Source organism: Peromyscus maniculatus, chromosome 16 (assembly GCF_049852395.1).
Source record: "Peromyscus maniculatus bairdii isolate BWxNUB_F1_BW_parent chromosome 16, HU_Pman_BW_mat_3.1, whole genome shotgun sequence".
NCBI lineage: Eukaryota > Metazoa > Chordata > Mammalia > Rodentia > Cricetidae > Peromyscus > Peromyscus maniculatus.
Window position 1 is genome coordinate 39,566,095 of NC_134867.1, and position 248,314 is coordinate 39,814,408.

General features: G+C 43.8%; 1 protein-coding gene and 1 pseudogene across 1 annotated transcript; both read right to left on the reverse strand.

The window, feature by feature from the left end:
• Window positions 1-2,445: 2,445 nt before the first annotated feature.
• On the reverse strand, window positions 2,446-223,642 carry Map3k5 (mitogen-activated protein kinase kinase kinase 5). Its single transcript, XM_042262234.2, has 30 exons — window positions 222,943-223,642; window positions 149,537-149,676; window positions 134,504-134,527; window positions 130,268-130,461; window positions 128,946-129,114; window positions 127,660-127,766; window positions 124,761-124,931; window positions 101,819-101,931; window positions 91,076-91,235; window positions 88,693-88,846; window positions 80,693-80,800; window positions 70,055-70,104; window positions 67,051-67,146; window positions 63,629-63,710; window positions 51,776-51,909; window positions 44,980-45,107; window positions 44,435-44,571; window positions 40,228-40,333; window positions 35,015-35,172; window positions 32,154-32,331; window positions 31,341-31,361; window positions 24,004-24,184; window positions 23,743-23,911; window positions 18,893-19,078; window positions 15,135-15,240; window positions 11,853-12,096; window positions 7,273-7,385; window positions 6,337-6,449; window positions 4,501-4,577; window positions 2,446-3,816 (listed from the first exon to the last, which is right to left on the reverse strand). Exons 1-30 carry the CDS (start codon window positions 223,400-223,402, stop codon window positions 3,756-3,758), a joined length of 4,140 nt encoding a protein of 1,379 aa, XP_042118168.1. The 5' UTR covers window positions 223,403-223,642; the 3' UTR covers window positions 2,446-3,755.
• An 8,503-nt stretch (window positions 223,643-232,145) lies between these two features.
• On the reverse strand, window positions 232,146-232,238 carry LOC121823312 (U6 spliceosomal RNA; annotated as a pseudogene).
• Between the last annotated feature and the right edge of the window lie 16,076 nt (window positions 232,239-248,314).

Below are 248,314 nucleotides of genomic sequence, written 5' to 3' on the forward strand. Positions count from 1 at the left end.
TCCACAGGCCGAAATGTCCTTGCTGACATCATACACACTATCTACACTTTATTTCTCTTCTACGGCGCTACAGTGTCTCAAACGTCACAGCCATTCAAGTGGGTGACGTTCAACTTTGTCAGACACCTCCTCAATCAGTGGCCTAGCAATGAAGGGAACAAGGTATGCCACGGCAGAATTCAGAGACAAGGATGTTGTTAAAAACAAAAACAAACCACTGGATCCATTTCTGCAAAGTCAGTTTCTCTCTCTTACAGTACCGGCACCACCGTCCCCGAGTAACTCCTCTGCCCTAAACTGTATCCCCAGGCTCAGCTCTCAGCCTTCCGTGTCTTGAAAAGCTTCTTGATTCTCTCTGGCGGATGCAGCCACAGCCCTCCCTACACTTTTGAGTCCTCTTCTGACAGCGGGCTTGAGGGGCAAGACCACGTCTTCACTCACACACCACAACACGCACCGCCCGGCATTTATTATCTATTTCTCGTGCTGGGTGTACGATGTGTGCGGACTCAGCTTGCACACACGTGTGCGGCGCGTGGGGAACAACTGTGGCGTCACTTCCCTCCCTCCACCTTTACTTGAGTGCTGTGGGATTGGTAGATCATGGGCTACCAGGCGTACACGGCAAAGCACCTTCACTCTCTGAGAAGAGCAATAAGCAATCGTAAGCACCGAGCTTGGCCCACAGGCAGTATTTACTGATGCTTCTGAGTGAGAGACTATCCCAAGAGAGGCAGCACCTGAGCTCTTACTATACGCTAAGCACTAAGTACCTGACCTGTGTTGGCCTCATTGGAATCTTAGAACAACCCTTTGAGGAAGGCACACGATTTCCCCGTGTCACGGAGGCGGCAACTGAGACACAGAGATGATGTGTGATGTTTTGTTTGTGTTTCCGACAAATAAAGCTTGCCTGGAGATCAGAGGGCGGAGCTAGCCACTAGTTAACCATAGAGGCCAGGCAGTGGTGGTGCACACCTTTAATCCCAGCACTTGGGAGGCTCACCCCTTTCATCCCAGCACATGGGAGCTGGAGACAGGAATATAAGGCGGGTGGAGACAGGATCTCGGGCCCCCCCATTCGGTCTGAGGATTCGCAGAGGTAAGAAGTCACTGGTGGCTGTTCCTCTGCTTCTCTGATCTTTCAGGTTATTACCCGGATATTTGACTCCTGGTTTTTATTGATAAGACCAATTAGGATCACATTACACAGAGAGGCTAATTTGCCAAAGGTCACAAGTTAGGAGAGAGCTTTCCTCTGGGCTAGGGGATGGTTACGGTCTCTACACTTAACTGAAGCCACCATCTCACTACCACCCCTATGAGAGGGGCTGTACCCCTCATTGCTTTCTCAGAAATGAGGTGTGATCTGATCATGTTAATTCACCAATGGGGAATTTAAAAAGATGTGCCCGGTCCTTTTTTTTTTTTTTTTTAAAGATTTATTTTAAATTATGTGTATGTATACATGTCTCTGTGTGCATATGAGTTTGGGTACTCGTGGAGGCTAGAGGCAGATCCCCCTGCAGCTGGAGTTACAGGTAGCTACAGGCTGCCCGATGTGGGAGCTGGGAACCAGACTTGGATCCTCTGGAAGAGCAGTAAGTAATCTTAACCACCAAGCTCTTTCTCCGGTCCCAAGGTACCTGCCGGGTCCTTCAGGTGGCAGATCACTATCTTTTTGTTGTTGCTAGACTTGAACTTAAAGTCTCACCCAGAGCTAAGCGAGTACTCTGTGATATGACCTAATAAGTATCTAGGTCAATTGAACAGGAATCTAGGTTGAGAAGCCCTGGCACAATGATGTTAAAGGCCTTCCCAGTACAAACCTCTCATGGCCCTTAATCCACAACGGAATAACCTCCGTGTGTGTATGATACAAAATGCTGACAAATGCCTAATGATGGTGACTTGGGAACATATTGTGAATTATGAAGGCTCAAAGCCGGGGGTCAGGGGTGGAGGATGGGGAGGCAGGGGTGGGAGCAGAGACAGACATTAGGGGTGGGAGAAGACCTAAGGAAAAAGGATATGATTGAAGAGTTGGTTGAAAATGGGTAGCTTGCTGGGCGGTGGTGGTGCACACCTTTAATCCCAGCACTCCGGAGGCAGAGGCAGGCGGATCTCTGTGAGTTCGAGGCCAGCCTGGTCTACAGAGTGAGTTCCTTCTACACAGAGAAATCCTGTCTTGAACCCCACCCCCCCCCCAAAAAAAAAAGAAAAAAGAAAATGGGTAGCTTGATCCTATGTACATATAGTAAATAAGAAGCATTTAAAACATTGGAATTAATGAGACAAACTGTGTCTGAACCTATTTTCTTCAAAATCTCCACTAAGGCGTCAAGAGACTAGTGACCTGTCCAAAGTTAGAGTGTTTTAAAGAAGACCAGCCCTGTCGCTGTCCAATAAGAAAATATTCAGGAGAATATTTCATATATTCAGATGCACTATGATGCATTATACTTTTATTTTCACATAGAAATAAAGACCATTTCTATTATTGAAAACTTTTGTATGGGTTAAGCCGTGGTACTCGAACACCTCTTTATTGTTTCCATCCTGTGTCGTAAGCACATTCTTGTGTATGTCAGAAATGTCTTTATCCATCCATGAGCTTCAGATCTCATCCTGTTAAAGTGGGAAAGGCTCATAAAAATATAAGATTTGGCTCCAAACCTCCCCAAACATGGGACCCACATTAAGGAGACAGAAAAGAAAGTGCTGTCTATTAGGATCCTTCTTGCAAACCTCTCGGATATGGAGTGGTGTCTACTTTTTCACGGTAACGTGGGGTCTTGGGAAAAATACACCGTGTTTTTACAAATTTTCACTTCCACCACTTTCTTGCGTCCCTGTTGTCCCCAAGGAACAATCCAGATCCCAACTGTCTTTGCCTTGTTTGAATAGAGACAGATTCTACTTAATATCATAACTGAACAACAACAGCAACAACAACAACAACAACAAATACAACCCAACTAAATTTTAACCCAGTCATTTAGTTCATCAGCACAAAATAAGAATGTTCTGGACTTTTATCAAAGTAGCATGTTGGCAATCTTTTTACTTCCCGAGTAAACATGTCATAATCGGTAGCTTTAGAACAAGCTAACATCACCATGATCCAGGCATGTGCAACCGGTGTAGTTCAGTAGTACAGAAATACCTCCAACAAACACACTCCGGGCCAGAAACTTCAGTTACAAAATGCAGTCAATATGACAATCAGTACACAGAGTAGAGAACGTTACTCTTAGATTCTGCACACTTAAAAAAAAAAAAAAGAACTTTATACAACAATCCAAATTATGCATTTCTGCTCAGGTTCTCAGGGCACATCACACACACACACAGAGAACCCTTAAAAAGCTGTGGTCACATTTTGGTTTTGATCCAGTGGTACACTGTCACCCGAAATGTCCTGCCTGTTCACGATAAACATTGGGGCTGAAACGCAATAGCTGCTGATTTAAAAATATCTCCATCAAAATGTGCAGACTAAAACAACCCTCGGCATTAGGATTCTCATTTTAAGCCTTTACAAAGAGTCCTCAGAAATCTTGTAGAAACAGAAGTCAGGAAATTTCAGTGTGTTTTGTCTATCTTTTTTTTTTTTTTCTTTTGACATGAGTAAACAAATACTGGATTTAAAGTGCAGCTCCTTTCTCTTCCCTTCGACTCGCCCTCCCCTAAGGAGAGCAGTTCTGAGTTGATGTTCAGAGTCTCCGCTGAAGGTTAAACCAGTGGCCGGCCCGTCAGGCGCGTTTGTCCCGAAAGTCAACGATGGCCTTCCACAGCGTGCACAGCATCCCTCCCCTGTGGAGAGACAGAAGAACAAGCTGACGGGCACTGTCCCCTGGAACCGCCCCTGAGGCAGAAAAGGGACTTCTGAGCTTCCAGCTCCCTTAGTGGGAGCATGAAGATCTCAGGCATATCAGGCCTTATGTATCCTGTGTGCACGGTATGGTCTCACCATACCCTTCACACCTTTCCTTTCCATTTCTGAAAATACCAAGGTGCAAAACATGGCCTGACATTTTCAGCATTCTTGAAAATGTGTCTTTACAGAAAGGGCTGTCAGTTACGGATCTACTTGGGTTGGGAGAGAAAACTGTCGCGAGGAATTGTACCAGACAATACAAAGTGCTCCAGCTGGTAAATCAGCAGTACATCTACGGCTCACCATGGATCATGAGCTAAATCAGAGCATTTCTTCACGGCCGCCTTAGAGTATTTGCATGATTTGGTCTGCAATATTATTTAAGAAATCTCTTCCAGATGATTGCCATACACTTAAACAGAAATACTAGTTATGAGAGTTTCCCCCCAAAGAGCCTGGCCCAACTAATTCAGCTTACTCAGAGGGTTGAAAAGCAGACACAGCCCTTCCTGAGCCTGCCAGGCTGGTTGGAGACCCTGCAGAGCAGGAACCCAGACTTCCTGTTCTCAACCCAGGGTTCTTTTCCTTCATGACAAGCATGGAAGGGGGGGAAATGGTACCTTAGTCTGAGGCACTTCAGATCGTCACGTGTAACATAGTAGAGAACATCCACCAGTGTGTAATCCTCAGCCAGAAACTGCAGAGAGAGAAAAGCACACGTAGGATAAGATGCTTCACGTACCTTTAACGAACGAAGGCTGTCCACAAGACAAATACTGCTAATAACTAAGCATGAATCTAACAGGAAAGCCACAAAAAACAACCTTCTGGAAGTATGAGAGAAAAAGCCTTCTGATGGCCAACTTAGAAAGAAACACATCCGTATGATTCCCATGCTTACAGATTAGAGAGACCCGGGTCTAATCTCACGCGTCATTACGAAGGCTGCTCGCAGCCAGTGTTTGCATTGAACAAGTCTAGTGTTCCATAGCTCTGACTGTTCCCCAGCAGATCAACAATATTCTTGGGCCACTGTTGCCTACGCTCAAGTCTTCCAGCTTGCTTTTTCATAGCCAGTAACAGGGGCTTTCCTGCAATTCACTGCACAGTCAGTCCTGGAGGTGAGCGGAGCTTTTCATTGTAAAGCCGCTAAAAGGGACGAGGAGTTGTGGTTCATCACTTACTCCCCTCCTTGATTGTGATTTGAGTCCAAGAGGACAAGTGTTTGGGAGAACTTGGTTGGGTGTACTGTTTTCTCTTAGCGAGAGAGCTATTTTAATTTAGTTAGCAGTAAGTTGTTAAGTGGAGGTTTCTAAGGAGACTCTAAATTTTACGTAGTCCAATATATTGTGAAAAGAAAATTTTATTTTAGTCCTTTTAAATTGTAGGTATAAAGCTGAAGACAGTATAGAATTATCAAGAGGTCATTTATAGCACATGGGAAATATTACATCTTTTAAAAAGAGAGTTTATTTGTACATTTGTATGTGGGTATGCGCACAGAGTGCAGGTGTGGCTGAACTGCAGAAGAGGGCACTGGATCCCCGGGAGCTAGAGTTATAGGTGGTGAGCTGCCAGGCGTGGGTGCTGGGAACCAAGCCCAGGTGCTTCATAGGAGCAGTACACACTCTTAACTGCCGCAACGTCTCTCCAACTCTCAAATAGTAAGTACGTCTTAATGTGTATATATGTTATACATGCAATCTCAAGTCCAGTGCTCTCCACGCCAACTATAAGTCTATGATGGTGAGAGAGGAGTTAGGTTGTAATAGATATAAAGTGAGTTGCATAGAAAGTATTTCTGACATAAATTCACCAGCTACATCTACCTTTTTCAAGCAGCAATTAATAGCCACTGTGCAGAAGAGACTAATAATGTTGCAGAAGAATTAGAAATTTAACAGAAGTAGCAGCAACAGAAGGCGATTTTTCTCAAGTTCTAGCTCCATTTGTTCCTTACTCTTCCTATTTCCAGTCCACAAACAATAGCATCCTTAGGGGTTACGGACAAAGGTGCATGTGTCTACCTTACCTCTTGGCTTTATACATCTCGTACCTCACACTGGCATGTACTGCCTTTCCTTCTCTGTCCTGTCCCCGTATACACAGTTGGCCTAGTTTATAGTTACACGCTCCTTTAGACTCATTCATTGTCCTCTGGGAGAAACACACACACACACACACACACACACACACACACACACACACACACACACACACACACCTGAAAACTTTGTGTCAGAATTTGCTGGTGTAAGAAGTTTTTTTTTTTTTTTACAGCAGTGGAATTCATCTATCTCTGCTAACGTATGAATCTCAGGAAGGCAGGAAGGACTATGTGTGACTTGCTTATTAGCAAGTGTGTCCCTGGGCCTCGGGTACATGGCACACAGCAAACACTCGTCACTGTGTAGAGAAGTGGGATACCCTGGGTCCCACAGACAGTTCCTCTTTACCCGACTTATAGTGTCCTCATCAGCTCCGTTTTCCCTCAGCCAGCCGGTAAGTTCCGAATCTTCAGTGGTTGGACCAGGACAGTGCAGGCGGCACATGGGGAACCCAGGGATATCTAGAACCAAAATTGGGAGACATCTTGAGCTTCCCGTGGAAATTTCTGGCTAATTTGCAGACTTTCAGAGAAGAACTAATAAAAGCAGTGAAGATGGGCTGTATAATGACAAGTTACTCCACTTGTAAAGGAAAGTCAGGAGTAACATTATATATACCTTTATATGAAATTTGTCATTTCTTAGAATTAACTTGGCATACCCAAATTATACCTTGTATTTTTCATGCAGCTAAGATGAGCAGTTAGCAGAATACTATACAATTATAATCTTTTCCCCCCCACTATTTGTAATAATACAAAAGAGCCAGATACCTGAACAAAAAACTAGAGATACAACTCCCTAACAATTAGCAAACAAGATTCACCTATAAGTTCTCATAAAACAGATTCCTTTATTGTTTCAACCTATGGCATTTTTCTTACTGACAGCTTATCCCATTTAAGTCTCTCCAAATCAGAAGGGAGAAAAGCCGGGATATGCTGAATACAAATGCTAAATAAAAACAGTAGCATTGTTTTATTCGGGCAGTCTGTGAAGTCATTAAAAAGAAAGACTGAAGCGGCCGAGATCCTTCAATAATACACCATCGATAATCATCATCCCGAGGGAGTGACTGTGAGCATGCAGTTTTGCTGTGCTCACAGAAGATGAGCAGTTACCACAGTTAAGAAGGGATCCTCACAGAGACATTCCGTCCGCTGGTCGAGGGAGAGACTGCTGCTCTCGGAACTATAAACCGCCTGCCGGCTCCCGGCCTTCTGTGGCGGCCTGGGTGAACAGGCGTGCCTAGCTGGGACTACTTTGAAATTCTCTGCTGCTCACCTATCGGTTGGGACTTGAGCTTCAGGTGTTTGATTTCTTGGTCTTTTTCCTCAATAGCTTGATGAAGGAGTGCTTGTAATTCTTTCTCTTTCCGAACTAGCTCTTCAAGTAATCTGCAGGAGAGAATCAGATCGGTTGATGGGATGATAAAACAGGAGGGAACAGAGATGTGGTCAGCCCGGGCTTCTTTCTCAGGCTACAGTGAGCACAGAGATCTGACAGAAACCAAAGACTCGGGGCCAGTGGCTCTGGGCTGGGTCAGAGAGCATGTTTATGAGCTCTCAGTTGATGGTCATGGAGCAGATCTGTGGAGACTTGTGATCACCCTTCTCTTTTTTATTTATTTATTTATTTATTTATTTATTTATTTATTTATTTTTATTTATTTATTTATTTATTTATTTATTTATTTATTTATTTATTTATCGAGGTAGGACTTCTCTGTGTCGCCCTGGTTATCCTGGAACTCACTCTGCAGACAAGGCTGGCCTTGAACTCAGAGATCCACCTGCTTCTGCCTCGGCTGGGATTAAAGGCGTGCGCCACCACTGCCCTAGCTGCCATGTCCCTTCTTAAACTATAAAAATCTGAGGACTTAGGTGAGGCTGCCTCTTATGATATCTGGCACCAGACGAGGGCTCAATAAACGTCAGTGGTTATTGTTGCAATTGCAGTCAGTGCTGCTATTTTCTATCTCACTTCTGGGGGTGGGCGAGGCTAGTCAAGCATTTAAAAAGATAGCCGTGTTCTTTTTGGTACATTCAGTTCCTGCGGCGGATCTGGAGTACTCCCGAGATGCAAAAATACATTCTGATACCCCAACATCATTTTTGGCCACGGAAAGCTCCCTCAGCAACAGAGACCCAACCTGTGCCCTGCGCACGGTGTCCAGCGTGTTTCTGGGAGGAAACACTCCGGATTACAGAAACTGATACTCTGGTTCTCTAGAAAACTATTTCTGAGTCATTTTGGTTGACAATTCTACAGGTTTAAAATATGTCATTATTGGGGCCAGAGAGATGGTGGAGCAGCCAATAGCACTTGTTCTTGCAGGTTCGATTCCCAACACCTACCTACACAGCAGCTCACAACTATCGGTAACTCCAGTTCCAGGGAACCTAATGCCCTTGTCTGAGCTCGGGGCACTAGGCACACATGTGGTGCAAAGACATACATGTGAGCAAAAACACACATACACATTAAATAAATCTAAAAAATAAAATACAAAATTATTAGCAAGACCTTTAAGACAAATTACTGCGTGGCCTGTTAGCTCTCAGCAAGCCATCTCTGTTCCATTTTCTGACCATTGATAGATTTACTTCAGGACCAAGTATGGCCAAACATCTGTGTGTTTCCGTTGACACGCTGTGTAGGCAGCAGGCTGTAACTGAGAGATAAGCCTGGGTCTGTGGACTGGCTCAGCCACACACTTCCTGTGTTCACCTTAGACACGTTTCCCAACGCTTCTGGTTTCCAGTTTTCTCGTTTGTTAAAAGGAAGCGGAAAGCTTCTAGGAAGAACTGCAGTGAGAATTCCATGAGACAACACCGGTAAAATACTAAGCCCGGGAAGGGGGTTCCTATTTTGAGCCCCAAGACCTGCTCCATGCGGGACCTAAAGACGGAGCCCTTGTGAAGGAGAGGTCATTGTAGACTCGGTGGCAGAGGTGGGGGCCAAAGTGAGGGACAGTCCGAGAGAGAGGTGGGTTGGAAAAGATATGTAAGCGAAGACATCTGCGGAGAGAATACTGCGAACACTGGATGAGCTTAACAGCATGGACTGAAAGCGAAGGACTCATCGGAGAGTTTCTATCAACTCCAGGACCTGTGACCAATGTCACAGAACGGGAAGCAAGCTCTGGGTAAACTTTGAAATGGGCGATTTTCAGTCTGGAATGTATCTTTGCCTACCCTGCTGATTTATAGACCCATAGAAAAGTGACAGCGTACTGCTATTGTCTTCTCAAAGGACATGGGCATTCCCCCCGGAGCTTATTTAGGCTGCGCAGTTCCCTTTCATCTTTAAAAGCCAGAGCTTGATGTCGTAAGCACACCTGGCTAGGCCACCTCGACCGTTCCCAGTCCAGCTTTAAGACCATTCACCCGAACTGTGTGTATGTAGCCCATGCGTTTAGTATCACCACATGCTGGTTAGTAGGGAAATAATGTGTAAGGCTGACAATTGTCTCCCTTACTGTTTCAGAAAGGCATGGCAAGAAACTACCATGAGGGCCGTTTCCCAGCTCAGGGGTGCACAACCGTCAGGCAGGCTGGTGGGCAGGGAAATTAGGTAACCAGCCAGTGACGTCTGAGTTCATTTTAAGAGTCCTTGCAAGAACTGTGTTTTCGGAACATTTTATTAAGGGTTTACTTAAATATAAGTGACATGTATATTCTAAAGCCATCTGCTTTCTTTCTGTCATTTAGAATTACTAACGAACTAAAATCAGGAGCTAGGTATAGCTGATTTAGCTAATAATTATAAGCTTACAGTTTTGTGTGTCGGGGCTGGAGAGATGGCTCAGCAGTTAAGAGCACTGGCTGCTCTTCCAGAGGACCTGGGTTCAATTTCCAGCACCCACATGGCAGCTCACAACTCCAGTTCCAGAGGATCCACACCCTCTCACAGACATACATGCAGGCAAAACACCAATGTATACACAATAAATAAATAATAAAAAAAGATTTTGTGTATGTATTTGTATGTGTCCACAAGTACTGTGGGGGGGGCGCTGAATTCAATGTCATGTGTCTTTCTCAATTGCTCTCCATGTTATTTCCCTGTGTCATGAAAGTTCAGGGTGTCTCACTGAACTTTGAGCTCACGGATTCAATTAGACTGGCTGGGCACCACACCCCAAGGATCATCCAGGCTGCGACTCCCCAGTGCTAGAATTATAGACAGGTGCTGCTGCATCCAGCTTTCATGTGGGTGCTGGGACTGAACTCAGGTCTTATGCTTACATGGTAGACCATCTACCTCTTCAGCTCCTAAGCATAAGATTTTTAACACTAGAGCAACAACTTTTCCTAAATAAAAATATACCCACATTTCCTCTATACACACACACACATACACACACACACACACACACACACACACACACACACACACACACACACACACTTCTGGGGTGTGTCTAGAGAGGCAGGTCCTACCAACATAGCCAGCGTGGGCAGACAGAGGTCTGGGGGGCAGACAAGCCGACAGACCGGCTCTTTGGTAAACAGAACAGCTTTCCTGCGGAATCACTCTGACCAGAAATCGTGGGTGGGTGGGGCTGGAGCAGGACAGTAGCTGGGAAAACCTCCTCCTCCGGAGAAGAGAACAGGGGTTCCCAAGTCAGCTCCCGTGAGGACTGAGTGGCAGGGCAAAGTGAAGAGACTAAGTATGTAGGCACTATAACAGACAGGTTGTTAAAACCCGGCTACGGCTACCGCTGGAGAAGAGGCGGAACGAGGCGGACCTGGGCATCGGAGGACAAGGCTGGGAAACGGACGTCAGGGCCAATGTCACCAAATTCTAAAATGCCTCCCCGAGAAAACCACCAAAGATAAGTAGGTGTGCACAATACTAGGTTTCACATCGAAGCTTACCTTTTAAAAACTGAAAACTTAGAATACGAAAGGCGTTACCTTCTGTTACATCGATGACCAACTAGGTCTCCAACTAAGGTTTCTAAATATTTGAACATCTTTTATTGATGCACTAAAAAGTTTTCATTATGGACCCAGAGCCATAAAGCCGGTTTCCCACATGTCAACAGAGGCCGGCACAGGAAGCTGTAAATCATAAGGGCTCGGACTTTGAACCGCGCCAACATCTGCAGAGAACGGGCCGTACCTACTGTGCATTCGACAAATGGATTGAGTGGGTTCTATGGCACCAAATTCTCAGCGGCAGACCCCAGACAGACCTTGGCATCCTGTGTACAGGACGGTCACAGAGGTGGCCGGTTACCTTCAAGCTTATGAATGCAAAGTTTCGTTTCTGTCCTTTGAGCACGAGATCTTTCCCTGAAAGAACTAGATATCCCAAATCATGGGCGCTCTCTCTTCTCTCTCCTCTGTCTACTGGCAGGAACTGGCTGCCCCGAGCCTGTGTCCAAAAGGTTCATGAGATTACAACTCAGTTCTTCTGTCAGTTCCAGGGCACTTGGGGCAAAGCAGCAAGCAGATGAGTGCTTGACCTGCTAGAGGTAGAAAGTGCCATTTCATGAGAGCTAAAATCAGCCTCTCTTGTTTTTATAAAAGAAAAGCAGCTAACTTTCTATGCTGGGGTGACAGAACATCCATGTGTGTTCTATGGGCCAGACTTTTAAAGTAGACTCACTTTTATAGAAATAAGAAAAAAAGAGCCGGGCGGTGGTGGCGCACACCTTTAATCCCAGCACTCGGGAGGCAGAGCCAGGCGGATCTCTGTGAGTTCGAGGCCAGCCTGGGCTACCAAGTGAGTTCCAGGAAAAGGCGCAAAGCTACACAGAGAAACCCTGTCTCGAAAAACCAAAAAAAAAAAAAAAAAAAAAAAAGAAAAAAGAAAAAAAGAAACCAAGAAACCAACCCACACCCTCACATTACCTATTAGTTTCTATTTTCATCCTTCCAAGCTGCACATTCAGAGACCGGTGAGCACTCTGGGAGTCATGGGACACAGTGGAGCTGAGCGTGCTCACTCCCGAGGTAGCCACTGCATCCTCGATGACCGCCTGAGGTCTTCGGACCGTTGGATTGGAAGGGGATTCCTCGTGTTCTTCTTCGACATCCAAGTCTTCCGGATCGGCAGTGTCACTCTCGGATGCAAGGCTAAAATGTGGCCTCAACTCTACACGGCAAAATAGAGTATTAACCAGTAAGACTGACTCAGTCATTGCCTTCGTGTATTAAGATGCATCAGCTCCCAATGCAGTCCACCCAAACTGCTCTGTCAAGTGACGGTGAACTTCAGGGCATTTGTCCAGAGTTCTTCCAGGGGGATCTTAAGCAGCTCTAAAGATCATTCTTAAGGCAAGAAATAGGCCTGTGTTATCAGCTGTCTTTAACTTCCCAAGGCCAGCCTGGTTTCTATGCTCAGCGGTTCTCTGTCTGGTCACCACTACACTTGAGAAGTAACAAGAAATACTTAATGTTCCCAGCGGTCAGCCAGAGCAAAGAACTCCCACTGTATTCTGTTCTGTGCGATCATTTTGGAACAGGAAGACTGCACACTTTTGGAACTTTCATTTTGAAACAACTTTACAGTAACAGAGAAACTACATAATACACAGAGTGTTCCTTTGTAGCTATGGGAAGCTCGCCCCAACCTTAACATCTCCTGGGACTTCAGAACTGCTGTCCCAACCAGGACATTAACACAGACACTATGAAGTCTCGCATTCTCTCTCTTTCTCCTGCTCTCCATCCCCCCCACTTTCATTTTTTAAAAATATTTTATGAATATGAGTGCTCTGTCTTCATGTACACCAAAAGAAGGAATCTGATCTCATTACAGATAGTTGTGAGCTACCATGTGGTTGCTGGGAATTGAACTCAGGACCTCTGGAAGAACAGTCAAGTGCTCTTAACCGCTGAGCAATCTCTTCAGCTCCCCCCACCCCACTTTCATTTTTTTAAAAACAGGATCTCATTATGTAGCCCAGGCTATCTTTATAGACTCCACCCTCCTGCCTCGGCCTCCCACGTGCTGGGATGACGGGCTTGTACACACCATACCCCAAAACTGTCAGCAGTTTTCCTGGTGAATCTGTCCTGTTTTGATGGATGTTCTCTTATGGCAGCTCCCCTGGCCTCCTCCAAGCCGTGACTGGTACTCCTGTGCTAACTCTCATGCCTTTCACTTTTTTGTTTTATCCTGTTTGTCTTAGTTTTGTTCAGGCCGGGTCTCTGTAGCCCAGGTCGGCCTTGAACTCATGATCCTCCTGCCTTAGCCTCCCAAGAACTTCCCACTTTTGAGGACAGCAGTTCAGATACTTTATAGAACGTCCTTTATTTTAGGTACACTTGATAAACTGTCATGATCAAGTGGAGACTGCATCTTTGAGAGAAAAAAAAAATCACAGACATGATGCTGTACCCTTCTTGTGCCCATCATATCAAGAGGTGCGTGATGTGTGGGTCTTGTTACTACTAGTGATGTTTTCATGGGTGGAGGAAGTCTCCAGGACCCTCCACTACAGTTGCTGGTTTCCCTTTGTGGTTAGTAAACACCTTGCAATGAAGTCACCGCACAGGAGAACTCTACTAAAGGGTTGCAGCAATCGGAAGATTGAGAACCACTGTGATAGAGGATGGTGTTTAGAAACTACAACTTAGGTCCTCTCAGCAGACACATACTAGGAAACATAGGTAGTAAAGATGCTTTATGCACACTTGCAAGCCAAGCAAGGTATCCTTAGAACAGAGAAGGAGTTCCACAACTTTGAAGGATTCACATGACTTAAAATTGGTGACATTCTAAAATATTTCATATTGATCCTTTGAAGTTTCTCTTTCCTACTTTTAGAATGCAAGTATAAAATATTCTTCCTAAAAGTTTTTATTACTGAGTAAACTGTCCAGTTACTGCAGAGGTTTGTCTTAGAGAAGGAAGACATTCCTCACTCACTTTACAAACCTTGGTTCATCAATATTAGGCCTTTTGGGTTTCATTGCCAATATAGCTAGGGTGTGTTTAGGTCAATGATTTCCAAACCCAGCCATGCATCAAAATGGTCTGAGAGCTTCAGTCAAATTGGATTACTATAGCTAGAGTATAGAGGATCTTTGCAGAGCCATACAAATATTCTCTATGATAATCTAATGGTGGGTAGACATCATGTATCCGTACAAACCCATAGATCACACAGCTCTATGTAAATGGTGACTATGACAGGCTAGTACAAACTCATCCATTGTAACAAATGTGCCTCTCAGGTAGAGAATGCTAATGCTGGGAGAGGCGAGGTGTGTGTCGGAGCAGAGAGCACACAGAAACTGCACCTTTCCTCCCAAGTTTTGTAATTGCTCTAAAACTTTATATTTATTTATTTATTTAAAAAAAATCCAATTCCTAGTCCTCAATTCCAGTTTGGTCTGAGATGGACTTCAGAGCTGTGTTTTTTTCTTTCAACACATTGGAAGACTGAGAATCACTGCTTTAAGAGGTGACGAGCATGTTTGCGGGCACAGGAATCTACCCACTGAAATTCATAACTACTTGGGGCATCTTAGAATTTCTAGTTGTTCTTCATGGCCAAGAATGCTGCTCAAAACGAATCTTCCGCACCTACAGTGAATGCTTTGCTTGGTGTATCATTGTGTATGCGGGATGTACTAGAGACATGTTATCTGGCGACTGTGGAGGTTTAAATGAGAACAACGCCCCTCCACCCCATAAGCTCATGTATTTGAATACCTAGTCTCTGACTGGTGACACTATTTGGGAAGGCTTAAGAGGTGCGGTGGCCTTGCTGGAGGAAGTGTGCCCCTGGGAGCAGGCTTTGGGAGGGCAAAGCCTCAGGCGACTCCTAGTTTGTTGCCTCAGCTTTTTGCCGTGCTTCAAGACGTGAGCTCTCGGCTCACTGTTTCAGCTACCACGCCTGCCTCCCTGGCACGCCTCCTCACCAGGATGTGATGGGCTCCTACCGCTCTGGAGCTGAAAGCCCAGATAAACCCTTCCTTCTGCAAGTCGCCTTGGTCATGGCGTTTGACCACAGCAAAAGAAAAGTAAGACACAGTGGCTTTGAAATGATTTTTTTTTTTAAAAAAAAAGGCAACCAGTGTTCTTAAAAACACTAAAGAAGCAACAGAAATGAAATGGCAGGAGAAGAGCCACCTAAAATAAGCAGGTGCTAATTATTTGCATAGTCATTAACCATTTCTGACCTGGGACCAGGATGGTAATAGCTGTCTGCACAGCCTTTCGGATGATACTGTCCAAGGCGAACATCCAGTGCGGCTTGATGTTATGATTCCGGAGAACTTTATTGACCTGAAAAAACAAACAAACAAAAAAACAGTGACCTTTAGTCTCATTTCTTTTTACATTATTTATTATTATTATTATTATTATTATTGTTATTGTTATTCTCCCCCTCCAACTGTTCATGTGTGTGAGTGCGTGCATGCATATGTGTGTGTGTGCGTGCATGCATATGTGTGTGTGTGTGTGTGTGTGTGTGAAAGCACGCACACATGGGTATAGGCATGCTGTGGCATGCATATGAAATCAGAGGACCGCTTGTGGAAGTCAGTTCGCTCCTTCTACCATGTAGGTTCCCAGTATTGAATCCAGGTCATCAGGCTCGGGAAAGCACCTTGACCCATCTCACCAGGCCTCGTCTACATTAAGTTTTAATCGTCCAGCTGATCTAAGCATGTGGGTGAACTATCTACACAAGCAACTAAAAGCCTTCATCACCTTGAACTATAAATAACATCTTCATGTCACTAGGACACAAACATTGCCACTTCAAATTCAAATGGAAAGCTAGGTGTGCTGGCACACACACCTGCAACCCCAGTGCTTAGGAGGCTGAGGCGGGAGGACCTGAGTTTGAGGCCAGCTTGGGCCATAAGATCTTGACTCAAAGAAAACAAAAAAGAAATAAAATAACCAACAAAAAGAAAATCTCTCTAATTCAAACTGAGCACATTTCATTTAGGCCAGTAAGTTGTTTGAGTGGGAAGGCCTCTGGTGAAATGGACATGCCACGTCTTCGGTACCCAGGATGGTTGGCGGAAGGCATAAAAGCAGGGGTTTTCAATAAAGATAAACCCTACGCTGCAATGTTCTGACTGGCATCTGACACAGTCAAATGCTGAAGCACATTTATAGTGTGGAAAAAAATCAAGGGAAGAGAAGTAGAAATTAGCATGTGTGTACTGCCTACACCTTGCCACAATCGGGGTCTTCCCTCGCCGCCCGATTGTTGCTGATGCCTCTCTATTCAGGGGAATAATCTGCTAGCATATTCCAGAAAGCCAAGTCACACAATGCGTCTTTGTTGTAAGGATAACCTTTTACAATGACTGGTAACGCTCTACCCATTGAAATAGACACACGCCTGACCTTTCTGTCCTTTTCAAAACTATTGTGAAATACACATAAATTTCCAATATTAATCATTTTTATTTGATCACATATGTTTTAGAGATATAAAATTTATATTTTTTACCACCTGAGGCAATATGTACTCCCACGTTGTTGTGCTGATGACCTCGCCGTCCATCTTTAGCGCTCTCCATGTTACACAACTGGAACTCGGTACTCATTCAATGTAAGTTCTCACTCTTACCCAGCAGTCCCTGCATGCCTGTCCTATTTCTGTCTCTGTGGTCTAACTGCTTTAGGTACCTCACTGAAATCAAAGCATTCAGCTTTTCGTGACTAGCTTGTTTGGCTTAGCATGACTTTTTTTTTTTTTTTTTTTTTTTGAGACAGGGTTCCTCTGTCTGCAGACCTGGCTGTCCTGAAACTCTCTCTGTAGACCAGGCTAGCCTAGAACTCACAGAGCTCCACCTGCCTTTGCCTCCCAAGGGCTTCAATTAAAGGCATGCATCACCACCACCTGGCAGCATGATATTCTTTAAGATTCATCCATGTTATAATCTGTGTCAGAATTTCTTTTATTTTCCCTTTCCCTGAGCTGAGGACCGAACCCAGGGCCTTACCACTGAGCTAAATCCCCAACCCCAGGATTTCTTTTTTGTTTTACAGACCGAACAATGGTCGAGTGGTGGTGGTGCACACCTTTAATCCCAGCACTCAGGAGGCAGAGCCAGGTGGATCTCTGTGAGTTCGAGGCCAGCCTGGTCTACAGAGCGAGATCCAGGACAGGCACCAAAACTACATACAGAAACCCTGTCTCAAAAAAAAACAAAACCAAAACCCAAACCAACCAACCAACCAACCAACCAACCAACCAACCAAAGACCAAACAATCCCTTGTATATCTTGTGTGCATTAGCTTTTTAAAGACAAGCTTTTGTCATAACACATCAATGGACTCTACTATGTCCTGGTTGACAACGGCATCTGTGGAAACAGGGCTAAGGTTAGAGACTCTGGTGGAAGCTGGGAAATGGTGACTGAGCTGCAAACTCATGCCAAGAGCTATAACAACAGCCGCTCAGCCTTTCCCTTGGTCCAGTGTCATCAAAATCACCTCATTTAGCAGAGAGTCAGTTTGGGGACTTCCTCATAGTAGTTGCTCCCAAGGAAATGAACTATTTCTTGGACCTCGCTTGTTCCAGGAAATTCTTTCAGCCTGACTTTGAAACGCTTCCATGTCTTAAGTGGATTGACCTGCTTATGTGACTAACTGGTATATCCTTTAGGAAACTGGAGTATTTCTCTCAAGAGGGGATCCTTTATAACCATGCCCTGCCCCTACACAGCTCCCCATTACACAGTATATTACCCTCATTACCCAATGAGAACACTGGACAGCCAGTGAGGACAGCAGGAGCGAGGGAGTCACATGTCTGTATCTGACCCGGGCCCAAGGCCCAGGATTACAGCTAAACAGCTCCCACTCTGAATTCCACAGCCAATTTGCTTTCCAGCCTCTCGCCCGGAAGCCGACATGTGGGCAAACACAGCTCAGCTAAACCGTTCACTCTCCTGCACATGGCTGGGTTTCCACAGTTGCGGTGTACGCATGCCTGAGCATCTGATATCAGTGATAGGATCTCAGTCCAGGGAGGGCTCTTGTTCCTGCCCATCCTACAGCAGGGAGACCCTGTCGTTTCCACTCAGAGCACCAGTGGCTGCTGAAGGGCGAACATTTAGTTTCGAATGGAGGAGCACGTGTTCCTTCAAACAGAAACATATTGGATCGATAATACATTAAGAGCTAATCAATTTTTAAAATTTAAATAAAGCCATACAGTGTGATTCCATAGTCACATCCCAGACACCATCAAGATACCTTTTATTTTTGATCTCCGAAACCGTGTAAGGGTGTCTGAGGGCGGCTTAAGGAACCTGGGGCACACAGGTCTACAGAGAAGCCTTCCTTACTCAAGAATAGATAACGGGAAGAATTCTGAATCAGGCTTACACAACGGCTTCTAGTTTGTGTTGCGTAGCATCGGCAGCGGTCTCTCCTTAGACCGCGGATTGATTTCCACTCGTCAATTGCCTGTACTCTGAATTAGATTCCTGGCTAGAACACAGTGAATACTTATGAAACAAACCTCTTAAGCGTGTTCTATACGGAAACCAGAGAAAAATCGTGGCGGGGGTGGGGTGGGGTGGGCAGAGGGGAGGAGTCACCTATTCAGCAGAGAGCATTCCCAGGCATATCAGTGCATTTCCCTCCACGGCCACTAGATGGAGCTTCTTGTACGGCCTTGCCAAAAAACACAAGCCTAAAGTGCACCGTGCTTCTGAGACCTCGCAAATAAATAGTAATCCGCCACATGATCCTTAGGAGAAACCCAGCCATGGGAATGTTTGTAAGTCCTGCTGTTTTCCGTGGTGGTTAAGCTGTAGGGGTCTCTTATCTCACATCTGTCATCCAAAGAGAATGGAGTTTACTGAATAAATGAGAGGGCGCAGAGTTTCAATTGTATCCTGTTTTTATAACGAACACTTAGCAGGGCCTATGGAATTAACAACGGCACAGTGCTGCACTCACCGCATCCTGGAAGCCAAAGAGGACCACCTGCACCTGGTTGATGCCGTGGCTGTCGAAGTCCAGCTCCAGCTTCAGCTTTGACAGGGTGGTGGCTATGATTTTTCGGTCAGTGGACCTCACAAACTCTCTGAGGCTCGCGATGAGGGTTGTGATGTGTTCCCATTTCAGCTTAGGCTCTTCAGCACCCTGAAAGTAGAGCCCACGAGGCCTCGGTTACTCAGGACTGGACACGCCAGCCATGAGCTTCCCATTCCCATCGTCTTCTCTCAGAAGCACTGAGCTCCGAAAAGACCTCCTGCTAATGGAAAAGAGCGCGTTTTGAACTCTGTGGCTCCTCTCAGTAGCCGTCGCCACTGAAAGCACTAACCAGCCTTTGGAGAAGCAGCACTTAGCCCTCACACTGGTCAGTAGCCAGGACACAGATAGGCAAAGCTTTGCCCCAACGGAGATACGTTGAAGTAGCAAGACTCCTGTTCTCAGAAACTTTAACTGGACACTAGAGTGAGATAGAGACGCCGAGCCATAGAATCATAACCTCAAAGTCTGCCCTCAGAAAGGTCATACAATAGGGTTCAGGAGTGCGTCCGATGCACCCCAGGGAGTAGATGCAGGGGAGCTGAGACGGACAACAGGTAGGGGAAAGAGAATGCACACCACAAAGCCAGCGACAGGCAAGCAAGAGGAAACATGGAGCCCTGGAGCTGTAATGGTCAAGGTTCCTCTCTGCCAGGCTCCGCCGGGTACCAAGGGGCCACTTCTCTCACGGCTGTGTCTATCACAACACGTCCCTGGTCCTTCCGTCGCCTTTAAAGTCAATTCCTTGTCATAAAAGGGGCCCCGTCTCAGATACCACCATTGGAGCCATTCCTTAACAACAACTGAGTAATTGGTTATAAAAATGGACCAGAATAACGTTACATATTTAGATAGATCTCTTTTTCAAAGTGAATTTTATTTTATTTTTTTTTTATTTTGAGCAAGGACTGAGTCTTTTGTGAAGAAAGCCTAATTTGTGGTTGGAGAGATGGCTCAGGGGTTAAGAGCACTGGCTGCTCTTCCAGAGTCCTGAGTTCAATTCCCAGCAACCACATGTTGGCTCACAACCATCTGTAATGAGATCTGGTGCCCTCTTCTGGTTCTGCAAGGAGAACACTGTATCTGTAATGAATAAATAAATCTTTTTTTTTAAAAGCCTAATTTAAAGATGCCATTGATCCTCATTTAACTTCAAGAACAACAGAATTTTTATTGAACACCTTTCTATTTCATATTGTATTTTCTTACTATATTATTAAAATTAAGTGTCTCCACTGGGCCCATTAAATTCCAATTATTAGAATACCATCAAAAAAATCTTCAAAAGCACTATTGACTGACGTCTTTGTCTCCATGCACTCTTGGTTTGAGAACCTGGTTCCATGGTTCAGTTCTCATGAGAAAAGTCTAAATCGAAAGCCTAAAGGCCATCATTAAAGGAACATTTTAAAATTACACGGAGAACAATTATACGCTTTGTTTTTTTTTTCTCACCACAAACTAAACGACAGCCAGAGGGGAGCTTGACAGGCAACCTCTAACACCAGGAAAATATCAGGAAGGAAAGCCGAGTTCTTCAGACACAGGAAGCTTGGCTGAGGGAAGAGTCACCTGCAGCTCTGCCCATGGCGTGGACAACAAGCATTTATTTTCGACATCAGGTTTTTTTTTTTAAAACTATGAAACAAAACAAAAACATGTTGCTTCTGGCTTTTGGATGTGTGTGTGTCCTATGAAAGAATGTTCTCTGCTCTGGGAAATGCTTCCTGTCCGGGCTACTTCATCCACTTTCTCGATCATTCTCTCCGCCCTAACGCCAGCCCCTCTGTGTTAACTCTCGGGGGCCTTCCTTTATGAGCACGTTCTGCAGGGTAAATGTGGCTCAGAACAATGGAAGCAATTGGCAAGGAGCCTTCCCCAAGCATTCATAGGCTTTCTGCCAAAGTCCTCTCTCTGGTCTTGTGTGTGTGTGTGTGTGTGTGTGTGTGTGTGTGTGAGAGAGAGAGAGAGAGAGAGAGAGAGAGAGAGATGCAGATATGCACACATGTCAAGGCCACACATAGATATTGGGTATTTCCCTCTATCCCTCTCTGCCTTATATTACCTCAAGGCAAGGTGTCTCACTGAACTTAAAGCTCGCTCTTTCTGCTAGGCTAGCTAACCCCAAACTCCCAGGATGCTCCACCTCTGCTGGAATTATAGGCACGTCTGGAAAAGGTGGCTGTTAACAGGACAACCCTTTAGTGCTGGCATCCTGAGGATTGAATGCACGCACACATGAATAATGGCCAGAGGAACTGTTTGTTATGATTACAGTACATCTAATAAACAGCTACCAGCTTTTTTTCCTTCTTTTTCTATTAGAACCTCAACTTCAGTGACTTACTGGATTATAGTTTGTTCTCCATTGTATCCCCTGCACTTGGAACAGAGCTGGCATTTAGTAGATGTGCAGTGTTTGCTGAATGACTGAATGAACACCAATCATACACCTACTCCCTCCATCTAATTTGGCTTTCCCTATCTGTTCTACTCTCAGAATGACCCCAGTGGGCACATCCAGCATCCTTCCTTGACAACACCCCTATCCCCCTACCTAGAGGCCTGGCTGCCTCTCACACTGGAACACCTGTGGCCTGGGCCTTAGGGTCACTGCTTGAGACAACTTTCCACTAGGACCACATGAGGTGTCCCTCAGAAAGTACCGGAGGCATCACTTAAGCTCTCCCGGTAGCCAGAGTCTTTATCGGCACACACATCGCTCTTGGTATGGGACCCAGAAGGTGGATATTAGAGGATTCCTAAGGTGACAGAATGCTCAGGCTCAGGGGACAGCACAGAAGTCCAGTGGGGCTGAACCGTAAGAGCCAAGAAAGAAGAAAGAGAGCCTGGCTCCACGTCTCTCCTGATGAGAGAGAGACAAGAACAGGCCAACTGTTGGACTGAGACACGTTAACAGTCTGCTCCACCCCTCTGCCATCTTTGCAGCCATTTCCCCAGGGACCTACGGAGGAAAGAAGCTGTGTGTAGTCCACGGGAACCACAGCCATGAGCAGTTCACACAGATAAGGGAGGGCAGGGGGTCGGGTCTCTGATGGTCACAGGAGTAATAGAGGATGACATGTGTCATGTTGAGGATTCACTATCTATGGGAGGAAAGCTTGTGTTCATATGAGGGCTGAGCTGTGGTCTACGGTGCTGGAACTCCTATTCTCTCTAGTGTATATACGGAGAGGAAAGGTTTCCTCGTGTCTGTAGACAGAATCCCAGAAAGTATCTCCCCAGGAGCGGAACTGTGGCCCCTGCCGCTAACATATATGGAAGGCTGAACTCCTTAGGGAGATGTTTGGGAGAGACCTCTAAAGGTTTAAGCTAGGTCATAAGGATGGAGCTTTAATCCACCTTGACTGGGGTCTTCATGACATACGGGAGAGACACTGGGGTGCTCATTCAGAGAGAAGGGCATATCGGGGTACATGGAGAAGATGGCCATCAGCGACCTAGGGGACAGTCCTCAGAAGACAGTAAATGTGCCCACATCCTGACGTTGGACTGCAAACCTCCAGAACTGTGAGCAAACAAATTTCTGCTGAGTAAGACACCTAGATTGTAGCATTTTGTTATGGTGGTCCTAGCAAGCCAACGTAACAGGGAAAGAAGTTTCTTTTCTTTTTTCTTTCCTTCCCTTTTTTTTAATTTTAATTTTAATTTTTAAATTTTTTTTTTACACATAGGCATTGTAACATACCACACAGTTGCTCATTGCTGCCAACCCCACCCCCACCCTGGGTGGTGAATATAGTGACCCCAATAAGCCAGGGTTCTGTGATACCCACGGATGCTCCCAGTGACCAGAGAAGCAGCTGACAGACAGCCTCGAGCTAACATCAAAATCAGCAATTCACGTGGATTAATCCTTGTTTGTTGACTGTGTGCATGAACAAATGAACCAAGAGCAAAAGACTCTTTGCGTGTCGGGCCTGGGTGGAAGTTCATGAATGTGAGAACCCGCTTGTGCCATCCAAGTGGTGTAGACACGCATGGCCACGGAGTTACGCACACTAACTTGTTAATAAAACAGTACACACACGGTTGCTGTGGGTCTATTAGTCTCAACATTTCACTGTTTCAATCAGGGCTGTAAAGACCTTAATGCCACCAGTTCCTCCCTCAAAAAAATACAAGAACAGGAAGCAAGAGAGGAAGGGGGGAGGGGGGGAGGGAGGGGGAGAGGGTGGGGAGGAAGGAAGGAGGGAGGGGGAGAGGAAGGACGGGGGGAAGGAGGGAAGGATAGACTGGGAATGGAGAGCAACAAGCAAGAAAAAGAGTAAATAACAATAACATTGCTTTCAACATACAATAATTAATATTCACAAATATAGTTTCTACATTTAAGGTTTTTTTGTTTGTTTACCCTAGAGGAGTTTTTTTTTAATTGTTATTTTTTTTTTTTTAAACAAGGTCACCCTGTGCAGCCCAGGGTGGCCTAGAATGCACCCTTCTCCGGCCTCAGCCTCTCAGGTGCGAGGACACCCAGCACGCAGGTGTGTCTTATCGGCCAAAGTCCTACAGGCTCCTCACACTTCAGAGCATCGGCTACAACCCATGTCATGAGGACACAGGCAAACATCTGTAGAGCCTAGCCAGGGTACAGTGGCATGTACTTGTATCCCACCTAATCAGGAGATAGAGTAGGATAGCCTGAGCCCAGCCTGGGCAACACAGTGCAAGTCTATCTTCGCAAAAAAAAAAAAAATTATATTTACAAAAAACGGTGTCAATCTCCAGGAAGGGAAGTGCCCGCCATGCTTTACCTGGGCCAGAGACTCCATCAGGTTCCGCACCACCTTGTCCTGGTCTTCTGTCAGGATCCTGTGGAGGGTCGCCCGTCGTTCGCTGTCCTTTCTCAGCATAAAGAAGCCGGAGTCTTTCTCCTCGGGGGAAGGCGGCGCGCTGTGATCTTCGAAGTTTTCGTCTGGAATGCTGTAATAACAGGTGCAGCGTAAGCCAGGGCCGCCTTCCTGAAGCCACCTGTTCACAGGGTACCCCCACACACAAAGAAGTCAGCTCTTTACCCCAAGAAGAGGGTCCGTATCCCTTTCCCATCCTTCTCTCCGCAGGACTTGGCTCTGGTTTTGAAGGAGAAGGGGTCCACCTTCAGCTCCGTGTCAGGAGAGACAGAGCCATATTCGCTGCTGCTGCTGGTGGTGTCTTCCACCAGGACAGGGACCGGCAGGGAGATACTTCTAAGATATTCTGTGACAGGAGAGAGAGAGAGAAGGTAGCAAATGCTTTAGAAACTTCTCACATACTGGCGGATCTGTGAAAGAGACCAGTTATCCTTCATCATGGCAGTGAGTGGATGATGAATCGTGCTCTGTAAGAAGCTGGTCGTGTGATCACGATCCCTGCCTTACTCAGTACCACATAGGTAAGTGGGTAAGGGTTCAGTCAGAAAAGGGCCTCTTGAACTCTGCAAGGAATGTCTCTCGGGGTGGAAACACCAGGCTGCAGGCTCAGCGGGTCCTGGGTTCTAATCCTATTTTAATGGATGACTTCCATTGACATTTACAGGTCTCGGTTCCCACACCTGGAAACAGAGATGAGATGTACAACTTGAAGCTGTATCCTCACGGGTGTGCAGGTTTACCTTAGCATCTGCGTCTTCCTTTGAAGTGGGAAGGAATGGGATGTTATGGGTCTAAGCAACAGATGCCAAGCCTGATTTACCTAAGACAAGTATGCTGACTGCCACACGCCATAGCAGCTTGAGGATGCACAAGAAAAAGCATTCTTTGCCAACAAAATTTTGGAAACCAAGGGACCAAGTGACCTCTTAGGCCATTTATAGTTGCCAGACCCCAATTCCATGGCAAACAGGGGGCAGTTTCTGCTTTATTTTGGTAAAATATCACTAAGCATGATAGGATCTCCCTGCATTTCATTCCGCACTGGTTTTAAAGACAGTAATTTTTGCCAGAAACATCTTTCATGTCTCAACACTACAAACATCTCTTACTAAAAAAGGCAAGTGTAAAGTTATAAAAAAAGAATCTGCGGTTGCTTGGAAACCTCTTTTCACTTAATTTCTCTTAAGCTGGTTTGAGCTGATATCACCCGAGTCTCAAAGGCAGTATTTGATCAGTCAGTGGTGGCCCTCTCCCACGGTTCATCGCTATGCAAATCAGCAGTCATCACCAGGGGTGTTGGCCATGGACCACTGCACAAACACACACATCTGTGATCCCTCACTCTTCTCTGTGGTTCACAAGCATCTGGAAGCCAGAAAGATGTCCAGAAAGCTGTTGTTATGGGGAGAAAAAAAAATCCTGGCAAAACGAGCCTAGGTGAGAAAGGGTTCATCTTAATTTAGAATTCAAGGTTAAAATCCATCACTTCTGGGAGGCCATGGCTGTCCATGACCCAGGGAATGATGCTCACAATGGGTGGGTCTTCACACCTTAATCATCCCAATCAAGACAGTCTCCTGCAGATGTGCCCAATGGCCAAAGTGTTCCAGGAAATCCCTCACTAAGACTCTCTTCCCAGGAGGTTCTGGATCATGTCAAGTTGACAATTAACCAACAATGGATCTTTATTCTGCCTTCAGTCCAGCTACTTTTAGATTCTGGACTTGAATGCATGCGTGTGTGTGTGTGTGTGTGTGTGTGTGTATGTGTGTGTGTGTGTGTGTGTGTGTGTGTGTGTCTGTGTGTGTGTGTCTGTGTCTGTGTGAGTAAATATTGCATGTTACACATAAAACAAAAAAGAAAATATATGAAACTATGCCATAATATTAATGGTAGTTCCTTCTAGAAGATACGATTTAGGGTGATATACTTTCCAGATTTTCTACAATAAACAAGCATTTTGTATGTTCATGCAGGTGTATGTGTATTTGCAGATGTATATACATGTGTTTGTGCATATGTATAGGGTCCAAAGGACAAACTCCAGTATTGTTTCTCAGGCAATGTTTATGACTTATTTTATTTTTAAACACAGGGTCTCTTGTTGGCCTGGAACTCGCCTGGTAGACCATCGAACCCCATGGGATCCCCCTGTCCCTGCCTCTCTGGTGTTGGGATCATAGATGTGCACTGCTATGCCTGCCTGACATTTTTTTTTTTTAAAATGTGTGTTTTGCCAAGCACTATACTGACTGAGCTGACTCCGCAGCCCATGTCATGGTTGGCGTCCGCTGTCCACTTGACACAAACCTGGCCTGGCAAGAGGGAACCTCAGCTGAAAAATGACCTAAGTCAGATCGACCAAGGACCATGTCTGTGAGGCATATTCTTCATTGCTAATTGAGGGAGGAGGACCCAGCCCACTGTAGAGGGTACCATCCCTGGGCAGATGTGCCTGCCTGTAAGAAAGGGAACTGAGCAAGTCAGTAAGCATCAGTCCTCCACGGCCTCTGCTTCAGCTCCTGCCTTCAGCTCCTGCCTTGGCTTCCTTCCATCTGTGATGGACCGTCACTAGTAAGCCAAGTAAACTCTTGCCCAGTTGCCGTTGGTGTTCACCACAGCAACAGAAAGCAGACAAAAGAGCCCCTGGATATTTTTATGGTTGGCAAAACATTACCAAAACGGTTTCCACAAGCAGATATTCATTAGGTGGCAAAAGAGCTTTGGTGAGAACGTCACTCAGCTGGGTACTGTTGGCACATACGGCAATCTCAGCACTTGGGATACCGAGGCAGGAGGATGCCAAGGTCTGGCCAGCCCAGGCAGGTGTAAATGTACCAGTTAGTAAGACTCTATTCTTCCCCAATAAAGAAGGAGCCAGCACTGTGGTGACTTGTACTTCCAAACAGAACTGATGTCTTGGGAAAGAACAGATCAGTACCGTTTGCACTACCAGGTAAGGCCTTCCTATCCTGTGTTTCTGTACATGTATTTGTGGGATGCGTGTGTATGTGTATCTACAGAGAGAGAGAGCAAGGCCTTAAGTTATCCAGCTTTTTACCTCACTGGTCTCATCATGTGGCTCGGGTAGCCAGCAATGGGAAAGCTTGTGTCCTGTGAATTTTAAGGTTGCTATGGATACTGGTTGCCTAAAAGGAGGCCTAAATCTAAAAGGACTGTCTACATGGGGTAAAAGTGTACATGTTTAAGGGCGGGACCCAGGGCTTGACATTCATCTTAGGGTGAAAAGGACTTCTGTGGAGCCCACCTGCAGTCCTGGCTCATCCTCAGGCTGATGGGCAATCAATCCGTGAACCTGGTCCTACATTGCTTCTCTCATTAAGGCCAGCCTCATCCTAGACTATTTGCTGGCTAGCCAACAGCCCTTAGTGCCAGACTGAAGAAGGGCTTAAGATGAGAAATCTGAATGCCCCCCGAAAGTTTCTATCCTCCAAAACCGAATGGAGGGATATGCTGTTTACACATCGGTGAGAAAGGATGCAAGCTGGCGGGGAAATTCTCGTTAGCAGACAAAACGTATTATTTGATTACCCAGTTTGCAAAATGAACAGGGCAATTGGCTATGAGTCTGGAGTTCAGAAGATGTCCGGGCCAGAGGTGTGACCTCAGTCACCCACGGTTTAGATGGAATTTAAAGCATAATTTAGGGAAAGTCAGGAAAAGAACACAAAGCACAGTTTCACAATACTAATATTTTACAGAAAGGGTTGGGGGGGGCAGCAATGGAGAATGATGAGGAGCAGCCATAAGACGAGGGAATGGATGAGGCGCCAGAGAGGCCCGCACAGGGCATTCCTGAAACAAGAAAGAACAGCCTTTGGGTAAGGGAGCTCTGAGACATGGAGAGAACAGAGAAAGTTCTTGTTGGATTTGTCTCCGGGTCTCACTGGCAACTTGAGTCAAAGCAGGTCCAGAGGTCAAGCGGAAGGGCAAAGGCCAGACTCCCAGGAAGAGAAAGCGGAGATCTGGACGTACTACCTGATCATGACATAAATCTGTGGTGGTAGAGGGGAGGAGAAAAATCAAAGAGCTAGGCAAGGGGATGTCAGAGGGAGATCAGTTCATGATAGAAGCCACCGGAGGTGAGCAGATGGGACTTAGACCAGCTGGGGAGGCTGAGGGTAAAGGACCAACCTGAGCACCCACCCGGCCTTTGACGGATGCTTCCTGTCCTCAGGGCTGGGCAGCGGAATGAAAAGGGTACGTGGGGGCATGTTTACATGCTTGTGGGGAAATCTATGCTAGATGGTTCGGCTTTCTTTTTCACGTTCTGGAGCTCTGCAGGCCTGAGAGGAAGAACTGTGCTTCCTCAGGAACAAGCCGACAGGCCTTGAACAGCATGGAGGCCTGGATCCCAACTCAGATGTGGACAGACTGGGTTCTCAGACTGTGGAACAGAACAGGGAACTGGGGAGGGTTTCCGGTCACTAGAGGCCTTACTGCCCATGCTCTGCCAAGTCCCACGCGGCCTGTGGCTATGGGGAGCTGGCTGTGGAAATCTGAAGAGGCTGCGTGAACCTCACCATAGACTGCTCTCCTCGGAGGTGTGTCTCTAGAGAATGATCTGCATCACTACATTTTGGGAGTTGATGTGGGAAGGAGTGTGAGTCCAAAATCCCCGAAAAGACAGTTTTACCAGAAGGCCAGGGACAGGTTAAGGGAAGGGGCAGGTGGCCCTTCTGGGGATGGGACCCAGATTGCTGAGAATTCCCATCTCGGGGAGTAAGGGGCTCTAACGCAGGGAAACAAGGCATGTTCCTATTTGGGGAAAGCAGGAATTTGCTGAATACAATTTCTATGAGGAAATCTCAGATTAGAACAGCTTTCCAAGAGCCACAGGGTCCTTCTGGGTTCTTCTCCTCTACGACAATCCAGGGACAAGCTCCCTCCTACCCAGTCAGTCTGGCTGCCTCCAGTTGCCCAAACACTTCAGCTTCTTCAAGAGAACCAGAGTCCGGGCTATGCTTCCAGACCGTGGGAAAGGCCAGGCATCTTAAGGATTAGCAAGCGCCCAGTTAATCCCAGCAGAAGGATCTCAGTCTGAGTCACTTTTCCGGACAGGCATCCACCTCTAACTCTCCTTGTGCTAAACATTATTGAACCCATGCTATTGAGTCAACCATCCTCCACTCAGCTGTGAGAATGATGAACGGTTTCACCATCCAACATGGCAGCTAGATGCCCCGGATGATTATTAACATTCATATTAAAATAAAATAAAGACCAGTGCCTCAGCCACAGGCACCGTGTGTGAATGTGGGGCAGACTTTTGGTCTGGTGGCTGATGTGCTGGACAGTGAGGACACAGGACCCCTCTGGTGTTACAGAATTATGGACCTGCTGCTGGTGGGTGACACCATCCCCGATCAAGCTCTCTTCCTGGTTCCCTGCCGCCTTTGTTAATTCCTTAGTATTTTGTGAAGAGCCCTTTGGGGTCTGAGCCCGACCACCATGTCCCACTTTGTCTCTTCTGCGTGCATGCTAACCCCCAACAGCGCCGAGCCTCCACGGTTCTGAGGGTAGAGGTTTCCTGGAAGGGGAGTGTCCGTGCTCTGGACAGAAACAGGTCTATGGTCTATAAAATACCCTTGAGGAAGGAGGCGTCTGGCTGTCTATCATCTAGAAACCCGGGTCATGGTCACAGGTTTATTGGCAGGAGGCACACAGGTCACACAAACTCCAGAGAACAGTGAGACGGCTCTTCCACTCCTGGTTTAGGTTAGCACACGTTATCTTGCTTACTAAGGAGGAGAGGTAAGCGTTGGTGGGTCTAGACATCTGTGCAGCTGACAGCCTCGACAGTCTCCTTGGGGGTTTACGCGAGGCCCCCTTCCTTTGAGGTCCACAACTTGATCAAGTAGAAAGGGTAGATAATCTCCAGGAGGGAGAACTCAGAGAATTCAGGAGGTCTGAGGAGGTGCTAACTGGAGAATCAGGAGGGTCCTGAGGTAAAGAACAGGGGGCCTGCAGGCTGGGGGCTACCACTCTCAACAAGACCGGGGGGGGGGGGGTTGAGCAGAGGAGGCCTGGGCAAGCAAAGGAGAGCAGCAGGTAAGAGCAGCCACAACTGCCTTGAAAGAACTTGCATTCGTCACACGTGGTCTCATTTCATTCTCACAACCACACGGGAAACGTTCGAGGCCACTCCGTCAACAAGGGAACCCAGACCTCGGCCCAACACTCATCCACGGACTCTCCAAACATCTTAAGAGTTTATAATGCCTTAACTAGAATTAGACTAGAAAGCTAAGGCAGAGTCTAGATTCCTGCAGAATTATGATGAAACGCAGAAGGAGAGGACGAGGGAGCCACAGCTGAGCCGCAGAGGTGACCTTCCATCTCCACGCCCAGTCTGAGGCGCATGCTCACGGAGAAGGCTGTGGGTAGTACAGCTCCTTAAGCGAGCCCAGTTGAATTCACAGAAGTTTACCTACGTGCGACGGGCATGGTTCCCGTGAATGAAAACCATGGCACGTGGAAGCCACCAAACAATGCCAGACTGAGCGGCTGGGCACAGCTCCAAGGCTCTTCCGGGACATTATTTTAGTCTCAGAATCAAATCTGGGAAGTAGGCATCATTACCAGCACAGAGTGACAAGCTGAAACAAGTGAGCTTTTTTTTTTTTTTTGCTTGTCACATACGAAAACAAAAACAAAAACCTGACTTCTGTGCAAAGCAGGCTGCTCAGAAAGCCAAGCAGCGTTTGCAGGGTCTATCTGGTGAAAATGCAGGGGCTGCTTCCTACATCCCAGGACGCCTGTGGAGAAAGGAGGTATCACCGTAAGCCGGTCTCTAGGCATCTGAGAGCCCAGGCCCAACTCAGAACCACAGAAGAGAAGCTGGAGTGACTGAACCAGGGACAGCCTAATGAACGGGCCTCCGCTCTAGGCTTTGAGGCACCGAACAAGCTGCAAAGACCCACCCGTGCTGACCTCCTGACCCAAGGGACACTGAAGCCACGTGTACTTCCATCGACCACTCATCCACAGCCACGTTCCTTTCTTTATTCTTCTTTGAGATGCTCTCTTTGACTTGAGAGCCAACGCCACTTCTTGGTTATGATTTGCAAAAGCTGACCCAAGGGAACAGAACCACGGCTCTCGGCCCACTTAGAGCACATGTACTGTCCTAAGATGCCAGAAGAAGGTAGACGATATGGACCTTTCCCAAGAAGCCATAAGTAGCCAACTGGTTCCTAGGAAAGAAGACACAGACTTCACCCCGACCCATGACGTCAAGCACAGTTACCACCCTGCCCTCAGGGCAATAATCCAGGACTCCTTCATGGAGGAGGGGGTGTTTCTGCAGCAAGGAGCCGAGCCAGGCTCACAGCTGCATGAATCCTTCATGCTCAGAAGCCTCCCAAGTAAGCGAAGGGCGAGGGGGAGGCTGCCATGGGAAGTATGGAGAGTATCGCAGTTTGTCAGTTCTCAGCCCAGTGGGAATGGTAAACAAACAAACAAACAAACACCCAACTCACCATTAGATCCGGTCGAGAGAGCTGCAGAGAAAAAGAAAAAAGTGAACAGCATAAGCACTCATGGTTTTATTGTTAAACTAGGAAATCAACAAGAAGTGAATGTTTGAAATGGGATCAATGTCATTTTCAAATATTCATCTGTCTGTCCTTATCCAGTATAAATATCCAAATGCCAAGGACAAATGGTTTCTTTACCTGGTTTTTCTCCTTTAAATAAATGATGAAATTACTGACAAAAATTCACTTATAATTTATACTTAAGGTTTATACTTTAATTTATACTTAAGTTTTATACTTATAATTTATACTTTAAGTTTTAATTAACCAGTCCACCTATCTCCCTTACTTCATCCTTTCTTTCCTCCTGTTTTTGGTATTTATTTAGAAATATATTCTCCAAGAGGTGGCAGGTATTTTCTACTGCCTACAATTAAAAGGTCATGTTACCCAGATGTTTGAAAATGTAACAGTCTGGTGACAACCTGTAGCCCGTTAGTGGCAACCTGGAGTTTCAACTCTGAAGGACTCAGTTTACCTCTTCCACATTGTGAAATTCCCAATGCTAGAATGTACCAGAGCCTGGTACAGTAACTATAATCTATGTGATGGAAGACCATCATGCACCAAGTCCTAGCATTTTTGAAACTATTAGTACCATGACTTCCGGATACAGAGCCCAGTGCCAAGAACCATATGCTGTTTATACCAATTTCCAGGGATACTGCAAACAGGTGTTTACTTAAGGAGACATTTTTCCTTTTAAAAACTTAAGATTTAGGGTCGGTCCCACACCCTCTTCTCATAACAACGTACCTGAAAGCTTGGGCTGTGTCTTTTTCTTTTTGCTGGAAACTTTTAAGAACTCGTCAATAAGCAAGTCATTAGCACAGGCCCTCTTGTCGGGGTCCGGTTCAAAACATTTCAGTATGAATGCCTTGGCCTCAGCAGACATGGACTCTGGGATCTCTGGGTGGACCTTGAACATCCCCACCTGAAGCATATTCAAGAGCAGACGGAGTCTCCTGAGTATTCTCATTTCTCCTCTCTCTCTCTCTCTCTCTCTCTCTCTCTCTCTCTCTCTCTCTCTCTCTCTCTCTCTCCTCTCTCTCTCCCCCCTCCCTTCCTCCTTCCCTCCCTCATACCCCTCCTCTCCCTTTTTCTTCTCTCTGTTGAAGGGTGCCAGGGATGAAACCCAAGGCTTCATGCATCAAGTGTCCTGACACTGAGCTGGATCCCCAACTTGCCTGCGCCTTTTCTCCAGGTAACTTGGCATGCCCTTTTTGTAGATTACAGAAACTTACTGAGTGCTTTTGTAATGTTTCTGAAGGATGTAGGAAGAGTAACTAGCTGACGACTTTGGCATTACAAAGTAGTAAGACAGCCCTTCAAAGCCTGAGAACTCATTAGCGTACCCTATACTCAAAAGAAGATACTTTGTTGCAATCACTGAGTTGCTCTGAATAGTTAGTTATATCGCAGATACTGCATTGGAGTTTTTCCATTTACAAATCTCACTGAATCCTCTCAACAACTCCATGAATTAAAGACTGTCCCTCTCACACCAAGGAGGGAAATACGGCTTCTGAGAGGCTGCGTCTTGATGTGTTTTGCTTAAAGCCCACGTTCTTTCCCCTATTACATAACTTGTATTTCCCCATCGCAAATCACCAGCATTAAGAAATATTTAAAAGCACTTTGAAATTAAAACATGTTTCATATCACAGTTAGGATCTACTTCTTACTATTAGTATGCAAAAAAAAAAAAAAAAAAAAGTAAAGGAGCAAGTGAGATGGCTCATTTAAAAGTGCCTGCCCTGCAAGCCCGGGACCCCAGTTTTGATTCCTGGAACTCAAGGTAGAAGGAGAGGAGTTGTCCTCTGGCTTTGACATGCATGGGTCAGTGAGTGTACACACACACACACACACACGCACGCACGCACGCACGCACGCACGCACGCACAAAAAATAGCACGCACAAAAAATAAATGTAGTGATGTTTTCATGTAGTTTTGATATAACAAATGTATAAATAATAATATATTTGTAATAGCCATATAGCCTTTACTCTGTGTTAAAAATAATTCTAGCTGGGTGTTGGTGGTTGCACGCTTTTAATCCCAGCTCTCGGGAGGCAGAGCCAGGCAGATCTCTGTGAGTTTGAGGCCAGCCTGGTCTACAGAGCGAGATCCAGGACAGGCACCAAAACTACACAGAGAAACCCTGTCTTGAAAAAACAAAAACAAAAACAAAACAAACAAAATAATAATTCTAGGTGCTTTGTATAGATTAGCTCTCATATTCCTCCAGAAATTCCGGTGACAGATAGTCTTTTTCTCCCCATTCTGTACTTACTGAGGATAAGTAAGTTAAATAACCTTCTTAAGGAGGTCAGGGCAAATGATCCGAATACCCTGACCATCTTGAAGTCTGTATCAGAAAATGGCCAATTAGTGTCAGAGACTATACCATCTAGCCTAAGACAGTATCGCTTCCCATGAACGTGCAAGGCTGTCTTTCAATGATGGAAGTGTGCTACATTGTTAAATAATAACCATTGCACTATGGATAATGAAGTAGCATTTCTTCCTAACACTCTAGGGACGTCCCAGAGAATGGCCGGAGACCAGCCAAGAGAAGAGAAAGACACTCTTGCCTCTCACTGTTCTTGCAGGTTGGGATGGCATCCTGGGGTTTTGCTTTTTGTTTGTTTTGTTTTTCCTTCAGTGCTGGGGGTGGAGCTCAGAGGGAGGGGTAGAACTCTGAGCCTCCTACATACATTCTTCATGTTCCTCTCAATGGCGGTCTGTCAGCTTTTCAACACACTTCAAGTAGACCACACTTTGTACAAACGTGGAAGGTATGTAAGAAACACAGGGCCCTTGCTAGAAGCCACATGCGGATGGAGTGAGGGCTGAGCTGTGGCAGGCGACAGGCTGAGGATAACGGAGGCTCAGAAGTCTCTGCTACAGGGCAGGCACAGAGCTTCGCTTCCTGGGAAACAGGTAGTCTGGCTGGGGCAAGGCTGAACAGACTCAGGCACGACATTGCCTTATCCAGACCTCAGACTTCCAAATCTCAGATCCATTTCTATATCACTGCCCTCTACACTGGGGTGCGGTGTGTTCTCACTTCCTAGAATTACTCATTGATAAACACACCAAAAGAACAGACATATGAAAATAAGGTTGATTTACTTAAGACGGATTCTTTAAACACTTGCGGTAGAGAAATAAGGAAAATAATTCGATTTAACTTCTAAATAGATTTAAATGTTGTTTTGTTTAAATTCTTGTGTGTGTGCATGTGTATATGTGTTTTGAGGTGCTATGGATTGAACCCAGGGATGCTAGGAAAGTGTTTTACCACTGTGACAGATCCCAAGCCCCCCAAAATGTTCTTGTATTTTTCCTACATGGAAAATATTCACACTATTTCCCAAAGAGTTTAGAGTCCTGTGTCATTTATACTGTGCTGTAAAAGGGTACATTGAGTCTCAGTTTAGAACCGAGAAAACCAAGGCTGAGGCACAGATGTGGAGTGCAGGGTGGGGAGAGCGGGTCTCCCTGAACTTGACTGTATCTCACCATGTGTTTCCTTAGGCTTCCTTCCTAACAATCTCTGACATTCATACATGCACAAAACATCTGTACAAATCTTTATCTATGATATCTGACCTTGAACATGGCTGCCTGTGGCTCTCCTAGCTCATAAAATGGTGGTTTTCCTGTGGCCATTTCGATGATGGTGCAGCCCAAAGACCAAATGTCTGCAGCTTTTCCATAGCCTCGTGGTCCTTTATCGATGATTTCTGGTGCCATGTACTGCAGGGTTCCTGGAAATAATGCAAACATATTTGTACTTTAAAGGGGAAAGAATGATACCTAATGTCCATTTCAATTTTTCTACATAAATATGACAGCTAAAAAAAAAAAAGTATGATCCAGGTCTTGATGTCTCATCTTTCTTTGGGATCCAGTCTTCTCTGCAGTTAAGGAAAGTAGAAATGGAAGTGTTTATAACGCATCTTATTAATGAAACAAACGGCTCACCAATAGCATCTGGCTGGGAGTGGGGCATTCTCACTCTTAAAGTGGTATACGGCTGACATACCCCTCTAAGGGATGCCGTAGAGGCTTCTGACCATAGTTGTTTGTCCAGAACAACAGGGAATACAACACTATATATATATATATATATAATATATAAATATTATATATATAATATATTTATATAAATATTATAATATATAATATATAAATATTATAAATATATAAATATATAAATATATATATATTTCCGCATGCAGTTCCGCAGCAATATATGAAGGCTCCCATTATATGAACTTTCCCAGAGAAAATCTAGTTGATTCACTGATCTCTTTCAAGCTATAGTTCCCAATTCTCGAACCCAGTATTTGACTCACACTTCCATTTTGGAGATCACTATGGTAGGGGAAATAAAGCCAGGACTATGACATATCCCGGTCTCGTCAAAGCTGAGGGCAGAGGAGTGGTTGTCAGAGGCTGGGGAAAGGAAGGGGGTGAGAGGGAGAGGTGCTGGTAGCTCAGTCAGCACTAAGTCACAATCCAGAGGGGAAAAGAGCTGGGTTCTGCTCCGGAGCTAAGGGACAGGATGTAGCAATGATGTGTTCCGTGTTAAAAAAAACAAAACAAAGCAAAAAAACAAACAAACAAACAAACAAAAAAAAACAAAAAAACCAAACTAGAAAGGGGTTGGGTGGCGGCGGCGGCGGCGGCGGCGGCGGCGGCAGCAGCAGCAGCAGCAGCAGCAGCAGCAGCAGCAGCAGCAGCAGCAGCAGCAGCAGCAGCGGCGCACACCTTTAATCCCAGCACTCGGGAGGCAGAGCCAGGTGGATCTCTGTGAGTTCGAGGCCAGCCTGGGCTACAGAGTGAGTTCCAGGAAAGGTGCAAAGCTACCCAGAGAAACCCTGTCTCAAAAAACAAAAAATAAAAAACAAACAAACAAAAAACTAGAAAGGGGACTCTCATGCTGTCACACAAAGAAACACTTAGATGTTTGAGGAGACAGGTGTGCCATATTAAGCAATATATGCATATATTCAAACATCACATGGCACCCATTAATTGCACAATTCTTCATGTTTCAGGGGGGAAAAGCCCATAAAGACAGGGATACGGCTCAGTGGCATATTGTTAACTTAGAAGATGTGTGAGTCCTGACACAGAGAAAATTAAATAGAAAAAAAAAAAAAGAGATCATTCTTATTTCTTAAATCATGCCAGCACCAAGATTCTGAGAGCTATGATGAAAAATAATCTATAAGCTTCTGGAGTATGCGATTCTGCATATCAATGTATACACTTCTTGCTGTGGATTTTAGTTGACAGATTTTAACACAGTGTTTCTCAACCTGTGGGTTGTGACCCCTTTGAGGGTTGAATGACCTTTTCAGAGGGGTCGCATTATTAGCTATCCCACATATCAGACATTTACAATTCATAACAGTAGCAAAATTCATTACAGTTATGAAGTAGCATTGAAAATAATTTTATGATTGGGGGAGGGTCACCACAATGTGGAACTGTATTAAAGAGTCACAGCATAAGGAAGGTTGAGAACTGTTGTGTTTCAAACTCAGGACAAATGGCGGAGGTACCTATTTCACATATCGAAGTAGACCTGGTCCCCGGGTTCTCCCAGCATCCCTCAGTCTACCTGTTACGGGGTATGGCTGGCATACGCAGCCCTCGATGCTGAACTCTCCAGCCCCGGGGCTGGGCTGCCCTTCCCCCAGAGGCTCTTCCCTACGTAATGCAGACTTTTTGGTCACCCGCCCCTTTTGGACCTTTGCCCTCCTGGCTGCTGCACCTGGTTCCCCTCTCTTTCCTCTCCCCTCCCCCTCTTCCCATGTGGCCCAGTTCAGGGTCACGCCAGACTCTCCCAGACGTCTCTCCCTTTTAGGTACAGTAAACTTTCTCCTCCACCGTCCCTAGGAGCAGCCATGTGTACTAGTGCAGGTCCGTAGGGTTGAGGAAATTGGCTCAGACCAGTAGCCAAGGTGAGCACATAACGCACTCCTTAGGAGCCAACCTGGAGTCTGCCTGAGGACCTAGGGACACTCGATGTGACGTCAGAGTTCCTGATTGTGCCCAGCCAATGAGGGATGACCACACAGACTGGGCGCTGGGAGGAGGGTATAGAAGGCCTTCCCTGTTATTGAATAATGGAGTTTGGTATTTGCCTTCCACAGACTCCTGGTGTCTGTGCCATTGACACCGCACCTTCGCACCCCCTCTCCTAAGGGAGCCGTTAGAATCCAAGCAACAGCCATGCCCTTCCCTTTTTATTTTATTTTTTTTTCCATCTAAGAACCATTTTTAATAGATCAAAGACAGGTCATGAGTCATTATCAAAGACCAGCCATACGAGTGGATATGAATAAGCTGAAAGGGGGAGATGAGGGGCTGTGCAAAGCCAGGCAGCTGAAAGGCTGTGGTACGGCAGGAACGGGGGAGTGGTCCTCGTTCCCGCCTTGGGTAGCCCAGGGAAGTACTCGATGCCATAAGGAAATGCAGGGAAGTCTGCGCTTCCAATGCTGAGTGAGCAAGACATGGGGTCTCAAAGTCACTGGGCTCCAACACAAATGACGCCTTATCCAAGGTAAGGGCTGAGGCTTTGTTTACTCCCAATCGCAGCCACTGAGGGCTCTGGTTGATGTTTTTAAAGCATCCCTTTGGCTGCAGGGCTGAGGCCCAACAGGAGGGGGCAGGAGTGGAAGCAGAGAGCAGGAGGCTGTGCAAGGCAGGTGTGCCAGGAGAGCCCTGGACCGGTGGCTGCCCGGCCATCCCCTTCTGGACATATTTAGATGATTGGACCGCAGCGTGAGAAAAGGAGCCAGGGACAGCCCACAGTCTAGAGTGGCCCTCAATGGAGACGGGGCAGAGTGTGGGTGGGAAAGGATTGAGGAGCAGGTCATTAATTCCACTTAGCATGTTAAGTCTTGTTCAAACCTCAGATCTCTTACTAACCAGTTCTGTGACCTTGGGCAAGTTATTTAAACTCTTTGAACCTTAATGTTCTCACCATAAACCAGGATAATGATACCTCATGATTAGGTTTATACAAAAATTTCAGTGTGTATAATGCACTGTGCACCCAAGCAAAGTATACAGTCAGTGCTCTATAAATAACGACCACCACTGCCTTTCCCCTCAACCAAATCACCAAGAGGTGAAACAGAGCCAGCTCTACATTCGCTAGAGGTGATGAGATACCTTGACCCCTAGTGTTGAGAGGACCAAGGTCTGCATAGCGCGGCTCTCAGATCAGCACTAGAGAGAGATCTGAGATCCTTAGTCCCACACTGGACATGTCACCTTCATGTGTGGCCAGGGGAGAGTTACGGGCCCTCACCAGGGCCCCTTCCCTACAAGGCCTTGGGGATTACAGACAAGTTTTTAAGATGAGCAGAAGTTATGAAATCAACATCCTGTCCAAAACCAACATGGAAGTCGGGATTATCCTCTCCCGAGTTACCGGGTCTGGGCAGCATCTAAACCTCCTCTTGCCAAGCTGAGGGAGGATGAGGTAAGAAATGCAAACATTCACGGGAGCTGCTGGCAGGTTTGAATCCATCTTAAAAACACATTGTAAATACGGGCAATCCTGGGTCTGAGACACCCTGCGTGGCGCGTAGGTGGGGCTGCTGCCTGGGGATCCGAGCGAGGGACACACTGACAGAATGCTTCCCTCCTCCTTCCTGCCTCTCCGGGGTACCAGCACAGGTGGAAGGCTAGGTGGACAGGGAGACGGGCCGAGGGCTGAAGGCCGACGACATGCACAAAGGGCAGGCTGGAACCCTGTGCCCCATCATATACAAACTACCACGACCACCAGAGTCCTCCCTTTTCTCCCCACCAATGTCCCTATGTGCAAAATGGAGCCCTTTCTACCTACCATAGTGGGTTCAGAAATGGGGACAGCTGGCCATTTTGCTTTACATTAAATCAAAGATTATTCATTGTCTATTTATTTTTTTTTTTCCTTTTTGGAATCTCCCCCAACATAAGATTGTCATTATTTGGGAATTTCATACAATGCACCTCGATATGGGTAACATAAACATTTTCGGTTTTGCCATAGCAACCTCTCCATCTCTGGCCCCGGGCCATCTCCCTTCTCTAATAATAACAGAACGGAACACTTGTGGAGAGTCAGCACCTGAACATGGAGCAGAGATGCGTTTGCAGGCCCAGTATCTAATGAGTAGCCATCCCTCTGTGGCCGTTCCTCTTGGCCACCTTCACCTCTTTGGAAACTGTCCCCGCCCCCACCCACCCCCCGGACTTTTCACTAGAGGCAGCTCCGTTTCTCTGTGTTGCCTCATTTTCTCATCCCCACCTCTTCTGAGCGGATGAGTCACTTCCTCCTTCTGAATTGAAATCCTAAGGTTATTTTTAATGTGGAGTAGGGGAATTGATTCCTGGGAGAAAATAGACTAAGGAAGAGGGAAATGGGAGCCCAGATAGGAAGTGATTTGGGGATGAGTAAGACTCCGAGAGGCTGGGCGAGGGAATATTTGTAAAGAAAACAGCATGGGAGGCTCAGAGCGGCTGTAAACCAGGAGAAAAATGGACAGGAAACAACACAAATAACAGGCTGGGAGTGGAAAGTTTTCTTCAGGGGCATAAAGCAGCAGACCGAGCCACTCACAGAAACCCCAGATGGCAGCAAGGGCAAGGCAGAGCCCTTAGCAACATTTCCCGGTGAGCGTCGGGCAACCCCGGCGACGACGTTAGTGTTCGTGGGAATACTGACTGAGTTCATCTCTCACCTCACTACGCTCGGGCTCAGCAACTGCGTCTTTAATTGTTCAAGATCTGTATCATTATTGTTAAAAACTTGCCTGTGAAGGTCTCAGTGCAAGGGTTTATGCCAGCCAGCCTCTTGGATGTCCCGAAGTCAGAGATCTTGAGAACACCGCTGTAGGTATTAATCAATACATTGTCACCCTAGGGAAAGAACACTCCAATCAAAATGTCATCTTTCGCAGATGCTGTTTGTGGTTGACTTAAGCCTAATTAAAAAAAAAAAAATGCCCTCAGAACAAACAACGACATCCATCCCGTGTTCTCCGTTAATAGTTTGTCTCAATAGAGAATTCTTTTCAATACAGGATTCTCGGTATAATTTTTTATTTATGTGTTATCAATTGTCTATAGTCATCTGTTCAGGTCACAAGGTCAAATATGGCCTTGAGGGGAAGCTCACTACAGTTTACACTTAGCCTGGGTTACCTGTGTGCAGCATCTATATAATTTTCTTAATAATAATAATAACTAATAACTTTCTTCAAGTCCCAGTCACTTCCTTTTCTTTCCTGTGTTGTTTTTACATTCCTTAGGATGTCTGAGTTGGCTTTAGGGTTGTAAGCCACTAAGCAAGCAGGTACACTAGGAACAAACATAGTATTGGGAGAATGCTGTTGTCCATTTAAGAGACCACCAAAGTGGTTCTTTTAGTTTTGGCTAATACTCTTGAAGACATTTAGAAGAAGAACTCCTCCTCCTCCTCCTCCTCCTCCTCTTCTTCTTCTTCTTTCTTCTTTTTTAAGACTCTGTGTAGCCCTGGCTGTCCTGGAACTCGCTCTGTAGATCACGCTGGTCTCGAACACAGAGATCCACCTGCCTCTGCTTGTGGGAGCTGGGATTAAAGGGGTGTGTCACCACAGCTGGCACCACTCCCATTTTTTTGGGTAGCCCATAGTAATCTCCGCTGCCCATTACCATTCTAAATTCTCAGTCCTGAAGTATCATGTTTGCTGTTTTCCCCCTTTTGAACATGTGGTCTCTGCCTTTAAACTGAACACAGTTAGGATGGACACCTTAAATCACGCATGCTCAGACATGTGCTGGCGCCTTCCAATATGAGTACGTATGGACAGGCTCCCTAAGAAAGTCCTCTCTTTGTTCAGGAGGCACTCCCCTTTACTCAGAGTGAAGCAAACAAACAAACAAAACCTCTCCTTGGTTGCTCTAAGCAATGAAGTGTCCTTCATTTTTTATCTCCTGGTTGCATTATCTGGCTTTGTGGTCACCAAGAAGTGGACTCATTTTTTTGTTTACAAAAGGAACACACTTTAAATAAGCCAGGCTCGGTCAAAAATTTATTCCTTTTTGCTAATAAAGAACATAGGCAGAAGTACCCTACAACATACAGGGGCAAGAATGGATTTTTCTGAACAGGACTTCAGGTGCCCAGGAATTTAAGCCCAACAAGTGACAAGTGGGACCTCACGAACTAAAAAGCATCCACACAGCTAGAGAAACAATCAGTGAAGAGGAAGTCCACATAATAGGAGAAAGTCTTTGCCAGATACATAGCTGATGGAGGACTAATATCCAGAATATCTAAAGAACTCAAAAATCCAAGTTAAAAAACAAACAAACAAAACAAAACCAAAAAATGTAAACAAATGACTCACTCAAAAAAATCGGCTTGGGATCTGAACAGAGGTCTCCAAAGAGGAAATGAAAATGACTAAGAAATATCTCAAAAAATGATCCTTGTCCCTAGTGATCAGGGAAAAACCAATGGCAATAACCTTGGTATTTCATCTTTACTCATCACAACAGCGAAATAACCAACAACAAACACTGGAGGGTGTAGGGAACTCTCATTCATGGTTGGTGGGAGTGCAAACCGGTGCCGCTACCATACAAATCAGGATGGAGAATTCTCCAAAAGGTAAACATCTACCCTGTGACCCAGCGATGTCACTCCTTGGCATATGCCCAAAGGTCTTGACCTCTTCCTCCACATATACCTGCTCAGTCATGACCGCTGCTGCTCTAGTCGCAATAACTAGGACATGAAACTACTTAGATGTCCTTCAAATGAGAAGTGGATAAAGGGAAATGGGGCACATCTACACTGTGGAATACTATTCAGCTGTAAAGAAAAAAGAAATCATGAACTCATGCAGGTAAGTGGGTGGAATTAGAAAAGATCACATCGAGGAGGCAACCCAGACCCAGAAAGAGAAAAGTCCTATCTGTGTTCTTTCTCATCTGTGATCCCCAGCTCCAAGTCTTCAGATAGAAATACATAACCAAGAAAAACCACAGAAACCAGGAGAGTAAAAAGGAGCCGTGGCGGGGTAGCCAGGAACAACAGGAATGTCTGGACACATGTGATTTGAAGGGGGAAATGGAAAAAACGGGGGGGGGGGGGGCTTTAATTGGGGAGGTGGAGGGAGATGAATATAGGAGAGAGGAGGGTTAAATAACAGTAGGGATGTGTGAAGAAGTCATAAGGAATCATATAATCTAGCTACCAAAATTACATATAAGATAAGCATATATATACATATATGCATATATACATATATATGTATACACACACATACACACATATGGATACACACACATTTAAATGACATTTTCCCATCTGGGCTGACAATGCTCTCCCCCAAAGCCATACGCTATCTAACGAAAACCCAGCCATCAGGCATGAGAAACACCCTTCTGAGTTGTGGAACAGGGTTATTCAAGAGACTCCCAATACATAGCTATTGCCATTGCCCTTGGTTGCCCCCCAGAGGTTGAAGGTAAGTCTCTACGGCTGATCATACCATATCCTTAGGACACAAGACCTAGAGGATCCAAGCTAGTTCTGACTTTAGAGCCCCCTCCATGAGGACTAGCTTTCATTGTACCAGAAGATGCCATGCGGGCTTCCAAGGCAGGGAAGTAACCAATAGTTCTCCTACCTAGATATGATCCCTCTGAACCAAAACAATGACCAGCATGGCCCAATATCCTTAAGGATGCACAGTGACATGCGTATTTATTGGTAACTAGCAGCTCTCTGATTAGACTTAAGGCCAACTCAACAAGAGGGAAATCACGCTTGGCACTGGAAAGCTAGCCAAGTGCAAAGGGCTAGTGAAGTCATGGATCTTGGAGAAGAACCTGTAACTACTACTATACTAAACCATCCTAACTCATAGCCATTCTAAAGATTTATCCTTATGCCCCCAGAAAGGTGTAGTTCTCACTTCTCATCAAAGAAATGTCTCATCGCAACAGACAGAGACCATTCTAGAAAACTTCCACTGATCAAAATGCTGAGAACAATGACCCAATGATACAGCTAGAACACAACTCCTTCGCCAGAAGCTCAAGGGTCGCAGCAGAAGCGGGGTGGTGGGGGGTGGTGGTGGTGGTGGTGGTGGTGGTGGTGTCGGGAAGATTGTCAAATCCAAAGAACAGGAAGTTCGCCGTGAGATTCCCTCTCTTAAAAATGTCCGAGAAGCTACACCTAGGAAGTCTCATTAACATGGCTCTTTAAACAAGACCTGTACAAGCAGGACACCAAAAGACACGCTAATACGGAAGGGGGAATCTCATGGGGCATCAGCTCTAGACAAAGCACTACAGGCAACTAGCAAATGCTCAGAGCAGGAGAAATTGTCCTCCCCAGGGAAGTGTCCCCAAATCGGTTATCCAATGCCCGTGGTCAACCCTGAAATCAAGTAACATTATATATGCTGAGCAAATTATATATTTAGGAAGATATATATCTCAACAACTAAAGAAATGGAAGCCATGAACTTGAGAGAGCCAGGGAGGGCACATGAGAAGGGTTGGAAAAAGAAAGGGAAGGGGGAAATGATGTAATTATATTTAATTAATTTCAAAAACAAAAACCCAAGCTTATTAGTTTTAAATTTTCTTTTTCAAGAGAAACTAAAGTTTTGTTTTGTTTTGTTTTGTTTTTTTTTTTAGAAATTTGTATAAGGATTAATAGGCCTGGCAGCTCCTCAGGAAGAGGCCAGGTCCTGCTTGGCTTGGGAGCCCAGCCCTCCACCCCACAGTGCTCTTAGGAAACACCATCGAGTGGCAGCAACGTCTACTGGCTTCACTAGGTAAGAAGGCTGCTCCTCGTGGAAGACAACGACATGAATATAACTGCAGTGTGGGCGGGAACAGACAGTTCCGCCAAGTCTCCCTTATTCCCCATTCACAATTAATAGTCAGAACACAACCTGGTACTTTCACATAAAAGGACCACCCAGCGACCCCAGCAGGACACATCATGGTGCACCCTACCTTTATATCCCGGTGAACGATCTGATTGTCATGAAGGTATTTTAATCCTTCCAATATTTGCTTTGTATAGAAGCCAATCGTTTGCTCGTTGTCTTTTAACGGGCCCCATTTGGAACGAAGGAGAGCAGAAAGACTTCCTGTAAGAGAAGAGAAAACTGTGGGCAAAACTCATCTGAGCGGGCTCTTGACAGCATATTAATAATGTGACACGAAGTTAATCCAGACTGCATTGGCTCTTCACACACAGTAGGTGAGAAACCACTCTAGTTACCTGGGCTCAGACATGAATATGAAAATATCTCTATTCTGAAGGCAGTCATTATCAACTCAGTCTAAGTGAAAGGATGCTCAATTGATATCTTTAATCCAAGTCATGATGACAGAAACTAACACGGTTTCAGAATTTCTTCACTATCTGCTGATCAGCATAAAGGTAATATCACCGATGTAACCTTTATTTTAACATGAATAATTCCATTCAGTTTAGCTCTTCTTCCAGGCCTTGGAAATTTGCATTTCTGAAAAGAAGAAAAGCATTATCTTACCTCCTGGGACTTGCTCCATGAAGATTTTAATGAAGCCATTCTCACTGAAGGAGCCCAGATACTGGACAATGTTTTTGTGCTTCAGATGCTTGTGCAAGGCAATTTCTTCATGCAGGGGCTGAGAGTATCTGGAAGATGTGCAAATGTCAATATGTTGAGCATTCAGCCAGACTTCAGAGTATTCATTTAAGCAGTGCACACTGAAAATGCCAGCTAAATGGTGCCCATAAATAAAACCAAATGGCCATCTAAGCCTTCGACCACCTAAAGCCTTTATTTCTCAAAAATTCTGTGACAATGTAGCTGTGGCTTGACCAGGAGAGAAGTGTTCGAAACTGTTCAAAGCTCCTTGCGTATATTAACTCATTTCTTTTAACTAAATGTACTGTTAGGGATGTCCATTTTATGACGACCCAAGATCATAAAGCTAGTGACAGACTTAAGCCATGAGTCCAGGGGATTAGATACATCTACAGAGACCACTGCCCATATTAGCAATGGCATCCTCTTCTATTGGCTTCATCAACATAACTACAATTCCAGGAGGTTCCTGTCCAGGAAGGCAAAAATTTAGTGTTCATCCACAACTTCCCCAAGGCCAATAAACTCCTTAGTAGGAACCACAAAACCATTTATAGTCTAATTTCTTTCAGCCCACTGATTCAAAACCTTTACCTTCTGAACTCACAAAGTCTAGCGTATCATGATTTTTGCCTGACCAGCTGTATAACCGAGTTCAAAATCATGTGCTTATTCTATATGACTATCAAATTCTGAAAGTGTTCATATGTCTTAAATAGCACAGCACTTCTGATAATTATGAAATACTGTAAATCTTATAGACTCTGAGGAATTCTATGATCAATGACTATTTATGTAGTTATTACATAGCTTATCAAATAATAAAATTTCAATCAATTAACTTGTAACGATTTAATTGGCTTTCATTGGTAATTTGTGATAGCATCTGGTCCAGAGAGATGGAGCTTTGCTAGATATGGCAGAGCAGCCCAGGTTTAACGTAGTGTAAGCAGGAATGAGAAAACGGCATGGTGTAAAAACCAACTGGCTGACTTCAGGTCATTGTCCTTGCATGTGTCAAAGTGGAGGGAGGAATGTCCTTATTCTGGCGACTTAGACTGGCTGGGCTCCTTTGACCGGATGTTGTAAATCTGCTTTTCTTCTAGAAAAACCGGCCCATTTGGGAATTTGACTATCATCCCTCTCTTGATTTAGGGAAAGGTCAGATCTTACAAATAAAGAGATGAGGTGTAGGTGACATCAAACCTGAACATGAATGATTCTATTTTGATCTGTTGCAACCTATTATAGGCAGTCTAAATCAACAGCCTTTCGTAAGCTTTATTTAATAAACTAAATATGTTTGGGTATCAGTAACCCTGGATAAGAGATTCAATGCTAGTCTCTAACACACACACACACACACACACACACACACACACACTCTTATACAGTAGAGGCTACCAGCATGAGAGTCTTAATTACACTACAGCATATTCAAGGCAAACTGGATACCCCCCACTTGCTTCAGGCACTCTTAAGGAATGTTCAGATCTTTCAGTGACAAATCCAGCTAGACAGCCTGGAGCTTTTTAGACGGCAATAACAAACAGTAACATCCAGTGTTGAATGGTGCTGTCTTCATGCAGCTGTGCAGGGTAGGCACATACTTTATGGAGATCTAAATTCACTTACTTGAGGTACATTTTTATAATCCTTTTGAGATTAATCTTTATAATAATTTTTTAAATTTTTAAGTATTTCTCAGAAAGCTGGCAAGAAACAAAGAAAAACCTCTTATGTCTCAGACCCATTACATTCCCCCCCTTTTGAATTTTTTGCTACAGGAGTTCAATGGCAGGCTTTAAAGTGAGCCATCAACAGTACATCAGCTAGAGACAGCAAGAACATATTGATAGGGGATGCGTTGAAACAAGAACTATCAATACGCGGTAGTATCAATTGTTAGGTAGTGAATGAACCTCAGCTGTGAAGACAACGTTGCTTCTAGAGAGATGGAAGACACTTAGAGACAAATTCATGATTGCCCTTGACACGCCCTAGTGGCACAGGCTGTCTCGTTCTACAGATTCAGAAGATTGGGATCACCAATCTGACATTAGCAACCAACTCACTTCATCATGAATCAAAGGCATCCTACCTCCTGACCCTCTACTGAAAATCAAATTACAAAGGTCTACATTTAAGGTTAAGAGAAGCAAGCATCCAAAGCCCACTATTTAAACCAAGATCAAAACTTAACAATATTAATCAAGAGTCCAGCTGAGCTAAGGATAAATACTCCTCTCCAACATGGAGACTGTCATAAACACTCAGCAGTTCTCTCCAGTCTAAGTGCAAGATATACATGAGGATGAAATAATCACCTTCCAGGCCAAGAAAGTGGGCTACAGTCAGGCGGTGGTGGCGCACGCCTTAAATCCCAGCACTCAGGAGGCAGAGGCAGGTGGATCTCTGAGTTTGAGGTCAGCCTAGTCTACAGAGTTCCAGGACAGCCAGGGCTACACAGAGAAAACCTGTCTTGAATGACCCCCCCCCCCCACAAAAAAAAGAAAAGAAAGTAGGTTAGGTTACATTAGGAAAATGTCAAGAAATAGAAAAAAGGAACGGTGTCATCAGAGATACTCCCTATACTTAGCTTGGAAAAAACTTACTCATCTGTAAATTTCTTCAGGCTCTACTGTTAATCACCTAGGCTAGTATTTCCCAGCATTATTTTGAGACGTGTGTGTGTGTGTGTGTGTGTGTGTGTGTGTGTGTGTGTGTGTGGCGGGTGTCTCAGTACATGGCCCAGGCTAGTTGGCCTCCAATAGGACCCTGATGCTCCAGTCTTCTGATTGCTGGATTGCAGGCATGCACCATCACACCTAGCCAGTTCGCCTCTTCTAGACAGTGTCTTACAGACTATCCATGTCCAGGAGTAAGTAGCCTTAGAGCTTCTGGATGAGCTCGGCATCTTTACAAGGTCCCCAGGAGACTGATAAAGAGTAGCTAGTTAGAGAATATCGATAGAAATGAGTAGTTCAGGGATGTGCAGAATGCTAGTGGAGAAAGTCAATCTGTGATTGCCAACCAGCTAGGGAGAGACTGAAAATGCTGTTAGACCCATAACTTCTCCCCAAATCAACTCTTTTTAGAACTGGAAGGAAGCATAGAAAGGACTTGCTTAGTGACGGGCCAGGGTACATGCTAAGCCAGTGGTTCTCAACCTTCCTAATGCTGTGACCCCTTAATGCAGTCCCTCATGTTGTGGTGACCCCCAACCATAACATTATTTCCATTGCTACTTCATAAGCATAATTTTGCTACTGTTCTGAACTGCAGTGTAAATATCTGATAGGCAGGATATCTGACATGAGACCCCTGTGAAAGGGTCGTTGGACCCTAGGGGTTGTGACCCACAGGTTGAGAACCACTGTGCTAAGCAACTGCCTAAGCACTGAGCTGTAACTCCCAGCTGCAAGTAACTGTTGCCACTTTGGGAGTTTGCTCCCGGGTTTTGGCACCAAAATGTGAGCTTTGCAACTCTGGGGGAAAGGTATCCTGACTACTTGGACAGTCAGGTGACACCCTGAGCTGCTAGGACAGCTCAGCCCTGGAAGGGAAGGTATGCTGACTCAGGCCTGGAGCTGCTGGGACAGCTCAGCCCTGGAAGGGAAGGTATGCTGACTCAGGCCTGGAGCTGCTAGGACAGCTCTGACGGCTGGAGCTGCAATGAGATAGCTCAGCCCTGGAAGGGAAGGTATGCTGACTCAGGCCTGGAGCTGCTAAGACTGCTCAGCAGGGAAGGGTACCCTGACTGTTCAGGAGTCAGGCTATACCTGGTGTGGTGGGAATGATCTGCTCGCAGGATACAGCAATCCTGCTTCTCTCCTAGAGAGCCCCTACAGCTGAGTTTTGCTCAGCCCCCACCTAAGATATTGCTTCTTTTTGCTTCACTCTGCAAAAGGGGAAACCCCTGCTGAAATGTAGCAATCTCCTCCAGAAAAGTGTTACTTTTTCAGCTCCCCCTTGCTCAGTCCCCCGAGGGACTCCTCAGCAAGGTTCTTCTGTTCGGCTCCCCCTTGCTCAGTCTACTATGGGACGTCTTAGCAATCTTCTCCTCTGCACTGGTGAATGAAGATCTTCACACCCAAAACTCTTTTGAGAAAGAGATTTATTTGGAAAGGAGGAGTCCAGGTGAGTGGCTGTCTCGACCATGGTGGAAAGAACAGCCCACAACTGACTAGGCAGAATGTCTTGGGGGTGGAGTCAACCAGGGATCGGTTAGTTTTCTTATGCTCAGGGATTGGTTAGTTTTGTGGGTTAGGGGCAGAGATGGCCCTGATTTCAGAGCCACACTGTGTTTCTTCCCCTGGTTCTGGGCTCTAGGGTCAGAGTGAGTTTCTTTAGTCAGCCCTGTTTCCCTACACCAATTACCAGAAGAAAGCGTGGCTGCTGCTACAATTCTTCTTCCTTGTGGATGGGGATCTGGTGTACTCCACTATTGGTAATTCACACCCACCATCACACTGTAGTAATTCTCTTACTTTAAAAAAAAAAAAAAGATGGGGACTGACCATCTTTTCCAATAGAATACGCAGATTCCTTCTAGGGCACATGGATAGAAATACCTGTTTGTTCTACCTTCATACTAGCACAGTTAACAAGAAGCTATCAGTACTGGCTGTTTAACAGAAGGGCCCGCCATGCGGGTATTTCCAAACACATACACTGACTGTATCATCATGAATAGGAACCAAGGGCATATTTGTGGGTAGTATGCTTCGTGTAGATAATAGCATTTGAATAAACCTAACGTATGAGACCATTTTGGAAGTCGATTTCTTCCAAGTGCATCCTGAAATCCATCTGGGGAGTGAAGGAGGAATGTGGCTAAAGATGACTCTAGCAATAGGGTAGTGGCAACTTATTTAACTTTTCTGTGTTGTTTTGGCCACGTTAACCTTGAGATGCCTGTAGAGTCACAAGTGGAGTCGGTACACGGGTTACCCAGGGAGTTCAGGGCAATGAGCACACCTCTCATCATGGCCACTGGAGGGTGGTGAGGAGGACAGCCGAAAGAAGCTCATGATGGAGCTTACAGTCATGGAGGGGTAACAAATAATCCATTTGCATCTTCCATGATTGTAGGAATGCTGCAGAAGGCCTAAAACAAGTCATGAGCCAGAAATACAAGCTTGAGAGAGGAATCGCCAGTTGCAGACACAAAGCCTCAGGGAGTTAAGTACCCCAAAGTAGACAGCAACAGGAAATCCTGCTATCTGAGCTTCTCGGTTCCCAGAATGGCTTTTTTCCTTCAGGTGAGTCCATCGTCTGCAAGGTGATGTATGTATAGTTGGAATTGTTTCTTCAAATATTCCTTCTGGCCCTCTTCCTTTTCCCCTCGGTGACCCATGAAGTATATCTAAGTTGTAGCTGTTCCACGGCTCCTAGATAGTCTGTCCCCGGCTTCTTTTTAGTCCCCCCACCTCTGCTTTTCAGTTTGGGAAGTTCCTATCAACTTGTCCTCAACTACATCCCATCTCAGGCATCTGTCGTCACTGTCACGGTGTTTCTGACTTCTAGCGGTTCTTGAGTTCTTTCCTAGAATTCCTACCGCAGAATCTTCCGGTGCATCTGTCCGCGTATGCTCTCTACTCCAGAAGCCGCAGCCTCTTAATCCGTTGTTTTAAATCCCCAGGCTGCTAACTCCAACTTGCCATATCCGACTCTGGCTCTCAGACATGGCAACGTTCTTCCAATTACGTTTTTTGCCTTGTAGCATGCCTCAAGATGTTTTTTGGATGGTAAATGTGATGTTCTGGGCAAGAGACTCACAGTGAACAGGCTTTACTGTGTAAAGCAGTGGGCTGTGGTCAGGGCAGGGGTGTGAGAGAACCAGGGGTAAAGAGTACTCCCTAGTCTTGTGTCTCAGTCACTGAGGCTGTGTCCTCAGCTGCTGGACTGGATTCTACAGCGTTCTTTCCCCACATTTGGTCAGGCTCTCTGCGAACAGGCCTTGAAGAAAAGAATGCAATCCTCTGACATATTTTAAAATGGTTTCCTTTCCTCTTCCTGTAACAAACACAGCAGATTTTCTCTTATACTCAAAATGAAGGGGTGGTAGAACTTTACAAAGTAAAGCTCACATAAGAGTGGGGTTGCCCCTGAGGGGGTCCCCCGGGATTCTTAACCCTCTGTACTCCTCCACACTGTGCCTCCAGCAATTTGTTAACCAGAGTTCAAGTTCTCTAGCCCACACTGGTTCCCACGGAGGTTCTGCTCCAGTGATCTGTAACTGTCTGAATTTGCTTTTTCTCTATCTTTCTAGTTCAGGGAGCAGTCGCCTGTCTTCCCTGATGGAGCTTAAAGGGGCTGCTGGTTTCTCAATTTGTGCAGAGATCCACTGGCCGGAGGAGTGGGATGCTGCAGTTCCCTGCACGGTGGATTGTGGAAACTGTGGCTGCGCTGCTTCTCCATCTCTCTTTGTTACGGACCACCTTGATCCAACAAGACCCACGCCCAACACACACAGGGCCATCCTCTTTTCTGCTTTTTGAAAAGCCACTCCCTTCCCAGCTAGAGACCGTGCCCCCCCCCCCAGCACGTCTTGTCTGAATCATTAAAGCAACAGACCGACCTGAGCTGGCATTAACACGATGGAGTTTCCAGACAGTTCCAATCATTAGACCATCACCAAGTATTTTCTGCCACGCTACTAACAACCCCGAGCGCATTAGAACACAGCTTTTATTGGCAACAATCACCATACCTGCTATCCCTCTCGGGAATTTCCTTAATGGCAATCCTGACCTGGTTGCTCAGGTCCCGGCCCGCGTAGACTATCCCGTAAGTGCCTTTTCCTAACACGACTCTGTCACCGTTCTCATCATATTCATAGTCATACTGTAAAAGGCGAGGGGGTCGGGGGGGGGGGACGACAGAAGAGTGACACATTAGTTGAAAGTGACATTTAAAACACCATTTAAAAAAACTGTTAGTTTCAGGCAGGGTCTTGTTATATAAACCAAGTTGACCTTGAATTTACCATCCTCTGGCCTCTACTTCCCAAGGGCTGGTACTTTCAGGTGCTATCAGAAAATACCAAGTCTTTTCACAGACACTTCCCTTATTTTTAAACAATGGCTTTACAAGTGAAATGATAAGGTGGACTTCTTAGGGGAACAAGAGTAAGTCATATGGTATAGATGTCATGGATACAGAAGGGAGAGCCATTAGCGGGGAGGAAGGGACTATTAAGTAGGAAGAGGAAGGTTGGGGTTATCCATAAACAAACTGTAATGACCTAATGACGAGAACATCACAATGAAACCCATTATTTTATATGCTAATTAAAAAATTAATAGATAAAAATAGGAAAAACTCCAAATAAATGTTTTGTTTTTTTTTTAATTAACAACTCCTTTAAGAATAAAAAATAGACACTGTCTACACAAGGCAGGTAGCATGCTCTTATTTGATAGTGCATATGACAAACACCATGTAGATTCACAGTTGCGGGTGTGATAGTGCCTCTCTAGGAGCCCACGCATAATCCTTCCTCCACAGGGTCCCGATTTTCACCATCCACCTGGAAATCTGTCAGCTTCCACCGCCTCTAGCGAATCCTGCCTGTTACTCAGCTAGCTAGGGTGCTGCTGAGGCCCGTCATATACTGCCGGGACAATAAAACCACTGAAAGGCCCGAGTAGGAGGAAAGCTGAGGTCTTAGCAGTTGCGGATGGAAAAGTGAGGATTCTTTTCATTTCAGCGTCAGTCTCCCAAGATGAGGTGTTTCTGTCTGTTTGGTGGGTCAAAAGGAGACAAAAGAAGCGAGAAGCACTCCCAAGGAAAAAGTGGGCTATGGACCCGGGGCAGAAGCAAGACTCAGAATCCCCCAAAAGATTCTAAAAATGAAAAATAGAGGAAACTCTTGATCTTTTATGTAAAAAGAAAACATGTACTGTCCCGAGCCCCCAAAGGTCATGCGTATTGGTCAAATCTGGAAAATGGATCAAAGCAAATGGGGACAGAGAGCATTTCATAGAGGCCACCTCAGACCTGGAGGCGGCACATCATAAGGTGCAGCATGAGAAAGGCAAGACTCAAGCCCTAGACAGAAACTGCAGCATTTTAAGATCTGCCAATGACCAAGCTGTGTCTCCTGAGGAACCCAGCAAAGGGGTACATGAGAGGGAGCCCAAGAACAAGGCCCCTCACTGTCTACAACTGCCTGGAGTACAGATCCGCAAAAGATTTGCCTTATGGAATGATCTTTGCTGTCTGCTTTAACAAAGAAAATGACCCCTTACATCTAAAAGCTAGAAAAAAAAATTAAATTAAATTAAATTATTTATTTTATATCCCGACCAAAGTTTCCCCTCCCTTCTCTCCTCCCATTCCCTCCCCCACTCCCCTCTGCAACCCCTCCAACCCACTCCCCCTCTGTTTCTGTTCAGAAAGGGGAAGGCATCCCATGGATATCAACAAAGCATGGCAGATCAAGTTGCAGTGAGACCAAGCACTTCTCCTTGTATTAAGCTAACAGATGATTTTTGTTTGAGACGGGGTCTTGCTATGTAGCTCATGTTAGCCTTGGGCTCATCATAATTCCCCTGTCTCTACTTCTAGACTATTGGGATGGATTACAGGCATGTACCACCATACCTGGCTAATTCTAGCAAACAAATTTGAAGTAGAAACTCTAATGGCTCAGAAACTGAAAAATATTACATAAAGATATGAATGGAGAAATTTAAAAATAAGAAAGGGTAAAACAGACTAGAGAGATTTGTAACAACTAAATGCAACTTCTAGACACTGGGCCCTAAAGAGGAGATAAAGATAAATTCACACTCAGATATGAGACAGGAAAATGATAAACTACTAAATAAAACACCAACGACAGAAAAGGTTATAAAAAGAAGCATGGGGCCAGCAAGGTGATTCAGTGATCATGGGTACTTAACGGTGCAAGGCCAAATGACCTGAGTTCAGTCCCACATGGTGGAAGGTGAGAAAACTGACTCTTTATGTTGTTCTCTGATCTCCATTCATGTGCAACTGCATGCATTCTTGGGCATACACACTGTGCTGGCTAGTTTCATGTCAACTTGACACAAGCTCATGCCATTGAGGAAGGAGCCTCAGTTGAGAAAATGCCTTCATAAGATCAGGCTGTACACAAGTCTGTAGGGCATATTCTAAATCTGTGATGGACGGGGGAGGGCCCAGCCCATTGCGCATGGTGCCATGCCTGGGCTGGTGGTCCTGGGTTCTACAAGAGAGCAGGCTGAACAAGCCATGGGGAAGAAGCCAGTCAGCAGCACCCCTCCATGGTCTCTGTATCAGTTCCTGCCTCCAGGTTCCAGCCCTGCTTGAATTCCTGTCCGGACTTCCTTCAGTAATGGACTATAATGTGGAAGTGTAAGCCAAATAAACCCTTCCCTCCTCAACTTCCTTTTGGTCCTGGTGTTTCATCACAGCAATATGAACTCTAACCACAACACATACATGCTAAGTAAATATTAAAAAGAAGCAGGATGGCATGCTTCTCCAATTCTAAGCTTGGGAGGCAGATCAGAAGTTCAAGATCATTCTCAGAAACAAGGGGTTCAAAGGCCATCTAGACCAGAAGTTCAAGATCTTCTCAGAAACAAGGGGTTCAAAGGTCATCCTGAGCTACAAGAGATCCTGTCCCAAATGAATGAATGAATGAATGAATGAATGAATGAATAGGACAAGTGATCAACACAGGATGGTAATCAGACTCTGGGGACCCAACAGGCCATGTTGGCATCAGCTCTAGGTTTCTTTCAACAGTATTGAAAGCTCTAGTTGATGATAGTTGGGTCATATCTCTCAGACAATCACTCTGAATGGGAGTGGGCAGAGCTCCATCAGGGACTCTTCTCTCTTAGGACACTGGTCAAATTCTGGAGAGAAGGTGTCTGTTCTCTTGATGGCAATGTTGAGCATCCACTATGAGGTACCAGAGCTCCATGAGAGTGCCTTCCTGTGCTGGGGATGCATGCCCAATGCAGAGATGAAGGATAGCCTTTCTAAAGATGATCAAGGAAGTCTGCCTAAGAGAACAGCAATGTGAGGGTGCGGGGTGGGACATGGGACAAGCAGCAGGGAGCATCTAACAATCCGCCCAGACCTGGAACATGAAACAGGGGTCTGGTAAAGATGTAGTCAGACTAGCTCAACACCACCACCAAAGGAGTTCAAGTCCCACGCCCAATTCCTGTGGTCTAGAATCTGGCAATGCTGCGCTGCGCTGTGCTGTGCTGGCTGGGATCCCACCAACAAAGACCACTAGCAAAGACGTTCAACTTCGCCATTGTCCCTCTCGAAGAAACAAACCTACCTACTAGAGTGAGAACCATCAACACTTTGTATTATTTTAAGGCTTCAAAACTTAAACAACAAACAAACAAAAAAGACATTGAAATCACCTTCCTCACCTACAAGAAGCCTGTACGATCACATCAATTTACACATGACCAGAAGTCTCTTTTTAATGAAAATGTCAGAGTTGTAGTTTAAAGCTGTACCTTCAGCACCAAGAGTTTGTGTCCTTCCCACCACCCATGTGGTGGTTTGAATGGGAATGGCTCGCATAGGACCATGTATTTGTACGCTTAATCCTCAGTTGATGAACTGTTGTGGAAGGGTTAGGAAGTATGGCCTTCCTGGGGGAGGCATGGCCTTGTTAGAGGAGGTGTGTCACTGGGAGTAGACTTGAAGGTTTCAGAAGCCCACACCAGGCCCAGTCTGACTCAGTCTGTCTGTCTGTCTGTCTGTCTCTCTTTCTCTCTCTCTCTGCCGGCTGCTTGCAGATGAGGATGTAAATCTCTTAGGTACTGCTCTAGCACCATGCCTCTCTGCTTCCCGCCACGATGGTCACAGAGTACCCTTCTAAAACTGCAGGCAAGCCCCCGATTAAATGCTTTCTTTTATAGGACTTGCGTTTGTTATAGTGTCTCTTCACAGCAATAGAACAGTAACTAAGACACCGTGCTATAGGGAACCCTATGACATAGAGCTTAAAAAGGCATATTAATTTTGTTTTCAACACTAGCATCATAATGATGTTCCAGTGTGTTGTCTGTTCCCACTTAGCATTCCCTCACTTTTTCAAACACATGTCTGGTGACCTTGACCAGACTTTCAGACTCCAATCTTTTTTCTTCCCTTTCTCCCTACATCAAAGCCATTGACAAATACTATGAAGTTTCCTCTGTGCAGACTCACAGTGCCAGGGTACATCTTTGTCCTGATGCTGGTGCCTCAGGGCAAGCCTAATTTTAAAGTCTCCACTAATCCCTGTCCCCCACACCCTTGTTGCTTTCTTCTCTAATAAGTTTTCCCTAGGAAGATGTCCCTGAACTTTTGAACCATCTCAAGTACCAAAGTGACCTTCCACGTTAGGATTGCCAGTTCTGCTTTCTTGGCTCCTGGTTGTTTTCAGGGTTAGACGCAAACTCCTTGGCACAGCATGAGCATCCTTCAGGTCACTTACTACCTATTTCCTGCCTTTTCTCCTCAGTCTCCTCCAGTGAGGACAGACTCCAGAAGCGGCTTTTCCTACCTACAAAATTCTACCTCGAGCTGCGGGCCCACGCTCCTCAACCATTCATTGACTTCTCAAGATGGCCTGGGATGCTTCCACAGCATCCTGCTCTGCCCTTGCTCACTGTTGTCCCTGTTTTGTTAGGGACTGAACCCAAGGTGGGGTACATGCCAGGCAAGCGCTCTACCAAGGAGCGATTTGAGCCCTCTGCTCACTCCCCATTAACCCTGTCTCCCCAACTGTTCGCATCCACATGGCTCATCTTAGGGTTACTTGGCCAGTGGTGGGCGCTCAGTAACTAGCTGCTTGGTAAGAACTTTAAAAAGCAGGTGGCAAATAATTTTCATTCAGTATCAGGCTGGGAGGCAGAAACGAGAGGGTCAGAAGTTCAAGAGCAGCCTTGACTATAATCTGAGCCCAGCTTGGGCTGTGAGACCTTGCCGGGAGTGGGGGGAAGGTTCAGTATTAGTTCAGTTTTGGTTGCAAGTGTATCTGCCACAGGGATACTGATTTAGCCTAGAGAAGAATGTATATGTTGATGGTACTAGTCGACTTTGAGTTTCTCTCAGGAACCTAAGCACACAAAGACTATTTTTGTTAAAGCATGTCCTACTGGGAAAAAAAAAAAGCCGTCATAAATAAAAATCACATCTTGTCATAAAAACAGTATGATTAAAATAAACCACCTCAGTGGCACTTGCTGGTTTGATGCTTTATTACTTATTTTTCTATTCGTACAAAATAAAGACATAAATCATAAAGGCAATTCTGAAAGGGAGCTGAGGTGGGAAGCTGGCTGTTATGTATGGACAGGGAATTATCTATGTGATGGATAGAAAAGAGAACACAGAATGGGGGCTGGGTACCCATTAGGGCGAGGAGGAATCAGGTGATTGATGGCAACGGTGAGCATCCACTGTGAGAGCTCAGAGCTATATTAGACAATACTCCTACGTAGGTGCTTAATCTAGGGATGAAGGATGTCCTGTCCAGGGAAATCTGCCTCAGAGAAGGGATCTGCAGTTGGAGGACCTGAAGCAAGCATCAGGGATAATCTAAGCATCTTGTTAAATGACAAATATGGAAAGAAAAAAGTGGGTGGGGGAAGCAGGAAAGTCTTTTAAAGGCAGGATTACATTGCTTATAAATGTTGTATTCTATTTCTATGGCAATAGGTTAGCAAGTCAGGTTGTTGCTAAGGGAGACAGCAGCTGCGTTTCAAAGCAACGGTGGGACTCCACGTAGAATCATTCTTGTTTTTGTTGACTGTCCAGAACAATCTAAACTGGGATGGGAAGAGAGCTGGCATGGATGAAGTGAATGACAACAGATCGCTGATTCCCCCAGGCCTTGCACTGGCATGGGACCCACGGGGAAAGGACCACCTTTTAAAGTCCACACACTTTCCTCTGGAACTTCATCACATCGTGTAAGCAGTCACCTCATGGATCTTAGAAGCTTTTTTTTATTAGTATCAGGTATACTGTCTCCTTAATAACCATGAAAATACATGAATAACCATCAGCAGCATCAACAGAATGTCAAATACAGTAGGTACCAACATCTTGTAGCACAGTTCTTGCCTCTCTCAGCTCCTCACTCAATTACAACCACGTAAAGGACAAAACTCAGAGCCTCCCCCATGTCAGGCAAGTGCTCTTCTACCCACGAGCCACACTCTCAACCCAAGAAGCTATTTCTGGAGAAACTTCCTTATCTCCCTGTGTAAAACTGCACCCCTCACACCTTGTAACTCCCCAAGTCCTCTGCTCTTTGCCCCTTAACACTGAGCACTACCATCCTGTACATTATATTCATTTATGGTGTTGTCTCTTTCTCCCTGAAACACTGGCTTAAAGACAGCGGGGATCTATTTCTGTTGCAGTCTCCACTGAATCCCTGGAATCAACTGAATAGTAGGGGACCAAAATTTTCTGACTGGATTAATGGGATCCACTTGGTCCTGACAATGTAAATGAAGATTATTTTGGACTAAAAATATTGAAGCAAAGAGCAGCTATGGGACAGGGGGTGGGTAGGGTGGGATAAGGTTTTGCTGACATGGCAAATCTCTTTTTAAAAACAGCTGTTACAGTTTCCCTCAAAGGAAGATAAAGCATCCCACGTACACAAGAAACTGCATGAACAAAATTGTCCAAACGTTTAGTGTGTTCCATCTGTGTTTCACTGTGCTTTTTCCCTGAAGTCCCAGCCCTCCTTCTAACTAAGATGGATGTCAACAACTAACTCTAGCTGTCTAGAAAGTCACTTCTGGGTATGTGACATCTCTTCCATTGATCACCACTAAAGCTTATGTCTTCTCCTGTTACCTTGCCTTTCGTCAGCTGATGTGCAGGCCCCCAGGTACAGAACCCAAACTAGTAGAGGAAAAAGATCAACAGAATGAATAAATAGCCAGCTGATGTTGATCTTATACCACGTCTCAATGACACTTTAAGGGATAGTTTTTTTCCAGACACCTAACTGTACATTCACATTTAGACAGGTACAAAAAGAGAAATGGGATCATAGAGGAAACAAACCAGTTTGTCACGTGATCATTAGAAATCGATTTAAAGTCTCTGTTGACCAGTGTTTGTGAGGCAAGTCAACAGAAAGAGGAATGGTAAGCTCTTTCATCACCGGGCAGGTGTCCGAGGCAAAGGAAAGTGTTCTTTCATGGAGCTTGTCCCCGCTCCACCCACAAGTGGCCAACTTTATTTCATGTTCCCTGGGAACAATGGAGAGACAAGTTCGCAGAGCATGCTGTTCTGATGCCTAGGGCCTGTGCCAGTTGATGGGTAAAAGAGAGGTCCAAAGATGTGTACGTGTGTGTGTGTGTGTGTGTGTGTGTGTGTGAGAGAGAGAGAGAGAGAGAGAGAGAGAGAGAGAGAGAGAGAGAGAGAGAGAGAGAGAGAGTGAGAGTGTCTTGTGTTAGCTCTTAACACTCCAGGGCACACTGCTGAATGATACATAATACAGTGGTACAGTGGGCAAGGTCAGGGCAGAAAAGCAGGTAAAAACGCCATGGAAACAGAGCCAAGTGAGAAGCGGGAGGGTTTAAAAATGACTTAAAAAGAAACATGCCAGAAAGATATGGTTTCCAATGAGAGAACTGCAACCCTCGTCAAGCCCAGCCACTGGGAAGCTTACGGCACTGCTAGGCCACAGGGTGGCCACAGAAGCTATTAAGAGAGAGTTAGGGACATCGCGTGACACAGGGACCTCCTCGTTGGGTTTGAACATGAAATTATCCCCATGGACTCATCTATTTGAATACTTGGTCCCTGGCTCACAGGATTGCTCTTGCAGGATTGTGGAACCTTCAGTAACTTTGCTGGAGGAAGAAGGTCAGTGCTGCAGAACTTGAGATTTGATCGCTGACCACCACTTCCTGTCTACTCTCTGCCCCTTGCTCCCACTGCCATGTCTTCCTCATCAGAATGGACTGCATCCCCTAGAATTGTATGCCCCGTCCCCCCCAAAAAACCCAACTGTACACCCCGATGGACTCCATCCCCAGAACCCCTTCCCTTAAGTTGCTTTTTGTTGGGTGTTTGAGCACAGCAACAAGAAACACAATGCATGCACTCCTGCAAAGAGCAGCAAAAAAGTGTTTAACTTGGAGAGCCCCAAGATTAAGTCTGAACCGGAAGTCTCTGATGACGAGAAGCGGGAAGGCAAAGAGGGAAGGGTAAGCGGCCGGGGCGGGGCTGCTCTTGGGTATCTGGACCAGATAATGGGGCAGGCGCTGTCACTCTGCAGGATGTGTTAGAAGGCAAGAAGTACAACACGGGGATTGTAGGCAGTAAGTACTAGAACCTTAATGCCAGCTCTACTCAACCGCTTGAAGACTTCACTGTAAACCAACACATTAAATTACTAAGGATACGGGCTCATAACCTTTCCATAAAAAACACAGCCTTGAGACAAAATGCATGGCCCTGAATCAAAAGGAAATATCGTTGTGTAAAGATAGAAAGGTCCTCTGAGACATGGCCTCATGCTATCTTTGAAAGAGTTGTACAGTTCGTACGAATCTGGACAATTATTTCAAAACTTAAAGCTGAGAAAAGACAGTCAAGATCTTCTTGTTCAATGCTAAGGGATGGGATTATCTTAGACAAGCACGGGTATAAAACAAGGCTGATTACTGGCAAAAATTAGAACCAGAATTCAGGGCTCTTGTCTCCAGTTCAGGGATCTCATGGGACTAGATTTGACTCTCTGAACAGGAGAGGTCTGGTCCCTAGCCAAAGGAGGCTATACCCATACCACCATTTGTTACTGAAATCCGAGCCGGGCAGTGGTGGTGCACACTTTTAATTCCAGCACTCGGGAGGCAGAGGCAGGTGGATGGATCTCTGTGAGTTCGAGGCCAGCCTGGGCTACAGAGTGAGTTCCAGGAAAGGAGCTAAAGCTACACAGAGAAACCCTGTCTCAAAAGACCAAAAAACCAAAACTATTAAGGAGCATCTCCTGGTCAGCCATCTTCTTTAACATTTTCAATTTGTTGGGCTAAAGCAGCCAAAGGCTTTATGAATGATTGAATTCCAGTTGAAGTAAAGACAAAATAATTTGTGCATACAAATCTCAACCTTTGTTTAAAGAATCTCTAATAAAATTCTTCTTATACAGGATAGAGGTTGAGAAGAAAAGGAATTATTGTTTTTTTGTACACAGGCTGAAGTTTCAAGTTTATGGTCAGGAAGTGAAGGAATTCATTTTAACAAAGCAGCATGCTAATGAAACAATTTAAATAGGACATGTCAAAAATATTTAAGAAACATCGTCAAATATGTATAGCGGAAGGTTACATACTATACAAAAAAAATGTAAGTTAAGGCTGAATGATACGGAGCCATGGCTAAGACAGGACACTGAGAGGAAGAAGCCAGGTGGCGCTCAGCATTCTTCAGCCCAGAAGAGGACTCTCAACCATTCATGAATGCTATGCTAATGGCACAGCTGTGACGAAAAGAGGTACAATGGTAAACTGAGTCCGAACTCTCAAAACAAAAGATGCTTGAATTCTTGGGCAAGGCTGTAAAGCCCATTGAGAATATCCTAGACATCATTCTCTGCCACAGAATTTAAATTACTCCGATGAGACTCAAGGGACAGACCTATAAGAGTGTTTTCTACTGCAAAAGCTTGGCATGCCCAGGCTCAGTGGAGAAGGGTGCATTGGGAGACTTGTGATGAGTCAGAGCATCATCACACATGCATGCTAGTTTTTGATAGGTCAGCTGATTTAGCAGAACCCTCTAGATGTTCCTAGGAAGAAACTTTAGTATCCCACTCCTTATTTAATGGGTCATGGTGCTTTTGATAGGCTTGCCCAGTGAGGAAGGGCCTCTCCTAACACCCACCCCATATGCTAGTACTGAACAGAGTTCTTTGCAACGTGATCTGCTTCTCTTTTACACAACAAAAAACTAAGGGTAGACAAATTAATCACAAATCTAAGGTAATTAAACCTAGGCTATGTGGTGAATACAGTGAAATTAGTTCCTACTCCCCAAACTGGTGGTTTAATCAATCACAAAGCAACCTTGTCTAACTATGGTAACCGTAGCCTGGCTACAATACATACATATTTTTGTTGAAATATATTTAGTTCCTCAAAGGAAAAAAATGAAATAAAAGGTAGATGTTGCTAGTTTAAAAAAAAAAATAGAAAAGTCAGCAACGTGTGGCATTGCAAACGATTTTATGAATTTTCCTGTCTAACCCTTTCAGAATTGTATTTTGGTGATCATTCTCATTATTTTTACCATGATAATTGCTTTGTAAATCTAACACAAATAAAACAGATGCTAAGGGTCAAAAGAACACTAAAATAGGGCTTGAGAGATCTAGTTCCAATACAATCCTGTGATCCAAAAATGTACAAGTAAAGAATGCAAAAGACATACAAATAAGTATCATTATCTACTACTTCTATGATGAGCAGGCTAATACATTGAGAAATTATTATTTTTTCAAGATCAGACCTATCATCTTTGTATAGCTTCAAGAGGCATAGGGCTTCTTTATCAATATAAAATTTATATAACCATTAGATAATCATAGAATCTAACCACAGATAGCATTAACGGTTAGCAAATTAAAATTTTCTTTCAACTGTTACTGAGTAACAGTTTATTTTTTTAAGTTCAGTGAATGGGATGAAATTATCAAAATGATCTAAAAAGTATATATACTGATCATAGGTTTTAGTTTATAGTTTTGTCTTATTATTTTTTTTTTCAATTTCAATGTTAACGTTACTTAACATGTAAATTTCAAGATGTTGGCAGTGCCACACACCTGTAATCCCAGCATTTAGGAGGTAGAGGCAAGAGGATCTGGAATTCAAGGCAGCCTTGGCTACATAGTAAGTTCAAGGCCGAACATGTATAGAAAGTTATGAGATTTCATCATCTGGAATCTTCGGTGAGTGTTTTTGTTGGATTTGAACAGAGCCAAGAGGAGACTAGTTAAAAAGAAGAAAGGGTCCTGTGGCCCGTGCTTTGAGGTCAGTTAACTCCTTCATAGCCAAGGCATAGCTAGTCACTATCAGGAAAGTAAACTATGACAGCTCAGTTCCTGTGAGGAGGAAGTGACCAGTGTTTGCTTTTAAGCTATTTTAAAAGCTTTATTACTATTATTTTTTATTGATGTATAAGTGGGCATTTCTGTATGAGTGAATGTCTTATGTGTGCCAGTGTCTGCACGGGTCAGAGGGTAGCTTGGGATCCCTGGGAGTTGGTGTTACAGGCAGCTGTGAGATGCTGGACATGGGTGCTGGGAACTGAACACAGGTCCTCTGGAAGAGCAAGATGCCATCTCTCCAGCCCCTTATTAAAGGAAAATTTAGACTCCGATCAAGTGTCTCCATGCTTCACATCATCACTCAGTGATGAACCTCATCCCTCATCCCTTCCCAACCCTCATCCCTCTCTCCCATCCCTCCCCATCCCTCATTCCTCATCCCTCCCCATCCCTCTTGAAGTCAGCTTTCAATTGCTCATTTGTAAAATGCATGGTTACTCCAGTCATTACCTCCAGGGAGTCACCTTCACAGTCTCCTTCCTCCGTGCCTCGGCCCTTTTCTTCGGTGATGGTATTCACCATTTCAAAAAACCTACAACGAGAGTTGGTATTCGTCGTACACGGAATGTTAAATGCACATGCTTCTTCACTTCGCTCAGGACACCCATCATACGTTGACAATATCTTAGGTGGAAAAATCATTTGGGGCACTAAACCCATCAAACATCCTGCCTCAGCCCGGCCTGTCTCCAGCGTGGGGTAGTCATGGAACACACGCCCTGTTTATAAAGTAGTACCAAACAGCCCACGAATCTTAGTGCCTACGATGCCTGTATCTAACTGGCAGCCCAGCACAGATGAGCGTGTTGGTTGATCACCCTGCTGAGAAGCAAATGGTAGAAGCAACGGGAAGTGGAACTGCCCTATGGGGCTAGCCCCAGATGGACTCTGATGAATGAGTATCACTCTCTCCATTCTCTAAACTGGAAAGGCCTTCAGCCTAGCCATTGTAAGTAAATAGATCCCAAATCGACTTCAGAGCAGAAATCAAGAACCAAGAGGCTTTAGGCAAATTAACCATCAGGATCAGTCTGTGTGTTTTAGGGGGCTGGGGGGCGTCGGGGTAGGAGCGCAAAAAAGAAATCTCAGATTGGTAGGATTTTTTGTAGAATTTCTGACTGCACATAGTAGTAAATGTAACGTGGACCTGGAACACCGAGGCTAGACAAAGTCATAGAAATGCCGAGAATGCGGACTTGGCTATCAGATCAAGATTACAGGTTTCTACGTGACCTTAGGCAAGCTCTTTCACTCCTGCGGGTGCTCAGTTGTAAAGCAGGGGATATGCTCATTTCAAAGGCTGGGGAGATACTTAGAGCAATAGTTGTAAAGACCACTGCATTCCTTAGCATGACTGTTGCTTTGTTGATTAAACAAAACCAAACCCAACCAAAAATAGATGTATCTGGATATTCCAGAGTGTCTAGTATCTGTAAGTTTGATCTCAGTTACTATATCTTCTGCCTGAGCACTTCAGTACTATACACGCAGGTCCTATAAATACAGTCTGCGACACGGATGTGAACTAGGCAGACTGGCTTATCTCTGCTTTGGTGACAGCCTTCTCTCTGTTTTTCCTTCCTTTTTTGGTTGTTGTTTTTTGTTTGTTTGCTTGTTTTGTTTTCAAGTTACAGTTAAACATTTCTCTGAGTAGCCCTGGCTGTCCTGGAACTTGATCTATCAACCCGGTTGGCATCAAACTCAGAGATCCTCCTGCCTCTGCCACTCGAGTTCTGGGATTAAAGGTGTGCACCACCACCACCCAGGAAGCTACCTCTCTTTTGATAACATTTTAAAATGCTTGTTAAGTTTTATTTCTGAAGTCAGTTTCAGAGCCAAGCAATGTTAAGTGAGGAATAAATTTGTCCCCTACCCTCTAAGCAGAATTGAGGCCAGTGGTTCACATATGAATTAAGGGGCACACTGTATACATGGGCTGTTGGCTTCATAGGCAGGGCATGCTATATGCAAGGCTAAGCACATGGGCAGTGCTGTGGGATGTTCTGTATGTTAAATGTGTTGCTCTGATTGGTTAATAAATAAAACACTGATTGGCTAGTAGCCAGTCAGGCAGGAAGTATAGGCGGGACAAAGAGAGAGGAGAATTCTGGGAGGTGGAAGGCTGAGTAAGAGAGATGCCGCCAGCTGCCGCCATTGAAAAGCAAGATGTAAGGTACTGGTAAGCCACGAGCCAAGTGGCAACTTATAGACTAATAGATATGGGTTAATTTAAGAAATAAGAACAGTTAGCAAGAAGCCTGCCACGGCCATACAGTTTGTAAGCAATATAAGTCTCTGTGTGTTTACTTGGTTGGGTCTGAGCGGCTGTGGGACTGGCGGGTGAGAGAGATTTGTCCTGACTGTGGGCCAGGCAGGAAAACTCTAGCTACAGGGCAGAGCAGGCTATCTTGATGACTTTACCTATCTCTGTACCTCATTTTATCTGTCCATCCACTCATGTATCCACCCACTCAACAAATACTCATTGAACATCTAGGGCCAAGAACTCTTCTGCCTAATGGGAACCAATGAATGAAGGCTATTTGGGAGTTCGCAGCCCGTTTACAGAGCTCACTTGTGCCTAATTTCTTTTATTATTGAAAACAGTGTTTTCATACAATATATTTTGATCATGTTACCCCCTCCCCCTAATTCTTATCCTCCATTCCCACTGCACATTTCTTGGAGGTCTATGGCATGAAAACAAAACAAGACAAGATCCCATGATTGATTGGAATAAGAGTAGATTCTGAGCAAGATTGAATATTCAAAACAAAAAAATAGTTAGAAACAAAAGTAAGGTCAATTAAGAGGGAAAAGAAAGGAGAAGAACTTTTTAAAATGGCTTTACAGTTAAACATTAAGACCTGAGAGCCTGAGATAAAGACACACAGCAGCCATTAGTGGAAAACTATTCACTATGACCATCGTAACAGAATGTAACACAGTGGGCTAGCAGTCCACTGTATACATCAGGAGCATGGATTCGAACTCACCTGTGCCTGGGTCAAGTCCCCAATTCTATCCTTATTGGTTATATGATTTTAAGGTAGTTATCCCTCAAAAAATTCTATTTTCTTCATTTATGGAAGATGGTAATCATACCTATCTAATAAGATTTCACTGAAGATTAAAATTGATATCATGCCAGGGATGAGCAACAAGATAAAAGCAAATTACTGTTTACTGAATCAGCATATCAGTCATTTATTATGGCGAGTATCTGAAAAAAGAACAACCCTCACTAAAATTTAAGTCCAGACTGGCTTCTGGCTACATTTTGGCTTCTAAGTGGTCATTTATTTCTCTTCTACCTTACTGCCCATCATTTTCTTCTAATATGAAATATTTAACTAAGCAAGGGAAACATATCAAGGAGAATATGTTCATAGATTTTTGGGTTATCTCTTCTACCGGTATAGACCAGATCCTAGGCTATGTGCCCGCCAGAGAATCCAGTATAATTAGTCTGGAGTGGGGCTCGGGCACTTGTTTACTGCTTACCAGGTAGCTCTGATAGGAGGTAGGGGTAAGAGTGTCTGTTGCAGACAGTAGTGAGTTCATGCTAAATAATCTGTTCGTGGAAAATCTGGCACTCATCTTCAGTAAGTAAGCATTTTTAAAATGAGGTGTGGCATTAAACAATTAACCAGTAGATCTTGGCTAATGTTTTAATTTTGTAGAATACACTGTGACTAAGCAAAGGCTTGATTTGTTAAATAGGAATCCTAAATCCAACACCACACGCTTATAAAGCAGTATTAAAAATAAAGCGGCTGCACACCCGCCTCACCACCAATTTTTCACAGAGGCCATGTGTGCTGTTTTACTAGTGAGGACAGCCCCTTCCACACAGAATGGCAAATGTGTACCTTTTACAGTGAAGCTCCGTGCAGAAGTAGATTTGGAAATCATCAGAATTGTGAAGCACATAAAGGAAACAGCATCGTTCTTCGAACTTGGAGATACTGAAACAGACAAAACCCCACTTTATTCAGACCAACACCAGCACTTCCACAGCTCTCTAACGAAAAACCGAAACAAATATTTGTTAGAGCCAACCCTGCTACGGCCTCACTGTCATTTATAATGAGAAGTGATAAACAGCACTTTCAAGACCGATATTCCCCAGATCATAATACTAAAATTACATATTATGCCTACTCATCTTTGCAGAAGAGGGCTGCTCTGGGGTGCTGAAAATACATGTAAGCCACGTGTTGGTTTGGCATGGAAAGGAGCCTGCCTGGCATAGCCCTGACCTGTGCAGAGAGAGAAGCACACATCCCAACTGGCTGACTAGCCTCGGCGATTCTGGGCCTGTGGGGTGTGTTTTCAGAGCTAGGAAGGCAGTTCGTTCGGGCAGCAAAGTTGCTGTACTAGCTGTAGAGATTTTTTTTTTAAAGATTTATTTATTTATTATGTATACAGCATTGTGACTGCAAGCCAGAAGAGGGCACCAGATCTCATTACAGATGGTTGTGAGCCACCATGTGGTTGCTAGGAATTGAACTCAGGACCTCTAGAAGAGGAGTCAGTGCTCTTAACCTCTGAGCCATCTCTCCAGCCCTACCTGTAGAGATTTTAAAGGAGAGTGGAGCAACGTGAACCAGCACTTGGTATGGACCTAACAAGTCCTTTACTTTAGAGCAGTGGTTCTCAACCTGTGGGTCACTGACCCCTTTGGGGCTTGAATGACCCCTTTCACAGGGGGTCGCCGAAGACCATTGGAAAACACAGATCATTACGATTCATAATGGCAACAAAATTACAGTTATGAAGTAGCGATGAAATAATTTTATGGTTGGGAGTCACCACAACATGAGGAACTGTATTCAAGGATTGCGGCCTTAGGAAGGTCGAGAAACCCTCTTTAGAGCAACGTGAACAGTTTTGAGTTGGTAAATTAGGACACGCTAGCTGATGCCAGGAGTTGGCCAGTGTTTTCTGTAGTGGGCCAGACAGTAAAATATTTCAGGTTGTACAGGCCAAACTCCTCAGTTCCGCTCTTGGATCACGGAAGCCTTAGATACCAAGGAGACTGTAGTCATTGTCTAACAAAAGTTTATTAATAAAACAAGCAAGGTCCCCGTTGGGCCCATGAACGTAACTTCTCAGGCCATTTGTACCTGCCATTTCTTCCTCTTGGAGTGCACAGGTTCACTTGCTTTTTGAGAACGGTCTTCCTATGTGCCTTAGGATGCCGTCAAGCTCACCACAAAGTCCAGACTGACCCTGAACTCATGACCTTCTTGCCCTAGCCCAATGAATACAAGGATGACAGGCATGGGCCAGCATGCCCAGATTTTATATTTTCAATCTTTGAAAACTGATTCTAGGCATCACCTATGGCCCAGATGCAACCCTTTCCTCTCTTGTGTTACTATATCTGCTCTAGACGGAAGGACTCCTCCTGCGTCTCCTCTCTGAATGTATTTCTAGCACGTCATCGCTCATCTCACGTTTCATGGCCACCAGTTGTTAGGTGCGTGTTGACTCTTCCCACATGGACTGTGAATGACTCAAGAGGGCTTTGTCACTTTCTACATCTTCAGCCGAATAGGACTCCGTATGGCACACAGCTGGTGCTCAATAAATGCCATAGGCTTGAGTGGGCCACACTTTCAGGAGCTGCAAGGCAAACTGCTGACCTACTTGGATGGCTCCTTAGATTGTCATCCTTCCTTAATAGAGGAGGAAGCCAGGAGAAGCTGGCTGTCTTTGAAGTCACGGACCGGAACTCGAGTCTCCCAACGTGTAAACCAGCCATCACCAGATGGAGGCATTCTATGGCCACGTCATGAGCTGTAAGGAAGGCCTGCCAGGCCTAATTAATAAGAGCCAAGTCATTGTAAAACAGAGCCGATGAGGCGAGATGCACAGTTACTGTATTAAATGGGCTGCCAAAAGCAGGCAACAGTAAATACAGAGTACCTTGCTAATGAGTGGTTGGAGGCTTAAATATTAAGAGTGTAAAGCTTTATTTGAGAAGGTATTGATTGGACAGTCATGAGTCAGCCTCATAATCTCGCTTGTTCCTATTCAGATCATTCGTGAGGTAACAGGTAGTTCCACCAGGCAAACTAAAATTATCGGTGACTCACGGCTCCACCAGCTCATGCTCTAACAAAACCAATTACGGTTATTGCAAAAGCAACAGGATGTTGCACAACCGGCCTGCAGAAGTCTGTTGTCTCCCATTCCCATTATACGTGTGTGTATGTGTGTGTGTGTGTGGGGGGGGGGGGATAAACAGGAGTAAACACAATTTGGCTTGAAAGTTGAGTGAGTTGGTGTGGAATAGGCTTCTAAGATGATAAAGTCCTTATTCCTAATTCCCAGGAGAGAGCTTTTTTATTTTTTTCTGAGCCACTGGCAATATGACAAGGTTTTAGAACTGAACTGAAATTTGCCACTGTGACCTCACAAACACAATTGCATCAACAGTGACCTTGGGGAAAAATTTCATGAATTCCCTACTCATATATCATCATTAATACTAGATCCAGGGCATCACCTTGGAGCTGTTCTGTAGACCTCCTGGTCACCTAAAGGATAGAATGCCACCTTATAGCCTTAACCAAAAGTTCAGCCAGCAGGAGAGGACGTTCACATGGCTCCCTTTTAGCCACATGTGGATTCCAGGCCATAGTTCACATTGACCCCAGAGTGATGAACGTGGGGTCAGTTCAAGGATCCACGATGGGGAGGCGCTCTTTACAACAGGGGCAGAGAAGCTGATGGCCGAGTCTTTACAACAAAGAAGGTTCCCTGAAATGTTTTTCCAGTTTAAATTATGATGTAAAGTCCTATCTGGGGTATGAATATTTTAGGAGGATGTCTTCTAAATACACAAAATGTCCCGGGGAAACGTACCTTACTCCCCTGATAGAGGAAGCACTGAAGTTCCACTCATGTATACCTTTCTGGAACACAGGAGAAAAAGAGCAACGGTAAGAACAGTAAGTCATCCACACGGAAAATAACGTCGTAAAACACTTCAGTTTTACTATTTTTATTAACAGTCACTTTTCCCGATGCCTAATTCTTCATGAGAAATTAATTATCGTATGGAGCCTGCGGTTCAGTCTGAGCTCACAAGGGTGATGTTTATGTAATAATTCCTTTACTTCAAGACCACAGCTTTCAAAAAAAAAAAAAAAAAAACCCAAAAACCTGGAAGTCATTGTCATTAAATGTAAACCTTAATTTCAGTTGTAACTAATATCCTTTAGGTAAAACCCAAACCCAAACAAACAAACAAAAAATGATCGAGGTCATTAGATTGTAACAATTTATTTTCTTTTTGTGTACTTGACAATTATTTTCCATGGGTGTATGTATTTGTGTGTTTGGGTACACACGTGTGGGGTCTGCAACCACATATATGCAAATGTATGTGGAAGTCAGTGGATAGCCTCACATGTCATTCTTCTGGTATCCGTCTCCTGGTGGAGGCAGTGATTTCTCCATTGGCCTGGAGCTTGTCACTTGATCCCCAGGGATCTGCCTGTCTCCACCTCCCCAGGTCTGGGAGGGCAGGCGCAGGTCAGCTGGCTCTTTCTAGGTTGGCCCTGGGAGTGGAGCTCAGCTCTCGTTTGTGTCCCGCACTACACTGACCGAGCTGGCTCCCCAGGCTGAACAATATTTATTTTCTGAGGAAAAAAACCCCAAATGATCTGAATAAAGGCTCTGCAAGGTTTTAAAAATAATTCTTTCTGAATTATCTTTTCCCTTGTGAATTTGAAAGAGGGGGCATATTCTGGAGCCCAGTCTGGCCATGAACTTGCCATTTTCTTACCTCAGCTTCTTGAGTGTTGGGATTCCAGAAGTGTATGGCCACAGCCAGCCTGGAATTAACTTCAGGTAAAATTTTCAACTAAACTGGTAACTGGTGTGTTTCTTTTTTTCCCGGAAATTAATGTGTGTGTGTTAGACTGTATATGCATGTTCAGAGTGTCTATTACAACTCTAAGGGATTATTACCTAATTTATACAAAGCTTAATATGCTAATAATGTTTGAACATAAAAACTGGGTTATTATGTGATAGACAGATATGGGTGATTCACAGAGTCCATATTTAAAAAAACTGAAAATTTATCTCTCAATTATGACTAAACATATCATAATAATTATCAGATAATTGTTCTTGGATTATTTTCCCTATACAAATGTTTGGAAATCCCAGCATCTCCCGAACTGACATATTAAGACACAATGAATGAGAGATTCTTGTACTTAAGCCTACCTAACCCAACTGGTATGAGACCTACATGCTAGTTCAGGTGGCCATGCCCTTTACCCTGGTTTTCAATTATTCCTCTTAGCAAAAGCTAACTCCAGGGTCCATATCCTAACCACTCATGATTCCTGATGAAAGAAGGCTGCCAGATACCCTGTCATCAAACTCACAGTTTTGGGTAATTATTCAGAACATCCAAGCCTTTTTTTTTTTAACTTTGCTAGACAGTCCTATAAAAATGACTCAACAGGATTCAATTTCTCTTTTAAATTGTCAGTCAGATGCCAAATTGAACTGACTTCCTTTACCAAGCACCGGGGTGATTGTTCCTTTTGCAGGAGTCTGACAGGTAATTAGAGTTAACTTCTTCTACAGAACTCTGGGTGTATGAAAAGACCCACGGGTTGGCTCTGAACTTACGCCAGGCAATCAACAATGTCCCAAGCTCTTCCACCAAACCAATGAACTTACATCTTGTGACCATCAACACTGACAAACGTCATCAGTCTTGCTAACACCTATGACAAAGCCCGCCTGGGATTCTTTAGAAGGTCTCCCTGTCTGGTCTCGTCCTTTAATAAGGATAAAACTACCCTAATTATTTTCTTAACTATACCGTCAGTAAAAATTATAATAGGAATAAAAAAATGTTTGGCCATGACATAAAATTAATAGCATGATAAAACCACCAGGAAAGCAAGCTCTTACCCACTGCTATGAGGTTGCAGTCTTGGCTGGGCTAGTGAAATGGGGCGCTCAACGCTGCAGCTCTGAAGTGGCCCAGAGCTCTTCTCTTGGCAAAAGCAACTCAAAAAGCTACAATTTCTATCTACAGCTCCTAAATCTTTGCTAGGGCCATACAACCAGGAGTGCAGACAGAGCCTCTCAAGTCTGATGCAAATTACTCAAAATCCAATGTTTGAGTACCTTACTGTGCTGATTCGAGCTGAGTCAGCACACAGCAAGTTCTACCGTCATGAGATCCAGGGAAGGAAGACAGCGTAGAAAGGCCTAGTAGAGAGCTGAAGGCATGACCGAGTCACTAAAGCACCTGCCTTTCAAACACAAAGATCCAAGTTTGATCCTCAGAACCCATGTAAAAATGCCAGGGAGGGGCAGGTCCCATGCAATCCCGTCACTGTGGAGGCAGAGACAGGAGGATCCCTGAACCCCGCTGCCCTACCATTCTAGCCTAACTGGTGAGTGCCAGGCCATTCAGAGACCCTGTCTCAAAGGAGGTGACAGTACTCATGAGGATGCTACCTGAGGTTGTCCTTCAGCCTTCTCACACATACGCACACGCGCACGCACGCACGCACGCACGCACACACGCACACACACACACACACACATACCTGTGTGTGTGTGCCCATACACATATGTGCACTGGTAAACACATGAAATGCATATATACACATACATTAAAAAAAGAAAGGCCACATACAAAATAACCAAGTACTAGGCAGAGCCTTCACACACATACACATGCGTGTGTACCTGCACACATACATGGCCTGGTATACACATGAAAACGTGTATATACACGAACATAAAGAACCAAGGAAGGCCACATATAAAATAACCAAGTGCTGGGCAGAGGCAGATTAAAGTTGCAGCCTCTGCTCTCAATCGGACATGTGGCTTCTAACGAATGTCTGTCAACCTCAGGTCAGTGTCTCAGTAATTCTATAACCCAGAGGCTTCGCTGCTGAACTGTGCACTGCTCTCACACAAGGCATCCTTACCTCTAAAGCCCGCTACTGAGCTGTTCCCCAAGACCATGGTCAGGACTGGAAGTGGATAGCGTGCAGAGCAGCCACTGAACGCAGCAAGCTTAGACACAGGTAAGGTGAGGCCGGCAAACCAGCTTATCTATAGCCCTGCTCTGGGAGAAACCAAGGAGGGGTTTCCCTGGATAGACTGAGCTGATTCAGTAGGAAAGGGGCGGAACGCTTCCTGAATATCTGGTTCCTCCAAGACTGCCCTGCCAGGACACCTTTCATATACAGTGCTCTTCAGCTCAGGCCCGAGAGGGACTCAGACCACAGGGAGGCACTGGTGAGCTGCAAAGGGAATTACAAGGGCCCAAGGATGTAGAGGTGGAGCGATTAATTAGCCTCAGCAGACCCCACACCATGTTTACCTATTTGGACCAGCATACCGCACCATTTTCTAGGAACTGATCTATTCTAGATCTTGTGCCCCCACCAGAGCAAGAATAAGAACTAGGAAGTAACAAGGAGGATGACAATAATAATTTAATAATTACACTCCATCAGGGCTTATTGCTATCTGGGGTAATAGCTGTTTCTCCCTAGCCTCTCCTTCCCCCTCAAAAAGCCATCTCAGAATTCCTCAGGATAGGGAATACCATGTCTTTATTGTTTGGGCTGTTTTACTTGGGAATTATTGCTGAACGTAGCATGAATGGGCGAGAATGTCTACCTGAAATTGGGTAAGAATGCTCCTTCACACAATTTACATAGCCTCTCTACCTGGCCACTGGCTAGAGCTAGGGGGCAAGGGGGCAGGCAGCCTTTAAGTGAGGAAGGGTCCATGCCAGCCACACTAGCGATTGGGGAGCCACAACACAGGCCAACGGCTGCTTAAATTCCAACCCTAAAAGGGAGGGATTTCAAACAACCACATAGAATACCCTGCATGTGGCTTCTCTGGATCTAGGTTTTTCTTCCATGGTACCCAAGCAGATTTTCCTCGAGTATGGACTCTAGAGAGCAGACATCTATGGGAGAAAGGCACAGGGCTGGGATTCGTCAGCTGTGCCCCACGGATGTCAAGTAGCTCTCCAAGGGTCCTGGGCATTGGTGTACAAGGTCTGAAAGTTTCAGAAAATTTCAGTATAAAGAGTATAATCTGGAAACAATACAACAGTTTATCCCACGCTTTGGAAACTGCTGAGCAGGTAAAGAAATAAACATGACAAACGAAAAGCAATACTCTCAAGTCTAGAAAAATTGAGACATTCTGTGTCATAATCCATTTCCTGATTACCATAAGATCAATTAAATCGGTTGTTTACTTATTAATTATAGATTTAAGATTGGTAATAAAGGTTTTTATTGCTTGTCTTTCTTGTGATCTTACTATTTCTGTTGTTAAAAGGTAGAGAAAAGGATGGTGATATTGAGTGCACTGTACAGAGAATCCACTTACAACCCAGAGGGGCACTGGTTTGCAAAAGCTTAACTTTTTGACAAGGACAATTTCATATGAAGATCATAGAGGATGGGAAACCATGAGGGCAGTCCGTGTGCATCAGAAGACAGTGAGACAGTGAGAGATGGCCTAATAGTTAAGAACACTTGCAGAGGACCCAGGTCTGATTCCCAGAACCTACATGGTGCCTCACAATTATCCCTAATTCCAGTTCCAGGGGACCTGGGATCCTCTTCTGATCTTTGTGGGCACTAGAAACATGCCTGGTGCACGTGCATGCAATCAAGCAAGATGCTCATAAAATAGCAGTATTTTTTTTTAAAAGATAGTGGAAATAGGCACGGGGATAATTCACAACTTGAGCTAGTAACCCTTCCTCAGGTACCCAGCTACGTCACAACATATGCACTTCTTAGCACAATGTAAAAGTTGCCTCTGAAATTGTCACAGAGATTAAGAACACTTATACCAGAGAGACTTCACTGAACAGAGAACCTCTCTGAAAGAGCAAACAAAAACAACTAGTTGGAAGCAGTACTGTTTCCAAGTCTCTGGCTCGCTGCTTGCTCTCTTCCTGTCTTCCAAATTCGATTGGCTCTGTGCTCATTCTTGGGGCCACGTTCATCCCTAATCCCTTTAGCCACATTCGGATCCAAGTGTCCCTGGGTGACCTTGCTCTTCCCGGTCAAGCCTCTGAAACTCTCTTCCAGTCTTGCTCTCTCCCCATTATAAGAACACGCCTGCATCTACTCTAAAGGGCTGTAAGCAAAGCATGGCACTGTAAAGCAACATGACCAGAACTACACACATGTAGTCAGGTTGATTATGTTCCATTTTCTCTATAGGTGTTTGCTCCAAGTACCCCGGTCCAAAATAAAACTCCTCTGCAACTCACCTTTTCCTAGTAAACACTCTCTACTGGTGTAGCAGACTTTGAGCCTCCCAACGTTTACTCTTCCCTTTCAGTTTCTCCTAATGCGTGATTGAGTCATCCATTTTTTTTCCCCTTTTCAAATGGCCTGTCACTCTGCATTTGGGATCCCATTGTCCTAGGCTGCTTTCTCTAGTGACTTTATTTCTAGCTCTTTCCTTTACTCGTCCTTTCTGTGACCCTCCAGGTCCCAGGATTCCCTCACTCGTATGTCACGGTGTAACAAGTCTTAACAGCTACAGTGGTGACATTATTAACACATGTTCTGTGCCTGTAGCCCTGTGCTTGCTGGAGAATTCCTGGTAACTACCTCCTGTGCTCTCCTCAACCATCCCATCAGGTACCGTGATTGTCTTTTCTCCATATATGGAGGCTACAGGAAGAGTCACGTGGACTGCCCAGGTCACCCAGCAAGCAATAGATAACAGCAGCCTTCACACCTGTGCGGCTCCACTCTGATCCTGTCCCTGGCCACTCTGGGCTACACTCTTGCCAGCTCTTAGATTTTAAGTGGCTTCAATGACATACTGCTTCCTACCGGTACGTGTCTAAATTCTCTTTCCTCACTCAGGAAACAAGTTGTGATTTAAAAAAAAAAAAAAGATTTATTTATTTATTATGTATACAGTGTTCTGCTTGCATGTATGTTTGCAGGCCAAACAAGGGCACCAGGTCTCATTATGGATGGTTGTGAGCCACCATGTGGTTGCTGGGAGTTGAACTCAGGACCTCTGGAAGAGCAGTCAGTGCTCTCAACCTCTGAGCCATCTCTCCAGCCCACAAGTTGTGATTTTATACCATCCTGCCTACCAGTGTATTTCCCACCGGCACCACCACATCCCCCTGGTAAGCCGAAAAATGCCCCTCCTCACCCCCTGAACACCCCATGCTCACATTCGTTCACAGTGCCTCTGTTGGAATTTGCTCTATCTTCCCAACTTGAGATCATTCCTTAGTCTTGTCCACAACCAAAGCCCAGACTTCCAAGTCCTTTCTGAAGCCTCCCAAAGACCTCGTGTCCTACTCATGGTTCCCCAGTGACCTTCACAGACCAAAAGTCCAAAAGGTCCTCCCCACAACCCAGCATGGTCCCGTGAGCCACAGAAGTCCTTATAGTCAGGAAGTGGGAGTGTCACATGATCACAGATCAGAAAGTGGGAGTGTCACATGATCACAGATCAGAAAGTGGGAGTGTCACATGATCACAGATCAGAAAGTGGGAGTGTCACATGATCACAAGTCAGGAAGCAGGAGTGTCACACCAATCACAAGTCAGGAAGCAGGAGTGTCACACCAATCACAAGTCAGGAAGCAGGAGTGTCACACCAATCACAAGTCAGGAAGCAGGAGTGTCACACAGATCACAGGTGTAGCGGTGACGCTCCAGGGGCGGACTCGTTTATGTACTAGAAATGTTACTGATATGGGTGTCAGCCACTCTCCCCTTACAAAGTGATGAATGTAGAGGATGTCTTAGCTGTTATAAAGTTTCTTATCAAGGCAGTTTCCTTTATGAAAAAGTTAGTACTATAAGAAAAGAGAATAATAATACCTTTTGGGATTATCTACATTAAAGGCTGGAAATCTAGGCCTCATAATAATACTGCTCATGGTGGTGGGCCCTAGCATGTATAAGGTCTGTTTTGTTGGGTGAAGATCTCATAGTTATCATAACCTGTTGTCAGGCAAGCTATAAAAGTCCTGTATAGCCAGTTCACAGTTCTCCTATGACCGTGGCAGCGGGGCCAATGTCCCACAGGCTGGATCTGAGAAGGCCACAGTTCTGAAAGAAGCTGCTTAGATGTAGCTGCACACATATTTCTGAAAATAAATTACTGTGCACACTCATACGGTGATTTCATGCTATCCAACATTCAGCATATCTGCAACAACACTATACCTTACCAGGCTTAACATGACCAACTTCATTCAGACATACAGTAACTTATAACATCAGTACAAACAGAATGGGGGTGCTTCCAGGTAGCTGTCTGGTCATTTTAGACACAGGGCACCTTTGGCTCTATGACAGGTGACTTGTTGCTGTTTTGATAGAGGTTACAGGGTCTGTCTGTGACTGAAATTTGGGAAAGGCTTAGCATAGCTGATGTAAATACCCCAGAGCATGAGTTATTCTTCCTTTATTACAGACATGTATGGATGGGCCTGCTGAACTTTTGACAGCGGTGGTTAATGCAAGTGAGTTCTGACTCATCAGGAGGGACACACAGAGTGGAAATCCAGATTTTTTTTTTTTTTTTGTTTTTTGTTTTTGTTTTTTGAGACGGGGCTTCTCTGTGTAGCTTTGCGCCTTTCCTGGAACTCGCTTTGGAGACCAGGCTGGCCTCGAGCTCACAGAGATCTGCCTGCCTCTGCCTCCCGAGTGCTGGGATTAAAGGCGTGCGCCACCACCGCCCGGCTTGGAAATCCAGATTTTAAACCGGTTCTTGTCACTCAAATGCTGAGGGTTCAAGGAGACATCCTTTGAAAACTATGATCCTTAGGAGCCCAATTTAGTCATAAAGTCAAGGACATAATGAGTCTTGATCAGTGGCTGCCACAGAGTCATTTAGTACACCCACACCCTTTATTAAACTTATTCTGAACGACAGCTACACAACAGACTCATACAGAGATTTTCATAACAATGTGTGTGTGCGTGCCCAGGACTCACTCTGAGCATAACACAAAAGATCACGACTTATAGATAAATATCTTGGCAGGGCGGTGGTGGCGCACGCCTTTAATCCCAGCACTCGGGAGGCAGAGGCAGGCGGATCTCTGTGAGTTCGAGGCCAGCCTGGGCTGCCAAGTGAGTTCCAGGAGAGGCACAAAGCTACACAGAGAAACCCTGTCTCGAAAAACCAAAAAAGATATCTTGTAGGCTTATCCAACAGGTAGCTCCGTCATATGGTTTAAAGAATGAAACAAGGTTAAATTCTGGGGTTTTAAAAATAGAGGTCAGTCCTAATAGTTAAAAAAAAAAAAAAAGGCAGTCATTTTAATAGCGTTTGTTGTTATTAACCTTAAAATATTTGTGGTGTTCATGATATATGGTAAAGGACTCTGTGACATGCACTCACTCTGTCTACATCACGTCACACACTGTTCAAAGTTGGGAGGGTGGTGGTTCATTTGGCTCAGGTTGACCTGGAATTCACTGTGTAGCTGAAGGTGGACTTGAATTCATGATCTTTCTGCCTATACCTCCCAAGTCCCAGGATTACAGACACGGCATCAGGGCCTGCTCCCAACAGTCTTTTGAGGTGGGTGTTGTTGTAGTTGCTTTATTATTATTATTATTATTATTATTATTATTGTTATATTTATTATTATCCCTTCTGCTTAGGGATCCATGTTGTATAAGAGCAGTGATAAAAAGCTAAACAAATTCAGGCCTATTAACTTAAATGGTATTGCAAACTCAGACCCAGTTCATGCTTTATTTTGCCCTTATCACCTCTGCACATATCTATAGGTTTCACTCATTGGTTTATTACCTCCCAAGGGAGAAAGTAAATGCCATGAGAGGCGGAGTCTTACTCATCTAGTATAACATGCTTCCCCTGCTGCTTAATACAGTGTCTGGTAGTGCCTAGCCAACATCTGTTCCGGAACAAGCGAATGAAAAATGTTTAAAGAAAAGTAAGACTACTTTGGGAAACAATTACAGGGGGAAAAAATCCTCAAATAAACTTTCTCCTAAGATTTCTCTCATATCTACACCTTCTCCTGCTGCTTGGAGAGGCCCTCCCTCAGGCCTTCTGTTTTTTAAGAGTTGTGGCACGTGCATCGGAACTGATGAAATCATGCCTGGAATCTCAGCACTTGAGGCTAAGGCAGGAGGACTAAAGTTGAGAAGTCAGCCTAGCCTACAAATAGAGACCCTGTCTCAAAACAAAGAACAACAAAATCTGAATGAACTACTAACACTCGAAGGCTGATCACAAGCTGCCAGGGCCATATAAGGGGCAGGGACGGTCTAGGACCCTTCCGGAACCAAGCAGAAGTCCATCCTACCTTATTTTACACAGACCCCATTGAGTCAGTGCTAATCTGACATTTACCAGCTCTTGAGATAAACAAGCAGTAGGCAGATGCAAAAAGATAACTATAGTAGACCCCTACAAGTGCCTTTATTCTAACAGGCTTTCTAGAAGTAAGAGACATGTTATTTATAACCTAAGTTTTAAAACTTATTTCTTGGCCATAATTGTAGCATGAATCTTAAAGAGTCTAATTAATAAAAACAAACCTGGAGCCAGATATTGGGGTCAATGCTGGAAGATCAGAGAAGCAGAACAAGCCACAGCTAACCTCACCTTGCCAACTTCTCAGCTGATCCTGTTTTCTCAGACTGGAAGCTTCTGAGTCCTCATCCAGAATGAATCTCAGCTGAACTGCTGCTTCTCGAAAGCCTGAAAGCTTAACCATCTCTAGTTCCTGGTTTTCACGCCTTAAATACCTTTCTGCTTCCTGCCATCACTTCCTGGGATTAAAGGCGTGAGTCACCATGCCTGGCTGTTTCCAGTGTGGCCCTGAACTCACAGAGATCCAGATGGATCTTTGCCTTAGGAATGCTAGGATTAAAGGCGTGTGCTACCACTGCCTAACCTCTATGTTTAATATTATGGCTCTTTTGTTCTCTGACCCCAGATAAATTTATTAGGGTGCACAATATTTTGGGCAACACAATATCACCACACATAATTTTGAAGAATCACTTTATAACTTAGTTTACAGCATGAATTTCTAAAACAAAGAAATATCCCAATTTTTAGCACACTTAAAAATGGTGATACTACTAAGCCGGGCGGTGGTGGCGCACGCCTTTAATCCCAGCACTCGGGAGGCAGAGCCAGGCGGATCTCTGTGAGTTCTAGGCCAGCCTGGGCTACCAAGAGAGCTCCAGGAAAGGCGCAAAGCTATGCAGAGAAACCCTGTCTCGAAAAAAAAAAAAAATGGTGATACTATGTATAAATCTAAATTATTTCAAGTATATCCTATTAATTGGTGAAACTCATATCTCAAAATTTAGCGATGTTTATATTGCAGCATATACTCATGCCAAGATAAACATGGTCAAGCTATTTCTTCTTCATTAACACATTTACTGAGGCGAGACTAGAAAGGTATAAAGTCTTATCTTAATTGCGGTTTACCTTGTCATCAGGAAGCACGTGCCAAATAGATATTGTCTTCTCCTCCACTTCATTGTTGATAGACAGGTAAGAAGGCTGGTAGATTTTGGTTGGCTCTAATATTAATACCTAAAAAGAATAAGGCGAAGAAGCTTGCATCAGAGACAACCACTACGGTAAATCCAACACCATGTGGAAGAGATCACAGAGTCAACAGCTAGAGAAACCGTCTTAACCTCTAATGTGTCCTAGGAGCCTTCTGAGTTGCTCATGATACACAGTTATCCTAAGGCCCAGCAATACATCAGCTTTTATTGCTAACGGACTGGAAGTCATATTTCAAGGTCCATAGTTCAGCTGTCCCTGGAGAACTTACTGGTGCATTTTGGAAAGCTTCAGCGGGCATGGTAATTCATGCTTCTAACCATGGCTCTTAATGAGCAGAGGCAGAGGATCATTGCAAGTTCAAAGCCAGTCTGGGTTACACTGTGAGTTCCAGGACAGCTTAGATTATAAGGCAACATGCATACCTCATTCCCAAAGCTTAAATTAATCGTCTTGTAATGCATCTGCTATTTCCATTAAAATAAATGTGTCAAAGAATGGCAGAAACATGATAAAACACTTCCGTACACCAAAAAGGTTCTATTTCTAGAATAGAAATTTCAGATCTCTGCTGTCACACTTTATCATAAGGAGCTGGTAGTATGGTTCTTGCACCCATGAAAATGGATTTATAAATAATTTGGGATTTTGTTGAAAGAGTTTTATCTATAAACCAAAGAATCAGATATAGATATATGAAATAATAAAAATATCTTTGCATTGCCTTCAAGATAAAACTGGAATCTTCAAAAAGAGAAATAAAATTTCCTCTTATTTTAGAGATATATGAAGGGCATGTAAAAAGTGAGTTGAGAATCTACATTGAAAAGTTACATGAAAGAGTTTTATTATTACTAATACTTCATACCAAGCAGGAATGACATCAATATACCATACACTACTTACTTTTTAGGCTGTGATAGTTATTTTTTTATAGACCTTTAAAGATTATTTTTTAAATTGAGACAGGGTTGTGGGAACCCCAGGCTGACCTTGAACTTGCTATGGCTTTGACCTTCTGATCATTTTGACTCTACCTCTGGGGAGCTGGATCACAGGCCTGCACCACTGGTTTTGGTGGCACTGGGGACTGAACCCAGGGACTTGTGCATGCTAGGCAAGCATTTTACCAACTGGGCTACAGCTCCAGATCCAAGACCCAAATTTTTTTTGTGCAGTTAAGAATGTTTAAAGGGGCCGGGCGTTGGTGGCGCACGCCTTTAATCCCAGCACTCGGGAGGCAGAGCCAGGTGAATCTCTGTGAGTTCGAGGCCAGGCTGGGCTACCAAGTGAGCTCCAGGAAAGGCGCAAAGCTACACAGAGAAACCCTGTCTCGAAAAACCAAAAAAAAAAAAAAAAGAATGTTTAAAGGGAAGAAAGAAAAACCATTACTTCACTAGAGAGAAGCTGGGATGGTTCTTTGTACTCTGCTGAAGAAAATTACATTCAGAAGTAATCATGACTCAAGCAAGTTTACCAGATAAAACTGGAGAGAAAAGCCTTCCTAGGGCTCTGCCATCAAGAAATAACAAAGTCCCAATACACTAAAATATACAATGCCACCTGAGCAAGGAGGTACAAGAATATGGGTCAGAAAACTGGTACTCTGCCACATACCAGGAACCCAATACATTCATTTCCCTCTAAGTTTACCCTAACAGAACACTTACATAACTTAGTGTACATAGAAATAGAAAGCAGGCAGGAACGCCCTCAAATTTTTCTTTACTTTTTGAGTACAAAAAGCTTTTAGAGCTCACCAATTGATTTCTTGATCAGGCCTTTGCTATGAAATGAGAGGCTTTACCACAAAGCCTCTTACTGGGTGAACCAAGGCTCCAATTCCAGTCAGTGAAGCTCAGTGCTACTGATTAAGACTGAAGACTGATTTCCAAGCAACATTGTAGAAATGGCGCTGTCATATCTGAATGTTTCGGGATATTGAACTGTGCAAAGATGTGTTGTTTACCTATGTAAAGTTGTATTGCATTTGTTTATGTTGCAGAATATTTGTTTAACTATGTAAAGATGTGCTGCTTTTTTAAACCTTGCCTGCCTAAGGCACCTGATTGGTCTAATAAAAAGCTGAATGGCCAACAGTGAGGGAGGAGATATAGGTCAGACTTCCAGGCAGGGAGGAATTTAAGCTTCCAAAAAAGAAAAGAAAAAGAGACACCAGGGAGACTCCAGGGACCAGCCAGCCAGACACAGAGGAAACAGGAAAGCAGGGCACACAGAAGGAAAGAAAGGTAAAAAGCCCTGAGGCAAAACATAGATGAAGAGAAACAAGTTAAATTAAGTTAAAAGAGCTAGTCAGACAAGCCTAAGCTAAGGCCGAGCATTCATAATTGATAAAGCCTCCCTGTGTCTTTATTTGGGAGCTGGTTGGTGGCCCTAAGAAAATTCCAACTGCATCTGAACAACCCAGTGTTTCAGATACTAAAACAAGTAACAGAGAACGAAAGATGGGATCCCCAAAAGATCTAAGGTTTCTTCACCAACAAATGAGAGCCCCCTGCTCCCCGATTCTATGGGCACATGATTTCAGAAAAGCATGGACTCAGGTGAACTCCCTCTCCTGTTGAACTATGTCTTTAGTGTCATCCCCAAAGCTCCCAATAGATAAACTCTGAACTATGTGTTCTCAGCTTGGGACAGAGAACAAAAACAAGGTTATCATCGTCTAAAGTTTGTGGAGCCTTCGATCTGCCCTTGAAATGTCAAAATAGGAGGAATCCGTGGTGCACATGAAAGAGCCCCAGGAAGGCCGAGGAATGGAGGGGAAAGGGGAGGAAAAGGAGATGAGGAGAAAGGGATGGGGACAAAGAAAGAGGAGACAGGAAGAGGGATCAACCGAGAAAAAGGAGGCAACAGAACGGAACAGAGCCATGGCGCTGAATACAGCTCGCACGAGGTGCATACTCTGGCTTTCTCTTTCCTGTCCCTCATACTAGTCAGCATTACAATGACTGCCGACTTCACTTATCTGAAGCAGGAGGGCAGGGCAGGGCCTAACAGGGTAGCTATGAGCAGGCCCTGTCTACTGAAGTCTCTCCAAGCCTCGCAGCACCAGGCCCCTGCTGGCTCCCGACATTAGGTGATAAATTGATGGTCTCCAGGCTTTGCAAGGGGAAAAGCAACCCCCCCCCCCCCCCGACTCTCCTAAAAAAGGTAAGGAAAGAGGGTAAGTCAGAGTATAAATAAATAGGACCATGCAAATCATTCCACAAACTTTCCAGTATCTTTTGATCATGTTTATGTTTGCTTGTTGGTTTTTTTCCTTTGGATGAACTATGGAATTATGGAAATGAGATAAATGCAAACAATCCCAGTATACACTTTCTTACGTAGTCTCTACTGGGTTTTAGACCAATTTTATAAAAGAATAATGTGATCATCCTAATCAAGCCCACCAAAGACCCCTAAGCATGAGACACAGAGGCTGCTACTGTGAGGACAGGTATTACAGTGACTGATACAGCACCACTGACCAGATCCACGGCATTCTACCTCTGACCAGACCCACGGCACTTCACCACTGACCAGACCCACGGCACTTCACCACTGACCAGATCCACGGCATTCTACCCCTGACCAGACCCATGGCACTCCACCACTGACCAGACCCACGGCACTTCACCACTGACCAGATCCACGGCATTCTACCCCTGACCAGACCCATGGCACTCCACCACTGACCAGACCCACGGCACTTCACCCTGACCAGACCCACAGAACTCCACCCTGACCAGACCCACAGAACTCCACCACTGACCAGACCCACAGGACTCCACCCTGACCAGACCCACAGAACTCCACCACTGACCAGACCCACAGGACTCCACCCTGACCAGACCCACAGAACTCCACCACTGACCAGACCCACAGGCCTCTACCCCTGACAAGACCCACAGGACTGTACCGCTGACCAGATCCACGGCATTCTACCACTGACCAGACCCACAGGACTCTACCCCTGACCAGACCCACAGGACTCCACCATTGACCAGACCCACAGGACTCCACCACTGACCAGACCCACGGCACTCTACCACTGACCAGACCCACAGCACTGTACCACTGACCAGACCCACAGGACTCTACCCCTGACCAGACCCACAGGACTCCACCACTGACCAGACCCACGGCACTCGACCACTGACCAGACCCACAGGACTCTACCACTGACCAGACCCACAGGACTCTACCGCTGACCAGACCCACGGCACTGTACCACTGACCAGACCCATGGCACTCGACCACTGACCAGACCCACGGCACTCCACCACTGACCAGACCCACACATTATATCACTGACCAGACCTGCAGCACTCTACCACTGACCCAGACACACACCCCATTTGGCTTTTTTAAATGTTTGACACAAAGTCTTACGAAGTTGATCGTGCTGGTCTCACACTTTGCATTCTGCCTCAACCCCCAGAACCAGTGTGCATCACTCTGCCTAATTTTGGCCTCACATTGTCAAGGCCTTGGGTAAAGTGAGAATTAGAAAACTACGATTTTGATCTCAGTGTAACAACAAAGCATGGGAAAGCAATTTTAAGTTTTCAAGTTATAAATTTTGGAGTAGGAATGGAAGAAATAAACACAAAACACTCTATTTTTGTCTCATCAAAAACGGACAGCCACAAATAAACCATGAAGTTTCCAGAAGAAATGGGATTGCTGCAAAACAAATTGCCATAAATGAGTCTGCCAGATAACATGTGCCTTTGTGCCTCAGCCCACAGAACACAGTGGCAATGCCCACGGAACACAGTGGCAATGCCCACGGAACACAGTGGTAATGCCCACGGAACACAGTGGCAATGCCCACGGAACACAGAGGCAATGCCCACGGAACACAATGGCAATGCCCACGGAACACAGCGGCAATGCCCACGGAACACAGCGGCAAAAACCTATGGAACTTGTTGAAGTCCCCATGGTCACTTCCATAGTCTGTCTCAGCCTCCCCTCCCTAGCCAATTTTCTAGAATGCCTGGCAATTCTTAACATCCACCAGCAAAATCTAAAATGTTCTTGTCCCTGTACCTTTGCCAAATGCAAAACTTCTATTTATTTGAGTCCAGCAGATGAGAAACAAAACCATTTCTCACCTTAATTTGTATTTTCTTGTCTACTTAATTAGGTTAATCAATTATTTTTCCATATGATATGATGACCTTCTTTAACTTTCATATTAGTCATTTATATTGAATATTTTTTAAGCTTCATCGTTTTCTATTTTGCATGTTTATGGTGTTTTTTTTTTTATGAACATTTCATTTTCTTTTTTTACAGTTCAACACATGATAGGCAAGCTCTCTACACAGTACTACATCACCAGAACCCCATCTTGTATGTGTACATACCTATTGGTGGGTGTCTGGGTGGGTTCATATGTGTATTTGGGCAATTGTTATGCACATGTGTACATATAGCCTGAAGACAAGATCAGCTGTGTTTCCTTAAGAAAGGCCATCCACTTTAAAAAAATTTATTTTTGTTTATATGTGTGGGTGCTTTGCTTGCATGTATGTCTATGTGTCACATATGTGTATTACCCATGGAGGCCAGAAAAGGATGTCATATCCCCTGGAACTAGAATTACAGACCCTTGTGAGCCATCATGTGGGTGCTGAAAATCAAACCCAGGTCCTCTGGAAGAGCAGTCAGTGCTCTTAACCAATGAGTCATACATATTTCCAGCCCCCACCTTGGTTTTTGAGAAAGGGCTTCTCACTGGCTTGGAACTGACTGAGTAGACCAGGCTAGCTAGTTAGTCGATCTCCCTTATCTGCTTCTCTGACACTGGGATTATAAATGCACACCATTGGACTGAGCTCTTTTTTCTTTTTCTTTCTTTCTTTCTTCTTTCTTTCTTTCTTTCTTTCTTTCTTTCTTTCTTTCTTTCTTTCTTTCTTTCTTTCTTTCTTTCTTTCTTTTCTTCCTCCCTCCCTTCCTTCCTTCCTTCCTTCCTTCCTTTCCTTTTTTTTTTTTTTTGATGTGGGTTATCTAGGCGGGACTCAGGATACCCTACCTGCACAGCACATACTTTATGGACGGAGCTCTCTCCCCAGCCCTTCCCCATTAAAAAATAAAATCAATTAAGATGAGATAATATTTTCTTTGAGGAACTAAGGGTCCTTTCTTAAGAAAGTCTCTAAGATGGACATGGTGGCATGTCCCTATACTGCCAATAGTTTTGAAGCCAAGGCAGGAGAATTTCAAGTTCGAAACCAGTTCTGGATACACAGGGAATTCAAGACCACTCTGCTATGCAGTGAGGTCTTGCCGCTCACCCAGGTTTTTGTTTTTTGTTTTGGATAAGGGCCAGGGGGTGTCCCTTAGTGGACACTTGCTCAGCTTTGAGTCTTATCCTCAGTCTAGAAAAGAGAAGAAGGGAGGAGGAAGGAAGAGTTAAAAGAAAAGAAAGTCTTTTTAACCAGGAGTGTATAATCTCATAGCTCCTCAATCTTTCCTGGGTCTTTTTCTTTATGCACTTACTTACATTACAACAGATTAACTAACATTGTCCTCATTTAAATGAGTTTGAAACAGTGGCTATGAACGGTTTCCTTTCATGCGGTTAGCCTATCACATCGTCAACAGTCAGCAGTCCATTAAACTCGGAGGGGTGAGATCTCTTCTTTCACCACCATTTTTATTGCTACTCAGAGCACCAGGGCAAGCTGCCAGCTCACTCCAAGATAAGGATTTTCCTGGGCCGCACCTTATCTAGACTAGGAAATAGAGCAGAGTGCTTTAGCATGAAAGGCTTTTCAATTAAGAGTCTTGCTGAGCTCAAGGCTTCATATGGAAGTCAGAGCAAAGCATGCTCATTCCAGCAGTGGATTTAATTTAATGAAGCAGATGATCCTATCAACAAGAACTAGAAATCGGGGTTTATGAAAAGAACTGTCACGTCCCCTGAGTATGGAAGATTGAGATCGAAGAGTTCAAACGAGAGATGTAGTCCATTTTGAGATAAGAAGTAATTTGCATACAAAGCCAGTGGTTATTAAGTCCTGGATTGGACACCACTGCCATATTACTTTTAATATGTGCATCCTGAGTGCTGTAGGATGGGGATGCATTAGCTAGGAACATGAAGCATGCATTTTTAAAAGGGTGTGTGTGTGTGTGTGTGTGTGTGTGTGTGTGTGTGTGTGTGTATTTATGTCTATGCCTGTGTACTCACACACCCACACACACAAAGCTTGCCAGAAACCAGACAAACTGCATTGAAGCCCAAACAGCAAGTCATCGTTTTCTAGAGTGGCGGCGCTGGAAACCGTGATTGCTCCACGGGCCTATGTGGCCACAGGGCAACTCTGACCCACCTGGCTTCGAGTGGTTGAGACAGAATTGCAAAACGTGAGCTGATAGTTTCGCCACAACAATGCCGATAATCCTGATGTCAGGGCAACAAGACTTCTGTATTCAACAACAACCATTTGTCTGGGCTCGAGAGCTGATATTTTTATTGCTTTCTAAGCATGCCGCAGGACTTATCATAAGCAGCAACTCAAATCCCGACCCCCAGACATCACGATGTGTCTCACTGCTCTTGTTTGAAGAGTTGTTATTTTGAAAAGTCAACTAAACTAGGCAGGGTGGCACAGGCCTGTAACCCCAGCACTCAGCATGAGAAGGCTGAAGCAGGAATTGAACACCAGTTTGGGCTACTTTACTGTATCTTAAAATGTAAAACAACAATAAAGCATTAAATAGAAAGCCAAAACAAGTCAATCTCTATAAAATAAATATGCTCACCAAGTTATATATGCTAGGACTTGGAGTCTAAGGGTCACTCACATCAGGACTGTTGAAATCACCCTGCCAGATGTTCCTTAAAGACAGGAAGTAACACAGAACTGAACATAGATGCAAATAAAGGAGGTACTCACTGGAAATCTAACGACAGTAACATCTGTTTTCGTGGCCTCGACCAGGAAATCCATCCAAAAGTCCACGAGTTCCTGCTTGGCCATGGGCTGCTCTGTGGTCAGTTTCACAAAATGCTTATATATCAAAATTGTTTCCACAATAGACTTGAGGTACCTGAGAATGAAAGGACATGAACTGGACAGGTTTAGGCCACCTACTCCCCTCAAGCCCATTTTGACCCCCATAGGTGTTCTTTCTGTTCTCTGAGGACACTTGGATTTATAATTTCGTCTCCACACTTGTCAAACATGCTTCACTAGGTGCTGCAACAGCAGGTACATGCACAGGCTTAAATTCCACAAACATTCAGCAAAGCATGCATTTGGAAGATCAGAAAATTCAGGTTTACAAGGCTGAAGTGAATTGGACCCGGGGCCAAACAGCTCCCTAAAACATGTTTTTATTTGTTGGGCTTGGGACTCAAACCCAGGACTTGTGTATGCTAGGCAAATGCTTCAAAATCGAGCTACCTTCCCAAAAACACATTTAAAAATACACACACGCACGTGTGTGTGTGTGTGTGTGTGTGTGTGTGTGTGTGTGTGTGTGTATCTATCTGCAACACATGAGTTTTAAATGCCTATATTCAACTTGAGGACAAGGTGAATGTATTGGTTTTTAAATACGCCTTTTCAAGGAAGCTCTCCAAAATAGATCCTTTGGAAGAGATTGTTTTACTCTGAGCCATTGAGCTCAAGTATTATACAAACATCCTAAGAAGACAGACAGTGCCTCCAAAGAAAGAGGGGAAAGGAGGAAGAAGATAACTATGCAAGATGGCGACTACGTCAGCACTCTGCAGACCACAGACATGGAGGCTGACATTACATAATCGGCATTATTGCGTGGCTGCTTTGCTACCGCACAGAGTGGTGTCTGCTCTCTTGGTAACAGAAACCAGAATACCGAAAGCCAGGTATCTCCACTTCAATCTCTTCTGCCATCAGAATAGTCATCAAAAAGAAACAGTGCATGTGCCTGAACATAGCACCCGCATTTATGGGTTCATTTAGTGCATGTCCTTAACTCAAGGCCCATTGTGGACATGCATGAGACTGTCAGTACAGCCCCTGTCCTCAAGCGGCACACAGTGCCATGGAGACAAAAATACAAAGGCATAATAACACCAGGAACAAAGTCAGTGGGGATATACTTAAAGAGAGATATCAACATCTACAGAGGCAGACTGAAAGATACCAGAAACAGGAAAGCGGGAGGGAGGTGGGGCTGGGGCTGGGGCTGGGTGGCTATGAAGGTTTGAAGTCAGCCTCCTACTTAAAACATGTGACGTATGAGCATCCCCCCCCCCCCAGGTGGATGGATGAACAAGGAGGCTGGGAAGGTATCGTTAGGCAAGTGCTAAACCAAATGTGTAAACCCACAGTGCGGTGCGTTCATTATACAGAGAGGGACACGAACCCCAAAGCAGAATGAGAGCAGGTCTGGGCAGGCGGAGGGTGAACCTTGCTTGACAAACCAAGGAGATGGACTTTACCCCTCAGCTGTGACAACCACGACACTGTATTGATTGAAGGATTTCGATGGAGAGGAAAGGTCGGGCTTGTATTTTAGGAGGAGGCAGGGATGCCGTGGAGGAGGACTGGTTAAAAGAGAGCTGAGGACGAGGGAGCCTGGAGGAAGCCAGGAGGGCCTTAACATGGCCGTCAGCCCCGGGGACGTGGGCAGTCAGAGGCTGCTCGAGGAAGAGACTTTCTTAAACTTTTCACATCTTTACCCCGATGATCAGTCACCCCATGTGTTGGCAAAATAGAACCAGCATTGTCTTTAAAGTAGGTCCAAAATGCAGAAGGAGTTTTGTGTTTATCTCTCCCATACTATACAGACAATGATGAGACTTGGCTATCTTCCAAAAAACAGTCTGAAATTTAAAAACACATACCTATTGGAAAACACTCCAATGTCTGTCTCACTAGGAGTGAAACTGAGTGGACATCAAGGATGAGAACTCCCAAACTGAGAATGGGTCATGAAGGAAACAAAGTGCACGCATTTGGAATGGAGCCCAGGGAGGCTGAGATAAATATATGGTCTCAGACCCAGGGTGCAGGTCAGATTTGAAGGCGTAGATTTTGTGGCCTCCCCACAGTTCACATGAGTAACATTGGTTGTGCTGGCCAATGCACAGGAAAAGCTAAGTGACTTCCTCAAGGTCACCAGAACTTTTACTTCAAAACGTTTTCCTTATGAAAATTTTATTTTTCCTATAGATTTTTGGTATTAGCCTAAAAACAAATAAAACGATCTAAAAGTTGTAAAACTGAAGAACAGTGTGAGGCTATCTATTAAACACATCTGCATAAGCACATGAGAGCGGATCATTACCACGCAGGTGTCTTCAGTTTGAACAGCTTTTCAGATGCTTGAATGACTCGTAGATGGTCATTGGCCAGGACGCTGGCTCCCAGAAAAAATCCAACTTCCCAGTAGCTCTGGAGTTTTTCCAGGTTCCCCTTTTTACCCAGAAGGCTGCTCAGCTTTACCCCTAGGAGATGAACAGGAAGCAGAGTGTTACATCACAGGTCGGCAGGGCTGACTTCTCTTTTAGTTGCAAAATTAAGTGCTCATTGTCCTGAGAGATCAAAATAGCTTTAGGTTTTTGCTTACTAAAGTGGCTCACCGTCATTGTAAGGACACAGTGCCTTACTAAACAAAACATACACATGAAGAAGGCAAAAATTATCTTTTTAAAAACTGTATTCATTTTTATTTTATGTATGAATGGTTTGTGTATATGTATGTGCATCCTGATGCCCTCAGAGGTCAGCAGAGGGTGTCTGATCTCTGGAACTGAAATTATGGATGGTTATGAGCCATAGTGTGAGTGTTTGTAACTGAACCTGGGTCCCCTGCAAGAAAAACAAGCGTTCTCAACGGCTGAGCCATCTCTCCAGCCCCAGCAAAAACTATCTTTAATTGAAAAACCCAACAGTCATTTATGTACCGCAGTCTAGAATCTTCATGTATTCGCATGGGTATACACGTAAGATAAGGAAATCCTGGAGACTGTTGCCTAAGCTCCTTTCTTCCCTTGTTATATGATGGATTATGAAATGATTGGAAAGGGAATCTTCTTGTGTTTTGTAGGTTGAAAAATCTATCACTAAACTGAAACACAAATGTGTGTTTGTGTGTGTAGTGTGCATATACACATACATACATGTTATATATTATTACTTATGAACCTATAAAGCCAAAGACTCTAGGCAGCACCATTCATCAGTGGCATCCATTTTCTCTTTGCTACGCTGGGAAGGATTTGCCCATGAGAGGCATGCATTCTACAGTTACAGTCCCCGTCCATTAGTGCCACTGTCCAACAAGGCTTGAGAATATAATGGGAATTCTCCAACTCTGCTCAACATAATTTTGCTCATCTACATTCCTTACATTTTATTATACCTGTCTTGTATTAGTTGTACATCATATTGACTTGCTTAAAATACATATCCTTTTAGAATTGCTTAACACTACAAGTATCCGTTACCTTAAAAATGATTTGAAGCCAGACCTAGCTGCTCATGCCTATGCTCCCAGCTTCTGTGGAGGCGGCCAGAGTACCACAAGCTGAATGTTTGCCTGGGCTGCAGACTACAGAGTGAATTCAAGACCAGCAGCCTGGGCAACTTAATGAGAGTGTCATAGAGCAAGATAAAAGGGTGTGGGGTGAGGGAATAGCTCAGAGGTAGAACACATGTGAGGTATGTGTAAGATTCTGAATTCAATTCCCAGTATCACCAAAAAAAATTTTTTTTTGACATTTAAAAATAAAGCAAAAACGTAGACATATCATTGTAATAGGCTACAGGGGCATAAGGCCACTCAAAGAAAGTACATTTACTGCTCATTAAAGATTCATTAATAGAAGTTTACTTATTAACTTATAAACTTCTGTCCAGTTACCATACAAATAATTCCTGTCTAGTATAATCTAGTATATAATCCCCAAGATTTGTGACCCGTTGAAACATAAATCAGCTTCAAAGAAAATCAAGTGTAGAAATCTTATCCTAATATTTCTTAAGTTGTTTATTACTTCTTAAATGTTCTTTAATTCAGACACATAATTTTTTTTTGAGACAGTGTTTATCTGTGTAACAGCTCTGGTTGTCCTGGAACTCTCTCTCTCTAGACCATGATGGCCTTGAACTCAGAGATTCACCTGCCTCTGCCTCCAGAGTACTAGGACTAAAGCTGTGTGCCACCACCGCCTAGCCTAGACATATAATCTTATTTAAGGTTTCCACATTAAATGGTTTAGATAAAATCATTTACCTATGTCTATTTTATATTTTCTGAGAGTAATCATTTTACCATCTTGAAAATTATAACTAAAACAAAATAATCTTTAATTTTGAAGTTCCTTTTTAATTATATAATTCACTGAAACCGTAAATACTTCCGGGGAGAATGAACATTTGGATGATCCTCACATTCTGTGAGGATAAATTAAAAAGAGAGCAGCTTTGCCACCGGAAAGTTTCCTAACTTGGAACCAGTTGCACTTGCGTATGCAAACACATCACAAATCCTCGATCTGGACATTCCAAAAAAGTTAGAGAAGTGGGCAGGAAAAGTGAGACACTAAAAATGTGTCTACTCACCTTGGTTGGAAATGAACAATTTTTTATTATGTCATACTTTCAGAAAAATAGTGAAGTCCAGACGCAATGTAACAGAGTCCTGCTGTCAACCTTTCAAATAGTGACTATGGAAATGCTTCCATGTAAAACTACAATAGTTACAATCAGATTCAGCATTTTTGTATCCAGAAAGTCATTCCAGGGTAGTGATATTTGGTTTTAACCATGGCATAAATTTGCCATGTGATCATGACACCAGCTTTTCAAAATCTGAACAAAAATATTTTTTAAATTATTTTTATATTTATTTACTTCACTGTGTGTGTGTGCACGCATGAGCGCATGCTTGCATGAGTGTACATGCACATCAGTCATGTTCATGCTACAGTGTGCATGTAGAGGATAGAGGACAATTTGGTGGAGCTGGCTGTCTTCAACCATGGGAAATCTGAAGATCAAATTCAGGTCGTCAGACTTGGTGGCAAGTACTCATACCCACTGAGAAATCTCATCACCCTCAAAATGTATTATCTTTAATGAGAGATGGTATTTTAGCACATGAACATGTAAAGTATTTACAGAAGCACAGATGGATAGCCATGTTTTATTATATTCTCGTATACCTAGCTTTGGGCATGAATTCAATTACCTCCTCATCATGGAGTTCTAAGTGCTGATTTGTTGGAGGTGGGAGATTTGCTCATTGTGTGTTGACATGTTCCAAGTAAAAAGCTAAATCACAATATTCTTGTTGATTGCCTTGGCAGTTATGAGAATTATCATGTCTACTTGGTACTACCAATCTTGTTTTATTTTACTGAGATATGATCTTACTATGTAGCCCAGACTGGCCTCAAATTCATAACTTTCTTGCCTTTACTTATTAGTGCTGGGACCATAGGTGTGTGCCACTAGGGATCATAGGTGTGTGCCACTAGGGACCATAGGTGTGTGCCACTAGGGACCATACATAGGTGTGTGCCACTAGGGATCATAGGTGTGTGCCACTAGGGATCATAGGTGTGTGCCACTAGGGACCATAGGTGTGTGCCACTAGGGACCATAGGTGTGTGTCACTAGGGACCATAGGTGTGTGCCACTAGGGACCATAGGTGTGTGCCACTAGAATATTGAGTTGTTTTTTTAAGCCATTGTGACTAACCGTATTTTCATGTTTGTGTTGGTTTTGCAAATGAGCTTGTATTTTCTTCAGATACGATGCATAAAACTTGTTTTTACATGACCCTTTTAAACTTTTAAGATTAGTGTTAAAAAAAAAAACATGGTTCTAACCTGTGTTTGCTCAGGTGCATGTGTGTGTAAGCACACGCACATGATATGTAAGTGTGTACGGAGGCCAGAGAACAACCTGGGGTGTTATGACCTCTGAATAGGCTGGTTGGGTAACAAGCCCAGGAGATCCATCTGTCTTTACCTTCTCAGTAGTGGGGTTACAAGAACACACCACCATTTCAGCTTTAATTTTGTTATTTATTTATTTATTTACTTACTTATTTATTTACTTATTTACTTACTTACTTACTTACTTACTTACGTACGTATTATTTTTTCTCTGTGTGGCTCTGGCTGTCCTAGAACTCCCTCTATAGATGAGGCTGTTTTCGAACTCAGAGATCTGCCTGCCTCTTGCTTTCTGGGTGCTGGGATTAAAGGCACGTGCTACCATGCCCTGCTTATTTTTACTTTTTGTTGTTCAGTGTAGATTCTGGGAACTGAACTCATGTTTGCAAGTCAAGCACTTTACGGACTGAGCCCATCATCTCCCAGTCCCGCTAATGTTTTTATATTTATGAGACCTTTCTCGTGTGCAAGTAGACATTATGGATCTTGGTACATAAAGGCGTATCTGTATTTAGGATATTTCCGTAGGCCAGAGCTTCAGAAGTAGTATTATATACTAGGTTCTAGGCTACACCATTTTACTTCCTAGGGGCTGGGAGCACAGGAGTGCGTCACTGGAACACTGGAACATTCTTAAAGGTCTTTATGTATGAGTGCTGATGTAATTACACTAATTGTAATTTTACCAAGTCCTTACCAATAGAGCAAATGCTTTTTCTATGTAAATGTTTGGGGCTGAAATGATAAGCAATGGGTGTTGTATCCCTATTATTTCATATAACTTCCCACCATTTCTTTCATCGAACTGTCTGCTTGTGTCGTTCAAACTTTAACACAGCCTTCATTAGAACTGGCTGACTGGTAAGCACTGAGGGATTTTCAATGGCAAGGTTTTATCGTCATATTTTCACCTGGTGCTGCGGCTAAATTCCAGGCTGTTTTAATGGAGAACCGAGGACGCAGAGCTCTGACTAAACACTCATCAGTTGCCTAGCACTGAGCACCTTAAAAATGCTGACTCTTTCGATCCTCACGGAACAGCACGCCAGGGAATATCTCCCCTTGCAGAGAGGAGAACGAAGTCCAGAGCGGCCTGGCAGCTTCCTAAGAGGCAGAGATTAGATGCTGTCCTTTGGGCTTCCTATTATGAAGAATTTCCAACATGCACAGTTAGAAAATCTACTGTAGGAAGGGGCTAGGGACTGTAACTCGGTAGTAGAGCATTGGCTTGGCATGCACACTGCCCCCCCGACACAGAAGCAACACAGATACACGTGTGTGTGTGTATGCACACACACACACACAAATATGCACTCCAATGAATGACCAGTTTTGTGACAACTGCCAGCGTTTTGTTATTGTCCCAGAGCTTGATTATTTTTTGCTGAACTTTTCAAACTAAATTATAGATATCTCATGTTTACAGATTATAAGGAATCTAAAAAAATTCTTCTATAAAACTTTTCCCACTAAGACAGCAGTTCCTTAATATTATATATTAGTTTGCCCTGACTCAAATAAATCCTCTAATTATTATCTAAATGTCCCCCATAGGTTTTTATTTTCATAACCAAGGTCCACTAAAGGGTCATTTAATTTCATTTGGTGTTTATGACTCCAAATATCTTTTAATCTACCTAACCCAGCCATGCTTTTTTTCCTATGACACAGATTTATTTATTTTCCCCCCAAAGCAGAGATGCTGACTTATAGAATGTCCTTGTATTCTGGACCTGCCCACTGGCATTTCATACTATTGCCTAATTTATTTCACTAGCTCCCATGATTCCTGAATGGATAGTGGACCTTAAGCTTCCAGTTAAGCATTTCTGGTGAGAATAATTCACAAGGGACACCATGTGCTTCATCAAATGAAGGGAAACATGTATCAATGGTAACTACTTAGTGATGTGAGTCTGGTGACTTCGCAGGGCCCTTTCTTTCTCCATGTACATCTGTTCTTTTTTTGTTGTTATTTATTAATATACTTATTTATTTTGTGTATGGATGTTTTGTCTACATGCATGTCTGTGCAGCACATGCATGCACATATATTCTTTTGTGATGAGCAATTTCATCAGGTACCATGTAAACATGGCAAGATGTCCACTTTTTCTATAAGAGTCTTCACAGAATGGTTTTGGTTCGTTCTGACTGAAAAATCCTCGCCACAGTAAGTTACTGGGACATCACTATCATCATCAGCTTTACCTTTTTTTCTATTTTATTAATCAGGATTCTCCAGATGAATGCATCCTCCTTGGGAGTAAAACTGTATGTAACAATCTTCAACTGGAGAGTGCTTCAGGACAGGTAAACCAGAGTATCCTCTTAAAAGGAAGAAAAAGTATCTAACCTTTCCCTTCCAAGCTCCGATTTTCTGAAATGGTGACCACCTCCATAAGGGACAAGGGAGTTCTTTGTTATGATAATAAGTTTCGTTTCTGTTTTAATTTTTTTCTTATCTTTACGGATGGATTTTTATATTCAGTAATAAAATTATTATATTTCATCATTTTTATTTTATTTTGCTTTGAGTTTTATTTCTTCTGGTTCAGTTTTTATTTTTGTTTGTTTGTTTTGGTTTGGTTTTGTTTAGGTGGCATGGACAGGGTTCTCTTGTACAGCCAAGGCTGGCCTTGATTTTCTGATCTTCCTGCCTCCACTCCTGGGTGCTGGGATTACAGGTGTGGCCACCAAGCCCTGTTTATGTGTTGCTGGGATTGAACCCAGGGCTTCCCACATTCCAGACAAGCACACTACCAACCTGAGCTATAGTCCTGGTCCTGGGCCATACTTTTTTTTTTTTTTTTCCAGACAGGGTTTCTCTGTGTAGTTTTGGAGCCTCCCCTGGAGCTCGCTCTGTAGACCAGGCTGGCCTCAAACTCACAGAGATCCATCTGGCTCTGCCTCCCGAGTGCTGGGATTAAAGGCATGCACCACCGCCCCTCAGCTCTGTTCTGTACTTTTTAATGCTCAGAGAAAATAAGATTGAAATAGTAATCTATCTTATTTTTAAACACAGGGTTCTTTTTCCTACACCATCATTGCTGATGTGGGCCCAAAACAGAAATTCTGGCTCTCCATAAAATGTATCATATTAGCCGGGCGGTGGTGGCGCATGCCTTTAATCCCAGCACTCGGGAGGCAGAGCCAGGCGGATCTCTGTGAGTTCAAGGCCAGCCTGGGCTACCAAGTGAGTTCCAGGAAAGGCACAAAGCTACACAGAGAAACCCTGTCTTGAAAAACCAAAACAAAACAAAACAAAAAAATATCATATTTTAAAAGTTCCACAGAGCATGTGAGAAACTATTCTTTATTGAATGTTAGAATATTAATTTTTTTTTTTTGAGAAAGGTTTTTTTTTTTTTTTTTTTTTTTTTTAAGATTTATTTATTTATTATGTACACAGAAGAGGGCACCAGATCTCATTGCAGATGGTTGTGAGCCACCATGTGGTTGCTGGGAATTGAACTCAGGACCTCTGGAAGAGCAGCCAGTGCTCTTAACCTCTGAGCCATCTCTCCAGCCCTAGAATATTAATTTTTAAAACTTATGAAGCTTAAAATAGAAAGAAGGTTTAACACGTGGTCCTGTGTGTTAAATGCTAATTCTAAGTAGTTCAACCGTCAGTTATTATCCAAAAGTTAAGACCTATGAAACAACTAGTATAACCCTAAACAAACCCATAACTATAACTAAGAGTGTGAGATAGTTCAGACACAGCTTGAACATCTGTCCCTAAGGTTCATGTACTAGAAGCTCTGGGCTTATTATAGTGGTATTGGGAAGTATTAGAACCTCTAATAAATAGAGCCATCAGGGAGGTGGTTAACTCATTGGAGTCACTGTCCTCATTGTCTTCAAAAGGGATCAAGGTTGTTCTAATGGGGGCCTTCATCAGCTCCTAGTGAGTGAGTTGTTACACAAGATAGAGCAAGTTTAGTCACCAAATTATACTTACATCCCTGCATCATCATTTCACTGTTCCCTCTTGACATCCACCATAATGGGATACAGCCAAGAGACCACGTCAATGGAGCTCCTTGACCTTGGACTTTCAACCTGCAAACTTGTGGTCTAAGTAAACTATCCATACTCTGATACTTTGTTATAGCAACAGAAAACGGACTAATGGAGTCTTCAGCTACAGACATGACAGTTAAGAATTATTTCTTACATTAAAGATTTCAAACGTAAGATGACAAATTGGGAAAGGTTCAGATTTAGTGATTTTCTTACTATACTTCAAATTTTAATTTTTCCCTTCCTTAGAAAGCAAAGAAAGGGTATTGTAAGGACAAATATGATTACTATAATAACTCAGTAATTCAGACTAATTCATGTTTTAGGATGTCAACACAATGAATGGAAGAAGACATAAATTTAAAATTTTTGATTAGAGAATTAATGGAATAAATACAATTATATCTTTAAAATATGCCAAACATGGTATTAGCTTTCTTTTCCTTGTATACTATTTAATAGTTATATTAGCTTATTAATTTACTTGCCCACACAATTTTTCTTGAAAGTACACCTAATCTAATCTTACGGTCAACCCATTTTTGACTGGCATAATTTATGACTGAAGGAAATATAACCTAGAATGCTGAGTATCATTTAATGCAGGTATAAAATTTATGTTTTACATGATAGTATTGTATAAGCTTCAAACGTGGCTATTATAGCAGCTAAAATTTGCCATCAAGTCAAAATGTTGATACGTGGTGAAATCTCCAAATTTAAATGATTTAATATTTTGTTGTGCATGTGTCTGTGTGTGAGGAGAGTACATATGTGTGTGGGTGGGTGGGTCTGTGTGTACACACTCATATGGAGACAGGTGGTCAACCTCTGGTGTGGTTCCTCAAGTGCTATTCTATTTGCTTATTTTTGAGATAGGGTCTTTTGCTGGCCTAGAGCTCACCAAGTAGGGTAGGCTGTCTGGATAGGGAGCCCCAGGACCACAGCTGTCTGCCTCTACCACCCCAACAAAGTGGACTGCAAGTAGCCCATCACATCAAGCTCTCTTATGTGTGCAGGGGCTGGGGGGGGGGGTTGGTCAAAATCAAGTTTTCCTGATTGCACGGCATGTACTTTGCCAAGTGAGTTATCTCCCCAGCCCAGTTTCCAAAAATTTAAAGTCAACCTCATATTTTTAAATGTTTGTTCAACATATGTTATGAGTTCTTCTTGGAATAAAATAGTGTTTACTTTGTGAAGTTATACTACAGTTCTCCCAACCTCAGTATGCTGACTGTTCTCATCTATATACCACTTAAAGATGAGACCAAGCAGAAGTCCATTTCCAAACCACTCTTACTATTCAACCTACAGATGCAACTCAGTGTCGAACCCCATAAGGACTGAAAGGCCCTAACAAAACTCATCTGTCTTCCAGAGTCCAGCAACAAAATGTTCAGACCACTAATGCAGAGGAAGTTTGGGCGACGACAGAGTGTTTAAATCAAGATGTGACATGTTAGTGTCGTTTCTAAAAGGCACAAAGTTGATGTTTATTTCCTCTGATTTAGTTATCAACCAAATGATGTTTATTTCCCTTGATATTAGACAAAAGGTGAGGTGGCCCAGCTAACGCATAATGTAAAGCATAATGTGCTTTGATCCTAGGGCAACTCAGCGGCGGTTGTCATTAGATGCTATCATCCCCTGAGCCCGGGACTCTACTCACCTTCAAAAATATCTCAGAACTGTACATGATGGAGATCTTAAAAGCCCTTCTCAGATGACGCTTTAAAAAAGCCTGGGATTTATTTTTCCTTAGAAATATATATTTTTTTAAATAGAAATTTAAATTTCCTTAGAGATACTTAAACCATTTTCAGTTTAAAATATAAAGAAAAATTTCTTTTATAATGAATAATTTAATTAATCTAAGTGGTTTTTTTTTTTTTTTTTTTTTCTCTTGTGGAAAATAAGCCCCAAGACTACTGTGGCTGTGGTAATAATTCCTCCAAGAGCTGGGAAGGTCATTAATGAGGGGTTTAACCATTCACCAGAATAACATCTGGTTACCACAGAAGATATTCTAGGATCTAGAAACTTATAATTAAAAAAAAAAGACTACCAAAACCTAAATTGAAACTATTACTCAAAACTGATTCACAAAGATGTGGATCCTAATTTCGTTAAATCCCCAAAGACGACGAGCCGATGAATCACTGTTCCAGGTATAGGAGCGAAGAGCACACTCTATCAAGGGTAACAACTCAGAAAGAGTCTCCCAGGGGCCCAGTTACCACCCAGAGTGTCAACTACTCTACTGTTATTCCTGGGGCTTTGGAGCCTTCATCCCCCCTCCCCAAGAAATCACAGGGGCATCTGGGTTTGGGGCAAAAACAAAAACAAAAAACAAACTAGAAGTCAGCCAGTTAGCCTGCCTGCATTCCTTCCTTCCTTCCTTCCTTCCTTCCTTCCTTCCTTCCTTCCTTCCTTCCTTCCTTCCTTCCTTCCTTCCTTCCTTCCTTCCTTTCCTCCCTCCCTCCCTCCCTTCCCTTTCTTGCTCCTCTCCCTCCCTCTCACTCCCTCCCTTCCTTCCTTTCTTCCTCCTCCCCCTCCCTCCCTCCATCTCTCCTTCCCTCTTTCTCTTCTTTCCATCTGAATTTTGTTGTCTTGAGACTCATGTAGCCCAGGCTATCCTTGAATTCACTATGTAGCCGATGATGCTCATAAGCTCTTGTTCCTCTCAACCTCCCCCTCCCAAGTGCCGGGCTTATGGGCGTGCATCACTATACCCAGAAGTCTCTTTGCCTCTTGTTTTCGTTTGAAAACACCGGGGACACACTATCTTAAACACACCTGATATTCCACAGAACTAACTGGACCTGGGGCCTAGGGACTGCGTGAAGAACTCATATCATCAATATGAGTTTTGAGTTGTAACAACGTGAACCAAGAAAAAGATAAAGTAAAAAAATGTGAATTCTATCCCAATACTAAATTCTGCACAATAGTATGAAATTCTGATCCAGGGCATCTACTAGTCCCATCCACCCCAAATATTATATTACATATAATAAAAAGCACGAGTGTCTTTTCCTTTGCACTGACTTTGGGTCCAGTCTCTTGATTCCCTCTAAAAATATGAAGCTGCCGTTACCAACTTTCCGAAGCTCAAAGGAGGATTCAAACTGGTGCCCAGCCGCCAGCAAGAGGACTGCGTAATTAATTCCTGACTGTAGTGTTGGCTCAGACTCAAATGCCTTTTTGAACCTAAGGAAAAAAAAAACACAAAAAAAACGAAATGTACAAGTTTACTTTCTCAGTCATGAAACCCAGGGTGTGCAGTAACTTCTATTTGCATAACTCCAGTGCCCAAGCAAAAAATATTCCATTGGCTTCCACCCCAGAATCTAGTGTGCTATTAGGATTTAATGCTTAAGTAACTACATATCCTTGACGTTTCAGCTCCTCTGATTCCAATGCTTGACTCGTCCTCAACCTAATGACCCTTCTTTTTAAAACTTTCTTGTCTTCAACCACATACCAGAAATGTATAAATATGTGTGACAGAACTTTTTAAATGCAAACTCTAGACATATTTTTTTTAATGGCTTAAGATACACAAAGCCTTGAGTAGTACCATCTGGGCAACACCCTGAAATGATGGTTTCCATGTAAGTAACAGAAACAACAACAAAACATCAGTGACAGAAGAAATTTACAGAGTCCAAGGTTGTATTGCTGCTGTACACTAATTTTGGCTGGAAGGGCACAAAACCATTCTCTGAATGTTCATGAGCCCGAGTGTCACGATTGGAACACACCCCCACACACAAAAGGACCAGAGTGTGGATATCTGTTGCCGTTTTCAAGGTAACACATCCGAGGGGCCATTTAAGAGATTCCACACATGGAATAGTAATCAGGCAATGATATTAATTATTACTGCATTTGGACACGAAGAAGAAAAGTAAAGTTAAGCATTCTTGTCGCCAATAGAATTTGCTTGAAATGAACAAATGAAAAATGGAAACTTTATTAAAAAGAAAATCAGAATGAAGAAAACTAGACTAAATTCCTAGTCTAGTCCTAATAAATGACCATTCGAAGATACATTTTAAAAAAGATTGCATAAGGAAAAGTACACTATAGAAGCCATTCTATTTAAATCATCTCCGAAAGACGGGAATAGCAAAACTGTGGTGGTAGGCAGAGCAGTATATTTATACTCTTAGCTTTCATATGTTCTTGCTATTTCTCATAATTTAAAATAAGTTAAACATTAAATAAAAACACATCTTGCTGAATGTTGAAGATCCTTAAGGGGCTGGCTTACTTTTAAGGAGAACAAATGTCTAAATACAAACAACAACAACAAAAAACCCAATTATTAATCTTCATCATTTGGCTCTATTAGATAAATATTTGCAGCCTATAAGAGGAAATTCCAGCTATACAAAATATTTGTATCTTTTTAGAAATACAAATATTTCCATTCTAAATGGAAAACCAGGGTCACATCAAGGGAAGTCATAGCTTACAAGTTCTCATTTATGTCTTAGAGGTGTTTGTTCACAGACAAGTGGACACTTAACATTTTTTTAAAAAGTGTAGGAAAAGAGAGAAATCAAACATTGCTTTCTTCAAGTAATATCAAACCACAAAATATTGTTCAACAGAGAACCAAAGAGCGTGGGCTATCCTACCCATGATGGACTGTAACCCTCGAAAACCATGGACCCCATATGCTTCTTCTTCCCCTAAGTTGTTTCTGTCAGGAATTTCATTCACAGCAACGAGAAAACTAACCAATACAAGAGGGGAAGGGATATATATATATATATATATATATATATATATATATATATATATATCTCACATATACACACACATATATATATAACATACACACACACACACAAACCATACTTTTATATATTTTGGAGATTGATGAAAGCACATAAAATCACTGAACTAAAATTCTAGAAAAAAGACCCCAAAAGACAAATAGTATATACTTGCTCTTATATGTGGATGTTAGCATTTAAGCACCTGATAGGCATGCCTCAGTCCATCCAACCACAGAGGTTAGGTGTAGAGTAAGGGATTAATAAAGAGGGCACGATCTCCCAAGGAAGGGGAAACAGAATAGTTATGAGACACAGGGGTGGTGGGAATGCTGGAGCGAGAGCATTAAACAGGGAGAGGGAAGGAAGAGAGAGGGAAGGGTAGGAATACAGGGAGGTGCAGCTAATAATAAGGGCCATTTGAGGGGTGATATGGAAATATACTACTGTAGAAGCTTCTTAAAATGTATACACATATGGAAGAAATTTAAATGGACTCACCAGGTAACAGGGGAGACAATGACTTAACTAGACATCTTTCACCAAGTAAAACCTCCAGTGCCAGGAATGGGTTGCATCCAGTGGAGTTGTTGGCCAAAGGGGCCCCATGGAAATCCCTAAACATCTCAGGCTAATGCCAAGGCTTGTGGTTGCTCTCCACCAACTGATGGTCAGGCCCTATTGCTGAAGACTGCATTACATATCTCAGTGAACACAGAGAAGTCGAGCTGGTGTCCACCTAGAGCTTTCACCCCCACTGACCAGTGCTCATGGTACAGGAAGGTGGTCAGCATGCTCCCAGAGGAGGAAGGCAGACACCAGCCCAGCTATAAACTCTGCCATCTACAACAGTGACCCGCATGCATGATACCCTGGTGCAGTAGTAACACAAATGTTGGAGGAGTTACCGACCACTTTCTGGTTAGATTTAAGAACTATTCCATGAGATGGAAGCCATGGCTGACACTGCTGGGGGGGGGCAAGAACCTGAGACTAGACAGGGTATAGGCCTAGGGGAAAATCAAATACGATTGCTCTGCTAAGAGAAAACAGCAATAAAATGACTCCTAATGGCATTCTGCTATAGGTCAGTGCCTAGCTCAGCCATCATCAGAGAAACTTCCCCTTGCAGGAGATGGGAGGAAACACAGAGACCCACAAATGGACCATGTGAAGAGACTGAGATACGCTGGAACAGTCAGTCCTAAATGGGATGTCTTCACCAAGTCCCTCCCTCTAGGGCTCAGGGAGCTTTGTAGACGAGGAGGCAGGAAGGTTATAGGAGTTGAGGGGACGGATGACTCCAAGGAAACAGTGTCTTCCAAATACACCAGGATGGATGCGCATATGAACTTGCGGTGACTTGGCAGCACGTCCGCACAAGTTCAAACCAGATGGATCCCATCGCGGTGCTGAAAGGGGGAAGTGGGCACAGGCTTGCATGGCTAGCCAAGCTATTTCTAACTGACATCTGCTTGCAAAGGAAACATTAGTTCTCTCCAATGGAGTCCCACTCAGTGTACTAACCACACGTGAGGGTAGGTCCCATGCCCAACAATAGATGACCGTCATAAAACAAACTCAATGGCATCTTTGTAGACTTTGTCTCATAGCACTTTGTGTACTGGCTAGTTTTATGTCAACCTGAGACAAGCTAGAGTCCCCAGAGAGGAAGGAGCCTCAATCGAGACATTGCCTTCATAAGATCTGGCTGTAAGGCATTTCCTTAATTAGTGATTGATGCGGAAGGGCCCATCCCATTGTGGGTGGTGCCATCCCTGGGCTGGTGGTCCTAGGTGCTTTAAGAAAGCAGGCTGAGCAAGCCATGAGGAGCAAGCCAGTAAGCAGCACCCCTCCATGGCCTCTGCATCAGCTCTTGCCTCCAGGTTCCTGCCCACATGAGTTCCTGCCCTCACTGCTTTTGATGATGAACTATATGGAACTGTGCGGGAAATAAACCCTTTCCTCCCCAAGTTGCTTTTTTTTTTTTTTTTTTTTGGTTTTTCGAGACAGGGTTTCTCTGTGTAGCTTTGCGCCTTTCCTGGAGCTCACTTGGTAGCCCAGGCTGGCCTCGAACTCACAGAGATCCGCCTGGCTCTGCCTCCCGAGTGCTGGGATTAAAGGCGTGCGCCACCACCGCCCGGCTCCCAAGTTGCTTTTGATCATGGTGTTTCATCACAGCAACAGTAACCCCAAGACAATTTGTTTGGATAGTGTTTGTCTCACTGGCCTTTTGCTTGTATGTTATAGTTTCTAACTTTGGTTTTTTTATGAAGTGCATGTGTGTTTCCTATGTTCTTTCTTTATTACAGTTTTTATTTGTTTTCTAAAGAGAGATACAAAGAAAGGGGGTGGAATTGAGTGGGTGGGGAGGTCAGGGGGATCCTAAGAGGAGTTGGGGGAAGGGAAACTATAATCAGAATATATTGTCTGAAAAAACTCTTTTCAATTAAAAAAGGATGTCATTCAAAACAAAAGCTGAAATTTGCACATCTCTAAAGTAAAAGAAAACACAAATCTGGAGAAGGAAATGCTCTAGAAGAGCTGGATTGCTTTTGACCATGAGATCAGGCTCGTCCTGGTGTAAGCAGATACTCTGCCTATTTGAAGGTCTATTTGGAAGAAATGGAACTAGTGGAGTGCTTGATGATTGCACAGGTTGGCAATGTGAAGGAGCCTCAGACAACTGAAGTTTTCCCACAGGACAAACACTGAAAGATGGGTTGGGTTCCACAGGCGCCTGGGATGGGGCACCCTGGATGGGGGAGTGAGAACTGATCCCTGGTAACGGTCAAGTCCCACGAAGTCAAAGTCTCATTAGGCAAAGGAGCCTGGGATAAATACATAAAAGGTATCATTCTAGAAATGTATTACTGGAGTTAGAGAGATATCTCAGCAAGCACGAGAAACTGAGTTTGGACTCCCAGCACCCATATAAAAATCTGCGTGAGGCAGCACACATGTATAACCCCAGTACTAGGGAATGGAAACAAGTAGATACCTGGACCTCGTTAGGCAGGCAGGTTAGGTGACTCAATGAGCTTCATGTGCATTGAGAGCTTCTATCTAAAAAATGAGCTGGAAAAAGATTGAGGAAAATACCCTAGGGTAACTTCTAGCCTTCACACATATATACGCAACTGAAGGCACACATACAGACACACAAACATGCATATACACCACATACATGCATACATACACTGAATAAATAAAAAGAAATTTACTAAAGTTTGGAGTTGAATACAAAGATAAATCCCAAACCCCAAAATGTGGACAAGAAGTCTCCCGTAGTGTTTAAGGGATCAAGAGGTAGACCTTCAAGACTCACTGTCAAAAGCCAAAGATGGTCACAGTTAAGACAAGGACAGAACAGATAGGTTAGGTCAACCCAAGCTGCACTCAGTCACAGTGCAACTCAGCTGCATTTGCTGACACCAGCAGTTTCTTGAGCTATAAGCTCTGAAAGAGAAAACAACACGATTTCCTAGGATTTTTAGTCCTTCTGGAATGCAGAATGCCTGGTGCGTAATGAAGAGTTCGGAAGCTTGCAAAGAGTCGAATCACGTGAACCCCTAACGAAGAGTCAACACAGGCAAGAAAGGCTGATGCACATGCATTCTCGCTGTGTCTTTAAGATGCAGACTTTAAAACAACTACACAGGAGGCAAAGAAAATGGGAAAAGATGAACAAAGTGAATGAAAAGGCCAACAACTTCAACCGAGAGTTGGAGTCTTAAAACTATCCAATGATCGGGACCTAACGTACTCCATGCATGAAAATGAAAATGGGCTTTAAAAGACACTAAACACAACAGGAGATAGTTTGAGTGAAAGAAACAAAACAGCAATGTGGTGGTATTCTAATTGTACTGAAATGTGATTTTGATTGTATGTTAATAAATAAAGTTGCCCGGGGGTCAGAGCTATTAGAGCCATAGACAGAGTGTGGCAGTGGTGGCACACGCCTTTAATCCCATAGATCTCTCTGTGTTCAGGGATACAGCCAGCATTGGAGACATATGCCTTTAAGACCTAGGGGGCTGTACATTCAGACAGTGACGAGGCAGTCATGTGTTTGGGTTTACAACCAATGAGAAGGCAGAACAAAATACTATAAATAGACGAACAGACAGGAAATAGGTCTCTTTCGGGAAGCTGGGACACCGCAGGAGGAAGGGTGAGATTTTAGCTCTGAGCTCTGACCTCTCGGCTTTCTCTTTTACATTGTTTCTGTGTTTCTTATTTAATAAGACGGTTGGATACATCAATACAGCAAATAAATTATTTTAAATGAAGCAGAGAAAGAAATTAGAAAAGAAAAAGGAAAAAGAAAAAGGCACTGGAGACATATGGGACCTAGTTAAAAAGCCTAACATATGTATTCTTACATCCCTAGAAGAAATGAGAGTGGATATGCAACACAAGAAATAGCTCAAGAGGTGGATAAAAATATTCAAAAGCTGAGGAAAACATCAGCCCACAGACTCAGGGAGTTGAGAAAAATTCAAGAAGGATGAAATAAAATAGTCCAGATGCTGAGACCAAAAACACACAGAGAAAAAATATTGAGTCAAAGGCCATGCTTTGTCACCCAACTGCTATCAACTGGGGACACAAGAGACCTTCCTGCCTCAGTGTCTCTACTGGTATGCATAACCCCGCCTGGTTTATGAGAGAAACCTTGACGTTGACCAGAGGGAAGCTACAGGATAGCTCAGTGGACGATCTTTTATCATATATGACTAGAGCCTTGAGGAAGAAGGGAAGGAAGGGGCGAAGGGAAGGAGGGAAGAATAGAGAGAAAAGAAAGTTGGCCCGGGATGACTAAAGGCACCAGACCTCAAAGAGTCAGTAAAACTGAGAGTTGGATTTGCAACGCAAACGATAGAAGCCAGAAGAGACACAACTTCCTAAGTTAGGGCAATAAAGCAGATGCCATGAGACAAGCCAAAACTGGAACTCACTGCCAGTTGATCCACACCACGAAACCACCAGAGTGGTTTCAGACCAAAGAAGAGCAGTTCTGGGTGGAAGTCCTGAGTTGCAGAAAGAACAAACACCACAATGGGCAAACACATGACTATATATAAACTCAATTAACTGTAGCATCTATTGACTATTTAAATTAAGTTTCCTTACTAGGAAAACAGTGGAATACAAGTTAAGATGGTAGGTATAATTCAGGAGTCCTTTCTTGTGATAGCTAGCCTTGGTTGTCAACTTTACTACATCTGGAATCAACTAAAACACCAGCTCTAGGCATGCCTGTGAGGGACTTTCTCCTTCCTTCCTTCCTTCCTTCCTTCCTTCCTTCCTTCCTTCCTTCCTTCCTTCCTTCCTTCCTTCCTTCTTTCCTTTCCTTTCCTTTCCTTTCCTTTCCTTTCCTTTCCTTTCCTTTCCTTTCCTTTCCTTTCCTTTCCTTTCCTTTCCTTTCCTTTCCTTTCCTTTCCTTTCCTTTCCTTTCCTTTTCTTTTCTTTTCTTTTGTTGTTGTTGTTTTGAGACATTGTTTCTCGGTGTGACAGCCCTGGCTGTCCTATAGACAGGAACTGGTTCTGTAGACCAGGCTAGCTTGTAACTCAGAAATTAACCTGCCTCTGCCTCCTCAGTGCTGGGATTAAAGGTGTGTCATCATGCCTGGCCTGTGAGAGATTTTCTTGATCTGATTACTTGAGAAATGAAGACCCACCTAAGCTGGGCCCCATTTTCTAGTAACAACCCATATAAAAGGATATGGAAGAAAGAAGCTTTTGCTTTTTGCCTGCTTGCCCTCGCTCTTGTTGGCAAGTTCATCTACTCTGTTGCTGAGACATTCCTTCACTGTTTTTTTTTTTTTTTTTTTTTTTTTTTTTTTTTTTTTTTACCTACTTCTTTGGAATTCCAACAGACAAGATCAGCAACTAGATTTCCAGGAATCCTTTAGGACCAGTGTAGACTGGGTCTGCTGAGATATTGAGTCTTGTGGACTGAACAACTACTGGATTCTTGGCCTTTCCATTGTGAGACATTGTTAGAATATCCAGACCACAGCCACTCTAATAAATTCCACATATAAATATGTATACATATACACACATATATGATGTATACATACACACACAGAATGAATCCATACATGCATATATATAGATACACACATATACACATACATAAATTCTTTCAATCAGTTCTGTTCCTTTACAGAGTCCAGATGAATGTAATACTGTAACCACTAGGGAGCTACTAAAGGAATTAATAAAAAGTATTACTAAAGAGCTAATGAGCTAATTAGAGAAGACAATGTAATGCTCAATTATTTTGTTAAAAAAACATGCAGGCAGGAAAAATGGAACAAAGAACACATGAAACAATGAACAGCAAGATGGAAGATGTAAGCCCAGTTTTCAGTTACCATACTAAATGTAAATGACTTAAAATACAGATCCCCCAAACAGAATTAATAAGAACTGCGAAGAAAGAAAGAAAAAGACACAAATACATATATTTTAAAGAGATGCTTCAAGTGTAAGGGCACAGGTAAGTTAAAAGTGCAATGATGTATACAGATGTGATTATATGTATTAATATCAGAAACAAACCAACTTCAGTACTAATAGTCTTACATGCATCTATTAACATTGCTTCAAAGCATACAAGACCAAAATTAATAGAACTTTAAAAAAAAAAAGATAGATGAGTCTACAGTAGTTGCTGGAGATTATAAAATGTTCCATAATGGTCAAACACACACACAAAAATAACAACAAAGGCATGGGAGATTTGAGTAACACAGTAAGCCAGTTTTAATCTGTCTTATCCGAGCTGCTGCACCCAACACCGGCAGGGTTTCTTCTAGGGCAGAAAGGAGCTCTCAACAGTTTTTTTTTGTTGTTGTTGTTTTTTTTTTTTTTTTTTTTTTTGGTTTTTCGAGACAGGGTTTCTCTGTGTAGCTTTGCACCTTTCCTGGAACTTACTTGGTAACCCAGGCTGGCCTCAAACTCACAGAGATCTGCCTGCCTCTGCCTCCCGAGTGCTGGGATTAAAGGCGTGCGCCACCACCGCCCGGCTTCAACAGTTTTAAAAGAACTGAACTCATGCATTGTATTCTCTCTCATAACTGCACCAAAATAGAAAGCAATAAAGAAAGACATAGTTGGATACTGGACAATCCACTTCTGAAGATCCCAGGAGAAATCGCCCTGGCAATACATTTGAATATACTGACATTTCTGGGGTGTAGAACAACTTATACCTTTAAATGCTGGTGTTGGGAAAGGAACAAGATTGGGAAAAGAAATCAATGCCCCAAGCGTCCATCTAACAAAAAGGGCTATCTATTACCCTGAAGCAGAAGAAATGCTTTTTTAAAAATCAATGAAATACAAAGTAGATATGCAACTTAAAACTCAGCAGTATTGAGAGTCGATTCTTCGCAGTAATAAATGGAAAGAGCCCTAAGCAGAGAGTTCAACAGAGAATGAAAGGGTGGGAGAGAGGAGAGGAGACAGGGAGGAAAAGAGGGAAGGAAGGAGGGAAGACGGGAGAGAGGGAAGAGGGGAGAGAATGGGAAAGGAAAGGGGGGAGGAAGAAAAAAATGTTGCTATGGTAATGGAACAAAGAGGAACATGGCTACAGATCTAATACACACACTGGTACTAATCAGAATCAAAAGATGCTTCTGAGTGCATAACACTATGCCAAAGAGTATGACACATGTGGGTGAAAAAGAAAATACTTCTTGAAATCCAAATATTAGTGTGGTACATGAAAAAACAAAAGCCTGGTTCATCTGCCATGTTTCAGAATATCAACTAATGACAAGAGATTCTACTGTCTTTCCCCTGACTAGAATGTGAGCACCAGGACAGCAGAGACTCTGTCATCCCTGCTGGCCATGAATCCCCAGGCCCTGAGTCATCAATGCAGGTGACCACACTCAGCTGCACCATGAAGAACCAGAGTTAACAAGCGATGGGCACAGCAGGTCATGCAATGTACAGAAGATGTATTGTATTGACTTCTGTTACTGCTCTCAGTCCTCATTTCCTTAAACCACCTGACCATGAACTACAGCCCAGGACAGCATCAAATCAGAGGTTTGCACATCGCCTCCCCGGGTCATAGTTTAGTACTGTTGGAATTTATTATTTAATAAACATATTGAGGACATTATTTATAAAGAGTTTATTTTCCCTGTATAACACCTTGAGCAGGAAGTTAATTTACAGCTAAGGAAGGTTTAGTTTCTCCTAAAAAAGACATATATAATTCTCATTACTAAAAAGTTTACTGATGAGAAATCTCAGTCATAAACATGTAATCACTATTGTGAGCATTTGTATTTTTGTATTCTCTTATTCCTTAATGTTAATTCTCTCTCTCTCTCTCTCTCTCTCTCTCTCTCTATATATATATATATATATATATATATATATATATATATGTATGTATATATATTACATATATTAGTTTTAAACTTTTAATAAATTTGACAATTTCATACACATATAAAGTGATTTAATCCCCATCCCCTCTAGTTTCTTTCTACCCTAATAAACTACCTCCAGCCTCCCTCCCATCCCTGTGAAACTGCCCCCATCCCCCAATTCCCTTTCTTTTTCTTTTTTCTTTCTTTCTTCCTTCCTTCCTTCCTTCCTTCCTTCCTTCCTTCCTTTCTTTCTTTCTTTCTTTCTTTTTTTGGTTTGGTTTTTGGTTTTTCGAGACAGGGTTTCTCAGTGTAGCTTTGGCACCTTTCCTGGATCTCACTCTGTAGCCCAGCTGGCCTCGAACTCACAGAGATCCGCCTGCCTCTGCCTCCCGAGCGCTGGCATTAAAGGTGTGCACCACCACCGCCTAGCCCCAATTCCCTTTCAAACATTCATTCTTTTGGGGATCCATCGAGTTAGTGCTTATTTAAGATTCACACTTGGCAAAGGTACACACAGATGCTAAGACAATGGAACAACTTCAGCTGAAGCTGAGTCATGCTTGAGTAAGCACACTGCTTGACGGTCCTAACTCATGTCCGTGCCACATTGCTGTGTCATGAACCAGCAGAGGGTCCAGCCCATTCCACTCTGCTTGCTCTCCCTCGGAGATGCGGTCTAAAGGAGCAGCCACTGGTGCAACGGCCAGGAAAAAAAAAAATGCTTACATCACCACCACAAATGAGTCCTGCCTGTCAGAATGCACACCCATCAAGGCATGCATCAAGCCCAGGAGCCTGAGGTAGGAATGTGGGCTCTTCCCACGGAGAATGCTTTTAACAATAATATAATACAGCATTATATTATTATTATTATTATTATTATTATTATTATTATTATTATTATTATTATTATTATTATATTATTTCTCTGGTGACGCAGTCCACCAGAGAAACCTGTGGAGGACACCGAACTACTAAGAGGAAGTACAAAAGAAGCAGCCTCCGATGGCTGAGTTCTCCCTAGGGAGTGACACTTGGGGTCCAGTATTTAGACTACATACTAGACTGTTTAAAACCAGGGAGAACGCCTAACGATCAGGAAGTTGAAGCACAGAAATGGTAAGCCATGCAGTGTGGAAGTGATCAAGTAGGAACTTGACCTTGTTCTGCTGGATTCCAAAGCCTCAGCCTCCCTCCCTATCACTGTCTGCCCTTGGTTTGTATTTTAAAGATTATTTTAGTTGCTTTTTATCATATCTTTTTGGTGCACGCCTGTGCAGGCACTTGCATAGACTTGCGCGCACGTGGGTACACATGGGGAATTCAGAAGTCAGTGTCGGGTGTCTCTTAAGACATTATGAGACAGAGTATCTCACTGGATGTGAGGCTCCCTGGTTGAGCTAGAACGGCTCAACAGTAAGCTCTAGGAATCCGCCTGTGTTTACCTCCTGACTGCCACTGTGTCTGCTTCTCGGGAGGGAACTAGGGATCTGAATTCAGGTCCTCCTGCTTCCGTGACAAGCACTGCAGTCAGGGCCATCTCCTTGGCTTCTTTTGGTTCACATAATAAAAGAGAGGCGAGTTGGACAGGAAAACTTCAAGTGAACAAAATCAGACAGAACTGCTTTCTTGTTAAGGAGAGAGTTTATATCTTCTATTGATATTAATATAGTCTAGGAAATCAGAGCTTCTCAACAAATATATTTAATCGGTTCCATTTAGGCTAAAACTAAAATTTAAGAAAAAGTTGCTACACCAATACTACCAAAATATGCCCATAAAATATACCAAAGAAGGAAGTTACACATTGCTAACATCTTCAGAATCTAATCAGCAGGAAGATAAATGAACACAACCTTATGTAAAGAAATCTACAGAGGTTAGTAGTGAAAATTTTTCCAGAAAGAACTAAACTGATGAGCCAAGAGTAAAGTTAAAATTGAGGAAGCTTCTCCCATAGCTTCGGCTGTCAGCTTGGCACAGACTCAGTTACCTAGGAAGAGGGAACCTCAACTGAAGAACTGCCTAGACCAGACTGTCCTGTGGGGGTGTCCCTGAGGCTTTTCTGAATGGCTAATTGACACAGGAGGACCCAGCCCACGCTGGAGGCACCATCCCTAGGCAGGTGGTCTTGGGCCACGTAAGAAAGCCAGCTGAGCAAGGGAGGGGAAACAAACCAGCAAGCAGCAATCCTCTGCGGTTTCTGCTTTGTTCAGCTCCTGCCTCGGGTTTCCCCCTTGACTTCCCTCGATGATGGACCCTCTTTGCTCCTCAAAGCTGCTTGTGGTCACACCATATCACACCAGCAGAAACCAAATCAATGCAACTTCATTTGGGAGAAAAAAAAAAATTATAGAAGGAACTAAACATTCACATGTTAAGAGAATGCCAACAATATTTGAATAACAGCACGAAGTTGCTCCCATTCCTGCCACTCTTTCTGTTTTAGTACTAAGTATTTGTTGAAAGGGAGCTAATGCATTGTACTACGTTCAGTTCCGCTATTACATTTGAGAAGCAACATTCTGCATCTAAATGCAGTTATATCATAATTACATTTCAGATGAATCACTTCTCATTCATACTTTCCAAGGAACAGAATTTGTTCAAAAACTTCCTTTGGTTAGCACCGTCTGTTGACTGACCGTGAAAGAGTAGAGCCCTTGATTGTAAAGTGAGTAGTGTTTTCATTAAAAAAAAAAAAAAAAAAGTCTCTGTGCATGTTTTCATCTTGGCTGAGACGGTCCACAGCTATCAAGTACAAACAAGTGTTCTTGACTTGCTTATTTCTAGCTGATGAGTGCCTGCATTCCAGCCAGGAGAAAGTGGACTCAAGTTCCACTTAGCTGTCCCTTCTCTTTGTTGGTGACATAACAGCTGTGATTCTCCTGATGAGACATGGGTAATTAAATTAGAATTTCATGCTCCTTTGTGTCTCTAGAGAGACTTCTGAAATTATCACCCATGAAATTTTCAAAGGCAAAGCAGAACAGCATGTATAAGAAATGACTGTAGAGTCACTTGCTGGAGTGACCTGGCAATCGGGGGACAGCCCTCTCTTCTAAGTCCAATTACTTACACACTCATCCCTTACAATAGAAATTTCAGAGCAAGGATTTTAAAAGCCCTCAATATTATTTCCTCCATCCATTTATACAAAATCTTTTTCTTTTCCTGAAAAGGGAAAAACCATGTTGTTTTATAATCTGCTTTTTAATTTGATATATCATGATACATGTCACCAGAAACATTTTTCCAAAGCCACAATTTCCTTCTGAGTGTGTCCATCCAAAAGAACTGAAATGGAGATCCCTAGAGAGATAGCTGTATATCAATGTTCATAGCAGCATTGTTTACAATGTGCAAAAGACAGAACCAACCTGTTTGTAGATGGATGAACAAAATATGGTAGGTACATATAAAGAACTATGATCCAGCCTTTAGAAGGAAAGGAATGCTGTCATAGGCTATCACATGCATAAACTTTGAAAATAGGAAGGTAGATCAGTTACCATAATCACACAGCAAATATGAGGTACCTCCAATGGCGTCACAGAAACAGGAAGTAGAATCGTGGTTCTCAGGGGCTCAGATAAGGGAGGAATGGAAGTTATTTAATGGGTGCAGAATTTCAGTTTTGTAAGATGGAGAGAGGTCTGTGGATGGGTCATGATGACAAGTCACATAGCAGTAAGAATGCCCTCGATGCTGGTAAACTGTATTCTCATAACTGGCTTAGGTGGTAAGTTTCTTTTAAGGTATATTTTGTATCACTGCCATCAAAACAAACAACACACACACACACACACACACACACACACACACACACACACACACACACTCACACACATCATACACAAAAAAATCCAGCCCTAAAACTTTGAATGAATGACAGTCCACCTTATCAAAATGCTATCCTTCATTTTAAAAAACTTCTTTTTGTTAACATTGAGTTTTCTCTTTTCTTGTTACCACAAATTCACTGCAGTGGATGTCACTACAAATCCATCTCTTGTTTTGTATCTGCTATTCCTCTGGGACACTTTCAAGATGACGTCACTGCATCAAAGAACACGGATTCTTTCAGAGCTCTAGGTGTGCAGTGCCAACCTGCATCCCAGAAAGGTCCTCCCGATTTATGTTCCCAAGACCAGTGTAGGAGTGACTTTTACGTTGTACCTTCATCAGAACAGTCTGATCTCTTTGCCTCCTTGCCAAGAGATAATGAAAACAAAAGCTGAATATTTTGATCCTCCAACAATTATTGAAGTCAAAGAGGCCACTGTTATTGATTGGCTGGTCCAACAATTGCATTGTGGTTATAGAAAATAGCGGTGGTTGTTTGGCCAGCTAATATCCTACTCAAGAACGACCCAGGGCTTCTGGTCTGAAGAATTATTTTCTGAACTACACTCGCATATCTACCACATCTGAGTTCCACTTGCACATGACAACTTCACTGGAAAGAATATAACTGATAAAAAACCCAAACAAACAAAAAACACCAAGCACAGAATTAACACCAGATGCACAATAAATCCCAGTAAATTTACACAGGAAGCACAAAACTATGGCAACACAAGCTCTCCAAAAGTTATCAGTCCTAGAGCGATGTCATCTAGTGAGAGTGGATTAGATGAAATCCCAAACAAAGAGCTCAAATGTATGCTCAAAGACACAAACAAGACAGTGTTCTGAGCCAGTTGTGCCACATAAGAATTAAGTACGACTTAATTTCATAGTTCTCTCTCTGAAGATAGGATCTTAAATGAGGAATGGTGATAATCCTGCCAATTAGTACTTCTGTGGCATGGTGATCTGTCCTCTTGTCTTATAAGTAGTACAGACAAGTTGGGTAGATGGAAAGGCTGCTTGCATGGGTTATGTGCAATTACCACACCATTTTATCTAAGGACTTGAGTGCCCATGGATTTGGATCCTTGGGTGTCTTGTAACTAATTCCCCATGGATACCAAGACATGAATGTAGTAACATTATTCCAGCCAACCTCAAGGGCTTCAGTGAACAAAACAAGAAAGCCAATGACCATGAAAAACATGTTAAACAATCTTTTCTTTTGTAATGCTTCAATCAGCATTGGAATGAAGATGTGGATCCATTCCAATGTTATTCTTTGTGTCACATCACATTCAAAAACCAGAGTCTACTGTAATGACAATTCATATTGTGGAAAATTAAAAGGAAACAAAACTCTCCTTTTTTTCTTATTTTGTATGTCTGAATCTCCAACTGAAGCCCTCAGAAAATAGCTGTGCACTGGAGTTTCCCCAGGGCAGTAAGAGGATGCCATGCATAGCTCTTGCATCAGGTGATATACATATGGGAGGCTGGAACTTCCCGCTTCCACCATGGGGCAGGAACACTGCCATCCCAACTGCCTGGGGGCCTCTTTTGTTGAGGTGAAGTTCTTGTCCTTAAACTTTCTATGGGGCATGGATCACCGTTTATTCAAACAAACACAAAATGATTCAGGCTGTGACTCAAGGCTTGAGGGACAGACTGCTTGCTATGACACTGAATATCTTTTTTAATCTCAGCACCTGGAGGAGACAAGAGAAGACTCAGATGATCATGACTCAGGAAAGAAGGTCAGTTGAGACATCAGGTTGGGATGGAGGCCCCAGGGCAGATGCAATGCTGGGCACAGCTGATGAGGTACTCATCAGCAGTGCCCTTTAATGTCAGAACCCCAATGGGGTGGTTTTCATTCTCAACAGAAAGCGAGGCAAGGGTCAGGGTTAGTGAGAAGAGGGCACACCCTTCAAGATGGATTGAAACAGTAAGAAAATGCAAGAGCTAAACAAATAGTGTATAAACATTTAAAAATAAGCCATTTAAAACGGGGCCAGTCTTAGTGTCTAGCAGGATAAACAGCTATGACAACTCTCAAGGGAAGTAATGGGCAGTCACTCTGGTGAGGTGACATTTTCCCATTACTAAATAAATCACTACATGATACAAGATCAATTCCTAAGGTCTCCCACTGAGTCTACTGACTTTCGGCAGCCTTCCCTGTTCTTACTAGAAAACTCAGAGGTACCTTAGAATGTAATCATAAAAACACCGACATCTTTGGCTGGCCCTCAAAGACCCTGACCACAAAGCTTTCCAGAAGACAGTTGATCTTGGACTAAACAGGAAACATGAAAAAGGAAGCAGCAAAACTGAAACCTAACCAAAAGAAGACAGAAAAATCTCTGCTTTCCTTAAGTGAACTTAGCACAACCTTGCTGTGTCTCTTGGTAGTCCAAACTACTGTTTTCTAGAGGGGAAACTCTTCTACTTTGTGCCTGATGCACTTGAATTCACAGACCACGAAGACCACGTGTGTGCAGGCATTATTGGCACACTATCTCTGCCATATTGAAGCATTCACCCCGGGCTCAAAGCTCCCCAAACAACCGCTTCTAATCCCCCCACCATGATGAACCTTCTAATGTGTAAATCTCACAATAATAAACATGCTATGTAATTACATCATTCTTTTGTAACAGGAGAGGAGGGAAATTTGGCTAAGAGACACAACAAAACTCTTTGCATTGTAGGAAACATTTGAGGCACAAACTCCAAATTCCAAGCCACAGCTTCCCATGATGCTCCAGGAAATCACTGTCCTCTTAGTTTTACCCAGGCTCTCAAAGCATTGCTGTGTTTATGGTCTCCCTCTAAGCCACTAGGATGACACAAACTTTAAATATGATTATTTCAGCTTCCCATATTAACAATGTGTTATTGGCTATCAATTAGGACCTCCTGAAGAGTCAACTTCCTTTAATATACATACAGGCAGAGACATACAAATATAGTTGTATGCAGAAAAATATGCATTAATTGGTGAATATTTTAGGAATAGTAGGAAGTGCAAAGAACAATATAGGCAGTGCTTTGATACAGCCTATCAAATGAAGTGTATTACATATACTTAAAATTGCACGTGAATCACTCCCAGATGTCATTCAACTCCTGCCTCTGTATTGGTATCCATTATACTGGACTTGGAGATTATGATGCCCATCCATATATGTATACTAACTCTATATTTCCATAACATTAAAAACTCCTATAAATAACACACAAAAAATTGCCACTTGCTTATTTTGGTCAATTACTCTCACACACACACACACACACACACACACACACACACACACACACACGTATATATGTGTATATTAGTACTAGAACCCATGGCCTTATTTAAGCACACTACCACTGAGCTACACACCCCCTGTCACTGTTCATCTTTTAAAAAGACTTTCTTTTTTTTTTTTTTTTTTTTTTTGGTTTTTCGAGACAGGGTTTCTCTGTGTAGCTTTGCGCCTTTCCTGGGACTCACTTGGTAGCCCAGGCTGGCCTCGAACTCACAGAGATCCGCCTGGCTCTGCCTCCCAAGTGCTGGGATTAAAGGCGTGCGCCACCACCGCCCGGCTTAAAAAGACTTTCTATGCCACAACATTCTCTAAATGTATTCATCTGCTGTATCTAGACTCAATAAGTTGCTAACTTCTCTGGGTAACGTCAATATCTCCAAGTGGTTATAAAACTGAATACCCACCCAGCATGTGATTGGTGCTCACATTCCTTTATCATCTTTGGCAAAAATTGATATTGTAAGATAATAAAATCTGTAAAATCTGAATAATATAAAGTTGTATGCCATCATTTTGGCGATAAAAGGCCTTTATTTTTATATGTTTAAAGTATTTGTTGGACAATTATAATTTCTCTTTTACAAATGATCTATTTATATCTTATGCTCACTTAAAGGTTTTTCTTAAGTATTTTTAGGCCAGCCCATACATATTGAATACAGTCCTATATGGATCATATGCATTGCATATCTCAGACTTTTCTTCACTCTGTTGGTACCTTTTACATTTATTCATATATTGATCGTTTTCAGGGCTAGACTATTCCCTTCTATATATCCAAATTTCCCTTCATCCAAAAGAATTCCCTGTAACATTCTTCTAGTGAAGATTGGCTGTCAACAAAAGACATCGAAATTTGCCCAGAGCAACCTTCATTTTACGTTCATGTTCGAGGGAACCATCATTGGGCATGTATCCTCTGTTGACCTTTCCTTTCTTCCAGAACTTTACAGTGTTACTCCACTGTGTTCTGGCTTCCTTTGATGAGAACTAGGCCCTCTCCTTTAGAGAATGTAGCCTCTATTAGTCTACCCTTAGGACATTTTCTTGCATTTCTGATTTGTAGCAGTTTTACTCTGATGTACCAATATAGGATTCCCTTTGTTTAGTCTGTGAGTGTCTTGCTGGGCTGTCTAAACTTGTGGGGTGAGGGTGCATTCATTTAATCAAACTGGAGTAGCTGTCAGCCATTAATGCTTCAAATCTTTTTCCTTCTTGAACTTGAAATTAAAAGTTGTGTTAGATGCAGCGAGGCTCTCCATGGGTCATTGAGACTATTAATTTCTTTCTCAATCTTTTTCTTCCCTCTGCTCCAAGCCAATTTTGAATCATCTATTCTCAAGGTTATTGACTTTTCTTACATTATATCTGACCTATATGCTCCTAACCTATGATATTTAACTTCTAATATGGTATTTTTCAGCTCTAGAATCTTTGTTTTTTTTTTCTTTTTCACATCTTTCCATCCCATAATTTATCAAACCTCACCTGGCCTGGCCACGGACAGGATTGACAGATTGATAGCTCTTTCTTGATTCCATTCATTGTAGTCATGTTTTCAAGTATATTCTTTAACATTTTATCATTGTTTTTATGTCCTTGTCTTCTCACAGTTCCAAAATTTGTCTTGCCCATAAGTTGGTTCTTTCTTTCCTTCCTTTCTCCCTCTCGCCCTTCCTCCGTCTCTCCCTTCCATCCTTCCTTCATCTGAGATGGGGTCTCATGTAGGCTAGGCAGGTCCCAAGTTCACTGTGTAGCTAAGACTTACATTGAATTCCTGACCCTGCTGTCTCTGCCTCCTGAGTGTTGGGATTCCAAGCATGCTTCCATTACCATGACCAATTCCATGGATGTGTTTCTATGCTTGGCTTTGCTCTTGATCATGGGTCATACTTTTATACTTCTTCACATCTTCAGTAAATTTTCACGGAGTAATAGATATATTGTAATAATGGATATGTTGCCGAGTCTGGATTCACTCTGAAGAGTTTGATTACGTCTTAGTCACTGTTCTATTGCTGTGAAGAGACACCGTGACCAAGGCAACTCTTATAAAATCATTGAGTTGGGGCTTCCTTATAGGTTGGTACATTATCATCATGATGGGAAGCAGACAGGCATGGTGCTAGAGCAACAGCTGAGAGCTTTACATACTGATCCACAGAGAGCAGGCGGGGCAGCTGGGGGCGGGGCAGACTGGGCCTAGCATGAGCTTTTAAAACCTCAAAACCCACGCCCAGTGACAGACTTCCTCCAGCAAGGCCACACCCAATCCTTCCAATCTTCCTCCAATATCTCCATCCCTGGTGACCAAGCATTTCAATATATGAGTCTGTAGGGGATATTATCACTCTAACCACCATATTCCACTTGTTGGCCCTAGAGGATTGTAGCCATATATCAGAATACAAAAGCCATTTAGTATAACTTTAAAAGTCCCCATAGTCTTTCATGCTATATCCACACTGTTCAAAAGACCAAAGTCTCTTCTGAGACTCAAGGCACTCTCTTAACCCACTATAAAATCAAAATCAGAAAGCAGATCACATCCTTGTAACACGCAATGGCACAGCACATACATTACCATTACAAAAGGCAGTACAGGGGGCAGAGAGAGGAAAAACTGCATCAAAGCAAGATGAAACCCAGCCAGGTAAACTCCAAATTCTGGGTTAGATGGCTCTTCCAAGCTCCTTCCAGCTCTTGTGACTGCAACACATTTCTCTCTTTTGGGATGGTTCCACACCCTGTCAGCAGATACCTTGGCAGGTAGCCCAGGACTCTGGCATCTCCAACACCTTGGGATCCCCAACGCAATCAGGCTTTACCCTTCACAGTGTCACATTAATAGCCTCTCCAGGCATCCACGCAGGGACTCCCCTGACACACTTCTGGCCTCAGTGACTTTCCTCAACGGTGGAGGAAGTCCACAACCCTTTACTCCTATAACCTCCTGGACTCTAAAGCCAAAATCACATGGGCAAAGCTGCCAAGTTCTTCTGCTTGCTAGAGCTGGAACCTGCCCCACTCTTTGAAAACATTTGCATAAGCCTTCCATTGTTGAAGCCCAGGAAATCCCTCAGACTGTTTCCTTTCACAGGTTGCAGACACAGTCATACTAGGCTGTCTTGATATCCCCTCTGCCAATGGCGTTAATCTAAAACTCTTGAATTTGGTCTCAGGCATAAATCTGTAGAACAAGGGCAAAAAGCAACCACACTCTTTGCCAAAATATCCCAAGAATAGTCTCTAGGCCTGCTGCTAATAGTCCTCCCCTGTGAAACCTCTTGAGCTGGGTCTGCACAGTCCAAATCTCCCTCAGCACTACCGTCTTCCGTGCTCCTACTAGGAGGGCCCAGGAAGTCCCACTTAAAGCATTCAACATTTTTCCAGTCCCAAGTCCCAAATCCACATTCCTCCAACAAAAACACCCCAGTCCCTGGTACCAACTTCTGACTTAGTTACTGCTCTAGTACTGTGAAGAGACGCCATGACCAAGGCAAATCTTATAAAAGAAAGTGCTTCATTGGGGGCTTGCTGACAATTTTAGAGATTTGGTCCATGATCATTATGGCAGGAAGCAAACAGGCATGGCACCAGAGTAACAGCTGAGAAGTTTATATACTGATCCCTAGACAGTAGGCAGAGAAAAAGAGAAAGGGGGAGGGGGGTGAGAGGGGAAGGGGAAGGGGAAGGGAGCGGGAGAGAGGGAGAGAGGGGAGACAGAGAGGGGGAGAGCGAGAGAGCGAGAGCGAGAGCGAGAGCGAGAGCGAGAGCGAGAGCGAGAGCGAGAGCGAGAGCGAGAGCGAGAGAGAGAGAGAGAGAGAGAGAGAGAGAGAGAGAGAGAGAGCTATCAAAGCCTGGTGTGGGCTTTTTAAACTTCAAAGAGGCCCTCACTGATATACTTCCTCCTCCAAGGCCACATCTACTCTAACAAGGCCACACCTCTTAATCCTTCTGGTCCTTCTCAAATAGGCCAGCCTATGGGGGCCATTCTCATTCAAACCACCAGAGGTTGTAAGAGGCAAATTAAGCACTGGTGATGTTTCTTGGCTGGGTTTTAGTTTGATTGGCACCACTCTGTGAAGGTCTGAACTTCCTGCACTCCCTTCATGCTAAGGCTTGGCCTTTTAGAGTTCAATTGAAAATCTGAGATTCCCTAACCCAGTGCCTTCAAACTCAAAACCCTGTCCCCTCTGCAAGGGGGCAGCTGTTGAAACTTCGTGCATCTCTAGGTTCTTAGGCTGCCACTTTCCTGGGAGGTTCCTTTGGTTTCACTCTGCACACATACTCAGGGGTCAGCCAAGAAGGAGCGCACATGCAGATTCTGGGTCCCCCCACTCTGTGGCATGTTCATTACTCAGGGGTTACTTCTAGGAACTCTGGCCACCTAACGTCAACAACTTAGACTTAAGACTGTGATTTTTCTATTTGAGCTCCGAAGGTCCCGTGCCCAGCAGTCCAGAGATGGCTCTGGGGGAAGAATCAGCTCATGGAGCTCTCCAGGTCCTGGTCCTGTGGTCACTCTTCACTGCTTTCTAACTTTTCCAACAGTTACAATTGTCATCAGCAGGAAGATCAGCACAACAGAAGCCAGTAGGTCCCTCCCCAAAGCCAGAACCCTAAGAAAGCAGCAGCACATTTTTAAAAAGGTCCATTCTTTAGAATCTTTGCTTCTCTGCTTTTGTTTGGGTTCCCTTGCTTGTTTGTTTAGTATTTTAAAGCCTTGTTTAAGAAATTCATTCCTAACCCAAAGCCATAAACATAATTTACAGATCTTATACTAAAAGTATTTTCCTTAGACACATTTGTGTGTGTGTGTGTGTGTGTGTTTGGATCTTTTGACTCACTTAGAATTAAATTTTTGCAATTCATTTAGAATTAAAGTTTATGCACAGAGCTTAAGAAAGAGGTCCTGGGCTGGGCTTAGGCTTGCCTAGCATAAGTAAGGCCCTGGGTTTGAACCCTACCTACCACCAGAAAAAAATGAGAAAATAAAATAGAGAGCCAACTTTATTTGCTTTTCTGGAGAGAGAAATGCATTTCCTAGCACCACTAATGAAGGGCCATTCCCTCCTCTGGTTCATTAGCTTCGCACACCCTGTCATAATCTAGTCTTGTGCATATAAACCATTCTGCTCCAGTGTTTCCCTTGCCCAGGCTACAGCTACACTACAATCTCATTATTTTAGTTTTATAGTGAGCTTTATTGTCGGGTAGTGCAAGTCTATCCATCTGTTCTCCAAAATTGCTTTGCCTATTCTTGGCCTTTTATTCTTTCAAGTAAACTCTAGAAATCAACTCATTTGATAAACCCTGCTGGAACAATCAAAACCTTAAAAATATTAAGCTTGCCTATCCACAAACCTGTATGCTCTACTCCTTCAAACCTCTGGATGTTTTTCTATATTTTTCTCATAAAATTACATTTTGCTTTTCATGGTATACATTTCAAATCAAATTAATATCCTTAACTTTTCCCATCTAATTTATGCAAACTCACCCTTCCATGTTAATTGAATTTCATAAAATTGTACACTAAGTTAGAAAATCAAAATGTAGCTCACAATACACAATCAAAAGGACAGAAAGAAAATGTTTTCCCCCTCTCGTCTGCAGCTTTATGTACCACGGACTCTGGGAGTGAGCAGGTAATTCCCGTCCTCCCGTCTTACCAAGATGCTCCATGGTCCCTGCTTTCGGTGTCAGTGAAATTGGAATCCAAAAACATGTCTTTGTAGATTCGGCCAACGAGGCAATACATATCTGAAGCAACTTGTCCTTCGCTTTGAACCATGGGGATCATGATGTCAAGAGCTTTTGCTCTGTCTCCAGGGAGATTTCTCCTAAAGTAGAGAACATTGTTTCCATAGGGATCACAAAAGCAATTATAGACCAATTGCCTTTTAAAAATGCCATTTTATGTATTGATTCACATCGGTAAAGGTCGGCAGAATAAAAACAACTCGATTCCGAGGTTCCTCTATGGACCTTGCCTTAAGCTGTCTTATCCTAATGCATGTCTACTGGGTCTATCAAGGATATCTTGTGAGTTGCTTTTCTGGTCAATATGATGGACTTGTACCTACCCATCTAGAGTCCTAATCTCCCTGCTGCCTATGAGCAGGCTCAAGTTGGTGGAATATTAAGTACAAACCCTGTGACCTTTAATGGAGCATAATCAACTACCTCTAATAATGAAAAACTCTGTACATTTTTCAAAGGCTTTTCTTCCAAAACAAGGAGCAAACTAATCCACAGATAATACCAAAATTCAAATCCACCCAATAGTTGATTGGTTTCTGCATATGGCAAGCATCTAAAGAAGTTGATTTATGTAGTTTGTATGGTACTGGACTTGAATATGAGGCCTCAGGCATGCTACATAAGCACTCTACCACAGAGCTATGTCCCTAGTCTTTTTTTGTATTTTTTATTCTGAGGCAGGAACTCACTGAGTTATGGAGACCAGCCTTGAGCTCCATGTAGTTCATTTTTAAGTAATAGGTGTAGATAATTCTCAAAACCATATGTTACATTTCTTCAGTGATGAAAATAATTATGCTAAGTGAAAAAAATAAGTCACAAAAGGCCACCAACAATATGACTGCACTCATATGAAATATTTAAAATAGCAATCAACAGAGATAGAAGGGGGATTAGTGGTGGCCAGGGGCAGGAGGATCTGGGGTGTGGGAGAGGTGTGGTGACGATTACTGGGTAGGTTTCTTTATAGGGTGAAAAAAATTCTATAATTTGTAGAATGACAGTTATATAACTCAATTAATATGATAAAATCAAAGATATATGACATTTTAAATGAATAAGTTACATGGTATACAGATACATTTCAAATAAAATTATTATTTTAAAAGTCATATGTATTCTCATATTCTCAACTACTATTTCAGATCTTTTGCTCATAAAACCCCCTTCTGTACTAAACATCTTGAATTTAGAATATTGCTTTATACAAATACACTTTTCATTTCATTGTATGTTACTTTTGGAAAGAGAGACAAAACGCACAAAGTAAAATTCTAAGGCATCACTTGGTTTCAAAATACATTTTACTTTAAAAAAAGTCGGGGTGTGTGTGTTTGAAAACCGAGCAGGTAAGCCCTTGCGGTGTTATCTTTGGATCTAAAGGGTGGGTAACAAATGGGAGATAAAAAGGGCTTTCATTCTACACTTGCTGGTAACGTTGGCAAGTTCTCCAGCTGGGCAAAGAAGGAGCTGTAGAAGTTCCCACTGAGCATCATGCTGGCTTTCTAGAGAACAGCACGTGTCCACTGGGAGCCGTTGGGGACAATTACTCAATTCCAGTGGGCTCAGCTGGAAAATGAGGGAACTCAAGGCGTATGTGACACACAGTGAGTTCTATATAAATTAGATCTCCTGTTCTTTTATTTTGTTTTTACAACATTTTCTTCGGCAGCAACATGTATAATCACCCCTGTCGCCAGGAACGAAGAGTGTAGCACAGCTAAGTCATTTTTGGACCACTCAGGACTCCAGCTCCATCCGTGGTCAGCGCACGGATGACCCTCCTTGATGACTTTCGCTGGGAATCCGACCTGAGGTGTGTGAGGATACAGACAAAAGGCAGAGTAGGATGTAGAGATGCTCTGTCAATAGTGACTCAGATAGGCTTGTGGGCACTTAATTTCAAATGTCACCGGCAGAGTTTCGATCATCACTAACCATGTTCACAGCAGTCCTGGGGAAAACCATCTCTGAATGAGGACACCATTAACTTCCTCATAACTATCCACACACTTCAGCTAATCATTGTGTGAAGGACTATGTGATGTTGAGAGAGTAATACATGTTTGTAAGGTCTCAGGTGGGTTCAATCAAATGTTCACTGAAAATATGTGGGGAAATGTCTATATTGAACATGCATAGATTTTTCCCCCTGAATAATGCAACATAACAACCATCTACATAGCATCATATCGTGTTGGCTATCACAGTTACCTAGATATGGTCTTAAATATATATAGAGAATATATATATGTTACATGAAATACCATACCATCACGTAAGAACATGAACAACCTTTGGGTTTGGGTACCTTTAAAAGGTTTTAGAACCAATTTCCAACAAATACCCAAGAACAAATATATGTGCTTAAAAGTAGTGTCATATTGATAAGATATCGAATGTTATAAAAACATAAATAGCAAACACAAACTCTGTCAGGGAAAAAATAATTGTAAAAATTTAGATCTACTAATAGCACAAGAGGTTTTTACTAAGAGAGAAAAAAAAGACGTACACACACACGGGGCTGGGCAGGCATGGTCTTATAGGAATACCAGCACTCAAAAGATAGAACTATAAGGATCAAAGAGTTCACGGCCACCCTGAGATACACAGTGAGACCTTGTCCCCCAAATACCAAAAAAAAAAAAAACCCAGAAAGAAATCAGAAGGTACGCTTTTAGTATTTCACATGGCTAAGGTAGAAACAACACGCCATTCTAGCTGGGAGCAGCCGGGAAGTTTTGGGGCCCTGTAAAGAGCAAAGCCATCAATCATGTCGGTGCACCCCGGAAGGGACGATCTTACCTGTTCAGTGCAAACGCGTAATGAAACTTCACGTGGTGATGCGAGGCCAAATCGAAGGTGGGCAGTTTCTCTAGAGTCTCTACCAGCTTCACAATGGAATCGTAGTCCTTTCAACCAAAAGAAGAGCACAGGATTACACCATTAGGAGAAACGTCCAACAACCAAACAGCCGGGCACCTGAGGCTGAGAAAGGGATTAAATGCAAAGCTAGCATCTGTTGAGACCGTTGAAAACCCAAGAAGCAACTGCTGTGTCTCTCCTAAGAAGTTCCTGTTACACGGATGTAAGCATGACAGATACAGGTCCGGCATTTGGCAGAACCCAAAGAAACAGAACAAACCACAGGAACATGAGTGGCTCTTTTCACACAGCCAGGTTCCTGGTGCAGTTACTTAAAGGGACAGTGGGCAACTGACTAGGCTTCTGTCATAAGTAGCAAAATGATTTCATCTCAAGTGAGCGAGTTCCTCGAGCCACAGGCTCCCAGTTACCACAGTTCTCCAAGTACCGAGCCTCTCTCCTAGATGAAGTTTTACGTGGGGCCAAATGTCTGGATATGGAGTTACCTGCATTTCATACTACAACCCTAAGACCACATCCTTCACTGGGAGATAGTCTTCTACTTTCCAGAACTTAAAAAAAAATCTAAGACCTATCAGTAGAAATGATACAGTATGTCAGTGTGTCATGTGACAGGATTACCACTATTTTACCATGAATCAGTTGCATGTTTTTTTTTTTAAGATTTATGTATTTATTATGTACATAGAAGAGGGTGCCAGATCTCATTACAGATGGTTGTGAGCCACCATGTGGGTGCTGGGAATTGAACTCAGGACCTCTGGTAGAACAGTCGGTGCTCTTAACCTCTGAGCCATCTCTCCAGCCCAGTTGCATATTTTTGCTCCTGGCATGATCAGGATGTCAGTAACATAATTTCAGGAAGTAAGATATATATTCAGAAAGCACTAAGAATTTCTGCTGTTTGCCAAAACAAAGCTCTTTGGCGGACTGACAGGTGTGCCCGAGTCTCACAGCAGAGAACTGGGCCTCCAAGAGTTGGGTATGTGAGCAATTTTGAGGAAGAGTAAATATGAGTATGTCATAATCCCCGATAGTTACCATGTGTGAGACTCTTCCATTCATCATGAAATCACAGGGTGGAACGTTATCAGTCAGGTCCATGCAGCAACATGGATTACTTATTAGCTGCCTGAAACTCTAGACCAGCATCCCTTCCACCCCTGAGTATGCTATCCGAGAGACACCTTGAGCATCGTTCTCACCTGGATGTCTCGGTAGGAAAGCAACAGGTTGATGACAATGTCTGCTGTCAAAACTTCAATATTGTCCACTCGCTGCCGAATCCTCGCCAGTTCCGCTGCCAATTCTTTACCAGTAAATAGATTCCGAGCTTTCCTGATATCATTGAGTATAGATTCCCGGAAATACTGACTGGTGGAAAACCATACATTTCAAAGAGTTAACTCTAGAAAACAATTCAGTGAAAAACAGTAGTTTTATCAGGAAATATATGATATCTGTCCACGAGTAGTTTTTAGCTCATTAAGATGGAACATCTCGCATATTTGGCATTATTAAGAAATTTGGGAGGCGGGAGGCCATGTATTTCTTTCTGATTTCTGCCATATTTCAAAAACTGTCTAAACTCTATTTTTCATCTTGCTATTTTGAATGGAAATTATCCCAAATAAATTAGATATGCCTATGATCTGAATATAATACAATCTTAACTTTCTGGCTCAGTATCATTATACACTAACAGAAACAACTAATTCTTCTTCTTCTTCTTCTTCTTCTTCTTCTTCTTCTTCTTCTTCTTCTTCTTCTTCTTCTTCTTCTTCTTCTTCTTCTTCTCCTTCTCTCCTCCTCCTTCTTCTTTTTAATTTCCATTTACTAGCCATGGTGGCACATGAGTTTGAGACTACGTAGAAAGTTCCAGGCCAGAAAGAGCCCAACTGTCTCAAGAAAATTATTTTACATTTTTTACTTATTGCATGTACATGGCTTCTGTGTCTGCCATGTCACAGGTATGGCAGACAGAGGACAACTTTATAAGGGTCCCTCATCTCCTTCCAGCATGTGAGTTCCAGGGACTGAACTCAGGTTGTCAGGATTGGCAATAAAGTAGTTGCCCAGGTACTTCACTGGCCTGAAGATTATTCTTAACTAAACTATGTTCTCAGCAATTTTTTCAGAGTTCTGGCCCTTTATATTGAAAGTCCCTGGACATTTATTCTGTTGTAGCAATAATAGACCTCTCTCTCTCTCTCTCTCTCTCTCTCTCTCTCTCTCTCTCTCTCTCTCTCTCTCTCCATGTTATAAAACTATACATACACACACACACACACACACACTTTTGTCATTACTATGACACAATTAATAGATTGGGGGCCAAGTTGTTTATAAACCAAGTGAATGAGGTTGAACTTATGAACTAAAACCACACATACTCTTTTTATCCTCCACTCAGGGGACCCCGCACATCGTTTCCTGGCTCTTAACTAGGACCAGGCGACGAGATACACAATTAATGAAGCAGAACAGCCCCGCACGGCCATCACCCGGCGTGGGCGCACGGTGTTACCTGGAGCTCGCTTGCGCCACCTTCAGAAGCTGAACGAAGCGGTCCACCAGGGGTAAGCAGATGGGCCCCAGCAGCAGCTCAAAGTTGGGCTGCATGAGCTCCGTCAAGCCCTTCATGAAGCTGCTGTCACAGCAGTAGACCTTGTTATGTGGCGTCACCATGTAAGGGACGAAGGTGTAGTTCCCAGTGCACATCTGTGGAGACAGGAGGCACCGGGCAATAGGGAGCTTGTCTAGGGGACACCACACTGACCAAAAAAATAAATAAATAAAATAAAAAATGCCAGGTCCTATTTCAGTGACTAAAATTATTATTTTAAATAATAATTCTGAGAGACATGGGAAACAGAAAAGATTCATTTCTTATTTATGACCCATGAAAATAGAATTTTTCCAATTTCCTTAATTGCTTACTTCAGTATAATTAAGACCTACCCATGATGAAGTATCTTTTAGCAGCCATTAAATATGTATGCACTGTCACACATTGTCACTAGGATATATGCTAAAACAAGAGTAACTTAAGCATAACTTCCATCCTTCAGGGAATCGGAAATCCAGTCAGACACAACACAAGGAGAACAAAACATTGAGAGCCAAGGTTAACAGGCTTCCCTGGGAAGGCTGAGCAGGGAGCAAGGCCAGCATACAGCTGTTTTCCTCCAGGTCCATACTGCCCTGTCTCCCACTCACCGAGACCCGAGACTCTCACCACCCTAGCTCGTCGCCCTCTACAACGAATCGCGTATTTGTCTGTCTCCCTCTTTTCTGCTAACACTGAGGTCCATGCCCCTTACACCCGGCTGAGTCTCTGGAGTTGCTTTTCACTCGCTTCCCTGGTCCAATCTTACCTCCACACTGACCAGCCGCCATCCTCTCTAACCAGCTCCCAGCCAGTCTTTAACACCATGCCACGTGAGTTCCTACAGCTGCATGAAGCCCCGCCAGAGGGCCTGTGATGAAGGTGAGGCTTACACTGTCCACAGGAGCCTGACCCCTGCACATCCTGCCCTTTGCTAGCTTTGGCCTGTGCCTTCTCCCTTCAGCCACTGAGACCTGGGTTGACTGACCCAGCGGTTTCCAGATTATGCCAAGTGAGGGGATATTCGTGCCAACAAAAATACTGATGAGAAAATGATAAAGGGGACTGCACTGTACGATCCTTGGTAAGCAAATCTCACTCTGGCTTAGGGCCTAAGGAAGGGAGCAGAGGCATGCTAAAGATTTTACACTATGTATTCTGAGCAGTGGGAAGGAATTAACAGAGGATCCAGGGCAGGAAAGACAACACCAGTGGCTGTGCTGTGAACTCTGGCATTCTGGGTAGACAACAGGATGGACTGAAAAAGCAAGAGCCAAGACTTAATAAGGGAAGGAGGGAGAAGGCTGTGTGGCCAACCAGATCAGAGCAGCAGCATTGGAGAAATAGTAGTATGAGCTCAGCACCAAAAAGAAGAATGGGCTGGCTCGGGAAGCAGTCCCACATACACAAGAAGGAGCAGAAGGAGCCGACGGTGAATCTTGCCAAGAATGGCTACTTCAATAGAAAGCAAGACTTCAGCCTGCAGGTCCAGACTCCCTGATGAGCACACAGCTCTCTGAGGAACTTCAGGCAACGAACCCCACACAGAACCCGATCTCCAACTCAACTATAAAAAGACATTCAAGAGATTGAAACCTGTAGTGGGCTAGAATGGGATGCTCACTTTGAAAGGGTATGTATTTCCTAGATCGAGAGACTGGGAGTGAAAGCAAAAAAAATTTCCACGAGGGAACTGGGGTGCGTGATGGGAATGTAAACACGGACCATGTATCATTTGATATAGGTGGATGAAACGCCAGGGATCTCCAAGAGAAAACCCATAGAGAAAAGCACACACAAAGGGTTGACCAGTAGGCTGGACATGAGACAAATGCTATTATCACTCCTAGAGGGCACCGGGAGTCCCAGCCTCAAGAGTACATGGGAAGTAGGTGTTCGCTAAAGTTCTGTCCTAATTGGCAAGAGCGGACATTAACGTAGCCCTTGCATGGAATAGGGCAAGCATGGGTCCACTGTCACCACAACTCAGCGCTTGCACGTGTGACACAAGAAGAGAGGCTACTGGCTCCATTTCACAGGCATGGTGACACACAGCCTTAGATCCAGCTCCTGATCTTGGTATATCTAAGAGTTTAGCCCAAACGCTTTCAATGCAGAGCATGTGGATGCTGCCGGGCTGGGGCTGGGGGGGGGGCACAGATTAACATTAACCTTCTCACATGACCTTCCCAGGGTGGTATACTCGCTCTCCACCCAATGTCACCTTCCCAGGAACCTGCACGAACTAAGCGACAGATCATTGCAAGCATGAGACGTGACAAATGTTTCTATGGCCAGATTTAATGATTTGTGAAGCATGTTATGCTTTGAAGCACCGATATGTGAGCAGGGAGGCGGAAATGAGCCTGACTCTGTTAGGGTATGTGAAGGACTTCGAGAGGTGGAGATTCGGGTTTTAAGTCGATTCAAGGTGTCCTTGACACAATGGTGGGGGTCTAACCAGAAAGACCAAAAAAGCAACCATTCTTCTAGGATGCTACCAGGATCTCACAGCACAACCTACTCAACTTAATCCTTTGACTCAAGTCTCCAAAGCATAGAAAAGTCACCAAAGCCTAGTTTTACTCTAATAAATTATATCTTTGTTGTTGTAAAAAATCAGTAGTGCTGATCTTGCTTTTCAATCTTTAAGAACTACATGAAGGGACATTAAGTGTGTGTGTAGAAATGGAGTGAAACATCTGGAAGGAAATGGCCACAGCATTCAAACCTGCTGAAGGAGGTGTACATAAATCAGTCTTTCAAAGGACACCCTGTGCCCGGATCACAGCAGAACCTAAATCAATGGACAACTTGCTCACAAAGTATGCGCTCCTCTTATCCTTCCCACCCTTCAAGCTTAGGGAATGCTAACTCCTTTGGTGGACCTTGATATAACAATGGCCACCATCTCTGCAGCAGGGCATGCTGCCCTGATTTCCTAAAAGGTATCTGTTTGATTGTTTGCTTACTTGTCTTCTTCCACAGCTAAACTCTAGCATTCCCACTTTTTCATCTCATGCAACAGTTACAAATATGACTGCTCTCATCCTCTCTCTCTTTCCTTCCTTCCTCCTCTCCACTGCCTCCCCTCCATCCCTCCCTCCTTCCCTCTCCCTCTCTCTTCAGGGTTTTTCTGTGTAGCTCTGACTGTAGACCAGCCTGGCCTTGAACTCGCAGAGATCCACCTGCCTCTGACTGCTTTCATTCTCACCCACTAGTGTGAGTCTCCTTGGTAGGCACCACACCCAGGGCCTGGCATACAGTTCACGTTCAATTAATACCTACTGAGTAAAATGTGTTACACTGCACTGAAGCATAGAGAGGTAAGGGCTCATTTCCTGTTGAGATGTGAACGATAGGAGTTTGTAGTGGCAACATTATCTACACTGCAATGAGTCTTCCTCAAGGTGAAATGTCAACCAGATGTTTTAAATTTTCTGATCCAAGGAAAAACTATCATTTGCAATGGTAATCTCATCATCTCATGGGAAATCATGTGCGGTCTTAGGTCATATATTATTTTCACTCTAAACTGTAGGCACATATCCGTTTTAGGGTCCTTAAACACTGCCTTACTTCCTAAGACAAAATGCTCAGCCACTGGCCCACAAGGCTGCTCTCATTTCTGCTGTAATAGTACATTTTTCATACAGTCTTTTTAAATTTATAATTTTACATGTTCCATCTCTTTTCGTGTTAATTTAATTCCGTGTGAAGGGGTAGCACTCTGTAGTGTGATCTCAAAGAAGACTCAGTGCTTAGGTACTGGGGCAATATGTGTTATATATATTTATAGATTATGCCTATATGTATATATTCATATATATGGATAATACACACACATACATATTGCCTTGTTATATGACTATTACTATCAACTATAATCCCATAACATTGCATGTACTGTTAAAGTTTTTCCTAAAGCATAATTATATATACAAGAAGCAGGTATTAGTGTTGTCTCTCATTGTTATAATATTTCACTACGATGGACTAGAGAACATAATTGTGTTTATATCAATATATGAGAAGTTCTAAAAAGGACTAAATGAAATAAAATTAATAATCTGTGAAAATTTTAAAAAAATAACAGAGTAATTAACGGAAAAGAAAAGATTTACACATTTTTGGAAAGTTGAGCAAAATACTCACAGTATTCTTCTGGCAAATGATTTCCTGAAAAAGAAAGAGAGAAAAAAAACTTAGCAAATATTATAATAAAAACCAGTGACCCTTACTGAACTATTGAATGCAGGGAAATTTGTATTAACATGTATATTAGCAATCAGAGATGTCAGAGGAACATTGGAAAAGCATTTAGTCAGAAATTATATATTTAATCTTCTGCACCTGAGAAATTTACCATCTAGGGGAGATAAGACACACTAAAGTGTTGTCCACAGTTTAATAACAACAACACAAGCATGTACAAATCCCCCCAACAGAATAACCTAAAACCTACCACTGGAGAAAATATATGTAGAGAATTATCTGCCCCAGCATTAGCTCTTTGGGAAAAATGTTTGATTTCCCTGAGTGTGGTCTCTCTCTCAGCCTGGAGGAAAAGACAGACCATATCATGTCGGGCGGCTGGAAATAATAAAGGGCATTTTGGCTAATGGAAACCTCACACACAGATAATAAGGACAAGGACAAAAGTAAGTGTAATTTAGATGGTTTTCAGTGAGACATGTAATGGGATAACTACACCACATGGACAATATCCCTGTCTTCTGGGTTGTAAGGAGTGAGCTCCTGAAAATAATTTAGATGTGCCGCTTTCCCCACCAAGCTTTTACTAAAAGGTATCTCCCACTATCCCCATTATCCCTAGGCATTACAGTAACTAGAGACACTGGGGAGAGACTCTGGGAAAGGCTGTGGTATTCTAGCTTCACTAGTGGCGAGGAAGTCATGATTTTGAAAGTAGAAAATGGGACTGCATATTAGGAAAGATGGTATGTAGGTTGTCATGGAAACGGGAAATGTAAGGCATTTGTGGACTCTTTCTGGAGAGTCCATCTGGCTAAGGAGAGCAGCCAGATCCAGTAAGGTGAGAGCCAGAGACACAGAGCCTAGCAGAGTGGCCAGCATGGCCAGCATCCGGATGCTAAATCGACACAGGGGGCCAAGGGTAGCCACAAAGAGCTTCGGCTTTGAGCAGTATGTAAGGTTTTTTGTTGTTGTTGTTGTTTTGTTTTTTTAATATTTAGAAATAGCAGATGAGAAAAAAATGATAGAAGAGGAAACTGTACTGGGCAGTGCTGAGTGGTGTGTGTGTGTGTGTGTGTGTGTGTGTGTGTGTGTGTGTGTGTGTATGTGCGCGCGCCCGCGGTCTTCAGTACCTCACCATCTTGTCGATACAAAGCCCATGTAAACCAGACTCAGACCCACAGTACTAATCCCAGCACTGAGGAGGCTGACTCAGAAGGTTTGCTGCACATTTTAGGCCAGTCTGGGGTACACAGCAAATTCCCAGGCATCCTGGGCTATCGAGTTAAGACCTTGTTCCAAACAAACAGACTTGTTTACATTTTTAAAAAAAATGTAAGAGCCAGGGTTGGTGGTGGCGCACGCTTTTAATCCCAGCACTCGGGAGGCAGAGGCAGGCGGATCTCTGTGAGTTCGAGGCCAGCCTGGGCTAAAGAGTGAGATCCAGGATAGGCACCAAAACTACACAGAGAAACCTGTTTAAAAAAAAAAAAAAGAACGTAAGTCTGGATGAACATTCACACACACACATATCTTGGTATGGTTTGAGTGTGAAATGCCCCTGACCAGCTCATGTGTTAAAACACTTGGTCCTTGGGGGTGGGACTGGTTCAGGAGGCTGTGAAACCTGTAAGACAACAGTTCTCAACCTTCCTAATGCTGTGGCCCTTTAATACAGTTCCTCACATTGTGGTCACTCCCCAACCATAAAATTATTTTTGTTGCCGGGCGGTGGTGGCTCACGTCTTTAATCCCAGCACTCGGGAGGCAGAGCCAGGCGGATCTCTGTGAGTTCGAGGCCAGCCTGGGCTACCAAGTGAGTCCCAGGAAAGGCGCAAAGCTACACAGAGAAACCCTGTCTCGAAAAAAAAAAAATTATTTTTGTTGCTACTTCGTAATTGATATTCTGCTGCTGTTCTGAATTGTAATGTAAATGTCTAATATGCAGGATATCTGATATGAGACCCCTGTGAAAGGGTCGTTTGACACCCCCTACCCCCAAAAGGGGTCACAACCCACTGGCTGAGAACTTAAGCTTCTAGATGGAAGAAGTAAGTCACTAGAAGGTGAATCTTGGGAGTTATATTCCACTCTGTCTCTGTCTGCTATCTATCTATCTATCTATCTATCTATCTATCTATCTATCTATCTATCTATCTATCATCAATCTATCATATCTCTATTAGCTATCATCTATCTATTTTCTATCATATCTCTATCATATCTCTATCAACATCTATTTATCATATCTCTATCATCTATCTACCATTTATTATCTATCATATCTCTATCATCATTATCTATCATATCTATCTTTTTTGTTTGTTTGTTTTACAAGACAGGGTTTCTCTGTGTAGCTTTGCACCTTTCCTGGAACTCACTTTGTAGACCAGGCTGGCCTCAAACTCACAGAAATCCGCCTGGCTCTGCCTCCCAAGTGCTGGGATTAAAGGCGTGCGCCACCACCGCTCTGTACTTGCAGTTGTGAGAAGTCTCAGCCTCACACTCCTACTGCCATGAACTTCAGCAGTGACGGACTGTCCCTCAAATCACAAACTAAAATAAATCCTTTTCCCCATAATTCGTTTCTTCTTAACTATTTTATCCCAGCAATAAAAGAGGTAACAACCCTAAGGGACTCACACCTGTTAAAAGGCAGAAGAAAGATACAAATGGCATGGGGTTTACTTTCTCAGAGAAGATAGTCTTTTTAAAAATGATTATTTATCCTTATTTTTATGTGCACTGGTTTTTGCCTGCCTGGATGTCTGTGTAACGGGTATCAGATCCCCCTGGAACTGGAGTTACAGACAGCTGTGAGCTGCCACATGGGTGCTGGGAATTGAACCCGGGTCCTCTGGAGGGGCAGTCAGTGCTCTTAACTGCTGGGCCATCTCTCCAGCCCTAAGAAGATACTGTTATAGAATTGGAGGTCAGCGAAGAAGATGGAACAGAAGCTGAACTGTGGAGAACAGGGCAAACCCACAAAGGCAATACGGGAGTGGGTGGGTATCCTGGCTGGAGACGGATGCAACTTAGGGGCTCCTATAAAAATCAATACATGCTACCATTGGGAGCCAAGGAAGACAGTTCATTTCGGGGCCATATAGGAGAGAGAATTAAAGAGGTATTTGAGAAAGACCTTCAATATAATTGAACTAAAAAAGAAAGTTCAATGTGACCCAGAAATAAGAAGAGAGTGTTATCTTAGAAAAAAGTGCTATCTTAGTAAAAAGGACTTTCAGCAGTAAAACAAATAAGTTTGTTCTGTAACCACTTCGTGGTCAAGTGTAGTTCTTTCTTTCTTTCTTTCTTTCTTTCTTTCTTTCTTTCTTTCTTTCTTTCTTTCTTTCTTTCTTTCTTTCTTTCTTTCTTTCTTTCTTTCTTTCTTTCTTTCTTTCTTTCTTTCTTTTTTAGACAAAATATCAATGTAACCGAGACTGGTCTCAAATTCACTATGTAGCCAAGGATGGCCTTGAACTCCCAACCTTCCTGCCTCTACTTCTGGAGTGTGCCACCACACCCAGTTGTGTGTGCTAGGGTTTCTTGCACACTAGGCAGTCACTCTACCAACTGAGATACACCCCGAGTCGTCCCCCCCGCCCCCACCCCAAGAGTCTTTATGCCAAGCCATTTTGAAGAGTATACAGTGTAACTGGAGAGGCAGGGAACACCTTAAATGTCCATCACTTAGAAACCCGTTGAATACACTACTGCACATTCTCCTGTCCCTAACACAGGAGCTACTTTTCCCCGGTCCCTGCTTTGCTCCACCAGACACAGAACTGGAAGGGGCAGGGACGGAAGTGACAGTGAGGCCCACTGAGCCACAGTCTCTGGAACATTACCACAGCCTCCACTGGCCGGAGCCAGTGTGCCGTTTTCCTGTAGAGCTGCTCTTCCGTGCCCTCTGCCGTCATTTCTCATCATACGAGCGCTGTAATAAATTCGGAACTACGAGATGAGTCAAAGGAGGTGGGACTCATCGCCCTGGCGCTCACCAGCGGCGTGTGCCCAAAATTTTATACCTCTGGGCTAATTTCTTAGCCGTAAGAACATCTTTTCTGTCTAATCCAGAAAGCGAGTACTTAACGTGCCTGTATTGCTGGATCATAGGTTAAAACGACGTAAACTTGTGAAGCCACCCGAAGTCCCTAAAAGCCACATGCAATAGGAGCTATTAATCCTATCAATCAACCTAACTCCTACCTGTCGGACGTAGGGATGCTGTGCACCCATGTTGTTCGTGATTATGGATAAAACAACTTGAGAAGTCTTTACCTTTCACTTCAAACAATCTGTGTCAAAAATCAGGTCATTATAGAAAAACTGGAAAGCAATGACAAGGGACATTCTGTGCTGCCTCCTCCTCCTCCTCCTCCTCCTCCTCCTCCTCCTCCTCCTCCTCCTCCTCCTCCTTCTCCTCTTCTTCCCTGTCATCTTTTTCATGTTTAAAAAGTATCTCTTGATGAGAGAACTCTGCTGTAGGTACGCACATTCTTCCAGCTGGGTTCTGAGTGAGGTTTTACCCACACATCATTGACAACTTCTTAACACAAACTTCACTTTTCACGGTGCTGCTATTGCTATCATTGACTTTTTCTTTGGCCACCAGCTACCTCCTTCAGTAACCCCTCATGGAACCAAATTATTCTAGTGCACACTGATATCTCTTTCACAACTATATTGTTAAAAGTTATAGGTGTAATAATTATCTGTATGGACAGTCACACTTGACATAGGAAAGCACGGGTGATTTGAAAGATGAAGGACCCAAAGAGGTTGATGGGTTGAATTGCCATAACGATCACATTCTACAGAAAGGACCATTGTAGAATGAACGAGATGGTTTGGTCTCTTCCTCTTCTGCTCTTTAAGATGGTCCAACTCACATCCTCTAGCAGGAATCTCTCCAAATGATGACAGTGGCTGGTGTCAATCCAAGGATACAATGGCACCCAGCTTTTCTTTTCCCTTTGACAGAGGCAATGGGAGGTGAGATGGGGTGGGCAGGCAGGTGGGGTGGGGGTGGATGTTACAAAGGAAACGGGGAGTGCTGTTTGAGTCAATCTACAGATAACGCCTTAGATGATGCACCATTGCTGAGTTCCTATCGATTTACGATGCTCAGAAAATCTCCACAAAGCCCTGGTATACCTGCCTCTCTGTGCTCTTCCCCCAAACCGCCTCTTTCCACAGTTGGATAAGGAATAATTACAGCTCATATGAAAGTAATTCTGAAATAAGTAAAATGAGGAAAACAAGAGTTTTCTCTTTCAACATCAACAAAAGGACTTGCTGTGACATCCTTTTTAAGTGTATGGGAGGAAGGGTTTCCTATGATATAGAAAGTGTATGGGATGAAGGGTTTCCTGTGATATAGAAAGTGTATGGGACATAGGGCTTCCTGTGATATAGAAAGTGTATGGGATGAAGGGATGAAGGGCTTTATGTGATATAGAAAGTATATGGGATATAGGACTTCCTATGATATAGTAAGTGTATGGGATATAGGGCTTCCTGTGATATAGTAAGTGTATGGGATGTAGAGTTGGACCTGGATGAGGTCACAATGCCAATTTTAAAACTGCTGATGACCCATGCAAGTGTTTGTCAGAAAGGTCCATGGTGGTGCTGTGGACTGCTTCCAGTTCACTAATTGCGGGACGATTTCATAGGATTATACTGTTAAGTGACTTAAAGAAGCTTTAATGAGTGAGTACTTTGTACCACCAACTAAGTCGGTATATTTTAAGTGCTGGGGAAAATCCATTAGTAAGCTAAGCGTTATATGCCTTTGGAAAAATTAAAGTTTAGTTCCAAATATATTAATTTTTTTTTTTTTTTTTGGTTTTTTCGAGACAGGGTTTCTCTGTGTAGCTTTGCGCCTTTCCTGGAACTCACTTGGTAGACCAGGCTAGCCTCGAACTCACAGAGATCCGCCTGCCTCTGCCTCCCGAGTGCTGGGATTAAAGGCGTGCGCCACCACCGCCCGGCTCCCAAATATATTAATTTTTAATTAAATTCCAGAAAGACAAAACTTTAAGACAAGGAAGCAGTACTGTAAGATTGAAAGAAAAGAAGCGCATTTTTACAAGTTTCAAAGCATTTTGGAATCTGAGCAGCTTTGAACAGTACAGAGAAGAATTTAGTTTAAACTTAAAAGCATTTACAATAAAAATTATGCTGACGTGCATAATTAACTACAAACTAGCATAAATATCAAAATGTATAATATGGATATCACAACTCTTTCAAAACAACATCTCTTTACTTCAGTTACATGTAAGCGTGTTATCAGAAAACCGGATTTAACGTCCAACTTCATATACAAGTTTTAAAGGAAATGAGCTCCCTCTGTACCTGCAGAAAAAAGGTCACAGGTCAAGTTGGCATAGGACTGCTTGAAGGAACGATCATGGTAGTCAAAGGTCATCCACACTGCAGCAGGATCTCCTTTATTACTGACTAATACTCCAACATTTACATCTATATTTTGTTCATCCACTCCTCCATCAACATCAAAACTGTCACCCGCACTTTCCTGCTATCATGAACAAGGTTGGCTAGAATCATGGGCACACAGGCACTTCTTTCATGTCTTGCTTTTAGGGCTTTTGTGTACATATCCAGAAGTAGGACTGCTGGACCATCTACTTGTCAGTGTTTTAAGGAACGGCTTTGCTGTGTAAAAGCGGCTGGTTTTTAAGGGAGGACTTAATGACGTTGCTACAAATTGGAGTTTGTACGTGTGAGATTTCTAGTGTCACTTCCTAGAGAGACACTGATCAGATGCCAACTAGGAAATACTAAATGCATCGAGGCAAGGAGAGGGTGTGTGGCACCAATGTGCATGCATCACGGCCAGCAAAACCAGTGTGGGGGGTAAGTACAGAGACAGGCTCCATAGACAACAGCTGTGAAGGAAATCCCCATCTCTAAAGCACTTTCCAGGCAATGGCTTCAGAGAAAAATACAACCGAATTCCTTGACTAAGGGAAAAATCAGCATAACCGTCACATTTGGTACAAGCTGGGATGCCATCGGCCACGTGTACACCCCAGGCTGGCAAAGCACTTCCTCTGCAGTGGAGCGAATGGGAGATGAGCGGATGCTCGATTCAGAGAGAGAAAAAGATGCATCTGAGACTTCCAGTCACAGCCAGAATGCGAGGGAAAAGAAACTAAAACTATTTGGGAGTTCAAATGCCCAAAATGGATGCAAATGGATGCAGTTATCATGGCGTCCATAGAAAGCAACAAGACATATAAGATCATTTCCTTCAGAACAGTTCATTATCAAGTGTTTCAAGTATATAAAAAGTCTCCCTCACATGTCTACCACCTAAACTTATGTTACATTAGAGATTAGTTGATGGCTTCTCACCCCTCAGTTTAATTCCTCTCCTCTTCCCCAAAGAGGTAATTATTCTGAATGTTGTTTGTTATTCTAAGCTTCTATCCATTCAGAATGTAAATGTGTATTACTGCATTGTCATGCACATCATTACCTTCTGTATAGCTGGTATGATGCCATAAACATATAATACGATTTCCCATATGACTATGGAGTTTATTATGTAAATGTGTAACACTCTAGTAGAGCCACCTTAAGTGCTCTAGAATATTCCATTAAATGACTGCCAAAAGGTATTTTAGTCATTCTCCTACTAGATATTTACTATTTCTTCTGAGGAGAAGGAAAATTGCCTACCATGTTACATAAACTTTCTTGAAGGTATTTCCTTACCCATGGGAGCCAGGTTTCCTACAATACATATCCCCGGTCAAAATTGTCCCATGTCAGTATGTTTAACATTATTAGACATTGCCAAGCTGCTCTTTTAAAAGTTGTGCCAATATACCTGGCTGCTAGGTGTATGTGCATGTCCTACTTATCACAGCCCTGCCGTCTGGATTATAAGCAGGGTTTTTTTTTTTTTTTTGGATTTCAGATTTGCTTTTGGTTCAGGGCTGCAGAGGCAGGGCCTCTACCACCGATCCAGGCCCCAGGAATCTATCAGAGCTTTTTACTTCCAACCATCTGGGGCTACATGGGGAATGTCCCTGGAAGAAGAGAAGGAGAAGAAAGACACCGAGCATAGGAGTTTTGTCTTAAAAGAATTCCTAGTGATGAAAGAGACGGGTGTTGGGATTCAGAGAAACAATAGCCCAGAGTGGTATTGCCATGCTGAGCGCTCTGAAGTAAAAGGCATCTCAGAAGCAAGATCTTTCTGACCTTCTCCTGTCCATGGTCTGTCTGTCTGTCTGCCCCTCCCTCCCTCCCTGCCCCCCTCCCTCCCTCCTCCTTCTTCTCTCTCTCTCTCTCTGTCTCTCTCTCTCTGTCTCTCTCTCTGTCTCTCTCTCTCTCTCTGTCTCTCTCTCTCTGTCTCTCTCTGTCTCTCTCTGTCTCGTATCCTTATGTATTTAAAGGCCAGATCCTCTAGCAGATTAATGAGCAGGCAGAAAGACTACAATTGGGACCATATGCCACATTCAGAGCCCAGGTGAACTATACCCAGGTTAGTGTCTGTTCGTGGGCCTATTTATCTCCCCTTAAAATCGGTTTTATTCATGCCCTGGGATGTAGCTCAGTGGTAGTCACTGATGTCATGACTTGAAGTCACTGGACTGCCACCAACACCCTACTCAGGGCTGGGGAAGTGCCTCGGAGGCTAAAGGGCTTGGCTTGCAAGTGGGAGGGCCTACGGTCAGGTCCCCACAAACCTACATAAATGCCAGGTGGGCGCAGCAGCCCCCCCCCCCCCGAAATTTCCGTCTCGAACAAGCAAGGCCAATGATACCAGTCAACGCTGGGTTTCCCTGAGACACCCTACCTCAGTGAACAAGGTATCCCTCCACCTTGGGCTTTCATATGCACGCTGCATCTATGTGCAAGCACCTACACACATGTGCACAATGCAAAGACATGCATACACTCAATCATATCTCTCTCTCTCTCTCTCTCTCTCTCTCTCTCTCTCTCTCTCTCTCTCTCTCTCTCTCTCAGGAAAAAAAAAGGAAAGCACTTAGTTTCAACTCGTGCCCTCTTTGATTTTAAACTCGGTGACCCTGAGTGCTTGCACGTCGGAGGATGAGTGTGCCCCTCCCTGTAATCTGTTGTCTGTTTCTTTTGGAAGACTCAGTTATCCAACAGTGGGAGGATGGGGAGGAACTTCCTTTTGAGAGCATGCATCGGCACCACAGCTAGTTAGTTAGTGGAGTCCAGACATCTGCTGCCACTCACCGCATTATCCCTGATCATTTTATTTTTTTATTAATTCATTTATTTATTTTTCTATTATCAGCTTAATACAGTATAAATTCTTATCCTAATAGTGAAATGTTTGATTGAGCCTTGCCCAGTAATTGAGTAAAACCAAAACTTATTATAAGCCACAGTCATCCTAGGGTCCCCCCTGCTATGGAGCCTCCATGGTTCTGTGGGTTGCAGTCTGATTGTTCTTTGCTTTATATCTAGAATCCACTTATGAGTGAGTACATACCATGTTTGTCCTTCTGGGTTTGGGTTATCTCACTCAGGATGATATTTTAAAGGCACGAAATAAATCAGAAGATAATAGTTAGTAGCATCCCATGTGTTCACGGAAACATAAATCTCAGTAGAGAATCTTGTCCCTAAGTACTAGTAGGTACTTGAAGTTCTCATGATATTTAAAGAAAATTGTGAAAATGTTACAATCCCAAAGAAAGAGTCAACTTCCCTTTCTTAAAGTGAAAAGATGTTTTAAAAATAGTTTATTTCTCATGGGTATATTAACCACAGTTAAGGATAGGCCCCATGTCCATCACTAGAGAGCACAAAATGAACTCAATGGTATTTTTGTAGACGTTCTGTCTCATATGGCTTCTTTTAGGCTCACTGGACTTTTTCTTGTATATTATGGTTTCTGATTTTGTGCTTTTATGGGTTTGTTTTTTGTGTGCTTGTTCTGTGTTTTGTGTGTGTGTGTGTGTGTGTGTGTGTGTGTGTGTGTGTTTCTAGTTTGTTTATTTTGTTTGCCTGATTGTTTTCTAAAGGAAGAGAAGAAGAAAGGGCATGGAGTTGGGTGGGTGGGGAGGATGAGTTGGGGGAAGAGGAAACTGATCAGGATATACGTTATGAAAAATTATTTTCAATAAAAATATAAACAGCTCTAAATGTTACCACAAATAAATGACATGATGAGATTCTAAATATTCTTTCAAGCCATTCAGCCATAGATTTTTAAAGAATTTTTAGTTTCTTTTCATTAGTTTTTCAAGGAGCCTACATTTTTAAGTTGTTTTTCTTTTTCTATGACTTCTTTTTGAGAATTCATGGCAAATAGAAATTGCTGCCTCGCACAGTAGAGCTGACCTTATTGGCAGAGGAGTGGGTGAGCCGGCCCTGAGGATGTGAGAATAGAGTCGCTGGCCACACCCCCATTGCCTGCCATGTGGTGGTGAGGGTGAGGGAAAGATGCCCTCCCCCCTTCTTGCCCCTGCCACCCGCGGCAGGCAGGCGAGGGAGCTGAGCCTCCCCCATACCAGCTGCAGCACTTGGGAAAGCGAGCCCTGTACCTCGCCTGAGAAGCACAGTGGGGCTGACCCTGTGGATGGGGTGCGGGTGAACCAGCCCTGAGAACATGAGCTTGGAAGAGCCGGCTCTGCCCCTCAGCTGCCATATGATAATGTGGGCGGGATACACACACACACACACACACACACACACACACACACACACACACAGCTCCTCACTGCCCGTGGCAATTGGGAGAGCTGGCCCTGAGTTCTTAAGAATAAGAGAGCTGAGTAAGGCATTCCACCATAGGGAACTGTGGTTGGTATGTAAAATGAAAAAAAAATTTTTTTTACATGAAATAATTTTTTTTTTAAAAAAAGAAAGAATGAGAGAGCTGTCCCTGCCCCTCCCCAGCAGCAAGTAGCACTTGGGTGAGGGGTCCCTCCCTGCACCCCACTTGGGCAACACAGTAGAGCTGGCCCTGATGGTGTAAGTGGCCGACCCTGAGGCCATGAAAGCAGGAGAACCAATCCTGCCCCTTGCTCATCTCTGCATAGGTTGACCTAGCCATGGCAATGCTGGAGAGCTCACCCTGGTGGTGGGGATGGGGGCAAGCTGGCAGGCTGACCAACCCTGCAACTACCCAGGCCCAGAACCAAGGCTACGAGTTGGCCCACCCCAACATGGATCTGCTCGAGCACATGTAGGGGTCCTGCAGATCCAAAGCTGCAGGGCGAAGATACAGGGCAACAACAGGATTTCGATTGAGGGCCCAGCATCAATAGTGCAGCAGAAACCAGAGGCCTCACATCAGACCAATGACTCTTTGCAATGAACACTTGCAAGAAAAGATGCATGGATAAAAGAGTTTACTGTGTGACTCACTGTGTCACACTACAGCTTCCATGACGAGATTTTTCTTTCTTTTTTTTTTCCCTTCTCTCAAATATGATTTCATTTTATTTGGGGGTGGTTTGCAAGGGGAGAGGATGGATACGAATGGGAAGGAGGATGAATGGGATTGAGACGCATGACGCAAAAGACACAAAGAATAAATGAAAAGAAACTTTAAAAAGAAACAAAGGGAGAAAAAAATTGCTGCCTCCAACACAGAGAAGCAAATGAAAATGAAGCGGGTGCAGCTGCATTGTCCTTGGTGTCTAAGGCACATGTGTGAGGCTAGAGAGAGCAGGAACCACTCTCTGATTCTATCTACCCTGGGAATGGAGGGACAGGCTTCATTTGTTTTATTTGCCTCTTCCATGATAACCTAATTTTAAATAGTTTCCTTGTTTGTTTGGTTGGTTGGTTTGTTTTTTTAAGGTAGGGTTTTTCCGTATAGCCCTGGCTATCCTGGATCTCCCTCTGTAGACCAGGCTGGCCTTGAGCTCAGAGATCCGCCTACCTCTGCCTCCCGAGTTCTGGGATTAAAGGTTTTACCCAACACCAGCCAGCTGAATAGTTGGTTTTGTTCAGTGCAGCTCTACTTACTGGTGGGCGACAGTAGGGACAGCCAAGTCACACTTATTGCTAACCACAACATAAAGAAATAAAGCTAAGCAGTAGCCGGCACAAGCGGCAGCTTTTCTCGGGAGTGCAGGACTTTTTAGGACTTAGAAAACCGGGAGGCTATGGAAATTGCTATGATTTCCATTCTTTGAACCTGGACTCTGGGGTGACCTAGCTAGAAACAGACTAAATAAGAAATCTGAACTGTGATGACCAGAATTTGTAGCTGAAGTTTTCTCCATTCCTGCCTGGCCCACAGTCAGGACAAAATCTCTCACCCGCCAGTCCCGCAGCCGCTCAGACCCAACCAAGTAAACACACAGAGACTGATATTGCTTACAAATTGTATGGCCGTGGCAGGCTTCTTGCTAACTGTTCTTATATCTTAAATTAACCCATTTCTATGAATCTATACCTTGCCACATGGCTCGTGGCTTACCAGTATCTTACATGTTGGTACTCATGGCGGTGGCTGGCAGCGTCTCCTGACTCAGCCTTCCTGTTCCCAGAATTCTCTTCTCTGCTTGCCCTGCCTATACTTCCTGCTTGGCTACTGGCCAATCCGCTTTTTATTTATACAGAGTGATATCCACAGCAAGAGTTCAAGTCCCAGAACCCACATTAAAAAAATAACAATATAAAAAATTAAAAGCCAGGTGATGGTACATGATCGTAATCTCAGCCCTTAGGAAAAAATGAAGACAGACTCATTCCTGGGGCTTGCTGGACAGCAAGCCTAGATGATTTAGCAAGCTGTAGGCCAAAGAGAGACCCTTCCCTCCCCCTTTTAAGGTAGAGAGTTCCCTGAGGGTATCCTCTGGTCTTCATACACATAATTACAGCCATCTGGTATTTGCCAAAGATATCAAAAATGCACCGGAGAAAAGACAATAGCTTCAACAAATGGTACCACAACAACAACATCAACAACAACAACAACAACAACATCAACAACAACAAAAAAAAACTGGACGGATGTCCACAGGTGGAAGAGTGAAACTGGACTCCTATCAATCACACTACACAAAAATCAACTCCAGTGGACCAAAGATCTCCATGTAAAACCCAGAAAGAGTTTGATCCTGAGACAAATGAAGACCAAGAATGAATGAAACCACCCCCACTCTCACCAACTGCTAATACAACAAAAGTCGGAAATCACAAGTACAAACTAGCAAGCCGCAAGTCAAGGAGCGAATCCAGAAGAAAATTAAGCCAAGGCTTCTCAACTGATCATTCTCAGTGAAAAACAGACTTAGGCCAAGTGGGAGTGAGTGTCTTAGGACTATGCTGGGCTCATGTGCTGTGCCTCTCATATCCAGAACAATGAGCGTCTGGCAGGCAGTTAAATGTGTTTACTTAATGAAACTCAGTAGGCCAATGAGAGGAAATAACGTTGCTTATGTGAGCAGGTAAATGCAAGTTTGTACTAAGATTTTTGCATGGATTTTTAGCTGGAGGCCTTGATAGAAACTGCCAAGCCACGAGATTCTGGATTCCAGGCTTCATCTCCCAAGGCTGACTCTGATTTGGAAAGACGGAAACGAGAAAAGGCTTCATGAAGCTTGCAGCAAGTTTCACAAAGGAAATGAGTGATCTCTGAACCAGCAGCACTCACGGGTTTTTACAGCACGCTTTTCAAATAATCGCACAGCGTAAAATCATTTGCTTGGCGAGTACCCTTTACTAGTTTTTCTCTGTTGTTTTTGAGACAGGTTCTCACTATGTAGCCCTGGCTGTCCTAGAACTCACTATGTAGACCAGGCTGGCCTGGAGCTCACACAGAGCCATCTGCCTGTGCCTCCTGAGTACTGGGATTAAAGTTGTGTGCCACACACCTCATGTGGGCAAGAGCCTCAGTCAACCATGTTGGATGGAGGAAATGCCTTTATACTGGTAGTTGCCTATTAAAAGAGAAAATGATACCACAGCAGGTTGAATTTTACAGAAAACAAAGTTTCTGTTGTCTTCTCCCACCTTAGTTGAAATAATGCCCAGTTTTATGGGCATTATGCCCTGAGAAGGTCTATGGAAAGTACTTTCAAGTAGCAAGCATACTTTTAGTTGGAGCCAGGTGGGCACAGGGAAGTCCCCAGTGGTCTGGCTAAGCTTGACATATCTCATATGATCTTTATCAAAGGTATGGACCGATGACTTCCTGTTTTGGGTATTTTGTTATCGTAGATGCTTGTTTTGTTCTTGGCATTTTGAGACAGGATCTCTTTCTATGTAGCCCAGGCTGACCTAGAACTCACGATGTTGGAATTCCTGGCCACTCCTCCAGCTACATGACTGTAAATGCACTGGCAAAACGATTCATCATTCCAGGGGTTTAGTTCCCACATAATCTGTGCACTGCGTGATTGCACAATTTGTGCACACTGTGCTCATGCAATCTATGTGCATGCGTGGCATAGCTCCATTAAACCCATATGTGCATGTGCAGGGGGATCCATAAATGCTGGTCACAGACTCCTCCTACCCACGTCTTCCATAGGCCTAAGCACATTCTCATCTGTCCCCCCCTTCTCTAATAAACCCTGATAGTGGGTTTTGTTGGGCCCCGTGGCTTTTCTCGCAGAGTAACGGCGCCGCTTAATGAATAACATTGCGCCGACGCATAAAACCAACACACGATCCTCCTGCTTCGACATCTTAAGAGCCAAGACCACCGGCACAGGCCACCATGATTGCTACTGGTGGGTTCCCACTAACACAATCTTACTGGCTGAAACTTGAGCCGGAACTCAGAAATCAACCAAGTTTTTCTACTAGTGTATGATCACATTGTTATATTCCATTAGAGAGACCTCACAAGGTTTCCGGTAATCCCTGCCCAGTTACCCCACTAACAAAAACAAATTTTTAACAAATGTAAGAAACTTAAGATGTTTTGGATGACAGAACTGACCCCCTTACTGCTGCCGTTGACGTTAAATGCTGAGTGAACAAGGGTGTTACCTTCAGGGACTGAAGAGAGTCGGAGTTAGTATCACAGTAGAGGATGATGTTGTTGGCCATACTGAAGCTTTCTCTCACCCCAAGATGGTAAAATAAGGATGGCTGCCGGAAAGCATCGCTCATCTCCACCACAGCGATATCTACAAACAGAAAATAGAGTCACCAAAAGACGATGCCTGTGTCACGCCCAATAAGCACATTTGGGTTTCAATAACTCAGTACTCAACGGAGGAAATGAGGAAAGAGGGGGATTTTCCCTCTTTGTTTACCACTCAATTTTGAATGCAGGCCTACCGGAAGTGGGTTTTTTAAAATTCAACAAACCTGTACTTTACAAAAAAAAAAAAAAAACAAGAAGGAAATCAAACAAGTATTGCAAACCATGGAAAGCCTGCAATGATAGGAAGCCGCAGTCGAGGCTCTGTTTAAATTTCAAGGCTACAACAAGTTAAGCTTACAAATTAAAAGAAAACTACTAAAAGACCCGCAGACTATCGCAGTCACAAACGAGATTATTTTTAAAACATAAACTCATTAACTAGCCCACAACTATCTTTAAAATGAATTATTAATATATGGTCAGTTTGTGGCGATTTCCATCAAGAAAAAACAAAACTGGAGGTATAGAACACTGTGACTAGGAAGAGCAATATAATCACAGATGCAAATATTCCAAAATCAACCACACCTCAGATCAAGCAACAGCAACCCTGATGCCAGAATTAGGAAACAGTGTCACCGGAATGAAATTGAGATTACTCTCCAAACTCCTTCATGCGTATAAATAAAAATGTTATAAAAGAAACTAAATGGGATGTACCCAACATGGAGGGGAGGCATACAGGGATGAAGCTAAGTCTGAGTTGGGAGACTGAGAGAAGAGGGAACGTCGGAGGGAGCAGGACGGTGAAAGGATATACATGTGAAAGCATAAAGGCAGTTCTGGGGGTCCCGATACAGAAAGGGGGAGGGGACCTGGGGGTCCCGGCAGGGAAAGGGGGAAGGGACCTGGGGGTCCTGGCAGGGGAAGGGGGAGGGGACCTGGGAATCCTAGCAGGGAAAGGGGGAGGGGACCTAGGGGTCCCAGCTGGGGAAAAGGGAGGGGACCTGGGGGTCTTTGCAGGGAAAGGGGGAGGGGACCTAGGGGTCCCGGCTGGGGAAAAGGGAGGGGACCTGGGGGTCCCGGCAGGGGAAGGGACCTGGGGGTCCCAGCAGGGGAAGGGGGAGGGGACCTGGGGATCCTGGCAGGAGAAGGGGGAAGGGAGAGATGAAGCAGAGAAGATAATCGATAAAAATAAACTTCATTTGAAAATTGCCATAATGAAACCTAAAATTTTATATGCTAATAAAATATACTAATAAAAACTTAACTTAAAAATGGTCATATAGAGAGAGATCCAAGATGGCGGAGACAAGCAGACGCAGGTAGGCCTGTGGCAGCGGCCCGCAGAGGTGGATGGGTCCGGCGGCAGCGGCCGACAGGGACATTTAGGCCGGCGGTAGCCGGTGGAGACATTCAGGCCCAGCGGCGGCCCACAGAGGTGGACAGGCCCTGCTGCAGAGATAAGCAGACAGAGGTGGACGGGCCCGGCGGTGGCGGCCGACAGAGACATTCAGGCCCAGCGGCGGTGGCGGCCCACAGAAGTAGACAGGCCACTGGGCAGAAACGGGCGGACGCAGGTGGGTCCGCAGCGGTGACTCGCGAAGGTGGAAGGGCCCGGTGGCAGCGGCCGACAGGGACATACAGGCCCAGCGGCAACCGGGAGACACATACACGCCTGGTGGCAGTTCACAGAGGTGGATGGGCCCGGCAGCAGTGACGGGCAGGGGTAGGTAGGCCCGCGGTGGCAGCCGGGAGAGACATACAGGCCCATTGGCCGCCCGCAGAGGCAGACAGACCCAGGGACATACAGGCCCTGCGGCGGAGACAAGTGGACCCAGGTGGGCCTGTGGCGGCGGGCCACAGGGGTGGACAGGCCCAGGGACGGAGAGGGGCGGACGCAGCTTGGAATGGGGACGCCCCTAGCCCCAACACCTGGGGAAGAGGTTATCTCCGTGGGTCAGAACCAGGGCGAGTCTGGGCACTCCGTTTGGGGACAACCCAGGGCCCAACTGCTGATCCTGTGAAACCCAACAACTTGGAGGAGTTGGTGAGACTACCCTGCTCAGCTGAAACCCATCTGGGAGAGGATTCAGATGCCTACAGTTTGAAGTCTGAAGAAACAAGATCAGCTGAGGAGTTGACAAATGAACAAAACGTGACCTGGGAACACAGAAGAAGGCGCTACCCAGCTACTAAACCAGATCACCAGAATCATAAGTATATAATTCATCGACTGAAATCAGCTGTCCCTGAAGAAACAGCCCAATAGCACCAATTTAACCAAGAACCCCTACTAAACCAAGACTAAAAATTAGAACAAGAGAGGCACTCTCAGACACAGACACCACCTGCACCGCACAGAGGAAAATATGAGTAGACGCCAGTGCAAAAATACAGGCAACAACATAAAGACCTATATGGCAACATCAGAACCTAGTGATTCTATACCTGCAAGACCTAAACATACCATGACAGAAGAAACAGAAGAGATCAACCCTAAAAATGACTTTAAGAAGATGATAGAGGCCCTTAAAGAAGAAATAAAACATTCCCTCAATGAGGAAATAAAAACTTTCCTTAAAGAGGAAATGAAAAACTACCTTAAAGAGGAAATAAAAACTTTCCTTAAACAGGAAATGAAACACTCTCTTAAAGAGGAAATAAGAACTTCCCTTAAAGAGGAAATGAAAAACTCCATTAAAGAGGAAATTAAAAACTCCCTTAAAGAAATGGAAGAAAAAATGAACAAAAAATGGGAAGAAATCAAATCAAGCCAAGAAAAAGCAATTAAACAGATGAAAGAAACATTCCAAGATCTGAAAAATGAATTTGAGACAATAAAGAAAACACATGCTGAGGGAATGCTGGAAATAGAAATCCTGACAAAACGAACAGGAACTATAGAAACAAGCATAACCAACCGATTGCAAGAGATGGAACAGAGAATCTCTGACACTGAAGACATGATAGAGAAAATAGATTCGTCAGTCAAAGAAAATACTAAAGACAAAAAAGTTGTAACACAAAACGTCCAGGAAATTTGGGACACCATGAAAAGACCAAACCTAAGAATAATAGGGATAGAAGAAGGAGAAGAATACCAACTCAAAGGCACAGAAAATATATTCAACAAAATCATAGAAGAAAACTTTCCTAACCTAAAGAAAGAAATACCTATGAAGATACAAGAAGCTTACAGAACACCAAATAGGCTGGATCCAAAAAAAAAGTCCCCTCGCCACATAATAATCAAAACACTAAACACACAGAACAAAGAAAAAATATTAAGAGCCGCAAAGGAAAAAGACCAAGTAACATATAAAGGTAAACCCATCAGAATAACACCAGACTACTCAATAGAGACTATGAAAGCGAGAAGATCATGGACAAATCTCATGCAGACACTAAGAGACCACGGATGCCAACCCAGACTATTATACCCAGCAAAACTCTTAATCACCATAGGCGGAATAAACAAAATATTCCAGGATAAAACCAGATTTAATCAATACCTGTCTACAAACCCAGCCCTACAGAAAGCACTAGAAGGGAAAATTCAACCTAAAGAAGCTAAACACATCCATGAAAAATCAAGCAATAGATAATCCCACACCAACATACACCACAGAAGAAACAAGCTGGCGTAGCTATCCTAATATCTAGAGAAAAAGGATGTTTCAAAAGAGAAGAAGTCTTGTGGCAATGCCTCAGTGGTTCAGGTAACTACCAGAACTCGGAAAAGTTGCTTGAACTTAGGATTGACTGGGAGGCCAAAGATTTAAAAAGCAGAAGATTCTCTCAAGACATAAGTTGTGTGAAAATAGTGTGGCTTGTGTGTGTGAATGAGAATTTGTAAATGTTGAATTCTAGGCTTCGACAATCATTGTCAGTGCAGATTAAGCTGCAAGTATTTATAAAACTTAAATTATAAAGCTAGTTACGTCTTTCTAACAACTAGTTTTAATGTTCATGAGCATATTTTACCTACATTACTTTTTCAGGATGTTGAGAAAGCACAGGCTGGAGGCTGGGGGCTAGATGGTTTTGAGGAAGAGGTCTTGGTGGACTCTTTCATAGAGCAAAGGGAAGCAATGCCTTCTGGGAAATGAGCTAAGTTTTAATCTAGTCTTTAAGATTAGAAGTCAAAAACAAAAATATTAAGGAAAGGAAAACTTAATTGATCTTTGAAGTATTGTTATGTGGAATTGAGTGGGACTTTTGAGGCCCTTCTTCCAGAAAACAAGGACTTGGTTGTCAGGCCTATATTAGGCCTAAACCTTGGTGCCATGTAGTTGTACTTAAATCATTTCAATGGAAAGTGTCTTAGTGATTGGATCTTCTAGTGCAGTTTGGAGTTCTTCCATTTGAAAAATGTGATATTTACATGGGATTGTTTGAATCTTGTTTTCTAGTCCCTCCCCATCACCACCCTCATAATCTGAAGGTAGATTTTTCTCTTGATAAAGGAACAAAAAAGGTGAACATCTTGTTTGTAAATAGGTATCTAGTAACTAGTGGTAAACTTGAAATGGTAGAATTCTTTAAAGCCTAATTCTAGGTAGCCTTAAGAAAATGTATCTTAATTATTTTTGAACCTGTATTCACCTTGTTTTTTTCAAATATCTTAAGTTATATTTTCTTTTTCAGAGCTGCTTCTTATTTGGGGCTACTTTTTTTTTTTTTTAAATTGGGGCGTAATTCATAAAAGGGTATATTGTTTTGATGAGACTTTTTACAACTATGGCTGGATGTCTTTCTTTAGTCTTCCAAGAAGGACCATTTTACTTTTTTAGAGTTACTTTTTAAAGTCATGAGGTCAACAACTTGGACTACTATGCATGTAAGCGCTAATGCAAATTAAAGCCCAAGTTGACCTCCAGCAGCAGTTCATTCTATGTAGACAGTGAGAGAACACTTTGCCTGTTAGGATACTGTTACTCGTGGACTGAAATGCTGAAAAAACCCCTCCCCCTATTTTGTTTTTTGCAACAATCAAGGTATATTCTAGGGTTTCCTGGTTGACCTCAACAGATAAACTGAGATGATAGTCTTAGATCAGAAATGATCTGAATGTAGATTTACAGTCTACGTGTACAGCTGGCTAAGTGAGATCGCTTTCACAGTTCTGCATGTATCCCATCAGCTCCCCATTAGTCACTGAACTCTTAAAACTGGTATTGTAACATTATCACAATGTTTTGTGCCAATTTTATAAACTTTACAGTACAATATGTGTTCCTTTTCTGAGGCAAACCAAAGGTATATTTCTCAAGGTTCTGCTGCTATCAGCTGCGTTGATGGAGGATTTTTTATACATTTGTAATAGATAGGAATAAACCAGAAAAAAAGAAGAAAAAAAAGTGGTGGAGGAAAAGGTGAACACTGCAAGAATACTCAAAAGGGCTGAGAGTTGCAAACGCCAAGAATGGCTTTGCATAGTAAATGGAATAGAACAGCTCTGAACTATAGCTTACTTTTCCTGGTTTGGTCTGACAGAATGATTGAATGCTTTTGTACAAAAATCAGAGCCTTAAAAACAAGGATTTGGTGAGATTGTAAAATGGTGTGCCACTTTGGCAAAACAGTTTGGTGGTTGGTCAAAATGCAAAACATTGTTACTCTGTTACTCAACAATTCTACCCTTAGGAATATATCCTCAAACTACTGAAAATGTGCACCTATGAAATATGTACATGAAGGTTTACAGCAGTGTGTTGCTAATAGTAAAAAAGTTAAAACAACTCAAATAGCTATCAAATACTGGAGAGAAATAAAAGGTGGCTTATTCATACAATAGAATATTATTAAGACATAAAAATGAATGAGAAACTGACAGATTAAATGACTTTGGTGAACCTTCATAATTTCATTTGTAGATCTTTCCATTTCTAACTTATAAATACATTTGGGGTTATAAATTATAAATGTACTGCCTCCTGTCAACATTGTATACTTCTATTTGATGATTTCTGTGTCAAACATTATATGGAAATGTTTCCAAGTATTTTCTGTATTAACTGTGAATGAATAGAACAAAATAAATTGCCTGTGATGGAAAAAAAAAAAAAAAAAAAAAAAAAAAAAAAAAAAATGGTCATATATGTCCTCACAGAACAATAAAGTTGTCTATTACACACATGTGTTGATCATTTCAAGCATATTGGGGAGCCACCCAAAACTATAAAATAGAAAAACTGCTTAGAAAGAGGGCAAATTCAAATTTTAAGGCATTGAAAGATAGCCCAGACATTCCCTAGGTATATTCATGGAAGTAAAAAAGCCGCTGGCACGGTACACACCAGTTAATTATAGATCATGGTCAAGACTACTTTGCTTTGCTTTTTCTGCTCCCTGTCACTTCTCACCGTCTTTCCTATGAACACTGATTTGTAAGTTAGAAATCCACCATACTATAAAAGGGGCCTTCCACCGCCCATGTAACTGAATGTAAGAGTAAGACAGGAAATAAATAGAAGGTCTCTCTCTCTCTCTTTTCTGCGGTGCTGGGGATAGAACCTGGGACTTCAAACATGCGGACTCTGACTTGCCTGGTGAGCTGCAATTAGAATTCACCATTTGTAGGTCAGATACAACAGAGGTGAAGGAGCCGGATTTGCTGATAAAAGAGTTGCTTCCAAAGCCCCATCCCTCAAAGCTAACACGGGCTGTAAGCACCCTTAATATAAACCATGTTTTGTTTTGTTTTTCCTTTGGGGACCCTTATCATGGACACATCAAAAGCCAACACAAGAAACAAACAGATCATCAAATTCCATCCATGCAGCCATCTTCCTCCCGCCTCCCACGGGTACCAGCACTCAGCAGTCAGTCCTATACCTTTCAACAGAGGGAGCCTACCATGGGGCTAAGAGAAGCCAGGCGGGAGAGTGGATGATGAGAAATAAGATATTTGAAAGAAAGAAAAAAAAAGTCCAATTAAGTTAAAGTAATAGAAGGGGCAGGAGGCTTCCAGGGAGAGACTCTGGGATTTGATGAGAAAATGAAAACACTGTAAAAGGTTTGCCGACAGACGGAGGAACTAGACATTAAAGATCAATGACGTAAGTAAAGTGGGGTCTATTCATTAGATCTGAATATTGAAGAAGGAAGAGACCCAGCTGAAGATGCTCTCTAAGACGTTAAGAAGTACTTATTGATCTGATTTTAAAAACCCAGTAATGCAATATGGTAACTCAGAAGAAGCTTCGCTTTTTCCTCTTTCAAGTTTAGATGGGTGCCTTGTTTTGTATTCTGTAGGATACAGAATATTCCCTTCGCTCCAGCTTCTCCTCTCAGGCTCCTTTTGCAGTTAATGCTCCAAGCCAATGCCATCCCCTGGTGACCGCCATCTGATTGTTGTTCCTATAATTTTGCCTTTTCCAGAACATCATCAGAATGAATCATACAGTTCATACAAAACATTCTGGGTTTGACTCCCTTCACCTCGAAAGATGCATCTGAGGTTCATCCATAGATGTCTTATTCACTGGTTAAAGGACATTTGGATTGTCTCCAGGTGGAAAAACTTTGAACAAAGCTGCTATTCTTGTAATACAAGGCTTTCTACAGTTGTGTTATTTGTCTTGGACAAACACCCAGAAATCTGGGCCATATGGTAACTATATGTGTTAACTTAGTAGGAAAATGACAAACTTTTTTTTGCCAAAGTAACTATATTTGGGAGGCAAACAAGTCACAAATGACAAGCAAACCGCCTCAGACTCCAATAATCCAACCCTGACTGCTTGAAGACTGACCCAGTAACTTCCAATGCTTTATGTAAACATCAACGCTGAGCTCCCAATGACTCCTGGTGCCTCACTCTGAACAGCCAGCCTTAAGAAAGACAAACAGTGTTATGAAATTACCACCTAACAAGACAGTAAGCACCCCACCTCTTATCGCTAAATACTGACCTCACACAAATGGCCCATGAGGTAAGACCAACAGTGATGGTCTGGATGAGAACAGGGCTCATATGTTTGAATGCTTGGTTCACACTTACTGGAACTATTTGGGAAGGATTAGGAGGCGTGGCCTTGTTGGAGGGAGTGTGTCACTGTGGGTGGGCTTTGAGGTTTCAAAAGCCCAAGCCAGGCCCAGTCTCTCTTTTTCTCTCTGCTTGTGGATCAGGATGTAAGTGCTCAGTTCCATGCCTGCTGGCACACGTCCCACCGTGACAGCCAAGGATTAACCCTCTGAAACTACAAGCAAGCCCCCCACGAAATGCTTCCTTTTCCAAGTTGCCTTGAACATTGCCTTGGTCAGTGTTCTATTGCTGTGAAGAGACACCGTGACCAAAGAAACTCTTCAAAGGAAATCATTGAATGGGGTGGAGGTTGGGGCTTGCTCACAGTTTCAGAGGTTTAGTCCAACATCATCATGGCAGGGTGCTTGTAGGCATGTAGGCAAGTGCTGGAGCCGTAGCCACGAGCTTTACATCTTGATCTGCAGGCAGAGAGGGAGAGTCTGGGCCTGGTGTGGGCTTTTAAAACTTCAAAGCTAGCTGGGTGGTGGTGGTGCATGCCTTTAATCCCAGCACTTGGAAGGCAGAGCCAGGCGGATCTCTGTGAGTTCGAGGCCTGGAAAGTGAGTTCCAGGAAAGGCTCAAAGCTACACAGAGAAACCTTGAAAAACCAAAAAAAAGAAAAAAAAAGAGTCTAAGCTCACCCCCAGTAAACACACTTCTCCAACAAGGCTACATCTACTCCAAGAAAACCACATCTTTTAATCCTTTCATCCTTTCAAATGGTTCCACTCCCAGGTGACTAAGCATTCAAATATATGAGCCTATGGGAGACCATTCTTATCCAAAGCACCTCAGTCACGATGTTTCATTAAAGTCACAGAACAGTAGCTAAAGCACTATGTCTTTCTAAGTGCTAAATTCCCTCTATTCCCTCCCAGGAGAAAAAGTCTCTCTCTTCCTCTTTGAGAATTCACCTCTGGTTTCTGTCTCTCCCACTATGTATTTTTTTTTTTTTTTAAGAATCTCTCTGTGTGTGTGTGTGTGTGTGTGTGTGTGTGTGTGTGTGTGTGTGCGCGCGCGTGCACGCGCGTGCTCAAGTGCACGCATGGAGGCCTGCACCTGCCACTGCCCATGCAGAGCTCAGGGGATAAAGATGATGCTGGTCCTCACTTTCCACCTTGCTTGGGAGACGGTCTCTTGTCCGGCGCTGCCTATACCTGGCAGGCTGGCCTGTGAGTGTCTACTCCCATCTCACTGTGGGAAGACTGGGATCACAGATTTGTATTCCTTTACCATGTCTGGCTTGACACAGGTTCTGACTCAGGTCCTTACACCTGTGTGGCACATGCTCTACCCACTGAACCACCCCACCAGCTCCATAATTATTTATCAAAACTTCAGTCTCAATTCTGGTCTGATACATACGTCTACCACCATGCTTTGAGCTTCTCATCCCCAGAACGTTTGGGGGGGGGGGGGCTGACAGAGAACTCTCTCTTTGTCTCCCTTGACCTCTCTCTTCACTCTTTCGCTTGTAGCAGTCGGCTGAGCAGCCGCGGCGACTGACGATCTCTGGGTGGGACGGCGCTGCAGTGAGATCCAAAGGCCTTGGAGCGGTGACAATGGACAGCTGTCACCACATCACAAGATAACACGTTCTCACTCCGTTCCGTAAGAAAGCCTTACTTCTCTCACTTTCTTGAAGGACCCTGGCCAAGACTACCTTTCAGTAAGGCCTGAAGGTACTAGAAAAAGGAAGAATGCCCAATGCAGTAATGGGAGCCTCCCTCCTTCTCTGCATGTGGCACCTTGACAGCCACCGCTCATCCAGGGCGAAATCTGCACGTGCCTTGAGTGAGGACTTCCTTCCTCCTGCCCTTCCCCTCACTCCCTGTCTGAAACTCGGCCTGCTCTTCCCAGCTGGAGGGGGTAGAGCATGTGGCGGGTGGTGTTTGCTACCTGCTGTTGTCCTCTGCTTGCCTGACTCCCTGATCCGAGGGACCAATGGGTACCTGGGCTCTCTCCAGGTCAGCGAGTCCTCTCTTGCATGACTTCCTCGCAGCCAGTTTCAGTGTGTACCTTTCATGGTTCATGAGACATGACCAACCAACCAGGCAGCCGGACCTCTGGAGTCAAATGAGGTTTCACCTCCACAGCATGGACGGCTCCTTCTTCCTCGAGGGACTCCCAGAAAGAAGGCTGTGTGCTGAGTTTCACTCCAGACAACAGGGAACTCAGGTTGCCTGCCACAGATACCATCAGGGCGAACACTGCATCTCAAGGAGGACCCACAAGGGGTCCCCTGCCTTTTATCCCCCCGCTGACTCACCCTGAGATGCATTATCAAAAACTTAGTCGAAGTTTGATGAAGGTCTAGATCATCAAGCATCTCCTCATTAACAAACGAGCCTCAATTCTAGAGCTCTGCCTGCCCCATCATTTCCTGGTAATCAGTTTAGTTCTTTAACCTAAGTCTACATAGGAAGCCTTGATCTAGCCTGGCTAGACTTTCTCATTGTTTAGGCAAGATTGTGTTGTTGGGATACAAATTCTCTCTACCTTGCTTCTACTAAGAGTATACTTCGATTAAATGCAAATATGTTATATGTTCTTTGAGTTTCTAGTTAGAGCATTCCTAATAGTTAATCTCATTTAACCCTCTGGGTCAACATAACACTGTTGATCCCAGTTGTTAGCTTGGGTCTATGAGCTGATACTTTTGTTTTTATGTAAGTTTCTGTGTGCTACCTATAGGTATTTCTTATGTGATATGTGCATATAAAAAAGTTCCCCAGATGCTGTATAAATAAACAGATATACACACAAGCTTAGCCTAAAGTCCTTTTAATTCATATGACTTAAACAAATCTAACAAATTATTTATTTGAAATTTTAAAACAGATTTATTTTTTTTTTTACTGAGCCTATGTGGACAATGACACCAAATAATTTAAATGAAATATTATAGAAGTGTGACCAAATAGCTAACAACTTAAGCGTTAATAATATATATGTTTTGAAAAACAGAGGGACCAGGAGTGTCCTATACCCGGGCTTTTAGAATTTTAAAAAAAAATCCAAATTACATCAAGGATTTTGTATAAAGGAATTAGCAAGTCTGAGAAAATAATATAAAAAGCTATAGGCATGAAACATTTTTTTCTGGTTAAAAAATTATTTTAAATGAGAAGAGATTTTTATATTTTATCATAATAATAACTTACAGTTTCTACAGAGTGTCTCAACCCTTGAACATCTTCCAAAACAGAGTCTTAAAGTCAAATTTTATTTTAAAAGCTGTCATACAACTATATTTGAGCCCACTATGCATCCTCCAAGATGGGTATAACTGACCTTTCTAAAGCCCAGCCTGCTTAAGGCCAAAACTAATGAGGATAAAAAGGCTAAAAGGAGGGCAATACTTTGTCTCTTGCCCCGTTATCAGCTGGGTCTCAGGAGACCAAGGGCTAATGAGACACCTCTGTAAGACCAGAGAGACCTCTTGATCAGAGAGAGGTCATGGAGACCTAGAGGCGGGACTCTGATGAGGAGATGCTCTACAAAGAAGAGCGTCATTACAGAGAAAGATGCCCGCAGTGATTCCTGTGGTCAGCAAGACCTAACCCTCCCTCCCCCCAGTATAGAGACAACTGCTAGAAGAAAACTAAAGGAGCGAAGGGGTCCTCTAAAGTCCCTAAAAGAACTCGTAAGGAGCATCACTGTCTATAACAAGATCAAAGTTCAACTTTTGGCTACCTCTATAGTAAACACGGAACAGGAATATATAACCCAAAAATAATCAATAATATTAAAAACTAAAATTTGACCAGCCTCAACCACGATTCTCAGCCTGACACGGTTCGACTGGAAACCTGATGCCCTTCCTAGCCCTCTACAAAAACAATCGTTCAAGTAGCCAACTTTAGTCAATTTACAAACCTCACCCGGACCTTGACACTCTCAACAGAAAGGCCTTCATTGGGTTTCATATTTCATCAGGCCTTTTTTCTTTCATACTTCAGACCTTACTATAAAACCTTACCAAATTTTAAATTCTGCTACCTTATTGCCAGATCCTCAACCTAAGGTATGTCTATGACAGTCCTGTGTAGAAACCACTGACCTGTGGCAATGCCAGACAGGATCTATAAAACTCCCCACTTGCCAACTTGAAGCCACAGAGAGAAGTTCCATGGTGGCAGGATATAGGTTTTTGTAAAGTAGAGAGCCTCGCTGAGGTCACAGCATCTGGATGATTTCAGGAAATTCCACCTCAGACCAAAAAGCAAAACTCAACACCCTTCTTAGGGCTCCCCAGCCAGGGACATGAGGTTTAATATTTGTACAGACTTATCCCAAGCTTGCCAAGTGAAACTGTTGGATATGTACATGAAAGGATTTAATGCTACACCCCGGCCATACAGACATGGTTAATTCTGGAGCCAATACTCAGTAGCTGTTCTATCTGCTTTCCTGTGTAAGTTTTAGACTAGGCTGGTAACAAATGACTGTATATTGACAGTTATAAAGACCATCCTCCTGCGATTTGCTTGGGACTGTGTCTTAATATGGTAAGTCTCTGAATCTGAATATGGAATCTATTTATTTAATTAGCATTTTATAATTTTCAATATATCAATCCTACACACCTATATATACACCAATATACCAATCCTATATTAATTGTCAAATTAATATATTTCAAATTTTGGTGCTATCGTAAATGATACATGTTTTGAAATTTCTAATAGTTCATTGTTCATATGCAACTCCACATAATGAAACTGAAGTATGCACATTGACTTCTTTGTTGGTATATTCTTTGGGGTTTCTACGCAATTGTGTCATCTGTAAATGACAAGTTTTTTGCTTCCTCCTGCCCAAAATCAATGCCCTTCACATCTTTTGTTTGCTTTTTCCTTAGCTAGAGTTTCCAGCAATACAGCACCTTCTCAGAAGCCGTATTTCGTTATGTAACTTGAAAAATACCTTTAAGACAACCTTTTGGCTCTGACGGGTAACTTCTCACCAGGAGGCTACAAACAGGTGGAAACCATCTTCCTTGAGAAGTGACCTGAAGTCACTTGACAAGTGACCTGAAGACAGCAATGTGAAGGAGGATATCACAAAGAACAAAGGTGACAGACAGTCCACACTTCCCAAAGCACACGTACAGGAGGGGCCGCTCATCACTGTGTATCACCAACACACGTTTCGTACTTGATATGTGTCAAGCACAGGATGCTTTCAAATCTGAACTCAATTCACCTTGAGAACGGACCTTGGCAGTAATTAATATTAGTGTTTGCGGGCACCTGAAACAGAGACACTCTCTGCATAGACTGACTAAAAGGCGGGAGCACCAGGATTCAGATCCACGAATCTGGCTCCCGAGTCCACGCTTGCAGGTCTTCCCTGAGTGACATCTTGCACCTGCAGGAGATGGAAGTTCATGACCTTAGGACACACCTGAGATGAAAAAGCAGACTAGAGGCCCAAGGCATGCTCCTCCTCTCACATGATTCCTGAGCAAATGCAATCTCTCTCTCCCTCCTCCCCTCCCTTCCCCCTCTTTTTTCTCTGCTCTCCCTCCTCCCTCCCCCTTCTCTCTGAGCTAGATTCTCACTGTGTAGCCCTGGCTGGCCTGGAGCTTGCTATAAAGACCAGTCTGGATTTGAACCCACAGAGATCAGCCTCCCTCTGCTTCCTGAGTTCTGGGATTAAAGGCGTGCACCACCATGCTCAGCCCCAGCAAGTGCTTTGAACTACCGCCCAGTTGAGTTCTGTGGTAATACTGCAAAGTAAAGTTGCCATGTTAAATAACCCGAGACAAGGCCAGTCATTCTGAGTTTAGACAAAAAAATATCTCCAAAAAGTATACTTTGTTTCTTTGTACTTGTCCCAACTGGGTTAATGTTAAATGGAGCATAAAATTAGGTTCAGTGGTAGATTATTAAAGCATAATGAAGTTCAGGGCAATAACGAATCTGTGGAGCCCAACTGCACTTTGATCATCAAATAACATGATTCAGAACATAGGAAGTTTGCTTTTCTCTCCTTTCATTGAATTTTTCCTTTCATAACACAGTATCTGTTAGTTAAATATCTCACATGAGTCACTGCTGTTTCTAAAACCCAGAGCTGAAACAACAAAGCAAAACAAAACAAAAAACCATTAACCTCTCACTCATGACAAAGCAAGAGTCCAAGGGCCAATGTGGCTAGTACGACACAGTCTATAGGGAGCTACCCCTCAGATACCAAAATCAACAATAGCATTTCCAAGTTGTCACACAGAACCTCCCTATCCAACCACCATGGGCTAATTCCCAAGGCAACGCATTAACATCAACTTAATTTGACAAGCATCCTGTTATCTGTGATGTATTATGAAAGTTAAAAGGAAAACATAGTTTTGCCTCCTTTGCAAGGGGTTAGAAACACACATTGGCAAAAGCTGATAAAAGTTGCAGGCAGCTGGCACTGTGGAAAAATAAACAGGGGCACTCAGAGGTTGGAGCACTCCGTACCATGTGGACAGGTGAAGCACACCGCTGTGAACAAGGCATTGTCTGCCTGGAGAACTGGAGAATGGTGTGCCTGCCACAAAGAGTGGACAAAACAGCATTCTCGGCCCGTGAAACGTAGTGGAGGAGACGCCAATGAAAAGGAAGATGTCAGAGGCATGGTCAGAGAGAGATACAGAAAAACAGGACAGGAGACCAAGCCTTCCCAAGGGATGGAGCCAGAAAGAGTCCCTAAAGAGCATGCCATCCCCCAGATACTCATCCTTTCTTTGACTCTTGACAGAATATCACTTGCATTCCATTGGTTTTTGTGGTGATATATTGTGTACCCTAATAAACTTGCATGGGGATTGGAGAACAGAGCCAACCACTAGATTAGACACAGAGGCCAGACAGTGGTGGTACACATGCTTAATCCTGTCACTCGGGAGGCAGAGTTCAAGGCTACACTGGGCTACATGAGAGAAACAGAGTCAGGCAGTGGTGGCACACACCTCTAATTCCAGCACTTGAGGTCTCATGCCTTTGCTTTGGAAGCACACACATGCCCTTAATCCCAGGAAGTGATGTCAGGGCAGAGAAAGGTATATAATACGTAAGGAAACAGGAACTCACTCTCTTTAGACTGAGGATTTCCTAGAGGTAAGAACTTATAACTGGCTTGTTCTGCTTCTCTGATCTTTCAGCTTTCATCCTGATATCTGGCTCTGGGTTTTTTTTTTTTTTTTATTATAAGACCTTTTAAGATTCATGTTACAGAATTCTCCCATTTTATGAATAACTTGATGCAAACTACAACCAAACCATTTTATGGGAGTTTCTAAAATGTCACTTAGGATCTGTAAGCAGTGTCCCAAGAGTGTTCTGAAGACTCGGTAAGTCACCTTTCAAAAGTGAACTTAGGGTCTGCAGGTAGTGTCCCAGGAATGTTCTGAAGACTCGGTAAGTCACCTTTTGAAAGTAACAAGCATACAATACTGGGAAACTACAAAACCCCCACTGCACATTGAGAATGCTGGAATTCCTGTTAGAATTCTCAAGATGGGAAAAAAAAAAAAAGAATCTACCACTGTCCTGTGAAAGTATTGACCCTCCTACAGTCACTACCCACGCGGCTTTGGCAGCACGGCTTCCGTCCTTTAGACGTCACTGGGTCAACTCTACCACGTATAATGATGCACGTTCTATCAACGGTATGTTCGTCTACATTCGCCTCATCACCAAACTCCAACATGCATAGTGAGTCACACATTCAACATCCCCTCTCATTCTCTCTCTTTTTCTCTGTATAGGGGACTGAACCCAGAACCTGAGGCATACTAATCAAACACTACCATGGAAGTATATCTCCATCAATGAATCATTTTTTTAAAAGATTTATTATTTTTATTTTATGTGTATGTCTTGCTTGCATCTATACACGTTATCTGTATGTGTGCCTGGTGCCAAGAGAGGACAGAACATGGTATTGGATCCCTTGAAGGAGGAGTTAAAGATGATCATACGCTGCCATGAGGGTGCTGGGAACTGAACCCGGATCCTCTGCAAGAACAAGTGCTCTTACCTGGTGAGCCGTCTCTCCAGCCACCCACACCCATGAGTCCTTCCTATATTGCTAAAGGAATGAAAATGGAATCTTCCCAACCCAGTCGACTCCTAATTTGCTTAGATAATAACGTGTCATTATCAGACTCGGGTCATTTGTTGTTGCTATTGGCTTTTACCTGAGAAGTGAGGCCTGGAAGAGATGCTTGGAGGGGTGGCTGGCACCTCCAGAGGTGGCCTTTACAAAGCTGGAGAGGTAGCTTAGCTATAAAGAACTTGCCGGCAAGCATGACGGCCTGACTGCTGTCCCCAGGACTCACATAAAAAAATCCAGATATGGCAGCACACACCTGGAATCCCAGCTCTGGGGAGGCAGAGACAGGAGGATTTCTGGGGCTCACTCGGCAGCCACGCTGTCTAAATCAGAGAGCTCCAGGGTCAGTGAAAGGCTGTCTCGAAAACCAAGGTGATATCGGTGAGGGAAACACCTGATGCTAACATCTGATAGCCACAAACACAGACACACATGTATACACACATAGAAACATGCACACATGTATACAACAACAGCAATAACTGTATAAAACTATTAGGATTTTATGGGTGCTAAAGACAATAAAGAGTCTATGAATGATAATCATATGCAGCCATTGCAAGAAATGCTCAGAGGAGGCCCTTCGATCAACTTAGCATAAAAACATTTATGAGCTGGGCAGTGACCTGCACGTCTTTAATCCCAGCATTCAGAAGGCAGAGGCAGGCGGATCTCTGTAAATTGGAGGCCAGCCTGGGCTACAGAGTGAGTTCCAGGAAAGGCTCCAAAGCCATACAGAGAAACCCTGTCTCAAAAAACCAAAAAAAAAAAAAAAAAAAAGAAAAAGAAAGAAAAAGAAAAAGAAAAAAAGAAGACAATGTTAATAAGTCAATATCTGATAATGAAGACTTATATATGAGTCTTTCTCCTAGAAATGATCTTGAAGTCAAGTTAATGGAAACATAAATAGAAAGCCAACATAAAGAAGTTTGCCTTGATTCTATAATCTACCCATGCCCATGAGTTTTAATTAGAAGTGTGCAGGATCAAAGCTGTGCTTGAGAGCATAAACCTACAGTCTGTGGGTGGATGACAGACTAAAAAAAAAAAGAAAGAAAGAAAAGAAGAGAAGTCGTTTACGAATCATCCAGAAGAAAATGTGCCCCTAAAATAATGTAGAAAAAATATGGGGGGATAGGCTTTAGGGTTTGGGTGAATGCAGTCAAAGAAAAATGAAAGATGATGATTTAAACCCAAATATTTAAGGATGGTAATTTGTCATGAACAGAGAAACGGACATAAAGCAGAAACTTTTTTTTTTTTTTCTGGAACTGAGTTTAGATGAACTCACACTAAAGGTCAGACCTGTGTGTGTACGTATATGTACTGCTAGACGTTATATATGCACGCACACAGTGTGTCTATAAGTATTGTGAGACGTTGTACACACGCACACATGCTGACAGCTACCCTTGAATCTCAGCAGAGAGATTAGAATCAGAGGGAAAGATTTGCGTGTCTCCGTGACAGGTGGTAATAGAAGCAGTGGGTGTAGAGGAGAATGTCAAGTCAGCACCGAACAAAATGTGAACTGGGACTCAGGAATTCCCCTCCTTGTTACGTGCCCAATGGAAACACAGACACAGAGTCACCAAAAGACACGTAACGAATGTTTATAGCAGCCCTGTTCAGAAGCCCAACAACAGAAGTTAAAAAAAAAAAAAGGTACACCATAAGGACATGGGTGACGGACAGCAGTGACAGCCCTAAAGGTCCTATAGTGAACACCAAGAGGATGGGAGAAGTGGTCAAGAAAGGCTTTTTCCCTGGGAGTGCTGGGGAGGTCCTGCTCTCCGCCTGGTGCTGGTTCCTTGGGCATGTTCACTCGGCAAAAAACAACTCATCCCTGGCTAGTCGTTTTACCCAGAATGCTAAAAGACAGCTCTGTGAGTTTCCTTGGCCACTGTGACAATTTACCAAAAACTTGATTGCCGTGAAACAACAGAAACTTATAGTTTCTGGATTTTGCAGGTCAAAAGTCCAAAATGAAAGTGTCAGAGGGCCAAGGCTTGGGTTGTGTGTGCATGCAATTTCAAAACTACCCTCTGCATCTCCTATCAGGATATTGAGGGTGGCATTCAGGATCCACTCAGATAATCCAAGATGATCTTATCTCATAAGCCTTAACATGCTCACAACTGCAAAGACCTCCCCCCACCACCAAATAAGTTAGCCCAAGAGGGTCTAGAATTTTTCTGCAGATGATAGGGCAGCTGAGGAAGAGATTCAGTTGCCACAAGCATTACAGAGACGTCACATGATGAAGAAGGCGAACACAACAGAATTCAGGGAGTTGGGCAAAATGAGGAAACAGAGGTGATGAGGACAGACGCATCTCCAGAGACGTGCAGAGAAACAGGATTATTTGCCAAGATCTTGGGTAAGGATGTTTAGTAAGAGAATGAAGATCTGTCTTAAGGGAGAAGGATTTTAGTGTTGGAATAGTACATTTGAACACCGGCAAAAGATTAAGGCACCCAAGGAGACCGCTGAATGTAGATGGCTAATCTGTGTTCTCAGATGAGACCCAGGGCGCGGCTTCTGTGGCAGAGAGGGCAGGAAGGGAAGTATGACATGGCAAAGACAAGAAAAGGTCAAAGTGGAAGGAAGGATACTGCGGTCTTTCACTCCAGCTGGTGATTTCTTCCTGGACAGAGAGCGGGTCCTTCCACAGAGAGACAGCCCCAACCAGGAATGGCGGGACCCACCTGGATCCTGAGGGCATGACGGGAAATACGGCCAATGGTGGCCTGCCCGAGCTTCCACGCATTTCATTTGCGCTCGGAGGATTTTATTAGTGTTTCTGTGACTTGTGAGAGTGACAATGGTCCCACGGCAACAGAACAAGTGTGAACGCAGTGCCTTGGGGACCTCCAAACCCTATTTTTTTTTCCTGACTCTCATGTGCTTACAAGTAAGCTGGGCAAAGGAGCATGAATTAGAGAAGCTACAGACTAATCAGTCTCACAGAGCTTAACAACCAGAGACGAAAGCCTGATCCCGGCATAGAAAGTTCAGCCTCACAAATAATTATTTGTAGTTATAAGTGGATGGGGCTGGGTTTGACATTAAGGGAAGAATCCTTCCCTTGCAGGAAAAAAAAAATTGAGCACACAACATTGATGGTACCCAAACAAATTCGGTCTTCAAGGAATCTTTCACACCAGTTCACAAAGAAGCTAGATAAGCCACAATTACATCTTCTAGTGTGTCCCATATAGTTTATGAAGGGATATTTTCTGTGTGTGTGCACGCTCATGTCAACGTGCATGTGTGTGTGTGTGTGTGTGTGTGTGTGTGTGTGTGTGTGTAGGACATAATTCCTCAGGCATTATGTCCTTGTTTTGGAGATAGAGTCCCTCACTGACCTAGGGGGTCACTAAGTAAACCAGGCTGGCTAGCCAGAAAAACCCCAGGGCTTCCTGTCAATGCGTCCCCACTACTGGGGACTGCAAGTAGACACCACCATGCCCACCTTTTACAGGCACTTTACTGACGAGCACCGGTACCAAAGTGATACTTTCAAGTTCACACACACGACAGTCCCCTATACACTACTGCCTAGTAAAAACACAAAATTAGTTCTTTTTGTTTGTTTGCTTCCCAGGACAGGATTTCTCTGTGGAGCTCTGGCTGTCCTGGAACCTGCTCTGTAGATCAGGCTGGCCTCGAACTCACAGAGATCCACCTTGTCTCTGTCTCCTGAGTGCTGGGATTTAAGGTGTGTGCCACCATCACCTGGCACACAATATTAGTTTTTATATGAGGGCATGTTATTCTCGTTCCAAGTTAAAATCAGGTCTAATCATACATCTATCATCTATCTATTTATTTATTATTTACTCTGACTTCACACTGGCTTCAAACTTCCTCCTACCTAAGCCTCTCAGATGCTTATATCACAGTTATGAGTCACTACATCTGGCTAAGAATTTATTTCTTAATATTACAGTAACAATAGACTGGGGAATGATTTAGAAGGAATATATAGCATTAGATGGGTGTGGTAGTGCCTGCCTGTAATCCTAGTACTCAAGACAGAGGCAGGCCGATGGCCATGAGTTCAAGGTGGGGGAGGGGAGATAATAAAAATCCTAAATCCATTATAGGGCAGGGAACGCCCTCTACTTCAGAGGTAGAAATAGGGTAATGAGGCTTCTGCAAACTGCTGTTTGCTCCTCGGAATTCTTACACCTCCTGAAGGTATTCTGGGCTTGAATCATCATAAATCCAACTTTCTAAACTCATTTCATGCAGTGTATTGCAGCCCTAAGTAATTAATCTTCCTTAAGACACTGAAAAATCTAAGCAGGCTATTTTAAGAGTTCGATGTGCTTTTTATTATAGCCGAAGTGTAGGTTATTTGTGTCTTGCCTTTCTCTTTCAATTTTAATTAAATCATCCAAGACCGTCTCCAGCCATGCTTCAGTGAGGTCTGAAGCACACAGAGAACTGTGTAACTGTAAGAATCTTACACGGGTACCCCCACTCCCCACGCAAACCAAGTATTGGCCCTAGTGACTGACAGCTGCCTTGGTTGCATGAACTTCCAGCAACCGAGTGGGAATGAGATCTGTTTCTCATGGATGTACATCTCTTTTCTATCATTCTAGACATTCACAACTTCTTCACAGAGCCAGGGAGAGCAGCCAGAGAGAACGTTCACATCCCCTGCCCGTGTTCTCCAGCAAAAATTGCTGTGGCCATTCCATCACGGTTGACTGTTTTGATTTAAATATTTTCCGATCTTTGGTGAAGGAAAATTTTCTCGCTCTCGTTTATGTGTGTTCTGTTTACATATCATAGCGATCCAATAGCCACAATTCAGACTCTAGAAAAACATAAGGGAAAAATGATCTGGTTTTACTTTTTATTTTATTTTTTGTAGTTATGGGGGAGAGGAGAAAGAAGCTGCAAACTAAAAGACTGAAGGGATGGTGTCAATTACAATGCAGATCTCATTTGGATTCTGCTAAAACAAACTATGAAGTCATCAGCTTTGTGAGACAATGCTCTGAACATGGACAGAATATCTCACGACATCGAGAAAACAATTATTTTAATGGGGCTGGAGAGATGGCTCAGTGATCAATAGCATTGGCTGCTCTTCCAAAGGACCCAGTTCAATTACCAGCACCCACATGGCAGCTCACAATTACCTGCAACTGCAGTCCAACACCCTCTCTGGGTCTCCAAGGATGCTGCATACATGTGCTTCACAGGCACACACATAGGTAAAACACCCATTACACATAAAATAAAATGAAAAAAAAAAAGTATTGTTCTAAGTGTCACAAGGTACTGTGGTAGGAGTAAGTCTTATCTTTCAGGGAATAAACATGTAACATGGTAATTAAATGCATGCATGCTAAAAATGAAAGGTGGTGTCTAGCTACACACAATATATGTATTCTTTGTTCATCCATAAGATTACAATTTCTACTCGGGCAGTGGTACTGCACACCTTTAATCCCAGCACTCAGGAGGCAGAGGCAGGGGGACCTCTGTGAGTTTGAGGCCAACCTGGTTTACAGAGTGAGAGCCAGGGCAGGCACCAAAACTACACAGAGAAACCCTGTCTTAAAAAACCAAAACCATGTGTGTGTGTGTGTGTGTGTGTGTGTGTGTGTGTGTGTGTGTGTGTGTGTACTTATGTATGTATGTATGTATGTGTGTATAAAATGTCTGGGGCTGGGGGTATAGCTCAGTAACAAGGCACTTGTCTAGCGCACATGACAGGAGGTAAACAAACGAAACCAGGATGCACACTGCCTATCTGGCAGAGACGGCTGGGCCAGCCTGGAGGGTCCCCTGCTTGACTTCATCCCCTGTTCTCATAAACCTCCCAGGATCTCGGACGGACGTGTGAATGATCTGCCAGGAGCGCCAGGATGCTTCTCACCGGGCTTCATCCAGGTGCCAGGAGGTACCTGCTCCTTCCCTTCTGTCCCAGTTCCTCTCAACACCTCGTCAGATTTACACATCTTCTCCTAATGGGTCTGTAATTCTGACCGACAGACGTGTAAATCTGATTCTGCCAGGATGATCTCATTCCTAGCGTAGGTGTTGATGGGCCATCTGAGTTCAACCATTCCTTGCAGGAGGATGCTAGGCTTCTTTTTTGAGCATGGCAGATTAGGCAAATGGACAGGATTAAAACCCTCCATTGCCAAATAATCTCTTTAAAGCTCACAGACTGACCTCCCTAACTCTAACAAATTAGTCTTTTTACTCCCAATGTCAGCTAAGATTAATTTGTCTTAAGGAACTCGCTTTCTAGGAAATTTAATGTTACTCTTTAATTTAAAAGATGGGCACAAAGACAGAAGTGCCACATGAAAAGAGAGTCGTCCACCTAGAAGACCAGCCACACGGAGGACAATCAGGGAGGGAAAGGCCTTTGGCTGATCCCCAGTGGGGCAAAGGGCATGAGCCTGCACCACAGACACCAGTGGAGCAGGAAGAAAACACCCAAGCAGCCCCGCCATGGGTAGCAGCACACTAACTGTCCTCCCAGGGCGCCTTTCCAGGCCTCCCTGTCACGTGGCTGTGGAGGAGGCTCTGTGGCAATCCCGAACATCCCAGTCTGGAAGTTCTCCATTCTGCTCTCACACCTTGTTTATTTAACAAGCTTTAACAAGCTTTTATTGTTTATACCACGAGAGATATCAGTAGGGACCGGGGGTGGGGGTGGGGCGGGGGGTGGGGGGGTGAGGGGGGGCAGTCAAAGGAATTGGTAGCAGCTGTGGGATGAGTCTAGTCTTCACGTGAGTGAGACAGAGCTGGGCCCATAAGCACAAGTCCAAAGTCAGATGAAATTTAGTTACAGGGCACAGAACAAGGGCTGACTGGCTCTGAAGAGAGATTCTGAAGGAGGTATGAGGAAGGTACAGCGGGGCACGGGGTTGAGTCAGCGCAATGGCATTGGGAAGGAAGGACAGGTCCCAGTGTTTTATGATTACATGATGCAGGAGTCTCTTCCTCCACCATCTGAAAATGCGTGCACCCGTCACCCTCGACGCATGAAGAAAGAAAGGCTTGCCACCCGTCCGGCTGCTCTAACTACAGGAAGTTGACGGGAATGAAGTTGTACAATCACTTTGGGAAATTTATTTCCTGTATTGCCTCTTGCTCTTAGGAGGAAAGATGCTGGTTTTTACTTGTGCCTTAATATGCTTGAACTTACTATGAAATATATTCTCTTTCTGGACCTAGACACCTAGATATGCTCATAGCTCTCCAGGAAGTTTGTGTCCATTCTCTTGCAAAAAGAATCCCCCGTCTTGCATCCTATACGAGTGTTTGTCTGTCTATGGGGGGGGGTGGGGGAATAAATGCCTGCTTAACCAAAACACCTTGGAGAAGTAACATTTCACAGTAAGGGGATAACTGTGGTGGTACTGTGTTCCCCAAAATATTGTGCACCCCAAAATATTGTGCACGCTAATAAACTTATCTGAGGTCAGAGACAGAATAGCCACAATATTAAACATAGAGGATAGGCAGTGGTAGCACACGCCTTTAATCCTAGCATTCCAGAGGCAGAAATCCATGTGTTCAAGGATACAGCCAAGCATGGTGACACACGCCTTTAATCCCAGAAAGCGAGCCTTTAATCCCAGGGAGTGATGGTAGAGAGAAAAGAAAATATAAGGCCTGAGGACCAGAAACTAGAAGCATTTGGCTGGTTAAGCTTTTAGGCTTTGAGCAGCACAGTTCATCTGAGATTCATTCTGGATAAGAACTCAGAGGCTTCCAGTCTGAGGAAACAGGATCAGCTGAGGAACTGGCAAGGTGAGGTGGCTGTGGCTTGTTCTGCTTCTCTGATCTTCCAGCATTCACCCCAATAACTGGCCTCAGGTTTGATTTTATTAATAAGACCTTCTAAGATGCCTGCTATAGATAATTTCTAATTCCTGCTTCTAAAACAAGAGAAACAAACAAAGCAGCTACCTCCTAGACCAGTCCAAGAGATTCCCCCAAAAGGCAAGTCCACACCACATTACCATATCAGTGGAAAGGCTTCAGAGGCATTGAGGGACAGACTGCAAACTTTCCAGAGGTATTAACAAAATTCACTCATGTGAAAGAGAGTTACATGTCTCCTGAATTCCCAGCATTGTTTCTCTCTGCCTAATTAACCATCAGAAACAAAGCAGCTAGCAAACAAAAATGACAGTGAGCATCACCGATGTGCATTGGGAGCAATCTGCTGTCAGACTGAGTAACTGGAGGCCACATCAGCTCCAACACATGGGGGACCAGTGTAATCACCAGCTCAACCCGTGCTCATTAAATCTCTACTACATGCTGGGTCTTAGGGATTCAAAATAAGCCAAACAGGTACACACAATGTGATTTATGCCCCCAGAAAGCCGATAAGACTAACAGAGAGCAGACAATCAAATAACCATGCAAAAAGAGAAGCAAACTGCTGTGGGATGTCTTTCTGTTTGCTGTGAATATGTGTTGCTCTGATTGGTCGATGAATAAAGCCGTTTGGCCTATGGCAGGGCAGGATGGAGCCAGGCAGGAAAATCCAAGGGAGATAGTGAAAGAAGAAAGGAGAGGCAGGGGAGACGTCACCCCGCCATCCAGGGAGCAGCTTGTAATGGCACAGAGGTAAAACCATGGAACACATGGCAACATATAGATTAATAGAAATGGGCTGAGTTTAGTTATAAGAGCTAGCTAGCGAGATGCTTGAGCCATAGGCCATGGCCATACAGTTTGTAATTAATATAAGCCTCTGTATGTTTATTTGGGTCGGAGCAGCTGCAGGACCAGGCAGGACACAGGAAAACTTCTGACTACAGCAAACTGTGGTAAATGTGATGAGAAGACACTGGGCATTTTGAACTGCAAAATACAGATCTGACTGGTTGACGGGGGCTCCCCTGACATTGTGATCAAATCTTAACAGAGTTGCAGAAACAAAGAGTCATGGAAAGCAATGTACCCCGCCCCCCCATCAGTGGGCGGGACTGGTCAGATATTACTAATGGTCAAAGTGTACCTCCTGCAGGGAAGAGTGCAACTGGCCAGGGTCTCACCGTCCAAGCCCATACTTGTAGCATGCAGCAAGCAATACCAGGAGCCCCAGCCTCAGACCCTCAAACTCACACCTCTGCCAGATGAGACGGGCTTATCAACAAGGAGCCCTTAGTGATTATTAGTCACTGTGGCAGATTGAGCCATGGGCTGGGAGGCACCCTCACACCTGACTGTCACCACAGGGACCTGTCAACAATTGGTCATAGATGAGATGACAGGAGCCGTGTAATCAGCAATTTCAGTTTCACTCTTCTCACAGGAGCTCTTGGTGTTCTGACAAAAATCTGTCGAGGGCATTTTCCAGAGACTCGGACGCAGGGACACAGCCAGCACTGCAGGCCGTTTTAAGGTTTGGAGAGCAACTAGTTACAAGATCCCAGAAAATGTGAGGATGGCCGGCTAAATGCATATCCTGGTCTCCTTCATATAGTCCCAGAGGTCTATGATGACATTCCGTCAACCTAGCCCACGGCCATCTCTAGGTGAGTCTCCTTTGGCTCTCCAGTGTCCCCACTGGGTCCTGAGCAATGGGGCAGAGGCTGCGTATTAACTGCTCCTCCAAGAGACAGTGGTAACATGCTTGCAGAAGCCTAAGACTCAGTGAGAATGCTCGACACCGTTGTCACCCAGTACACCTGTCTTGACACAAAGGACTCAGCCATAGACCAGTCACATTTCTTCCAGACAAGCTGTTTTTTTTTTTCCAAATCTTGCAGGCCCAAGTAAGAAGGGATATTTCATAAATGGTAAAGGATGACCTCACCGGCTTTTAAAATGTCAACCCTTATGCACCTTGGAGTAAAATGCATTCCACTAGCTGCAGCTTTTCACCTTGGCTTTGGTGAGTGTGATGCCATGGGGGAGGGGGTGTGAAGCGCACCTGCCTCTTTTCTCTCTTAACAATCTTTTGCCTTTCTTTGTTGGCTCTCTTCCAAGAGTGTACCTTTGTCCTCACGGATTTCTGTTCTGTATTTCTTGTGTCGTATTTGGAAACACCCATGTCAAGGTCCAGGGTTTTTTTTTTTTTTTGTTTTGTTTTTTTTTGTGTGTGTGTGTGTGTGTGTGTGTTTTCTTTTTTTTTTTTTTTTTTTTTTTTTTTTTTTTTTTTGTGTGTGTGTGTCAGACATCCACAAGACAAAGTGGTTTTATAAGTCAGACCATGTGTTCCTTGAGTCCTGGACTGAAAGTCCAAAATATTCTTTGGGAACTGGTTTAAGCCAGATGGCCAGTTCCAGACTGTACTCTCCCCCAGTTCTTCGTGCCCATTGTGATTTATTTCAGAACAACACAGACAGAGAGGGAAAAAAGATGGAGACAGAAAGTTAGAGAACCTGAGACTCCACCATCCATAATCCCATTAGGAACCAAATGGTGTGTTTCTAAGGGTTCCTAAGTTAAGTGCTGGATCACTTTAGAAGAAGTATTACACAAATTGTTTTCTTAAACTGTTCCATACCCATTCCTTTGAGCGTATCATCATAGACAAACCAGACTATTAAAACAAGCTTGAGCACTAAATAACAAAGTAATTTTCCACCATTTATTTGGATCATTTTAACTCTGTGCAAGCCCTCCAGTCTTTTATTATGATTATTTTAAAGTAAGAGATAATTTAAAGCGGTGGACGTTTTTCACTCCCAGAACCACTGCTGTGTCTTGATGCTGGATTTCCAGCAACCTCTGCCTCCTCTCACTGTAGTATTGCCCATGTCACCCTGTCAACAACTTGGCTTGGTTCTGTACAGACAACTCAGGTGGCCGTAGCAATGTGACTATTACCAAAATGCACAAGAGAGTAAAGCCACATCCAGGTAAGTGATACAAATTTAATGGTTTCACAGTTAATAGCCCCGAAAAATATAATGTATCTAAACATGTGTGTGTCTTTGACTTAGAAACCCATCACTTGGGAGGCTGAGACAGGAGGATTGCAGTGAGTTCAAGGCCAGTCTCAGTAATATAGTGAGATTTGTTTTAAAGATATAGATAACATATCCAATCCCCATTGTCACAGATCGTAGGTTGCTAAAATGACTGTTAAATATCAAGTGGAGACAGCAGACATTTTGGTGGATTTCATTCATGCATTATCATACATATACCCATAGTGTGTGGGAGGAAAATTACTATTTCTCTATAAACAATGCATCAATAATAATCCCATCTAATGGCTACCTTACAGCCGGGGAAGCCCAAAGAAGCTGTTTTCGCACTTGCTACTGAATCAAAAGGCTAAAGTCTGTGCTCAAATAGCTACAGAAAAGCTATGACTAACATTCATAAGGAACGGTGAGTTGGCAGCTCTCCAGCTTAGATTAGGAGAAGGCAAGGGTCGCTCCTCTCACTGTTCCTGTTAACATCACACTGAAATCCTAACTAATGGAATAAGACAAGAGAATAGAGATCATACTCATCATATAGCAGAGTTATATCTGACAAATTTGTGAGTTGAAAACATTGCAATTACAATATACATCCAAGCCAGTGGTGGTGGTGCACACCTTTAATCTCAGCACTCGGCAAAGCAGGCGGATCTCTGTGAGTCCGAGGCCAGCCTGATCTACAGACCTAGTTCCAGGACAGCTAGGACTAGACAGAGAAATCCTGTCTCAAAACAAAAGATTATGTTATCACCTCCCAAAATGAATTTGTGTGTTGTGTGTGTGCATGTTCATGTTGGGGTGACTGCCAGTACATGTGTATTTGCACATGCGTGTAGACTGCAGAGGTCGACTTCAGACGTCTTCCTCGGTTTCTCTTCACCTCAGTCTTCAGACAGGGTCTCTCACTGAACCTGGAGCTCTCCAATTTGACTAAACTGGCTGGCTGGCAATCCCCGGGATCCTACTGTCTCTGCCTCCCAGAGCAGGGACTATAAATGTGTACCACTCTGTCTGTGCTTTTAAAAAATTAAGGTAATGTTTTCATTACTTCTTTGAGAATTTCATACAAATTATTTTGGTCAGATTCACCTGCCATGCCTTCCAAATCTATCTCTTACCTCTTCTCCCCTTCCCAACTTCAGGTTCAGATATATATATCCAGTTTGTACTACCTGTATACTCATGGGTGGGGGTCATCCACTGAAGCATGGTCAGCTCACCACGGGCCACATCCTTAGATAAAGCTGGCTCTCCCTCACCCAGAAGCTATCCACTGTCAATAAATCCTCAGTTAAGGATTATGCCTTGCCAGCCCCTTGCCTTTCCAGGCCAGAATGTTGACTGTGCCTGGCTTTTTGAAGTGGACTTTGGGGACATCAAACTCAGGTAGGTCCTCATGCTCACATAGTAAGTACTTCACCCACTGAACTTTCTTCTTAGTCCTCAAAAAAAAAAAATGAATTTTTGTTATTTGTGAGTCTAACAAAATATGTGTAAGATCTATATAAAGAAAACTATGGAACTGTTATAGAAGATATCAAAGAACTAAATGAGTGAAGAGGTGGTCCATGTTCATGGACACCAGGGAGACTTAAGATTATCAAAATATCAGTTTCCCTCTATTGATGTATGGGTGGAGGAAAGTAATTTCAAGCAAAATCTCAATGAAGTTACCTTGTGAGTTTTGGCAAGCTGGTCCTAAAGCAGTGGTTCTCAACCTGTGAGTTGTGACCCCTTTAAGTCCAAAGAAAAGATCAGATATTTACATTCCTATTCGTAACAGTAGTAAAATGACAGTTATGAAGTAACAATGAAAATAGTTTTATGGTTGGGGGTTACCAGAGCATGAGGAACTGTATTAAAGGGATACAGCAGCATTTGGAAGGTTGAGAACCATTGTGCTAAAGTTACATAAAGAGACAAAAGACTTGGGATGGCTAACACAATAGAAAGGGAAACATGAAGCTGAAAAACTGGCTGTTCTACTTTGCTTCTCTGTTCGCTGTGATAAACACCACAACCAAAAGCAACCTGAGGAGGGAAGGGTTGGTCTGAGCTCCCAGGTTATAGTCCATCATCAAGGGAAGCCAGAGGCAGGAAATGAAGGAGAAACTGGAGAAGAATGCCGCTCACTGCTCACTTCCCTTGCTGGTGGTCAGCCTGCTTTCTTAGATAACCCAAGACGACCTGCCCAGGGACGGCACTGTCCACAGTGGCCCGAGCCCTCTGCCATCAATCATCAATCAAGCCAATGCCCCCACAGACATGCCCACAAGCCACCCTGACGGAATTCTTCACCCAGTCCTTCTTCCCAGGGATGTCAATGTGACAACCAAATTTAGCCACTGCGTTGACTTTACTCAAATTCACAACTTCCTGTGAAATTACAGTAATCAAACCAATGTGATGATATTAGTGAAAAACAAAACAAAACATATGAATTGGTGAATGGAAGAGATCAGAGAACCGGAAATAAGTCCACATGAGTAGAATGAGCAAAAGCTGGATGATGGAACAATTTCAATAAATGGAATTATGTTCAATAAATGAGGCTACAGCAACTTGCATTTCCACATATAAGAAGAAAATGAATCTAGATACAGACCTTATCCTCTTCAGAAAAACTAACCCAAATGGATTATAGACTTGAATGTAAAATGTACAACTTGAGTCTCCTGGAAGATATTACAAGGGAAGAACCAGGTGATCCCTGACAGATGAGGCAGTCACTTCTTAAAACAGGACACCAGAGGCATGGTCCACAAAAGAAAGAACCGTCAGGATGCATTGGAGGACTTCTGCCTTGGCCAGACATGGTAGTGCACACTTTGAATCCCAGCACTTGGGAAGCAAAGGCAGGTGGATCGCTGTGATTTCTAGGCCAGCCTGGTCTACACAGTAAGTTTCAGGTCAACCAATACAGTAAGACTATTTCTAAGAAGAAGAAAGAAGAAAGAAGAAGAGCAGGAGGAGGAGGAAGAAAGAGAGAGAGAGAGAGAGAGAGAGAGAGAGAGAGAGAGAGAGAGAGAGAGAGAAGAAGAAGAAGAAGAAGAAGAAGAAGAAGAAGAAGAAGAAGAAGAGGAAGGAAGGAATGAAGGAAGGGGAGAGAAAGAGAGAGAGAAAGGAAGGAAGGAATAAAGGAAGGAAGGAAGAAAAGAAAGAAAGAAAAAGAAAGTCCTTCTGATGCCAATGAAAGAGACAGAATCAGAACACAAGCCACAGAGGAGATATATTTTCAAGAGACATAACTGACACAGAAGAATTGTGCAAAGACGCACCAAAAAAATTACCCCCCCCCAAGAAACCAATCAGACTGAAAAGCAGAGCGCACACTTGAACACACACTTTAGCAAAGGCGATGAACAGATGGCAAAAAAAAAAAGCACATGGAAATTTAAACAATAGCTCCTGACCCGAGGGCACCGCAGATGAGATAACAAACAGCGAGACAGCACTGAATGGCGGCAGGCTGGACCGCCAGCAGCATGCACGGTAAGGATGCAGAACCCACAGAAACGCTCTCCTGGTGGGAGGGCAAGGCAGCACAGCCACACAGATGGTTCAGCAGGTTCTCACAAACCATGCTCGGTCCCTGCTCTATAGAAATCTACATTGATCCAACGAGTTGAAACTTGCTCTGACAAAAGAGAACAACCCTGCACACGGATGTGGATATCAGCTACATTCATAATTGTCAGAACTGAGAAGCAGCCGAGATACCCTGCTGTGAGTGAGTGGGTAAACTGTGGCCTACAGGGGACATGAGAACGGAGTTGTCAAGCCATGAGAAGATATGACGGCATAAAAGGAATAAATGCAGGCCGGGTGGCGGCGGCGGCGGCGGCGGCGGCGGCGGCGGCGGCGGCGGCGGCGGCGGCGGCAGCAGCGGCAGCAGCAGCAGCAGCAGCAGCAGCAGCAGCAGCAGCAGCAGCAGCAGCAGCGGCGCACGCCTTTAATCCCAGCGCATGGGAGGCAGAGCCAGGCGGATCTCTGTGAGTTCCAGGCCAGCGTGGTCTACAAAGAGAGTTCCAGGAAAGGCACAAAGCTACACAGAGAAACCCTGTTTCAAAAAACAAAAACTAGATAGGTAGGTAGATAGATGGATGGATGGATGGATGGATGGATGGATGGATGGATGGATGGATGGATGGATGGATGGATGGATATTACTAGGTGAAAGAAGCTGGCATACCATATGGTTCAATGAGAAGATGTCCTGGAAAGGGTATGTTGAAGATATGTAAGAGGCTCAGTGCTTGCCAGCAGCTAATGGGCCGAGAGGGGTGAACAGGTATAGCACAGAGGATTTTTAGGGCAGTGCAGCTCTTCTGTATGGTACTGTAATTGTGGGTATATGACATCATACATTTATCCAAACTTGTAGACTCTCCACCAAGAATAAATCCTATTGTAAGCTATGGATTTGGAGCGATAATGATAAGCCTGTGAATGTTCATCAGTTGTAATGAATGTCACTCTGGCAAGCGGGTAGGTAGTGGAAGAGGCTGTATACCTACAGGAATACGGAGAGAATAAGAATGCTCTTTTTGTCTTTTCTTCTTTATTGCTATGAAGTTAAAATTGCTCCAAAACATAATGTCCATGTGTGTATACAATATATTCAAAAATGAATCATATATATACTAAAGTCACACACACACACACACACACACCTCCTTCTTGCCTGTTCCCCCAAATCTGAGATCATTGCCTCAGGGTTACTAGAAAGTCTGCCAACAATTTCACAAAAGCCAAAGCACTCCCAAAGTACATCAAGACCACGCTAAGAGTAAGATCCAGCCGGACCACCAATCCAGTAGCAGAAAGCCTCCGGGTACCTTAGACACCACGCACCCCAATGCACACAGACATCCAGACCTTGTGCCATGCTCACCAACGCCCACAGTTGGGCCACCTGGGCCACCTGGGATGCGTGGCTAGAGAAAGGACACTGCAAGGAAGGCCTTGTCAGGTAAAAGCATGATTCCTGCAGTCTGAGGAGCACACTGCAATCAGAGGAACTCCAAAAACCACGGAGTCCAGTCCTCACCTAGGAGATCCTGGTACACAGGGTATGGGGGAGGGGGTGTGAGCAACAGGGTTTTGTTTTGCTTTTGTTTTAGAATCAGGTGACTCTACTGAAAACCCACTGATTTGGAAGCTGCCTGAAGAATGCCCACTCATCCAGCAACCGCACAAAGCGCAGGCTGCCGACTTCAGCGTTCGGATCCATCGTCGCGCCCCTTGGACATTTCGTCAACAAATATTCGCTTTCACGTTAATGGAAACAAATGGCTGCTCTACTCATGAAAGCCAGTGTCAGCGGTATTTGGGATGGAATCTAATTCTCCCCGTTCACAGGGCTGGCAGGACGGCAGCTGGCATGCGCTTGCCAGTTAATAAATCGCCTTTTGAGCGATTTAATTGGAGTTTTTGCCTGGACTATGTGTTCTGTTTAGAAAAGTTTCTCTAAGTTGGTTGAACAGATGATGACTTTCCCCTTTCTGATGCCAGATTATTAAAAATGCAATTCATCTCTACACAAACTTGAGGGAAGAAAAGTTGCTTCCTTGCATTTTCAATTTTCCACCACGAACACAAACAGACTTTCTGATAATGAAATAGCACTGATGTGCACTGGAAAGGTTTTGTTGGGGAACGCAGTGTTAAATGGAAAGTCAGTTCTGTCTGTCTCCAGCTCCAGGATGAATAGGAGTGTTGGGACCTTGTCCCTGGAATGGCTTTTTCTCTTTTGTTCGAGCTGAGAGGACAGGAAAACCTGGGCTCCCGGCACACCTACGCTCCTGACCATGAAAACCACAAAACCTGTTCACAAAGTAGAAACCTCGTTATTCACAAGCCTGGCTCTTGTTCTCGCCCATGCCTCATTTTTCCTGCAAGCATCTCGCATGTTTTTGCTGCTTGCTCACTCGGTGCTATGTGCAGAGAACACAGGAAAGATAAAATCTACATGTGCCATGTGACTATAAAGACATACATGAACTGTCCTTTTCTTTTCTTTTTTTTTTTGGTTTTTCAAGACAGGGTTTCTCTGTGTAGCTTTGCGCCTTTCCTGGGACTCACTTGGTAGCCCAGGCTGGCCTCGAACTCACAGAGATCCGCCTGGCTCTGCCTCCCGAGTGCTGGGATTAAAGGTGTGTGCCACCACCGCCCGGCGACCTGTCCTTTTCTATAGCCAGTAATTATACACACACACACACACACACACACACACACTTTGTATATATATATATATATATATGGGCTCCCTGGGGAAGTAAGTGAACCTGACTCCTTCCCTCCCTCCCTCCCTCCCTCCCTCCCTCTCTCCCTCCCTCCCTCCCTGTGTGTGTAGGCCATAGGACAACTTCCAGGGTTCAGTTCTTGCCTTCCATCTTGCTGAGGCAGGGTCTTTGTTTGGCTGATGCCCTGCAGACTCCAGATTCGCTGGCCCTCCAGCTTCCAAGGCTCCTGCTCAGCCACAGCAGCGCTGGGATTACAGATGCCTGCCACCCCTTGAAGGTTTTAAAATGTGGGTTCTGTGGCTTATACTCAGGTCTCGAGGCTAGCACTTCCTCCCCCCCCCTCCCATGATGTCCTTATCACATTCTAAATTACCATGATCTTTTTAAACTTGCCTCTTTCTCAAACCTACACATAAGGGAATCCATGCAAGAAGTCTAGTAAAACTTTTGAGTGGACAGAAAACACCGTTGTGTTCATTGGTAGATCCAGAAAATGATACACATAGAAGAAGATAAAAACTATGATGGCAGGAGAGCTAACTATACACTATAAGCTACAGCTACATCAAAGAGTTATGGATTTCTGAGTGCTGTTCCACGGAAATATTTGACAACAGTCTCCTTAGATAAGTTTGATGAGATAGGGGCTCGGAAGGTAAGCATGCTTGCCACCAAGACAACCTGCATTTGTTCGCCCAGGTCCCACAGGTGGGAGGAGAGAATAAACACTCACCAATTGTCCTCCGACTTGCACATGTGTGACATGGCACATCCACACACATATAAATACGTGTAGTCTAAGAGAAAACAAACCAGTGAGGAACTGAGCGTCACAGATGGAACACAATACACAGTGGAGAACGATATAGCTCACAACTCAGAAGCAGACAGATACGACCTACACACGGAGAGAAAAACATGCTGGGTGTTAAGACAGAACTGACATCAACACTGGGAAGAAAAGACACAACCTGAGTCTGTAGAATAACACTCTCTCTCTCTCTCTCTCTCTCTCTCTCTCTCTCTCTCTCTCTCTCTCTCTGCTTTTGCAACAGAAAAGGTGATGAGGATTAGGATCTGGAAGATGTGGAGAAATCACCAAGTGTCCTTTCTCATCACCTCTCTGCAGCAACCCTGGTGGCCTTGGTCTTGAACACCTCTGTGTTGGGGGATAATCTTTTCGTACACTGTGAAGATGTGTCTCTGCCAAGGCACCTTCGGATGGGTTTAATAAAGAGCTGAGTAGCCAATAGCTAGGCAGGAGAGGATAGGCAGGACTTCCGGGAAGAGACAGGAACTCGGGAGGAAGGGAGGTGGGGCTCATCAGTGACTTGGAGCAAGTTGGACGCATAGTATGGAGGAAAGGTAACAAGCCACATGACAGAACGTAGATTAATATAAATGTTTTATTTATTATTATAAAAATAATATAAATATTAATTGAAGTTTTAAGAGCTAGTTGGGAACAAGCCTATGCTAAGGCCAAGCTTTCATAATAAATAAGAAGTCTCTGTGTCACTATTTGGGAGCTGGTGGTACAAAGAAAGTCCTACTACATCTCTGTGTTCTAAGGATGGACATATTCCACCATTAGAATATTCAAATTATTTTAAAATATTTTTAACATAAAATATTCTTCTCTCTAAATTCTTTGTAAAGCATCTTTGTGCATGTGCTTGTGTGAGTATATGCCGTGTGTGTGTGTGTGTGTGTGTGTGTGTGTGTGTGTGTGTGTATCCTTGGAGGCCAGAAGAGGTATTGGATCCCTGAAGCTGGTTACAGGTAGTTGTGAGCCACCTGACAGGGGTGTTGGGAACCAAACATGGGTCCTCCGGACGATCAGAAAACACCTAACCACTGAACCATCTCTCCAGCCTGTCTCTGACATTTATTCATCCCAGCGCTAGAGAGCTATCCCAGGGTCTCACACATGTCAGGCAAGTGTTCTACCTCTGAGTCACATCTCTGCCCCTCTTCTTTCTTCTTAGTCATTGCCTCCATTTCTGATTGCTTAAAACAACACTGAACAAAATCAAATAAAATTCCCTTCCCTCCAGAAACATTCTGACATTTCAGAACAATGACCATGGCATCTTGGACAGGTTCCCCTGATGGTTACAACACCTCTGGTCCTTTCTTTCTCATTGAACACGGTTACTTTGGGTATAATCTGGCCCAGAAATATACAAGAAGCCAGTGACCAGTCCAAGAGCTTTCTGGAGAAAAGCGAGGCAGAGCCCCCTCTCAGGACGTAACTCCCGATATAGCCTGTATACTGACCGACTAAGCATCAAGATGGTACCTGCTGGAAATGTGTGGCACAGGCACAGAACACCGTGACCTATTAATAGGTCATTCGTCTTTTTCAAATGTAGTATACAAACATAATGAGTCAAAGAATGTGTAGGAGTTTATAAGGTAAAACAAAAAAAAAAAAATACCACGTTCAGACTGGTATGCACGTTTAATGTGTACATGAATCACCAGGGTGCCTTGGTTTAAAAAACAATACAAAAACAGGTTCTAATTCAGTTGTGACAGGCAGGAATGATAACAACCTGCCTTTCTCCTGAGCATCCAGATGAGTGGCAGGCATGATGCTGGTACAGTAGTGACACTCGGAGCAGACTATTATCATGACATCCTCAAACAACAGCCACAGTGGAAACGCAAAGGAGGGAGGGGGAGAGAAGTTAAGAGTGGGGTGTGGCTCAGTGGGACTTACCTGCCACATGTAAAGTCCTGGATTTGAACCCTAACACAACACACACAAAAGGTATCGGCATATTATCAATCCACAGAAAGGGTACAAGGAATGTTATAATATAAGCACGCTACAAGGCAAACCAGCCAGGATGACAAGTTGCTATATAAATAAAAGCAGGTCTATCGGATATATAGCGATTCTCTGGCGGTCAAATGTCCGTTACCATGAACAAATCAAGAGAATCCAAAATGCCAAGTTTCTAAAAGAGTCACATGCGTGTGCATTTCGGGCCCTAAAGTAAGAAATCCTAAATAAAGCAGGAGTTCCCGAATCGTGTGTAAGAGCCCTGAAGGTGCACATGCATGTACAGAATATTCACAGTTGTCTATGTTTCCTCTTTACCCAGATGTCTGTCCCATCTTTCTGCACCAAGTATGAATACTTGATCCAGGAAGCTTCTAGAATATATTTGGACAAAGGAAGTACTTGGGAAAATGTTAAGACTTACCATTGTATTCCCACAACTGGATCTTGCAATTACCCCTTTCCTCCCCTGCCAAAAAAATTCTGGGAATCTGGGAATCTTTTTTTTTGGATGCTGGGAATCAGAGGCCAGAAGAATGAGGAAGCTGGTGGGGAAATCTAGGTAGGTTGTGAAGCACTGTCCCTCCAGGATTTCAGGAGATACCCAGGGCTGTTCACACAGAGCAGCTGAATCTGCGCCCTGCCGATGAGCATCCCCATCCCAACTTAGTCTCCAAAGCAGGACTCAGAGAAGAAGCCCATGCCTCTCTCCATAGCATACTGACTGGGCAAGTCACAGGATTCCGTGCTTTCAGCCTTTCATTAGTTACTAAAGAATAGTTCAGGGTTGGAGAGATGGCTCAGGGGTTAGGAGCACTGGCTGCTCTCCCGGAGGACCTGGGTTCAATTCCCAGCACCCACATGGCAGCTCACAACTGTCTATAACTCCAGTTCCAGGAGATCTGACACCTTCACACTAATGCACATAAAATAAAGTTAAATAAGTTATTTAAAAAAAAAAAAAAAGAGTAGTCCAAAAACCTCTCTGGTAGGCTGCTGAGAAACAATCTACGCCTCTCAGGACCAATTGTTGGAGTTCATGTTGCACTTGAATGTTCTTGTTGATAAACAACAACAACAAAAAACCCAACACATTAAATGACTTCTTTGGCAAAACCATGGACCTTTTAACAAATTCAGAATGTGTTGATTTCAAGATGTATTTCTGAGTTGGAGAAATGGGTCAGTGGTTAAGAGTGTGTAGTGCTCTTGCAGAAAACCCCAGTTCAGTTCCGAGCACAGACATCACCCATGTCAGATGGCTTACAAGACCTGTACCCTAGTTCCAGAGGATCCAACATCCTCATATGGACTCCCTGGGCACCTGCACTTACATAAGCATAGACAGACAGACAGACAGACAGACAGACACACACACACACACACACAGACATACACACACACAATTTTAAAAAATCCTTTTAAAAAAGCATTCTTGAGTCTAGACTTTGAAATTGGGCTTCTTTGTTTTTCATCTGATGGAGAAACTTGCCCCAAATCTGTCATTCTTACACATTTCATCTTCTTCCTCCTCCTGAAGAAAGCTGTACCAAGTCCCAGATCTGCAGCATGTTTACCCAACTGTCTCCATCTTCCAAGACTTAACCGAAGAACGCAAAACTTCCCACTGATGCTGTACCAGGAATGTTTTACTAATGTATTTCAGGAATTGCTGAAGTTCCAAATTTTCACGCTATCACTCTTCAACTACGCTTGTCAGAAGGATGACTCAGAGAATGTTCCTCTCTTCTGGGACTCCTGTTACATCAAATTTTCTCATGATTTCAAACTCCAGTGAATGGATAGCCTTCTTTCATTGTTTTTATTGCCCCCATCTCCTACATGCCTTTTTCTTTTTTATTGTCTAGTCCGTGTGTGTGTGTGTGTGTGTGTGTAAATCAATTCTCCTCGGGGTCTGTCCACTCTTCTGGCTGATGATCCTACCACCCTCATTTTTTATTAGGTCACCAAAATACCTATTATCCTGAGTTCCTACATACGTTAAATGTATATTTTTGGGATTACAGCAACATCTACCTGAAGCTGAAATCACATATTAGTCAAAGGAACTGAATTCCAGACTGCCTTGCTACAACCCATAGAGAATTTGTGAAAGTTGGGACACACTAGCGTTGAGGAACTACTCAAGAATTCATGAAAAAGCTTCTAAATATAGCTAGGAGGACTTAGGTCAAAGCAAGTTCAAGGTTCAGTGAGAGATTCTGTCTCAAAAACATAAAGTGGAGAACAATTAAGGAAGACGCCCAAAGTCAACATTTGTCTCCCACTGATACATGTGCGTACGTGTACAGGTGAACACACACATGCATGCGTACATACACCCACACACGCAAACATACACAGACAAAAACGAACATACTAGAAAGAGCTGTGTGTTCCTTCCTTTTGTCCAGTGAACAGGAAACTACCCAAGCGTCCCCAGATACGGAAACTGCTGGCCATGACAGCCCACAGGTGCAGAACTGAACAGTCCTTTCGCTGTCACTGAATGATCAAGCTGCAAAGTGTGGTGGAGTGTGAAGGCATGGATGCCACCCAGACAAGTTCTGCACGCTGCTTGCAAAGAGAACAACAAATCGTCAAGCTTCGTGTCGTCTGGCCTGGAGTGTTATTTCCCAGCCCAGGCTGGAGGGGATGTGGTTATACAGAAAGTAGATTCGGGCGTGCATTCTTGTAATCTCACCCACCAGATACGTAAAACATCGAAAACATGCCGACTTCAAAAAGGAAGGCCAAGCCACCCCTACTTTCAGGAGGCTGCCACCCTTGAAAATGCAGGTGGATTCTCAGTTTGGTTGTGGCTTGATGCAATCCCAGTGACCACGGCAATCCCTTGGGCACCTAGCTAAAACATCTCCGGCATTATTTCAATTTAAATGTATCTTTCTCAATGTTCTTTTTAAAAAGAATTTTATTTTACATTCATTTTCTGCCCCCTTTCATTCTCCCTCCTCTCACTCATTCTTTTTCTCCTTCTCACCATTCATTCAAGCCTTCAACAGTAATTTAATACTTCTGCTGGTCCAGGCAAGGTTCTAAGCACCGGCAGAGGTGAGATGATCATGCCATATCCGTCCCTCCTCTTAGAGACATCTCATTGGGGGTGAAGAGAATTTCAAAGAAATCCCCTGTAATTTAAATCAGCAAGGACCACTGGAGCAGTGTCTATGGTGCGTGGAAAGCAATGAAGAGAAAGACGATACCTCCCTGCAGAAGAGTGACGAGAGGTCAGAGGTCAGAGGGTGGGTAGCCAGGAGCTGGCGGCTGGGAGCATGACTTCCACCCCAGCAAGAAGAGGAAGGATGCTCCAGACCAATGGAAGCCCAGAAAAGCAGCGTTGAAAAGGGCAAACCGTTCAGCTGGTTAGTACAGCAGAGGGGTGGGGAAGGAGCGGGCAGAGACCAGACAGCGAAGGGAGTGGGTCAGAGTGCACAGATGAGGCTTCCGAAGTCCAGCTCTGCGCTCTCCATCTGGCCCAAGCTCCTCCCAGACCTCTGCTCTGATACAATTACCTCCGCGCCCTCGCCAGCTCATCTACGATCCCTTATTCTGGCCCACCTCACCAGTGTGCTGTCATGGTCTGAATGTGAAATGTCTCCCACAGGCTCATGGGTTTAGAGGGTGGCATGGTTTGGGGCATGTGCGGAACATTCTGGACATGGGGTCTAGCTGGAGGACATCAGGCCATAGGGGTAGACTCTGAGGGTTATAGAACCAACCCAACTTCCAGTCTGGCCCCCTGGTTTTTCATCAGCATCATGTAAAGACACTGCTTCTGCTAGCTCCTGCCAGCAGCGACCGTCCAGGGGCCACCCACACGCCTTCTCCACTGTGATACACCGACGCCTTTGACCCATGAGCCAAAACAAACCCTGTCTCCCTATAGTTGTTTCTGTCAATCATTCTACCACAGCAGCAACAGGCATTTTCTTCCCCATCACACTCGTCCCAGTAGGGAGTCACCAGAAATGCATTCTCTGATTGCCCATTGCACGACATCTTTCAAAGAAGACACACCGCAGTATCCATAAATGCTGTACCAAACAACATCTACCTGAGAACGGTTATGTCTGAGCTGTCATCCCATCAAAACAACAATAAAGACCTTTAGTACACTTTTGCCATTAATAACAGAATCCTTACCATGCAAGTCTGTGAATCTGGTGTTAGTTCACTGCAGTGCTAGTCACCATGGATTTGTTAGAAACACCCCAGGAAGGGACCATAGATGGAACTCGGTGACAGAACACATGGCCAGCATGTGTGAAGCTCTGGGTTCGGTCCATTGTCATGGTAACATGCAGAAACATCCAGTATGAGGGCTGTGAAGGGCAGGGCAGGGATCCTTCTTGACCTTACCAGGTTATAAATGACAAGGAGATAATCTGTGGCATCAGGGGAATGGTAGACAGATTTCCCCCAAATTTAAAAGGACTAGAAAGCACTTGGGTATGCTTGTTACAGTACTGTTTAAAAGCACAGCACGTTAATTACCTGAAGATTCTCTTGACTTAGGCCTAAAGATTTGCACTGTATGCTTATTCATTCTTCTAGAAATATTCTATTCTGTTTTGTACAGGCATTTGTGCTAACTCTGAGTGAAATATAAAGATGAATCAGACCACAAAGAACTTTGTAAATAATGGGATCTGTCTGATGGTGCCCAATGCCACAAGACAGTCAAGGAAGGTGTGTGTGAAGATGGATGGCCTTTCATCATGAGAAGTGTTAACCTGGCCTTGATATTCCGAGACACAGGTCCTGTAGGGAGAGAAAAATCTTTCAAGGCAGATATGACAGATGATGAAAGTTACTCCTAGGAAGTAGGAAGCTCGATTTGGTGAAGAAGGCGGCATATTAGGAAATTCAGTTTGAGAAAAGCAGGGTTTAGGGGACGTCAGTCATTTTATATTAGCACAGTAACATGTCCAGGAGGATGCTTCCAGAAGAACTCTCAGGTGTTGGGCTGACAGGAGGAAATCTATAAAATAAGAAACCCCAGGCAGGTCCTTCAACAGCATTAGGAAAAGGGACAAAGGATGGTTGATAAATGGCAGCTGTGGCTATGAAGAAGGGAATAGAGTGAGGTGTAGTCCGGAGGTTCACCAACAAGACGGAACGTCTTCACATGTGGAGAAAACCATTACACCATTCACTCAGTTACCTTTGGGATCCCCTCCGCCTCCAGCCACTGATGGGGAAGTCATCACTGTTACTTCCTGCCCAGGTTATATGCTTGTCTTTGTCGATACTGCCCATCTGGCTTCCTAACCGGCCTCTCCACATCCCCTTTGCTATATAATGGTCATGTCGACCTCTGTACAAGTGAAGTTGGTAACGCTATTCTTTTTCATGGACAACTTTTAGCATCTTAAGAGGAGGATAGGGACCTTTGAGTTTAATCTCTGATGCCATCTACACGTGAACTCCTGCCTCTCTCACAAGCCTCTTGCACTAGCTACCTCTGGCTCATTACCCACAATTCTGTTCCGCCCGAGAAATGCACCGTCCTCATCCTTCATACTCTTGGCCTCAGATCCGGACTGTGCCCTTTCATAAGCCATGACATATTACTTTGCACAGAGCTTAAACAAATGAAAAGCTGTGTTCCGGGGACTATTTCTCTGGGCAAGTGACTTACTTCCCTTCCAACCTGGAACTCACTGTATCTACACAGATTGGAATAGTATTTTATATACACATGACTCTCAATGGATGAATGGATGAGAAAAGGACTAAGAAACAAAAGAGGTCACTGAGGTGGAGAAGAAATACCACAGCTGAAAGACAGCCTAGAAACACGGGTCTTAAAGGGCCTTGGAAGACATTAAAATTGAGGTTGACCAAGATGTACTGCAGATTTTAAGGAGGTAGACAAGCAGCAGAGTAATGAAGAGGGGTTGGAAATGATGCATCTTCACAGGCGTTGCCTGGGAGCTGGTCATGGGATGGTACAACTAAGTCAGACACATGGAAATGACCTCTTTCCAAACATACAGTGGGCTCATTGAGGGGACTACCCTCGGGGTGCCCATCTTTGTATCCCAGGTTCCCTAAAAGATGAGAGAAGAGTACTTCAAGATAAGCGTGTTTGCCAGTCCTGCTCTTTTAAGGGGACTGAAGACTAACACCTAGTCTCCTGGAGGCCTGAAGTCCTTGTTGATTCATCAGGAAGCAGTTTCTATTACAACAAGGTGCTAGAATCTAGATCTTGAATGTTTTCCGAGGCCCCCATGTTAAAAGGCTGGTCATTTTGCTGTCATTTCTGAGATAGTGGAACCTTTCAGAACGGGCCCTACTGAGTGATGAGGTAGTAGAGGTGTGCCTTTGAGGAAAATTGTGAGACCCTGATTTCCTGTTTGAGCTTTTGCTGTTGTTTATTTGTTTGGTTTCCTTTCTGACCACGAAGTAAGCTGTTTTGATAAGCCATGTATTCATCATATCATGATATGCTGCCTTGCCATGGGCTCAACATCAGCAGAGCCAACCAATCATGGCCCTGAACCTCCCAAAACTCTGAGTCCGAATAAACGTTTTTCCCTTTACAAAGTTGATTATCTCGGGTACTTTTAATAGTGAGGGAAAGCCAATGTGTAGGACAAAAGATGTCTGCAGGAGCTAGATGAGGAATGGGAGCCAAAGAATGGAAACTACATCTTTGAGAATTTTAGTAGAGATGTGCCAGCCTCAAGTAGGCTGATACATCAGTCCAGCACATGCAAATAAAAAAAAACTCTGTTCCCTCTTCCTATTTATCAGAATCACCCTGGGACTCTCCCAAGAGATTCTCCTTAAGGGTGTGCATAAACTTTATCGCCAGGGTCACTCCAGGTCATTGGAGTTTTCCAGGGTTGTGAGGCTCTTCCACTGAATCAGAATTGTGATCTAAAGACACCCAGGTTTCAGTGCTACAGAAGAAATGGGTAGAAATGATCATTGGTTTGCTTTGCTCTAATCCGTGCAGGCCACACAGTCTATCTAGAGAGGTCAAGAATTCCAGCCTGGTTCAGCAGTCAGTGTTCTTCATGGGGCCCGGAGGCAGAACACTTGAATAACCAAGGGCTACCTTGCCTTGCTTTATTTTCTGACTGTATACCCACCTCTTAGACCTCTTGGGAAATTTTGAGTCAAGACGGTGGTGTTCCTTAGCAACCTAGCCAAATACAACTCAAACAGCCTATCAGTTTCAACACAGCCTCCAAGAAGAAGGTCAAGGCTTTAGAGAAACAGGGTCAAAGGTGCTGTCTCCATCTTAGGAAGCAAAAGTTTATAGGAGTGTCCTCTGACTAGTCAGATAGGTCCACACGGGTGTGAGTAACATGCTTATACTAATCATTCTCCAGATTCATTGTGGCTACTGGGTTCACCTATTTGAAATGGGGGTCCGGTAGATATGAACCAGAGAACTCTCTCTATATCATAGAGAACTGTTTCCAAAGGGTGCAATATGTAAATGCATGTTAGATAATAAAATGGGGAACCAAAAAGTAAAGCATTTGAAATAATAAAGTGGTGGCAGGAACGTTACATAAAAGTATTAGAATTAAAGAAATAGTCTTTCTATTTTAATACCAGCAGCCAATGTAAGATTTCTGTGAAAAGATCTTCAGTACATTAGGTTCTTTAGTAATTTAGCAACAAGTACTATTTTCATTTCCCTCTCACTTAAATATACTGCAATTTAGTGTCATTATATCATAATAAAATTTAAATAATCATCATTTTTTCTTTGCCCCAGCATTTTTCCTTACTTATCATTTTAGAACACCCCAAAAAGTTATTATATAATAAACTCTTGCAGTTTTTCAGTCATGTTTATTATTTTAACTAATTTTTATTCTTTTTGATACCTTATGATACCTATTTTAATGTCTCATAACTTCACATGTGCTGAAAATTTAACTTAAATAAAAATTGTCTTGGAATTTATAACGCTGCAACAGCTCTCCGAGACATTCTTCTAGGACTCTGCATTAACAACATCAACAACAATAATAATAGTACCTTTCTTTTAGGGGTGGATAGTGGAAGTGATATAGAGCTCACGTAGCTCAGGCTAGCCTCCATCTTGCTATGTAGGTGAAGATATCCTCAAACCCTATGCTTCCACCTCCCTCGTCTTCAAGCTGCCAATAGTTACACCACCATGCCTGACTTCTGCAGAGGTGGGGACCAAACCCAAGGCTTTGTGAATGGGAGGCGAGTACTCTGCCAATTGGGGTACAGCTCCAGCCCATAATGACACCTATTTGGAGGCTACAGAGATGGCTCAGCAGTTAAGAACCCTTGCTGCTCTTCCAAAGGGACAGAGCTTAATTCCTAGCACCTATTATGGGTTTCTCACAACTGCTTCTAACTCCAGCTCCTGGGAAGCCAAACATCTCTTCAGGTCTCCGCGGGCACTCAGGGGGACATGCGCATACACAAACACAGATACACATACGTACACATAAATAAAAAAACTTTTAAGAAAAATTAATACCTCTTCCTCATTTTTAAAAAGTTATAGGATTCACACACCTACTCTATGTTTACTATTGCCCCACCAAATAATTTTACAATTTTGGGCAATCAACCCAGATACGGAGGTCTTAGAAGCAATTTCTCTCCCTCCCCCATCCCCCTTGTCTATGTAGTAGAGAACTCAATAAAATAAGAGAGACTATCAAGAAGCAACTGAAAACCCCAAAAGTCAAGGGCTTTGTTTAAATAACCAATTACTAGATGGAAGTGTATCCTAAGAAATGAAAAATGTGCCAGTCATAGTGATACACGTTTCATCCCAGCACTCAGAAGGCAGAGACAGGTGGATCTCTGTGAGTTCGAGGCCAGCCTGGTCTACAGAGTGAGCCCCCAGGACAGCCAGAACTATATCTTAAGACCCTGACTCCAAAACGAGCAAACAAAACAAAAAGCCCCACAAACCCAAAAAGAAAAAAAAAGGAAGGAAGGAAATAAAGGGGTGGTTTGAGCAGGACATAGGGGTACACATCTTAATCCCAGCCCTTGCGAGGCAAAGGCAGGTAGGCCTCTGTGAATTTCAGGCTAGCCTGGTCTATATCTTTCCAGGTCAGCTAGGGCAACGTGGTGAGACCCTGTCCATCCTGCCAAAAAAGCGTTTTGAGCTTTTGGGCGTTATATGTTCACAGCAGGAATTCTGTTTCTGTCTCTACTTATTGCATACAGACGTGTGAAAGCAAACTGTTACTCTGTGTAACTTTATTTCCTCATTCATTTGATAAGCACTTACTGAATAAATACTGTGCACCAGGTACTCCTCTAAACAATACGGGACAAAGGTGAATAAGAAGTTAACCACATTTCCCCTGTGGGTAACAGGCCAGAAAACAGACAAAAACCACACTGTAACTAAGAATAACACCAGCTTGGGAAAAATTCTGAAAAAGAGTTTCCTGAAAGAATCTTTACATTGAAACTACACTAAAAGTCTGGAGAGGGAAAAAAAAATATCTATACACAAAATGTCCCCTATTTCCCAAGAACATGTTCTGTCTACAATTCTCATAGCAAAATCCCATAGAACCTTTGAGAAAGAAGTGAAAACATGCTAAAATAAAAAAAAACCACTTCTGCATTTCTGACTTAGGCTGGGAATGTGGCTCAGTTGGTAGAGCGCTGACCTAGCCAAGAAGAGGCCTTGGGTTCTCAATTCCCCACCACTGCATAAAATGGGTTTAGGTGATACAGAGGGTACCCAGGAGCTAGAGGCAGGAGGAGCTGAAGAGGTGGAGGTCAGCCTAGGGCACCCAGGACCCTTTCTATAAAACCATGGCGAGAGGGAGGGACGGAGGGACGGAGGTCTTTGCCTAACTTTATGTGGGATAGCTGAAAGTGCCAAGCAAATATAGTAACTTTGTTTTGTGAGGAGTAAGGCCGCTGCTTGACTTCTGAATTCTGTTCTTACAGACACAGAAGGCAACAGACAGGATGCGCAGAGTGTGTTCAATTAGTGCCTATGCCCTCTGTCATCTTGTGCAAGAGCCTTCTCATTTACCCACTGAGCATGCGCCACGCACGCACTGAGACGGTATAAGCATGCGCCATCGCACCTACTCGGCATAAACCAGTATGCCGGCGATGGCGTTTAATTGTCATGAGTCTGGATTTTTCTTTCTTCCAGAAACAATAAAAGACTTCAAAGCAGTTACCGTCTGCAATTCTGCACTGAATTGCGAGGCACTGTCACTTCCTATACTGATTAACTTCCCCTTTCAGGCCACAGCAACAATGGAACAAACAGCCAAAGATTTCCTGAGTTCTTTTTGTTTGTTTGTTTGTCTTTTGTTTTTCCGAGACTGGGTTTCTTTGTGTGGCCCTGGCTCTCTGTAGACCAGGCTGGCCTTGAACTCATGGAGATCCTCCTGTCTCTGCCTACTGAGTGCTGGGAGCAAAAGAGCGTGCCACTACCCCCCCCCCGGCTGATTTCTTAAATTCTTACATGATATACTGTTGATAGAAAAATCACATCTGCTGGGGGAATTTAATTAATAGCATTATCTGCGACTGTTTACTCATCAGTATATTACACAAGCCCTCATAAACAGAATTAGTGCCCTTATAAAAGACACCCCAGAGACCCCATGTCTCCTTTGCCTCCTGTGGCTGTAATTAGAAGACGCTGTCTGTGAGGAAGCGGCCCTCATCAGACACCAAATCTGCCAGCGCCTTGATCTCAGACTTCCCCGTCTGTAGACTGTGAGAAAACCTTAGCTGGTTCTACACCACACAGCCTATGGAAGTTTCCTATGGAAGCCCCAGCACGCTCTGACCAATGCGTCAGAGGTGAACACTGAGGGAACACAAGGAAGAAAATGACCCTTACTCAACAACACACGCCTCATCGAGAGGTCAGCATTATGAGAAAGTGGACTTCAGCTAGGACACTGTGAGAGGCAGGGAAAGGACCCCCCTCCAGGCTGCTGTGCCAGGAGAAGGTTCTCAAAATAATGACCAGCAGGAGGCAACTCCATCTACTCCATCCAGAAACTGCAGGAGGCAGACTCTAGAAAGGAAGGACCGATGCTTCTAGAAGAATCCTCCTGTTTCCTAAATTGCTGCTTCCAAGCCACCAGCACAGTAAAATAGACCCCTAAGGGGGATCCGGGTGGGGGAAGATGGAAAGGCTATGCACAGAGGGCTGATACAGGAGGAATGGAAAGATCCCTGCTATCTGCTTAGGGACAAGCAGGCAGGGAGGAGGCTGGGCCTGGTCACAGGGCCCTGCATGGTGAGCTAACTAAAATGTAGTCCTTTCCCTTGGTCAGGAGCCAGTGAGAGCAGCTGAGAGCAAGATGCTGCTTGCAGGGTCCTTTCAGAGCAAGCAGCATCCTCAGCTCAGAAGAGAAGAAGGGGCAGAAATGTCAGAAAGGCAGCCACCAAGAGGCCCCCTCCCAGAGCAGGAAAAACCCAAGACTTGAGGCACCGGCCCAAAGACTGTAGCATCTTCGAGCCAGCCTGCAGACGTACCCCAAATTAAAAATCCCTCAGCAGGGTTTGTTCACATTAGGAAAAGGAAACAAGATGTTTGAAAATTCTCCCACCCCTATACAAAATCAATGATCTTAAAGAAAGTCACGCAAATATCTTTTGCTTCTCGTCTGAGCGGAGACGCTCACTGCCATGTTTGGAGCAAGTGACGAGAGAGAGAGAGAGAGAGAGAGAGAGAGAGAGAGAGAGAGAGAGAGAGAGAGAGAGAGAGAGAGAGAGAGAGAGAAACCTGTACTGACAGCCAGCCTGAGAAACGCTGAAGTGGGAAAGGGAGGTGGGGGTGGAGGTGGGAGGAAGCAACCAGAAAAGCCTAGCTCTGACTTGGTGCAGTTCAAGCTGGAGCCATTCTGCTCACCAAATAGAAGAAGCACGGCTTTTTTTTTTCCAAATGTAAACAGAACGCTTGATAGGACATGCAGCCAAGAACTGTCCGGTGTTTGCACATGACCCTCAGGTGTGCCCCAGCCAGGGATGAAGAAGGAGGGGCTGGCTCCCGTTCCTAACCGCTCCAGCCTGCCAATGGATTGCACCAGAACTAAGACAGCGGCTGTGTGAGGGGAAGGCCGGCCGGAGGAGAATTTAGATTAGGAAAATACTCAAAGGAAAATAAACTGGCTGTACTTCCAAAGCCAAGTGGGATGAAGGGGGGGGGGGGGGGAGCCCTGAGGTAAAGAACCTCCTGGACTCCTCTTTATCTGGAGACCGATGCTGGTGGCAAAGCCCTCTGGGAAGGCAGACCGTCTGCAGATTAAACCAGACTGTGAAAACACAGTCTGCACTTGACCCTCAGGGAAGGCCTCTCCCCGCTCCCAGACTCCTGACGTTTCTACCACCATGGCTACCACAAGGTCTCTGAAAACCGCCACCTTCCCTGGCTTGCCTGTTTCACGGGGAGAGAGGGTAAAGGTGATAAATTAGCCCATTTCCCTGGGGGTAAACTAGTATATCATAGACGCTTTTTCAAAAGGCAATGATCTCCACTGTTTTGCGTACGTAGTTGGCTGAAGAGCCGTGGTTCTCAAGCTCCCGGCTGCTGTAACACTTTAATCCAGGCCCTCACGTTGGGGTGGCCCCACCCCCACCCCACCCCACCCCACCCCCTACCATAAAATTATTTTTGTTACTCCATAACAGTATTTTGCTGCGGTTGGGAGTCATAATGCGTCTATCTGATATGCATGCAGCCCCTGGGAAAGAAAGGGTCATTTGACCCTAAGGGGGTCTCGACCCACAGGTTGAGAACCACTGACTTAGAGGCAGCACTTTATGCATCAATAAACATCTTTGCGAGTTTTGTCCACTGCCTTCATCTCACATGTCAGCCAGTGAGAGTGACTGCTGTCCCACCGATGTTCAATCATGTCGCCCCAACACGCTCCAACATACAAGGAGCAGGGTCAGCACATAAGCCAGATGCTCTTCCTTAGACACGTCACAGGTTCTGCACTGTGACAGCATGCTGCTTGGTTTTAATTGTCAACTTGGCACAGCCTAGAATCATCTGGGGAGAGTTTCAAAGAGAGCCTGTCTACACTGGGTTGGCCTGTGGACAGTCTGTGAGAGATCGCCTTCATTAAGCTAATGGATGTGGGCAGACCCAGCCCATGAGGGAAGCAAGGGGTGCCGCACTGTATAAAAGTGCAGAAATTGCTAGGTGTGTGTGTGGCCGTGCACACCTTCAATCCAGGCCCCTGGGAGACACCCAGGCCCCTGGGAGACACCCAGGCCCCTGGGAGACAGAGACAGCAGCTCTCTGTGAGCTCAAGGCCTGCCTGGTTTTCCATAGTTAAGTCCTAGGCTGGCAGGAGTCACCTGGCCTAGTGAGACCCCTGCTGTGTGCGTTGTTTTAAAGAGAGAGATTGAGTTGAGCGCAGCAAGCGGGCATTCATTTCTCTCTACCCTTGACTGTGGATGGGATGGGACTAGCTGTTTGATGTTCTTGCCTTGACTCACCACGATGGGCTGTCACCTGGAATTGTAAGCTAAATAAAGCAAGCTCCTTTCTCTCCCAGGTTTCTTTCTGTCAGGGTTATTTTATCACAACAAAAATGAATCTGGGAGAGACAATAACTTTTCGACCTGGCCTATCTACAGACACTGAAAATGTATAGAGAAAAACGGTCTTCCGTATTCTGTAACGGCTCTTATTCTATTTTCAATGACCACTTTCTAAAAATGGAATGCCTGTTCTCAAAACCATAGCCTCAGTTTCCCCACCGTGACATGGCTATGATGTGGCCGAAAAACAGGATGAAAGCTATTGACCTGCTTGATCGGCCAGATGCATCTGTGCACATCTGGCTGACATGTGCAAGAACTTCAGACCATGACAAAGGTTTCTAAAGATGGCCACCATCAATTCTTTACCCCTCCAAGTGTACATGCCCTCTCTATCCCATTGAGGCATTCTCCTTCCTTAGACTCCAGGTTGGCAATGTGACTGTTCTGGGCAAAGAGAATGTTGCAGAAGGAATGTTCTTACAAAGTTGAGATCGACTTGAGATAATTGACAGCTTCTACTTCCTTCTTCTTGGCACGCTCACTCACAGGATGCTCTTCTCAGGGGGCATATGCGAAGGCCAATCTAGTCGTATGGAAAGGCAGATATAGGATGGGTATCTGAAGCCAGCAGACGGCTAAATCAACACCCAGTCATTGCAATGAGCCTTCTTGGACGCTGCAGCCCAGGTAAGTCTCCAGGTGATTATAGACCCAACAAAGTAGGGACACACCCAGGAACCCACTCCACCCATTAAGTGTGACAGATAACAGGCTGCTGTGTGAAGCCACTGTGTTTTTGGTGGTGACAGAACAGCAGAGAAATGGAACAGAGACCTCTCAAAATAATAAGTCAACACTAAAACATACATGTTGGTCAGGACAACATTGGCTTGTCTTCTGTACATGTTTTCTCTGTCAATCTTCCCAGCAGTGTTAAAATGGAGGCTTTCTCCCTCAATGACCTCAAGGATCCTTTCTCAAAAGGATCCAGAAGAGACGGGACTGAAATTCAGAGCGCGCCTCCTGGCTCTAGATAGTAGGATTTTCCCCCTTCGTGGCAGATGCTGGGACCTGTGACTCTGTGACATCAACTCTCAGCTCTATGAAAGAGATCCCTGTCTGCTTTGGAACCACGATGATCAGGTTGGGTTCCAATGTGACATCCCTCTACTATTTCAGCCACTAAGGCCTAATGCTACCGTTTAAGTCTTGAATGTCCCCCTCCCCCACAAAGACCCCAGGTTGGAAGTCTGCCCCTCAAGCTGTGGCCCTACTGGGAGCTGGCAGAATCTTCAGGAGACTTAGGCCTAGGGGGAGGCAGTTAGGCCACTGGAGGTAGGGAACCCTGTAGCCTCCCACGGTTTCTCTCTTATTTCCTGTCACCATATGGTAAATAGGCTTCCTCTGCCATGTGTGGCCTTGCAACAGGCCCCAAAGTAACAGGACCAATAGCCCATGCACTGAAACTCTGAAATGGACTCAGAATAAACCCTCTCTCTTTTTGTATTGATTACCTCGGGTATATTTTGTTACAATATGGGAAAGTTAACAAGCCATGGAGGACTTAGCATATTATAAAATTAGGAATTTGAAATTTGATCCCTCCTCAACATTTTTCTTTAATTTACAGTAATAAAAGTACATTTTAAGCCGGGGCAGTGGTGGCGCACACCTTTAATCCCAGCACTCGGGAGGCAGAGGCAGGCGGATCTCTGTGAGTTCGAGGCCAGCCTGGGCTACCAAGTGAGTTCCAGGAAAAGGCACAAAGCTACACAAAGAAACCCTGTCTTGAATAACCAAAAAAAAAAAAGTACATTTTAAAAGGAAACAATAAAACAACTCCTGGCAGATTATTGATCAGGTAAGAGGCTAGGTTACACAATCTTGAAATCCTTACTATCTTGGTGGTCCATGGCCTACAAGATGGCCTGAAAACTCCTTGCAGGCAGAATCACATTTAACTTCTCAGGAAGCCTGCGGGGCTGTAACTGCCTCTATCTCCACATTGTAGATGAGAAAGCTTGGAACGCTGGGAAGGAGCTCAGTGCCAAGCACTTGCCCAACATGCACAAGGCCGGAAGATTAATCCCCAGCAAAACAAAACACAACAGCGGCAGATAAAAACCCCATGGCTTAGAGAAACATGAACACAGGATCAGTAACCGGCGGGGCCAAGATCAAAAAATGGAAGTCTTCCAAATCCAGCCTCGGTTTTGGTCATTATATAATACATGGCTTCGATTCTCTGTTAACAAGACTTTTTTTTTTTTTTTTTTGGTTCTCTGACCACTGGGGATACATGTGGACACATTCAAGAAATAATCTCTGTCCCCAGAGAGCCCTCTGGGCCACACAACGGGTCATAAGATAGGCAAGAGACTATTTGATACAGTTCCAAAGCATGGGAACTGCTAAAGCCAAGCCAGGAGCCAGCCCTCTACCCCATCCCAGCAAGCAGAGGCTGTCCAAACACCTTGCCTGCAAGTCTGCACCCAACTGGGTCGAGGCTCATTTCCTTTTATTACAAGATCAAGCAAGAAGGAGCAAAGAAATATTGACCAAGATGACCTCTGGGAACACTGCAAGATTTGCAAACAAAAATAGCCGGGCACCACTGGCCTCACGGCCAAGTGGGTCAAGGGAGGGTCCCTGACAGCTCTGTTCTCCCCACCTGCTTTGCCTCAGTTCACCCACAGTGACCAGCAGAGCTGAAGGTCCCTTCAGGTTTTCACTTATCGCCTTCAGCAGATTCATCAGCCCACAAATGGGTTTCAGGGCACAGGGAACTAGGACCTCTGGCTCAGCAAACTGGACAGTTCATTATTTGTGATTTAAGGTGTCTGGGGCTGTTTAAAGACTTACAGAGCGCCGGGCGGTGGTGGCGCACGCCTTTAATCCCAGCACTCGGGAGGCAGAGCCAGGCGGATCTCTGTGAGTTCGAGGCCAGCCTGGGCTACCAAGCGAGCTCCAGGAAAAGCGCAAAGCTACACAGAGAAACCCTGTCTCGAAAAACCAAAAAAAAAAAAAAAAAAAAAAAAAAAAGACTTACAGAGCAAATGCATGCCACAGTGTTATCCTAAGTTAAATAAAACATCTCAGAGAAAGTCTCGTTAGACTAAATTAAATTACTTTTTGTTGTTGTTGTTGTTGTTGTTGTTTGAGACAGGGTTTCTCTGTGTAGCTTTGACTATCCTGGAACTCACTCTGTAGACCAAGCTGGCCTTGAACTCACAGAGATCCACCTGCTTCTGCCTCCTGAGTGCTGGGATTAAAGGCATGTGCTGCCACCGTGGCTTGGCCTAAATTAAATTTCTAATAAATTCCAATTCTTCATCTTGTATCTGAATGTTAAAATGTAGCCTTCAAAACACCAGGCTAACCCACTCACTTGGGAAATAAAGAATTCTTTCAGAAAGATGACAAGCTAATAAGTATCTTATGGGAAAATTAATTTTCCATTGTTTTCTTCTTGTAAGAATCTTATTTCCAGCCAGGAACCATGGTCTTGGGAAGCGGAAGCCTGGGGACTGGGAAATCAAAGCCGGCCTTGGCTATACAGAACAGAGGACTGGAGAAAAGATGGAGTCTATGCTAAACATGTACTAAGTTTTTCTTCTTATGTGAATGGCTTATGTAGCGTTTATATTGCAGCGGGCATTTATACTATGACTTGAAGATAATGTAGGATGCTCATAACTTACAGGGAAACACAGTACCATTTCATACACGGGACTTGGGCATCCTTGGATTTCGGTTTTCCTGGATGATGGAAGGCTGCAGAGGATGTCCTTAAACATCATTGTAAATCTGTCTACTAGTTTCCCACTCTACAAAAGAGCAGAGGACCTAGACCCTGCTAAAGTCATCCTTAAGGCTAGAAGAAACTTTGGGTGTTTCTAGGTAGCGGGCTCCTTCCCTGTCCTATTGTGGTGCCGATAGCACCAGAGAAGGAGGAGGGCGTCTTCAGAAACCTCTCAATGCAGTGTGCCTTTCCCACACAGAGTATCTGAAAAGGGTAAGGATGCTGATCCCCAAAATACGGGGGAAACATCAGCAGCAATTCACATGAGGATTCTTTCTGATTGCGTAGCTTCTTTTTGCAATGGGCAGAAAGGCGATGATGAATAGGAATGAACGGGCACAGCTGGTAGTTGGGAGTGTCTTCAAGTTAATCTAGGGTTTACTTAAGAATCTAGTCAGAGCGATCGCCAGCTCTGGTTAGGAAGCTGAAGGGAAGAAAGAATAAAAAAAAATTAAGCAGCTTTGAAAAATGTGAACTGTTTCCACTGCAGACTTATAAAATGGGAAAGTGAGCAAAAAGATCTCACTTTTAAAAAGGGAGTAATTTGTATACATAGTGTGGGAGCCAGTTCTCGGGTTCCTCGTGGCTTTACCCAGCAGGTCCGAATAGAGGATGATCAGGACCATGGGCCTGAGTGCAGGTGTCTGAGATGGTCTGCACTTGGCTGTGCTGGGGGAGGAGGTCTTTTGCTCCACCCCTTGGCGTCTCTATAAAAACCCTGGACCAGAGACAGTTGGGGCCGTTGGAAAAGGTTCCAGGCCCTCTCGAGGCTATCCTTTATTTTCTGTTTATCTCTGCAATAAATCCTTCTATCTAATATTTCCTGCTGCTCGCACTCAAGAAAACTCTGGGGAGCTGTGGGGTTGGTGGGTAAATGCCTCACAACACAGCCAGCGCTACAAGCAATGAAATGTTTCAGGTAAGCTGAGAAACAAAAGCACGCAGCTTCCTGGCCCTGCTCCTTAACTTTTAAAAGCCTGTGAAATCTGGCCACTGGGGACAGATGAAAATAAAACTTAGCAGGGCCTTAGATATCTCTTTCTTTCACTTCCTGAACAAGTCCCACTCGTCTATAAACTGAGTCCCGCCAGTAACAAAGTCCTAAGCTTAAGGTGTCTCACTGTGGGTTCAAATACACCTAAGTCATCGAATGGCACCAGAAAAGCAACTCTAAGCCAATTAAAATTAGAAGGAAAAGCTCAGGGGCTGTAGCGTAGAGGTGGAGCACCTGCCTGGCATGCATGGCACCCTGGGTTCCAGCCCCAGCACCGCCAAAAAAAAAAAAAAAAAAAACAAAACAGCAACTTTTGGTCGCACTCTACAAAATAAAACTAGCAGGAAAACCGGGACATTTAATCTGTTTTGTGTACATCTGTTACTATCTTCGCCTCACTCCGAAGATTCTGGATGTAGTCCTTGGAAATTGGTATTGCACGTTCTCACAGAGCAGGGCATGCTGACCTTGTCCTGTCTCTCGGGCACAGACAAGGGCAGGGTGAGCCAATGTGCGTTCCTCTGAGAGTGGTTTCTACTGCTTCTGCAAGACGGCCTTCCCTTTGTTCCTGTCACAGATACCCTTGTTCCTTAACCGTTAAATTTTACTCTTTAGTATTAGTATTAGTGTGATGTGTGTGAACGGGAGGGGGATGGGGAGAGTGGTACAGGCCCAGTGTCTAGGGCAGAGGACAACTTTCAGGAGCTGGTTCCCTCCTTGCACCGTGTGATCTGGGCACAGGACTCAGGCGGACAGACTTGCACAGCAAGTGATTTTTACCAGCCACGCCATCTCACGGGCTGAAAAAACACACTTTTCCAAATTACATGCTTCAGCTCATTCCCAGCAGTCAGTCGGAGCCCTCTACCCATACCTCACACTACTCACTTTCCGGAAATTTCCCTGACCAAAGTTACTTAAGACTGTAATCCTCAATTCCAGTTATTTCTTTTAAAAAAAAAAAAAAAAAAACATTCAACTTGGGCTCAGCAGGTAAAGGCATTTGCTGCTAAACACACACACACACACACACACACAGACACACACACACACACAGACACACACACACACAGACACACACACACAGACACACACACACACAGACACACACACACACACAGACACACACACACACACACACACAGACACACACACACACACACATTGCTGCCAAATACACAGACAGACTGACAGACAGACACACTTCTAAATAAAACACGACAAAAAAAATTACATGTATGTAAAAAGAAAAATTCACTAATGAGCCCTGCTACCCTCTGATGCTGACTGACTGCCTCCACAGAGGTGCCCCAGAGTGCTGCTGTTGGGCCCCTTTAAGAGGTGGGCCGAGTGGGAGGTTTTTAGGTCACCGGGATGTACCTTGGAAAGGACTGTGGGAACCAGGGTTTCTCTCCCTTTTTCTCTGAAGCTCACGATGGGAACAGTTCAGTTCAATTTTGATCAGGCCAAAAAGCAGCAGGGCCACCCCATATGGCCTGGAACTCCCAACATGTGAACCACCACATCTCTTCCTCTTTATCAGCTGATTGGCTCAGATTTTTCCATGAGAAAAGAAGACTGACTCACACATCTGATGGTGTCTGTGGGATTCTCTCCCTTCCCGAATGTTCCCCAACTCTTGTCCTGACCACCCTTCTTCTCTTTCTCATAGCTGAGGCTTCCCTTTGTCCAACTTGGGATTCTGGTTGGCTCTAAGAATCCTGTCACATGACTTCTTGTTGTTCGGTCTCTCCCTTGTGGAGACGTCTATCTACTTCCATGACTTAAAGTGCCTGTTACATACACTGCTCGATATTAGCCTTCAAAACCCGAGTCAAATGACCCCTCCTAGCCGAAATCTTAATCCACACCCCAGGAATTCTCCATTTCCTCTCTTAAATTACTTTATATAATCCTCCAATGTAATTAATAACTAAATATATATATATATATAATTTATATGTAATATATATATTTTTTCAAAGCCTGGTCTTGCATATCAGACTTTAGGCCCATTAAGAGAAAGAGTGGTGTTATGTTGGAGCCCACCTAGGTTTCCAAGTGGCTTTACCCAGCAGATCCGCATGGAGAGGATCATTGGACCACGGGCCTGAGTGCAGGTGTCTGAGATGGTCTGCACTTGGCTGTGCTGGGGGAGGAGGTCTTTTGCTCCACCCCTCGGCATTCCTTTAAAAGCCCATTGGCAGAGACAGTTGGGGCCCCAATGGATTAGGATCCAGGCTCTCCCGGGGCCATCCTGTAATTTCTGTTTCTCTCCCCCTCTAAATTTCTATATAATATTTCCTGGAAAAGTGGGGGCGGGATGGCCCCCCACAATGTTACTGACTTCTATAAGCACCACTGAGTGTCACCTATAGATCGGTCACTAATAAAGAAGACCTAGGGATGCCAAGATTCAGGAAATGTAATCTTAGCTGATCATACATTTAAGCAAGGAAAGCCAACACCAAAACCAAGTGAGGGCTAAGGTCCCAGCTCAGAAACAGAGAGCTTGCCTAACCGACCCAAGGTTCTCATACCCTGTGCTAAAAAAAAATAAGAGAAAAAGAAAAAGCAGTAACTAAAAGACAAGTGGGGAGGAAAACAAAATCCATGTGTCCAATAAACCAATAAGAATAAAGCACATGCCATGTGCCAAGCATCCAACTGGATAGTACAGAAGCAGAGGCAACGGATGTTACAGAGTTGGTCCTTATTAGCTCTGTGACATAGGATGCATTAGGCAGCAATAGATGTTTTTCAGCTGTTTAGTTTTGTTTGATTTTGTTTGGGTAGTTGAGACCTTTTTTAAATATATGATATTTTATTATATATAGTATATATTTTTATTATATGTACAATAAATGCTATTATGCTTGTTATATTTATATATAATATATATTAGTATATATTACTATGTGCGTCTGCACATTCATGAGAGAATGGGAGCATGCATTCCATAGGCGGTGTGCAAAGGTTGTCAGAAGACAACATTTTGGGAGTCAGTGCTCTCCTCCCCGAGTCTTTCTTGTTTCTGTCACTGAGCTATGTCCTTCAGGGTCCCCAGCTGGCACATGAGCCTCTGTCTTTGCCTCCCAACTCACTGTAACAGTAGCTGGGGTTGCAGAGGCACACGCGGCATCCAGCTTTTTATGTGGGTTCCAGGGATTGAACTCGGGTCATTGGGATTTCATGGCAAGCATTTTTACCTGCTACACCATCTCCCCACCCCCTTGTTTTGCTTTTTGAGACAGGGTCTCTTATGTAGCCCAGGATGGCTTTGAACTTCTGCCTCCACTTCCCAAGTACTCAGCTTATGGGCAGATGTCCCCATACTCGGCAAAACAGCTTTTTTTTTTTTTTTTTCAACATCTCACAAAGAATTAACTCTGCTTTGCATACTGAATCCTAAAAGGAAATCAACTTACTTAGCAGCTTTAAGAAGGACCAGGGCTAGAGGGGGTACACAAAGGCTCCCATCCAAAACATGCAATTTAAAAATTACCCGGCTCTTAAAAAGAGAACAAACACAGCAAGAGAAATAGTTCTGTGATTCTTCTCAACTTCAATGAAAATGGAGGCTAGGGTCACATTCATAAATAGCTTTGTGATATGCTGATTCAGGAGGAATTTCCACCGTGACCACATGACAGACACACACACACACACACACACACACACACACACACACACACACACACAGACACACACAGTGGTTCAAAGGCTGGCTAAGTTAAGGCTCTTCTGTGGGTAAGTGAGATACTTCCAAGCACTGAAAAGATAATTCTCATAAGTAAGGATAAAGTCGCCAGCAGTGTCTACCTTAGCCCCAGTCTCAAGTTAATCTCCCAGTGTTTAGACCACATTAGCTCTGGAAGCACATTAGGCCTCAGAGTCTAGCCTAAGTCTCACTTTATGCTCTTGGAAAAAATCTCAAATGGAATGTAGTTTATCCTCTGGCACAGACCTCTTCTTAGGCAACACATGACTGTCTATCTGTCTCACAAGTAAACCAAGAGCACCCCAAAGAGCACAGAGTTTCAAAACAGAAAAGTGAGGATTGCTCCATGTGTCTGCCTTGCAAACTAATTCCAGTGTGCCTGGTGGTGGTTATTTTTTTTTTTTTAATTTTAGGGGAAAACAAAAACATGATCCAAATAGCTGTACCCTGGGAAAATGAAAGCATGATAATGCACAAATCTAACAACAGTACAAGTTTGCCTCCCAGTTCCCAAGCCAGGTCACGACACAATGGTAATAGCTTTTAAGCATGAACAACTTCCTGCTTCGAGGACTGCTCCAAGACTCTGCAGCCAAGGGTAGTGGGACATGCCTATAATCCCAACACTCTGAAGGATGAAGCAGGAGGAGTCAAAACCAGACTGAGCCACGCAGCCTGGAAATAAGGAACGAGAAGAGCCATTCCAGAAAATCAGAGAGTATCCATCGAGAACGTTCACTCTCGATTTAGCTAGATGAACATTACTCTGATAATGAAAATCTTCACTATGCAGAGCTCTGTAAAGCTTGGAAACGGGGGGGGGGGGGGGGGGGAGGGCGGGGGGGGGGGGGGCTGTACTCTCTGTTACTATTTATATGTCACCAAGCCATGAGACTATGTGACTTAGTATTGCAGGCGACTAGCAGGTAGGTCAAATCTTCATTTTAGTAACAAATGGATGTAAGATTTGACATAGAGGAGTTTCACTCTTCTGATATCAAGGTTTAATCTTCTGAAAGGGATCATGAAGAGACCCAGGCAATGGCAGTTATAAATAATACTCCATGAAGGTTCCTTAGCCTCAGACACCTACTAATTCATCAGCCTGGAGTTGTCTGCTACCTGGCCACCTTCTGGTGCCTTAACCAGAGTAAAAAACTGCAAAAGGATTCAGTCTGAACTTCTCTAAAGAGAGCCATGTCAGCCCATTTCTAACCCTGTCATTAATAAACACGGGAGAATGTTTACATGTTACCAGCTTTGAAATCCTCTTCAATTTTCCTTCTTAATTACTGTGTCTTTGCATCTAGCTTGGTTCTTCAAAAGAAAGTTTTAAAAAAAAATTAGTGTGGATTTTTGTCATTTAAAAAATCGGTCTGAGGGACTTGCAAGAAAGCTCAGCAAGGAAAGGGTCTCAGCACCTGAAAATTCGAGCTTGGAGACCCGAGTTCGATCCCCGTGACTCATGGGAAGGTAGCGGCGGAGAAGCAACTTCACCCAGTTGTCCTCCGACCTCCACATGTGTGGATGTGGAGGCTCTCTCTCTCTCTCTCTCTCTCTCTCTCTCTCTCTCTCTCTCTCTCTCTCTCTCTCTCTCTCTCACACACACACACACACACACACACACACACACACACACACACACAAAAAAAAAATAAATAAAAATTTTAAAAATTGGTCTGATAAAAGCAAAATTAGGCCAGGCGGTGGTGGTGCACGCCTTTAATCCCAGCACTCGGGAGGCAGAGGCAGGAGGATCTTTGTGAGTTCGAGGCCAGCCTGGGCTACCAAGTGAGTTCCAGGAAAGGCACAAAGCTACACAGAGAAACCCTGTCTCGAAAAACCAAAAAAAAAAGCAAAATTAGTATTGATGAAACAAACGTGCCACTCACGTTAAGAAATGCTCAACGGGCTGGTGAATAAATTTCCTGTAAATTAATGGTAATGAAGAAGAAGCCTGCGTGTCTGTGTGAAGACTTCATAATGCTGACAACCCATAATAACCAGACTTCAGAAGCAACAGAGAGAACTACCACAATGGTTCTCCACCTTCTTAATGCTGTGACCCTTTAACACAGTTCCTCGTGTTGTGGTGACCCCCCCCAACCATAAAAATTACTTCATTGCTACTCATAACTGCAATTTTGCTACTGTTATGAATTGTAATGTCAATATCTGTTTTCTGATTGTCTGAGGCGACCCCTGTGAAAGGTCATTCAACTCCCAATGGGGCTGTGATCCACGGGCTGAGAACCATTGTCATAAGCCAGAGAAGGGTCTAGAACTCTGCTGGGAACCTAGGCTAGCACTTCCTTTGAGATTTCATTTCAGATTTACCAACAGCCAAGTGTACTTTAAGCACAGAAAATATCTGGCAGCACTGGTTTGCTTGGCAAGCAAAGGTAAGTTCTGTCATAACTCACGTGCAACCTGACACTGCTCTCTGATTCCACGGGTCACGCCAAGTAACTTGTCCCCCAACCCTGCTTTGCAGCTACCTACCCACACATACCCACACTAAGAAACGCAGTGAGTCTGTAACCAAGCCTCCTGCTTAGTTAGATGGTCTACAACCCCCTTCGTACCCTGTTGTAACTAAATAGTAAACCCTCACTACACCCCAGAAACCAGGGATTCTGGGAAAAATGAAATTCTATTGTCCAGAACCAAAGACTGAAATTGTCACCGGGCCAGCCAAAACTAGTTTCCCAAGACAATTCTTCCAAACCCAGGCTTTGCCACAGTGAGCTTAGAAAAGTAGAAATGAGTTTGCTAACAGAGGAAATACTGGTCAATACTGGGTAAGACAAAGCTGTAGGTATAAATATTGGCGTCATGTTTTTCTATAAAGTAGAAATCCACTGAATCTCTACCAAAAGGTATTCATGTGTATTGCTGTGGGGAAAAGAAACATCTGCATTTCTAGCAGTGTGCACATTACCCACTGACACTGCCTAATAGCCGAATCCATAGAAGGACAATCTAAGGAACACTCACCTTTCAAACGATAATCAGTTCCCAGAGGATGGGTGATAAAGTCCAGCCCTTGAGTGAAAGGATCCTAATGCTCTCTCTTGCCCACATTCATGTCTTTTGACAGTTTCCTGGACTGAAGGTCGATCAGTCTCTCCATCTATAAGTTTGTCTCCTTGGAGCTCTGTCTGACTTACAGCAACGGTTGCTTCCTTCTGTCTGCTAACCCCGCTATCTGAAGTTGATCCTGCCCTGAGAAAGCCCTAGAAGACGGTGCTGGGGCACAGGTTTCTAATCATGGTGGGAATCATGGTACCATTGGAATAGCCGGATATCTGTCCCCAAGGTTTAGATGTAGTAAAAGATACAGGCTCTGTGGCAATAAACCCACCAAGAATACATCAGGATGATTCCTATAGAGTCTGGAAACCCAGATTCATTATTATGCTGGGAAATCTCCGTTGTTATCAATGGGAGCCTTGGTATTCTACACAGCTTCAGACAGATTTATTTATTTATTTTTCGATTGAAAATAAACTTATTTCAGAGGACGTGTAACTGCCGTAAAGTTCTACATGCCAAAGACATGAGTTTGGTCTTATAATTTCAGGCAAGTCATACCCAAATAAACAACATGATTGCTGGGTGCTGCATATGGTGCTGGATGCTCTACACGTGTGATCTTACCCAATCTGTAAAACAGCTCCAGGAGGCAGATGGCATCATTTGAATGCCACGTTACTGAATGCCTGGGCCAGGATGAGAATAGTAAACAAATAAAATTCCACTTAGATAATAAAAGGCAAATACGGATTGGAGGCATTGTTGACGCTGAGCCACAACTAAGTTATGATTTGTGCATGAAAAAAAAATGAGGCCGAGGTGCCGGTGGGATGGCTTCGCAGGGAAAAGTACTTGCCACATAACCCTGATGACCTGAATTCAACCCTTGGAACCTGGAGATGGCGGGAAGGAGAGAACCAACTCTACACAATTGTCCTCTGACCTCCACACGTGGACCCTGTCACATGTGCGGTGAAACACAGAGTTAGATAGTTAGATATTGGACATATGTGTGTAGGTTGTGGGTTTTTTTTTGTTTTTTTTTTTGTTTTTTTTGTTTTTTGTTTTTTTTTTTTGGTTTTTCGAGACAGGGTTTCTCTGTGTAGCTTTGCGCCTTTCCTGGAGCTCACTTGGTAGCCCAGGCTGGCCTCGAACTCACAGAGATCCGCCTGCCTCTGCCTCCCGAGTGCTGGGATTAAAGGCGTGCGCCACCACCGCCCGGCAGGTTGTGGTTTTATGTATTTGAAAAATCACTGTTTACAATAGAACAAAGTAGGACTTCCCATGAAGAAAGAGTTTCCCCAGGAAGGGAGACTGATAGAGCAGGAGCGTTCAGCTTTCTCCAGAATGCCTCTAAAGAGAAGAGAAATAACCCAGGTCCGTCCACATGTTTCACAGCTGTGGTCTTCAGGCAGAACCTGCACGAATGTCTGATGTCTGCTGTACCTTCCTGGGACTCTTTCTCCTACTGAAAAGGCTTGCAAGTCTGCTTATTTATTTTAGTGGTACTGGGACCAATCCCAGGGCCCCGGCCAAGAGAGATGGAGGCTCTATCACTGAGATACACCTCCAGCCCCTGAGGTTGTTTTTGGCTGTTATTGTTATTCCCAATTAGCTGAGTAGAGAGGAATGTGGAATATAGGGAATTCTTGACCTCCTCGGCATCAGTTGTTCCCATGGAAACAGTCACACATTATAAATCCTCTTACTCCCAAAGACTTACATCTTCTGTTTCAAAGTTCTCCAGTGTATCTACGGTCTTGGTCAGTTAATGAAACCATCAGAACTGAACTACTGGGCAAGTGTTATCAAATCAGGGATAAGCCAATCAGACTCAGAAACCGAACTACTCAGGAAAGCAGGAACGGGTGATGATCGGAGCCCGTCTAGGTTCATCATTCCACAGAATAGCTTCTTTGTTCTATCTTCATCTCTAATCCCTCTGACTCTCACACCCAGAATCTGGCTCAAGACTTGCCTGGGGAGAAAAAAAAAAAAAAAAAGCCTGAGCCCAAGCAACTGGTAAACCAGCATTTGGCCTAGGCTCCTGCTTCTTCTTCTTCTTCTTTTTTTTTTTCTTTTTTTTTTTTAATTTTATGTGCACTGGTGTTTTGTCTGTGTAAGGGTCCCCTGGTCTCCTAGAACTGGAGTTACAGACAGTTGTGAGCTGCCATGTGGGTGCTAAGAATTGAACCCGGGTCCTTTGGAAGAGTAGTTAGTGCTCTTAACCACTAAGCCATCTCTCCAGCCAAAAGTGGTTTTTGTTTTTTGTTTTTTTGGTTTTTTTTTTTTTTTTTTTTTGGAGACAGGGTTTCTCTGTGCCTTTCCTGGATCTCACTCTGTAGACCAGGCTGGCCTCAAACTCACAAAGATCCACCCGCCTCTGCCTCCTGAGTGCTGGGATTAAAGACATGCGCCACCACTGCCCGGGCTCCTGCTTCTTTTAATGGTATTGATAGAAAACTGTCAGTTGGTGTCATCAAACTGGTAAGTAGTCACTGACCAGAGTGTAGTGTCACTACCACGGTTCATCCTCACAGTGATGCTATGACCATCATGGACTAAGAGGTTAGACCTGGTGCTTTCAACGTTGGTCACTGCAGAGGACACCTCCAGTGAGTGCTTGGCACATACACCAAGTGTTACAGTGGGAAAAACAACCAGGGTTATTAGAAAGGTGGGAAGAGCTGAGTCCCAATCAATCACTTGATTAGTGCTGACCAAATCACGTATCTTTAAAATACAGACAACACACTGCGGCATCGATCTCTTCTATTCAGCTAAGAAGATGGTCAAAAGGGAATGACCGCCGGGCGGTGGTGGTGCATGCCTTTCATCCCAGCACTCAGGAGGCAGAGGGAGGCAGATCTCTGTGAGTTCGAGGCCAGCCTGGGCTACCAAGTGAGTTCCAGGAAAGGCACAAAAGCTACACAGAAAAACCCTGTCTCGAAAAACCAAAAAAAAAAAAAAAAAAAAAAAAAAGTGAATGACATAGCACTGAACATCCTACTTGGATTCTGACCTGGCCACGTGAAATCACCTATGCACCAGTGTGACCAAGATATACACAGAAATGCCACCGTGAGGGGCTAAGCAGTGGCCGCTGGAAGCAGGAACAACAGTCCTAGCCCTGGTTCTCCCGACTCTAAACTATGCCTTTCACAACAAACAGATCGGAAAGCTTGACTATGACATCAAGAGGCAGCTGAGCTGGGTGTTAACGGTGCGTACTGATCATTCCAACACTGAGCTGAAACAGGAGGATTGCCAGTGTGAAAGGGGGCTACAAAGTTAAGACCCTTCTCAAAAACACAAAAACAACAAAGTTGTGCAATAGCAACCAAATTGAGATAACCAAGATTTTTTTAAGTGTGTGTGTGTGTGTGTGTGTGTATGTATGTGTATGTGTGTGTATATGTGTGTGTATGTGTGTGTGTATGTATGTGTGTGTGTGTGTGTGTGGTGTGCACTTGTTAGTGTGAATGCGTGTATGTGGGGGAGGATACATATGCAGATCTTCATGTGGAGGTACAAGGTTAACACTGGGTATCTTTCTTCCATTGCTCTCTATCTTTTGGGTTTTAAAATAGAGTCTCTCAATAAACCTGAAGTTTATTGATTTGTCTAGACTAGCTGGCCGTGAGGTTACAGATCTGCCTACCTTCTCCCACAAATTCACCCTTCGGCACTGGAGTTACAAGAATCGGCCACCACACCTTTACTTCCTTCCTCTCCCTCCCTCCCTCCCTCCCTCCCTCCCTCCCTCCCTCCCTCCCTCCCTCCCTCCCTAATGTGGGTTCTGGAGATCTGAGCCCAGGTCCCCTGTTTGCACAGCAGGCCCCTTACAAACTGAGCCATCTCCCAGGCCCCAGTGTATTCGAGATTTTTAAATGAGGAAGAGTTTTCCGGCTTAGGAAATACTTGGTTTCATATAGTCTGTGGTCAGTGAATGGATGGACGGGCATTCCCTGATACTTACTAGGGCAGCTCTCCCGTGTGTCATGTTGAGCAAGACATTCACAGGTATGAATGAAAGAGGTAAGGGTGCAGGAAAGCACTGGCCGGTCAGGGCATTTTCAACTCCCCGCGTGAAGGAATACAACTTCCTGAATGAGGGAATCATGGACCACAGGCGGGTGCTCTCCTCATTGATGATTTCCCACTAAGAGAGGGGGTTTGTTTGGAAGGAGTGTGTTCTGACACTCTGTGTGTCTGGGTTAGCATTAAGTCATCGGGGACTGCCCCGCTATGCAGCGGATGCTCTTCACTTTTCTCTGTCTCTGTGTTTCTCTCTCTCTTTCTCTGTCTCTCTGTCTCTCTCTCTCTCTCTCTCTCTCTCTCTCTTCCCTTTTGTCTCCCCTAAGATAATCACCATGGTGTAGATTGTGGTTTTTTTGTTGTTGTTGTTTTGGTTTTTTGTTTTTGTTTGTTTGGTTTGGTTTTTTGAGACAGGGTTTCTCTGTGTAGCTTTGGAGCCTGTCCTGGATCTCATTCTGTAGACCAGGCTGGCCTCGAACTCACAGAGATCTGCCTGGCTCCGCCTCCCGAGTGCTGGGACTAAGGGTGTGCACCACAACTGCCCGAGGTAGCATGTTTTTTTGTCTCTTAGTTTTTATGCTTTTATTAAAAAGTTAATATAAAAATGACAGGAGAGGAGAGAAAGAAAAAGAATGGAAGAAAAGAGAGCCTTGGAGTCCCTGACCAAAAGAGCAGTCCCCTGTGGTTGTTCCGATTGGGACCGATGTCGTTTGAGGAGACCGGCTGGAAGAAGCCCTAAGAAAGCCCACGGAGTTGGTACCTTGTTGTGGAAACACACGCACACTCATTGGGCATGATGCTTAGGAATTCCCACTGCACACAAAGAAACTATGACCCAACTGAGCCCCAAGCAGGAACTAAGCAGGGCTCAAACCAGGCTTCTGAAACAGGAAGGAGGGGATAGTCCCTGTGGCTGTCACAGAGGAACTGACCTGTAGCGGCCAACTCCCAGGAGACCGGTGCTAGCCAAGAGCCCTGGTGAGACAAGCCAGTGCGATGCACTACGCGTAGGTCTCACTTAGAGAGGGAACCGGCTCGGGGTTTCAGCTGACAATGCCAAGCCAGCCAAGGGGAGGAAAGAAACACGATCATAGGACAGGAAGCATGTCCAGTCATGACTATCTGCTGTTGGCTATTTGGGGTAAGAAATGGGAGCGCTAAGAGGGAATCTATTTTTTTATACTGCGAACTTTTCTTTTTCTTTCTTTTTTTTTTTTTATTTTTGTTTTTTCGAGACAGGGTTTCTCCGTGTAGCTTTGCACCTTTCCTGGAACTCACTTGGTAGTCCAGGCTGGCCTCGAACTCACAGAGATCCACCTGGCTCTGCCTCCCAAGTGCTGGGATGAAAGGCGTGTGCCACCACTGCCCGGTGAACTTTTCTTTTGAGATTCACACACACACTTTTTTCTTGCAAAGTTCCTACTACAAATCATTTAGGAAATTCATTTAGGAGAATCATTCCAATCAGCCAGTTATTCCAGAAACCAAGAGGCGGTGCTGTGCTCCAGGTTTAGATGAGGCAGCAGGAGCAGACCCAATGGCATGCCAGCGCAAGAAGGAAGCATGTGTGGGTGACCACAGGGGCTATTCCTTTTTAAAGTCTAACTAGCCAGAGCGGGGTAGGTAGGTCGCTTGGTTTCCATGGACTTAACCATTGTTTCCTCTTTTGAAAACTGTCCTGAGGCTTCTCTCCCTACAGAACTAGAGTGAGTAAAAAATACAACGAGGCCGTTGGGCAGTTCAGGCCAGAGGCTGCAAACGCTAACTGCTGTGTTGATGGACGAAATAAAGTCTTCGCTCACCCGCGGCATCATGGGTGAACAATGAGAACTACCGAGTTTGTCCATCCCTCTACTAAAGCTGCGCTGGAACTGAGGAAGTTCTTACACTCCTAACCCTAATCCCCCTGCCTCTACCTCCCAAGTGTTAAGATTGCAGGCTTGGGCCACCACACTTGAAAAGTTTTCTTGTGGCTGTTATCCTCACTGTTGTGTGGCTGTTTTGTGGCTGTTATCCTCACTGTTGTGTGGATGGTGTTGCTATTTGGAGTGCTGGAGATCGAACTCAGATTCTTGCAAATGCTGGCCAAGTGTTCTAGCATGGAGTTATCTTCCCAGCTAATTTGGGATCCTTATTTGGATGAGTGTGTGCTTAAAATTTTTAAGTGTATGTGTGTGTGTGTGTGTGTGTGTGTGTGTGTGTGTGTGTGTGTGTATGTGTGTAGTGTTTACTTGTGCTTATACATGTAGAGGTCAGAGGTCAACATCAGGAGTCTCCCTTTATTGCGCTCCATTTTGTGTCATTGTGTTTTAAGATGGGCGTCCCTCACTGAACCTGGAACACGCCATTTTTGCGAGACTGGCTAGCCAGCAGACCCCGCAATCCTCTTCTCTCCAGTACTAGGGCTACAGACTCCCTTGGCCACACTCAGCTTTCACGTGGATTCTGAGGATCTGAACTCAGGTCCTCGGGTTTGTGAAGCACGTACTTTACCCACCCAGCCCTCCCCTAGTCCCTGATGACCTAATTTTTTAATATAAAACTATCTTTCCTTTTTAAGAACATTATATTAAGTTTTTTTTTATTTATCTTTCTCTATGTTATAATATCCTTAGTTGGAAAAATAAAGGGTTGGGCAAGTACATTTCAGTTCTCTTGAGTTTTGTTTTTTTTTTTTAACTGGTTCGTGGGAACCACTGGTTCATCGGGAATACACACTTCATCTTCTCCCTCAGAGTGAATGGCAATACTTACAGTGAATGGGCTGGACTTGAAAGCAGAAGTCGGCAGAGAGACTTTCAAGAACTCGGTCTAAGACAGAGGGGCACAAGGGTCGTGTTTTCCTTTACCAAACGAAACTGGAAGTCCTAAGATGGCGAGCTGGAGGCAAACAGAGGCAAAGCCTGGAAAGGTCAGAGGGCACTCTGGCGGGAGGGCCCAAGGGCCACTTTTAGCGCAAACTCGATTCCACTGAAAACACAATGCGGATGAAAATAGAAAAAGCTAAGTGCCTAGAACTTCAGCTAGCACATGCTTCCTTCCGGCTCCCCACTATGGCTACAACATGAAACAGCGGGCAGGAGATTGCAATCTGCAGCGAGTCGGGCTGAGAGGAAGGCCCCAGCAGATGCAATGATGGCTCACGGCAAGGAAAGGGGAAGTGGGCAGTCCAGCCAGACCAGTGCCCACCAAAAGGAAGGCAGGTGGCGTCGAGCCAAGCAGGGTCCCTAAGCCTTACGAGAGGAAGAGCGTTGACAGAGGTGAAAGTATTCCTACATCTTGCAGGCATCTCCTCTTTCACGGGAGCATCCTTCTTTTCCTGCATCCTCCCTCCGTCCCTGCCTGTGTCTGTGTCTGTGTCTGTGTCTGTGTCTCTCTCTCTCTCTCTCTCTCTCTCTCTCTCTCAGCCCCTCCCCTTCTCCAAGTTCATGCTCCTCCTACCAATGGAGGACAAGATGCATCAGAGCAAAAGCCACTGGCCTAAGACACATGAAAGTAATATCAAAACCCCAGCGTAAGGGATTAGAAACATCACTACCTGAATGTTTTAGAGTAGTGAATGGGTTCCGTATGCTTAAGCTAGCAAGACAGGCATCTGGAATCTGCCACCTCTAACACTGATGCTGAGAAAAGGTGTGTCGCGATCGTAAATCATTTAACCGGAATGAATCTGTTCGGCTTCTTTATGGCTCAGTATTTTCATAAGCAAAATAGACAGTGGAAGCCATTCGAGCAATACACATAGAACTGGTGCCCACAGAGTGTTTTTAAGAGCTGGGAATGTTGCTCAGCTGCTACAGTGCTAGCCTGGTATGCACGGAGTCCTGAGTTTGATCCCCCGTGCTGCATAAATGGGGGGCTGTAAACCCAGCACTCAAGAGATGGGAGTTAGAGGATGGGAAGTTCAAGGTCATCCTCCACTGCCTAGTAAGTTCAAAATCTGAGCACTTAAGGTCTGTCCAAAAAGGCAGCACCTTGTATCACTGCCACCTGTTTAATCTTTACAGGATTTCACTGCCTACCACGCAAGGGGCTCGGAGCAGGTGTGGTTTAGGTTGGTATCTAACCATCTCTGAGCGAGACTCACTTATGTATAAGGCCATAGCTATCTTTAAGACACATACGTGTTTTTCCCAACAGCACTAATTAGGCATGAATCAGCTTTACTTGACAGAATAAGAGAACGACAAATATAGTCCAGAAACAAACCAGAATAAATAATAAGACAATCCAGAATCCAGTGAAAACGTCCATTCCGATGTATTCTTCAAACAGACACCGGCAACATAGGGGACGTTGTAACAATACCAGCACTCCTTGTTCCGTTATCCATTCTACTAAGCTGAACTACTTGGGGTCCATTCTTCCTTTCTAAGTGCCACCACTCAAGCTCTGGGCTACTGCAACTGGGTGGCAGAGCTCCCATCCCGCATGAACAAGGTGGGATTGCCAGCACTGGAGAAGAATTAACAACAAAACAAGACCCAGGTCAGGCTGTCCTTGCTTATTCTCCCATCTGGCGTCAGGTGCCACCTCCTTTAAAAAGTTACCCTTTGACCAGGCGATGGTGAAGCACACCTTTAATCCCAGCACTCGGGAGGCAGAGGCAGGAAGATCTCAGCCCGTTCTGCAGAAGGAGTTCCAGGACAGTCCGGGCTACACAGAGAAACCCCTGTCTCAAACCAACCAAACAAACAAACAAACATAGCCTTCAATGAGGCTGGAGAGATGGCTCAGAGGTTAAGAGCACCGGCTGCTCTTCCAGAGTCCTGAGTTCAATTCCCAGCACCCACATCACGACTCACAACCATCTGTAATGAGATCTGGCACCAATAAATCTTTTTTAAGAGAGAGAGAGAGAGAGAGAGAGAGAGAGAGAGAGAGAGAGAGAGAGAGAGAAAACCCTTCAACCTACCTACTCTAGCTCTGAGTGCTGGGAATCTGTGGCTTCTGAGTGACCCTCACATAGGCTCTGTGATTCTGTGACAGCCCAGTCACAGGCTCCACCCTCCCACGGTCTCTGATCTCCTCAGGACCAAGGACAGGCCATAAACAAGCAGTTACAAATCTCTATGAGGTACAGTGAGTCATTTGCAGTAATAATACTGAAATTTTAAAGAACAGATCATTCCAACCATCTACTCTCCTAAAAGTTTAAAGGACTCACTCAAAAATCACAGAAGAAACAGGAACAGAATCCAGACCCCGAAGCTCCTGTTCCCAAACTCACACTTTCTTGCTTTCACAGATACACTGCATTCAGGGGAATCTTAGACATTTGATTCAATTCTCTCTCCACCTCTGCCCTGGTGAACTTTTCAAAGAAACCCTACTGGAAGGCACAAAAAAGTCTTTCTTACAAGTATATGACCCAAAGTAGAACTGGATAAACACTTAGCCCACCTGAAGGGGCCATGCCCTGTATCACCAGCATTCAATCTCCAGGTGAAGGTAGGGTAGGGGTGGAGAGAAAGGACCCTGACCCAGGGACCTGCCGTCTCTGTGCCTAGCGAGCCTTCGAGCTAAAACTGTCAACTAGTACAGTGTGATCGTCCACAGCCACACTCTCTGGCTTGCTTCGTTTGGTTTTGGTGTTGGAAAAGGAGTCTCATGGTGTAGCTCAGGCTGGCCTTTGACTCCCTGGATAGCTCAGGCTGCCCCCCAAACTCTCAACGGCACAATCATTTCTTAAGAGACTGTTTATGATGGTTCTCACAGCAGAGTTGGATAACTGTGAGAGAAACTTGAAAGATTGCAGAGTCTCAGATATTTATTATCTGGCCTCTGACAGAAAAACAAAACAAAACAGTTGTCCGGCTCCTATGAAAGGAGAGTGATCACTCTCTTAGACATCAGGGGAAAACCTAAGCCTGACTGCTATCCAAGCCCAAAGCCTTCCGTTTAGAAAGACAAGGGGTTAAGACAAAACTGACGCCATCCTCATTCCATCACTGCTTCATGCTGAATTAGGTATCTTCTAGCAGCCTGGCGGCAGTGACCCACACCTTTAATTCCAGCACTCAGAAGGCAGAGGCGGGCGGATCTCTCTGTGAGTTCGAGGCCAGCCTGGTCTGCAGAGGGATTTCCAGGGCAGCCAGGGCTATGTAGAAACCCTATCTTGAAAAACAAAACAAAAAACAGACAGAGATATCTTCTAGCTGGACAGAGACTAGACTCAGGCCTGTCTAAGTTGAAAGAAACAATGGGTTTCGGAGGTTGCCCACTGACAAGGAACCCCAGAGCACATCCTTTCTACTGTTCCTCACTGCACCTAAGGTCTCTGAAGACCTTTGCCAGCTCTTGATCCCAGGATCCCCCCAACAGAGCACGTCCTTTGATTCTAATAGCCAAGGTGCCCTACATAAAGGCAGCCAGAGGCCCCTGTGAACGTCTAGGATCAGCACTCTGCACTGACCAGTCACTGCCTACGAGTCCTAGGGCCAGCGATAGATTGGTTAGTTATCCCATCTGGTAAGTAAGGAACCGTCTTTTTCCCAGCCTGGCCACAGGATTAAGTGAGATAGAGTTCCAATGTCTGCGCTCTTCTAACCTTTCTCCCTTTCGAAGAGATGGGATTTGGACTAACAGAGGGGAGCCTTGTTAGGAAAGTTTCCTTCATATTAGCTGATGGTTTAAGAATTTTTTTTTTTCCGGGCTCCTAGGAAAAAATTTGCCCACTCGATCATTGCAATAAAAATAAGCTCAAGTTTTTATTTGGCTTTCTTCCTCTCATATCATTTGGTTCTTTGAAGCCTCTTCCAAATTATAATCCAAAAATAAGAGCGCTATAATTCTTAGAAAAGTTATGTTTATGTAATTTTTATAGCTAGCCACCCCGAGCGAGAGCCAAGCTATAATATATTATATTCATGCTCAGTTATGAAGACACAGACTGTTTAAAAAATACCCCAAACCAGAAACTCCTGGTTTATTTAGTCTGGCTCTCCCTAACATGAAGTTCTTCTTGTTCTTAAAATATTCAGCTTTGGCTGAATTCCAAAACAGACATAAGCCTACTTCAGGTGTTTGGACGAGAGGCTGTAAGAGAATTAGATTGAAATATAAGACCCCTGATCACAAATCTAAGAAGCTTACTGTTTTTGAAGAGACAAGGCCGGGTTTCCCACCACCACCATTATAAAAATTAGCAAGTCTGTTGACTTGGTTTCCCTGGGTTCCAGTAGCACGTTGCCATTCCTGACATTTGCTGACAGACAGCTAATCGCTGAGAACGCTAACACTTTCTGAAATCTGAAATAGGCTAAGAAAGGAGACATCTCCCTTCCACAGACTATATGCTAGCAATCACTTTAATGGCTAACCGAATCTGTCATTAAAACAGCATAAGAACTCTTTAAATGATGTTAAACTATAAACCCTTCCAAAACCTACCACAGTATATGGGGGGAGGGAGGGTGGTATTTTTAAAAAAAAAAAAAAACTGGTTCTTTGGGCAAGATTCTAACAAAGATCACATACACTTGGTGTAGTCCACAGTCGTTTTACTTTAGGATGTAGTTATCTGACCGTTCAAATAGGAAAGAAGATGGGAAATTCAAGTCACCGAAACCTGAAGGTGAAATGAGTTGGGCAAGGTCAGGCCATGCTTTGAAAACTCACACACACATACACACTCTGCACGCGGCTGACTGCTTGGCATAGGGCGTTCCGTACTCCCCAGAAGGCAGAGAGAACAGAACAGCACCTCGGAGGGCCACAGGTGTGTGTAGAAGGAAACCTAACGATACTGACTGGCGAGAACTGATTGAAACAATTATCTCGCAATGCTGAAAAGGTGTTCTTCAAGCCTTGGACTTGGACCCAGGGGCTCCACCGCCGGACAGCGAATAAATCAGCGAATCTCCCGCACAAATACAGTCTCCTGCACCAGCACCCCCTCTCTGCTAGGAGCGGCGGGCGCGGGGATAGCCCCGCAACCTCTCTGGTGGTTCCCAAGGCGCGTGATGTAAATAGGAAGCTTGCTTCCCGCCCATGAAAAACAAAACAAAACATTCTCCACGATGACGGCCAGGAGAAACACCTCGGCGGCCACGGCGAGGAAGCTGCCACTCACCTGCGTTGTAGAAACGGTCCAGCACGGCGGTTTCCCCGAAGTCCAGTTTCCCGAAATGCAGGGTCTCCAGGGTGGCGCCCACCACCTCGCAAGCCTCCCGCAGGCTCTGCAGGGCCTCGCTCTCGGCCACCACCAGCTGCCCCTGGCTCGCCTCGTTGATCACATATGCCACGGTGGTCCTCCGGCCGCCCCCGCTGCCAGAGTTGCCCCGGCCTCGGGTGGCGTTGCTCCCGGGGGTGGTAGTAGGGCACCCGGTGCCAGGAGCGGCCGCGCTCTCCACGTTCCAGAAACTGCCCGGCGGTGGCGGCGGTGGCAGAGGCAGCTGGCTCGGCTCGCCCTCCGCTGCCGTCTCCGCTCCTCCTCCCCTCCGGCAGCTGCCGCCCTCCGGGATGGTGCAGAAGCCCGCGGACGCAAAGGGCGGCACGGAGAAAGTGATGCCCTCGCCGGCTTCGGTGCCCATCTCTGCCTGCCGGGCTGCCGCGGCAGCGACCCCGGGGTCCCCAGCCCAGACGCACCGTCTGGCCAGCCACAGCTCCGGGCTGCTCCGCGCACGCCGGGCTAGGCAGCTGCCATCGCGCGCCGCGCCTTCGCCGCCGCGCCGCCGCCTCCGCTCGGGCGCCCTGTCCCCCGGGGCCACGCCGCTGCCCGGAGGCGGCTCGCCCCTCCTCGGCGCCTCCGTGGCCACGCCGCTCGCCCGCTGCAGGGTGGAGAGTCCACGGGGTGGGGACGCCAGCCGCGGCGAGCGGGAAGGGACCGAGCTTCCTCCTCTTGGCGGGCGGACCAGTCGGCGGCCAACCTGCGCGGCCGCTGGCGGCTCAAGGGCGCCGCGCTCGGGGAGCCGCGCGCTGTCGCCGGCGGAGCGCGGGCCGGGCGAGGGCGCCCTCTGGGTGCCGCGCGCTACCTGGAGAACACCTTACGCGCGGTGGGCGGGCTGCCCCGGGCCGCGTCCCGGAACCGCGGTGGCCGCACCCCAAAGGACCCGCCTCCCTGCTCGGCGGCAGCTCCCCTGCATCGGCTCCGGCGCCTCCTCCTTCCTTCCCCTCCTCTTTCACCGGATCGCCGCGCCCTCCGAGTCCCAGCGTCGGTCTGGCAGCTCCTCGCAGCCGCTCGTCGTCTCGGCCACCCGCCTCCGGCCGCCCACTCGTTTGCAGCAACCGAGAGCCTGGGCCCGCCCCTGGGGAGGGCGTTGCTGGGAAGCTGCAGCCTGGACCGAGCACACTGCTCCTGGACCTCAGAGAACCTGCAAAAGGGGCTGGAAAAACAAAAACAAAAAAACCCGGGCCGCGCACCCCTGCGGGATGGTGCTAACAAGTGTCTCTAGCCTGTACTATCCGGGTCAGCCCGCCAGGCGGTGGCAGCGCTGGGCACAGCCACCGCGCCTCGCACGGGTCCGCTCGTGGGCCGCGCGCACTCGAACCGCGTGTGGCGCTGGAAGCGCCGGGGTGACCCGCGTGCCGAGAGGCGGGAGGATCCCAACTAGCTCCCTAGAGCCCAGGCCTCAAGTGGAAAGTGGTTTATAAGTGACAGGGGCGCTAAATTTAGAAATGGTCGGCTAAATTTATCGTGGCAGCCGCTGGTACTTTTCGTTGTAAAATTTCCAGTGGCTTACGCTGTTCTCGTTAATGAGTAATTGATTAGCTTCAGTGCTGAATGATTTCATATTCTCGTTTAAAAATCCCCTCCCCCCCCAAAAAAATGCCAGATGCTTAACATAGAAGATGCGTGGGAAAATTATCATCCAGAATTGAGAGACGTTGATTTATTTCCTTTTATAAAAATTGAGCCACACACAAAAGAAATGGGTTTGAGCACAATCAAAAAGCTCGCACTTATTTTGAGAAGCAAAACCAGATGTGCAAATTCCCAGAGAGCTCTTCCAGAATGCTGTTAAGTCATGTTAGGAAAGCCAGAGCAAGCTGGAAGAGATAAAGGATTTGGATTTCCTAACTCGAGGTTAGTGAGTCAAATTATAAAAGAAGAAACATGAAAACTCCGTGCCAAGCTCCCCAAAACCTTACGTGGTGCTGCAGTGTAAGGGGACCTGGGGGAAGCAACAAATTCAGACTACAGCAATGCCCAATTCTTAAATTGTTACAGCATTTTATTGATAGTTTCCAAATAATAACATTTTCCTTTTTGTGACTTTATTGTACTCCCCAAAACAGTGGAAGCCTGGGAGGCTCATCTGCCACTCAAGTTCTTCTGAAGCAGTCATTAAGTTCATTTCCTACCGAATAGCATGGTCACCTCCAGTTTATAAAGCAGTAGGCACGCCTTGCCAGGCTGCCTTACAAGTGGGTCTTAAGTCTCCCATGTTTCGATGAGTCCAGAGGAAACCAGCCACCCAAGGTCAACACCGGATTGGGTTCATTTCCCCACACCATACACCAGCCAGGCTTCCTTACCTGTTAAAAATGGAACTAAGTGAGTACTTAGTACCTGTAAGGGCAAGTATTTTGCAACACAGAAATAAAAATAACTTCAGGACTGGTATTCAAACATCTAAAAGGAAAACATTATACACTTGATAACAAAATCTTTCCATGGCAAATATAGCGTAAAGTAGATAATTAAATGTTATCTGGGACCGATATCACAATCATGAGTTTCTAAAAGTAGGAAAAAGATAAAAATATCTTTTCTCAAAGTTGTATTTTACTTGTGTCTGCCTGTGGGTGTGTGGGGGTGCCCTCAGAGAGCAGGTGTCAGAACCCCTGGAGCTGTAGTTACAGATGGTTGTGAGCTGCCTGATGTAGATGCTGGGAACTAAACTGGGGTCCTCTACTAGAGTAGTGAGTGCACTTAACTAATGAGCCATCTCTCCTGCCCCTAGAAAATTCTTTAGAAAGATACCTAAAGCCATATACAATTCATGATCATGGAAATACAGGTGACTCTTTATCTAGAAAGAAACCCTGCTCTATTCACAAATACAAATTAAAAATTGTGCTAATATAACCACTTTCACTAAATATATTGGCAAAATTCCTGAAGTTTTACAACACACATTTTGAGACTGGATGTAAGAAAATAGACACTCTCATTTCTGGTGGAATGGAAAATAATGACGATCATGAGTTTGTTGGCACATGCTTATAATCCCAGCACTTGGGAGACTGAGCCAAAAAGATCACAAGTTTGAAGCCAGCCTAGGCTACCTAGCAAGCCAGGCACTGGTGTCCCACGCCTTTAATCCCAGCACTTGGGAGGAAGAGGCAGGCAGATCTTTGTGAGTTCAAGACCAGCCTTGTCTACAGAGAGAGATCCAGGAAAGGTGCAAAGCTACACAGAGAAACCCTGTCTCGAAAAACCAAACCAAAACAAAACAAAACAAAAATACAATTAAAAAAACTGTAAAGAGATATTGTTAATATCTAGCAAAATTACATGTACATTTATGCTTGACATAGAAATCCCACTTATAAAGATTTATCTCAAGAGTTGGGGACATGCAAGTGTCAGAACCCAAGTTGGGAGCCCCTCCCCCATCTCCAGCACTTAAAAAAGCCAGGCACACAGGGTGCCCCTGAATTCCCAGCCCTGGGAGCCAGGAGAGGACAGAGATTGGTGGGTCCCTGAAGCTTATTGCCTGGCTAAATTGATGAGCTCCAGGTCTAAGGAGAGATCCTGTCTCAAAAAATCAAATGTGATCAGGAGAGTGATTGAAAGACACTTAATAGTTGGCATTTGACCTCTACACACACTTACATATGCACCTGAATACACAGATATACACACATAAACATGTTCTACCAGTGTGTGCAAAGGGGGGGGGGCTGGGGGGGAGACTACATTGTTACATTACTGGAGTCTCCACCCCTGTTTTTTCTAGTATTGTTTTTTTTTTTTTTCAAATGAGCAGTAAGAAACCAAAGCTACATTTCACTTCCTTAAGAAAGTGGCAGCATGTTGTCTACATTTTGCTCTTTTAAAATACTTTTATCACTTCTTCGAGAATTTCATACTGTGTACTTTATGTTCATCCCCCACCACTTTGTATTTTTTAAATATTGCACTATCCTCAGAGAAGGGCAAGGAAACAATGGAGAATGAAAGAGATGAACCTCCTGATGAGAAGGAATGTCTAGATAGTGCTATGACAAACTGAGGCCAGCAGTCCTTGGGGATGCACAGAATGATGACAGTTCTTCGAGGCTGAGGCAGTTAGATTCTGAGAGAAGGAAGCCAGGAAGAATTTCAGGAATGTGAGTACAGGACTCTCTAAGTCTTGGTGAATGCTCCTCAGCACGTGTATAGGATAAAATGCTTCAGTTCAGGCAAGAGCCACCTCTGGGCACAGCCTAAGTATCAGGGGGATCTAAAATGCACAAATCCCTCAGCTGACACAGATCCAGGGATAACTAATGTGATACCCTACCCTCCCTTAGCCAGGGTAGAGACCTCGCAGAAGACATGGAACATTCTAAAGAGATCCCCAAATACCACAACTTAAAAGAGAGCAGAGCATTCTAAAGGGCATTTTAGGTGTGATCTGGATTAGCTTCAAAACCAGAAAGTTCATCCCAAAGTAACTAATTGCTTATCAGAAAAATCTAATCAGAAAATCTAAATTTTGGAAGAGCTAGAACAAGAGTATTCAATGGGTAAAATACATATGACTTGTGCCAAAGCTCCCTGAACAAGAACAAAAAAAAAAAAAAATGACTCTTAATAAAGAGAAAAATACAGTGACAGAGAGGACCAGATGAGGTAGCAGAGACATCAATACAGTTATTAATTATTGAAAATATAGGATGCAAATGAGGGCACGAGCATATTGATGAGAAAAAACAACACAGAGCCAAATGGAATGGTGTAGAAACAGTTTCTAAAATTTGTTTCCTTCGTTAGTTTCAGTTTGAGTTTTTAGAGACAGGGTTTCTCTGTGTATGTAGCCCTGGCAGTCCTGGAGCTCACTCTGTAGACCAGGCTAGCTCCAAACTCAGAAATCTACCTGCCTCCTAAATGCTGGATCCAAGGCATATGCCACCATGCCCAGATTAAAATTTATTTTTAATTAGATGCAATTAGCAACAGATTAGACACTATGGAAGACCCAATCTGTGAACCTGAGTAGTACTATGCAATGCATAAGTACACATACTCATTCGATGTAAAATTTTACCTCAAGATCTCCTCTAAGTGGAAGATTCACTGGAAGGTCTTACACAGCTCAGCATGTGGTTTGGACTTACATCCAGAAGAATCGGTCCCAAGATTCTAGCTAGGAATTTTCCAAGCAGAGTCACCCAGGACACAATTCCCACATGCAGTACGTGGTAACAATGCACCTGAAATGTTACCTACCAGCAAAGCTCAGAGCCTGGGTACCCAGGCATTCACAAAGATTCCAGACTCCATAAGGAAAGCAGGTGCCCAGCATGAACCTTGCCCTTTGCACAGTTTAGGCACAGCAAGCTATTTTTAGCAGGGGATGAAGGAAATGCTCAGAAATCCAACCTTGAACACCGACCTTTCTAAGAATAGTAGGTCTCAAGTCTGCTACGTTGACTCTTCTCTGAATTTTTCCAAGCTGTTCACCATGGATATGTGTAGTTTGCTGGAGTCTCTTATGATTTAACAAAGCTGTTTTCCTTAATAAAAACTGTATGAATAAAAATAAAAAGCAATAACTGGGTCATCAAAACATTATGCTGGACAAAAGATAAGGATAACAGAAATGCACATATCAGTAGTATGGAACATAGAAAAGACAAATACAGCTCACAGAGACAGAAAGTAGGTCAGTAGCTCTCCAGAGGGGGCAGCCCAGGATGTAGATAATAGATTGGTATATTGGATAATTAATGTACAAAACTGTCGAATAACTTCATTGAAGTAGTTACATGGGATTATACATTTTTGCCTATTCATTGGAGTATACAGTTAGTTGGGCATGATGGTAGGTCTGTAATCCCAGCATTCAAAGCAGGGGTGTAGAATCACATATTCATGGCTAGCCCATGCTATACAGTGAGTCCCCGGCAGTAGTGAGAACTGGTCTCAAAATTAACTAATGAAAGTTTGTTTATTTCATAGTATGGAAAAAACTCAAAACAGTGGAAAGGGGGGAATAGGTAGAGAAGACATGAATAAGACATTTCTTTTTTTTTTTTTTTTTTTTTTTTTTCTGAGACAGGGTTTCTCTTGTGTAGCTTTGCACCTTTCCTGGAACTCACTTGGTAGCCCAGGCTGGCCTCGAACTCACAGAGATCCGCCTGCCTCTGCCTCCCGAGTGCTGGGATTAAAGGCGTGCACCACCACGGCTGGGCCAGACATTTCTTATTTTGTAGATTTTTACTTTGGAGTTATGATACTGTTATACGCAATTACAACAATAAAGGTTAGAAAAGCAAGCTCTAAAAATAAAAAATAAAACAATAGTAACTAGCCTAGGATATGTCTCCTTGATAGGTCAAACATGGGAGAATTTGAACAAAGATAAGGACAATAAGTCCAACTAATTAAAACACGCTGTGCACATTTAAATTCATGAATTAATAATGAAGCTACAAAAACTAATTGGTTAAACATGGATAATGTGGGTGAACGGGCAAGAAGGGAAAGAAGTTGAAAGGAGGGTATTTTGAGGCAGTTGGAGGGGGTGGGGTAGATATGATTGTATATCATATTTCATTGTATACATGTAAGAAATTATCAAAAATAAAGAAAAAATTAAAGAAAAGATGGCCACACATAGAGAAATTCTTTGCTGAATATGGATATATGGCAGGGAGAGGTTAACATACTAGTCTGTCTACTTTTATTAATGTTTAAATTACTCCACTCTAAGAAACAAAAATACTCTGGAAAGATTTTTTAAATACCTTTAAATAATAGAGACTTTTTATCATTAACATGCATGGGAAACTGAATGTCTAAGATAAATTAACTTATATTGACTTTAATTTGTAAAGTCAATGAATTTCAAACTCAACTTCAGCTTTTGACAAACAGACCCTAAACTTTACATGATAGTCAATAATTAAAACTAACCACTATAATAGTGAAAAGTGAAAAGGGCTGACTTATTCTATCTGAAAACAGGACGGTGTGTGTGTGTGTGTGTGTGTGTGTGTGTGTGTGTGTGTGTGTGTGTTTGTGTGTGTGTATTTCAGATACATATAAATGTATACATATATGTATATATACATAGAGAGGAAACATTTAAATAAACGTCAAAAACAGTAAGTTACAACAGGACAAGTGTATGTTTTAAAAAACAGTATTATTTGAGTAGAAATGAATAATGCTAAAGGGAAAAACGTGGAGAAAAAGAATTCAGAGTGGTTAGAAAATACATTTTCTTCCAGGGAAGAAATAGAGATAATCAACTTCTCTTCTCCTGGCATGCTCTTAGGTAGAGAGATGTCACTTACCTGACAGCTGATATTTACTATGTTCTATATACTTGATCAACAACATAAATGAGGCCGGTATAACTTATCATTAACAACGTTGCATTTTCCTTCATTTACTCTCCTTGAGAATTTGGCCTTCTCTTTAAACCATTCTGGGTTTTCACAGATTTTTATCTCATAGGCGTCACTCTATTTTTAAGTAGTATTTTTAGTTATTCTTTGAAAATTTCATACATGCTTATGGTGTATCATGAGCATACCTACCCTACACCCCACCTTCAACTATTGCTAGAGCCCTCTGAAAACATCGCCCTCCCAACTTCATGTCCTCCTTCATTTGTTTTTATAGCCCACTAAATCAAATCAGTGCTTCCCAGAGTTGAGTAACAGGGTCGATCTGCATCTTTGTAAAACCCGAGACTTAACTATTAGAAGAGATTCAGAACTGCATCCCCCCTCTTTCTTTGAAGTTCCTTGCTTGTTTTCCTGCCTTTGAAGTCTCCATTCTTCTCCCACGCACCATTAAATTTCCTTCTGTTTCTTTGAGCTTACAACAAACTTCACCTTTTAATTCCATACAAATGCTTTCACAGTCACCCTTTCTGAATGAAAACAGTTTCCGGTGAGATAATCATGCCCCTCATCAACCGAAGTTGCCTACTCTCTGTGAAAGCATGCCTGGACTGTGCAAGTTTTAGATAAACACCCATGCACCCTGTCATTTCCAAATCAATAGACTTCCAATGTTAGTGTGATTCACAACATTCCTTGCCTCTTTTGGGAAATAACTGGAACTTTTACCTGTAAAACAAATGACCTTATACTTTAAACCCAAGCCTTAACATTTATAAATATTTAAAATCTATTGTCAACTCTCTGCCTGCTGCTTCCCTGGAATTCTTCTGTTCAAATACAGGCAGTCCTATTATCCTGTATATTCTAGGCTTATTGTGACTTCTAATTGTAAGATACCCAGACTATGCAGAAGTTGATTTCAGGAAACCTGGCCTCTCCAGACCAGGTGTTTTCTATTCATCTAAGGTCAGGGCAAGCTGGGTGTGGTGGCACATCCCTTTAGTTCCAGCACTTGGGAGGTAGAGGCAGGTGGCTCTCTGTGAGTTCAAAGACAGCCTCATTTACATAGTGATTTCCAGGACAGCCAAGGCTATGCAAAGAGACTCTGTCTCAAAAAAACAAAAACAAAAACAACAAACAAACAAAAAAACCAAAACCAAAAAAAGAAAAGCAGAAACAAAAAAGGACTGGATAACCTCTAATGTAGTGCAGCATTTTTATAAGGCACATATTCTGGTCATTCTAAGCCCACTATTTCAAGAACATTTTCTGTGGCCAGCTCCTCTTCAAAGTGGAAAACAGTAAGAGCTGCCCCCCCCAGGGGTGACCCTAACTAGTGTTGTATGGCCATACATAGATGGGGGGAAGCATATATGCTACATGAAACCGAGCCTTGGTCTTAAGCCCGGCCTTGTGTATGCATGGGTCCACGGAGGAGGTGGCAACCCCAAGAGAAGGGGCAGAGGTGTGAGCAGAAGAAATTGATGGCCACTGCAGAGGCTCGTGGCTGCTCCTTGTAGCTTTGAGGAAACTGCGGGCCCTAACAGTTTCGAGATGAATTCCCGTAACATTAGTCCCACCCACTTTTCCTTTAGCCTTTGTGACATTATCAGTATTTCCTAAGTTCTCAAGTCTTAAAGCACACAGGAGAGACTGCTGTGATCTCTAGGCCTACTAGCCAGCATGAACAGGATTGGATGAGAGTCCGCAGAACACTTGAACGACAACAGCACTTCATGTTTATACTGCAAATGACTTTTTTTTCCCTTAAATATGGAACGCTGCATGTCATCCTTGTGCAGGAGCCATGCTAATCTTCTCTGTATTGTTCCAGTTTTAGTATATGCTGCAGAAACGAGCACACAAATGACTTTTTAAAAGATTTATGTTTTATTTTCTAAATATGTGTGCATGCCTTTCTGTGTCTGGGTATGTGAATGTAAGTGTAGATGCCTATGGAGGCCAGAAGAGGGCATCAGATCCCATAGAGCTCAAATTACAGGCAGATATGAGTTGCCCAATATGGATTCTGGGAACCCATCTAGGTCCTCTGCAAGAGAAGTACATGCTCTTAAGTGCTGAGCTATCTCTCGAGCCCCCACCAATGAGTTTTGACAGTCTTATCACACCATTACGGCTACTTGTAACCAAATACAGTAATTATATTTTTATCATGTGTGTGAGTACAATTCTGCCTGCCTCATCTCTTAAGTGTTTGCACATCTCAGCTGGAGTCCCTTCTTCCTTGAGCCAGCCCATGCAGTAGTAGAGAAGGGCCCTGCAAATAATGTGGTTCCTATTGTCGTGGTCATTCCCATGCTTCCTGACAATTACTTTTGAGAAAGAACTCTGGGATGTTTGTCTCATGGCCAGTCTTCTCATTTGTGCTCTCCGTGCTGTTGCTAGCATGGAAGGAAGACTTTAAGAACTCTTTAAGGGGCTAAGTCGGTGTATTCTATTTCAATGAACAATTATTCAGACTTTGCAAAGGAAATACTTTCATTATTTTCCCCCCAGATGTTTATTGGATGCTCTAAATCCACATTAATTTTTAGTTGGGCTCTTTATCATTCATCATTTATTTCTCTGCTTGTTTATAATTCCTTCCACATGCCTTTTAAGTTTGGATTGGTTTAACGGGAATATGCTGCGCATTCCCTTGAAAACAAGACACTTAACAATTGGCATTAGCAAACTCTTCATTTTCTGTTTATAACTTGTGGCCTTAAGAAAAGATAAAGAGAAAAACAAGCATCCTCTTTGCTTAAGTGAAATGGCATGTTGCTTTTTGTATTTAATAACTTTTATTGGATTTTACTTAATTTCTGTGTAGATTTGATTAATATATGGTCATAATATTCATAATATTATTACTTTTTACTGGTGCTAATAATAAATAAATGATAATTAAATTTAGAAAATACTCACAAAAGCCATATGTCAGAGAAAAATGTTTTAATTGTGTCAGAGCCTGCCGACAGTCAGCTGGATAGCTGGGTAGAGGCGTGCAGATTGAAGAGACAATGAAGAAGACAGAAAAGAGTTGGAAGGTCTGCTGGTCAATGCTGGACAGCCCCGAGTTTATTTCACAACCAGCTTACATACAGTCTTGAAGGACAGAGGTAGAACAATGCACAGTCCAGGCATTCAACCACTATCTATCCTGCCTTGCGTCAAGGAGCAGGCAGTTTCATATTCTATCCCCATGTACCTCTGCCTGGCATCAGCAGCCTGCATCTAGCTAGATAGTGTGTTCCTTCCTATGGGCTAATCAGGACTTTCTCACAGCTCTTCAAGGAGACTCTGCAGGCTAATCAGGACTTTCTCATAGCCTTGGAGAAAACAAGCCTGAACTCTATTGACTCAGAATAGACTTCAGATTCAGACTGGGAGACTGAGTCAGTTGTGGGCTCCCACATAATTGAAATTTCAGTTTACATACATAATATATGCATAATGGTATAGCATAAGGAAGTTAGTAAAATACTTTTGAATATAGATATAGAAAAGTTTAAGTATTAGCAAAAAAAGTCTGAGAATAAAAGAATGGAATTATGAATCTAAAGAGAACAAGAAATGATACTAAATTTAACTAAAAGTTAAATTCAAATACTTACACAAACTGTTAAGTAGGTATCTCTAAGCCTTTGGTGTGCAGATGATCAGAGATAGTGCCAATGATCTCTACTTCCAGGGATTTTTATTTGCATAAATCCCATCACCCCCATGAAGAGTGTGGGTTGGGTTGACATAATCACTTGCTTATAGAGGATACAGCAAAGAATGGACAAGGCTTCCACGATGAGGTTATAGAAATCTTTTAATGTCCTCCTGCTCATTCTCTCTCCCTCCCTCCGTCCCTCCCTCCGTCCCTTCCTCCTTCTCTCCCTCCGTCTAGGAAAAGCCATTTGCCATGTTGTGAGCTGCCATGTGCAAAGCCTTATGTGGTGAGCAACTGAGGGATGTCTCTGGCCATTTAGCCAGCAAGGAACTGAACCCAGCCAACAATGAAGTGCGTGAGCTGAGGCAGTCTTGTCAAGCCTGCAGATGAGAACAGAGCCCTGCCCCTTGATGGCAGCCTTGTGACAGAGTGGGTTTTTAATCCAGAGATACAAGGAGACAGTACATGATTGTTTTCAACTGTTAAGATTAGGGAAACGTGTCACACAGCAATAGTTAACTAATACAATAATAGTATCCAACAGCTATTGCTTTTAGAATCTACTGGGTGCATTAAGAGCAGTACACAGTTTTTATTTCCTTTTAAATGACATTAATTTCCAATAACCTTGAACTTATGCCATTTTGCAGCTATTGAAATTCCTGAGGAAATATTTTAAGGGGCAATGATATGAGTTGGGGTAATAATTTCTTATTATAAGTAAAACTGAGCAAAGGAGAATCCTCATTTCTGAGTGATTGTGAAGGAGGCTAAGAGAGAATGGGACTTAGAAGTTTCTCTTTTCTACAGGAACTGAGGATAATGATTAAGCCAACCTAGGAAGTACACAGCCTCTACCAACTGAGAACTCACAGTTAACCACACCTGCCATCTACGTAACCACACAGGCTTCCGAGATGAGATTGTCAAGATGGAGCTGTAAAGGAACCAACTGATTATGACCTGTGTGAGCCTGCAGAGGAGGTGACTATCCCGCATCTCCCCAGCCACTTAGACAAGGCAAGGGCCATCATGACATAGGATCAGTAGCTGAGAGTCGACCTGGAGATGTCAGATTCTCTCCATCACACAAGCACAGGACTTAGGTTTAATCTCAGGTCTCCAACTTAAGCCTTGTTCTCTTAATGTTGCCTTTCCATAAAGCAAAGGGGGCGGTGATGTATATTCTCCTACATTTACATTATATCAGCTACCTGAAGTTTTAGTTTGGGTGGGTTTTTTTCTTTGTACCTATGAATGAAAATAAATATATTTTCTATACCAATAATCTTATTAAGAATCCAATTTCTTAATGCAATAAAACATACATTCTAGTCTTCCCCAGGTAAAAGCATACTAATTGGTTACTGAATGTCAAATGGTCAGCCTTGAAAACGTATACATACAAGTAACATTGTACAGACTGAACAGGTGATATGATTTTACTGGTGTCTTACTAGAAAACTACTTACAATTTAAAGAATGAGAATTGTTTCCTTTTATTTTCATTAAATTATTTGAGGTCACAGTGAGTTGGTTTCAATGAGTGTTTGGAAAACCATTTTAGCATTCTAAAACGCTAACCCATTTCCTTGGCCCACACCAAAAGGAATATGCTCATCTTTTATTTTGTTACTATTGAAGGAAAGTCTAACACAGCTTGATCTTCTAAAATTGATTGACTCTCGTTCTATTTCTGTGTGTAATTTTATGCTGACTAAACAATTTTCTGTTAAGAATGAAGATGTAAAAAGATGAAATAAATGAAAAAGTTATAAAAATCATACATTATATAAAATTTACCATTTAACCCTTTCTAAGTGTGCAGTTTTGTGAAGTGTACATTTGCACTGTTGTACCAACACCACCGTTCAAATGTTTCTAGTACTTTTGCATCTTATCAAACAGAAACTTCACACTCATTAAGCAATCTAACTCCCCATTCCCACTTCCTCCCCAGTGACCCTAGGTACTTCATATGAGTGAACACACACATAGTATTTATTCTTTCCTGGCTGCTTTATTTAACTTAGTACAACATCTTCAAAGTTCATCCATTGAAAAATATCCTTCACCTTAAGTCTCAGTAGCATCCCACTATTACATACTTATTACATTTTCATTTATCTGATTACTGCCTGTCACAGTCTACCATAGCAAAAACTTTATAACAGAGTAGTTCATAAACAACATTATTACTTCTCATTCTTCTGGAGTCCGTGATCAAGATCCAGCAGATCTGGCCGGTGGTAAAGGCTCACTTTTTGGTTCACAAACAGGTGAACCTGCTTACGGTTTCTCATATGATAGAATGGGGAAAGGGTCTCTCTCTCTCTCTCTCTCTCTCTCTCTCTCTCTCTCTCTCTCTCTCTCTCTCTCCCTCCCTCCCTCCCTCCCTCCCTCCCTCTCTCTCTCTCTCTCTCTCTCCTCCATCCCTCCATCTCGCCCCCTCCCCCTCTCCCCCTCTTCATTGTTTCCAAAGCCACTAATCTTACAATGATCCTACCTACTGGTATCCTCCATCATAATCGATGGCTAGACTCAGTATATGAATTTGGGGCGTAACAAAATCATTCAGACCGCGTCGCCTGCCAGTAGTCACTTGGATTATTTCTACCTTTCTACTATTGTGAGCAACACAGTGCTAGACTTGAAAGTCTCTGAGTTCCTACTACTGATTTTGAATATATACCCCAAAGTGGACTTGTAGGATTATGTGGTAATTTTTTTTTCTTTTAAGACAGTGTCTCACTATGTATCCCAGGCTGGTCCCCAACTTGTAATCCTCCTGCCTCAGCCTCTAGGTGCTGAGATGACAGAAGTGTATTCCCATGCCCAAATCTATTTAATTTTTTTTTTTTTTGAGGAACTGCTATTTTTTTTTTTTTTTTACCCTGGCTGTACCATCTTCCACTCCACATGTTCAAAATCCTCGAACAAGGAAGTGTAATGGACAACCAAGTGACGGGTGACATAACAATGAGCCCTGTAGACAATTGTCTCCTAATTGTGGACTCTTAAAGCTTTCATGAAGGGCCTCTAAAGCCCATCAGCATAAGTGCTCATTGTGTATTTGAAGATAATGCTGGATGGTTGAAGATGATGCTTGGAATCCTCTCTATCAAACATCCATTAAAGGTTTACTGCATACCCAGGACAATTTTATCCAGGGCTCAGAGGACGAAGGAAATCATCCAGTCTTTTTTTTTTTTTTTTTTTTTAAATTTTTAACCCATAACTACCACATGCAGCCTTAAACACGACAACCCGTCAATTTATTCGTGCTCATGACTCACCTGGCTGGAAACACGACATATTTCAATTGTTTTACTTCCAGTCAGTCTTTATAGGGGGGATAAACTAGCTTTATAAAACTAGGTGGCTCGGAAAATGTTTGCAATTAGAATACTCATGAGGTCTCCATGGCAGCTATAAAAACAGAACAACTTAAATATAATTCCATATTGTTTACAGAAACCTGACATGTAGCCATGCCCACCTGCATTGTTGCTCTGATAAGAATAAATAACCCAATTGTCCTTTTCCCCAGGCCTCAGAGTCAGAAGTTACCTTGCCACCAGAAGCCACTTCAGCCAACCTTTCCACATCCATGTCGTTTCTTCCTATAAACAAAAATAGCTAACTACATTTTAGGCTGGCCCACACTGAAGCATTGGGGATGTGTAATTTCTATTAGGCTTTCTAAATACGTAGCGTAGTTTATCTAACGCTGTTTAAATTTCAAGACTCCCTAGCTGGAAATGGTTGCTGTAGCCTCCCCTTTCCATTTTACAAAGGAAGAGACCAAAGTCTAAAAATGTGGAAGTAAAGACAGAATTGAGAAATGAGGAGCATGTTGAGACTGTGCCTCAGTATTCTTTGTCCTGTAGCCTGTTACAGCACTGGCAACTTCTTGATCAAAGGAATCTTAATCTTCAATCTGATATGTGAGCATTTGTGTGCCTCCATAGATAGATAGATAGACAGATAGACAGACAGATAGATAGGTAGATGATAGAGAGATAGATGATAGATAGATGACAGATAGATGATAGATAGATAGATAGATAGATAGATAGATAGATAGATAGATAGATAGATAGACAGACAGACAGACAGACAGATAGATAGATAGATAGATAGATAGATAGATAGATAGATAGATAGATAGATAGATAGACAGATAGACTACACAGGGAGATACTTAATCCTGGGAAATGATTTCACACATCTGATATTCAGGGCTATTATAAGTGAAGTAAGAGGAATTGTTCTTTCTTTCTTTATTATTTATTTATTCATTTATTTGATTTTTTTGAGGCAAGCTTTCTCTGTGTGGCCCTGGCTGTCCTGCAACTTGCTTTATAGACCAGGGTGGCCTCAGACTCAGAGATCTGCTTGCCTCTCCCTCCTGAGTGCCAAGATTAAAGGCATGCACCACCACACATGGTTTGTTTGTTTGTTTGTTTATTCATTCATTTATTTATTTAGATTAAAGGCATGCACTACCACACATGGTTTGTTTGTTTGTTTGTTTATTCGTTCATTTATTTATTTAGATTAAAGGCATGCACCACTACACATGGTTCATTTATTTATTTATTGTTTTATTTATTAAAACAGGGTATCATCATGTAGCTAAAGCTGTTCCCTAACACACTATGTAGTCTAAGCTGGCTCCCAGAACCCAAGTCCCGATCTCCTGCCTGAGATTCCTAAGTGATCACATTATAAACACACATAATAAGAGCAATCCTTTCGTGATCCATTTATAAACAAATAGGGAACATATTTCTAGTGATGGATTTCAAGTAGTCCTTTACTTCCACAGAAACCCTTAGCATTCCAGAACTCCCCTCAGAAAGTACGGACGGCAGAAAGAGTGTGAAGCAAGAGAATGGAGAGGCTGAGAAAGATAAGAACTTTATTTCTTAGTTTTCTAGATCATTTCCAGCTGTACAACATTTATGGTATGTTTACTACATAGTGAATACTCTTCAGGGCGTCAGAGACACAAATTAGAAACACAGAACTTTGCTTCAAGGTGCCTGAAATCCACTGTGGGAGTAGAGTTTTAATAGCTATGTGTTTAATCATTTATACTTCCGAGAATCTCTCAGGTGAGATGGAGTATTTCACAATACTATAATCATGTATCCCACAGCAAGGGGCAAGCAATATCTCGGAGCACCATCCCCACCCCACCCAATCTGCCTGCTTCATGGCCCAGAATTACTGTAAACAGTTTACCCCAGCTGGCCCAGCCTCTGTCCTTCCCAGGCAGGCCACACTATTTTTAGCTTAGACTGGATAAACCTCCCCATACCACTCTTTGCCAATGTTCCAGATGTTTGATGGTTGCTTACTTCAATATTTTATTAACCCCTATATAGCAAAAAAAGTTCTAGCATTTTCCCAGTTTATTCTATAAAACTACAGTAGAATCTTTAGGCATTGTACCAGGCTATCGCCATTCCATGGCAGCATTACCTGAGTGCATAAGGCCAAGTCTTTCACATATTAGTGCCTGGTAAAGCTATCTGCCTTCAAGAAACATAGAAACATGTTCCATCCACTGACTTCTGCTTTTTTGTTTTTTTAGCTTTCTCAGGCCCTATGGAAATTTGAGCCCCATGTTGGGCACCAAAATGTAGGGGTTTTGTTTTCTCTTTACTCTTTTTGGGGCCCTGCCATCCAGCTCCCAAATAAATCACACATGGAGATTTATTCTTACTTATAAATGCCTGGCCTTAGCTTGGCTTATTTCTAGCCAGCTTTTCTTAACTTAGATGACCTCATCTACCTTTTGTCTCTGGGCTTTTATCTTTATCCTATATACCTTTCTTTACTTCTTACTCCATGACTTGCTGTGTAGCTGGGTGGCTGGCCCCTGGAGTCCTCCTCCTTCTCTCATTCCTAGATCTCCCTCTCCCCAGATCTCCTATTTATTCTCTTCTTATTCTTTCTCCTGCCTTACTATTGGCCATTCAGCTCTTTATTAGACCAATCAGGTGTTTTAGACAGGTTTACAGCTTCACAGAGTTAAACAAATGCAACATAAAAGAATGCAACATATCTTTGCATCCTTAAACAAATGTTCCATAGCATAGACAAATGGAACACATCTTAAAATAATATTCTACAACAGGCTACATGTAACAGAAATCCAAAGATAACAGAGGCTCAAAAGATATGTACATCTTCTTCTCGTGAAAAACAGGTCAAGATTTGGTTAGTCCCCGCCGCCACTCATCTTCCCAGCTCCCCGAGGCTCTTGACTCCTCTGTTCCTCTTTTCTCAGCCCTATTTTGTAGTGTACCTCCACAGATTCACCTCGTGATTGGAAAAATGACTCGTGTATCTAGTGACCGTGTCCACATTCCGGAAGCTTCCTTTCTTCTCTCCTTGCTGTGACCTGATAAGAAGCATTTTAAGGGAGGACGTGTTTATTTTGGCTCACAATGCTAGGGGATCATTTTCTTGTGGCAGGAAGACAGAACAGTGGGCAGGGAAGACATGGCACCAGGAACAGGGGACCAACTGTACTCACTGCACCTGAACAAAGAAACATGAAGTTGGGCTGGTCAACCAAACCTCAAGTCCTGACTCCAGTGATCTACTCCAGCAAAGCTCCTGAAGCTTCTACAGCCTTCCCAAACCGCACCCACAGTTGGAGATCAAGTGTTGAAACAGATGGACCGATGGAGTCAAGTTTACATTCAAGCAACATCACTAGGCACTGGGAAGTGAGGCAAAAGAAAAAGACAGAAAGTTTGGGGGACAGGAGGAGGAAAATGAGCCCCTTCACTCTGGAATCTAGCTGACATCTTTGTCAGCAGCCAAGCAAGGATCCCGTACAATCAACAACAGTTGGGGGCCCTTTTCCCTTCCTAGCCATAAATCTAGTTTTTGAGGAATCTTACCAGAAACCACATTTATGGAGAAAGGACATGCTCTAAACTCCTTATGCAATTAGTGGCTTCTGATTTTGCCTTATCCCATCATAATTCCATACATGGCATCTCTGAACACCCTCTCTACCATGTATCAAAACATAAAGTGGAGGCAAAGAAATTTTCCCACCAACATTTTGAGATATAGCTTGAGTCATTGAAGGCTAATATTAGAATGGTTGGTTACTCTATCCCCACACTTGGGGTACTGGTTGATTTTATGTCAACTTGACACAAGCTAGATCATCAGAGAGGAACGAGCCTCAGTTGAGGAAATGCCCCCATGAGATTCTCAATTTCTTACAGATGAATCTCATGGTCAAATGGAGGAGGGCCCAGCCCATTATGAGTAGTGCCATCCCTGGGCTGGTGGTCCTGGGTTCTATAAGAAAGCAGGCTGAGTGGGCTAGTGGAAGCAAGCTAGTAAGCAGCACTCCTCCATGGCCTCTGCATCAGCTTCTGCCTCCAGGATTCTGCCCTGTTTGAGTTCTTGTCCTGACTTCCTTCAGTGATGGACAGCAATGTTGGAGTATAAGCCAAATAAGCCCATTTCCTCCCCAACTTGCTTTTCAGTCACGGTGTTTTGTCATAGCAGTAGAAACCCTAACTAAGACACTCAATGGGTCTTATTTTCTCATAGTCTTCCTTAGGAAGCACATACTTCCACTTGAATCTGTCTTAGGTTTTTTCTAAGTGTCTCTTTCTCTTAACTCTTAACATTGGCTCAAACATATGTAAAAATATATTTCTTAAAACTATCAATTCTGCTTCATAAACTGGCTAGTCCTGAAATGCGTTTCAGCACTGAAACTACAATCCTCAGATAGCCTGAGTGGAAGTCCCTAAAAGTCTAGGCTAGCTCTTCAGGCTGCTGAAGGTGGCAGTGTGGAGCTGTGTCTCTGTTCGTCCCCAGGACTGGAGGGAGTATCAGGGAGAGGTATCCCTGCCTGCTGCCTCAGCTCCTTCATGGCAGGTATCCCAGAACCCTTATCCACCCCCGTCTATTTACAAAAGGGTGGAGGAAACAGTCACCTAGGTGGGCTACAGTCAGGAGGAGGTTCTCTTCTATACTTTTCTTTAATGTGTTACAGAATTCTTAGCTTTAGAGTTGGTGGAGGCTCCAAGACTGTCTACTTAGCTATACTTTCCAAGAGTTTTATCTGGTAGTCAAGCTGACGTTAGGTCAGATAACAGAGGCTGATAGTAAAGTGTGATTTAAAGGAACAAAAGTTAGCTAAAGATGACTTTGGCTCTTTTCTGGACTATTCCATCGCTCTGCAAATCATGATGTTCTAGACAGCCAATGTCAGCCTGCAGGCTCTGAATGATAGGTACAACTTCTTCAGAGAACGTCATTTCACACATTGCAGTGTCTAGGGAACAGGCGACAAGGAGGAAAACATCTCTACGTGGTTGGTACTGGCATCATTTTGTCCCTTAAATGTTTTCTATAGAGTGGTTAAATCTTCAGGTTCGGAAGACATGGAGGTAGGAAACTAGTTACATTTCCTTTTTTTGAAAATTGGGTCTCAATGAAAGGATCTGGAGTGAGAAGACTCACTTCTCATTGTTTGCTTCCCAAATATTTATTTACCATATCCATTCATTGTTTTCTTAAAATAAACTTCTGTACATCCTTGATATTTGGATGAATATCTCAAAAACAGATACTAGGATTATAAAGAAATTGAATCAACATACTTTCTTTTAGTTTTTGTGGCAATGTTTTGTTGTTTTTAAGGAGTATAATTTTCAACAGTATTTGCTTTGTTAATTAAGCTTGAAGTTGGGGATGTCGCCTACCATGATTTCCCCTTTGAAAGGAAATGGTACCCTGTTATCATTGAGGCACAGAATAAAGCTTGGCTACCCTCTGCTGGGCCTATTTTGAATAAAAACATCCTTTTAGTATGGCAAATTTTCTGTATAGTAAGCCTTAAAGTTATAATAAAAACACTTTTTAAAAGATTAGAATCCACCATCCTTATTTTATAGATAGGAAATTACATCCCCAAGGGGCAAAGGGTCTTTTGTCAAAATATCAGCTCTTCTGCTACTCAGTCAAGCCTCCTCCACTATAAAGCTGTCTTACTGTAATGGTTGTATTATAAACAGTCTTATGCATCTAATTTGCTACAAAGGGGAGATGTTCTGTGCCTTGAGAAAAAAAGGAAAAATAAGAAATGCAATTGTAATTCTCAAAGACGAATGCTTTTTTTCATATTTAGAAATTTAATTTTAGAGCTGGTTGGGATTTCTGGAAGTATTCAGCCTTGATGGAGCAGCTGAAGAGGGCAGAGTTTTCTTGTGGGATAGGAAAGCAAGACCGAGTCTGCGTAGGCGGCTGCTTAAAAAACAAACCAACAACAACAGTAATGCTGTGGGTGCAAAGAACAGAAGAATCTCTCAGAAGAAATCCGTGGGCAAATTGTGTGAGGGAGGTGCAGAAATGGGAGTTCATTTTGTTTTGAAGCTTCTTGAATGTTTTCTCCCTGAAAAGTAACAGAGAAGAACAGGCAATCTCCAAAGAAGTTGGAAAACAGTAGATATTTGCATAATTCTAAAATGTCTTAGTTGACTTAACATTGTCATCAGAGGTTCTTCTTAATGCATTCGACTTTTCACAAGATCATTCTTCATCTTAAATACCTGCAGACAAAAAAACTTCAAAAGAAAAGTATAGGGAAGCCCCACATTCCTTTTAGTACAGATTTACAAATGTTAATATTTTATTAGATTTGTTCTTTCTATTTACCCTTATATTACCTACCTAGCATCTTAAATGCTTAAGGAAAAGTTGCAAGATATATATGTGTATATATGAATGCATGTATATGTACACACATATATGTACTAAAAAATGCCTACAAAAATAAAACTCAATGAACACAGACTGGAAATTAACATAGATGTGAAACTATACTGAATACTGTTGTTCCTTGTGCCCGTGACTGTGGACGGAGTGTGCCTTCCTGGTTCAGGACCTCTCTGAGAAGCTTGTCTGGTGTGAGTTGCCGTATCTTTGCAGAGGGCTTTAATTAATAAGTGTTCTTTAGTTTTTTTGTTTCTGTTTTTAAAGATTTTACTTTTTAATTATGTATATCTGTGTGTGGGTAGGTGCATGTAAGTCCAGTGCCCACTAAGGCCTAGGAGAGAGTGTCAAATCCCATGGAGCTGAAGTTACAGGTGGTTGTGAACTGCCCGAATGGAGCTGATTACTGAACCAGGATGCAGAGGTATTCCAGGTGTGTGCCACTGAGTCCAGCTAGACTCTTAATTGACATGTCATTTATTTTTGAAAAGGACAGGCCAGTTACTTTGCTCTTTTACCTGTGAGTTCAGAGATCCTCTTATGCGATCAGAATAACAGTTTAATCTGGGACTGAACGTGCCAGTGTCTGTAAACATGAGTGGCAACAGTCTTCGTGTTGACACTGATTCAGGATTATGTAAGGCACCTTGCGTCATCCTCGAAAACAGCACATAGGGAATATAAGTGAAGTGATACCGCATCCACTGGACCTTAGGTTTCCCTGATCACAGAAGTCCTTGAACAGACAGACATACACATACCTCCCTTGAACATAAACTTCCAAGATGACTCAAGTATTAGATGTAGTGTACTCCTTGTCTAATAAAAATGGAATAGCACTGGAACTCAAATTTTAACCTTAACTAATAAAGCTGCTAATTAATAACTGAAAATAAGCCTGCTGGCTCTGGAGCCTGTACTCATACCCAAATTGCCAGGTGAGGAATTCAGGTCTGGTTGTTTCCTTTGGTTCTAGCAGAAAGATACCACATAATGCCCAGGCCTTCCATGGCACAAGTGATGCCCCGCACGGACTATCTTAGAGCGGCAGCCTGAGACTTGGGGTGTTGCTCTAGCTAGTGTGTTTGCTGAGTGTGTATGAGGCCATGCTCCTGCTGCCTTCCCCAAACAGAATTCCAGCTTGCTTTGGAGCATTCGGTCCCGTTAGCAGGTCCAGGGTCAACTTCCGTTTTTCTAAGTTCCTGCCAGAGCTGAGCACTTCTCTCTTAACGTACTTTTCTTCTCAGTGCTGGAGTCAGCATATGAGAGTCCCCTCAGAGGAGCATTTTATTTTAGTGTGTGTGTGTGTGTGTGTGTGTGTGTGTGTGTGTGTGTGCAAGTGCATGTGTGTGCGCACATGTGTGCAGGTAGCCATACTGAGAGACACGGGGAGGCCAGGGAATGAGATCAGATATTCTTCTCTGTCACTCTCCACCTTATCTCTTATGGAACCTGGAGCTAGACTGGTGACTAATAAGTCCCAAGTCCCAGTGAGCCTCCTGTCTCCACCTTCCATAAAGTTTCACAGTTTTTTGTTTTTGTTTTTTTTTCCCCCCTGAGACTTGGTTTTTCTGTGTAGTTTTGGTGCCTGTCCTGGATCTCACTTTGTAGACCAGGCTGGCCTGGAACTTAGAGATCCTCCTGGCTCTGCCTCCCGAGTGCTGGGATTAAAGGCGTGTGCCACTGCTGCCCGGCCCACAGAGTTTTTTGTTTTGTTTTTAAAGAGCAGATTTCTGGGATGGAGGTATAGCTGTTTGTGTGTTTAAAGCATTTGCATATGTTGAGAAGGTCTGGGTTGATCCCCAGCACCAACCAACCAAACAAATCCGGTGTCCGATTTCACCCCCTGAGACTATGAATGAATATGCCCCTGGCGTGTCCTAAGAATCTGCTTTATGCAAGTCACCCCACACGATTCTGAGGCAATAGAGAGTAAGATTGTGAGGCTTGTCTGGTTTGGAAGTGAGAGGTGGCATAGGTCCCAACCGGTCTGCCTCTACATGTTTATTATCCTGCTGTTATGGATTAGTAATTGATCAACACCCTTCGACTTTATACATTAACAGAACCACAGGGCAATTAGCATATTGTGTTTTCCTATAGGTTCACTATTTTTTTTCCCTTCATTCAGTTAGGTGGCCAGAGCTTATGTGGTCCCTGCCTCCAGGTACTTGGAGGACGGGCACAGAAGCTGGCCAGAGCTTATGGTGAAAACCTGTACTCACTGGACAAACGCACCGAGGTGTTCTTGGGGAGGGAGAGCTTAAGAGATGACTGTGTGATGGCAGTGACGGCGAAGAGGTTGAAAGGAGGCAGCCCAACATGGGAAGTGGTAGTGACAGGGATTCATGGTGATCTCAGGTTAGTGGGAGCACATTCACACACACACACACACACACACACACACACACACACACACACACACACACACACACACACACACACACTCAGGCTCAATTGGGGGAGCTGTCTAAAGACAAGACACTTCCCCATTTTCCAGGTCCTGTTTTAATTACTGTGGACAACATTCTCATCCTGCCTTTAAACCTAAGTCAGATTCTAATGTGGCCCCTTTTGAATGCCAAGAAGCCTTAAACAAGGAAAGATAGAGTGTTCTAACAATTTAAAGGGATATGCTGCCTCCAGCATGACTTGGTCCCAGAAACCTGACTGGGTCAGAGAGGGAATGACAAAAGGACAGATACCCAGACACATGTACAGGAAAGCTGGAATCAGGTCGGTGGTGATTGATCTTCTGGGGCTACTCAACAACAGCCCAGAACCTCAACATGTTCATTTTGTACGCACAGGAGGAGGAGTTAGCTGGTTTCTGTAGGAAGGTAACACACGCTCTCCTAGGAGAGCAGTCTCAGGCTGTCCTGGAACTCACTCTGTAGGCCAAGCAGGCCTCAAATTCAGAGATCTGCCTGCCTCTGCTTCCCAAATGCTGGGTTTAAAAGCATGCATGCACCACCATGTCTGGCTTGAGCAGTATTCTTAAACCAAGTAAGAAATGAGTTGATAGTATCCATCTTACCCACCTTGTGGGTCTCTTTAACCTTCCACAGCTTCTCCACCACCAAGCTTGTCGTGTGGCAGGGTTCCCCCACATTCTGTCCATAGCCCCCTTCCCTTTTTATACCATTCTCTTCCTAAGTGAAAACAATAATCTCCTCGGCTTAAATATCATTTACGCAAATTGCCAGGGCCCCATTCAAGCACCACGCACAATCTACGCTCAACATGTTAACTAGAGTGTGAGTTTGTTGTCTTCCCAAGCATGCTCCTCCCCCCATTGTACTTATTTCAATAAACAATTCCTGGATCAATGTAGGCACTGCAGTAAGAAAGTTGGGAACCATTTCAACGGTTTGTTTTCATTTGACTCTTAATCTCACTCTCTATATCTCTTACCATAATTCTCAACCAAACACCACCACCCCATCTTGGCTTGCCATCTTCTCTTGAATTATTGCTAAGGTCTCTAAATGGCACTCCCGTCACCAATCTCTAGTCTTCATTTAGCATTGCTAGTGAATAAAAAACCAAAAAAATAATGGCCCACGTCTGAAAACTTGCACAGTTCTCCATTATTTAAACTGCAGCAAAAGTCTCATTTCTTGGGCACAGTGGACAAGACTTCATGTTGGAGCACAGAACCAGCGTTTGACCTCTTTGGCTACATAAAGTGCCATTCACCGTGCCCTATGTGTGCATGCTGAGTCCTGATGGCTCCCATTCCTGATGGATTTAGGGCTCCTGGATTTTTCACATTTCTCCTGATCCCACAACGGCCTCAATTTTTTACTTAAAGAAAACACATCTGTATGCATTCACCAGAGATGACCTCCTTTAAAAGCTTTTCCTGCCCCCTCAAACACCTGTAAATATTTATCATAGCATTAATAGCATTTTAATTACAGTTAATAGTTTTCATGTCTTGTGATCTCTTGAGTTCAACCATGTACCTCAAGTGCTTTTGAATGATAAAAGCCTAGCACTGTGCTTGGTGTGTGACTTGGTCTGTGCAGATTGCCTGGTTTAATATTAACAATAATTTCTTTCACCCTTCAGTGTTTGGTTTGGCAAATTACACATTCATGTTCCACGCTGCACATGCTTGGCAAGTGTTTGAATGAATGAATTAATGAGCCCAAATTTTCCTTAATTGCCCAAAGATATGAGCACAGTGCAACTACATAACACCTATAGACAGATAATTGCACATGATAATAGTTCTTTCCCTTAGCTTCAAATTACCCTGGGCAACATAGCACTCTATTCGTTGTCTTTGGACTCACTAACTGATTTCAGAGTTTGTTGTGGCTTTTATTTTGTTTATTTATTTATTTATTTTGTTTTATGTTTCTGGTTCTTTTTTTTTTTTTTTTTTTTTCTTGAGACAGGGCTTTTCTGTGTAGTTTTGGTGCCTGTCCTGGATCTCTCTGTAGCCCAGGCTGGCCTCGAACTCAGAGATCTGCCTGGCTCTGCCTCCCAAGTGCTGGGATTA

What these genes read in the sequence shown, in the direction of transcription:
- Map3k5 (XM_042262234.2), bottom strand. Translation starts at nt 223,402, where the DNA reads ATGGGCACCGAAGCCGGCGAGGGCATCACTTTCTCCGTGCCGCCCTTT. An exon ending in GTGAAGGTGACTCCCTGGAG is followed by an intron (nt 51,910 to 63,628) that starts GTAATGACTGGA and finishes CGCCTTTTACAG; the next exon opens with TATGACTATGAATATGATGA. An exon ending in ATGAGGACACTATAAGTCGG is followed by an intron (nt 4,578 to 6,336) that starts GTAAAGAGGAAC and finishes CTCTCTCTGCAG; the next exon opens with TTTCTGGCTGAGGATTACAC.